At 41.9% G+C, this 277,792-nt stretch overlaps 1 protein-coding gene across 1 annotated transcript; it reads left to right on the top strand.

The window, feature by feature from the left end:
* Window positions 1-85,306: 85,306 nt before the first annotated feature.
* On the top strand, window positions 85,307-259,878 carry hsd17b12a (hydroxysteroid (17-beta) dehydrogenase 12a). Its single transcript, XM_078549566.1, has 11 exons — window positions 85,307-85,526; window positions 141,429-141,475; window positions 141,801-141,876; window positions 180,897-181,007; window positions 183,809-183,873; window positions 191,644-191,688; window positions 235,371-235,405; window positions 239,527-239,608; window positions 248,941-249,006; window positions 252,183-252,332; window positions 259,691-259,878. The coding sequence occupies exons 1-11, from the start codon at window positions 85,355-85,357 to the stop codon at window positions 259,802-259,804; spliced, it is 963 nt and encodes a 320-aa protein (XP_078405692.1). The 5' UTR covers window positions 85,307-85,354; the 3' UTR covers window positions 259,805-259,878.
* The last annotated feature ends 17,914 nt before the right edge of the window (window positions 259,879-277,792 follow it).

Raw genomic sequence — 277,792 nt, 5'->3', positions numbered from 1 at the left:
TGGATCATTTACCTAATGGTTAACACCAACTCTGTACAGGTAGCATGATCTCATTGCACTCCGTTGTTCCAGTCAGGCCAAGAGATGGAAAGTACTTTTGTTGACATGGAAATACTTTCCAATGATGCAAGACCACAGTTTGCTTTTAACTTTGGGACCTAAATGCAGCCAAGAATGGAATCCAAATCTGCTGTCAGCTGATGTAGGTTGTGCTGAGCAATCGGAAGATCTGGTAAGATTCCTGGGGTGGGGGGGTTAACCCCCCCCCCCACCACCCCAACTGACAATCATCTCTGATGTGAATCTTTTGCCCTGCTAAATCTAAAGTGTTTGTGCACCTCCCTTCCTTGTAAGCTTGAGCTCATGGCCTACAGTCCATGTTTGCTATCGAAATTCTCTCAGATTCGTTGGGACTGGGTACTCCCGTGTCTCACATCTGCGGAGTTAGCTCACACCGACCAATAATTGCATGTACGATAGCATAACCCAAGGGATCTTACAATGAGTTCCCTTGTCACACGAAGGGGAATACTGCATATTTCATAAGCACTGTCGCGTGCATTTTTCCAACCTTCCAGTAGACTGAACTAATGCACGTTCCAGGGAGAAGAGTTTCAAATAAAATCAGGAAGCTTGTTCTATTTTGCAGAACAAATGTGACTGAATAGAGTAGTACTTCCAGACTTGTTGAACTTTTTGTAACGCTTCAGGTGAAACAGAACAATCGTACAATTCTGTGGTCGTCTGGAAGTTGACTTTTTAGTTTTTGTTCCTTTCCGGTCAGTCTCTAGGTGAGAAAATCGATCAACTAACTTATCTTAATTTTCAGTCCAGGACACGGCCTGGTTCTCAGAGTCTTTGTAGAACTGACCTTAGGAGTTAAAACGTGGTCCTTATCTGCCCCCTCAAGTGGACGTAAAAATTCCCGTGGTACTATTTGAAGTAGAGTGGGGAAGTTCTCCCCAGTGTCCTAGCAAATACTTATTCCTAATACAGCATCTCTAAAACCAATGATTTGGTCATTTTCTCATTATAGTTTGTGGGAGCTTCTGCTGTGCAAATTGGCTGCCATGTTATTTACATTCTCACAATGAAATGTCACCAAAGTACTTCATTGGTTGTAAAGTGCTTTGAAATATCCTAGAGTTGTGAAAATCAATATATAAATGTAAGTCTGTCTTTTCTCTCATGTTCCTTCAACGCTTTTTGCCCTGTGCCAAAAATAAAATGTGTTTTTAGGGTTTTTTTTGTTAACTCAGTGAAACTTGGCCTAAGCAAGTTACTAAGTGGAGTGAGAAACTTTGCCAAAGACACAGAGAATAGTTCCCTTTTTGTTCAGATTTTTAAAAAAGATGAATGCTCGCTACAAAATCCCAATTTTTACTGCAGGTTAACAAAACTTAATCACACTTACTACAAAATTCAGTAGCCAAATACAAAACTTTAGATTATATTGCACTCAGAATCAAAAGTAATAACAGCTTGAATTTATATAACACCTCTAATGTTATAAAATGCTCCAAAGGGCTTTTCAAGTGTTATCAAACAAAATACAACACCAGCAATAGACCAGATGACAACATTTGGCCAAAGAGGTAGATTTTAAGGAGCACCTTAAAGGAGGAAAGCGAGGTATTAAACAGTGCACTTAGAAAATCATACTATGATCAGACAAAGTCAATATGGTTTTACAAAAGGGAAAATCCTGTTTGGCAAATTTATTAGTGTTTTATTGAGGATATAACTAGTAGTTTAGATAAAGGGGAACCAGTTGATACTTTATACCTGGATTTCCAAAAGGCATTAATAAGATACCACACAAAAGGTGAGATCAGGTTCATGGAGTTGAAGGTAATATATTAGCATGGATAGAGGTTTGGTTAATAGACAAGAAGCAAAGAGTAGGCATAAATGGGGCATTTTCAAGTTGGCCGGCTGTAACTAGCGGAGTGCTGCAAGGATCAGTGTAGGGCCTCAGCTGTTTACAATCTATATTAATGATTTAGACACATTACTCTGAATCTTTGTCTAAGTTTTCTGATGATACAAAGATAGTTGGAAATGCAAGCTATGAGGGGGACACAAAGAGGCTGCAAAGAGATATACTTAGGTTAAGTAAGTGGGCAACAAGATAGCAGATAGTGTATAATGGAAGGAAATGTGAGGTTATCACTTTGGTCGTAAGAATAGAAAAGCAGAATGATTTTTAAAAAGCATGACCCTTCTAAATGTTGATGTTCCAGAAACTTGGGTGTGCTGGTATAAGGAACTCGAAGTTAGCATGCAGGTGCAGCCAATAATTGGGAAGCAAATGGCATTTTGGCCTTCATTGCTGGGGGATTGGAGTACAGGAATAAAGAACTCTTGCTACAATTATATAAGCCTTGGCGAGAGAACACCTGGAATACTGTGTACAGTTTTGGTCTCCATGTTCAGGGAAGGATATACATGAACTGGAGACACTAAATTGGTCCTGAGGATGAATGGGTTATCCTATGATGGGGGGCTGAGTGAATTGGCCTTATATTTTCTGGAGTTTAGAAGTGTGCTGAATATCTAGTTCATGTTACTTTTGTAGAGATATTGTTTAATTCTAGGAAGATTAAAGTTTAACTGTAGAAAATAGGATAAATGCAACTAAAGCATCTTATAGTCTGTTACACTTAAAAGGATAGGGTAATATTGACTTAATGGGTTAACAGCTCGAAGGTGGGCTTACTTAGCTGAAGAGTTGGAGGTGTGATGTCTACATTGCTTGGAAAGAAGTGCAGTCCAGAGAGATTTTTTTTTGGGAGTTAGTTATATTAGTTTATAAGCATTCAGTGAACCCTGAAAGGCTACATCATGAGATGAGTAGAGCTTAATACAATTTTCTGGTTTCATTTTATCTTTGTGTTTGCTGGGAGAGAGGGTTAGTTGCAGTTTGGACCTTGTGGTTTGCAGCTCACAGAGAAGCCCTGGGAACTGTTAGCAGGCTTCAGACGGTTAGAGCTCAGCAAAGTCCTAAGGAGCTGAGAAGGTGGCAGAAGGTTCTGTGCCGGAGAGGGTTAGGAATCAGAAGCCCTGTGAGCCATTTATATCTCAGTGCAGCTGGGAGACTGGTGTTCACAGAAACCCGGGGCAGTGCTAGCTTGCAAAAGTGTTGGAATTGTATTGGTAATTAGAGGTGGGAATGCAGCTTTGTGAACCCTGTAGAATGCAGTCTCAGGAGAATAGATTGAACCTTTGGGAAGTGAGCAATCATTCAGGCAGCCTGAGTTGGAGCAGAATTTGAGGGAATTCAGGGATAGATTTTCAAAAATGAAGAGCTGAAATTCCTCATAAGGGAAGTCAGTCTGAAGAAGATTTTGTGACTCAATGATCACTAATGTCTGGATGGTTTACCGAGAAATCCATGGGATCTGTCTTGGTCTCATCTGCCATTTGATGTGTGTTTGACCACAGTTTGCCTGTTAATTCATATTTACCTCATGTTAATTCTGAATGTTAGAGTAGAAGATAGATATTGTAGATTGTTTTACTTTTCTGAGTTTGTACAGTAAAGTTTATTTTGCTTGTTTAAAACCGTGGAATCCCCTGGTTCCCCTAGTGGGTAACTGGGATTTCAAACTTTGTCTACTTTAAACAAAAAGTTACTGGTCCCTAACTGGATCATAACAGAAGAATGAGAGATGACCTCGTTGAAACATATAATATTCTGAAAGGACAAAAGCAAAATACTGCAGCTGCTGGAAGTCTGGAATAAAAACAAAGTGCTGGAAATACTCAAGACCTGGCAACATCTGTGGAGAGAGAAATAAGAGTTAACATTTCAAGTCAAGGACCTTTCTTCAAAGCTGAAAGAAAATATAATTGTAACAGGCTATGGGATACAGGAAGAAAAAAAGGGAAAGGTCTATGACCAGATTGTAGAGTAATGGGTTAATGAATATGTTAATGAGACCATGATGATATTAGTGATGTCACTGTGATATCAGTCATCAGATGACCGAGAGGCTCCAAGAGAACTGGGAGCAGAACAGCCTGTCTCTGATATCCATGTACTTACTCTGAGGTCTTTGTAAATAGTTCTTAATAAAAGGTTTGAAGTTAAACCACACTGCTATCTCAAGTCTGTCCAGAGAGAAATAAAGACTCGTCAAGGTAGCCAAGAAAGCATGCTATGAGTGAACCTCACTAAAGTTCAGCAACAGCACCAAAAACCATCAAAACATGTTGGCAGAAGCCTAGGTAAATGCATAATAAAACATGGTGATAGCGCTGAAGGCCACAGTCTAGCAAATTGTAGTCACAGATCAGTGACCCACAGGAGATGACTGGTGGAGGAAGAAAATCAACTTCGCAGCGACAGTGATCAAAAAGTACAGTGGTGAGGGGACAGGGAAAGACACGCACTATCCTGAGCCACTACCCCTTCCACCGCCTTTCCAACTCAAAAAGGGTGCACAGATGGGCCCTCTGGAAGAGACAGTTCGAAAGGTACTGAACAGCTTGGGGGTTACAGGGGAGACCTCAGAAACACTGGGTCTGTACATTTTTATGTGCTGTGGGAGCCATAGCTGACGTTGTTCTTGTGCAGCAAGGCACTCAAGAAAACTCAGCATCAAACAGAGATGGTGAAGGCCTTTGATAATTACTTCAGCCCCAAAAAGAATTTTTTAATAGAAAAAGCAAAATTTAATCAGAGAACCCAAAGGCCAGGGGAGTCCATCAATTCCTCCACTAGTAATTTATATCAGTTAGCAACTGCTTGTGATTATGGAGCTTTAAAACATAAATCGAATAGAGACCACGCAGTGTCCAACTTCTTACAATCAAGAGAGGATCTGTCCTTCGAAAAGGCCAAGCAGATCGCCAGGTGTGCCGAGTTGAGATGCCAAAAGCGATGTGTAATTCAAGGCGATGTCGAGGCTCGGGAGGGGTCAGTCCGATTTGTGGGCCAAAGGTCAGGGGCTCCACCCACCAAAAAGCTCACCAAAACCAGTGAGGGGTCAGGGCGAAGTCTTCCATCAACAGTCAAGTGCTCGAGATGTGGCACAAACAGACAGCACCACTGTGAAGACTGCCCAGCAGAGGGAGCTGAACACTTTCTCTGCGGCAGGACTGGTCATTTTAAAAAGTTTTAAGTTAACTTTCAGGAGAAAAAATTAGAACATGTTACCTGCCAATCTGAAGTCCAAGAATTAGGAGATATATCTTTCCAGTCAGATAATTTGCTAGGAGAGATAAAAAGAAAACCGATAAACAGTTCTGGTCTGTGGAATTGGAAGTTCAAGGCTACAGAACGGAATTTAAAGTCGACACTGTAGCTGGAGTCTCTGTCTTATCGGACAGATTGGGCTGGCTTCCAAATTTAAAGGTTTAAAGAAGTCAGAATTCAACCATTTGGTTGAAAGCTCCAGGGTCTGGAGGTATAAACCTCCAAGTGAAGGGTCAGTTCAGTGGGGAGACAAGAGCGTAGTGGTATTGTTGCTGGGCTAGTAACCCAGCGACCCAGGCTAATGCTCCGGGGAGACCCAGGGTCAAATTCAGCCACAGCAGATGGTAGAATTTGAAATCCAATAAAAATCTGGAATTAAAAGTCTAATGATGAACATTGTCAATTGTTGTAAAAGGGGGGTTACAGAGGAGACCTCAGAAGCACTAGATCGGCACACTTTTATGTGCTGATGATGTTCTTCTGCGGCAAATTGTTGTAATGTCCTTTAGGGAAGGAAACCTGTCATCCTTGCTTGGCCTACATGTGGTTGACTCTTCAATGCCCTCTGACATGGCCGAACAAGCCACTCAGTTGTATCAAACTGCTATGGAACACCCGGCATCAGTGTAGGCACCAGAAACGAAAACGGAAAATTCAGCCCTGTTGACCCTGCAAAGTCCTCCTTACTAACATCTGGGGACTAGTGCCAGATTGGGAGAGCTGTCTCACAGACAAGTCAAGCATCATATCGTATCATATATCTTACAGGTAATGTTCCAGACATCACCATCCCTGGGTACGTCCCATCCCACCAGCAGGGCAGGACAGATCCAGCCGAGGTCAGCAGCACAGTGGTATACAGTTCGGAGGGAGTTGTCCTCAACATAGACTCTGGACCCCATGAAGTCTCATGACATCAGGTCAAACATGGGCAAGGAAACCTCCTGCTGATTACACGTACCGCCCTCCCTCAGCTGAGGAATCGGTGCTCCTCCATGTTGAAGACTATTTGGAGGAAGCACTGAGGGCGGCATGGATGCAGAATGTACTTTGGGTGGGGTACTTCAACACAGCACCACTACTGGCTGAGTTGGCCGAGTCCTAAAGGACATAGCTGCTAGTCTGCGCCTGCGGCAGGTGGTGAGGGAACCAACAAGAGGGAAAAACATACCTGACCTCATCCTCACCAACATGTCTGCCGTAGATTCATCTGTCCTTTACAGTATCGGCAGGAGTGACCATCGCACAGTCATTCTGGAGATGAAGTTCCACCTTCACATCGTGCTGTGTGGATACTACCACCATGCTAAATGGGATAGATTTTGAACAGATCTAGCAACTCAAGACTGTGCATGAATGAGGCACTGTGGGCCATCAGCTGGAGCAGCAGAATTGTACTCGAACACAATCTGTAACCTCATGGCCTGGTGTATCCACCACTCTACCATTACCATCAAGCCAGGGGATCAATCCTGGTTCAATGAAAAGTGCAGGAGGGCATGCCAGGAGCAGCACCAGGCATACCAAAAAATGAGGTGTCAACCTGGTGAAGCTATAACACAGGATTACTTGAGTGCCAAACAGCATAAGCAGCAAGTGATAGACAGAACTAAACGATCCCACAACCAACGGATCAGATCGAAGCTCTGCATTCCTGCCACATCCAGTTGTGAATGTTGGTGGACAATTAAACAACTCACTGGAGGAGGAGGCTCCACAAATATCCCCAGCCTCAATGATGGAGGAGCCCAGCACATCAATGCAAAAGATAAGGCCAAGTTTGCTACAGTCTTCAGCCAGAAGTGTCGGGTCGATGACCCATCTCAGCCTCCTCCAGCGTCTTGAGCATCACAGATGCCTTCAGTCAATTTGATTCACTCCACGTGATATCAAGAAATGGCTGAAGGCACTGGATAGTGCAAAGGTTATGGGTCCTGACAATATTACGGCAATAGTACTGAAGACTTGTGTTCCACCCCTAGCCAAGTACAGTTCCAGTACAGCTACAATACTGGCATCTACCCGGCTATGTGGAAAATTGCCCATGTATGCCCTGTACACAAAAAGCAGGACAAATCCAACCCGGTTAATTACCGCCCCATCAGTCCACTCTCAATCATCAGGAAAGTAATGGAAGGGGTCATCAACAGTGCTATCAGATGGTACTTGCTTCGCAATAACCTGCTCACTGATGCCCAGTTTGGGCTCTGCCATGGCCAGTCAGCTCCTGATCTCATTACAGCCTTGATTCAAACATGGACAAAAGAGCTGAATGCCCGGGGTGAGGTGAGAGTGACTGCTCTTGCCCTCAAGGCCGCATTTGACTGAGTGTGGCATCAAGGAGCCCTAGCAAAACTGGAGTCAATGGGAATCGGGGAAAACTCTCCACTGGTTGGAGTCATACCTAGCACAAAGGAAAACGGTTATAGTTTTTGAAGGCCATCTCAACTCCAGGACATCACTGCAGGAGTTCCCCAGGGTAGTGTCCTTGGCCCAACCACCTTCAGCTGCCTCATCAATGACCTTCCCTCCGCCATAATGTCAGAAGTGGGGATGTTCACTGATGATTGCACAATGTCCAGCACCATTCATGACTCAAATACTGAAACAGTCCATGTCCAAATGCAGCAAGACCTGGACAATATCCAGACATCGGCTGACAAGTGGCAATTAACATTCGTGCCACACAAGTGCCAGGCAAGAACCATCTCCAAAAAGAGAGAATCTAACCATCACCCCTTGGCATTAAATGGCATTACCCTTGCTGAATTCCCCACTATCAACATCCTGGGGGGTTACCATTAACCAGAAACTGAACTGGACTCGCCATAAAAATACTGCGGCTGCAAGAGCAGGTCCAAGGCTAGGAATCTTGTGACGAGTAACTCAACTCCTGACTCCCCAAAACCTGTCCACCATCTACAAGGCAGAAGTCTGGAGTGTGATGGAATACTTCCCACTTACCTGGATGAGTGCAGCTCCCACAACACTCAAGAAGCTTGACTCTTCCCAGGACAAAGCAGCCTGCTTGATTGGCACCCTATCCACAAACATTCACTCCCTCCACCACCGACGCACAGTAGCAGCAGTGTGTACCATCTGCAAGATGCACTGTAGAAATTCACCAAAGCTTCTTAGACAGCACCTTCCAAACCCACAACCACTACCATCTAGAAGGACAAGAGCAGCGGATAGATGGGAACACCACCACCTGGAAGTTCCCCTCCAAGCACTCGCCATCCTAACTTGGAAATATATCACCGTTCCTTCACTGTTGCTGGGTCAAAATCCTGGAGCTCCTTCCTTAACAGCACTGTGGGTGTACCTACATCACATGGACTGCAGCGGTTCAAGAAGGCAGCTCATCACCACCTTCTCAAGGGCAACTAGGGATGGGGAATAAATGCTGGCCCAGCCAGCGAAGCCCACATCCCATGAATGAAAAAAGAAACACCATTTGTCATGAAGAAAAGGAAGTTAATGAAACACTCTAAATTTTACAGAATCAGCCAATTTCTCTGTGCACCAGGTCAGCGAGTCTAAGACTTGGTCTTATAAAGAAGCTTGATGAGGCCTTGGGTATGGGACAGCGAGGTACCATTAAATTTTGGCTGAAGGACCAGCAGATTTCGAAGTAGCAGCTGCTGGTGAAGTTCATTCGTTATGTAGTGGTCGTTCTTTGTTACAGGAGCACCATCCCCTGGAATGCAGGAGGAGGTTGCAGATCTCTCAGTTCCTTTCATAGGCTTGAAGGCACAGAAATAGAAGGCACTAAAGAAGATGGGACCATTTGCTCGAGAAGCTTTTAGACTTAGGGTGGATTTTTCTTGAAGAAGGTTATGAGAAAGAGGCCGTTGCAGCAATGGGTGATCCATTGGAAGATGAGGTCCTGGACAAAGCAAATGAAGTTCCTGTTGTTTTTTTTGAGGAGTCAGCTGTCGAAGAGCTGATTTTGTATATTTGTACCACTGAACCCACCAATGAGATGTGTTGGATATCTCTGGCTGACCCATACTGAGCTGTCCAGGGAGAACAAAATGCTTGACTCCAAGCTTGGTCAATCTGCTAGAGAAAATGCAGAGTCTAATAGTTTGTGTGAACGTAAGTTGATGCCCACATTTCAATTTCATCAGCAAGTCATCCTTACACTTAAGTCGGCCTTCAGCGCAGAAACAGAGGCCAAAACCGCAGAGCTTGTCCGGCTGAAGAGTCCTATCCAGGAATTTCACCTAGATCCAGTTCTGGAGATGTATTCCTTTGTTGAATATGGTTGTTATGACTGATGCAGTTGGTACAGCTGAGCTATTTAAAAATCCCAGAGGGAAACTTTAAACTGTCATAACCTATATTTTTAAGTGTTATGTTTGAGATGCAACTCTAAATTCAGGAATCAGACCACCAGTTCTCGAGGTTTTACATTAAACTAAATGAAACATTTTTGTTATTTTCCATAGGTTAAAATATACATACACATGGCTACAAATTACTACTATCATAACTTTTAACAAATTCCCAAACTAATCTCCATTAAGGCAACTGCAACCCATAGAATTAACCAGACACCAAGCAAAGCATTTTCACCTTACGAATTCAAAATGAGGTTCTTTTCACTTTGGTTCCTGTGGAGACAGCTGGAGGCTTACAGTTGCCTTTGATCTCACATTGCCTCTGCTCTGCACACACAAAACTGCTGAAGTTATACCTAGCACCGTTCATTGAATGTAAATTCTCATTGAATCACCAGCCTCTTTGAACTCCATCTTTTAACAATAAAACCCCTTTCATAGTACCAATTTTATTATTAATATAAACATATTGCTTGATATCTACTAGCTAGGTGGTAGTTTTCACCCCATTTCTTGAATGCTGTATTCTAAAAATGCAAAAACTATCTCTCTTGCATATCAAAACTAATACACATCAAAGCACCCAGACTAGCTGGCTTTAATCCAGTTAAGACACACCCATGGAATAAACCTCTATTTTAAAAGAAAAATATTTTCCAATCATATATACATCAATAACTTCATAACAATGGTATATTCTTACCGTCTTATTTTGACACTGTCGTGCCATAGCCTACAGACGAGCAGCCTCACACTGAAGAAAGCATAAGAATGTTACCACTACCTGCATGTAGTATCCTTAGTAGGGAAGCCATATTTTCTTCATATCCTGCAATGTCTACAGGATTTTCATCATTCTTCTTTTTGTCTTCCAGATTTATTCAGATTACAGATGTTGAATACCTTTTTCATTGTCGATACAGCTGGTGAAATTCTTCATTGAAGTTGATGCTTCATCTCAGGCCTTTCTCCAGTGTACTAAGAGGGAGCAGAAGTTTCCAGAAAGAATGTTGGTTTGCCCTCTTCCTATTCAAGAGAGTGCAATCGTCCATGTCCTGAAGTCTTCTCTCTCGAATCGGCCTTCCATTGTAAAGGTTTCACAACCTTTACTGTCTAGTTATTGTAGTGTTCATTGCCTAGATACCAGCAATCATGGAATGTTGCTATCCCTCTCGCCAATGTGTTTGTCTTCCAGGAAAATGACAAGCGACCACGTGTTCACAACACCCTCCAAGCGAGCTGAGAACACTGTTGGAGATTGAAACCCTTAGTGACAGTGACTTGGAGGGGGGCAAGGTAGAAGTTTGATGGAAACTGTAAACAGTACAGAAGGTTTACAGAAGTTGGAAAATGGGGGGGAAGAGGTAGAGTAATCGAATAACGTTAATTCCTCCATGATGGTATTAGTGATGTAACTGTGACATCAGTAGTAAGATGACCAACAGACTACAAGAGAGCTGGGAGCAGAACAGTCTGTCTCAGATACTCATGTGCTTATGCTGAGGTCTTTGTAAATAGTTCTTAATAAAAGGTTTGAAGTTAAACCATACTGACTATCTCAAGTCTGCCCAAAGGGAAGTAAAGACTCATCAAGGTAGCCAAGAAAACATTGTATTAGTGAAACACCACTAAACCTCAACTACAGCACCAAAAGCCATCAAAGCATGGTAGCAGAAGCCAAGGTAAATCCATAACAAAATAGGATGGCCTTGCCCCCTGTGTTAGTTTGGTCATCGGTTTTGACCATAACCAATTGACCAAAGTCGTATTCCGTAGACCATACTTGCGCATCAAAGTACACGTTATGTTCTCTTTTTGAGGAAAGGATGTTTGTTCCCTAGAGCTGTTTTATCTCAGCTGTTTCACATTGGCTTCCTATGTCAGGGCCTGGGACCAGGACTCTGAAAAAAAATCAATGTGTAGGTGGTGTTCTGGTATTTATATAACTCTGCCGGTCATGAACCCATGGGGTGAAATTTCAGTGGCCTGAGATGATGTGGACTTAAGAAGGGCTAAGGTTATTGGTGGTCCCACCTGATTTTCTGGGTTACAAATCATTTTTAACAGTTAATGAAGATGTTTCAAAAGTCATTTGTTGGGACTTGTGAATCCCAGTTGCATGCTTGTTGTGGGATGGCCAAGTTGGTACAATAGACAGAGTTGATCAGCAAACGCTTCTTAAGTGGAACACATTCTGTTTATTTACAGAGGTACTCAGCAGCTACACTTGTATGCTTTCACATCAAACCCTATCTCCATACTACAGACTACTGACTACAGAGGTAGCCCGCACTACTCCTCTATTGGTTACACAAGAACATGTGATCTTCCTCTTTAACATCCGTCTTAAAGGTATACTACACATTACATAAAACCATAATTACCACATCCCTCCCCCTTTACTTGGAAACACATTTTACATTTACAAGTACAATTTTTTCAAAATAGCAAATTATTTACACACACAAGTAATTTACAAATTCAGTCTTTCTGGGGGTTTCCTTATGTGTCTAGAACGTCTCAGCTCTACAACTTTAGGTGCTTTATTAGGAACCTCCTTTTCTGTAGTTGTCTGAACATCAGGTTCCTCGGTGGGCACCTGCAAATCTGTTTCCTCAACTCTTACAGGTACAACAGACACATCAGTACTAGGCTGAGGTCTCTCAACAGGAAACAATCTGGTCGTGAACACTGGTGGGATCATTTCTTGGTGATTTGTTTCTATCTTCCTCAAATGATCCACATGTCTCGGCCTTCCACCTTCACATGGTAAGATAGAGGTCCATTCACTGCTACACCCAAACCCACTATTTGCATTCAACACCACGTTGAACATTGGTATCTCCCTCTTTCTGGTATCTCTCTGTCTATAACAGAATGTCAAACCCTGCAGATGAGCTGAAGCAGGAGTGGAGTCGGGCAATGCTCAAAGGTGGATATAGGCAATCTTAATGATTGCACAGCTTAGTTCACCTCGGGTGAAATATGACACCAAAGTTGTTAACTATCTGGTTCAGCCTCAGTCGGCTACCAGGAAGAGGGAAGCAGTTGATGGTTAGTAAACCGAGTTTACGGCAGAACAGAAGGTTTGGTCACCTCAATATTCAGCTGGAGGAGATTTCTGCTGATCCAGTATCGGATGTCAGACAAGCAGTGTGATAAGTTCGAGACAGTCATGGGGTTGAGAGAGATGCTGGTGAGGTAGAGCTGGTTGCCATCAGCGTACATGTGGAAACTGGCACCATGTTTTCAAATGATGACACCAAAAACAATCATATAGATGAGAAATATGATGGGGTGAAGAAAAAATCCATGGGGGGTTGTTTGTTTGGGGCAGTGGGGACACCAGGAGTGACAAAGTAGGGAAGTGATGCTAAAGATGTATCGAAGCACACTTTGGGTACTGCATATAGTTCTGGTCGGCATATTACAAAAAGGACATAGAGTCACTGGAGAGGGTGTAGAGAAGATTTACAATGATGATATTTATACCCATGGGTATAAATATCAGGAAAGGATTGATAGGGGAGTCTCTTTTTTCTCTTGAAAAAAGGAGGCTGAGGGGTGACCTAATAGACGTCTTTAAAATTCTGCAAGGTTTAGTAGAGTGGATACAGAGACAATGGCTGGGATTTAAGGGAGCCATCCAGAGTGGGCACGATGGCCAGTGGTGGGGCAGGAGACCTGGAGAATCAGGCAGGAGTACCTGCTTCCGAGTCGCAACATTGAGAAAACTGTCCCCAATCTGTTGGGAGATGGGAAGGGCCTGACATGGGAATCCTGCCCACTGACAGCAGGATGTGAATTAGGAACATAACCAGAGGCCATCAATATAAGATAGTCATAAATAAATCCAGTTCTGAATTCAGGAAAAACCTCTCCACATAAATGTGGAACACACTACCACAGGGAGTGACTGAAGCGAATAGTATAGGTACATTAATGGGGGAACTAGGCAACCATATGAGGGAGAAGGGAATAGATGATTACGTTGATAGATTTAGATGAGAAAAGATGGGAGGGGGACTTGAATGGAGCAGGAACACCAGCATGGATTGGTAGGGCTGAATGGCCTGTTTCAGTGCTGTATATCCTATGTAATGCTATATATTGGTGTGGGAGTGGGAAGAGAAGTCATTGCAGGTGATCCTTTGGCTAAGACTGAATAGATAAGGGTGGAACCAAATAAGTGCAGTCCCACCCAGCTGGATGGTGGAGGTCAACTGTGTCAAAAGCTGCAGAAAGGTCAACAAGGATGAGGAGGGAAAACTTTACTTTGCCAAGTTAACATTGGATGTCGTTTGTGACTTTGATAAGAGCCATTGTGGCAGGGGTGGAAAACTGATTGGAGGGATTCAAACTTTGAGTTCTGGCAAAGATGTGCAGGTCCTGAACCTTGGCAGGCCAGTTCAAAGCATACCAAACTTTGTGAGGCAGGTTTTTATTGGCCAAAGGAATTTGCATTTCTGGTAGGTAGAACCTGAATTTAAATTGAATAATAATTAAAATAAGGCTCTATGCTGAATTTCATGACTGTTGTGTTTCAGGAATTTTGGAAATTTTACCACAGAATGGACTTGGAAAAGAGTAGCATTAAACTGTTGGGTTTTTAAGGCCGTGTATTCACACAAGTTTGGCAAAAAAAAACACTGACATAAAAGTGGGTCAACATAATCATGAACTACCATTGAAACTGACTCCCTATAAATAATGGCCCAGACTTTGGAGTAGTAATACAGTGAAACTATCAGTATTCAGTGTCAATGCTTCATTGAAATTGACAGTAACTTCAGGAATGTGCACATGTGCATAATTATGTAAATATGCAGAAGTTGTAGTCTGTCCCTGCAGATGGTGTTCTGTTGAGGTTCCCCCAAGAGTGCAATCCCTCAGCAATCAGTGAGTTAATGAAAACTTCCACTTTTACAGTATTATTCTCCTTGTAAAAACTCTTGAAAAAGTTACACCTTGGCAAATGAGATGTAACTGGATTATTAACTGTGTACTAAGTTCATAATTGTTGCTAAACACTTTTCCTGGCCCCGAAAAGCTAATATATTTATGGAATATCAATATTTTTCATTCTGGTATTAAAAAATCCACACTAAGAGGACATTTATTTAAAGTTTGTACATCTTTATTTTAGCTTCTATCCCAATCATACTCATTTATTTCACCACCTGAAAATTTAAATTAAAGACTGGATTCAGTGCTTTTAACTTCCTGGTTTGCTGTCTGTGAGAATACTTCCATGTGATTGGCTGCTTACCCTGTTTACTGACATCACAGCTGCTGGTCACCTGGAGATGCCCTTGACTTGGCGCCAGATTTAAATTGCCAGGAGAAAAGGGGAACTCTACACCACTGAGATCACTAGATCTTTGAGAGTAACTTTCTTTAAGATCAACAGGGAGCACGCCTGTGCAACATGTATTTGCTTTGTCACTGATTGCAAAATTCAACCCAATAAGTATTAATTAGCAATCAAAAATACTTCACATCCACTATGTTGGGATGGATCAGGTATCTAGTCCCATGTATTGTTTGTCTGACATAAACCTTCCATATCTCACAAAACATAGAATAGGTGAAGCTCAGATCTGTAAAGCAAGATTTTTGTTCTTTGAATTAGTGGTAACATTTAGTTTGAATTGCACTGCATCATGTGATATTAAATACGCAGGCCTGGCCATTTCTGACTTTTTGCTCAAGCCCTCAGTTTGCTCGTCGATACTTCCCTGCAGTACTTTTGTTTCACTGCAAGTTGCAGCATATAAGGAGGATGCTAATCGTACTGTGCCGTGTGTATTTGTTAAGGGCACACAGATGTGGGGATATGTTCAGGCAGCATGTTCATTCCTGTCAATACACATTCACAGACCATAATATCCCTATCCGGGCACATCAAAGACCTGACTTGACTACCTCCATTTCACTCCACAGGTAGTGACGGAGCTGACTTCTTCCTGATTATAAGCAGCTTCAAAGATTGGGATGGTTCATTCCATCACTGCAAAGGTCACAAGATCATTAAACTTCCACACAACAACATCCTTCCAGACTACTGTAGGTTATCTATTCAGTAAACTGGTCTACAATGTGTTATTGTATACACCAAACAACTAACCACCATGCTTTGCAGAGGAAACAACATTCCCACTTGAAAATACAGCTGTATTGTGATGAAATCTATATTTTTTGGATTTTTGTGTGTGTGTTTGTTTTAGGGGTGGAGCCATGGAAATTTTGCACCTGTGGGGAGTGACCCTTGGTTGGCTGGATACAGTCAATACAGAATATACCAAGATATAAAAACAAAAAACTACTGCGGATGCTGGAAATCCAAAACAAAAACAGAATTACCTGGAAAAACTCAGCAGATCTGGCAGCATCGGCGGAGAAGAAAAGAGTTGACGTTTCGAGTCCTCATGACCCTTTAGCAGAACTGAGTAAAGTTAGGAGAGGGGTGAAATATAAGCTGGTTTAAGGTGGGGGGTGGGGGAGAGAGAAGTTGAGGGTGGTGTGGTTGTAGGGACAAGCAAGCAGTGATAGGAGCAGATAATCAGAAGATGTCACAGACAAAGGAACAAAGACGTGTAAAAGGTGGTGATATCTAAGCGAATGTGCTAATTAAGAATGGATCGCAGGACACTCAAGGTACAGCTCTAGTGGGGGTGGGGTGGAAAGACTGACAGGGCATTACAGTTATAGATTTTAAAATAATGGAAATAGGTGGGAAAAGAAAAATCTATATAAATTATTGGAAAAAACAAAAGGGAGGGGGAAGAAACGGAAAGGGGGTGGGGAGGGGGGAGGGAGTTCAAGATCTAAAGTTGTTGAATTCATTATTCAGTCCAGAAGGCTGTAAAGTACCTAGTCGGAAGATGAGGTGCTGTTCCTCCAGTTTGCGTTGGGCTTCACTGGAACAATGCAGCAAGCCAAGGACAGACATGTGGGCAAGAGAGCAGGGTGGAGTGTTAAAATGGCAAGCAACAGGGAGGTTTGGGTCTTTCTTGCGAACAGGCCGCAGGTGTTCTGCAAAGCGGTCGCCCAGTTTGCGTTTGGTCTCTCCAATGTAGAGGAGACCGCATTGGGAGCAACAAATGCAGTAGACTAAGTTAGGGGAAATGCAAGTGAAATGCTGCTTCACTTGAAAGGAATGTTTGGGCCCTTGGAAGGTGAGGAGAGAGGAAGTGAAGGGGCAGGTGTTGCATCTTCTGCGTGGGCATGGGGAGGTGCCATTGGTGGGGGTTGAGGAGTATGGGGTGATGGAGGAGTGGACCAGGGTGTCCCGGAGGGAACGATCCCTACGGAATGCCGCCGGGGGGGTGAAGGGAAGATGTGTTTGGTGGTGGCAGCGTGCTGGAGTTGGCAGAAATGGCGGAGGATGATCCTTTGAATGCGGAGGCTGGTGGGGTGATAAGTGAGGACAAGGGGGACCCTATCATGTTTCTGGGAGGAAGGAGAAGGCGTGAGGGCGGATGCGCGGGAGATGGGCCGGACACGGTTGAGGGCCCTGTCAACGACCGTGGGTGGGAAACCTCGGTTAAGGAAGAAGGAGGACATGTCAGAGGAACTGTTTTTGAAGGTAGCATCATCAGAACAGATGCGACAGAGGCGAAGGAACTGAGAGAATGGGATGGAGTCCTTACAGGAGGCGGGGTGTGAGGAGCTGTAGTCGAGGTTAGCTGTGGGAGTCGGTAGGCTTGTAATGGATATTGGTGGACAGTCTATCACCAGAAATTGAGACAGAGAGGTCAAGGAAGGGAAGGGAAGTGTCAGAGATGGACCATGTGAAAATGATGGAGGGGTGGAGATTGGAAGCAAAATTAATAAATTTTTCCAGGTCCCGACGAGAGCATGAAGCAGCACCGAAGTAATCATCGATGTACCGGAGAAAGAGTTGTGGGAGGGGGCCGGAGTAGGACTGGAACAAGGAATGTTCCACATACCCCATAAAGAGACAGGCATAGCTGGGGCCCATGCGGGTACCTATAGCCACACCTTTTATTTGGAGGAAGTGAGAGGAGTTAAAGGAAAAATTGTTCAGTGTGAGAACAAGTTCAGCCAGACGGAGGAGAGTAGTGGTAGATGGGGAATGTTCAGGCCTCTGTTCAAGGAAGAAGCTAAGGGCCCTCAGACCATCCTGGTGGGGGATGGAGGTGTAGAGGGATTGGACGTCCATGGTGAAGAGGAAGCGGTTGGGGCCAGGGAAATGGAAATTGTTGATGTGACGTAAGGTGTCAGAGGAATCATGGATGTAGGTGGGAAGGGACTGGACAAGGGGAGAGAGAAGGGAGTCAAGATAACAAGAAATGAGTTCCGTGGGGCAGGAACAGGCTGACACGATCGGTCTGCCGGGACAGTCCTGTTTGTGGATTTTGGGTCGGAGTTAGAAGCGGGCCGTCCAAGGTTGGGCGACTATCAGGTTGGAAGCTGTGGGAGGAAGATCTCCAGAGGAGATGAGGTCAGTGACAGTCCTGGAAACAATGGCTTGATGTTCAGTGGTGGGGTCATGGTCCAGGGAGAGGTAGGAAGAAGTGTCTGCAAGTTGACGCTCAGCCTCCGCTAGGTAGAGGTCAGTGCGCCAGACAACAACAGCACCACCCTTGTCAGCGGGTTTGATGACAATGTTGGGGTTGGACCTGAGAGAACGGAGTGCAGTAAGTTCAGAGAGAGACAGATTAGACAGAGGAGCAGAGAAATTGAGACGACTAATGTCACGCCGACAGTTCTCAATGAAAAGATCAAGAGAAGCTAAGAACCCAGAGGGAGGGTATACAAAGGTATGGTACAGAAGGTACCAAGAGTTGATACATTCCATTCTGCCTAGCAGCAGGTGCAGAACCCTGTTGGGAGATATTAACAGGTCACGCAGCTGAATTTGAGGGGTAGAGTGAACAGCAGCCCACAGGGAGCAGATGGAGAGGAGAGTCAGCTCCATGCAGCTGAAGTCCTACCCTCAGCTGTGCTGATGAGGGGGCTGGGGCTCAGAGAAGCGTTAGGAGCCATTTGCTAGCTCCATGCTCCTAAGAATTGAGGCTCAGAGAAGCCCAGAGGCAGTTGTTGGCTGAGAAGCTGGGACCGTACCTGTGTTTAAGTGCGGAGGTGTAGCCTGGCCAACACAATGGGGAATGTAGTCTCAGTAGGAGGTCAGCTCAGCTGGAAAAGAAGACCAAGAAAGCTGGAACTATGAGCAGATTTGAGAGAAACCAGGAATAATGTGCTCTTTTGGGTTAAGATTGTACCTGTGGAACTCAAGGAAAGTAGAGCTGCTGCCAGCTGGCGATCAGCTCTTTGAAGGAGAGGAGCTAAAATTCCTGGCAAGGACGACAGAGATTTAAAGAACTTTAGTGACTCTCAGACACCTGTGTGGCCTGCTGAGAAAATTTGGGGGAATCTGCCTTGGTTGGATTTGCCATTTAATGTGCAGTTTTTGGTGTGTCTAACCACAGTTTGTCTGTTAATACATGTTAACCTTACATTAATTCTGAATGTTGGAGTATAAGGTAGATAAAACAAAAACAAAAATACCTGGAAAAACTCAGCAGGTCCGGCAGCATCTGCGGAGAGGAACACAGTTAACGCTTCGAGTCCGAATGACCCTTCAACAGAACTAAGTAAAAATAGAAAACAGGTGAAATATAAGCTGGTTTAAGGGGGGGAGGTTAAGGCTCTCTATCCAGCTGGATAGAGAGCTCTAACCCCCCCCCCCCCACCCCTTAAAACCAGCTTATATTTCACCTGTTTTCTATTTTTACTTAGTTCTGTTGAAGGGTCATTCGGACTCGAAGCGTTAACTGTATTCCTCTCCGCAGATGCTGCCGGACCTGCTGAGTTTTTCCAGGTATTTTTGTTTTTGTTTTGGATTTCCAGTATCCATAGTTTTTTGCTTTTATAAGATAGATAATGTTGCTTGTTTGCTTTGCTCAGTTTGGTATAGCAAAATTTCTTCTAATTGTATAAAACTGTGGAATTTTGTGGTTTTATTCTCTTACTGAGTATTTGGAACTTCAAATTTTGTCTACTTTAACAAAATAAAGGTTACTGGTCCCTAACTGGATAGTAATTAAATTTGATGGTCTTGTCCATGATCGTCTGGTCTGGGTCCAGAACAGTATGGAGCACAGAAATGTATTCTTCTGATGGCAAAGCACTATAGGAACCCATGTGATCATCAGAATGTCACATGTAAACTCTAATGTACACATGAACAAGAAGGAATAGTGCTCAGTTGCCTTCTTCCTGCAGAAATCTTATGCTGCATGTTTGCAGGGAACACATGTTACATTCAGCAGTCCACAGTGCATTTTTTTGAAGGTCCTGAGAATGAATGCATTGCTGCAGGGAGATCATAGTTATCCTTTACAGCCATGGTTCATTACTCCAGTTAGAAATTCCCACACAGCACACGTATGGTTTACTGTTGAGCACGTCACTGGGATGCTAAATAAAAAATACCTGATTGTTTGGACCAGTCAGATGGATGCTGTTTTACAGTTAGCCAAGGCCTCCAAGCTCGTCAGCATTTCCTCAATGCCATACAGTTGAAGAGAGTGAACTTAGCTCAATGGCGGGGTTACGGGCCTGTGAAAATACCAGTGATGAAAAAAAGATGCCATGGATGGAGATGATGACAAGATAAGGAGACTGCTACAGAACTCAATGGTCAAGATCCATTTCCAGTCATGGACACATCCTGCCACTAACTTTGATTTCCTTATGACAACTCACTTCTGTTCCCTTAGGACACTACATTGTCTTCTACTGAAGCTGAACTGCCATCTTACAGCGGCCCCTCCTCCAAATCTTTCCACATCCCAACATAACAAACATTCCCCATGCTAAGGCAAAATAAAGCAGACCAATGTCTGTGTGCTATTTACATGAAGATGTGCATTAAGCTCTAAGCTCTACCCTTTTCAATTGTCCCACAATATGTCCCTGTCCAAGACCATACGCTGAGACTGTGTCAAACTGCTTCCCAAAAAGGAAGAGCTTCCTGTGGTGGCAATTGCTGCTGGGTTCTGCAACATTGTGGTCTCAAAACTCTGGATCAGTTGCCCCCTGCAACAGCTGGAGCTAATTGTGTGTCACACTTGCTACCAGAGCCTGTGCACTCTTCGGTCCTACATCAATCTTTAGGCGAACATGGTGGGGTGGGACGATATTTAAACACCAAGAGATGCAGCTGCCTCTTCAGATCTTTCTCCTGCTATATCCCCATCGCTAAGCACCCTCGTTGGATGGCCAGTGATTTTCATCAGAAAAGTACACAAGTTAATCTCTCCCTCAATTACTCAGCCCATTAACACTGGCAGTGACAGAATCTTGTAACACAGTACCCAAAGTATAATTGACACCAGTTACTGTACTCATCAGCTAAGGTATTTCTAATATTGTTCTCTTTGTGCTTTGAGTTACCATGCACCTGATTGGTAAGATACCATTTAATCATTGGATAGATACTAAAGCAGTCCATGTCCATATGCAGCCAGACCTGGACAACATTCATGCTTGGGCTGATAAGTGGCAAGTAACATTCATGCCATACAAGTGTCAGGCAAAGACTATCTCCAACAAAAGAGAATCTAACCATCTCCCCTTGACATTCAATGGCATTATCATTGCTGAATCCCCACTATCAATATTCTGGAGGTTATCATTGACCAGAAACTGAACAGGGCCAGTCATATAAATACTGTGGCTACAAGAGCGGGTCAGAGGCTGGGAATTCTGCAGAGAGTAACTTGCCCCCTGACTCCCTGAAACCTGTCCACCATCTACAAGGCACAAGTCAGGAGCTTGGATTAATGCAGCCCCAACAACACTCAATGTGACACCATCCAGGACAAAGCAGTCCATTGACTGGCACCCCATCCACCACCTTAAACATTCATTCCCTCCACCACTGAAGCACAATGGCAGCATGTAAACCATCTACAAGATGCACAGCAGCAACTCACCAAGACTCCTTCAACAGCACCTTCCTAACCAGTGACCTCTACCACCTAGAAGGACAAGGGCAGCAGGTACATGGGAACACCACCACGTGGAAGTTCCCCTCCAAGCCACACAAGTCTTGAACTTGGGTTGGGTTCAAAGCATCCAGCCAAACAAATGGGATGGATTGGGACCTTAACAAAGTATATCAACGAATTCTCAGTGGATGGATATCAAGCGATAACATAAGCTGCTTTGTTTAGTTACCCAATGATCAATTATAATTTCACTGAAATTCCTGACACTGATTGGCCAGGTATCAAGAACAATTGTGCCCTTTGCTTACACTGTGTTCACTGGTACATGGGTGGGATCCCCCACCACTAACGTCATTAGTGTGTGTTCGTCAGCCGGTACTGGTATTGATTTATGCCTGCCCGAGTGGTGACATTGCTCGCTCAGCCATGCTGTCTGGTGTGTCAGGTCCACCATTGGACTGTACCCTCTGCTGCCCCAAGTACTCACCTAGCCCTTCTCCCCAGCCCTTGCTGGACTCTCTCCCCACCCCTCACTGGTCCATCACCCTAGCCCTTGCTGGACTTTCTCCCCATCCCTCACTGGTCCTGCTACTCACTGGACCCTCTCCCACCTCTTGCAGGTCCCTCTCCCCAGTCCTCACCATCCCCTCTCCTCAGCCCTCACTGGCCTCCCTCCCCACCCCTGGCTAGCCCCTCTCCCCAGTCCTCGCTGGCCCCTTTTCCCTTGTCCTTGCCACCTCCTCTCCCCAGTCCTCACCTGCCCCTCTCCCCCATCCTTGCTAGCCCCCTCCTGTGGCCTTGCCATGTGGTATTTCAGTCTCCCATTGCAAGTGCTGTCTATTGGACTTTGTCTCGCTCCCACTGGGGACTCAGCACCTCACTCTCTAATCCAGAAAACACGCCCTTTCCCTTCGTCTCTCTCTCTGTGTTGCAAACCAGAAAGGATGTGCAGTAAAAATATTTTCCCAAGCATATGCACTGGGTTTAACATTGCCTGGACGCTAAACATATCTACTGGTTAAAAACGCCTAGATTTGTGATCTTTTGCCATCCAAAATGTAAACACAGCATGTGCATTGCTGCTACAAGAGATGAGCACACACTCCTGAAAGAAAGAGATTGTTTGCCCTAGACCTGCACCATCTTTGATGCAGACAGCTGCCTAGGGCGTCGCTGGCTTTGATGGCAACTCAGCCTTTTAATTTTCCAATTCTAAAGTTAACTGTGTTTTTCCTGTGTGCCTCTCCAAGTCATGGCATGTACCTGGCCATAGGATCCGAGGTTTTCCATCATTCACTTCAATGGTTGAAAATTGTGAGCATTATGCCCACGATTTTCTCAGCTTACATTCGTAGCATGTATGTTGCTATGTTTGGGGTGGGGCTGGGGGGTTGGCAACACTTGGAAAATATATCAGAAATGGTTCCTCCTCAGTAGCTCAGAGGTAGGATTATTGCCTCTGTGTCATAGAGGGGAGGCATAGTGGTATTGTCACTGGACTAGTATTCCAGAGACCCAGGGGTAATGCTCTGGGGAGCTGGGTTCGAATCCCACCACAGCAGATGGTGAAATTTGAATTCAATAAAAATCTGCAATTAAAAGTTTGATAGTGACCACAAAACCATTTCTGATTGTTGTAAAAACCCATCTGCATCTGGTTCACCAATGCCTTCCCTTTAGGAAAGGAAATCTTCCGTCCTTACCTGGCCTGGCCTACATGTGACTCCAGACCCACGGCAATGCAGTTGACTCTTAAATGCCCCCTGAACAAGGGCAAATAGGGATGGGCAATAAATGCTGGCCTAGCCAGCGACACCCACATCCCATGAATGAATTAAAAAAAAGATGAGCGAGGTCCCAAATTTGACCCTCAGTCTATTTTGATCTCTGCCAGAATGGCCATGGAGCATTTGAAATTAGTTGAGATAAGGAAACATCAGCAAGGATTCCCTGGATCGTTTGCCAGTGGTTGTTGCCAGAAATGCCAACATATGGACACTGGGTGAGCACCTGATAAGGCTTAGCTGAAATGTCTTCTAAAGTCAGCCTGCCAAAGATCACCTTGACTGCTTGCACATGAGTAATAGATCACATGACTACTTGGATGAGGAACCGAACGGTATCATTGTTTAAATTTTAAATGTTTTAACTTGTCTTCATGCCAGAATAAATTGCTATCCAAAGCAGCGTCCAGCAATTATTACAAATTACTGCTTTAGATATTCCCTCCAGATAATGTCACTTGTGTCTGTCATACATGGAGCCTCATGTTCTGGAGTTTACCATAACAATTGGAGATTTGGGCATCTAAAGAATAGCCTGGACATGTAACAATGAGACCTCCTCATTATATAAACTGGATATTATGATCCTGGCATATGCCGGCAGGTACACTTCTCCAGCCTTCTGAAAGACTGATTGGTTTGCACTGTGCTGAGACCAGGCAAGGTATAAGTAAGGTTGCCACTTTGCTTTATATTTAAAAAGTGAATGTATAGGGTATTAGTTGCATCAGATTACACCTCACAAAGGAAATAAAATGTATCACACTGCCCAGTTAATGAGCTGAGTGATACTCTTATTGCTCTTTCTGGCCAAAATCTGTTCTTTCCAGCTGAAATCTGCGCAAAGTTATTCTTAATTTTCAGCTGACATGCACCTCACAATGGCTGTTCCTAACTGACCTCAAACATATGCATGTTTGTGGTCTTCTCGTGGTCTCTTGATATGCAGGAAGTTTAAAACTCTGTCCACCACCCTTTCACTGTCCAGGCATTGGTCATTAGAACTGAGAAAGCTGGATGTGTGCCTGTTGAAGTCAGCTCTTGCAAAGCTGAGGATGCATCATTCTAGTCCTTAAAGGGTAAATGTTTGCTGGGGTGTTTCTTTAACAAACTATCGCTGTCAAAAGCCAGCTCAGCAGATACTTTGAGACGTTGATGTGCATGGGCAATCCTATCAATCTAACTTGGCAACAAATTTTAATTTACATTACATTAAACAAACATCTTCCATTGTAAGGTAATCCTGAAATGCAAAAGCACGCAAAAAAAGTCTTGATATTTCTTGTAGTGTAATGTGTTATATTAGAAATTGGATTGTTAATGGGTTAATTCTAGTTGATTAATAGTGTCATGACTCACTGGAGATAGTGCGCTGTAATATCAAGCCCCACTGTTTCCTGAGCTACGACAAGTGTGAGAAGTTTGGCCAAACCACCAGATTACCTCAATTCTACCTAACTGTTTAATTTAGGTTAACAGACTACGAGAACCGGGGTTATAAACTTAATAAGTAAATAACTGTTTATTGAGCAAATTGTCTTTAACTAGTGGCAAAAGAAAGAAATATGAACTGCTAACTTCTAACACTATAACTTAAACTCTACCTCGTTCTTAAATCCCTACACACACACACACACACACAAGACACACAAAACGTGGATTTTAAGGGTGGGATAAAACAGTTCAATAGCACCAACCCGGAGTACAGGATTCGATGGGTTGACTTTGATCGATGTCTTAGAAATTCCTTTCAGTTCTTGTTGATGACACGAGGCGGTCTTCCAGCACTTTCAGAGAACTTGCTTTTCAATGTCTCTAACAGCGATTTTTCGCTTTTCCTTTATACAGGGGTTTCCTGAGAGTGAGAGCAGGTTGTAGAGGTATGAAGAAGAGAGATTTTAGATGTTTTCGTTTTGCAGGCGATGAGCTTTCTGCTCTGTACTGCGACCACACAAAAGCTTGGTCACCTGGTCAGGAGCCAATTAAAATGCTGTTGTCAGGCTGCTCTCTTGGTCCAGGACTCCTTTCTGGCACCATCCTGTCTTTCATGGCACACTCTGTTCCAGGACTGCAACATCGTGTATATATATATATATATATATATATATATATATATATCTCCCTGTTCCAGTGGACATGTATTTCAAACTGCAGCCATTGTAATTTTTCCACAGTCCAACAGAAAATAAAAAGATAAAAGCAAAATACTGTGGATGCTGGAAATCTAGAACAAAAACAAAAATACCTGGAAAAACTCAGCAGGTCTGACAGCATCTGCAGAGAGGAATACAGTTAACGTTTTGAGTCCAAATGACTCTTCATCAGAACTAAGGAAAAATAGAAAAGAGGTGAAATATAACATTGATTGCGGGGCGGGGGGGGGGGGGGGGGGGGGGGGGGGTGACAGGTAGAGCTGGATAGAGGGCCAGTGATAGGTGGAGATAACCAAAAGATGTCATAGACAAAAGGATAAGAGGTGTTGACGGTGGTGATATTAGCTGAGAAATGTGCTAATGGTGACATTAAGGGTGGAAAGCAGGACGAGCAAGGTACAGATAGCCCTAGTGAGGGTGGGGTGGGGGGGAATCGAAATAGGCTAAAAGGTAGAGATAAAACAATGGATGGAAATATATTTAAAAATAATGGAAATAGGTGGGAAAAGAAAAATATATATAAATTATTGGAAAAAAGGGGGTGGGGAAGGAGGAGAAAATTCATGATCTAAAGTTGTTGAACTCAATATTCTGTCCGGAAGGCTGTAAAGTACCTAGTCGGAAGATGAGGTGCTGTTCCTCCAGTTTGCGTTGAGCTTCACTGGAACATTGCAGCAGGCCAAGGACGGACATGTGGGCATGAGAGCAGGGTGGTGTGTTGAAATGGCAAGCGACAGGGAGGTCTGGGTCATGCTTGTTGACTGAGTGAAGGTGTTCTGCAAAGTGGTCACCCAGTCTGCGTTTGGTCTCTCCAATGTAGAGGAAACCGCATTGGGAGCAGTGAATGCAGTAGACTACTGCAGTAGTAGTAAAATAAAAAGATATGTTCTTTACAATAATTCAACAGAAATTAAAAAGTTATGTTCCTTACAATATGCTAATCATATACTGTGTACATTATCACAGCAAGTGAGGCAACTTCACATGATTTAGCCTCTCGTACAGCCTCGTGGAAGATGTAAGCTAGAGCAGTAAAATATGTTCCAATAAAGCTTGTTTCATTTACCTCTACAGACTCATTAAGGATTTTGTACTAGTCTAACCATTCCAAGAATATTATATGATGGCAAAATTTGAAAGAACAGTTATGGAGAAGTCTCTAGCATTGCCTGAAAGCTTTGAGAAGGTGGCAGGCCTGAGCCAAGCAGAAACATGGCTAAACTGGTATCAGAGATTTGCCAAGTACTGCACCATGGTCAGGCTTCACTGCAAAGGCAAGCAGTGAGTAGGTCAGTACGCTGTTAGATGCGATGGATGATTGTGTGGATAATATCCTCGTTACAAAGGGTATCGATGAGGAGAAAGCCACTTACGATGAAGTGATCAAAGCACTTGATGCATACTTCAATCTGAGAAAGAGTACCATTGTTGAACATGCTAAGTTTAACAAATGTACCCAAAATCAAGGGGAAGGTGTTGATGCATTCATAAATGACCTGTATAGACTTGCAGAGGACTATGAATGGCAGCTTGAAATGCGAACTGATCAGAGACAGAATCATCGTGGGAGTGTTGGATGATGCCTTGTCTGACCACTTGCAGTTGATCAAAGGCAATCCAACTGAATGGACAAGCTGAGGTCAGGAAACAGAATCAATCTGTGATTCGAGGTCACAGGGAGAGCCCTGTTTCAAAAGCAGCTGACTCAGTAATGTCAAATATAGAAAAGAAAGAACTGTTGTAAAAGAGCAGGGGAGACAGTAAGAGCATCCATCAACAGTCCCAGATAGCTGTAATTGGGGTAGCAGGAAAAACACAGACGTGAAAACTGCCCTGCCAAAGAGGCTGAATGCCATTTATGTAGAAAGATAAGCCACTTCCAGACTGTGTGCCTGTATAGAATACACACAAAGGGAAGCCTTCGAAAAGTGGCCAGATTCATGAAGTAGATGATATCCATGATACTGAGGTGCCTTTCCTTGGACAGAAACAAATAGAGGTAAATGATTTTGATCTGATCTCCATTAAAGAAACATAGTTACAAGGTGATCAGGGTTGGGAAATAAATATTCCAGGGTACAGAGAAAATAGATCTGCTAGCTATGATCTTCCAAAATTCCTTAGATTCGAGATGGTCCCATCAGATTGGAAGTTGGCAAATGTTTCACCACTTTTCAAGAAAGGAGGGAGAGAGAAAACAATGAACTACAGACCAGTTAGCCTAACATCAATTGTTGGGAAAATGCTGGGATCTTTTATTAGGGTAGTCTTGATGATACACTTAGGAAAACATATAATGATTAGAACAAGTCAACATGATTTTACTAAAGGGAAATCATGTTTGACAAATTTATTAGAGTTTTTTGAGGGTGTAACTATTAGGGAAGATAAAGGGGAACCAGTAGATATGGTATACCTGGATTTCCAAAAGGCATTTGATAATGTGCCACATAAAAGGTTAATAGGCAAGGTAAGGGTTCATCAAATTGGGGATAATATATTAGCATGGATAGAGGATTGGTTAACAAATAGAAAAGAGGGAGTGGGTATAAATGGGGCATTTTCAAGTTGTCAAGCATTGAATAGTGGAGTGCCACAGGATCAGTGCTGGGGCCTCAGCTATTTACAATCTATATTAATGACTTAGATGAAGAGACAGAAGATAATCTACCTACGTTTGCTGATGATACAAAGCTCGGTGGAAAGGTAAACTTTGGGGAGGACACAGAGAGGCTGCAAAGAGATATAGGCAGGTTAGGTGAGAGCACAACAAGGTGGCAGATGGAGTATAAAATAGGCAAATGTGAAGTTATTCACTTTGGTTGTATGAATGAAAAAGCAGAGAAAGTAAGAAACTTAAAAATATTGATGTTCAAAGAGATTTGGGTGTGCTCAGACAAGGAACGCAGAAAGTTAATATACAAGTGCAGCAAGCAATTAGGAAGGCAAATGGCATGTTGACCTTTATTGTAGGTCAATTGAAGGGACTTGATAGGGTGGATGCTGGGGGATTGTTTCCACTGGTTGGAGAATCTAAAACACGGGGCTCAGTCTCAGGTTAAAGGCTAATCATTTATGACTGAGATGAGGATAAATTCCTTCACTCAAAGGGTTGCGAAGCTTTGGAATTCTCTACCACAGAGGGTTGTGGATGCTCCATTGTTGAATACATTTAAGGCTGGGACAATCCACTTTTTGGTCCCTCAGGGAATGGGGAGCAGGTGGGAAAATGGGTTTGAAGGCCAAGATCAGACACGATCGTTTTGAATGGTGGAGCAGGCTCGATGGGCCGTGTGGTCTACTTCCTGTAGGAACATAGAAAATAGGAGCAGGAGTAGGTCATTCAGCCCTTCGAGCCTGCTCCGCAATTCAATATGATCATGGCTGATCCTCGATCTCAACGCCATACTCTCGCTCTCTCCCCATACCCCTTGATGCCTTTAGAGTCCAGAAATCTATCTATTTCCTTCTTAAATATATTCATGACTTGGCCTCCACAACCCTCTGTGGAAGAGAATTCCACAGGTTCACCACCCTCTGAGCGAAGAAGCTTCTCCTCATCTCAGTCCTAAATGTCTACCCCATATCCTGAAACTGTGACCCCTTGTTCTAGACCCCCCACCCCACCCAGAGGAAACATCATCCCTGCATCCAGTCTGTCCATCCCTGCCAGAACTTTATATGTTTCAATGAGATCTCCTCTCTTTCTTCTAAACCCCAGTGAACACACGCTAATCAGCCCAAACTCTCTGCATATGACAATCCTGTCATCCCAGGAATCAGTCTGGTGAACCTTCACTGCACTCCCTCTATGGCAAGTATATCCTTTCTTAGGTAAGGAGACCAAAACTGCACACAATACTCCAGGTGTGCTCTCACCGAGGCCCTGTACAGCTGCAGTAAGACTTCCTTACTCCTGTACTCAAGTCCTCTCGCAATGAAGGCCAACATATCATTTGCCTTCTTAACTGCTTGCTTCACTTGCATGCTTGCTTTTAGTGATTGGTGTACGAGAACACCCAGGTCCCTTTGCACATCAACATTTCCCAATCTATCACCATTTAAATAATATTCTGCCATTCCGGTTCCCCTACTGAAGTGAATAAATTCACACTTATCCATGTTACACAGGATCTGCCATGTATTTGCCCACTTACTCAACCTCTCTGGAACGCCTTGAAGCTTCTTAACATCCTCCTCACTGCTCACAGTCCCACCAAGTTTTATGTCGTCAGCAAACTTGTAAATATTACATTTGGTTCACTCATCTAAATCATTGATATATACTGTGAATAGCTGGGGCCTAAGCACTGGTCGCTGCGGTATCCCCCTGGTCACCGTCTGCCACTCCAAAAAAGACCCATTTATTCCTACTCTCTGTTTCTTGTCTGCCAACCAATTTTCAATCCATGCCAATATATTACTCTCAATCCCGTTTGCTTTAATTTTACACACTAACTTCTTATGTGCGACTTTATCAAAAGCTTTCTGAAAATCTAAATACACCACATCTGTTGGTTCTCCCTTATCTATTCTGCTAGTTACGTCCTCAAAAACTCCAGTAGGTTTGTCAAACATGATTTCCCCTTTCATAAATCCATGTTGACTTTGTCTAATCCCATTGATATTTTCTAAGTGTCCTGTTATCACATCCTTTATAGTACACTCTAGCATTTTCCCTACTACTTATGTTAGGCTAACTATTTCAATGGTCACCTCCTTTGGTACCCTAGGATGTAGATTATTGGGCCCGGGGGATTTATTGGCTTTCAGTCCCATTAATTTCTCCAGCGCTATTATTTTAGTGATACTAATTTCCTTCAATTCCTCCTTCAGACCAGACCCTTGGTTCCCTGGTATTTCAGGGAAGTTATTTGTGTCTTCCTGTGTGAAGACAGAGCTAGTAGTTGTTTAACTGCTCTGCCATTTCCTTGTTCTCTATTATAAATTCCCCTGTTTCAGACTGTAAGGGACCGACATTTGTCTTCACTAATCTTTTTCTTTTAACTTACTTATAGGAGCTTTTACAGTCCACTTTTACATTCCTTGTATGTTTTTATGTTCTTAGTCTTCCAAAATTCCTTAGATTCTGGAAGCGACCTGGCAGATTGCAAAATGGCAAATATAATACCTTTATTCAAGAAAGGAGGGAATCAGAAAGCAGGAAATTATAGGCCAGTTAACCTAGCATCTGTCATAGGGAAATTACTAGAATCTATTATTAAGGAGGTTATAGCAGGATACTTAGAAAATCATAATGGGATCAGACAGAGTCAATGTGAATTTGTGAAAGGAAATCATGTCTAACTAATTTATTAGAGACTTTGGAGGAAGTAAAAAGCAAGTCGGATAAAGGGGAACTGATAGATGTGGGGTGGAATTGTCCGTCCCCATTGGCGGCGGGCGTCATGACGGGCGGGGGGGAGCAATATGGCGGGAAGGCCAAAAATCAATTTCACGTTGTCCAGTTAGCCATCATCCACCCTGCCCGTCGATGGCGGGGGGCCTTTCCCACCATCCAACGTCGGGAACGTAATTTCAATGCATTTGCATCTCATCACCTTGTCTGGCCACCAGAGTCATCCCCCCACGTCGAATTTACCTCCCACCTCAGCGCGACTTCAGAACGATGTGATTCACAACCAGCGCTTAAAAGGTGTGCACCTGGCGAGCTGAACTTCGAGGGTGAGTGAACACGAACATTGTACAGCGCTTGCGATGGTTGCCCGTTCGACTTCAAGGAAGAGGCACCACCTACTCAGGCGAGGGCAGAGGCAAATTGCTTTTTCCCAGCTGGCTGACAATGTGGTGCTGGGGCAAGGGCTGCACTGCAGCTGGGGCAATGGAGGGGTGGGGGTGGGGGGAGTGGGGTAAGGCCACACATTAGGGAAATCTTTTATAAAGTGAACATTCTTCCACAGCTGAGACAGTTCAGGCGCAGCTATATTGACATGTTTGGAGTTGGCCTCTCACTTATCTGCCCATCGGGCAATACAGAGGCTTTAAAGTGCCACCAAATGCTCCTGAATTTTTCATCCCTTGGGCAGAGACTGCAAATTAAGGAGCATTTTAGGGGCCTGCAGAACAGTTGGATGACCAGGCAAGTTGTACAATCTCCTCGCTAAAGCTGGCCATGGAGCAGTCACTGGTGGAGGTGCTCACAGCCTCTTGCAATGTCATCATCCCGGTATGGACCAGTCTCTCCCATGGTCCAAGCTAACAGTGCAGCCTTGCAGTGCGGGTTAGGAGAATGCCTGTGCCTGAGCTGAGAGCACAGCATGCAGTCTAGTGGGCAAAGCTGCCACCAATCGGTCAGGTGGAGGTGGGTGGGGTTTCGGGCAGCGCACTAAACTCTGGCCATCGAAGTGGTGGCCAGCACTCTCCGGGATGTGTTAAAGGACGGAGCCGGAGATGCTCATGTAACCATGAGAGGTCCTTAGGAGACCATCTCTCTCTTTCATCCTGCAGGAGGAGTACATCAGGAGCATGGAGCCTAATGACCTAACTGGCTTACAAGGAGCGGAGACAAAGGAGAAGAGAGCGACGGAGACGCCTGGTTGGGCAGGGAGAGGAGCAACACTCTCAAGAAGAAGGGGCGGCTGGGGCTCCTGCACATGCCGCTGAAGAGCCACAGTGAGCCATTGCAGGTCAGCCCCAAGCTAGACATAGAGCGTACAGATGGTGCTTGTCATTCCTGCAGACGACCAAGAACCAGTGTCGCTGAAGACTGTGCATGTGTGTGTCAGTCACGTATGTCACCTGCTGCAGGATTTGGCGCCACGGCCAATTGGAGGGCATCCACTGCCAGTGGCCGTGAAAGTGACCGTGGCGCTCAATTTTTGCGCCAGTGGCTCCTTCCAGGGTTCCACAGGTGACCTCTGCAAGCCTTTACACACAAGTGTATCCAGGACTTCACCGATGCCATATTCGCAAAGGGAAACAACTTTGTGCATTTCGCCCGGGATCAGGAAAGTCAGGAAGCAAGAGTGCTGGGATTTGGGAAGGTCTCTGATTTTCGAGCAAGGTGCTGTCAAGTGCACTCATGTGGGGCTTAGATCTCCATGGCAACAAGCCGTATAGTATGGAAACCGCAAGGGCACCCACTCGCTGAATGTGCAGCTGGTGTATGACTGCCACAAACGCATCCTGCAGGTCTGCGCACGATTCCCAGGGACTGTCCACGACTCCTACATTCTCAGTCGGCCTCAGATCCCTGACGTCTTCCAGGTGCCACAGAGGCTGCAGGGTTGGCTCCTCGGGGACAAGGGCTACCCACAGAAGACGTGGCTGATGACACCTGTGTGGCAGCCTCAGACTGCAGCAAAGTGAAGGTAAACAAGGCTCATGCTGCAACTCGCACTTTGGTGGAGTAAACCATTGAGATGCTGAAAGTGAGGTTCCAGTCCTGGACTGGTCTGGTGGAGCCCTGCAATACAGTCCACAGAGGGTGTCACACACCATTGTCACCCACTGCACCCTTCACAACCTGGCACTGTAATGGGGAGAGGAGCTGGCTGAGGAGGACATGGAGGAGCTGCACACCTCCTCCGATGAGGAGGACATCGACAGGGATGAGGGTGAGGAGGCCCTTGAAGGTGAGGATGATGATGATGAGGCCATTGCGTTGTCCAGATGAGGCAAATACGCTCAGGAGACCCTCATAGCCATTAGATTCATGGAGGATGATGACGAATGCATTGAGGGCTCTCCATAGATCCTCACATTGCACCTGTGAACTTTTGACTTCTGTCTGGCTGATGACAGTGTGGATACCCTCTGTGATAAGGCTCCTGAGATGGAGACACAGCGGATGCCCATAGCCCCTACATTTCAGGAGGATGATGATGACATGCAGTGGGGACGCTCCATAGATCCCCTCATAGCTCATGTGAATGTCTGACTCCTGTCTGGCTGATGGCACCTCGCTTGCGCTCTGTGAACAGGGTCACATCATGGAGATGCAACGGGGAAACCTTAACTTCTCCTAATCCTGTGGCATCCTTTGTGAGCTGAATCCTTCACACTGGACCACACTGTCACCGGACGCAGATACTGATGAGATGGGGAGCCAGCCGCACCTCAAAGCTGCTGAGAGTACACAGAGAGAATGATGGAATTCTGTGTCACCGGCCCAGGACATTCTGGCAGCAATGATAAGCCCCATCGAGGTGCAGGCAGGACTGATGTGACCAGTGACTGTGAGGCGCACCATCAGTGTGCTGGGAAGGCTGCACAAAGCACAAGGAGGAGGCCCTGGACTGAGACACCCGCCTTTATCTTGTGCAGGAACCAAGGTTTCACTTCAGACTGACATGAACACTGTTCAACAGAACAAGGAGTCATAGACAAGGAGACGTTTTTGGGAGTTTATTTACAATCGTCAACATTATGTACAAGTGATTAATGCCCGCCCACGCGGTGGAACTACATTTTCTTAACCTTCCTAACCCTGCCGCTACATCTGCCCGACATCCACAGCGGAGGTGGAGGCAGCCTGCTGACTGCTACGCCCTGTCTGTGGTGATCTTGGCGGGCGTCCTCTGGAGGGCCGAGACCTGGAGGGCCCCTGCCTGCTTTCGGGATACTGCAATGTGGCAGTGGCATCCTCCTCGGCCTGTGGAGCTGGAGCTGATGGGGTCGCAGGAAGAGGGCAGTTTGATCAGCCCGGACATTCCCGGAGTCACCTGGGTGGATGGCCCAGGGGTGTCAAGCTGCTGGTCCTCCTCCCTATGGGTCACCGACAGCTCCTGGCTGAATACTTGAAGAGAAGGAGTAGCTGGACTGAGATTGAGTTGCCCTGCACCCCTTTTGAGTGCATACTGTTGGAGGCCAACTATGGCAACGGCGATGGAGTTCAGCCCGTGCTGCAGTACAGGAGCAACATCCTGGACCAAAGTCTGCATGGTGGCTGCCATCCTACCAGTGTTGACCTCGGTGCATTGGCATGCCGGCGCTATCACCTCAGAGTGAAGGTGGATGGACTCCTCCATCTTGCCTTACACTCTGAGGAGTGAAGCGGACATCCCTTCCTGCTGTTCCCGTGATTGTCGCTGCAGTTCCAACAACTGATTGAGGACTGAGTCTAGAGGCTTATCATCTGACTCGGACTCAGCAGATCTCTTGCCTCCAGCAGTCCTCCGAGTGCTGGTGACCTTGGTTGTCCCTGCCTCCACCTGCTGTGGGACAGATTATGTGTTGTACTCAACAGATAGTGAACCTGAGCCTGCTGTACATGTAGGTCCCACCGAGGTGCATGTCTCTGAGTTGGTGGAGGGTGTGGGTGAGCGCTGTGACAGGTCTTCGAGCGTGCTGTCCTCAGGGTCCTCACCTGAAGTGCTCTCAGTGCTGCAGTCGCGACCAGGGTTGAGGTCAACATGGCAGATGTGCCTAGGGGAGAAAGTGGAGTTTATTAGTGCATGGCCTCCTCGGTACACAGAACAGTGGACTCACAGTTAAGTTGCCAGAGGGATGATCTGGTGCATGATCCTCACTTGGATGCTTGACGCCAACCTCGGCATCACTGCAGGAATGGTCCATGTACTCTCCGGCCAGCTCTAACTCTCAGCCTTCGAAGGGAATGAGGACCTTGATGCCCGGCACTCCACCCCCAGTCTGAGACCTCTCCCTTTTATTGTGTGCGACCTTGTCCTGCATAACGACAAATGGAGAGTGTGAGCAAGGCGCGTGCCCGTCCAAATGAGAAGGATGCCAGGTGCATTGTGTGTGTGTTCAGTGGAGCCATGGATGGGATGAGGAGGCAGTCTCCAGAGGAGATGAGGCCAGATGGAGATGTGAGGGTGTGTGTGAGAGAGTGAGTGGTGATGTACCTTGAGTTGGCAGTAAGTGAGATGCCAGTGAATGTGTGATGGCTCATGAGCGTGTGAGTTTAGAGTGATGAGATGGTTGACTTTCTCTGGCGACATGGATGAGATCATTCATCCTCTTTCTGCACTGGATGGCCAATCTCTTGTAGGCCGTGTTGGCATTGACCACCACTGCCATCGCCTCCCAAGCCGGATTGGTGATGTTGCTGCCTCTCCTGTGGCCAGAGCGGGGGTAGAGGACATCACAGTAGGTGTCCAAAAAGCATTTCATGGATGCATCACTGAATCGGGGGGCTGCAGTCTTCTTGCCTTTCAGGGCCGTGTCTTCCATGCAGCGGTCCTGGGCTGGGAGCATTGAGAGGTGTGCGCGCGGCTGCACTTTAAACATGATGCCTGGTATGAGGAAGTGGGGAGGTGATGGCGTGGCGGGCAGGTAAACGGCATGCTCCCCATGAGTGAATAATGAATGAAGTGGGAACGGGGTGATACAGCACGAAAACCCGCCATTGCGGCCAGCGGGTAAATTGACTTTTTTCCTGCCCACTCCCGCACTTTGTGCAAACCTTGGATTTGATAAGGTGCCACATCCAAGGTTACCTCACAAGATAAGAGCATGTGGTGTAGGAGGTAACATATTAGCATAGATAAAGGATTGGTTAATATGCAGGAAGCAGAGAGTAGGGATACGCAACCCTTTATTTGGGTTGCCAAGTTGTTACTCGTGGAGTTCCACAGGGATCAGTGCCGGGGCCTCAACTATTTACAATCCATATCAATGACTTGGATGAGCGGACTGAATGTACAGTAGCTGAATTTGCTGATGACATCAAGGTTGAAAAGTAAATCGTCAGGAGGAAGTAGACTGTCTGCAAAGAGATACATGGATAGGTTAGGGTTCCAAATTCCAACCCCTTGTCCTCGCCACAGAACCTGGGCAATGACTAAGAAAGAGCTGATCAAAACAGGGTGAAGTTAGGTGGGACTCCTTATGCCCTGGGCCGCTCTGGTTACTGTGAAGGCCTGTTAGAGGCCCTAGAAATACTCAGCAGAGGGGGATTTGGAAAACAAGTCCTCAATGGCAGAGGAAGACTTGCCATCTGGAATATCTCAATGGCTGTTCTGGAAGACTGCTGCAAAATGAGACCTCCTTGGTTTCCTTGCTATTGGATCAAGGTTTCATTTTGTCAAGACACGTGTGGAAGTTGATGTGCGACAGTTTCTCCATGTTAAAAGATGTCACGCACACAGGCCTCTTTCTTTCTGAGGACATCTCCCAAGCCCTTCAGGGACCAGGAAATGATGATGTGAGCAGGATTGTGTTGTCTGGAAGCTTCTAGTCATGACCTGGTGTGGAGGCGGCAATTACAAAATGGTCGTCTAGCACTCGGACGAGGCAGGGTGCCTTTCAGCAGCTGTAACTGCGACTGAGCATCTCTCTTTAGGATCCACTCTGCTCATCCCTTATTGGAGAGGGAGTTAGAAAAGGTGCCCTAAATGTAGTCTGCCTCACCTTTCCCAAATGGATAGCTGCGTCCGGGCGGATCACTTTCTGAAGCAGAAACACACAAAAGACACGAGTAGTAAAGTTTAGAACCTGGAAAATCAGGACCCTCATGGATACACTCGCGAGTGAACTCCCAGAGCATCGTCCTGTGTTTGTCGCCTGAGAACCCCAGTGATATAACATCAACATTGCCGCTCTGAGTGAGACCCGGCGAGCTGGAGAGGGGCAGCTCAGGGAACTCCGAGGAAGCTATCCTTTCTTCTGGAAAGGGAAATCAGAAGAATGCAGACCTCACGGAGTTGGATTTGAAATCAAGAATGAACCTGTGAACCAGCTTCATGAGCTCCCTCTTGGAAGAAATGAGTGTCTCATGGCTCTTCGTCTCAAACTGGCAAGAAGCCAATTCACCACCGTGATCAGTGCCTATGCCCTAACTCTGGACACTGATGATGAAACCAAGGAAGATTTCTATGCCAAACTTGACCAGGTTCTCTGTGGGGTTCCAAAGGAGGACAAGCTTATTCTTCTCAGAGACTTCAACACCAGGATTGGAAGCGATTCCAATCTCTGGAATGGGACTATTGGCAGGGAAGGAGTTGGGAATGTCAACTCCAACGGCATTCTTCTCCTTACCAAATGCACAGAACACAGGCTTATCATCACCAATACCCTGAACCGCCTGAAGAATAAGTGCAAAATGTCAAGGCAACACCCACGGTCCAAGCGCTGGCTCTTGATCAACTATATTATCGTCCATGCCAGTAATTGTAAAGGTGTCTACAGCACCAGAGAAATGACAGGAGCTGGTGACCGCTGGACCAATCACTGTCTTATTTGTTCAATTATGTCAATCAAATTGGCTCCCGTACGATGGGTGCAACAGAAGAGATGTCCACGAAAGACCAACACTGAAGCTCTGATTCCAACAACGCCTCAGCGAAAAACTTTCAAACTTCAGTCAAGACCAGGAGAGTGTCCACAGTTCTTGGGATGTCCTTACGGCCAATATCATCCACGCCTGAAAAGAGACCCTCGGATTTTCTGGCAGGAAACATTAGATTGGTTTGATGAAAATGATCAGAATATCGACAAACTGATTGTCAGCACAAGACTTTCTGCACCTGGTGGAATGACTCAAATTCAAAGCAAAAGAAAGTGGCTTACCAACAAGTAAAGGCCGAGGTACAAAGGTCCATCCATGACATGTGGAACACATGGTGGGCAGACAAAGCAAAGAAAATTCAACATCTCGCTGGCATGAATGACATCCGTGGCTTCTTCACTGCCACAAAAACCATTTGTGGCCCAAGTATCAAGGAGCCGCTCCCCTGAGGCCTAAGGACAGGGGAGACCTGACCAAAGAAAGGAAATCTGTCAATGCCCACTGAAGGGAGCATTTTGATTACCTTTGCAATCTAGAATCCATTGTTGACAGGAGTATTTTCAACTCAATCTCGCAACGTCCAGTTAAAGGTGAGCTCGGAACTCTGCCCCAGTGCTGATGGAAATAATGAAAACCATCACACAAATGAAGGACAACAAAGCAGCAGGAGGTGATGGAATCCTCGCTGAAATCTTTAAGCACGGAGAAGAGGAACTAACATGACAGCTCCATGCCCTTACCCTACAGATCTGGAATGAAGAGCTTGTCCCAATTGATCTCAAGGTCGCCTTGATTGTGACAATGTTCAAGAAAGGGGACAAATCCAACTGTGGAAATTACAGAGGCATCTCCCTGCTTTCCACAGAAAGATCATTACAAGAACCCTTCTGAACCGACTTAGTACACTTGCTGAAGAGATACTCTCTGAATCTCAATGTCGGTTTAGGCCAACAAGAGGCACGGCCGACATGATTTTTACAGCCTGCCAACTACAAGAAAAATGTAGTGAACAACATTAGCCTCTCTCCATAGTGTTCTTTGACGTGACAAATGCCTTTAACTTTATAAATCGTGAGGCACTCTGGAAGATTCTGCTGAAGTATGGATGCCCTCCAAAATTTGTTACCATTCTTTGCCAGCTTCATTATGATATGCAAGCGGTGATCCTCAACAACGGATCCCTTATAGACCCTTTTTGAGGTTAAGACATGAGTCAAACAACGTTGTGTCATCACTCCAACTCTTTTCGATTTTCCTTGCTGCCCTGCTCGGTCTGGCTAGAGACAAGCTCCCTGCTGGAGTACAGCTTATTTATCAAATGGACGAGAAACTATTTAATCTCAGATGACTCCAGTCAAAAACTAAGGCCATCCAGACCTCAGTCACTGAGCTCCAATACAATGATGATGCCGCAGTAAGTGCTGTTTTGGAAACTAATCTCCAGAGAATTGTTGGCGTATTTACTGAGGCAAACGAGAAGGCAGGATTTACAGTCAACATTCAGAAAACCAAAGTCCTTCAGCAAGCTCCAAATGCACACGCCCCGGCCCCATTGATTAGGGTTCATGAGGTGTGCCTGGAAAATGTGGAACACGTCCATGTACCTTGGAATTTGTCTCTCACAGAAGGCTGACATTGATGAAGAAATCCAGCATCACCTGAAATCTCCTGGGGCCAGACTTTGACCACCTGAGGAAGCGAGTGTTTGAAGATTGTGACATCAAAGTTGAAACCAAGGTCTTAGTCTACCATGCGGGCATGATCCCTTCCTTACTGTACGGGGCTGGAACATGGACAACATACAGGAGGCAACTCAAGGCACTGGAGTCATAATATCAACCCTGCCTGCAGAAAATCTTACACATTAAGTGGGAGGACAGAATATTCTTCTCCCTGAGTTCTCTGCCCAAAGACAAATCCTTGGTGATTATTCACTGAACCAAGGCAAAGTACTGTGATTTTTTTTTTTTACTCTGGGTATAGGGCACAAAGGCAGGCCCCAAGTCTGCCTTAGCCAGAATGGGGATTGAACCCTGTGTGTTAATCTGTTGTAGACACCAGCAGTCTAGCCAGTTGAGCTAATTAGCTCCCTAAGTGGGAGGACAGACGCACCAACATCAGTGTCCTCTCACAAGCAGGCGCCACAAGCATTGAGGCTATGATCAACCCCATCAGCTTCGTTGGGTTGATTACATAGTTTGGAAGTCAGATACCAGGTCCCCATAGCAGTTCTTCTTTTCCAAGTTCAGTCAGGGCAGACGCACCAGAGGAGGATAGAAGAAACATTTGAAGGATGTGCTGAAAGCCAATATGAAGAAATGCAGCAATGACATCAACTCCTGGGAGATCATCGCCGTGGACTGAACCAGATGCAGCAGAGTCTGTGGGAAGGATCCCAGCATCTTGAGACCCAATGATGACAAAATGAAGAGGAAAAATGAGAGTGGCGAAAAGGACACAATGTGACCAGAATTAATAACCCACGACCAGATATCCCACATGACAATAAATGTCCTAGGTTCCATAAAGTCTGTGGATCCCAAATCAGCCTCATCAGCTAGCTTCGAACTCATAGAAGACAATCATCCTTGCTAGCTAGGCAGTGTCCTAGGCCCAACCATCTTCAGCTGCTTCATCAATGATCTTCCCTCCATCATAAGGTCAGAAATGGGGAAGTTCACTGATGATTGCACAATGTTCAGCACCATTTGTGACTCCTCAGATACTGAAGCAGTCCATGTCCAAATGCAGCAAGACCTGGACAATACCTAGGCTTGGGCTGGGAAGTGGCAAGTAACTTCACGCCACACAAGTGCCAGGCGATTACCATTTCCAACAAGAGAGAATCTAACCATCGCCCCTTGATGTTCAATGACATTACCATCACTGAATCCCCCACTATCAACATCGTGGGGGGTTATCATTGACCAGAAACTGAACTGGACTAGCCACATAAAAACTGTGGCTACAAGAGTAGGTCAGAGGCTAGGAATCTTGCAGCAAGTAACTCACCTCTTGACTCCTCAAAGCCTGTCCACCATCTCCAAGGCACAGGTCAGGAGCATGATAGAATACTCCCCACTTGCCTGGATATGAGCGTATCTCCACCAACTCTCAAGAAGGTAGACACCATCCAGGACAAAGCAACCTGCTTGATTGGCACCCCATTCACAAACATTCATTCCCTCCACCATTGACGCGTAGTAGTAGCAGTGTCTACCATCTACAAGATGCATTGCAGGAATTCATCAATGTTCCTTAGACAACACCTTCCAAACCCACAACAACTACCATCTGGAAGAACAAGGGCAGCAGACACATGGGAAAACTGTCATGGTGTGGCAGAAGATATGTGCCAGTCACAGAATCACACAGTGCAGAAGAGGCCCTTCAGCCCATTGAGTTTGCACCAGCATGTGAGAAACACCAGTCGGATCAAATCCACGAGGCAAACTTGATCACGTGGTCACAACTATTTTGCAACTTGTATTTTATTTGGAGATGCATGCCCTGAATTCAAAAGTAATAAGACTGCCATGACTTCAGAGGCTTTGAGAAAACTAAATTAAACATTTATTACCAAAAGAAAGGACTTCAAGCACATACATAGGTCTCCAAATTACTACTAAAACCCCTAATTAATCTGGCTCCTAGTTATACCTCTGTTAAGGCAATAGTAAAAAAAAATAGATTTAAACAGATCCTGGCAAAGTTACATGATACCCTGGACAGTACAATTCAAAATGAGTTTTCTCAGCTTTGGTTCCTGTAGACAGCAACTTGATGCACAGAGGCTGGGGACTTTTCACACTTATGTTAGATCCTAGAATGCCTTCTCCTCTGACACATAGTCTCATCTCCTTTATATATGTTTATTCCTTTTTAATGCCAATTCAATTGTTCCGACATGTCTTTGGAACTTTACCTTTCTCATAATATAAATCTTTTCATAATACTGATTTTATCAGTAACCTTTGGGAAAAATAAACACACTGTTTGGCTTAGCTTCCTCTGGCTAGGTGTAACACCTTACCATCTCTTTGAAATTCAAACTATTTTGGTTTACCTAAAAATGCAAATTTTCCTAACACTTCACATTCTAGAACTTCAACCATGTTTATGTATTTAGCATTTCAAACCTAGCCTCTTTTTGATGACTCAAAGCCTCCAGACCAGCTGTCTACAATTCAATTAAATCCCACACATACAAAGAAAGAAACTATCCAAACCCCGCTCTTCACCCACTTTTATAATAAATCACAGTATTATGAAAATTATTATACTTTCATGACAACACCGCCACCTGGAAGTTCTCCTCCAAGCCACTCACCATCCTGACTTGGAAATATATCACCGTTTCTTCACTGTCGCTGCGTCAAAATCCTGGAACTCCCTTCCGTACCTACAACACATGGACTGCAGCGGTTCAAGAAGGCAGCTCACTACCACCTTCTCAAGTGCAATTAGGGATGGGCAATAAATGCTGGCCTAGCCAGCGACACCCACATTACATGAATTAATAAAAAAAATATAGGTAGGTTAAGAGAGTGGGCAAAAATTTGGCAGATGGAGTATAATGTCAGAAAATGTGAACTTGTCCACTTTGGAAGGAAGAATAGAAAAGCAGCATGTTATTTAAATGGAGAGAGATTGCAAAACCCGGTGGTACAGAGGAATCTGGGTGTCCTGGTAAATGAATCACAAAAAGTTGATGCAGGTCTGCAGGATTATAACCAATGCCTCTACGATCTCTGCAGCCACTTCTTTTAAGACTCTAGGATGCAGGCCACCAGGTCTTGGGGTCTTGTCGCAAGGAGCTTCCACTCGGTTCCTGGATCTTTCCAAAGAAAGGCACCTCAGTATCATGGATATCATCTACTTCATGGATCTGGCAACTTTTTGAACACTTCCCTTTGTGTGTATTCTGTACAGGCTTCCCACTATGGCACACAGCCTGGAAGTATGCAGGTGCAGCAGGTGGTTAGGAAGGCAAATGGAATGTTGGCGATTCTTGCAAGGGGGATGGTATATAACAGTGGAGAAGTTTTACAGAAGCTATACAGGGCCTTGGTGAGACCACATCCGGAGTAATGTGTACAATTTTGGTCTCCTTATTTGAAAAAGGATATTGATGCGTTAGAAGCAGTTCAGAGAAGGTTCACTCAACTCATTCCTGGGAAGAAGGACTTATTTTAAGATTGAACAGATTGGGCCTGTACCCATTGGAGTTTAAAAGAATGAGAGGTGATCTTATTGAAACATATCAGATCCTGAGGGGATGTGACAGGCTAGATACTGGGAGGATGTTTCCCCTTGTTAAGGACACAAGAACTGGGGGATACAGTTTAAGCATAAGAAATCTCCCTTTTAAGGCGGGGATGAGGAGAATGTTTTTCTCTCAGAGGGTCATTAGACTGTGAAATTCTCTTCCTTACAGAACAATGGAGGCTGGATCATTGAATTTATTCAAAGCTGAGTTAGACAGATTTTTGATCGACAAGGGAGTCAAGGGTTTTGCGGGGGGTGCGGGGGGTGGGGGGGGACCAGGCAGGAAAGTGGAATTGAGACCACAACCAGATCAACACAATCTTATTGAATGGTGGAGTGGGTTCAAAGGGCCTACTCCTGCTCCTAACTCCTATGTTCCTATGGCTGCTGATATCCTGGTAGAGAGAAAAAGACGCACTTTAAGTTAGACACAGGTGCGGCAGATTTGGTTCTTTCTGATGCTGAACCGTGGTTGGAGAGAAGCTCTCTTCAGCCATCATGCAAAAGAAATGATATGGGTTGGGAGGAATAGAGCTCAAGGTCATAGGAGAACTAAAGGCAACCCTCCAATATCGAGAGATATGTGATTCAGAGCAGGAGCTGTTCACTTTTGAGCAGAAAGGGCTGTACCGACTTTCATCTGATTTGCAAGGTAGAGGAAATGAAAAGACGAGAAAATCAGCCTAAAAACTTCAGAGCTGAATTTCCACAGCTGTTCACAGGACGAGGAAAGCTGAAGACAGAAAAAATAGCGTTAGCTGCTATAGGAGCTTGTGAAAAGTTTGCAGATTATGCGCTTGGTTTCCACTTCAAGATAGACCAAAAACCCTTAGCGATATTCTTAAATTCTAATGAGTTAGCAAAAATGCCTCCACCAGTGCAACGATTCAGACTGAGGATGATGAGGTTTGATGCAAAGACAGATTATGTTCTGGGTAAACAGCAGATGCTTTGTCCTGCATCCCAGGGGCAAGACCTGAACAAGGTGACATTGTTCTTGTTGGAGAGGTAGAAACCTTTGCATCGACAACAACCACAGCTCTACCAGCAACAACTCAGCAGCTGAATGAAAGCAGAGATGCACAGAAATCTGCTGAAGAATGTGCTCAGCTCAGAGAGTGCTACGTCAAGGGATGGCCAGTATACATGACACACAATCTCATTCTCCAATAGTACTATGAACAGAGAGGACACCTCAGTGTAGTGGAAGATATACTTGTCTATGAGGAAAAAAATGGTTATTCCAAGAGCTCTAAGACCTGACATACTACAACAATTGCACCAAGGACATTTAGGCTTCACTAAATGTTGAGCCAGAGTAAGGTAGTCTGTTTGGTGGCCAGGTCTCTCAAAGTCACTGGAAGAGCTGATATCAAACTGTACTATTCATCATCAGAAGACCACAGAACCGTTGATGTCATCTTCTTTCCCATCAAGATCATGGGATGGATCTCTTCGTACACAGCGGTAAGATGTTCTTGATCATGGTCGACTATTACTCCAGATGGATAGAAGCCAAGCAACTCCAGGGTCAGAAGCAGCAATTTCATTGCTGTAGGAGATTTTTGCAATACATGGAACCCCAGACCTTGTAATCTCAGACAATAGACTGCAGTTTGCTAATGAATACTTTAAAGAGTTCACAGCATGGTATCGATTTGTCCATAGTACCAGCTCACCTAGATACCCTCAAGCCAATGGTGAAGGTGAAAGAGAAGCCCATGCAGTGAAAACGTTGCTGAGAAAGAACAGTGACCTCGAACTTGAACTTCTGAGCTATCGTTCAACTCCAGTCCAAAATGATTTAGCACCATGTGAACTCCTCGTGGGAACAAGACTCAACTCCCTACTCTCCCACACATACTCATGCCTCAGGTATGAGGACAAAGTAAGAGAAAAAAGACAAATATCATTCCAGCTAGATGTGGAACTATGACGAACATCAAAGGCATGCAACCTGCCAGACCAAAAGAGCCAGTTTGGATCCGAAACCAAGCTCACTATGGACGAGTGGTTGAACAGACACCATATCCACCACCCTACCTCATCTAAACATAGTCATCCACCAATTCCCCTCCTGCCCAGTCTGCAGCACCAGCTGCAGGGCTCAAACACTTGACCCCCTCTAAAGGAGAAGAGGACCCATTCTGGTAGACTTGTGAAACTGCCACAGTGGTTGAGAAGAATGGAGGAAAGAAGGGGACCTAAGGGAAGAAAACAAGATTAAAAGCTGCAACGCACCAGAGTTTAAAGTTATGACTTGTTTGATCTTTATAATATAGAAATGAGAATCAGAGCTGGTGGGGGAGATGAACTGGAGTTAGGGGAGGCAGGAATCATGACTCCTATTGGTTTTCAACATGCCTGTTGTGAGCAGAAGTAAAGGTTCAACACGGTATTTAAACGGTATTAATTAAACAGTATTTTCTTATCATAGGCAATCTATCCTTTAAACCATCAAACAGAATTTGCCCCTTTCTACTATTGTTGGTTGCAGGCTACCTAAGACCAAACTGCAACTCGAAAACCCAGTTGCCTGTCTGTGATATCTCTGGGTTTATACGGAAGCTTGTAATCTGATCTTAAAATGGTTTCCTCTACCCTCCTCTCCAACGGGAAACTCACTAGCCCTGTATCCAAGTAGAAAAGTTAATCAGCTATTTCTAATTACCACTGCTATTCATCTTAGAATCCAAGAAATAGGTTCCAGCACAACTATTTACAACTTGATGTTGATAGGACCTTTCTGGGTTTAGATGCTTGGTCACTCAACCAGAAAACACCAAGACTGGTTCAATAAGAATGACCAGGAGATCCAGGAGCTGGTAAGCCACAAGCGCAAGGCATTTCTGAACCTGAAACAGCAACCCAACTCGAGAGCAAAAAGGCAGCTCTACAGACGGCTGAAGGCTGAGGTCCAGCAAAAAGCCTGCAACCTAAAGAATAGATGGTGGTGGAGAAAGCACAGGAGATCCAACAGTTAGCTGTCAATCGTGACATGCAAGATTTCTTTAGTGCAGTCAAGACCACCTGTAGCCCAAGCACCCAAGGCCCCACTCCTCTGCTGGCCAAGAACGGAGAGGTGTCCATCAAGGACAGAGAGGCAGTCAGCGCCTGCTGGAAGGAGCACTTCGAAGATCTTCTTAACAGAGACTCTGTCTTCAACACGAGTGTCCTCAACTCCATCGCGCAGCATGCTACCTGCCACCATCTCAGCACAACCTCAACCCAACACGAGGTAGAAAAGGCCATTTGACAGCTAAAGAGCATCAAGGCATCAGGAGTAGATGGAATCCCCACCAAAGCACGGCGGAAAAGCCCTATTGGCACGAATACATGGCCTCATCTCCCTTATCTTGAAGAAGAGCATGCCAGGAGATCTCAGAGATGCCGTAATCGTGACCATCTTCAAGAAAGGTGACAAGTCCGGCTGCGGTGACTTTAGAGGAACCTCCCTGCTGTCGGCCACAGGGAAGGCTATCGTAAGAATCCTCCTAAATCGCCCTCTCCCTGTGGCTGAAAATCTCCTTCCAGTGCCACAAGACAGATTCCACCCACTAAGGGGCACAACGGACATGACCTTCACCATGCGGCAATTGCAAGAGAAATACAGGGAACAACACCAACCCTCGTACATGGCGCCTTTGACCTCACAAAAGCCTTCGACACTGTCATCCACGAAGAATTATGGAGCATCCTCTTCCGTTTCGGCTGCCCCCAAAAGTTTCTCACCATCCTCCGCCTGCTCCACAATGACATGCAAGCCGTGATCCTGACAAATGGACCCACTACAGACCCAATCCACGTTTGGACGGGGGGGTCAAGCAAGGCTGTGTCATCGCACCAACTCTCTTCTCAATCTTCCTTGTCGCAACTCTCGATTCTCACCTCAGCAAGCTCCCCGTTGGAGTGGAGCTAAACTACAGAACAAATGGGAACTGGTGCAACTTCTGCCGTCTGCAGGCCAGATCCAAGATCGCCCCATCCTCTGCCATTGAACTACAGTATGCAGACGGTGCTTGCATCTGTGCACACTCAGAGGCCGAGCTCCAAGCCATCGTCAATACCTTCATCGAGACGTACGAGAGCATGGGCCTTGCACTAAACGTCCATAAGACAAAGGTCCTCTACCAACCTGCCTCTTCCACACCGCACTGCCCCTAGTTATCAAAACCCATGACGAGGCCTTGGACAATGGGAACCACCTTCCATACCTTGGCAGCCAACTGTCAACAAGGGCAGACATCAACGACGAGGTTCAACACTGCCTTCAGTGTGCCAGTGCAGTCTTCAGCCACTTGAAGAAGAGAGTGTTTGAAGGCCAGGATCTCAAACCGGGCACCAAGCTCATGGTCTACAGAGCAGTAGTGATACCCACCCTCCTATTTGGCTCAGAGATGTGGACTATATACAGCAGGCCCCCCCAAAACTCTGGAGAAGTACCACCAGTTTTGCCAATGCAAAATCCTGTAAATCCATTGGCAGGATAGGTGCACCAACATCAGTGTTCTCGCTCAGGCCAACATCCCCAGCATTGAAGCATTGACTACGCTTGATCAGCTCCACTGGGCGGGTCACATCGTTTGCATGCCTGACACAAGACTCCCAAAACAAGTGCTCTAGTCGGAGCTTCGACACGGCAAGCAAGCCCCAGGAGGGCAGAGGAAATGCTTCAAGGACACCCTTAAAGCCTCCTTGAAAAAGTGCAACATCCCCACTGACATCTGGGAATCCCTGGCCCAAGACCACCCAAAGTGGAGGGAAAGCATCCAGGAAGGAGTTGAACAGTTCGAGTCTCATCACCAAGGGCTAGCTGAAGTCAAGCGGCGACAGCGAAAGGAGCGCGTGGCAACCCGGGCACCCCACCCTATCACCATCTGCCCCACCTGTGACAGAGACTGTAGGTCACACATTGGACTCTTCAGTCACCTGAGAACTCATTTTTAGTGTGGAAACAAGTCATCCTCGACCCTGAGGGACTGCCTAAGAAGAAGGGTTTTAGGAGACTTAAGGTCTTCCCATTGGGGATTCAGAAAGACCTGTCATTGCCCTAGGTGTTAACAACCAATCCCCTCTCAGGAGGCATATCAGTCAATACAATTTTTTATGGCAGTTACATGCTTCCATTTCACCCTTTGGGGAAACCTGGCGGATAAAAGGAGGCAAGAAGGGCCCAATCCTTGAAGCAAGTGCCTTTATCACATTGCTTGAGAGCCAAGGGGAACAGAGGTGCTTCGTCAAGGCCCAACAAGCTTACCAATTTCCTTACCCATGACCGACCACCCCCATACCTACAATCGCTGAACCCCACCCCTCCAAGATCACTGAATCTACCGTGATACAAACTCCCCCCAACCCCTGCAACCCCCCCACTTCCACATTCTTCTCTGACCATAATCTCACCCCTTCCATAAACACCCTACCCACCTCCCCACAAATATCAGAGCCAGTGAGTGTTGTAGATCTATCTAGTTAGACAAAGCTTTAATTACAACACATTTTATAACTATTATTTGGATTACACATCATTTTTAATTAAGTGGAAATTCATAATTTGCCATTACTATATATATTAATGGTGTTGTTAACCACTTCTTAGTATCATGTCTATGTGGAACTGGAATTACGACATTCTTGCACTTTAAGAAATAAAATTAAGTTAAATAAGATTGCTGTGATTGTGGTAGTAATTAGATATATACTATGCATTATTACCAAGTATACTCCAGATGCAATACAAAAAAGCTGCATGTATAAATCTTCTCATACATGTACAGTGAGGAACTTCATTTTACTGCTACTGTAATGCTTCAAAGCATATGCAATATTCCTTTATATGGGAATAATGTTACCAAGTTTCAACTATACTCAGTAATAGTTGCACACATCTTGCATCAACTGCATTCTGAGAATCAATTATGGTATTATCTAATGGTTTTCTTGTAACATCAGCCTAGTTCTGTTCTATCTTGGTGTACTGTACACTGGTTGGTGTGCTATTGAGCTATTTATAGATGTCTCTATATTCAGCTGCTGCTTTGCAAGAGCTGCACCCAACCTGAAGTGCATTTCAGAAGTGAATGGCAATGAATGTGTATAGCAATAAGGTGGAATAATGATCAATTAGTCAATGCGTTAAAATTTCACTCCTGGTATTTTAATGCATAACATTTGTTACAGGTACTGGATTATTATTGACTTAGAAACAGCACAGAAAAACAGTGAAATTAAGAATAGCAAACTAGGTGTCTACAAGTGCTTTGTTTAATAAACATATAATTTTATAATTTTTGCCTTGTTATCTGCTAGTTATTTACCTTTTGCAATGAATTTTGTTCTCATTAAAGGAGACATATCAATTTTAGGAATCAAAAACATGTTTTTATTCTCTGCACCAAGTATCAGCATCACCCATGGTGGCAAAACACTACCATGTGATAATGATTGAAGATTTTTTTTACACTCCAATTTTCTTCTCATTCCTCTTCTCATTAATGCTTCCTGGGGTGCAGATTAAGAGGAGCAATTCTGCTCTACCATGTTGTGTTATTTGATGTACGAGCCTTGAGAGGGTTTGCTAGCAGGCTATTTGATTATGGATATCATCACAGTTATACAGGGAGGTCTTGTGGCACAGTGGGTAGTGTCCCTGCCTTTGAGTTGGAAACTCTGGGTTCAAGACTCAGGTCCCCAGAACTTGATGGCCAAGGAAGATACATCCATAATACAACCATACAAGTTGATTGTCAGCCTGTAGATCCTTCCAACATACACCAATGGGAGGTGGTAAGAGTGGGAGAGATTCTGTGCCAGCCATGTGTTGGAAAAAATATAGGAATCACTATCCATAGCTCCAGGCTATAACATGCATGTAAGATTCTCTGAGTAAACTGTAACACACCACTTGATCCTCTCCTCCCTTCCATGGATGGAGGGGGCAGTGGATATTGGTTACAAACAGGAACACTGGTATATCTATATAAAAGCTAAAAGCTACTGCGGATGCTGGAAATCCAAAACAAAAACAGAATTACCTGGAAAAACTCAGCAGGTCTGGCAGCATCGGCGGAGAAGAAATCAGTTAACGTTTCGAGCCTTCATGGCCCTTCGGCAGAACTGAAGCATAGTTAGGAGAAGGGAGAAATATAAATTGGTTTAAGGGGCGGTGGGGAGAGAGAGACATTGAGGGTGTGGTGATTGTGGAGATGAGCAGATAATCAAAAGATGTCAAAGAGGTGTTGAAGGTGGTGATATTTGTCTGAGAAAAGTGCTAATTAAGAATGGAAGGCAGGATACTCAAAGTACAGCTCGGGTGGGGTGGACAGACTAACAAGGTTTTAGTTTAGATTTGGAAATAGGTGGGGAAAGAAGAATCTATATAAATTATTGAAAAAAAAGGGGGGGGGGGTGGGGGTAAGAAACGAGGTGGGGATGGGGGGAGGGGGAGTTTAAGATCTAAAGTTGTTGAATTCAATATTCAGCCCGGAAGGCTGTAAAGTGCCTAGTCGGAAGATGAGGTGCTGTTCCTCCAGTTTGCGTTGGGCTTCACTGGAACAATGCAGCAAGCCAAGGACAGACATGTGGGCAAGAGAACAGGGTGGAGTGTTAAAATGGCAAGCGACAGGGAGGTTTGGGTCTTTCTTGCGGGCAGACCGCAGGTGTTCTGCAAAACGGTCGCCCAGTTTGCGTTTGGTCTCTCCAATGTAGAGGAGACCGCATTGGGAGCAACGAATGCAGTAGACTAAGTTAGGGGAAATGCAAGTGAAATGCTGCTTCACTTGAAAGGAGTGTTTGGGCCCTTGGACGGTGAGGAGAGAGGAAGTGAAGGGGCAGGTGTTGCATCTTCTGCGTGGGCATGGGGAGGTGCCATAAGTGGGGGTTGAGGAGTAGTGGGTGATGGAGGAGTGGACCAGGGTATCCCGGAGGGAACGATCCCTATGGAATGCCGTCGGGGGGGTGAAGGGAAGATGTGTTTGGTGGTGGCATCATGCTGGAGTTGGCGGAAATGGTGGAGGATGATCCTTTGAATGTGGAGGCTGGTGGGGTGATAAGTGAGGACAAGGGGGACCCTATCATGTTTCTGGGAAGGAGGAGAAGGCGTGAGGGAGGATGCGCGGGATATGGGCCGGACACGGTTGAGGGCCCTGTCAACGACCGTGGATGGAAAACCTCGGTTAAGGAAGAAGGAGGACATGTCAGAGGAGCTGTTTTTGAAGGTCGCGTCATCAGAACAGATGCGACGGAGGCGAAGGAACTGAGAGAATGGGATGGAGTCTTTACAAGAAGCGGGGTGTGAGGAGCTGTAGTCGAGGTAGCTGTGGGAGTCAGTAGGCTTGTAATGGATATTGGTGGACAGTCTATCATCAGAAATTGAGACAGAGAGGTCAAGGAAGGGAAGAGAAGTGTCAGAGATGGACCATGTGAAGATGATGGAGGGGTGGAGATTGGAAGCAAAATTAATAAATTTTTCCAGGTCCCGACGAATATCTAGATTGTTGGACCCTAGAGGGGATGAGGCAGAAAAGTGGTGTATCAGCTATGATAACTGACATCTGCTTACATTCTTATGTTTCCTATCTTAGGGGCACTACAAGCTAATTATGTTGCCTCTTCTACTTCCTCAGCTGAGCAAAGCAATAGACCTAACAACTATTGGTCTATGAATGATTTCAAGATTTTTGACAGTGTGGTACTGCAGGAGTTACAGGATATTAAAACAGGTGTTACAACAACAACTTGCATTCATAGTGTGGCAATAATGCAGAAAATTGTTACAGAACACTGCACAGAGGTTCATTCACAAAATGGATGCCAAACCTTGTGGCAACATTCTGTCTTATACACCATGGTGATCAGCTCTGTGTTACGTATCGTCTGGTGTGGCTCAGGAGCCTCACTCTGGCATGGCCGTCTCTGCCCCATTTGCTGCAGAGGAAGACAGTGGGGCTGAGAAGGTGCACGATTCACTGGCCTCTGCTTTCTCTGGGCCCTCCTCTCAGCCAGCTGAACTTTGTGTTTCTGCTTCCAATTCTGCCCTTCCAAACAGTCGGCCTCCAGAGGTCACGGCCATCAGCGACTGTCTCCCAATTGTCAGTGTCAATAACCGCCATCTTTATATCTCACTTTCAGGTGTCCTGTAGCGAAGGTATGGATGCCCACGAGGACATGACCCAGTGGCCAGGTCATCATAAAGAATGTCTTTGGGTATACGGCTGTTATGACTCCGATGAATGTGGATGAGCCAACGCAGACATTGTTGGCTTAGCAATGAGTGTATGCTAATGGAATTAGCACACTCCAGGACCTCTGAGTTGGTGACCTTGTCCTGCCAAGAGATGCTGTGGATACACCTGAAACAGCGAAGGTGGAAACTGTTCAGCCTTTTCTCCTGCCTGTCATATGTTGTCCAGATCTCACTACTGTAGAGGAGTGCACTGAGAATGCAGGCTTGGTAGACTCACAGTTTGATGTTCTCAGTCAGGTTTCTGTTGTTCCACACTCTCTTACTTAGCTTGGATATAACAGCTGCAGCTTTTGTGATGTGTGGGTTGATTTCAGCATCAAGTGACAGATTGCTGGTGATTGTGGAGGCTAGATACATGAAGCTATCAACAGCCTCCAGTGTCACAATGTCGATGTTGATAGATGGTGGACAAAAACAGAATTACCTGGAAAAACTCAGCAGGTCTGGCAGCATCGGCGGAGAAGAAATCAGTTAACGTTTCGAGCCTTCATGGCCCTTCGGCAGAACTGAAGCATAGTTAGGAGAAGGGAGAAATATAAACTGGTTTAAGGTGGGGGGGGGGGGGGCGCGGGGGGGGGGGTTGCTGTGGGTGGGGGGGGGGGGGAAGATGGAAGTTGAGGGTGTGGTGATTGTGGAGATAAGCCGTGATAGGAGCAGATAATCAAAAGATGTCACAGACAAAAGGATCAAAGAGGTGTTGAAGGTGGTGATATTTGTCTAAGAAAAGTGCTAATTAAGAATGGAAGACAGGATATGGGGTATGTGGAACATTCCTTGTTCCAGTCCTACTCCAGCCCCCTCCCACAACTCTTTCTCCGGTACATCGATGATTACTTCGATGCTGCTTCATGCTCTCGTCGGGACCTGGAAAAATTTATTAATTTTGCTTCCAATCTCCACCCCTCCATCATTTTCACATGGTCCATCTCTGACACTTCTCTTCCCTTCCTTGACCTCTCTGTCTCAATTTCTGATGATAGACTGTCCACCAATATCCATTACAAGCCTACTGACTCCCACAGCTACCTCGACTACAGCTCCTCACACCCCGCTTCTTGTAAAGACTCCATCCCATTCTCTCAGTTCCTTCGCCTCCGTCGCATCTGTTCTGATGATGCGACCTTCAAAAACAGCTCCTCTGACATGTCCTCCTTCTTCCTTAACCGAGGTTTTCCATCCACGGTCGTTGACAGGGCCCTCAACCGTGTCCGGCCCATATCCCGCGCATCCTCCCTCACGCCTTCTCCTCCTTCCCAGAAACATGATAGGGTCCCCCTTGTCCTCACTTATCACCCCACCAGCCTCCGCATTCAAAGGATCATCCTCCACCATTTCCGCCAACTCCAGCATGATGCCACCACCAAACACATCTTCCCTTCACCCCCCCTGGTGGCATTCCGTAGGGATCGTTCCCTCCGGGACACCCTGGTCCACTCCTCCATCACCCCCTACTCCTCAACCCCCACTTATGGCACCTCCCCATGCCCACGCAGAAGATGCAACACCTGCCCCTTCACTTCCTCTCTCCTCACCGTCCAAGGGCCCAAACACTCCTTTCAAGTGAAGCAGCATTTCACTTGCATTTCCCCTAACTTAGTCTACTGCATTCGTTGCTCCCAATGCGGTCTCCTCTACATTGGAGAGACCAAACGCAAACTGGGCGACCGTTTTGCAGAACACCTGCGGTCTGTCCGCAAGAAAGACCCAAACCTCCCTGTCGCTTGCCATTTTAACACTCCACCCTGTTCTCTTGCCCACATGTCTGTCCTTGGCTTGCTGCATTGTTCCAGTGAAGCCCAACGCAAACTGGAGGAACAGCACCTCATCTTCCGACTAGGCACTTTACAGCCTTCCGGGCTGAATATTGAATTCAACAACTTTAGATCTTAAACTCCCCCTCCCCCCATCCCCACCCCGTTTCTCCCCGCGCCCCCCCCCCTTTTTTTTCAATAATTTATATAGATTCTTCTTTCCCCACCTATTTCCATTATTTTTAAATCTAAAACTAAAACCTTGTTAGTCTGTCCACCCCAGCCCCACTAGAGCTGTACTTTGAGTATCCTGTCTTCCATTCTTAATTAGCACTTATCTTAGACAAATATCACCACCTTCAACACCTCTTTGATCCTTTTGTCTGTGACATCTTTTGATTATCTGCTCCTATCACTGCTTATCTCCACAATCACCACACCCTCAACTTCCCTCTCCACCCCCCCCCCACCCCCCACCTTAAACCAGTTTATATTCCTCCCTTCTCCTAACTATGCTTCAGTTCTGCCGAAGGGCCATGAAGGCTCGAAACGTTAACTGATTTCTTCTCCGCTGATGCTGCCAGACCTGCTGAGTTTTTCCAGGTAATTCTGTTTTTGTTTTGGATTTCCAGCATCCGCAGTAGCTTTTAGCTTTTTGTTTTTATTGATAGATGATGGTATGGCAACATCCTGCACCATGACATGTGTTTTCCTGATGCTGATGGTCAAACCAAACTCTTTACAGGTGTGAGAGAGTCTGTCCACTTGTTGCTGAAGGCAGTCTTTGTGGAAGGCTAGTGTGGCATCATCAGTGTAGACCAAGTCTCTGATGAGGACTTGCCCACCATCTCAGGCAAGCAAGGCTGAACAGCTTTCTGTCAGTTCTGGTATGTGAGTAGACATCCTTTGTAGACAACCTGAAGGCATATGACAGCAACAAAGAGAAGAACATGCCAAAGAGTGTCAGTGCCAGAATGTAATCCTGTTTGACACAACTGCAGATCTCAAAGGGTTCTGATGTTGTCTCGTCATAGCTGACTTTACTATGATGTTGTCATGGAAAGAGGAGATCACATTGAGCAACTTCGGTGAGCAGCCAATTTTCTCCAGCAGCTTAAATAGACCACGTCTACTCACATGGTTGAATGCCCTGGTGAGATTGATGAAGGCAATATATAGGCAATACGATATGCCACGCCAAAGAAACAGATATTAGGAGTAGTGGCCATAGGCTCAGTGAAAGAGATATTGGTGGTCCAACATGGAGCATGTGCAGCAAATTTCCAGTTTTGGCTATACCACCAGTTGAAAACAAAAAGCAATAGGTAGGATTTTTCACACAACGACGTAGAGAAAGTTGAACTATGAGACACCTCTGTTGATATGCCTTGTAGCCAATGCAAAATGCCTGATAAAGGCAATGCAATCATGCAACATAATTGGGTAGCATTGCACAGTCTCACAGGTTGGCAGTCTGCAGATGTGATGCCCCACTCCACTCAGTTTTCAATCTGAACTGTGCCACGGCGAGGAAATGCCACGTGGCTACTCCCACAGATCTCTCAATAACAGGATTCAAAGCTCAAGGGAAACGTGGTTTTGGAAAAAGGTCGGAAACAGCTCAGGAGGAGTGTGTGAATCATGGAGATGAATGGGAAGTCGGGGGAAAATAAAAGCATTATAAAAATTTAGAAGAAAACATCATATCATTTTGATTATGACATCCAGAACAGAAATGTTGTTCTTTACCTGGTTAGTAATGAATGTGGCATCATACTGTTAGCTAATAATCATGAGGGAAGGTTTTAAGCTCAGTGAGGTAACAATATGTGATTTCATTAGGATGTGATTCTAAAATAATAAATCTGCTTCTCATGCAAATTGCTTTTATTATTTAAAACATTAAGAATCTTATATTTCAATTAAATTTATGAAGAATGTATAATCTATTTTGTGAAATTCCACTGACCCTACTGTCAACTAAGGAAGTGATTTAATATGTATTAATGCTTGGTGAGAATACAGACTGTTCTGTATGCAAATGTTGTTATGATCCTGCTTTGAGCATAAAAAGACATTTAGCGTTATTCTTGAATGAATTGGTTGAAGACACAACAGTAGACTCTGGATTGACTTGACCTTCCTACTTCATTTTTTTAAAGAAAGTGATATGCATGAAGGTTCTGATATCCTCTAAGGTGGGATGAAATCTAATGAGAGATTTGCAAAAAGACCCAATATGATGTTATCATCGGCTGTGGACACCTTGGGGGCAAGATTTTAATTCACTCAAAACCCATTCACTTGCACACAGTTATAATCAGGTCCAGAGCTTGTAACTCATCTTAATTCATATGCAAAAACTTCAGTTTTACATGACTACAGAAAAATTAGAGATTCAGAGGCACCATAAAGCTACACAGGGATATTCCTAAAATTAACAGTTCCATGGATGTAAGAAATTTACAAGTATAAGTGACCTTGAACAGCATTAGTTATACTAGGAAACTAACCAAAAGTTGGATTTGTATAGTACAACATGTGAACCATTCAGCTCACCTCCATATATTTTGAATCTAAGTTATAAAGAAAGGCTAAGGTCGTTGAGATAATTCTCTTCGGAAACAGAGATTTTGAGATTTTATAGATGAAGTTGTCTGGATAATTAAGTAGTTTGACAAAGCTAATCTAAACACTCCCTTTACCCAGCAAAAGTGTCAAACACAAATTAAATATCAAAAAGCTAAAGGAAGTAGGGGAGTCAAGGGGAACTTTTTTAAAAATCATAAAATAATGAGCCTATGAAGAAAGTTACTTGGGGAACCACTGTTGTAATAATATAATGAGTGCAAGGTTACCTAGTAGTGTTTTGGACAGAGATTGATGGACGTAATGAGAAAACAAGCAGGTTGGGTGTGATCAATCAGGAAGAATGGACTTGTTGGGTCAAATGGCTGTTTCATCATTGAGCCATGTCAGGGTTAATTTGTGGGTAAGAAGAGGTGAACCACAATGGACAAGTATTAACTTCCCAAAAAAAGGTGCAAATTGCAAGAAAATAGCCTGTATTATATAAATGATGTAGATAATCTCTGTGAATTTCATGTAGAGTAACAGATAACCAGTACTCAGAAACCAGACAATAAATTATACTTACACAATGCAATTCAAAGAAGAGCAGGAGAGCTCCCCATAATGAAATAAAAACAGAAGAAAAAGAGTCATATTCGACTTGAAATGTTAACTGTTTCTCTCTCCACAGACGCTGTCAAACCTGCCGGGTTTCTTCAGCACTTTCTGTTTTTATTTCAGATCTCCAGCATCCACAGCATTTTGCTTTTATTTTAGAGTTCTCCCCAGTGTCCTGGCCAATATTTATGGCTTAACCAACACCACTGAAACAGGTTACTTGGTCATTATCTTATTGTTGTTTGGAAGAGCTTGCTGTGCACAAATTGGCTGCCACATCTCCCAACATTACAATGGCGGCTATGCTTCAAATGTACTCCACTGACTGTAAAGTGACACCCTGAGGCCATGAAAGACGCTATATAAATGCAAGTCTTTCTCGTATAATGAGCCATCCTGAAATATTTTACTGAAAGAGTTGTGGATACTGAGCAGGAAGTGGAAGAAAAGTGAAAGGAGGCGACAAAAACATGGTTTTGAGGTGAAGACGTTTAGGAAAAAGATTCCCAGGTAAGGGGTGTAGTGCGGTAGAAGATAAGATAGTGATGCAGGGAGAATCTGAAGTGTATAGGAACACGTGATGTTTTAGAAATTCAAATTTCTAGCACAACATACTATGCCCATATTTACCCCAGCAGTCAGTTATTACAACAAAGTGGTTTAATAAACCATGAGAATATAACTGAAGAATTTTTACAAACATTTCCCCAATCATTAGTTTGATTTTGATGTAAAACATTCAATATTGGTATTAATTATAATAGTGTTAAATTAATGTCCTTATCACTGTGGTTATGGGGGTGGGGGGGTCAGGAATTAATTTAAACAGCACTAATTTCTCCTCTCACCACCCTTCCGTAAACAGAAAGTTTTTTTTTGATTTCCTCCTTATATTTCCCAACTCTTCAGTTTTGGCGTGATCCAATTTTCCATTAAACAATCACATCACAACAAACTCGAGGTAAGATGAACTCAAAGGGTTACTTTATTTGCAAACACTCAAATTGCAATGCCCCACCACCCCGCCCCCCTCATATACAGATAGAAAAGAGAGGGATAGAGAAAAGAAAGATCTACAGTTTAGAGACCACAGAGAAAAGAAATATTGTTTTGCATAGTTCCAGAGTCCAGAATCAAAGTCGAATTAGGTATTCCTCCTGCAGTGTGGCCTGCTAGTCAGATGTTAAACAGCAGACTGAGCTATTCAGCCCAGCAAGGCAATATTACTTATTCAACAAGCCAAAGGCCTAAGTTATGTGACTTTACCTCTCCACATGTCTTCAACAAAGGATGTTAATCCAGTATCTGGAAATTGGCTTTGTGTTCCAGGCTGATCATGTCTCAGCCATTAAGGGTTAAAAGGAATGTTTAAAAGGCCATTGTCTTAGTAAATGTCCTGACTCTGCTGGCCAGCCTGGGTTATCAAAAACAAATTGCCTTCACATCGCTCCCTTTGAAGTTGGGCTGTGCAGTCAACAGGTGGTGGTTGGTGGTTCCTCAGAGATAAGGAGGTGTGAGTTTCACTTAAACTCCAATGTGACTTCTTTTGTTCAGGGGTCACAGACAGCCATTTTAAAGGTCTTTGTTCGGATTTAAAAATTTTAGAAATAGCAATGAGCGTACCTATATATATTTTTATAAAAAATATAGAGTGTGAGTTCTCAATTCCACACACTGCTTTATGGCTTCTTTGATGTAGAAATTGTTAACCGTCTGAAGGTAAAAGTGGTGTTACATGCCTCTGTAACAAAGACTGTTAACAGGCTTATCGTCCAGGGCCCGAAATATTGAATTTAGGATTGAGAACTCGAAGTTATATTGGATCATCTGACCAGACCAGGAGGGTTACCAGGTTATTTTTAGAAACAGATTGCAAGACATTCACCATCTTGTGTATACTATAGCAAAAATAAATCTCCCCGTCTACTTCCCAGAAGGACCGATTTTATAGCAAGAGAAGGTTTTGACTCCTTAGATCATGCTGTGTGTTTTTTGGACTATTGCACTGGAACTGTTAGGATTGCACTGGCCATGCCTAACCTGGCGCTGTACCCTGTGGTGGAGCAGACACTGACGATAAGCTTTCCCTCTGCTTTGTTTTTACCCCCCAACAAGAAAGCGTTGGAGGGGGTGGGGGAGTGGGGGGTGACTTCAGTTCCAGCGGCTGCTGGTACAGTCCCGGTTACTCCATTCACGCTGCTGAACTCACCTTCTGCAGAGTATTCTCAAGTCTAGGGCTATTGATAAAAAAAAATAATTCTGGCGGTGAGACATGGGAAGTGCACGGGACATATGGAACTCCATTTCTCAATGTATGTATGCGCAAATCATTAATGGACCGCTTCACAGAGTTTCTGTGAATGAGTCGGAGCTACTGCCAGATAAGCACGTGGGGCACGTGCTGTGCATATTTTTTAAAAAAAAAATAATCAGCCTTTTAAATTGGAGAAAGGTAGGGAACATTATGGCTTATGAGGCGAAATTGAAAGAAAACTCGTCCCAGCATAACCTTTAATTGTTAACCAAACCCTCCCCCACCAGCCAAATGTGTTTTATTTTTCGATTATTCATTCATATTCTTTGTGCAATGGTGTACCCTGATAGCCAGTGCTATGTTTGCAGTCACTGAGTTCATGCACTATTTTTAGACAGGGAAAGGGGAGGGGGGGAACGTTTGTAGCAACGGCTGTCATAGATATTTTTGGGTTAAATCGATTTATGGTTTTTTTTTTCCTTTCTCGGGTCGCCTTCCAGGGCAGTGGGAGCGGGTGGAAATTGGAGTGTTTCATGGCCGATCCCAGTTGAAGATGCGTGCAGCCTTTCTCTCCTCCTGAATTAATTTGATGCTATTTTTGAAACTCACAGTGTTTCTAAGGGAGACCTAATGACGCAATGACGTCAATGCAGGTCAATAACACACTGGAGGAACCGAGCTGGTTGGTCAGGGCAGGGCCATTTTCAAAACCCCCCAACTCCAGACAAATCTAAAGCAGCGGGACCTGATACGTTTGTAATCCAGAAAAAAAAAGCTTAGTTTACTGGGTGGGGGTGGGGGGGGCGAAGTTGGGGAGTGGCGGGGGGGTTGTGGGGAGGGTGTAAAATGTTTGGCAAACAGATGCATAGGAAAGGTTGGCATCGAAATCCGTGGTTTGCAGTTGTCGTGGACATTTGGGCAGCACGTCCGAGACAGAAATGTCCTGATTATTTAGTCGGTCCTAGTTATTTTTCTCTCTCTCCGAATCTGGCACCGAACACGAAATGTTTTGTCACTGTTAATTAAGAATGCAGACTATCACGTGAATTGCAGACCCTTGGCGCTTTGCGTACAAAATAATGTATATGGTGCATTAAAAAAAGGTTGTAGGGAATTCGCATCGTCAGAACAGAGTACATTTGCAGAACTGAAGCAATTTTGTGAAAGGTAGGCGTTCAAAACATCGTGTGTGTGTGTATGTCTCGTTTTTTTAATTCCTCTGGAAAAGCGTGCATCACAGGGCGATGGATTGCTTGCTCAATGGTAATGTGCTCGGTGCGTGTACTTTTTCTGTTTTGATATGTATTAAAATGATATTAGTGGATAATTTGCCATAAAACCCCATTCGAGCAGCTACGGTCCCATCCTATGATGAGTGATGCCCTCTGTCACTTATCGTATCGCTCTGTCGTATACTTACCAAAGACTTTGCAAATATGTATTAGTTCACAATGGCCTTTTGAAAATATTTCATTCATGGTAGGTCTATGCTTGAACCGTACCAGGGAAGTGAGGTGGACTTGAAGCAAAAAACCAGACTGGGGTCCTTCAGTCAACCTACTATCAAATCCTTCAGACGGTCCCTTACTATTCTATAATAGATATGTAAATAATTATTTTGTTTTTCTAGTCCTTTGCAGCTTTAAAAAGAATGCTGACTGAGCTCAATGTGAGCAGAGAAATCTCCATTGCCAGTGACTCACTGAAGGGTGTGATTGCTTCACACCCCCTCATGTGTTTAAGGATACCCATACTCCTGCAGGCGACATTGCCCTGAATAGACTCTGCATACAATCAGAATATAATATTTTTACACGTTGATTTATCTGGAAAACACACACAAGTGTAGCAACCAAAAGCCTTTATTATTAAAATAATAAAGTAAAGATAGTGAATAAAAATTGCAGAAATAAGATGTCCGCAACAATTAATTCATCACAATCCAGTGTAAACTCCAGCCTAAATCTGCATCTTTTAATGAGACTGTTAGTTTACTATACAACAGCCTTGCCCCAGCAATTCAATCAATAATTTGTTATACGCCAATTTTGGGGCCAGTGTAATTTTCATCATACATGCCCCCAAAGTGCAGCAAATGCCCTAGAGGTTTTGTCTTTAGCTCCATTTATTGGCTTGATTGCAGTCACCTATTTGAATTGCCCTGTGTTGTTTTCTCTGAATGCCAGCTTAAGTATTACTACAGCTGGCAGAATCACCCATACCCTCCAATACAATCATTCAATTTTATTTTGAGTGAAAAGCATCGACTTACTCATCAGCTCTTTTCGATCAGAAGAAAATGTGAGATCAGTAAATGTTGCTTTTTGCAGGTTGATGAATACACACATATAGATATCAGCCACCTCTCGCACACCCTTCCATTCCTGAAAGTATGTTCTATATTTATATGTTGTGTATCTTTTTCTTTTACTTTCAGTCCAGGGATAGATCTACGCAAGAAGACCTCAGCAGATTCACATCACATGTAAGGGCATCTGTGACAAAAGGATCTTGGGGATTTTTATGAGTTACAATGAAGTTAGGCATGACTGCATTTATATTTTAAGAAGTGTTGCCTCTGTCAGAAATACATTCAAACTTATTTGAGTCTAATTAGGTATGAAAACAATCCATACTATTATCTTTCAACAGGCCTACACCTATTGATATATATATATATAGAAGTCAGATACTTTCTATATAACAGCTACAATTTACCTTTTTACAGCACTTGTAACATAGCAAAATAAGACACTTAACAAGAGTGTTATAAATATAACAAATGATACAGAGTGACAGAAGGAAATATCAAAAACTTGTTCAAAAAGGTAGGTTTTAAGGAGCACCTTTAAAAAGGAGAGCTAGAGAGGCAGAGAGTTTTAGGGAGTGAATTTCAGATCATATGGCCTAGGCAGCTGTAAGCAAGCCTCTCAGTGTTGAGCGATTCAAATCAAGGATGTGCAAGAAGCCAGAATTGGAGGGGTGCAGATTTCTTGAAAGCTTGTATGGTTAAAGGAGGTTACAGAGTTGGAAGGGATGAGGTCATAGAGGGATTTGAAACCAAACGTGAGGAGTTTAAAATTCAGGTATCATCGGACTGGGGAACAGTGTAGGTCAGAAAGTATAGCGTTAGTGGTGAATGAGATTAGATGTGAGTTGAGATAAATTTTGGGTGTTTTGGAGTTTTTGATATGCACAAGTTTACATCGGGTGAAAGATGAGAGGCTGGCCAGGATAAGCATTGGAATTGTCAAATCTGGAAGTAACAAAGGCGCGGGTGAGAGTTTCAGCAGCAGATGGGATGAAGCAGAATTGGGAGTCAGCTGATGTTACAGAGCTGGAAGTAGGCAATCTTGGTGATGAAGCAGATATGCAGTCAGAGGCTCATCTCAGGGTCAAAGACACACTGCTGTTGCAAATGATCTGACTCATTATTGTATACTAATAAATAAATGAATATTTCTGGGGAATAATTAGATTTTAATAATAACAATCTGAAGGAAACCCTATTAAAATACTATGTGTAAATTATAGAAAAGAACAACAAGGAAAGAAAAAGAAAGGAATTTATGCTAAACTGTTGCTTGGTAGTTCAGAACTTGAATATTGCTGATAAAAGGGACATGTTGCCCAAGCTTTTCATCTTGCACTCATCAGGACAAATGCAAGAATGCCAAATTTCAAATGATCACAACAATTTATACTACAGGAGGAAAGAATGCTGACAGGTTCAGTCAGTGTCCTTTTCTCCTGTTGTGTAAGTTGTTGTGATCATTTGAAATTTGGCATTCTTGCATTTGTCCCAATGAGTGAAAGATGAAAAGCCTCAGCAACATGTCTCTAATATGCTAAACTTTTATAAATCACTGGTTAAATCTCAATTGGAGTGTCTTATCTAATTCTAGACACCACTTTTTAGGAAGGAATAGGGTGCAAAGGAGACCAAAGGTGAGTCACTTTGGTTAAGTGGAGAGACTGGGGAAGCTGTGATTGCTTTCTTAAAGCAGAGAAAGTTAAAAAGAGATTTAATAGAGGTGTTTTGAATTTTGAAGGATTTTTTTTAGAGAATGCACAAAGAGATATTGTTTTCACTTCCAGGAAGGTTGATAACCAATGGACACAGATTTAAGATAATTAGCAAAAGAACTAACAATGACAACTTATATAATGCGTTTAACATAATAAAATCTTCCAAGATGCTTCACAGGAGCATTATAAAACAAAATATGACACCAAGCCATATAAGGAGATATTAGGTTAGATGACCAAAAGCTTGGTCAAAGAATTTTAAGGGGTGTCTTAAAGGTTAGAAGTCAGGTAGAGAAAGACAGAGAGGTGTAGGGAGGGTGTTCCAGAACTTAGGGCCTAAACAATTTTTTAATGATTTGTTCATGGGATGTGGGCATCACTGGCTAGGCCAGCATGTATTGGCCATACCTAATTGCCCTCATTCTGAGGGCATTAAGAATCAACCACACATTGCTGTGGGTCTGGAGTCACACATAGGCCACACCAGGTAAGGACAGCAGATTTCCTTCCCTAAAGGGCATTAGTGAACCAGATGGGTTTTTACAGCAATCAGAAATAGTTTTATGGTCACCATCAGACTTTTAATTCGAGATTTTTATTGAATTCAAATTTCACCATCTGCCATGGTGGGATTCAAACCCAGGTCCCCAGAGCATTGTCTCTGGATTATTAGTCCAGTGACAATACCACTATGTCACTGCCTCCCCATTAAGAAGGCCACCAACAGTGGAGTGATTAAAATCAGGGATGTTCAAGAGGCCAGAATTAGTGGCGTGAAGATATCTGGGAGGCTTGTGGGGCAGGAAGAGGTCACAGAGGTAGAGAGGGGAGTTAAGAAGAGCTTATTATTACACGGATTATTGTTATGGCCTGGAATGCACTGTGTTTGAGACAATTGTGGTAGCAAAGAAAAATAATTGCAGCGCTTTGGGGAAAGAGCAAGGGTGTGGGACTTCAAAGAGCCGGCACAGGCACAATGGGCTGAATGGCCGGCTTCCTATATTCTATGATCCTGGTCTTATGATGTATGCTCACACTCATTTCCACTTTGTTGTAGTTAAAATCATCATATCGAAGCTTTTATAGTATCACTTGCTCTGTCACCATCTCTCCCAAACAGATAAAACGACCAACTAGGTAGATCGTTCCACATTTAACTGTCTTGGTGGTGGTGTTATTTTTGGTGCGTTTCTATCCAGAGGGCAACTAGGGATGGGCAATAAATGCTGGTCCAGCCAGCGAAGCCCACATCCCATGAATAAATAAAAGTTGAAGATTTCAGCACCACGAACAGCTCCCACGTGGCTTTGGAGCCTTTTCGAAACAAGTTAACAAGCAACCGCCCACCACCAGGTAGTATCTTAGCATTACGAAGTAACTGTTTTAAAAACAGTTATAACAACAATATAATATTAAAAGTTTCCAAAGATCCAGCTTTTCTGAAAGCATAGCAGTGGCTCGCATTGTCACGTCATTAACAATAAAAAAAAACACATTGGTGAATATGTCTACTTCTAAACCTGAGTTTGCAGCCAGATCTGGGTGACAAGAATTAAAATCGATTTATAATAAATGTTAAACGGGGTTGTTGACGTTCATCCTGTTATAGCCAGAAAAAAAAACTTATAGAAGATATTGTATCCATTTTCCTGTCCAGTAAAAGTACGCGGGTTTGGTATGTGTCCGAATTCACTTGGCGACAAAGTGCGATAATTCATCTTTCATGCAAGTACTATAATCGTCTACACTGGTTGATATGTGTTTGTGTTCCATGCATTGCAAGGTTCTCTATTGCGGTATATAGAGATATACAGGCAGACCTAGACACATTCTAGCGAAAGAGGGGCAATAAGATAACATTAGAAAAGACATGTTGCGTTGTCTAGAGAAAGCACCTTGGTGTTTTGTACACATCAAACAATGAAATGAAAACTGCCAGATATGTGGCACACTGTTGTGCACCACTGTATGCTGTGTACTCCTTTAAACTACACAATTGGAAAATATTGCATTTTTTACATTCATGCTCCTGTTTGGCTTTGCTTCGGAGTTTTCAAAAAGTAGTTTAGCTGTGTCCATTCGTATTGAATAATGCAGTGCCTATTATTCGCGTAGCATTGCTTTTGTGTGGAACTTCATGTTCTGTTGTTTTAATATGATTCTGCAGTTTTATCGACACTCATGTGAATGTAAATGAATGATCTTTTATTCATTAAAGACCGTGCCTTGTGTCTTTTCCATTTTCCTTCAATGTGCATCTAAACTCATGTAAATTGAAATCATCAAAACGTACCGAATTGTTCCAGGTAAATATCTCTTTTCAGAGGCATTTAGTTTATGTCTGCTGTGTGCAGCTTGCCATTTTAGAACAGGGATTTCAAGTTGGTTTGAGTAGCCCTCACCTACTGCGTTTTACCAACTTACCCTGAACCGCTTATTGACAGTTGTGTATTTTCCCAAGTGGTCCATAGCTTGACTCGATAATATGGTCTTTACCATAATATAATCGGTAAACATATTTGCTGGTTTACCCTATTATATTGAAGGTAATGTGTTTAGTTTTCGGAAGTAACACTACTGTACTTTATATTCTTGTTTTGCAAGTGCTTCAGTTACTGTACAGAAAAGAGGCTTCAGACATAATATTACGTGATAGTATAGCTTTTCTTTTTCTTAAAAAAAAGAGCATATAGGAATCAATTTGAACGTTCAAACTCCACATTGAAGAATATGACTGATGCGAATAGGAACATGTTTTTTTCCCCTCAGATTGATGTCACCTGTATCACTGATGGACTTGAAGAGCAGTGGACGGCCCTGCTCCATCCACATAGAGTGGACATTCTAAAGGGTTTATTCGAATTACAGTGTAATTTTAATTCTGGGTCTTCTCCATGGAAAGCTGTGCAAGCTGATTCCGTGGGAGACCAAGCAGAGTGCGTGGGCGCGGAAAATAGGAAGCCAGTGCCAAAGCTTCTGTTATTTGCGTCACTGCAGGAGACGGGGCTGTTTGCCTGACAAATAGACAGAATTAATCCTCGCTTTATCAATATCTGTCTCTGGTTCGATAGCCAAATACAAGAGCAAAAGGTGCTCCTTGTACAGGCTGTGTAATAACTAGGTATCTGTTAAGAGGGGATTGCAAGTTAAACCGTGGGAAACACAAAGCAAAGCGCACCCAGATTTAGACCCGTGCCAAATTACAATGACCATTTAGTCTTAACTAAAACATAATGCAAATGTTTTGGCACTGGGGAGCTGCATTCTCAACAAAAAAAAAATCGTCTTTTCTGATCACCTCCAGCCTCTGAAGAGACTGGAAACGTGACGTCAATGGAAGGAGACTGACGCGGCTAAACGAGGGAAAAACTCACCATCTCCACACAAGCAAGAGGCAGCAGCTTTAATTAGTACCTATTTGCCTTAAATTTCTAGCTCTAAGCGGACTGCTTAGAGAGCAATTCTGTCATCTCCTTGGCTCCCAATTCCTTAGTTGCAAAATAAAAATAAAGGTTTCAGGAAAAGAAACACGCACAATGTTGACTATAAAGCTCCGTTGTATTTTTTTTAAGTGTTGTTTTCCCGAAGTACTTTAAAGGAACATGTAATGCAGTGCATTTCTACAGAAGTGCAAGGTTCCACGTAAATAAAATGAACTGCTGCAGGCGCACCGTTAAGTGTCTTTTCAAAGTGCTTACACACAAGCAAAGAGCCCACACATACACAGGAGTTCAGCTCGAGAGATGTGCAATAAAATCGGAGAATGTAGAAAAGGCGTTGGGTTTAAAATCCCTGCAATGATGTAACTAAAAGCCGCTCAGATACAAGTGGTGCAGAGAGATGGTGAGGGAAAAAATCTCAATGTTCATTTAATGGTTTGTACGTCACGTTGCAGCAAAATGCCTTTGTGAGTAGTTTTTTTTGAGACCACTTGCTAAAAATAGCAGTGGGTTTTGATCGCACTCCAGAAATAGACGGAGGGATTCACTGGTATAAAAAGAGAGCGCGGGTGGAGGAGAGCCTGAATGCGACTGCTGTGTTTGCAACTCAATCAGGAAATTAATTATTGGAACACTTTTTCTGAACAGAGGAATCCGAAGTGACGGTAGGTAGCATTTGTATGTACAATTATGTCAAATTTTACTATGCATTTTTAAAAACGCGGGTTGTTTTAACGTGTCTAGAAGTAGATTCCATGCATATGTCTTTACGGGGATACTCATTGGGGATAGTGGGCAGCAGGTAGATGGGGAATCACCCTAACGTTACATTTTTTGAATCAATAGCGTTCGGAACTCGTTCTCTGTCGGCGCTGTTGAGTCTTTTTATCTTCAGCAAGTTATGTTGTGAGAACAAACCAGTTTAAATGTGGCATTTTGTTATTACATACAGTACACATATAGTACAAAACAGACTCTGAGACTAGATGTATCCAAGAGTAAGAGTAACAGAATCTAACGTAAAAATATCACCCTTCGTACACGCTGAATTGTAAATGCATTTAGAATTGCTTTGTATCTTGAAAGCAAGTACTATCAATTCTCAACATCCATTTTTCATTTCGACTGTTACTTCGAATAATAGTCGATTATATCACCCATTCTGACCTGGAATCTCAAATGTTACTGGATGTGTTTTTAGATGTGTGTGTAATAAAAAAGTATATGGCGGGAAGAAACACTATGCTCCAAATGGTAATTCTTGTAGCAACTTTGCAAACAGTTTTTGGCTCTTCACCTAAAGTTTTAGCAGCAACGTCAATTACCAAGGTACATCAAACACTTTCTTCCCAACCTTTTGAAGGATTCTAAATGTTTCCTTTACATCGGTCATAGATATCTAATGCAAACTCCTAAATTTCAATTTCCGTTGTGATCGTGGATTAACACTATTGTTACAATTGTGAATGTGGATTAACACTGCTCATTATTACACGTGTGAATATGGATCAACACTCTCATTGTTACAAGTGTGAATGTGGATTAACACTGTGCTCATTGTTATAAGTGTGAATGTGGATTTACACTGTGCTCATTGTTACAAGTGTGAATGTGCATTAACACTCATTGTTACAAGTGTGAATGTGGATTAACACTGTGCTCATTGTTATAAATGTGAATGTGGACTAACACTGCTCATTGTTACAAGTGTGAATGTGGATTAACACTGCTCATTGTTACAAGTGTGAATGTGGATTAACACTGCTCATTGTTACAAGTGTGAACATGGATTAACACTGCTCATTGTTACAAGCATGAATGTAGATTAACACTGTGCTCATTGTCACAAGTATGAATATGGATTAACACTGCTCATTGTTATAAGTGTGAACATGGATTAACACTGCTCATTGTTACAAGTGTGAACATGGATTAACACTGCTCATTGTTACAAGCATGAATGTAGATTAACACTGTGCTCATTGTCACAAGTATGAATGTAGATTAACACTGTGTTCATTGTTATAAGTGTGAATGTGGATTAACACTGCTCATTGTCCTAAGAGTGAATGTGGATTAACGCTGCTCATTGTTACAAGAGTGAATATGGATTAACACTGCTCATTGTTACAAGTGTGAATGTGGACTAACACTCTCATTGTTACAAGTGTGAACATGGATTAACACTGCTCATTGTTACAAATGTGAACATGGATTATCACTCTCATTGTTACAAGTGTGAACATGGATTAACACTGCTCATTGTTACAAGTATGAACATGGATTACCACTCTCATTGTTACAAGTGTGAATGTGGATTAACACTGCTCATTGTTACAAGTATGAATGTGGATTAACACTGCTCATTGTTACAAGTGTGAATGTGGATTAACACTGCTCATTGTTACAAGTATGAATGTGGATTAACACTATCCTCATTGTTACAAGTGTGAATGTGGATTAACACTGCTCATTGTTACAAGTGTGAATGTGGATTAACACTGCTCATTGTTACAAGTGTGAATGTGGATTAACACTATCCTCATTGTTACAAGTGTGAATGTGGATTAACACTGCTCATTGTTACAAGTGTGAATGTGGATTAACACTGCTCATTGTTACAAGTGTGAATGTGGATTAACACTGCTCATTGTTACAAGTGTGAATGTGGATTAACACTGCTCATTGTTACAAGTGTGAATGTGGATTAACACTGCTCATTGTTACAAGTGTGAATGTGGATTAATACTCTCATTGTTACAAGTGTGAACATGGATTAACACTGCTCATTGTTACAAGTATGAACATGGATTACCACTCTCATTGTTACAAGTGTGAATGTGGATTAACACTGCTCATTGTTACAAGTGTGAATGTGGATTAACACTACTCATTGTTCTAAGAGTGAATGTGGATTAACACTGCTCATTGTTACAAGAGTGAATATGGATTAACACTGCTCATTGTTACAAGAGTGAATATGGATTAACACTGCTCATTGTTACAAGAGTGAATATGGATTAACACTGCTCATTGTTACAAATGTGAATGTGGATTAACACTGCTCATTGTTACAAGTGTGAATGTGGATTAACACTGCTCATTGTTACAAGTGTGAATGTGGATTAACACTATCCTCATTGTTACAAGTGTGAATGTGGATTAACACTGCTCATTGTTACAAGTGTGTATACTTCTGCTCTTCCCGCCTGTATCTTTGAGCTCACTAATGGATGGTGATTTGTGGAATAGAAGGTTATAAGATGCTTTATTTAGCTCTCCTCTCCCACGTCACCTTTTTTTGTCCCTTTACTGCTCTTACCACTATGCATCATCCTTCCTCTCTCACTTTGCTGTTCTTAGTCATATTCTGTTTGTTTGAGTGGGTGGAATCTCTATTTCAGTGATGTTGTTATGGGAAGGCTATATGCAGTGTATTGTATAGTACTGCCACTGCTGACACTGCATCTGACCCAGGAGTGTATTCTGTCTGGACAGTCATGCTTCGAAGAAGACAGACTGGAATGCATTATTAATATACATTAGAGAATATATTGGGCGGGCATTGGTAACATTATCAAATGTAAAATGAACTAGCTTGTCTTTTCACCCAGCGTGCATTCACTTTGTCAACAAATCGTCAAAATCTTTCTTTACCAACACGATATGATGAAGATATACGGAGGCATACGGATGTACAGTCGAAACACATGTAAATTGATCGGTTCAACATATATAATAAATGCCATGTCTTTAGGCTCTGTGGATTTTGCGACAGATGGATGAAGATCTGATTCGTCTGCGTAGGCATCAAGCAAACAAACAAATTAATTTATACATGCGAGGATGCGCATTCTGCATAGGTGTAAACTTAAATTAAGATGCTATGTTTATATCCATGCAATTTTAGCGACAGCTTTGATGTAGTCAGTATGCAATTAGACAGTGAAAGATAACGTAGATAGGAGGATAATGAGATAGCTGGAACATACAGATGCAGAAGTATCCATCAATGAAGCATACAATTAGTCGTCATGCATACAGAGACAGGGATAAACAGGATCTAATAAAGAACCTGCATATGATTTGCATTTACAGACAACAGCATGTTCTGTAAATAAACACATGCTGATTAACCTACACCAACACCCACCTTTTGTAACAGACCTGCTGCCTTTGCACGGCACCAATGTGCAATGTATAATAAGCCCAGCGCCAAAGTTCATCAGCCCGTTGCAGTGTGGGCTCAGCTGCTGAGGTTTTCTGGGTGCTGTATTTACAAGCCGAACAGACAGAATTAAGTAAACACGTGCAGCAAACTGACATACACTCCATCTCACAGCATCGCCTTCCAAAGGTACGTTTCTGGTGCTTGGCTGCTTCTTGGTGAAATTCATAAGCTCATTAGCCTAAGGCTATTAGTGAATTAACTAATTCAGAGTGTGGCGATGTAATTTCTCCACTCCGATCGTGGAACAGCATGGCTTCAAAGTCGTGACTGTTAAGTGAGTAATCTGCGTGGATGCGTCATGGCTCCAGTCACAGTTCACTCGGAACTGGGGAAAATCGTGACTTACTTGATACATCCCTAAATGAAAGACTCCCCAATCAGAACTTTGCAAACAAGACTGCTGTGCAACCGGGCGATCTGTTCGGTTTCTTTTATTATCCTCCATAGTACCAGAAGGTTGGTCCTAGAATACCTAATTACCAAGATCGTGACCCTCCCACACAGTATAATAACTTATATACTTTCTGTGGGTGAGAGGAATTTTAGTTTACAATTGCTACTGACACTTTAACGTGCTAAATCCAAGACTGGAAGCGGAAGAAAAGGGTAAGATGGATCAAGACCTTTCAAAACAATTGCTCTTGTGATCATTGACTTTAGAGATGCATAAGTTAGTTATACCGGGTGTATCACAGTCAAACATCGTATTATTATAATAACTTCGAGTGATAATTAATTTTTAAGATGCATATATTAGTAATGTATAATAAGATTATAGTCAACCTTTGTTGAGAAAAATGTACTCCGTTTGCAGGAGCTGTTTAATTTGTACTTTTTAAAATATATAACCGTAGTGAAGCACTTTAGTGTTACAAGTTCTTCCACTTTTACATAAACATGTATCATCCAATAATCGATCGAGAGGACAGCGTGCCGCAGTAAAAGAATTATTAAAACTTCACCTGCTGTTCTGGTGTTACCTCATCGCTGTCATCTACAAATCGTGCAGAGTTCCAACAGTGAAGTCAGATACTGTCTCAGGACTTTCTCCTTGGTGCTTGACGGGATAATGACAGTAAACTGCGAGAGCCCATGTATACAAACAGTGACATCACACAGTTTGTGGTTGGTCACCCCCCCCCCCTACCCTCTTCCCCCCCCCCACCCCCTCTCACCCCCCCCCCCCCCCCCCCAAACAATGCTGCTGTTGAGTTGGCTGCTCGTCGTGGTGACCCAGACAAATCCATGGATCTCGGAGCAGGCTCGCCAATGGCTGCAGCTTTAAGCCTTGTGGAGGTCTGTTTAATTGGGAGTGTATTTTTTTTTTGAAAGGGGGGCCCTTGAAATGAGCTCTTTCGGGATTGGACGATGACGATTCGGCGGACACCAATGAGCTTGCGCGCCAGTCTCTATTTATTTACTGGTCAGGGTGCAAGTCGCCTCTTTTACGCAGCGCCACCGGTCTGCAGCACAGACTCCACTTGGAAAAGATCGTGATCCTCGCTAGGATTCAAGTCCATTTCTCCATCACCTCTCCAGCTCCATCTGTCTCTCACCCTCCCTCCCTCTCTCTCTATATCCTCCTCCCCCCCCTTGTCTCTCTCTCTCTCTCCTCCACCCTCCACCCTCTATTCATACATTCGTGTGTTCAAACCAGAACCAAGCAGCTCTCCTGCTCCACAACTGAGTGGAATGTATGGGCGGAGGCAATGCCTTCGAGGAGATGGGGAAAAGCCTGGATCTTGTCAGGATGGCGATGGATGTGGGTAGCTCCAGACACGTCGTGGAGAGCGAGGAGTGGGGAGAGGTGGTGGGGAGGGGGGGGGTGTTTGTGTTGGCGGGTGGTGGGGAGGGGGGGGGGAGACCCGAGTTGAGCGCCAAGAAACGGCTCCATCTGAAGATAGAGAGGGCGAACTGCAAACAATCAAGATCTTCGCTTCTCGACACCCGTGGAATTGTTTTTTGCCGTTTGCCTTTGCTGAAGCAGCGTGATCTTCCCCCCCTCCCTCCCTCCCCAACCCCTACCCCACCCCACCCCACCTCCTCTCCTCTCCTCTCCCCCACAAGCTGACTTGTCTTTCTCGAATCTTTTTGCGGTCTGGGCTTGCTGTATGTGACTATGTAGCCGGGAAGCCCTTACCCCAAAAAGCATTCGCGGAGGACGCATTCATCGAGGAGGATATCCACACAAAAAAAAACACGATGCTGCAACTGGCAACTCGGGAGTGTCGCCGCCACGCACGGGGAAAGGGCAACCCAATTCCACCAAGGAGACCATTGCGTGTCCCCCACCCTCACCCCCACCTAACTTCTTTCCAACTATAATCCACCAAACACCACCCAGCCGGGGCCTGGCTCAAGCGGCCCCCCGGAACTTTTCTCTTTTCATCATTTACCACCCTCCTCCACCCCCCCTCCCTCTCTCTCTCTCTCTCTCTCCCTCCAACACCCCCCACACCCACCCTCCCCAATCGGTGTGACAGCCGGCACACAACCCGCCTGAAACAAGCCACAATAAAATGAGAATGCACTTAAAAAAAGAAAAAAAAGTTTATGCATGAACATCCCTTCTGCTGCTTTTACAACATCAATAAACACTTTCATTCACAGTCTGCCAGCGACGGGCTGTGTCAAGCAGCCGGACAAAATGGCTGTATAAAGCCCACACTTACATCAGCAGATCCCCACAACAGGAGTTAGCTGGCTCCTTATTCAATCAAGCTAAGCAAGGAACGTAAAATAAATAGGGAAATGCGAGAAAAGTTCCAAACTTTCTCAATAAATAGGCGAACGAGAGCGCCCCAGCAAACCTGGATACACTAGCAACGTGCACGGCCGTGCCATGCTTTCGCTGCCGTAATCCGGTCGCATCTCCTTTTTTAAAACTCCTTTACAACCGTAAAGCAACACCTTCTCGGGCTTCCAAGTCTGCCCGCGTCAAGATCAACCGTTAAAATTCAGGTCTATTTCAATACGGTTCAGGTTAAAAAAAAACAGGAGCAGAAATGATGCCCACTTCACAGTGCACTCGGGCTCACCAGCTTTGAGTTGCAGCAATAGTGGGAGATCGTTTGCATCTTTCCATGAGTGATATCGTAAAAGATCCATGTAGGCATATTGTGCACGCTTTGGTAGAGTAAACTTTTTAAAAGGCCGAGTCTCATTTTAAATACTTGGGAAGTTGAATTAGAAAGTTAAATAAGGTGAATGTCTATCAGATGTCAAGGAGCAATTGTGTCCTTTCAAATGAAAAATGAAGAGAAAAACAAATAATATAACACATCTTAACAGGGAAGATAGATGACTCTATTACCAGCCTAAATAATATTACACGTTTTAATCCTGAAAATTAGCACTGAATCTACAGTTGGGCATCTCTGAAGTTCAACAATATTACTTGTAGGGAGATATAGGCATTGTTAGGCTTTTACTGAACATCAGAACAGGGAGTTGTATACATAGAAACTAATACATTGTGAGTTTGGATGAAAAAAATAAAGCAAAATTGGGCATGCTTGGTGGCTGCTTCAAAAATCTAATGGAAAAGGTACCATGAGGAGCAAAAACATTACCTGGGAACAAACCACTACCCATTCAATGTAGCAACAACTTTAATTCAAATTGAACCTTTGTGCGACCTGTAAACCCATTTAAGATCATTCATTGTCCTCTTAAAGCCTATTCCTTAAATGGTCAAATGTGTTTGGACAAAACATTCTTTTTCGAAGATCTTTCATCTTTATCACAATAAAGTTAACCACTGTAGATTCTGACTTCATGTTATAAGTTAACATTAACAGGCCCACAAGCATATCGAGAGGGGCTGCAATTGCTTTTAAAATGAAGCTTCTTCTTTCAAAATAAAGCTTTCTTTTTGCTTTTTAGGGAGATTGATTTCATAAATTGAGACTATTTGTTAAAGGCCATATCAACAGAATGACTGAAGTAATGCAGGAAACCAGCTAGTATAAAAAAAAAGGTTTTGTTCCTTGTATCCATATCCACAGCAAATTTGTCAACTTTTTAAATTCAATCTTGGGATGTGGGTGTCACTGGCAAGACTAGCATTTATTGCCCATCTCTAATTGCCCTCGAGAAGGTGGTGGTAAGCCGCTTTCTTGAACCGCTACAGTCCATGTGGTGTAGGTACACCCACTACATTAGCAATTCCTGCAGCAATTATGAAGATTTGTTATCCAACCTCCAGTGAGAATATAGCTATGCAAGAACAATAGGAACTTCTTTATATTTTGAGAAGAGAGCATATTACCGGAATTATTGAAAAAAGAGACAAAAAAGTGTAGGCAGTATAGGATTTACATGTATATTCAAGTGATTAGAAGCATAGGTAGGAGTATATATACAGAATATCATATGGTAAGTATCAACTGTTTCCAACTTGTCACACATGCTTATTCAAAGAAAGACATTTGCTAATTTTTCTGAATACTGGTATTCTTTCTAGTCCTGTTGCCCTATTACTTCTATCACTTCTCTGCTTGCCGACCTACATTGGCTCCTGATTTTAAAACTCTCGTCCATCTTTTCAAATCCCTCCATGGCCTTGCCTCCATCCTTGTAATCTCCTCCAACTGGACAACCCTCTGAGATATATGAGCTTCTGTAATTCTGGCCTCTTGTGCATTCCCAATCATAATTGCTCCATCTTTGGTAGCTGTGTCTTCAGTTGCCTAGACCCCAAGCTCTGGAAGTCCCTCCCTAAACTTCTCCACTCCTTTACCTCGCTTTCGTCTTTTAAGACATTTCTTAAAATCTATCTTTTTAACCAAGCTTTTGGTCATCTGACCTGCTATCTCCTTATATGGCTTGATGTCATACATTGTTTTATATTGCTCCGGTGAAGCACTGGGACATTTCGCACATGAAAGGTGCTAACTAATATAACTTCTTGTTATTGGAATCAGAATCAACCATGTATCAGGAACTAACGTGACACCATAATTTGCCTTGTTGCAAGTATTGTGTTTTAACTAAGTACTTGCATACTTATATTTATTGATGTAAGATGTGCAAGCGATAAATTTGAGATGTTTTAATGGTTTTTTTTTTGCAGATTTAAAGGTACAATATGATATAATATTCTGGTGACAGGTCACAGTCCTGAAACATAAATTCTGTTTCTCTCTCCACAGATGCTACTTGACCTGCCCAGTTTGTCTAGCATTTTCTGTTTTTCTTTCAGATTTCCATCATCCAGTGTTAAAGGATACAATGTTGCATTTTCACAGTTTCACTTGAGTTTATGAGTTTACAGTTCAATTATTTTCAACTTTCCAAACTATAGCAGATGCTATACATAACACTTCACTTGCGCTGTCCTTTGCATGAGTAAAGGCTCATATTTTAGAAATGGAATGGCTGCCATGGGATCTGTTGTCCAGATCTGGTCAGAAAAGCCTCCAGAATATTGATGTAGTTGCTGGAACCACGTTGCCAATTCTATTTCCTGCACCCTCTAAAAATCCTTACATTTTTTCAGGCTTAGGATGCTTGAAATTGCACAGGTACGACAATATAGCAGCTATTCTTTCTAAACTGGGCTAGCTTTTCTATGCCATACAAATGATCTTCTCATAGTCCAATTTTATTTTTTTAACTGCACTCATATATATCAAACTCTGCAGTTTCTAGAAATCTAAGCAGAACGTTAAATTTCTTTTTAAATTTATGGAATCAAGACAATGCCTGCCAGGCTGTTGTCTTAATAATTCTTAATATTCATGCTAGTTTTATTTACAGAAGCTAAATTTTAGTGATGATATTATTCAAAAGATATGTGATCACGTGACTTCACACTCCTTAAAAGTAATGTACACTAAATAATCTTATTTCTGTTGAATAAACTGCTTAACCAGCATTATCTTTAATTATTACAATCTAAAGGATATAATATTTACCACGATTCATTCACGTCATAGTCTTGTAAACAATAACTTTCTATCCTAGTATTATCTCTGCATGCACCACAGGCTACCTTGGTATTACTCCATTTTATTATTTTCCTTAATCTACAGAAATGTTGTACACATATTTACGAAGTTAGCATATGTGGAAGCTAATTAGAGGTGTAAACATTGTGTTTTGTATTTAAACAAGCAATATTGGGGAAAACCTGAAGTAGCTGTAATGTAACAGATAAGACAATCCTATTTTCAAAACTGAATTGACCTAACCATACAAACTACTTCAATGTGATAAGATAGATAATATGGGTTAGCATTTTCAAACTTGTAGGACTCTTTAGTTAGCTTAAAATACTAGAATTTTCTAGATTATTTCCCTTCCATCTTAACCAATGCATCTTTGAAGCAAAATCTATTATATTCTATGCACGTTGACATAATAAGACCAAGAACAGAATTTTGAGGAACTTAATGTGTAATGATAATAATAGTGTGATTGTCTAATTTAGGCCTGACATTGTAAAGTATATCTACTTTTTAGTACTAACGACTTAATGATTCTTCAACAGGATAATTTGAATGATCATGCACATATAAGGAGAGACGGACTCATCAATAATATATTACATCTTTAAACCCAACTGATGAAACCTATAAAAATGTTGACGATTGTAATACAGTATCTGAATGGACAATGAAGTCAAAACCATAGCAAGCCTCAACTTTCTAAGCCAACCTGATTTATGTAGTTTAAATTGTCTTGCTATAACCATGACATGTACCTATGCAAAAGGTAATGAAGTAATTATAATAATTGAGGATCTGATTAACTTCCTATATGTGCAGTGAGAAAGTATCACATGAACAATTGCAACCATTTCTTTGTTTTGACGACTGAAATACTTACATTTGATATTTATGATTAAATTCAGCAGAATATGCATATCCCTAAAATAAATTTATCACTTCTTGTTCGAGCATATAAGTCAAAATCATCTAGTTTAAATGAATACACTGGAGAGCTTGCATTTTGCAACTAAACTTCTCAAAACTGAACAAATATTTTAAAAAAGATTTGTTTTAGCTTATATGTAGTAATGTTTATCTTAAAGATGTGCTACTTTTTGCTGTTAACTAATATATGTTCTCTTTTCTCCTTGCAGGACAATTTTATGTCTAGCCTTCTTCAGTAATTTGACATGGCATACCAAGGCTTATATTACCTTATAGAAGGGTCATACCTCTACATGAAGTTTGTGACAACATAAGAAGCAGAACATTCTAATAAAAATCACGTAAGGTCATTTAAAAAAAAAATGTGTGTACATATTAAAATGTTGCCATTTTTCACATAGTCAATAAAACAGAAACTAAATGGCACATTGCTGGTCTTGGCTAAGATAAAGAATATTCCCCAATTAACAAATTGATACCCAAGTTGACATCATCAAGCTTTCTCCGATATACAACAATTTGCATGGAAAAGGAGCCTGTTTTGTTTGCAATCTTTGGTTGCTTGGATGAACTGAAGGAAACAGAATCAGGAAGACATTATAGCAAACTAACCATCTTGCATAAAGTTGAATAAGGTAGGACATATTTTAAAATACAGTTTCCTACAACTCCACACCCAAGATTTTTTTTACTTTGTGAAAGGTGCTGCCATATGTATAGTCTCAAGAGGTAAATAATGGCAATACATTCGATAGACATGATTGAACTACTTTTTGTAAGATCTATGTGAAACTGAAAATGCAACATTGTAACCTTTAACACGAAAGTATAACACTGTGGATGCTGGAAATCTGAAAGAAAAACAGAAAATGCTGGAAAAACTGGGCAGGTCAGGCAGCATTTGTGGAGAGAGAAACAGAATTAATGTTTCAGGACTGTGACCTGTCATCGGAATATTATCTCATATTGTATCTTTAAATCTGAGAAAAACATTAAAAATCTCAAATTTATCACTTGCACATCTTACATTAATAAATACAGATATGTAAGTACTTAGCAACAACACAATACTTACGACAAGGCAAATTATACTGTCACATTAGTTTCTATTCCATGGTGGATTCTGATTTCTATGGTTACTTATGGAGTTGGGATATACTGAATGAGTTTTTCCCTTCAAACATTTAATTTAAATAAACTTTTTAAGACCCAATAAAGTTAATACTCTGTTTGTACTGCACTTTGCAGCTTAGACAAGTTAGCTATTCTGTGCAAGTGCATGATTATTATCAGAATAGGTAATTAGTAACAAAAATATTTGTGTTCATGTATTACAAAACTGATATAATTCAGATTCCCCTTACAATTAAAGGCCTGCTCTTTTCTGGATTAAATAAACTAACTATTCAGCTAAAATTTGCTAATTCATTAAATACTTAACCCATTAGGTGTTACCTTTTAACCACAAGTACTTAATAGCAAAAAAAAAGGTGCTGCATATCACATTGTCCTGGTTAAAAAGGATTAAAATTCTAACCATATGTCCAGGAAATGATTCTGAATTTAAAAAGTTAGCTGCTACCAAATATTGTACTGGTTAAGTGATGGATAACAAATGGCTAAGTTTTGTAACGCTGGTGCTAGTTGTTATGTAGAAGGTAGGAAAAATTAAAGGGGAAACTAAAACAGAGAATATAGACTAGAATTCCTCCCCTTCCAAACTTGAATTCTTCACATTTTGCTTTTCACCAAATCACTTGTTTTAACTTACATGATTTGAAAAGTCAAAGAAATTGCCAGACGATTAATATGTGGGCTTATTCTCAACATGATTGGATAGTAATTCAAAATTACTCCATAGGTTTCCACAAAATGATAAAAGTAAAGTTCCACAGAATAATTCAGCTGATCGGGGTCTATATGATTTGATCAGAAATGCTGAAAGAAACAAGTCCCTATCGGATATTTGTCCAGAATACAAATAGGAAGTTTAGAATGGAGTAACTTATTTAAAGTAGATAAAGCAAACTGATTACATCCTGTTGGACTGTAAGTTCTTTACAAACATGCCGCTCTGAAATAATTCTTCTCATTGGTGTCAAGTAATCTCACATCAATTATGAAAAAAGTCTATGAGAAAAGAAAAGTACTGACCTTCCTGACGTAAAAATACACAAGTTGTAGAATTTTCTTTCGAGAAGTACTTTCTGTTTACATCCCAGTCTGGTAAATTATAATTACATTCCTTTGGGGATTTACAGAAAGCATCCAGACTTTCAACTACCTTTCTATCTATCTATCTATCTATCTATCTATCTATCTATCTATCTATCTATCTATCTATCTATCTATCTATCTATCTATCTATCTGTCTGTCTGTCTGTCTGTCTGTCTGTCTGTCTGTCTGTCTGTCTGTCTGTCTGTCTGTCTGTCTGTCTGTCTGTCTGTCTGTCTGTCTATCTATCTATCTGTCTGTCTGTCTGTCTGTCTGTCTGTCTGTCTGTCTGTCTGTCTGTCTGTCTGTCTGTCTGTTTGTCTATCTGTCTATCTATATATCTAATATCTATTTACCTATCTAGCTATCTATTGACTTATTTATCTTTGTTCTGTGCTATTAAGGTACTTTTGATTTTTAAATCTAACACTTTTAACATAACACGATGAAATCACTTTCCCAAAATCTATGTTGAACTATTTCCAGCAAATGAAAAGCTTATGTTATTTATTTTAACCCTTTGCTGTTATTAAACTATGTTTTTTTTCTCAATATCTATTGCATAATTAATGTTTTTGTGCTGACAATGACAAAGGGTTAAAAAAGAAAGGGCACAGAAAAGATATATAATAAAAGATAAGTATTCTATCTGTTTTTTTCAGTACAGATTACAGGTTGAATGACAAATTGAACACATTGAGCTAAGTATGGATAACTCAGTTTGGAAAGGTAATTAAGACATCAGCCATTCGAATGGTTTCCTTTCGAGATGAAATAATCTCATGTCACCTGAAAAGCAGATATTTTGGAAGTAAACATATGATGCAAAATACCTTAATGTCCCATTTAATATAATGATAATACTTAACTGAATTAGATAAAGAAGTAATTAATAAGTTGCACACCTTTAAAATCCTGCCACTTGATTTTCGCAACAATTTGTTTCAAATGACCACCTTATATATTTATGGATATGATTCCCTTTTGTACAATTGACCTGTTTGGTGTTAACCATATTGTGAATGGCAAACCTGTACAAATTAGCTCTTTAGATAAAGTTACGTTAAATAAGTGCGTAAATAAAGTGTCAGCTACAGTAAACATAGCATTAACTCTTCAATTACTATTTTAAATGCTAACATTGCAAAAATAATCATTAACAATACCTGTAGGCAAATGACAATAGGACAGATGTATATTATAATTGCATTATAGCATGTACATTGCAGTATTAATGTATGGTGTATAATACATTTGTATTCAAAATAATATACAATGATCATTTTAACTTAAACATGACAGCTCTATCCTCCTGCAATTGATCAGAAGGTAAATATATCACTTAATCTGTTAATAAGCCATGCAAAGCAGGAAGATCCCAGGTTTGTATTTTTACCCAATCTTGAGTTAGCTGACCTTAGAAAACACTTTATGCTAAAATTGGCTCCAGTGTTCCTGAACCAGGGAGACAAACACATTAATGAGCATCCTGCTGTTAACCATTGTCTGTGGGCTCCAAGTAAAAAGTTAATATATTTTGACATTGACAAAGTACATGGATAGGACACATCTGTAATGCTCCCTTCCCCATAGTCAATCTCCTGGTGCTCACTGTCTTGGATCATGTATGGAGAATGACCCTTTTGATTGCTAGGAACCAACAACCTATACTCCAAAAGAAATGACCACTTGAAAGAGAGCAGTTGAGAAATTGGGATAAAATTAGAAGGGGAACTATTGATATTTCCTATTTCCTTTGACTTTTGTGTGTTATAAGTTTGCAAACTATCATGAACATGTTTATAAACAAAATGAATTTGATGCTGGTGCTGCCAAATATCTTAAACATTCATTTCAAAATGTATACAGTTAAAATGGCTTGTCATTCACACGGGCCATGTACTTAATCTTCCATACTCCATTGCTTTCACTTTCCCCCCAAAATAGATTTTTTAAAAATGATGAACATGTGAAAATTTCAGAAGATAAGATGAATATATCACATATCATATTTAGCCCTAAGGTAGACAAACAGCTTCCCATTTTTATAGTAGTTTTCCAAAAAAATGCTTCGACCCTTATGTTAAGAGCATTATTTTGTAAAATAATACACGTGTTTGCCAGTTTTTAAACCATTTTAACCAAATATATAGCTAAACAAATGATCAGTAAACAGTCTTATAGGCCCTATTTAATAACTGAGGAAAGCAAACATATAACATTTCATAGCAATCTGTCAATTGTTTGTATCTCCCATTATTTTAGAGCAAATTAAATAACCAATATTTTGTCTTAAGCAATAAAGATACTTTAATCTTGGGCTTGTATACAATAGAAAATAACCATATATAATATAATTTGTAGGTATATAATTTGTGTGAAACACATAGCATAGTATATGAATTGTGATCCTCCAGATTAATATTATATTAAAATAATACTATTTTCTCATTACCAGCAACAGAAAGAATTACATCCTATTTTGCATTTGTGTATAGACAGTTCACATTTCAGATTTGCTTCCAAATTTCAAGTTATTTTCCCCTACAAACAATAACTTTGTCCTGCTCAGCTTGGACAGTAGATTTCAGATTCTAAGAAATAAACATTCACATCTGAAAAAAACATGTATTCCGTAATAGAAAGGCATAGTTCTATTTTATTAAATAGGGAATACAATGTTAAATTATAATGTATATAACATTGCAGATGAAGGCTAAAACTTCCTGTAAACAATTGATTTTATTGTAGCTAAACATTTGACTCAAGCTAGAGATGTAGCGTTTTAATTCTGGTAACTGAAATATAACATAATTGTTGATGGTAAAAGGCTAGCTGGATTAAATGAGAATGCTACTATATTCTACTGTGGCCAAAGTTTAGAATATATTTAACTCTAATGGCTTATTTGGTTAGTAAAACAATAATGAAAGATACAATCAGTATATGAATTCAGTGGGCACTAAAACATTTGTTATAATCAAAAGATAAATGGAACATGTAACATTCCAAATCAGTTAATGTTTTAAAAAATGACATGCTGTAAAAAATATCACTATGCTATAAAAACGTAGGGGATCTGTGGTATATTCAATATCTATGTTCAAAACAGAAATCTGCATTTATTACTTTCAATTATTACAAATAAAATACTTCTTTTTTGTAATGAAGTGGAGATATGAATGAATAATTTGCTAAGTTTTTCATTCACATTTTTGATTGTATGGACCAGTATAGGATCTCAGGTTTTTAGGGTTATTTCTGTTGCAGAGGTTTTGGTTGTGTTATTTCGATCAAATGGAAAAAGACAAACAGAAAAAGAATCTTTATGTTTTAATATAAATCATAGAGTATATATTTCACTGATGTCTGAGGTAAATTTTGGCAGGTATTTACATAAGACAGAAATGTGTTTTTACATATCTGTGATTTAAAGGAACATTTTGAAATTTTTAAAAAATATAAACAGTTGGCTAGAAGTGATTGGACCTGTTAAGCAATAGTTGTTTTAAATTATAAATGAAAATTTTACACAGGTGCAAGACTTGATAAACAACATGAAAATCCAATAGATGTAGTTAAATTAGTTGCTGTCATGTAAATTGTCTTCTGCATTGTTTAAAAGATAAAAAAATGGACAGAACATATAATACATTATTGAGCCTTTTTAAAAAAAGAATACAAATAATATTCTAGTGAGAAATCAAACCTATAAACATCACCTGGAAGTTAATCAAATACCCAGAGAGAGAACATTCACTGTGCTGTATTAATCAATTGGTAATAAAAGGAAATTGTCATTTTAATATTTTGTATTAAAATATCCGTAATTGCTAATTATAGTGTAAAATAGATAGTGTACTACTTGTGCTGCGTTTGGTTAAATGCTGTGCTTTTGTTGCTCTCAATGTGCTCAAATACATTCGAAGATCTGGTTCAATGCATTTTGTATGAATAAGGATAATCTTGATTAATTAAATGTACATTTCTTTACTGTTCTGTATCTCTTGAATAGGATGTACAAAGTAAAAGGATAGTTCAACATTAATGGAAGTAGGAAAGCACGGGAAATACTTGGTTTGTACTATTATAGTTTCATGGTATTGTTTGCAGCTGCTCTGTGATTGTATTACATGGTGAGTGAAATATAATTTACATTAAAACAAATAAAATTGCCAATGAACAATTTTAGTTTCTATTGAATTAGAAGTATGACGAAACACAAAACTTGAGATATGTTTTCTGCTATGTAATACAATCTTGAAACATACAAGAATATAAGATAAAATGAATAATATCAGAATGTAGGTATCAAAGGTATATTATAAATAATATTTTTTAATGGTTTAGGACACTATTTTAATATTTCCTTTGTACCATGATATGCATGATATGCAGATAGATATTTTACAATCACATGATAACAGATTTCACACAAATTTCTTTTTTTTCTCTTCTTTAGTTACCATAAAGTCAACTCAATATAATGTTTGTTGCTTAAGATTATATTTAAAAATTATATTGCAACAACAGTTGATACTTTGTAGTAAGTTAGATGTAAATGTCAGTTTATTGCCTACACACACATTCAAGGCAATAAAACACATAAAAAATGCAAAAATATATTTTCAAATGAAATAACATTATTAATAGTGAGTCAAAATCTGTTTGCGATGCAATGTTTTTAAAGGGTTCTTTCATAAATACGAGGGTCAAAGAGTGTTGGACAAAATGACATTTATTGTGAAAAAAGTAGGGACTGCAATAAATCATTTCTGACGTGACTCCGGGTTTTGTGCCTTAATATTTTGTGTATCTTTTAAATATTTTTCATAAATGTTGCACACATTGTCATCAGAACTATCACTTCCGTATTTCTAAAGTTAGTGAAGTCTCACGAGAGGATAGTTGGAGAGTGGGGTTTCGCTGTGACGATGGGATTATGGGATTTGTAGTTTCTAAAACGCGCGAGAACAAGGGGAGAAGGCGGAAGAAAACTACCACTCCCAGAATGAAACGGTAACGGACGGTGATCCTGCGGAAATGACGAAACACCGCGAAATGATTGACGTGCATGGGAGCCAATGGAGGGCGGGTGTTAACTCCCAGCCAGTCAACGCGCGCCAGCCGGTGTGGGGGGAGTGTTTCCGGTTTGCTGTGAGGACCCATTCTTTCAGGCGATGGCTTCTTCGCTTTCTCTCGGGTCCCTTCCGGCCGCTCAGCTCTTCTACTGGATCGGTGTGACCGCGGTGACCTGGTTGTCGCTGAAGGTGGCCTGGAGGCTGCTGAGTGGGGCGCGGGTGTTCGTGTTCGGAACCGGGGTCCACGTGGGAGAGTTCGGCCGCTGGGCAGGTGAGTGTAGAGAGAGGGAGAGGGGGGTGAGTGTGGAGAGAGGGAGAGGGGGGTGAGTGTGGAGAGAGGGAGAGGGGGGGTGAGTGTGGAGAGAGGGAGAGGGGGGTGAGTGTGGAGAGAGGGAGAGGGGGGTGAGTGTGGAGAGAGGGGGGTGAGTGTGGAGAGAGGAGGGTGTGAGTGTGGAGAGAGGGGGGTGAGTGTGGAGAGAGGGAGAGGGGGGTGAGTGTGGAGAGAGGGGGGTGTGAGTGTGGAGAGAGGGGGGTGTGAGTGTGGAGAGAGGGGGGTGTGAGTGTGGAGAGAGGGGGGTGAGTGTGGAGAGAGGGGGTGTGAGTGTGGAGAGAGGGGGGTGTGAGTGTGGAGAGAGGGAGAGGGGGGTGAGTGTGGAGAGAGGGGGGTGTGAATGTGGAGAGAGGGGGGTGTGAGTGTGGAGAGAGGGGGGTGTGAGTGTGGAGAGAGGGGGGTGAGTGTGGAGAGAGGGGGGTGTGAGTGTGGAGAGAGGGGGGTGAGTGTGGAGAGAGGGGGGTGAGTGTGGAGAGAGGGAGAGGGGGGTGAGTGTGGAGAGAGGGGGGTGTGAGTGTGGAGAGAGGGGGGTGTGAGTGTGGAGAGAGGGGGGTGAGTGTGGAGAGAGGGGGGTGTGAGTGTGGAGAGAGGGGGGTGTGAGTGTGGAGAGAGGGGGGTGTGAGTGTGGAGAGAGGGGGGTGTGAGTGTGGAGAGAGGGGGGTGTGAGTGTGGAGAGAGGGGGGTGTGAGTGTGGAGAGAGGGGGGTGTGAGTGTGGAGAGAGGGGGGGTGAGTGTGGAGAGAGGGGGGTGAGTGTGGAGAGAGGGGGGTGAGTGTGTGGAGAGAGGGGGGTGAGTGTGGAGAGAGGGGGGGGTGAGTGTGGAGAGAGGGGGGTGAGTGTGGAGAGAGGGGGGTGTGAGTGTGGAGAGAGGGGGGTGAGTGTGGAGAGAGGGGGGTGTGAGTGTGGAGAGAGGGGGGTGAGTGTGGAGAGAGGGGGGTGTGAGTGTGGAGAGAGGGGGGTGAGTGTGGAGAGAGGGGGGGTGTGTGTGGAGAGAGGGGGGTGTGAGTGTGGAGAGAGGGGGGTGTGAGTGTGGAGAGAGGGGGGTGTGAGTGTGGAGAGAGGGGGGTGTGAGTGTGGAGAGAGGGGGGTGAGTGTGGAGAGAGGGGGTTGAGTGTGGAGAGAGGGGGGTGTGAGTGTGGAGAGGGGGTGTGAGTGTGGAGAGAGGGGGGTGTGAGTGTGGAGAGAGGGGGGTGTGAGTGTGGAGAGAGGGGGGTGTGAGTGTGGAGAGAGGGGGGTGAGTGTGGAGAGAGGGGGATGAGTTTGTGGAGAGAGGGGGGTGAGTTTGTGGAGAGAGGGGGTGTGAGTGTGGAGAGAGGGGGGGTGAGTGTGGAGAGAGGGGGGTGAGTGTGGAGAGAGGGGGGTGTGAGTGTGGAGAGAGGGGGGTGAGTGTGGAGAGAGGGGGGTGTGAGTGTGGAGAGAGGGGGGTGTGAGTGTGGAGAGAGGGGGTGTGAGTGTGGAGAGAGGGGGTGTGAGTGTGGAGAGAGGGGGGTGTGAGTGTGGAGAGAGGGGGGTGTGAGTGTGGAGAGAGGGGGGTGTGAGTGTGGAGAGAGGGGGGTGTGAGTGTGGAGAGAGGGGGGTGTGAGTGTGGAGAGAGGGGGGTGTGAGTGTGGAGAGAGGGGGGTGTGAGTGTGGAGAGAGGGGGGTGAGTTTGTGGAGAGAGGGGGGTGAGTTTGTGGAGAGAGGGGGGTGAGTTTGTGGAGCGAGGGGGGTGAGTTTGTGGAGAGAGGGGGGTGAGTTTGTGGAGAGAGGGGGGTGAGTTTGTGGAGAGAGGGGGGTGAGTTTGTGGAGAGAGGGGGGTGTGAGTGTGGAGAGAGGAGGGTGTGAGTGTGGAGAGAGGGGTGTGAGTGTGGAGAGAGGGGGGTGTGAGTGTAGAGAGAGGGCGAGGGGGGTGAGCATAGAGAGAGGGCGAGGGGGGGTGAGCGCGGAGAGAGGGCGAGGGGGGGTGAGCGCGGAGAGAGGGCGAGGGGGATGAGTGCGGAGAGAGGGAGGGGGGGTGAGCGCGGAGAGGGGGTGAGGGGGGTGAGCGCGGAGAGGGGGGTGAGGGGGCGGACAGGCTGGGGAAGGGTTTGAGGGGCAGGGTGTCAGGCTAGGCTGGGGTGGGCTCAGATGGTTGGATTGGTCTAGGGGTGGAGGGGTGATCAGACTGTGGGCTGGTGGGTCAGGCTAGGCTGGGAGAGGGAGTGGGCTGACAAACTCCTGCCACTGAGCCCTTGGAAAGTGGAGAGTGGTGACTGGGCAAGCTGCTGAAATTATTGCCCGGGCAATGAATTGCAGCAGGGCAGGAGTGAATGTGAAGTCAGTATGGGTGCAGCACAGAGTCTACAGAGAGTTTCTGCCCAGAGTGCCATAGCTTAACTTTGCATTTTATTGACCTCCCCGCCCCTTGTGACCCACATACTGAGCTGCAGCAACGCTTTGCTTAACTGTCAATCATTTTTTATTCTAAGCTCTTGACTTTTTGTTGCTTTTCTCCCCTTGGTGATTTCAGAAGAGTTTTACTGGCACAGTATCTTTACTGTTTCTGATATCCAGTGAAGGTGACCCAAACTGTCAAAGTAACTTGGTGTTAGATTTTGGGGTGATTTTTTTGGCAAATAGCACCGAAACCGTTTGCTCCAACTTGGATTGTTTTATTCTGTAGTGTTAATAATGAACAGCCAGCGTGGATTTGTTAAAGGCAAATTGTGTGGGTTCTTTTAGATACCAGGTATAGAGAGTCGTGCAGTAGTGTTGTGATACATTGACTTTCAGACAGCATAATAATAGGAAATAGAGCACATGGTTTTTTTTAATTCATTCGTGGGGTGTGGGCATTGTTGGCCAGGCCAGCATTTATTGCCCATCCCTAATTGCCCTTGAACTGGCTCTAGACCATTTCAGAGGCAACAATATTGCTGTGGATCTGGAGTCACATGTAGGCCAGACAGGTTAAGGATGGCTGATTTCCTTCCCTAAAGGACGATGGATTTTTATGACAATCGGCAATGGTTTCATAGTCATCATTGGACTTTTAATTCCAGATTTTTATTGAATTCAAGTTCCGCCGCCTGCTGTGTTGGGATTCGAGCCCAGGTCTCTGGGGCATTGCCCTGCACCTCTGGTTTACCAGCCCAGTGACAATACCACTACATCAGGGTGGTGCTAATTTAGGTACATCATTGACTAAGGTATTGCAGGCTGAGAGTAATGGTAAATGGATCTTCTCCTGACTGGCCTGAAGTGTATAGTGGCTCACCTAAGTAATAGACTATTGCTTTTCTTGTATACAAATACCTAGACTTGGGTATAGGGAGTACAATTTTGAAGTTTGTGGGTAATACAAGACTTGATAATGATGTAAATAGTGAGCAGGAGCATGTAGATGAACTGATGAAATGAACAGACACATGGATGATCCAATTTAATGTCTATAAGTGTGAAGCGCTATGGATGGGACAGCCTGGAGACAGTATAATCTGTGAGAGGGTGCAAAAGCTGAGCAACCTGGAGGTCCACATTTGTAAAAATTTTAAAGGGAGCAGGGTGAGTTGCTAGACTGGTTAAGGAAGCATGTGGGATGCTTGACTTTGTAAATCAGAGCATCTGAATGCCAAAAAAAGGAAGTCATGCTAAATCTTAATGGTGGGCCTCAGCTGGAGTATGGCGTACAGTTCTGAATAGCACACTTTTAGGAAGGATGTCAGGGCCTTGGAGGAGGTACGGGAGAGGTTTAAGAACCAGGAATGAAGGGCTTGAGTTATGTGGAGAAGTTGGAGCTCCTCAACCTTTTCTGTTTTGATAGGTTTCAAAATTGAAGGGATTTGATAGAGCAGGGAGGGAGAAACTACCTCGGGCACTTAGGTCAGTAACCAGAGGTCACAGATTTAAAATAAGAGATTAAAAATTAAAAGCGTGAAAAGATTAGTGAGAATTTTATTTTTGGAGATTTGGAATGCATTACCTTAAAGAATGATGGAAACATTCCGTAGGAACTTTCAAAGGGCAATTGAGCATGTACTTGAGTGCTAATTTGCTGGGGTAAAGGGAAAAAGAGGGGCTATGGGACTAAATTGGACAGCTCTTTCAAAGATCTAGCAGAGGGATAAAGGGCCAATGGCTTTCCGTGCTGTAAGATTCTATAAATTGGGCGTTAAAAACACTCATTACTACCTGAGCCTTTGCCTGCTAGCCCTGGTAAGGTGTGTGTGTGCATGCGTCAGTGGTGGAGGGAGTGACTGTTTGTGGATGTGGTGCCAGTCATGCAGGCTGCTTTGTCCTGAATGGTGTCAAGCTTCTTGAGTGTTGTGGGAGCTGCACTCATCTGGGCAAGTGGAGGGTATTCCATCGCACTCCTGACTTGTGCCTTGTGGATGGTGGACAGGCTTTGGGGAGTCAGGAGGTGATGAGTTACTCGTTGCAGGATTCCTAGCCTGTGACCTCTTGTAGCCACAGTATTTATATGGCTAGGCCAGTTTAGTTTCTGGTCAATGGTAGCCCTAAGGATGTTGATAGTGGGGGATTCAGTGAAGGTAATGCCATTGAACGTCATGGGCAATGGTTAGATTTTCTCTTGTTGGAGATGGGCATTGCCTGACACTTGTGTGGCACGAATGTTATTTGTCGCTTGTAAGCCCAAGCCTGGATATAGTACAGGTCTTGCTGCATTTGGTCATGGACGGCTTCTACTAATGCTGTGTACTTATACTGCTCCTTCCAAGCAACTCCTAACTCTTTTTAAATGAATTATGGGATCTATTTCAACAACAGTTCATAACAGAAAATTCAAAATTCTAATCTGAAGACTTTTTTGTACTCTTCCCTTTTTTTTATCTTCATTCTTTTTCCTCTTGTCACTGCTTTGCAGATGAGTGGAAACAATTTACCTTGATTTACCTTAACACTCAGCCTCAAACCACTATTTGTTCATCTCTTAATTTTTAGCTCTGTTGGAAAAGCTCTGATTTTTATTTTGGAAAACTGCAATCTCTTATCTCCAATAATATGTGTGAACTTGCACAAAATGTGTAAGGACTTGATGTATTCGACCCTGGGATGTGGGTGTTGCTGGCAAGGCTGTTATTTGTTATCTATTCCTAGTGCCCTTAAGAAGCAAAATACCGCTGGAAATCTGAAATAGAAATAGAAAATGCTGGAAAAACTCAGCTAGTCTGGCAGCATCTGTAGAGAGAGAGAGAGTTAACATTTCAAATTGCTGACCTTTCATCAGAACACTTGTGAAGGTGGTGGTGAGCTGCCTTGCAGTGCAGCTGTTTGTGTGGTTGAGGAGCTCCCATAATGCTGTTAATGAGTTCCATGTTTTGCACGTGCTAAATATTGGTTATTTTTTTGTATTCTGTACCTCCAGTTATAAGTTCAAGGGTTCTGTTTGACTTTTTTGGTGTTAACCTACTTCTGCCGGCTTTAACCGCCTGCGTGCACCAAGTTTCTTCCATTTCATCTTATCATTCAAGCAATATTTACTTTAACGTTTTATGTCCAAAATTTATCACCACTTTTTCTACATTAACCTGCACTTCTACCTATCTATCCTGCGAGTCCATTCATATCTTTATTTGCCTCGTATTTAGGTTGATCAATAGATTTCAATCTTGTTCGCCCAATTCCTAAGACGGGTAATTTGTGTGGCACGACACAGGGCTTTATGCAACAACACTTGCTGCATCTTTCAGCCTGAGAAACTTCCTTTCACCTATATTTGCTTTTTGTTTTGCAACCTTCTCTGTATCAATGTGGCCATATTCTCTTTAATTCTGTGAGCTATTATTTTTATCATAAGTCTCATTGGGTACTTTTTTGAAAATCCATATTAATCACGTTAATTTTTATTTTTCTTCTTTTTACCCATGCTTACTGGCTATGATTGTTTCTCCAGGTGCTCATTAGTTGTTGTGCACATTATAGGCTGTATTCATGTTTCATAGTATTTACAACACAGAGGTCCAATGAGTCTATGCTGGTGTTTGTTTCACATGAGTCTTCTCCTGTCTTACTTCATCTCACCCTATCAACATATCCTTTTAATTTCTCTCTCATGTACTTCTCTAACTTCCCCTTTAATGCAATCTTTCTAAGCAGTCTCAACTACTCCAATTTACATACAGACTGGAATAATCAGATTACTGAAGAAGAGTCACACGGACTCAAAACGTTAACTCTGTCTTTCTCTCCACAGGTGCTGTCAGACCTGAGTTTTTCCAGCATTTTTTGCTTTTATGTTAATCAAATCACTAATGCTATGGAGGAGGTAGTCCTAGAGCATGTACAGGATGGGTTTCTCGAACAGTATGTTAAGGAGCCAAGTAGGGATCGGGTTAATTTGGATTTAGTGTTAAGTAATGAAAGGGCTAATTAATAACCTTGCTGTAAAGGAGTCTTTGGGAAATAGTGACCATACTATGATAGAATTTTGCATTACGTTTGAATGTGATATAGTTCAATCTGAAACTAGAGTCTTAAATCTGAAGAAAGGAAATTGTGAAGGTATGAGGGGCAAGTTGGTGATGGTGGATTGGGAAAATACAGTAAAAGATTTGAGGGTAGACAGGCAATGGCTAGTATCTAAAGAAGTACTACATGGCCTACAACAGATATGCATTCCTTTAAGGCACAAGCACCCAAAGGGTAAGGTAAATCAACTGTGGTTGATAGAAGAAGTTAAAGATTGCATTAGATCAAAGGAAGTCGTTTATAAGGATGCCAGATAAAGTGGTAAGCCTGAGGATTGGGAGCAATTTAGAACCCAGCGAAGGAGGACCGAGAAACTGAATCAGAAAGGGAAAAGAGAATATCAATGCAGGCTTGTGAGAAACATAAAGGCAGATTGTTAGAGCTTCTTTAGGTATGTGAAAAGGAAAAGATTAGCCATGACAAATGTGGACTGATTATAGGTGGAGAACAGGGAAATGGTGGAGAAGCTAAACAGTTACTTTGCGCCTCCCTTCACAGAAGAGGATACAGAATATCTCCCAGAAATGCAAGGCAACCAAGGGACTTGTGAAACTGAGGAACTAAAAGAAATTAGTATTAGTAAAGAGGTAGTACTTGAAAAATTAACTGGATTGATGGTTGATAAATCCCCTGGACCAGATGAATTTTATCCATTTTATCCCAGTTGAAGAATGTGGCTAGAGAGATAATGGATGCATTGGTGGTTATCTTTCAGAATTCTGTAGATTCTGGAAAGGTTCCTGCAGACTGGAAAGTAGCAAATGTGACCCTACTGTTTAAGAAAGGAGGGAGAATGGAGAACAAAAACTTGTTAGTTTGATGTCAGTAGTGGGGAAAATGTTCGAATTTATCATTAAGGACGTGATAATGACATTTAGAAAAGAATGGTAAAATTGGGCAGAGTCAACATGGATTTATGAAAGGGAAATCATGTTTGACAAACTTGTCACGGTTTTTTGAAGATATTACTTGCAGCATAGATAAAGGAGAACCAGTGGATGTGGTGTATTTGGATTTTCAGAAGGCTTTTGATAAGGTCCCATACAGGAGGTTAGTAAATAAAATTAAAGCCCATGGGATTGGGGAAATATACTAGTATGGATTGAGAATTGGTAAATGGACAGAAAGCAGAGAGTAGGAATAAACGGATCATTCTCAGGATGGCAGACTGTTACTAGTGGGGTACCACAAGGATCAGTGCTAGGTCCACAGCTGTTCACAATCTATATAAATGATTTGGATGTGGGGACTAATTGTAATATTTCAAAATTTGCTGATGACGCCAAACTGGGTGGGAATGTAAGTTGTGAGAAGGATGCAGGGAGGCTTCAAGAGGACTTGGATAGGCTAAGTGAATGGGCCAGAATGTGGCAGATGTAATATAATGTGAATAAGTGCGAAGTTATTCACTTTGGTATGAAAACCAGAAAGGCAGAATATTTCTTAAATGGTGAAAGGTTGGGAAGTGTTGGTGTCCAAAGGGACCTGAGTTGTTCATGAGTCACTAAAAGTTAGCATGCAGGTTCAACAAGCAATTAGGAAGGCAAGTGGTATGTTGGTCTTCATGACAGGGGGATTTGAGTCCAGGAATAAACATGTCTTGCTGCTGTTGTATGGAGCCTTGGTGAGACCCCACCTGGAGTATTGTGTACAGTTTTGGTTGCCTTATCTGAGGATGGATAAACTTGCCATAGAGGGAGTGTAACAGAGGTTCAGCAGATTAATTACTGGGATGGTGGATTGTCTTATGAGGAGCGATTGGGGAAGACAGGGTTTGTGTTCCCTGGAGTTTCGAAGAATGAGGGGTGACCTCATTGAAACTTACAGAATTCTTACAGGGCGTGACAGGATGGGTGGAGGTAGATAAGATGTTTCCCCTGGCTGGTGAGACTAAAACGAAGGGACATAACCTCAAGATAAGGGTTAGGCCATTTAAGACTGAGATGAGAAGGGATTTCTTCATTCAGAAGGTGGTGAATCTTGAGAATTCTGTACTCTAGAGGGCTGTGGAAGCTCAATCGTTGAGAATGTTCAAGGCAGAAACTGATAGATTTCTGGAGACTAATGACATCAAGGGATATGGGGATGTTGTGGGAAAGTGGCATTGAGGTAGATGATCAGCCGTGATCTAATTGAATGGTGGAGCAGATTCGATGGGCTGAATTGCCTACTCCTGTTCCTATGTGGTAGCAACATTCTAACATTGATTTCTACGTTCCAACAAGAGTACAGAAGCTTCTCCGGAATTCCTTTTTTAATTTATTAGATTTGTATTTATGGCCCCTCGTTTTGGACTTCCAAACGAGTGGAAATATCTTCCATATTAATTAGAACAGTGACGACACTCCAAGAGTACCTCATTAGCTGGAAAGCGCTCTGGGGCATCCTGAGACACTGAAAGGTGCTATGTGAATGCAAGCTCTGCTCTTTTGCTTACCAATATTTCTATATCCATATTATGAAATGGAGACCAGAATTGAGCAGTACTTTCAAGTGTCATCTAACCAAGGTTCTACATAAGTTTTACATAATTTCTCTGCTTCTTGAATTCTGTTTTACCACTAAATCAAGACTTAATTTTTTTTTTAATGAGTTGTGGGTGTCACTGGCAAGGCCAGCATTTATTGCCCATCCCTAATTTCCCTTGAAACTGAGTGGCTTGCTAGGATATTTCAGAAGGCAATTAAGAGTCAACCATATTGCTGTGGGTCTGGAGTCACATGCAGGCTAGGACAGGTAAGGATGATAGATTTCTTTCCCTAAAGGATGTTAGTGAACCAGATGGGTTTTTACAACAATCAGTTATAGTTGTCATCATTACTGATATTCCAGATTTATTAATTGAATTTAAATTCTGCCAGCTGCTTTGGTGGGATGTGAACCAGCGGAGGCATTAGTGGAGTACAGAAAGTGCAGGGTGGAGCTTAAGAAAGCAATTAGGAGAGCAAAGAGGGGATATGAGAAAGCTCTGGCTGGTAAAAGTAGGGAAAATCCCAAGATTTTCTATAAGTATATCAATGGGAAGAGAATAACCAGGGAAAGAGTAGGGCCCATTAGGGACCAAGGGAGCAATCTATGGGTGGAGCCAGAGGACATCGGTAGAGTTTTGAACGAATACTTCACATCCGTCTTCACCCAAGAGAATGAGGATGAAGGTATCGAACTCTGGGAGAGAGACTGCGAGGTTCTTAAGCACCTTTATATAGGGAGTGACAGGGTATTGGAAGTGTTGGCAGGCTTAAAAGTGGAAAAATCTCCAGGTCCGGATGATTTGTGTCCTAGACTGCTGAGGGAGGAGATCGCAGGGGCTCTGACCCAAATTTTTAATTCCTCTCTGGCCACGGGGGAGGTGCCAGAGGACTGGAGAACAGCTAATGTGGTTCCGCTATTTAAGAAGGGTTGTAGAGATAAGCCAGGGAAATACAGGCCAGTGAGTCGCATGTCAGTGGTAGGGAAACTATTGGAGAAAATTCTTAAGGAGAGAATCTAACTCCATTTGGAGAGGCAAGGTTTGATCAGGGATAGTCAGCATGGCTTTGTCAGAGACAGGTCATGCCTAACAAATCTGATTGAATTTTTTGAGGAGGTGACCAGATGTGTAGATGAGGGTAGTGTAGTTGATGTAGTTTATATGGATTTCAGCAAAGCCTTTGACAAGGTCCCACATGGGAGACTTATAAAGAAGGCAAATGCACATGGGATACAGGGTAATTTGATAAGGTGGATTCAAAATTGGCTTAGTTGTAGGAGACAGAGGGTGATGACAGAAGGATGTTTTAGTGACTGGAAGCCCATGTCCAGTGGCATACCACAGGGATCTGTGCTGGGTCCCCTATTATTCATCATTTATATAAACGACATAGATGACTATGTGGGAGGTAGGATTAGTAAGTTTGTGGATGACACAAAGATTGGCCAGGTGTTTAACATTGAGGTTGAGTGTCTTGGGCCACAGGAAGATATAGACGGGATGGTCAAATGGGCAGATAAGTGACAGATGGAATTTAACCCTGAAAAGTGTGAGGTGATACACTTTGGCAGGAGTAATTTGACAAGGAAGCATTCAATGAATGGCATGACACTAGGAAGTTCTGAGGAACAAAGGGACCTTGGCGTGTGTGTCCATAGATCTCTGAAGGCGGAGGGGCATGTTAGTGGGGTGGTGAAAAAGGCATATGGGACACTTGCCTTTATCAATTGAGGCATAGATTACAAAAGTAGAGAGGTCATGTTGGAGTTGTATAGAACCTTGGTGAGGCCACAGCTGGAGTACTGTGTGCAGTTCTGGTTGCCACATTATAGGAAGGATGTGATTGCACTGGAGGGGGTGCAGAGGAGATTCACCAGGATGTTGCCTGGGATGAACCATTTAAGTTATGAAGAGAGGTTGGATAGACTTGGGTTGTTTTCGTTGGAGCAGAGAAGACTGAGGGGCGACCTGATCAAGGTGTACAAGATTATGAGGGGTGTGGACAGGGTGGATCAGGAGCAGCTGTTCCCCTTAGTTGAAGGGTCAGTCACAAGGGGGCATAAGTTCAAGGTGAAGGGCAGGAGGTTTAGGAGGGATGTGAGGAAAAACATTTTTACCCAGAGGGTGGTGACGGTCTGGAATGCACTGCCTGGTAGGGTGGTGGAGGCGGGTTGCCTCACATCCTTTAAAAAGTGCCTGGATGAGCACTTGGCACGTCATAACATTCAAGGCTATGGGCCAAGTGCTGGTAAATGGGATCAGGTAGGTAGGTCAGGTGTTTCTCACATGTCGGTGCAGACTCGATGGGCTGAAGGGCCTCTTCTGCACTGAGAGATTGTGAACCTACGTCCAGAGATTTTAAGTCGGGGCCTTTGGATTACTAGTCCAGAGACATTACCACTGCACCGTCCCCAGATCTATAAATTACCTGGCTTATCTCTGCTCTTTTTTAATAAAATTAATCACATTTGTTCCCCTCCAGTTTTCCATCTGCAGAATTTTGGAAAATTTCTGCACCTCCAGTATTTCATCCCGAGCTACCTTCTGTATTACACCATCAGGTTCTTGTGATTTGTATACCTTAACTTTAGTGCCATCTCTCTAAGTAACTTCTATTCGTGAGTGAACTTAACTGCGTAGTAGTCGTTGTTTAGCGGACAGGCCCCTACGTTTAGCTCACCTTCATATTCATATCCAGGTCAAGAAGTGCCCTCTTCGTTTTTTTTGAATCACAACATATTTAACACAGGATGAGTTATCTCTTATTTTGCGCCATTAACATTCTCTCCCCTCCCCTCCCGTCCATGTTTAGATACTTAGAACTACAAATTTTGTTCACTCTTTCTATTATTATTTAGCAGTCAGTATACTCCCTGTCAAATGATGTATCCCAGTGCATGCTATTCCTTAACTTGTTCGCAGGCATTCTTTTTGAACCATCTCATGATTTGAAATCTTTCCACTTGTTCCGATGGTGTCCCTAGTTAATGTCACTAGCCCTCTGCCTTCCTGAAAGTTTTACACTCAAGTAAATTAATTCCCAATCTTGATCTGGCAGGACCCACTTTCAGGTCCTGGTGCTATCATTGTGTTTTGTATTTTAACCAATGGCCCAAGTTTCCTAATTGGTGTTTTTTAAGCACTGTACATTGTATGTACATTTTAGTTTTGATCTTTAATCTTCCTGCGTCCTGATTTTTAACTTTACTAGTTGGCATGTTTAACCTCTTTCAACTTTTCTGCCTCATTACTATAGACCTGAAGCTAATTTTCTTATCCATCTATTTATTCTATTCTTTCTTCACCTTGCCCCACCCCTGTCCTTACTTATTCATTCAACCCTCTTCCACAGACTCTGTCAAAATTAGTTCTGACTTTGGACTCTGTTCCACTTTAGTATGGATTATTCCTACCCCAGGAATTCTTGATATCTCTAGCCACATGTTTGCTCGCGTTACTGTATAACAGTATGTTGTGATGCAATAGCAATGCTTTGCAACAAAAGGAGGCGACTTTGAGAATTTTATAAAGGCAGGAATTGATGTCAACTTTTTTTTTAAAAAGTGGGTCATAAGTTCATCTTGGGCAGAAGGCAAAATAAATAATAGAGAATCAATAAACTGTTTTGCATTGCATGTGATGAAAATTGGGCTGTTGATTTGCTATTGGCTGCAGCTTGAGACTTGTTTATCGTCTGTGTCAATAAGAGGCTATTATCTATGCAAGTTTAGGAAATGAAGCATGTGTTTAACTGCTGATATGTTATTTTTAAATAGGGCTGAAAGGGTAACCAAATGTGCTGTTGTGTCCAGCAATTGGGGTTTTCCCTTACAGCTTGGCTTCCATCATGTATATCTGCCATCAGTTCTGTTCTACAGTTCAACAGTAGAAAATATAGTTTTTGGGAAACTGGTTAAGTTTTCAGTAGCTATTATAATATGGTGTTTGCACCCTAGATGAGAGATTGTAAAACTCACATAAGCGCTTGTGTTACGCTTAACTTAATTCTTGGTACACATAATTTTAAGATGTCTAAAAGATGAGCTAAATGAGGATATAGTGATTAGATTATGCCAAGTGTTATAATTAAGTTTTGCCAAGTCTGGAACAGACTTGGGGTGTAAAGGCTGAAGTAGGTGAACATTTCTGCTATTAAGTCAGTTAGAATATGTGTTGAGTTTTGAGCTTAACAGAGTGAGATGTGGTGAGGAGGAAGATAATGTGGAATCGGTTTGTGGCTTTGAAGGAGTAAGAGTGTTAAGTTTTAATAATAAAAACACAAAATGCTGGAAAAACTCAGGTCTGGCAGTATCTGTGGAGAGAGAGACGGTTAAAGTTTCAAGTCCATATGACTCTTCAGAACTGAACAGAGGTAGAAATGTGATGGATTTTATACTACCACTGCCATTAGCACTCCCTTTGTCTTGTATCTATGCCATCTTTGTCAAACCTCTCCTGAACTCCCACCTATCCCTGACCACCTACTTTGCTTTACTTATTCCACCTGCCGTTCTACAGTATAAAATCCATCACATTTCTACCTGTTCAATTCTGAAGAAAAGTCATACGGACTCAAAGTGTTAACTGTGTTTCTCTCTTACTGATGCTGCCAGACCTGATGAGCTTTTCCAGCATTTTCTGCTTTTATTTCAGATTTCCAGCATCTGCAATATTTTGCCTTTGTTATATTGTTAAGTTTCAATTGTGTGAGCAACTAAGAGTTTAAAGCCTAACAGTACGAAATGGGTTGTCAGCCAGGACAAACTTTTTGTCATGTTCGAAAATGGAACAGGTTTTAGAGCCTTCCCTCAGCCATGTCCAAGACTTGGTTGGGCATATACAGAACCAAGAGTTGTTGATAGAATCCTAAAACCATAGTCCTTGAATTGTGCTGATGCATTAAAAGCACACTGGTCTAGATTCTGCAGGCAGTGGCTGCCAGGACTTTGCCCAGAGGCATTCTATGTACTTCTGTACTGGAACTTGAGGTGGTTGGAATTCAAAAGGACATGGTGCTCTTTACAGGAGACCTGAGACCAGTGTGAGCAGAACAAGCAAAAATGGCTGAATCTTGCAGTCCCAATAGTGGCGAACGCTGAGAAGTTCACTACGATTGGCGGCTGCGATGGCACTGCAACATCTTGGAGGCCCACTCATGCTTGAATCCGGAAGTTGTGGTGCACCTGAATGGGCTCTGTGGGAGCCGACGCTGCTGATCCTGCTGGGAGCAGAGCCAGGGTCAGAGGGCGTGGGTAATGGTGCCGGGAGAGAAATGAGATTGAAAATAGATCAAATAAAAAATGGACATCGTTAAAAACCACTTGCCTGTAATGGAGTTGAGGTCAAATCTCCAGGGGTGTGTCTTGGGCTCCTCACATCAGAGGGGCCGTGGCTTCATCAGGGTTGCGCCATGCCACCATTTGCATTGTCGGTTCTAAATGCAGTCAACGTTTAATGTCTCTGCATTGCTGCTGATTGAAGGATCCAGGCTGTTTTGTCGTCTTAACCAATCAAATTGAAGAATCCGTCACACAATCTGAACTAGGAAGTATGAGTTTGAACATTTAATTCAATGGCAAATCACATACAAAAAGTGAAATAAACAGGAACGAAAGATGGGATAGAGGGAGAGATGAGAAACAAAGAATATGTTTTAATTTTTAAAAAAATCCGCAATAATTAACTGAAGGTATGAGTCTCCATTGTTAGAGAGGTTGCTTGGCAGTAATTAAGAACATAAGAATTAAGAGCAGGAGGAGGCCATTTAGCTCCTTGAGCCTGTACTGCCATTCAATAAGATCATGGCTAATCTGATCTTGGCCTGAATTCCACTTTCTTACCTGTTCCCCATAACCCCTGAATACCGCAGAAGTTCAAGAATCTGTCTCTTTCAGATTTGAATATATTCAATGACTCAGCCTTCACTGCTCTCTGGGGTAGAGAATTCCAGAGATTTGTGGCCCTTTGAAATAAAAAAAATCCTCATTTGTCCTAAAGGGGCAGCGCCTTAACATAAGACTATGTTCCCTAGTTCTAGATCCCCCTATGAGGGATATGTTCTCTATTCTCCCGGCATTTACCATGTCAAGCTCCCTCAGGATCTTGTATATTTCACTAAGGTCACCTCTCATTCTTCTAAACTCAAATGAGCATAGGCCCAACCTACTCAACTTTCATAAGACAATGCTTCATCTCATGAATCGACCTGAACTGCCTCCAACGCAAGTCTATCCCTCCTTAGGTAAGGAGATCAAAACTGTAGGCAGTACGCTAGGTATGATCTCACCATTTTATATATACTCTGGTCCTCTTGCAATAAAGGCCAATATTCCATTTGATTTCCTTATCACTTACTGTACTGCATGCTAGCTTTTTGTTTTTCGTGTACAAGGACACCCAAATCTTATATACTGCAGCATTCTGTCGTTTCTCATTCGGCCTCTCAAGCTTGCCCCGCCATTCAATAAGATCATGACTGGTCTGCCCCAGGCCTCAACTCCTCTTTCGTGCCAGCTCTTCATAGTCCTCAACTGCCTGATATTTCAAAAACCTATCTACCTCCTCTTTAAATACTTTCATTGATCTAGCCTCCACAATTCTTTGGGGTAGAGAATTCCAGACATTCACTACCCTCTGAGGGAAGAAATTCCTTCGCAACTCAGTTTTAAATGAGTGTCCCCTTATTCTGTAAGCAAGTGCCCCAGTTCGAGATTTCCCCACTAGTGGAAACATCTTCTCAACATCTACCCTGTCAAGCCCCCTCAGAATCTTGTGCGTTTCAATATGATCACCCCTCATTCTTCTAAACTCCAATGAATAAAGGTCGAACCTGTTTAGTCGTTGTTGATAAGTCAACCCCTTCATCTCAGGAATCAGCCTTGTAAATCTCTCCTGAACTGTCTCCAATGCCAGTATATCCTTTCTTAAATACGGGGACCAAAATACAGTACTCTGGGTACGGCCTCACCAACACCCTGTACAGTTGTAACAAGACTTCCCTATTTTTAAACTCCAACCCCCTAGCAATACAGGCCAAAATTCCAGTTGCTTTCTTAATTACTTGCTGTACCTGCATGCTAATTTTGTGTTTCATACACAAGAACACCCAGATCCCTCTGTGCTGCACTCTCTCCGTTTAAGTAATAGTCTGCCTATTGATTCTTCCTACCAAAGTGCATGACCTCACACTTTCCTACATTATATTCCACCTGCCAAGTTTTCGCCCACTCACTAAACCTACCTATATCCCCTTGCAGATTCCTTGTGTCCTCATCACAACATGCCCTCCCACCTATTTTTGTATCATCAGCAAATTGGGATACGTTACACTCTGCCCCCTCCTCCAAGTCATTAATATAGATAATAAATAATTGAGGCCCTAGGACTGATCCTTGTGGCACTCCACTAATTATGTCTTTCCAACCTGAAAAAGACCCATTAATCCCAACTGTCTTCTGTGTGTTAACCAATCCTCAGTCCATGCAAATACATTACCCAATACTGTGAGCTCCTATCTTGTGCAATAACCTTTTATGTGGCACCTTATCGAATACTTCCTGGAAATCCAAATGCACTACATCTACCGGTTTTCCTTTATCAACCCTGCTTCTTATATCCTCAAAGAACTCTAGCAAATTTGTCAAACATGATTTCCCTTTCACAAAACCATGTTGACTCTGTTTGATTGCGTTAAGCTTTTCTAAATGTCCTGCTATTTCTTTATTAATAATGGACTTTAGCATTTTCCCAGCGACAGATGTTAGGCCGATAGTTCCCTGCTTTTTGTCTCCCTTCCTTGAACAGGGGCGTCACATTAGTGGTTTTCCAATCCGCTGGGAATCTCCTGGAAACTAGTGAGTTCTGGAATATTTCAACCAATGCCTCCACTATCTCTGCAGCCACTTCCTTTAATACCCTTGGGTGCAGGCCATCAGGTCCTGGTGACTTGTCTGCCTTTAGTCCCATTAGTTTGTCAAATACTTTGTCCCTCGTGATATTGACTGTTACAAGATCTTTCCTCCTATAAGCTTCTTGCTTATCTAATATCTTTGGGATGTTTATAGTGTTCTCCACTGTGAAGACCAATGCAAAATATTGGTTTAAATTATCTGCCATTTCCCTGTTATCAGTTCTCCAGTTGCATCCTCCAAGGGCCCCACGCTTACTTTAGCCACTCTCTCTTTCTTCTGATATACCCGTAGAAGCTCTTGCTGCTTGTTTTTATATTTCTTATCAATTTACTTTCATGACAATTTTCTCCCTCTTTATTAGCTTTTTAGTCATCCGCTGCTGGTTCCTAAAAAAATTCCCAATCCTCTGGCCTACCACTAATTTTTGCTGCTTTGTATGTCTTAGTTTTTAATTGAATACTCTCCTTGACTACCTTTGTTAACCACGGGTGGTTCATCTTTCTCATCAAGTCCTTCTTTTTGACCGGTATAAATTTCTGCTGAGCGTTATGAAATATTTGCTTAAATGTCTGCCACTGCTCATCCACTGACCTTCTCCTTAGTCTATTTTCCCAGCCCACTTTAGACAACTCTTTCTTCATACCTCTGGAATTGTCCTTATTTAAGTTGAAGACACTGGTTTGAGACCCAAGTTGCTGATCCTCAAACTGAATTTGAAATCCTACCACGTTGTGATCACTACCCCCCAGAGGATCCTTAACTACGATACCTCTTATTAATTCCACTTCATTACACATTACTAGATCTAAAATAGCCTGTTCCCGGGTAGGTTCTGCAATGTATCGCTCTGTGAAACAATCCCTGATGCACTCTACAAATTTGTCTTCCATGTTACCCCTGCCAACCTGATTTGTCCAGTCAATATGCAGATTAAAATCACGCATGACAATTGTAGCGCCCTTCTTACACACCTCCATTATTTCCTGATTTATACTTTGTCCTAGAGTGAGGCAACTCTTTGGGGTCCTATAGACAGCTCCCACCCGTGACTACTTCCCCTCACTATTCCTCATTTCCACCCAAACTGATTGAACATCATGATCTATTGCACCTTTATCACTACTCACCTCCGCACTGATGTCTTCCTTTATTAACAAAGCTACCCCGCCTCCTTTTCCTTTTTGCCTATTTTTCCGGGATGTCGGATACCCGTCAATATTGAGGTCCCAGCCTTGGTCACCCTGCAACCATGTCTCTGCATTAGCTATCAAGTCAAATTCATTTATTTCTATTGTGCGGTCAACTCATCTATCTTGTTACAAATGCTGTGTGCATTCAGACAAAGAGCCTTAAGCTTTGACTTTTTACCATTATTACTCATTCTGGTTCTAATTTCTCTGCTCTCCCTTCTGCTTATATTTTCTGCCCCTTCCTGTCATACTTGGATTATCGTTCACCTCTTCACTACCCTGCACCTCTGCGCTCTTGTTTCCTTTTTTATTTTTTAAACTTCCCTTCGATTAACCCCCCCCTCCCAAATTAATTTACAGTCCTATCTACAACTCTAGTTATATGATTCACCAGGACACTGGTCCCAGCATGGTTCAAATGAAGCTCATCCCAACAGAACAGCTCTCTCCTTCCCCAGTACTGGTGCCAGTGCCCCATGAATCAAAATCCTTTTCTCCCACATCAGTCTTTGTACCATTCATTTATCTTTCTAATCTTATTTACCCTACGCCAGTTTGCACATGGCACAGGTAATAATCCAGAGATTATTATCTTTGTGGTTCTGCTTTTTAATTTAGCCCCAAGCTACTCATAGTCCCTCAGCAGAACCTCTTTCCTAGTCCTACCTATGTCGCTGGTACCTACGTGGACCACGACAACTGGATCATTCCCCTCCCACTCCAAGCTCTGTTCCAACCTAAAGAGATGTCCTTAACCTTGGTACCAGTCAGGCAACACAGCCTTCGGGGCTCTGTCTTTGCTGCAGAGAACAGTATCTATTCCCCTAACTATACTATTCCCTATTACTACTATATTTCTTTTTCCTCCCCCCACTTGAATGGCGCACTGTACCATGGTGTTGTGGTCAGTTCTCTCATCCTGCCTGCAGTCCGTACCCTTGTCCACACCAGGAGCAAGAACCTCATACCTATTTGACAAGGGCACTGGCTGAGGCTCCTCCAAGGTTAAATCCTGGATCCCCACACCTGCCTCACTCACAGTCACACCCTCCTGTCCCTGACCACGGTCCAAATTTGATGTAATTAATCTCAGGGGTGTGACTGTCTCCTGAAACAGTGTCCAGGTAGCTCTTCCCTCTCCCCGATGTGTCGCAATGTCCGCAGCTCAGACTCCGGCTCATCAACTCTGAGCCGAAGCTCCTCGAGCAACCGACGCTTGCTGCAGATGTGGTCACCGTGGATCACACCGGCATCTACCAGCTCCCACATACTACAGCTGCAACACATTGCCTGCCCAGCCATCTCTATTCTATTTAATTGATTAATTTGGATTTTAAATATTTTACAAATTAATTTCTTAACTGTACTCTTCAGCTGTAATAACCTTCTAGCTTGGGAGGAGAAAGCATAACCAACTAAGGCGAGCTGCTGCAGAAAACAGCTGTACACCGAATGATATCCATATGCTAAAGCCACAGAACAGTTAAATGAACAACTTTTATTTAAACCATTTGGCCAATCAAAAGAGACATGGAAGAGACACCCATCAATCACCTACCTGTTCTCCTTTGATGTCACACTTCGTCTCTGACGGGTAGAAACAGGTTGAAGGGGTTCTCTGCTGCCGGTTTTTCTCCTGCCGCTGCTGCCCTTCTCACCCAGGTCCGCACTCTGTGTGCAATCAATGACTGAGTTACACTTGTTGACCTCTGCATGTGCCAAGTCAGCGCACAAGTATCCTAGGCCCTCTCAGCACTCGCTCCTAAGGTTAAAGGGTACTTTGGACTCACCAGTTGCCCTTGCTATTTGGTGACAGGGATCCAGTGAGTCAAGGAGTCTCTTACCAGAATCTCTTCTCCCCAGTTTCCATTGCTGTCTCAGAGCAGGGAGAACTTATGACCTCAGTGTAACTCCTGGGACCCCATCGTGGGGGGTGTGCAACCCAAAGTTTGGCAGCCCCTAGCTTTATCAAAAGATGAAGTGCTGTCCCTTGAGCTTGCGTTGAACTTCATTGTAACACTGCAGTTGGCCAAGGACAGAGTCAGTTGGAGCAAGATGGAGAATTAAAATGGTAGACTATTGGAAGCCTGTGGTTATGCTTGTGGATTGAACAGAGGTATTCTGCAAAACGGTCACTTAATTTGCATTTGGCCTTTCAGGTGAAGCAGTGATTTATGTGTAATTTCAATCTAATATGCTGTATTCTCTACATTTGCGCATCTGTTTAACCAATTAGATTTAAAGATTGAGAAGAAGGGTGAATAAGAGTTGGTGAAATAGATGTCAAATCAGGTAGAGAAAGAGAGGCAGAGGGAAGGAAAGATTGGATGAAGGGAACAAAAGGCAAAGTAAGAAAATTAAAACTTAAATTTGACATTTTGAATAGCCAGAATAATTCTTTACCTGAAGGATTGAGACTCCACACTTGTAATTGTTAATTTTCTGGACTGGAGATGTTGATTGGTAGTCACTAACAATGGTGAGGGAGCAAATAAAAGTTGCTCATTTAACTGTTCTGTGGCTTTAGTTTATGGATATCATTCAGTGTACGGCTGTTTTCTGCAGTACCTCTGCTTAGTTAGTTGTGCTTTCTCCCAAGTCAGGTTATCGATTCAAGCCCCACTCTAAGTGAAGGTCCGATCCACTTGTTCATTTGTGACATAGGCAAATATTTTTGCCAGACAGAATGTCAGGCACTTGAAAAGGTCTTTTTTTACCCCTAATTTCTCAAGATTCAAATACTAACATTAATTTCCTTCATTACAACAGTGACTATGTGCCAAAACTACCTAATTGGCAGTTCTGCGGCACGAACTGAAATGAAAGGTGCAATACAATTCTACATTTAAAAAATTTATTTATGGGATGTGTGTGTTGCTGGAAAGGCCGGAGTTTGTTGCCTATCCCTAGTTGCCCTTGAGCAGGTGTTGGTGCGCTGCTGCCTTATGCTTCTGGAATCCATATGGTGTAGATGCATCTGCAGTGCTATTAGGCAGGGAATTCCCAGGTTTTGACCCAGTGACAGTGAAATGATTAGGTTTCCAAGTCAGGAGGGTGTGTGGCTTGGTGGAGAACCTGGGAGTGCGTCTTGTAAATGGTACACAATGATGTCACAGTGTGCTGGGAGTGAATGTTTAAGTGGTGACTGTGGTACTGATCAAGCAGACTGATTTATCCATATGGTGTTGAGCTTTTCTTTTATTCATTCATGGGAAGTGGGTTTACTGGCTGGGCCAGCATTTATTGCCCATCCCTAGTTGCCCTTGAGAAGGTGGTGGTGAGCTACCTTCTTGAACCACTGCAGTCCATGTGGTGTAGGTACACCCACAGTGCTATTAGGAAGGGAGTTCCTGGATTTTGACCCAGCAACAGTGAAGGAGCGGCGATATATTTCCAAGCCAGGATGGTGAGTGACTTGGAGGGGAACTTCCAGTTGGTTGTATTCCCATCTATCTGCTGCCCTTGTCTTTCTAGATGGTGGTGTTTGTGGGTTTGGAAGGTGCTGTCTAAGGAGCCTTGGTGAATTCCTGCAGTACATCTTTTAGATAGTACATACTGCTGCGACTGTGCGTCGGTGGTGGAAGGAGTGAATGTTTGTTTGTGGATGTGGTGCCAATCAAGTGGGCTGCTTTGCCCTGGATGATGTCAAGCTTCTTGAGTGTTGTGAGAGCTGCAATCATCCAGACAAGTGGGGAGTATTCCATCCCACTCCTGACTTGTGCCTTGTAGATGGTGGGGGGTCTTTGGGGAATTGGGAGGTGAGTTACTTGTTGCCGGATTCCTAGCCTCTGACCTGGTCTTGTAGCTACAGTATTTATATGGTAGTCCAGGTCAGTGTCTGGTCAATGGTAACCCCCAAGATGTTGATAGTGGGGATTCAGTGATGGTAATGCCGTTGAACATCAAGTGGTGATGGTTGGATTCTCTGTTGTTGGAATCTCACGTGTTGGAGATGGTCATTGCCTGACACTCGTGAGGCACGAATGTTACTTGCCACTTGTCAGCCCAAGCCTGGATATTGTCCAGGCCTTGCTACATTTGGACATGGACTGCTTCAGTAACTGAGGAGTTGCGAATGGTGCTGAACATTGTGCAATGATCAGTGAACGTCCCCACTTCTGACCTTATGATGGAAGGAAGGTCATTGATGAAGCAGCTGAAGATGGTTGGGCTGAGGACACTACCCTGAGGAACTCCTGCAGTGATGTCCTGGAGCTGAAATGACTGACCTCCAACAACCACAACTATCTTCCTTTGTGCTAGGTTTGACTCCAACCAGCAGAGAGTTTTCCCCCTGATTCACATTGACTTCAGTTTTGCTAGGGCTCCTTGATGCCACACTCAGTCAAATGCTGCCTTGATGTCAGAGGCAGTCATTCTCACCTTCACTTTCAGAAGCAATGGAGGCAACTCTGAGAAAACATGAGCAGTTTGGCAAAAGATTGAATATGAATTCTGACTAAGTTGTCTTGGTCATGTTACTCAAGCTTTCAGCGAAGGCACCAGACAACCCAGTGATGGCTCAGGGTGAATGTGCTCAGCAGATCACAGCTGCTAAAGATTTCTCAGTCAAGCTGAGATGTTATTGGAGGTAACAGGCTATTTAGAAGAACAAATGTGTAATTTTATTATGAAAGCTTTATTGGGATACAGTGATTAGTGAAATGTAAAGTGAGAATCTGAGTACTTAAAGATTATCATAGAACAGGATCTCAATTATGTGCATTAAAGGGCATTAGAAGTAATTGTGGTAATACTAATATGTACACACCACACGGCACAATGAATGGCAGATGTGACCAAGACTCATCCCACGGATTTCTCAGCAGCACACCCAGGCGGCAGTGTCCACGGTGAGCTACACAATCTCTATGAAACTGTCTCCCTCTCAAGGGATTTCAAGTCTTCACTTTTGAAGATCAAGTCTTCACTTTTGAAGATCTAGCCTCCGAATTCCGTCAAAAGTTGCTCTTCACCTGAGACTCTGTTCCACTGGCTTACCAAGGCTGCACTCCAGCACCGACTCACGGGCATAACTCCAGCTCTTTCACCATGTCAAGCAGAACACCACAGCTCCAAAGTGTTAACTTTGCACCAACAACCTGCAGCATGGAGTCAGCAATCTTACGCTGCCTTTTCAGCTCTCCAGTGCTTTTCTGAGCCCTGCCTGATGTAGGCAGCACACAGCATCTCTCACGTTGCTGGAACCTCTCCCATTGCTCCCCTCCCAGTGGTTTCTCTCCCTGGTGGTTCCTACTGGTGACCTGCTCCCACTGATTCCTTACCTGGTAGTGTCTCTCTCTCTTTGGGTCCGCCCCCGGTTGTTCCTCCTCCTCTCGATCACCTGAGTCCTCTTTCTATCATGCAGCCCTCCCTTTTTATGGCATCATATTGGGCCCCGTGATTGCTGTTTTCTTGCCACCCGGGCACCCTACTGATACCCCAGATGGCTGAACCTTTAGCTGCAAACAAAAAAAAGAGGAAAAAACTAAAATGGGATGTATGCAGCCTGCCACCCTGCCGGGTTCTGCGCATACGCTAGAACTCTTGGATCTGCTGTGAATTGGAGTCCTTGGCCTCCACCTGGAACATGTTAAGTTCATGTTTTGTAACAGTCCGTAGCCGTGTAGGTTCTGGCACCTTAAGTTAATCTCCTAATTTAAAAAAAAATGAAATGAGGGTTTCACTCCTCACTCCTTTTAGACAGAGTTCCAGACCCCCACCATCCTCTGGGTGAAAAATTACTCAACTCCTCTCATAATACTTCTACCAGTTATTTTAAATCTGTATCCCTGCTTATTGACCTCTGCTGAAATAGGCCCTCCCTATCCACTTTATCTAGGCTCCTCATAATTTTATGCTCCTTAATTCAAGTTCCTCTGAGCTGCCTCTGTTCTGAAGAAAACAACCGTTGCCTATCCAGTCTTTACTCATAGCTGAAGTTCTCCATTCTTGGCAATGTCCTCATAAACCTCCTCTGTATCTTCTCTTGTGTGATCACATCTTTCCTGTGGTGCGATGACTCGAACTGTATGTAACACTCTAGCTGTGACCTCACTCGTGTTTTATGCAGTTTGACCAGAACCTCCCTGCTCTTAAACTTTAGGCTTTGGCCAATAAAGGAAAGCATCCTGTATGCCTAGTGGCCCATCTTACCTACCTGTACTGTGACCTTCAGAGACCTGTGGGCATGTACTCCAGGGTGTCTCTGTTCCTCTACACTACTCAGAAACCTACCATTTATTCTTCTTTCTGTTTCCAGTTTCACTTTCCTTCCTTCTGAATCTACACTCAGATTCCCACCTTGCTGCTAAACTGTTTAAACTCTCTCCAACAGCACTAGCAAACTTTCCTGCCAAGATACTGGTCCCATCCCTGTTGAGGTGCAACCTGTCCATCTTGTGAAGCTCCCAACTTCCCCAAAATTGGTTCCTCTGCCCCCAGTTGAATAGTGGTTGGAGAGCAAGGTGCACTTGGGGGATTCCCGCACTACCTGCCTGGTCCTGCTTGACTGGCAGTCATCCATTCCCTGTCAGCCTGCACACCCTTGAGCTGTAGGGTGACCAGTTAAGATTTCTAGTGTCAACACTTATTCTGTTTTGGTAAATATTTTACCTTCCTCAAAGTGAGTGTTAGTGTTTGGAATGAACCACTTTCCTATACTGGGCATCCTGTTCTTGGTGTTGACCAAGTACAGCATCGTTGGCTGCAGAGGAACCTATACCTACCCTGCACCAGAAAATGCATTAACCCTAACCTTAAAAGTAACCAGATTATGCTGAATTTTTCTTAGTTTGGACCTGTGCCCACTAGGAACTTCAGCTACTGCTCAAATACATTTATAATATAACCCCTGCAGCTGGTAGGGATTAGAAACTTTTACCCCATCTTTTGAGCAGGATTTTAACCCAGGCCTCCAGACGTGAAAAGACAGCATACTGGTCCATTCAGTTCACAATTATGCTCATGATGTTTTCGAAGTAGAATAATTTAAATATATTTTGAACTTTTAATGCAATATTCAACAATCTACAGTAATTGAGACATACTTGGGAAATGTGTAAGTGCGTAATGGTTTTGAGCAAAAATATTGGTAATGGCGCGCCACCCCCTACTTCCCCGCCCCAAGCTACCCAGAGTTGCAAAATTGAATTCTGGAACAAGCAGCATATGTATTGGAGGTTAAGGAAATATTCCAAGGACAGATTTTTACAAACGTCAAACAAGATGTATAAAGATGGGTGTAACCCTGGGTGTCTCCAGCAGTTCTCTTTAAAGTAAGCTTTCTGCTTTATATTTACAATTAATATATTTATGAGCATACAAATTAGGAGCAGGAGGAGGCCATTCAGCCCCTCAAGCCTGCTCCGCCATTCAGTAAGATCATGGCTGACCTGATTGTGGCCTCAGCTCCACTTTCCTTCCTATCCTCTATTAGCTTTGACTCCCTTCTCAATCAAGAATCTATCTAAATCAGTCTTAAATATTCTATGACCCTGCCTTTCAAACAATTAATACAGTACAAGCCTTTAAATTGTACATGTTCAACGTGCTTTATTTAAAAAATAGATACTTTAAATTGAAGATTTTCCTCTCTGGTAATTTCAGATGGGTCAGTTAATATGGCCTCGTACAACACTCTGCAGTGCTCTGCAACCAAAGTTTGTGCAAAATTGAAGGTTTTTTTAAGAAAATAAGGTACAATAGAACTCTCTGGTTTAAATAGAATGTACACTAGGGGGCAGTGGGTTACAGAAAACAAACTATTATCTATACTTTTGACACGCAAGTTGTACAATCTCTCTACTTATTTTTCATAAACCACTGAATTTTTGTTGCAAAACCCATACTGTCTGTTCATTTCAAGAATGTAGCTGGCTTTTAATAGTCTTATTTTATATGGGGAATGTTAAATAGTTTATGAGCAGTTCTAAAGTTCTTAATGTTCATTGATTTGGAGTGTGGGAAATCAGTCATCTTTGGAAAACAGACAAAGCAGCATTCTGGAACTTGGTGTAATGCTGGTTTTGAAGCAGGTTGACAGATCATTAGACTACACTGGTAGGCTCCTGCAAAACCATCTTATTTATATAGTGTCTTTAATATAATAAAACGTCCCATCTCATTTCACAGGAGTGTTAGAAAGCAAAATTAGACACCGAGCCAGATAAGGTGATATTAGGGCAGATGGCCAAAAGCTTTATCAAAGATGTAGGTTTTAAGGAGCATGTTAAAGGTGGAAGGAGAGTTGGGGAGGGTTCTGGAGGGAATCCAAGAGTTTGGGGCTTAGCTGACAATGGAAGATACAGCTGACAATGGTAGAGCAATTAAAATTGGGGATGCTCAAGGGGCCAGGGTTTCATGAGCCCAGACATTTTGGAGGGTTGTGGGGCTGGAGGTGATTGTAGGTGGGGAAAGATGAGGCCATGGAGACATTTGAAAACAAGAATGAGAATTTTTAAAATCGAGGCATCACTTGACCAGGAGCCAGTGTAGGTCAGAGATCAAAGGGGTGATGGGCGATCAGGAATTGGTATGATTAGGAACACATGCAATTAGGTTTTGGATGACCCCAAGTTTACTGAGGGTAGAATGTTTGACGCCAGCCAGAAGTACTTTGGAACAGTCAAGTCTAAAGGTAACAATGAATGAGGGTCTTAGCGGCAGATGACCTGAGGCAGGGGTGAAGCAGGGCAATGTTAGAGGTAAAAATAGACAGTATAAGCGCACATATGTGGGTGGAGCTCATCTCGGGGTCAAATTACACCAAGGTTGCAAACTGTATAGTTTAGTCTTTGACTGCAGCCAGACAGAGAGATGGAGTCTGCAGTTGGGGAATGGAGTTCAGAACAGGGACCAAAAACAATGGCTTCAGCCTTCCTATTATTTAATTGGAGGAAATTGCTTATCCAGTGCTGAATGTTCGATAAGCAGCCTGATAATTTATCAACAGTGGAGGAAAGTTGAGAGAGAGGTGATGGTGAGGTAAAACTGGGTGTTTCCAGTGTACATGGGAAAACTAATGCTGTGTTTTCCATTGAGGTTGCTGAGGAGCAGCATGCAAATATGGGTCCTCAAATTTCCTCAGTCAACTGAAGTCTGAGCTAGTACAGTGGAGGCGATGATTAATTTTGTTGTCTATGTCTGACTTCATCGAGAGGCGGTTCTCAAGATATGGAAAATGGTCCACTCATTTTAGGATCTTGCTCTATTGGTGGGGTGGAGTGTTGAGTTGTGGGATCTGGTTGGAAGGAAATCTTTCTTTTCTAGGTGTTTAATGAAAGGCCCATTTTCTCATCTTCAGAGAAGGAGTCGACAGTGACCTGGAGCTCAGTTTCTGAGTGAGCACACGAACCAACGTCAAATGCATTCTGGAGCTCAATGACTGACGTTGGAGTGATTTTTGGTTTTGAATTAAAGGCGGTGTAGGTTAAACAGTTTCCTGTCTGTTCTTTAAATTATTTCCATGCCAATGGATAGTTTGCAGGAGGTGAGGTGCAGTGTTGACACACAGCCTTGTTTGACCCCAGTCTTCACTGAGTCTTGACTGCGATGGTTCTGTTGGTGAGGATCACAGCTTGCATGTTAGCATGGAATAGGCGTATGGGAGAGACAAATTTATGAGGTCAGCCAAATTTGAAGAGGATGCACTCTGTTGTATTTGAGGACCAGGATCTCAAACTCAGGCCATGGCTTACTGGACAGCAGTGATTCCCTGTGTTCTTGTATGCTTTGGAGACTTGGACAGCCTACAGCAGGCACCTCAAAGCACTGGAAAAGTACCAACGGCAGTACCTTTGCAAGATCCTGTAAATCCAGTGGCAACAAGGACTCTTCAACCGTCTTCTCCCAAGCCAACATGCCCAGCATTGAGAAGCTCGACTCTGAGCTTGGTCGTGGCAGGAGGCTTCCAGGACAATGAAAATGCTTTAGGGATGTCCTCGGAGCATCCCTGAAGAGCTCAAACATTCCCACCAACTCTGGGGAGACCCTGGCTTGTGACTGGGCAAGATGGAGAAGGTTCACTCAGAAAGGCACCAAGCACACAGTGACTTCATCAGGAACATGCAGAGGGGATCTCGAGGCATTGGAGAGAGTGCACAAACCTACAAACAACTCATGTACCCCACCCTTGAAGCAGCACCTGCCCCACATGTGGCATAGTTTACAGATCGCAGATTGGAATTATCAGTCATCTCAGAAGAGTTGAGCTAAGATCCTTGGGAGACACGAGGTAATGGTGCAGCTTGCCATTGCAAATGATACTTTTACAATTAGATAAGAATAGATACAAGAATAGATAAGGCAGGAGTAAAAGTCTTGAACTGGGGGAAGGCAAATTTTGCAGAAATGAGAAGGGATTTGGCTGAGGTGGACTGGACAGCACTGCTGGAGGATAAAACAGTGGAAAACCAGTAGGAAGCACTAAAAAGCGAGATCCTAATTGTACAAAGTAGACATGTCCCCTACAAAAATAAGAGTGGTACTGCCAAATCTAGACCCCACTGGTTGTCCAGAGGAATAAAGGGGAAGATCAAACAGAAAAAGTGTACGATAGGCACAAAGAACTAAGCACTGCAGATAGCCTAGATGAATATAGGAAGTGCAGGGACGAAGTAAATAAGGAAATCAAAGAGAGGACTTGAGAAAAGATTAGCAAGTAAAGTTAAAGATAACCCAAAGATGTTTTACCAATACATTAATGCTAAAAGGTTAGTTAAGGGAAAAGTGGGACCTATCAGATGAAGATGGTAACTGGTGTGTAGATGCAGAGGCTGTGGGAAGGGTTTTGAATGAATATTTTGTCTCCGTGCTTACAAAGGAAAGGGAGGACGTAGATATAGTAGTCCAGGAGGAACACTGCGAGATATTGGACGGGATAGTCATAAAGAGAAAGGAAGTACTCGAAGGGTTGAAATCCTTGAAAGTCGATAAGTCACCAGGGCCAGATGGATTGTTTCCGAGGCTGCTGAAGGAAGTCAGGGAGGAGATAGCAGATGCCCTGAGAATGATTTTCCAATCTTCACTAGATCCAGGGGAGGTACCAGAGGACTGGAGAAATGCAAACATGGTTCCATTGTTTAAAAAGGGATCAAAAGAAATGCCAAACAATTGTAGGCCAGTTAGTCTTACATTGGTGGTGAACAAATTAGTGGAATCGATCCTGAGAGATAGGATTAACTGTCATGTGGAAAGGCATGGACTAATCAGAGATGGTCAGCATGGATTTGTTAAAGGAAGGTCTCGCCTCACAAATTTGATTGAATTCTTTGAGGTAGTGACAAGAGGGGTTGATGAAGGTAGTGCAGTGGATGTTATGTACATTGATTTTAGCAAGGCATTTGACAAGGTCCCACATGGCAAATTGGTCAGGAAAGTAAAAGCCCATGGGATTCAGGGTAATGTGGCAAACTTGATAAAAGGTTGGCTTTGTAACAGGAAACAAAGGGTAATGGTTGATGGATGCCCTTGTGAATGGAAAGTTGTCTCAAGTGATGTTCCACAGGGCTTGGTGTTGGGACCCTTGCTGTTTGTGTTATATATTGACGATTTGGACGTGAAAGTGGGGGGCACAATTGGAAAATTTGTAGATAAAACAAAGATTAGCCGAGCAGTGGATAGTGTAGAGGATAGCCATAGTCTCCAAAATGATATAGATGGTTTGGTGGAGTGGGCGGTAAATTGGCAGATGGATTTTAACATAGAGAAGTGTGAGGTCATACATTTAGGGAGGTCAAACAGTTACAGGGATTACAAAATAAATGGGAATATAATAAGTGGGGCAGATGAAGTGTGAGATCTTGGCTTACAAGTACACAGGTCCCTGAAGGCAGCAGTTCAGGTAGACAAGGTTGTAAAGAAGGCATATGGAATGCTCTCCTTCATTGGCAGAGGTATAGAATATAAAAGTAAGGATGTAATGTTGGAATTGTATAAAACACTGGTGAGGCCACAACTGGAGTATTGTGTGCGGTTCTGGTCACCACATTACAGGAAGGACGTAATAGCCCTGGAGAGAGTGCAGAGGAGGTTGACAAGAATGTTGCCAGGGTTAGAAAAGTGTAGCTACGAAGAGAGATTGGATAGGTTGGGGTTATTTTCCTTAGAACAAAGAAGGCTGAGAGGTGACTTGATTGAGGTGTACAAAATTATGAGGGGAATGGACAGAGTAAACAGGATAAAATTGTTTCCCTTGGTGGAGAATTCTAAAACCAAAATAAGTGCCAGAAGGTGTAGGGGGGACATGAGGAAGAACTTTTTTACGCAGAGGGTAGTGGGTGTCTGGAATTCGCTGCCCAAGTTGGTGGTAGAGGCAGAAACTTTAAACTCTTTTAAAAAGTACCTGGATCTGCACCTAAAGTGTTGTAAGCTGCAGGGCTATGGGCCGGGTGCAGGAAGGTGGGATTAGAAAGGGCACCTGGGTGTCCTTGGGCTGGCATGGACGAGATGGGCCGAATGACCTCCTTCTGTGCTGTAACTTTTCTATGGTTCTGCAATTAGACAAGAATTTAACCAGGCGAATGCAGTTGGTGGAGAGACGGAGGAGAATAGTGTGGTCAGCTGTATCAATGGCTGCAGACAGGACAAGGAGGACTAGTCTACCTTTGTCACAGTCACACAAGCTAATATCAATACTGTGCTTGAGGTGGAAACCTGACGGGAGATTTTGCCTGTTGCAATGTGAGATTAGTGTTGGCAGCTTTGGATGTATTCTTGGAAATATGTGGTTTCTGATCTCAATGCCTTGGATTTTACTGCATTTACTTTTTATAAAGCTGGGTGCTCTATAGTTCAGCATCTTTGGTTCTCTGAACCCCTTGCACATCAACTGATGTCACAAAATCACAAGCAAAGGGCACACTCATCACTGACTGCTCTCTCATGCCATTATCACTTGCCACAGGCAACCAGCCCACTGGAGTGTACTGGCTGCACTCAAAACCAAACTTAACATCAATGTTAGCTTGATGGTCTTAGGAGCCATTCAGAGTACAAAATGCAGAAATATGTGTCTTGGGTTTCTAGGTTCCGCTACCACACAAGTGGGAGTCATCTTCCATTTTAAAAAGTGCATGATTACTGTGGTATCTATGATAATTCTGAAATGTAACATTAAATATAGTTTCTGTTTACTGTTCATCACAAAAATCATGTGACAAGGTTTTAGTGTATAGGATGAAAAAGAATTGCACGAAATAGTCAAAGCTACCTCATATGATAAAAGTTTAAGCACTCGTTAATCTCCCATAGTGAATACCAAGTGGATGTGGGAACCATCGCAATGGAGAGAATGGGTGGAAGAGAATAGAAAAAGTGCTTGTGTAAGGAGGTCATCAGAAAATCAGCTTAATGGGAGATGTTGGTAGATTACATGATGAGGTGGTAAGAAGAATGGGAGAAAGCACCTCCGAGCAGATGGAAAAGAGTGCCTCCAGTGGGGTTGGGGAGGAGGTGTCTGCTGTGGAGGGGGTGGGGGGGGGGTGGGGGTGGCAGTGTTTGGGGGAAAGCTTGGGAAGGAGTGGGTGATGGAAAGTGATTAAGGCATCACAGTTGGAGTGATATCTTAACTGGGGTGATTGGAAATTTAGCTCTGTTGAGAACAGCTGCCCGATTTTCTAGTCTGACTTTTCAGAAATGAGAGAGCCCCGATATTTAAACGGAGAACATGGTTCTCAATTTAAGGTTTGAAAATATCCCATTTACATATCGTTAAAAATGTGTGTCTTTTTGCAAGATCTTCTCTTTTCTAAAAAGCAATTTTCTCTGTTTATTCGTAAGGTCTGGTGTTATGAACATTAACAAAGCTCACTCAACCTGGGAAAACCGATACATGGAGGCTTAGTAGGTAATCAGCGTAAAGGCAGACATTTTTCCAATTGGATTTTCCATGAGACTAGTTTAATGGGAATTCGGACATGGGACTTAAGAGCAGGAGTAGGCCATTTAGCCCTTCGAGCATATGATCATGGCTGATCTGGTTGTGGCCTCAGCTCCACCTTGCTGTCTGTCCCCCCATAACCCTTGGCTCCCTTGTCTATCAAAAATCTAACTCGGCCTGGAATAAATTTAAACACCCAGCCTCCACTACTTTCCGGGGAAGAGAATTCCATAGACTAACGACTCCTGAGAAAAAAAAAACCTCATCTGTCTTAAAAGGTAGACCTCTTAATCTATGTCCCTAATTTTCAAGGGACTTTGAAAACGAATTGTGACCTGCCCAACATATATAATAGCCAATGACAGCTTTTCCATCATTATAGTAGCTGACTTGCAAAATAATCTTCAATGCACTTTGGAATCAAATTTAAATTTGATGTTTAAATATCCAGCGATTTAATTTAAATAAAATTGAGTAAATGCGCCATTGGATTTATGGTGTCAATAGTGAAGACGTACAGGCCAGAAAGGCTCCAGGATTGATTCCGGATATCTGAGTTAGCTTATAGGGGCAGAGTGGTGATTAAAAAAAATACTACAAAAGACCTCAGCACCCATGGGTTAAGGGAATGGAAAAATGAGCTGGGCTCCCATATCTGATTGCGTACTTCCGGTGAGGGATTGGTAACATTTGGACTTGAGGACAGGAATGGACTTCCTCCACTCTACTCTAATCAATTGTCTTACTGATCCTCCCCCGAGCCCAGAATTCTCAGAATTCAAGCAGCATTATGGCTAATCGTGAGGGCAATCGGAGGGTGAATGGCCCTGTGCAACCATATCCCATTAAGGCTTTGGAGAGAGGAGAATGTTGTCAGCAAAGGGAAGGGACAATTTTGAAGAAAGTTATTAACACACCAATATGTCCAGCTAAAATTCTATATTTTTTTTCCTTTTTTTTCTCTTTTTTTTCCCTCTGTGTTTTTATCAAATACTTGTTAGGCCTCAGCTGTAGTATTGTATTCATTTGTGGGCACCACACTAGGATGTACAAAAGGTTTCAATGCCTTGGAGAAGGTGCAGCAGAGATACTGGAATGGTACCAGGGACGCAGAATTTCAGTTAGCTGGCGAAGCTGGTGTTTTCTTCTCTTAACCTTCTCTGCTCCAAGAAGGTTTGAGATTGAGGTGTCAAAATCGCGAATGGTATTGATAAGAGTAAATAAGGATAAACTTTCCAGTGCCGAAAATCAGTAAGTAAAGGGCACAGATTTAGGGTGATTGGTACAAGAACCAAAGGTGACATAAGGAAATAAAAGCAAAAAATGCTGGCAAAACTCAGCAGGCCTAGCAGCATCTATGGAGAGAGAAGCAGAGATAACGCTTCGAGTCCATATGACTCTTCTTCAGAGCTCTGTTTCCATTTTAGATATCCAGCATCCCACAGTATTTTGCTTTCATCTTAGTGACATAAGGAAACTTTTTTTATACAGTTGTGATCTGGCATGCACTCCCTGAAAAAGGCAGGGTTGGCAATTGTGATTAAACGTACTCGTGGAGGTGTCATCGCTTGATTAGCCCCACGTTCTAGTCATTTGTCGGCCTACGCATCTATCCTTGTGACGCATTGCCTTCCGATGCCAACTGGAAAGCAAAAAGACTCAGTATCCAATTGGCCGATGCTAGACTGTCAACCAGCAGCCCATTTTCCCACCTTCAATATTTTTATATCTGGTAAAGAGAAATATTCAAAGAAAATGACAAAAAGATTTTCTTTTTTTCATGTCCCGATAATTTTTCTCCAGGGTTGCACACAGCAGTGCCCTGGAGCTCTTCAATCCTTGGAGACTCCAGGTCATTCCTGGAGACCCACTGAAAAGGTGGTGGAAGTAGATTCAATAATTACTTTTAAAAAGGAATTGAATGAATACTAGAAGAGAAGAAAAATTGCAGGTGAAAAAGCAGGAAAATGGATCTAATTGAAGAGCTGTCCGAAGAAGGTGGCGTGGCACGATGGGCTAAATAGCGTTGTCTGATCATTGTAACGGACGTGAGGAATAAATTGTGAAGTGCCTATAAATGATTAAATTTAATGTAAATCAAACATGCATTACTTAGAAGCCGCAATTGTATAAATACCCTGTACCTAACAGTTTATATGTGATTATGCAGTTTAAAAAAAAAACTCAATGAATCATTGTTCATTTGTTAATCATGTCCTTGTTTGTTCCTTTACACGCTGGAGACTTTGTACGTACTCTCAGCTAGTTTATCTGGATCAAATTTGCAGCGCTGTTTCAAGAGAAAATAGCAAAGAGCCCAGTGTTGTTTTAGCGGGGGAGGGGGAGAGGGAGGGTGGGGTGTCAAAATGAAAAGAATGGAATATTGGTAACACCTTAAATACAGATTAAGAAAAATAGAGACCCATTGGCAAGCCCTGTCCTTGAGGTTTTTAAAATGCTGGAGACAAAATCAGAACGGAGAAATTTGTGTGTCATGGCTTGTATGTTTTTGTGAATCACGAGCAATGTCATTCATGCAACAAACCTTCGACATGAATATGGGCCTGCTGTGAGCTGCAGGTCTAATTCCTATGAATGGTGAATTGTTCTGACTGGATTCGAACAAAGTGCTGGTCATGTGACTGGAGCAGCGGCTTAGACACGCGCTATCGTCAGGGTTTGTAAGTGTAGCATGCTGACATTAGTTCAGTGCCCGTAGGCATCTCAACTGCCCTTGCAGTGTGGGGTGAAGTGAATTTTCTGTCGGGTTAGGATTCTTTGATAAATAAGATGGTTGCAAAATAAGGATCCTATGCTTAAGTAGAATTTTTATGAAACCGTAACATTTTAGTGACTCACTTTATTGTATTAACGTTAAGAACTAACATCACAGCAATTGTATTTTTGCATTAATGAAATGTCACTGCAACAGATACTACCTTGTGAACATTTTTGTTTTAGCTGGTTCTTAATGGACACTAGTTATTGCTAAGAAACAAAGATCTAAGCATTCACCCCAGTATTTCACTAAACAACTTTTCTGATGCAATTACTAGAGTGATACTACAGTATTAACCTTTTTTCAAATTTAACTTTTTGTCTGGTTCTATTTCCTACCTTGGATTACCTTCTCTTAGACTTTTATGTGGGACCTGGATGTCCAAATGCACTATCTATTTGTTGTGTCCTTAAGGATGTGTAGGTTTGGCAAATTGATCTTTCTCCTGGATTACTTTGCCCTAGAATTGGGACATAACACAAACAGTAGGAGGAGTAGGTCATTCAAACCTGCTTGACCATTAACTAAGATTATCACTGAATTTATGTCAACTCCACCTCCTTGCACGATGCATGTATTGCTCTGACTTGAATATAGTCGTCGACTGAACAGTCACATCTCTGTGGTAGAGAATTGCAAAGATTCACAACCCTTTGAGTGAAGAAATGTTTCCTCATCTCAGTCTTAAATGGGCAACCCTTTATTCTGTGACCCTATGTTCTAGACTCCCCAGAAAGGGCAAACGCCCTCCCAGCACCTACCCTGTCAAGACCCTTAAATTTGTTTCATGTTTCTAAATTCTAGGGAATACGGGCCTAGTCGACTTGACTGTTCTTTAAGGGAATCTCCTCATCTCAGAAATCTGCCTTGTGAACGTTTGTTGCACTCCCTGTTAGGTATCTTCCCTTCGGTAGGGAGACTAAAACTGTACGCAACACTCGAGATGTGGTCTTCCCTAGGTGCTGTATAGTTGCTGTAAAACTTCTTTATTCTCTAATCCCTGTATTGTAAAGGGATGGCGAACAATTTACTTCTGAATTGCTTGTACAAGTTTTGTGTGATTCATGACACCCAGGCCCATCTGAGTAGTGTTATGACGCGGCAGACGATGTACACCAGGTGAATCAAACCCAAAAGAGATAGCTTGATCTCACGGTCACAATGGTTTTGCGATTGGTATTTTATTTCGAGATGTGTGCTCTGAATTCAGTAGAAATAAACCCACCAAGACTTGAGATTTTTTAGAAAACTAAATTAAACATTTATTAACAAAAAAGATTTCAAGCACATACATAGGTCTACAAATTACTACTACAATCACTCCTAAAACCTCTAATTAACCTGGCTTCCAGTTATAGCACTGTTAAGGCAATGGTAAAACAAATAGATTTAAACAGATTCAGGCATGTCAACACAAAACCCTAGACAGTAGAATTCAGAGTGGCTTTTCCCAGCTTCGGTTTCTGTAGACAGCAGGCTTGACACACAAATACTGGAGGCTTTTCACACTTCTGGTAGATCTTACAATACCTTCCCTAACGCATAGCCTCATAGTCAAAGCCTCCAGACCAGCTGTCAATTCAATTAAATCCCCCCCAAACAGAGAGAAACTATCCAAACCCCACTATTAACCTACTTTTACAATAAACTATAATAATATTATGAGAATTATTATACTTTCGCAACAGTAGCAACATTTCTCAGTCTATCACCTCCAGTCTGCTCATTGAATGCAAAGGGGTAGATAGGTTAAGTGAGTGGGCAATAAATTTGGCAGATAGACTATAATGTGGGAAAAATATAAGTTTGTCCACTTTGACAGGAAGAATAGAAAAGCAGAATATTTAAATGGAGAGCGACTGCAGAATGCTGCAGCACAGAGTGATCTGGTTGCCCTTGTACATGAATCACAAAGTCAGCATGCAAGTACAGTAAGTGATTAGGAAGGCAAATGTAATATTGGTCTTTATTGCAAGGGGCTAAAGTATAAAAGCAGGGAAGTTGTGCTACAACTGTCCAGGGCATTGGTGAGACTGCACCTGGTGTACTGTGTACAGTTTAGGTTTCCTTACTTAAGGAGGGACATTCTTGCATTCAAAACACTTCAAAGAAGGTTCACTAGGCTGATCCTGGGATTAGGGGCTATTTTATGAGGAAAGGTTGAGCAGGTTGGGTCTATGCCCATTGGAATTTAGAAGAACGAAAGGTGACCTTATTGAAACATGAGATTCTGAGGGGGCTTGACAGGGTAGATGCTGAGAGGATGTTTCCCCTCATGGGGAAAATCTAGAACTAGTTTCAAAATAAGGGATCTCACATTTAAGACAAAGGTGAGGAGGAATTTCTTCTCATAAGGTCGTTAGTCTTTGGAATTCTCTTCTGCAGAAAGCACTGGAGGCTAGGTCATTGAATACATTCAAGACTGAGTTAGACAGATTTTTGATCAAGGGAGTCTAGGGTTATAGGGGACAGGCAAGAAAGTGAAGTTAAAGGCACAGTTGGATCAGTCATGATATTGAATGGTGGAACAGGCTCGAGTGGTTGAATGGCCCACTCCTATTTCTTCTGATCTGAGGGTCATAAGATTCTATGATCTTTCTAAGGTGTATACACTGTTTGAATTATGTAAAATGAATGCAATCGGATCTTTGGGCTAGAGAGCGTGGGAGGAGTTTTCTGAAAGTATATTGCGATCAAGAATTCATGGAAGAATTTGACAACGTACTGCTGTCATTTTAGTCTTTTTCATTACCTTGGGATAAAAGAAACTTAATCTGTTTGACTTTTAGCTGGATGTGACCTGGCAAATCTTGGCTTCAATTGTGCCACATGTTAAATCATATAGCTTGCAGTGGCAATTGGAAAGTCGATATTTACATGGCTATTGATTCTATTTGTCTCCGTGTCATGACAGTTCTTGGCTTCTATTGCTTGATGTTTGAGTCCCAATATCCTATTCGTTTGCATGATTGAAATCTAGCTGGAAATAAGCAATCTTTTCAAACTATAGTGCCAACAAATTCTACCTGAGCTTCCAGGTTGGAAATGAGATGCCAGTTTTAGGTTTGGAAGAGAACACTATGGACTGAACTGTTTAAAAAGTGCTGAACTTTTAAAGTTACTAATTTTGTTTTACTGCAGACACCTTCTCTTGTAAAGTGGTCTGAGCCTCTTTGGCAGGAGTTGTTTTGCACTGCAGCTATCTAATAATCTCATTTCCTTGTGTCCTATGGGTTGGATTGAATCTCCCTGAAAGAAGACCAAGCAAGTGCTTGATGAGCAAGACTAATTAAGATTTACTAAGACACTTCGTTTCACACTAAGAGGAAGTATTCAGAACAGCCATTATAATTGAATTCAATTAATTGAATTCTCTCAATTTATTGCCACAACAGCATATCACACTTCCCAACAATTTTCATTTCTATAACTCCTTTTTGCCTCTGCAGGGCACTGGAATTTTATGATAATCAGAAAAAAAAATTGAGCCCAAGAGGTATTTATGCTTTCTCCTCTTCCTTTAACATCTTATAAGAACCCAAATTATTAAACAGAAGCTTGATGGTGACACTGGAAGAAGAAAATCTTTCATCTTCCTCAGTTTTGTTTCCTCATTGTCAAAGGGTTCAGGCCTTGCTGGAGACTGATTCCACTGGTACTTGGCTCAAGTAGACATTATTTATATAAGCCCAGATGGTGAATATTTAATTGTAGAGTGCATGAGCATAACAACCAAAGCCAATCTTGTCCTCACCCAACTACACGCCAGGAAAATTGCGTGGGGGGAGGGGGGAAATGAGTGATCCCCCAACCATAGCATAAGGTCAGTCTTCTTAGGCAGTCCCTTGAGATCAAGGACGACTTGCTTCCACCCAGGGTCCTGAGGTGGCTGATAAGTCCAATGCGTGATCTGCAGACTGCCACATGCAGAGCAGGTGGTGTTTAGATGGTTGAGTGGATGAGTTGTTTGGAGGTTTGTGTGCTCTCTTCGACGCCTCAACTTCACCTCTGCGTGTTCACAATGAAGTCTCGCGATGTGTTCAATGCCTTCCCTATTGAACCTTCTCCATTTTGGTTGGTTGGAAGCCAGAGCCCCCAATGAGTCGGCAGGGATGTTTGACTTTTTTTAAGGGATTTTTTTCAAAGCATACCTGAAAGAGCTTCTGCTGTTATCCTGGGAGTCTCCTGCCACAAAGCTCTTTGGGAAATTAATGCCTTAATGCTGGGCATGTTGGTTTGGGAGAGGACACTGCTGTTAGATGACCTTTCTTACCACCATTTGGCGATTTGGAGAATCTTGCGAAGGCACTGCTTTTGGTATTTCTCTAGTGCTTTAAGGTGCCTGCTTTAGGCGAAGTCTCTGAAGCACATAGGAGCATGAGGATCACTGCTATCCAGTAAACGATCTTCGTCTCAAGTTTGAAATCCTGGTTCTCAAATACTTTTCCTCAGGCTGAGCTGGCACATTGGAAGCAATGAAGAATTCTGTCATCGATGTCTTCCTTCGTCGAGAGTAGGCTCCCAAGAAATGGAAAATGGTCCACGTTTTCTTGGATTTCACCACTGATCCTGATCGATGGGGGAGGTGTTGTTCTGTGGGAGCTAGTTGGAGAGGACCTTAGTTTTCTATGTGTTTAGTGAAAGGCCCATTTTCTTATGTTTTGGAGAAGGTGTCGGCAATAACCTGGAACTGTGTTTCAGAGCGAGTGCACAAGTGTCATCTGTGGCATATTGGGGCTCAATGTCTGAAGTTGAAGTGAAGAACTCAACCAAGACTCTGCCTTCAACTTGAACACTCTTCATTCCAATCCTCAATGCCCCATCTGGCTCAGTCTTGACACCACCTGGGTTTGGAGCAAAATTGAAAATACCATTTGACAGCTGAAAAACAGCAGTTTTTGGAGCAGATGCAATCCTTGCTGAAATTCTGAAAAACAGCAGAGATACAGTCCTGACACAGCTGCACAATCCCTCATCTCTCATCTGGGAATGCATGTCGGTGGATTTCAGGGTGCTGTGATCGTGACTATATTCAAGAAGAGAGACAGACAAGCTCGATTGCGGTAACTACAAAGGAGTCTCCCTGCTGTCTGCCACAGAGAAGTTGATTGCAAGGATCCTCTTTAATTACGTCCTCCCAACAGCTGAAGAGTTCCTTCCAGGGCCCCAGTGTTGTTTTCATGCATCGAGAGGCACTCCAGACATGATCTTCACTGTGGCAAATCCAAGAAAAATGAAAGTTATAGCGCAAACTGCTCTGCATGGTCTTTTTTGACCTCATGAAAACCTTTGACATTCAACTGTGAAGGCTTACGGAGTATCTTCCTCAAATTTGGCTGCCCTCAGAAATTTGTCATCGTCCTCTGCCTACTCCACGATGACATGCAGGCCATGATCCTCACCAGCGGAATTATCATAGACCCTATCTCAGTGAAGATGGGTCAAACAAGGCTGTCATTGCACCCAACCCTCTTCACCTTCCTCGCTTTAGTACTCCAGATTACCCATAGTCTTGGAGTTAATTTACAGAAGATGGAAAATTGTTCAACCTATGCTGCCTTTAATTCAAAACCAGAATTACTCCCAGGGTCAATACTGCATAAATAATGAGCTATCTTGATGTTCTTAAGTGTAGCCTTACAATCCAATTTTAGATGCAAGTCATGGATGTTTTCAGATAACTATTAGCTGGAAGGCTCTATTTCTCTTCCTGTTTTTGCCATGCTACTTTATGTTCACACAAAAGCCCTCAGTATGTAAAAGCAAAATACTATGGATGCTGGAAATCTGAAACAAAAACAAAAATTGCTGGAAAAATTCAGCAGGTCTGACGGCATCTGTGGAGAGGAAGACAGAGTTAACGTTTCGAGTCCGTATGACTCTTCATCAGAACTAAAGAGAAATAGAAATGTGGTGAAATATAAGCTGTTTAAGGGGGGTGGGACAGGTGGAGCTGGATAGAGGGCCAGTGGAGGCAAAGGAGAGATTGCCAAAGGAGAGTTTCCCTCAGTATGTATATGACTATGCAGCTAAGTTTTAGACAACTTACAACAATAAAACCTGAATTACTGGATGTCGTATAATATTTAGCATAATGTAGATGAAACATAATTTCTATATATATCTGGGATACCATATATTAGCATACTTTTAATTTTTTTTAGATCTAAGTGAAGGATGTTAGTGTAAGGGAATGTAATACTTCCTATTCTGGCTTCCACTGAGATGGATAACTTGGATAAAACGTAGAACCACTGGAAGCAAGGTGAATTTTCTTTCACTGATTAAACCCAATCTCAAAGGAGCAGTTACTGCAACTGTGGACCTTGCCATATCCCACACAAATCATAAATGTGACCTTTGAATGTGATATTTTAGACATCATATATGGGAATGTACAAGTTAACAATATTGAAACTGTGCCATTCATTTTACTTAATGTTAAAGACAGCAGTCAGGACACTTTCAGTTCATTAATCAGGAACTGATTAGATCACAGTAGTTCACTGAGTGGGCTTTCACTACAACCCTAACCCAGATCGTTGCATTTTTATCAAATATGCATTACTTTTTCAGTACATTTTGAAGAATACTTTATTTTTATTTTAAAAATAATGAGCACTTCTTATAAAGTAAACAGTTCCAAAGTGACTGTTTGAACATAGCAATTTTACTGAAGAATGTTAATGCCTCATCAGAGGTACTTATAATTATATCCTGGATCTATTTCCTTTGTGCATCTGGTCCTTAGATTTCTTCCATGGTTTTCTTTTCAGCCTCTTCATTGTCCACCCTGCTGTGGGATGTTACCTAAACTGGGATTAAGTACTGTTCTTTCATTTAACTATCAAGTACTGTAAAACACAATGGGGCACTATAAAGGCTGTTGCATTTTTCATACTGCAAGTGAAAGGGCTCAATTAAAATATGAACTATATTTTTCCAGTTGTGTAGTGTAGTGCTGTTCCAATTGGTAATTCCCTACAGTGCCATGATTGCAAAATAAGAACCTCTCTCTGTGGGGAATCACAGGCACAGAACTGTGCCCCTGCATTCTATGGTGTATCTTTCCTGAGTGGCCCTTGAGGGAGCTGTTAAGAGACTATGGCCCTTGACACAAACTTAGTTGATAGCAATGGCTTGATAGCCATTTGTCTGATCCTTTGTCAAATTGATGTTCCAATATCAAAGAATTATACAGCACAAAGGTCATTCACCCCATTGTGCCTGTGTCAGTACTTGGAAAGTCCCACTCCCTCTGCAGAGTTTTGCCCTTCAAGTTTGTATCCAATTCCCATTTGAGAGCTATTATTGGATCTGCTTGCACCATCCTTTCAGGCAGTACATTCCAGATCACCATGTTACACGCTTTTGTGAATTACATTAAACCTGTCTTCTGATTGCTGGCCCTTCTGCTACTGGCAATGGTTTCTTATTTACTCAATCAGAACCCTTCATGATTTTGAACAGCTATCAAGTCTCCCCTGAACCATCTTCCTCTAAAGAGAATAACTCCAGCTTCTCTAAAACAAAAACAGAATTACCTGGAAAAACTCAGCAGGTCTGGCAGCATCGGCGGAGAAGAAAAGAGTTGACGTTTCGAGTCCTCATGACTCTTCAACAGAACTGAGTAATATTAGGAGAAGGGTGAAATATAAGCTGGTTTAAGGTGGGGGGGGGCTGTGGGGGGAGAGAAGTTTTGGGGGGGGGTGGTGGTTGTAGGGACAAGCAAGCAGTGATAGGAGCAGATAATCAAAATATGTCACAGACAAAGGAACAAAGAGGTGTTGAAGGTGGTGATATTATCTAAACGAATGTGCTAATTAAGAATGGATGGCAGGACACTCAAGGTACAGCTCTAGTGGGGGTGGGGTGGAAAGACTGACGGCATTACAGGCATAGATTTAAAAATAATGGAAATAGGTGGGAAAAGAAAAATCTATATAAATTATTGGAAAAAACAAAAGGGAGGGGGAAGAAACGGAAAGGGGTGGGGATGGAGGAGGGAGTTCAATATCTAAAGTTGTTGAATTCAATATTCAGTCCGGAAGGCTGTAAAGTGCCTAGTCGGAAGATGAGGTGCTGTTCCTCCAGTTTGCGTTGGACTTTACTGGAACAATGCAACAAGCCAAGGACAGACATGTGGGCAAGAGAGCAGGGTGGAGTGTTAAAATGGCAAGCGACAGGGAGGTTTGGGTCTTTCTTGCGGACAGACCGCAGGTGTTCTGCAAAGCGGTCGCCCAGTTTACGTTTGGTCTCTCCAATGTAGAGGAGACCGCATTGGGAGCAACGAATGCAGTAGACTAAGTTAGGGGAAATGCAAGTGAAATGCTGCTTCACTTGAAAGGAGTGTTTGGGCCCTTGGACGGTGAGGAGAGAGGAAGTGAAGGGGCAGGTGTTGCATCTTTTGCGTGGGCATGGGGAGGTGCCATAGGTGGGGGTTGAGGAGTAGGGGGTGATGGAGGAGTGGACCAGGGTATCCCGGAGGGAACGATCCCTACGGAATGCCGCCAGGGGGGGGTGAAGGGAAGATGTGTTTGGTGGTGGCATCATGCTGGAGTTGGCGGAAATGGCGGAGGATGATCCTTTGAATGCGGAGGCTGGTGGGGTGATAAGTGAGGACAAGGGGGACCCTATCATGTTTCTAGGAGGGAGGAGAAGGCGTGAGGGCGGATGCGCGGGAGATGGGCTGGACACAGTTGAGGTCCCTGTCAACGACCGTGGGTGGAAAACCTCGGATAAGGAAGAAGGAGGACATGTCAGAGGAACTGTTTTTGAAGGTAGCATCATCAGAACAGAATCTCTTCTCTAATCTCTTTTATTGTTTTGAAGTTATCCCATCACTGATGGGTTTACCAGCCTCTTTTTGAGCAAAGGTGTAGCATTTACAATCCTCCATTCCTCAGGCACCATTCGCATATGCAAGGAGGGTTAGAAGATTGTGGCCAGAGCCTCTGTAATTTCCACCCTTGCATCGTAGGCTCCTGAGGGAAGCAATTCCTCCAGACTGGGTGATCTTCCCACTTTGTATGCGGCTATCTGCTTTTATATCCGCAGTACCTGCTTTTATTTTGTGTATTCAATTTCTCTGCTATGTCCTCATTTTACTGTAACATTGACAGCATCCTTTCTAGTGAAGAGGCTTTCTAAGGTTTTCTGGAATTTGGTATTGTTCCTTCTCCAGCAAAGGGTTGCAATTGGCAGCATGATTGTACCAATAGTTACAGTTTGAACTTTATAACCAAAACATTAGATTCATGTTTGCAGTTCATAGTCAATTCACAATTCATATTGCAGTATCCAAAAGTAGATTTGAATTGAAATCTTTAGTCACTGCTCTATATGGATTATATGGTTTAACAGTTAACCCCAAATTGTAGTAAACTCTGTACAGGAGAATACATGGGATACCCACCATGTTTTGCTTTTGAAGAAAGAATAATGTAACCAGACCCAGTATATACTGTCTATAATTATCTTGGATTTATTTACAAGTGAAATAACATACAGGAGCAAAGAAACAAGATACAAAGTGCACAGTAAGAAAACCTTGGATATTATCTTCATTTTCGAAGAGACTTAATTTTTGGCTGTTTTTCCCCAGGAAGTTCCGACCTTTGACACCTTGAGTTATACAGTGTGATAATTCGAGAACAAAAGCTTACTGAGGCTCCAACTCAGACACATTGTCAGCAGCAGCCATTTGAGTTTTCTAAAGAAGCACCTAATCCCATCTAAAGTTGGCAGCATTTAAAACTCTTCTCATTTTTAAAGAATAGTCTTCTTGGATGAAAGCCCAAGTTTTATAATTATGCAAGTATCCACAATAACTTGTATTTACATATCATCTTTAATATAAAATGTCCCAAGATGAATATCAAGCATTAAAAATTTTGAGACAAAACTTCAATATCAAGATAAATTTCACACACACACACACACACATATATATATATATATATATATATATATCTATCCACAATCTTGATCAGAGGTAGCTTTCAAGGAACATCTTAAAAGAAGGAAGAGAGGCTTGGGGAGGGGATTACAGAGCTTGGATCAATGCAACTGAAAGCATTTCTGCCACTGGTGGAGTAATGAAAATCAGAGATGCAGGAGACCAGAATTGAAAGAGTGCAGAGATCTCACGGGGAGGGAGAGTCCATGGATCATAAGAAATAGGAGCAGGAGTACGCCATTTGCCCTCAAGTCTGCTCTGCCATTCAATAAGACTATGACTGATCTTGCATATGGCCTTAACTCCACTTTCCTGCCTGCTCCCCATAACCCTTGACACCCTTTATAGATCAAAAATCTGTCTAACTCCGCCTTGAATACATTCTATGACCCAGCCTTCACTGCTCTTTGGGAGTGAGAATTCCAAAAACTAACAACCTTCAGAATAAATTCCTCCTTATCTGTCTTAAATAGGAAACATCTTATTTTGAAACTGTGCCCACTAATGCGCATCTACCCTGTCAAGCCCCCTCAGAATCCTTATGTTTCAATCAGATCGTCCCTCATTCTTCTAAACTCCTGTTAGTATGGATAGAGGATTGGTTAACTAATATATCACCTGCAACACCATGGCTCTTAACTTGTGTGGTAACTTCTTACGTGGCACCTTATTGAATTCCCCTTCCCTTCATGTGTGCTCTGCCGAGGGCAGGTCCTTGGCTGATTGTCTACTGATGTTTCTTCCTGAGCCACTTTTAATCAAAGCTTTTATCAGTGGTGGTTTGCCATTTTCTTCCACTCTCGGGGACAGGGTGAGGAGGCAGGACCCAGGCTTATTTCAGCCAGAACAGGAATCAAACCTGCACTGTTGGCATTAATCAAAAGTACATGCTAGCTAACTGCAACCCCCCCCACCCCGCCCAATCTTACAAGATGCCTTTTGGAAGTCAAAAACACTGCAAATACAATAAATGCTGGCCTAGTCAGTGATGACCATATCCCCTGAATACATTAAAAAAAACTACTGACTTCCCTTTATCCACTCTTTGTTACATCCTCAAAGAACTCTAATAAATTTGTAAAACACCATTTCCCTTTCACTAAACCATGTTGACTTTGTCTAATTGCATTATGATTTCTTAAATGCCCCGCTACTACCTCTTAAATGGATTCTAGCATTTTGCCTATGGCAGATCTTAGATTAACTGGCCTATAACTTCCTGCTTTTTGTCACTCTTCTTTCCTGAATAGCGATGTTAGATTTGCGGTTTTCCAATCCACTGGGACCTTTCCAGAATCTAGGGAATTTTGGAAGATTATGCCCTGTGCATCCTAAGACCCTAGGTTGCAGGCTGTCAGATTCAGGGGACTTGTCAGCCTTTAGTCCCACTAGTTTTCCTAGTTTTTTTTTCTAGTCATTGTTTAAAGTTCCTCCCGCCCTTTTGCCTTTTGATTTTCTATTATTCTTGGGATGCTTTTTGTGTCTTCTACTGCGATCACAGATGCAAAATACTTGTTCAAAGTCTCTGCCACTTCCTTGTTTACCATTATTAATTATCCAGTCGGTGCCTCTAAGGGACCAATACTCACTTAAGCTACTTCTTTCCCTTTTATATATCTGTAGAAGCTTTTACTATTTGTTTTTATATTTCTTGCTAGTTTTCTCTCATATTCTAATTTCTCCCACTTTATTATTTTAGTCACCCTTTGCTGGTTTCTAAAATTTTCCCAATCTTCTGGCGTACTGCTAATCTCTGCAGCATTGTATGCCTTTTCTTTCAATTTGATGCCATCCTTAACTTCCTTAGTTAGCCACAGATGGTGCATCCTTCTCTTTAAAGTCTTTCTCAATGGAATATATCTTTGTGAGTTATGAAATATTTCCATGTCTGCCAATGCTTTTCTACCCTTTAACCTATTTTCCCATTCCACTTTAGCCAACTCTGCCTTCATACCCTTGTAATTGCCTTTAAGTTTATGACACCAATTTAGACCCACATTTCTCACCCTCAAACTGAATGTGAAATTCATCATGTATTATCACACTTGCCTAAAGGATCCTTTACTATGAGGCTATCAATCCTGCCTTGTTAACATTATCAGGCCTAAAATAGCTAGCTTCTTGGTTGGTTCCAGAATGTATTTGTAGTAAGAAACTGTCCCAAGTACACATTATGAACTCATCCTCCAGGCTACCTTTGACAATTTGATTTGTCTGATCTATATGGAGATTAAAATTGCCCACAATTATTGTAGTACCTTTCTTAGAAGGCCCTATTATACGGAGGGATTTGAAAACAAGGATGAGGATTTTAAAATTGAGGCATTATCGGACCGCAGATCATTCTCGGTCAGCAGGCACAGGGATCGGTGAATTAAACTTGGCAAGAGTTTAAGGTATGGGCAGCAGAGTTTGGATGAACACATCCAAACCCCACAATTTATGTAGGGTGGAAGATGGGAGACTATCCAGGAGAGCATTGGAATAGTTCCTTCTAGAAATGATAGTGACATGAATGAGAATTTCAGCAGCAGATGCGTTGAGGCAGGATTGGAGTTGGGTGATGTTACATAGGTGTGGAAGCCCTTGTATTGGAGTAGATATATGGTTGAAGGCTCATCTCGAGGTCAAACACAGCACTGAACAATCTAGCTCAGCTTCAGACAGTTGCCAGGGAAATGGTTGCTAGGGAATTGAGTTTGTGACAGGGACTAAAGACAATGGCTTCAATATTCCTAATGTATATTGAGGAAATTTCTACCTATCCAGTATTGGATGATGGGCAGGCAGTGTAACAAATCAGACCAGGAGGGCTCCAGAGGGGATGGCGGTGCAATTGACCTGAGCATTCTCAGCTTTCATGTGGCATTTGACAGTTTTCGAATGATACCGCCAATGAATGTCATGTGGGTAATAAAACGTGGTCCGAATAGATTCGTGTGGGAACTCAGAGGAATTCAGGAATGCGAAGAGAAACCATTGCACGTGATTCCCTGGCTATTGTTTGATAGATAAGAATGGACACAGCTGGGCAATGAGGAGAGATGTTGGAGGAGGGTGGTGTGGTCAATTATGTCAAAGGCTGAAGGTAGGTTGAGAAGAATGAGGAGGGAGTAACACGGATCTATTAAATTGTACCTTATATCATTTTGATATGTGCATTGTGTTGACATTTTTCTATTCGGTGATAGAGTAAGAGACTTAAGTTCCAGCATCAGTAATAAAGTTCAGAGAACTAAAGGAGAATTGGGAAAAAGCAACGTAGGACATAAGGAAAATCTGAGCATAATTTCATGGTATAGAAAATTGCAACACCTCAAAGTTATGACCATTTTAGATATGAGCAAATTTAGGCTTTGGGGTTTATAACTTTGAGGTCCTCGTTCTCTATTGCCCACCCAAATACCACGTAAATTTTCTCAGATATCTTATTGATTTCTTCCCCTAGCTCCTGTACTGAGCAGCTTCTCATCCTTGTGATTTCAACCTCCATCTCATTCAGCATGCTCTCTCTCCTGAGCTCTGTCTACTCATCGTCCCTTAATTTCTACTTTTGTATCAACTCCCCATCCCATATTCACAGCCACCTCTTTGACCTCATTATTCGCTTCGTGTCTAACACAACTTGAGGCCATCCCTGATCACTTCCTTGTATCACTGATCACGTGAATCCCCCTTTCCTACTTATTCCTGTGTCTTCTATGGGGTAGAAACTCCCAATTCTCTTAGAACTGCACTTTCAAAGTTCCAAATGCCTAGCCTTTGGCTCTCCATTCACCATGAGATTCCTGCAGCAACTGATCTGCTCATCCACACCCTCAGCTCCACTGATGCTGAGACCCCATTAAAACCATTACTTTCTCTCATTTCTGGTTGCTCACCTGGTGCAACTGTCATCTTCATTCCCTTTAGCCCAAGAGATGCAGACTTGTATTTATATGGTGCACAACTGGTTTAGCCATTCACTGCATCTGCAGCACCACATAAAGCATGATCGGCTTTTACTTTCATCTGCCAAAACTGGTCACGATTCCAGGATGATCCTGGAATGCAGAGATAACCCAGCAACTTCTTTCCTCTACTACGAACTGTCATCTTCAATCCCACTCCTCTGTCCCTTCCACCCTCACTTCCTACACATACAAGGAGTTCCTGGACTTCTTTGTTACTCAGTTTCTGTTCAGCAGGCTCTGCCACTTCCCTCCTTTTGACTTGCCCACCCGGCCAAACATCCTCTAAAGTTTCCTCTCTGCCCGAGCCTTGACCTTGCATCTATTTTTTATCCTGTCTTTCCGAGCTCATCTTGTCAATGAGACCCATCTCTTGCTCCCTTGACACTGTTCCCACAAAACTGCTGACTACCCTATTTCTCTTCCTGGCATTACGGATATTAAAGCTTCTCATTCCTCAGATACTGTTCATCTTACCTTCAAATCTGCCATCATCACCACTCAGAGAAAAAAAAAATCCTTGATCCCTCATTTTTGCAAACAAACTTCCCTAACCTCTATTTTCAATTTCCCTTTCTCTTTCAAGTCCTTGAATGGCATTTGTTTCCCAAATAGCTGCTCATCTTTCTTGGAACTCCATGTTTGAATTTCTCCAGTTGGGTTTAAGTCCTGCCACATTATCAAAACTGTTCTGATCAAAGTCACAGCCTGAGGCAGCCTTTCACAAAATTGACCATACTATCCTCCAACACCTTACCACTGGTCAGCTCTGTGAAACTGCACTTAACTGCTTGCATTCTTACCTATCCAGTCATATTCAGGGAATCACCTGCAATGGCTTCTCTTCCTGCTTCTATACCATTACCATTATCCCCCAAGGATCTATCCTTGGTCCCCATCTATTTCACATTGCGCCCCTTAGCAACATCAGAAACACCAACAGTTTCTGCATGTAGGTTGACTGCATGCAGATCTATCTCACAACCACCTCGCTTGACCATGCCACTGTCTCTAAACTGTCAGACTACTTATCTGATGGCCAAAACAAAAACAGAATTACCTGGAAAAATTCAGCAGGTCTGGCAGCATCGGCGGAGAAGAAAAGAGTTGACGTTTCGAGTCCTCATGACCCTTCAGCAGAAGGGTTCTGCTGAAGGGTCATGAGGACTCGAAACGTCAACTCTTTTCTTCTCCTCTGATGCTGCCAGACCTGCTGAGTTTTTCCAGGTAATTCTGTTTTTGTTTTGGATTTCCAGCATCCGCAGTAGTTTTTTGTATTTTATATCTGATGGCCAATACTGGATGAGGAAAAAAATTCTTCGAATTAAAATCGAAAGACTGAAGTCTTATGTCCCTCTCGAGGGCAATTAGGGATGGACAATAAATGCTGGCCGAACCAGCGATGTGCTCATCCCATGAACGCATTTTAAAAAAAAGTTTCCTGGCCACTGACTCCATCCCACTCACTGGCAACTACCTGAGAATGAACCAGATTGTTTGCAACCTTGTTGTCTTCTCCCACCCAAAGATGAATTACAGACCACATCCAAGCATTTGCCAGCTCCCTCTATTTCCACCTCCGTAACATTGACCAACCACACCCCTGTCTCACTTTGTGCTGAAACCCTCATCCTTGCCTTTGAGACCTCTAGACTTAACTATTCTTACACACTCCTGGCCAGCTTCCCACATTTTGCTCTCCATAAACTCGTGGTCATTCAAAGTTCTGCTGCCTGTAATCTCACTCGGACGAGGTCCTATTCACCCATCGCCCTGGGATCGCTGCCCTATGTTTGCTCTTGGCTCAGCACTACCCTGATTTTTAAAAAAAAGTTCTCATCCTTGTTCTCCATCCTTCCCTGACCTTGTCCCTCCATATCTCTAATCTCCCTCAGCCCTATAATCTTATTGCGCTGTGCTCCTCCAATTCTGGCCTTTTGAGCATCCCTGATTTTAATTGCTCCACCATTGGTGGCCATGCCTTCAGCTGCCAACACCTCACGTTCTTGAATTCCCTCCTTAAACCCCTCTCTACTACTTTGATGTCATTTAATACGTTCTTTATAATCTACCTCTTGGACCAAACTTTTGGTCATCTCCCCATGTATTTCTTTTCGTGGATCAGTGCCAAATTTTGTTCCATAATGCTCCTGTGAAGTGCCTTGGATGTTTTTTTTTCTGTGTTAAAGGTGCTATTTAATTGCTGGTTGTTGTTGACTGCATCATATTAAAGCTCATCTTATGATTTTATAACGAGATATCAAAATGCTCAAACAGGCAATACCTGAAGGCTTTTGCTTAGTCTTCATAGCACCAAATTCTGCTTTGGTGTGTGTGTGTGTGTGTGTGCTTATTTTTATATTTGGGCTGGCATAAAAATCTATGAAGAGAAGTCATGCTAAGGTATTCCAGTCCAGCTCACAACCCCATCTGACGACGGGCCTGCAGTGGAAGCTATTTTTAGGCACCTGAATGCCACTTTTAGCTCATAAAATATTCATCCGCATCTTGCTTGGCAAGCCATCAATTCCTATAAATGTGACGGGGGCAAAGATTGTTTTTTTTTCCCTCTCGCTCTCTCTCTCTCCATTTCTTTATTGAAGTAGAACGTTTTGATGAGATGCCAGTGGTGAAACGAGAGCCTCGATGTGCAGATCTTCAGCGTGTCATTGCGTCCGATTCATGCTTCCCTGCGCAACTGCTTACGCACCGTTTATTGTCGTCTATCACGGATGGCTTGTCCCCTTTGCGTTAGCTATCCACACGTGAGGAGAGAGGGAGGGGAGGGAGGCAGCCAGCGGAGAATGATTTATTATTCTCCTATTTTTTTTAAAAAATATAGCACAAAGAACCGTTTGGGGGCAGCCAGCACTTGTTACCCAAATTATTCTTCCTTTTGTTCTTGCCTGGCTTATTTTAACTTGCAACTGGAAAGTATCCAAGCTGTTCTTGGTCCCTTTGATGTTACATATGCGGCGACACATGCCTCGGCTGCGTTAGCTTGCACGCCAGGGGATTTCAGTGGTTTCTAAATCCAGCACCGAAAGCCTCGTTTTGCCTGGCTCGAAGGAATCAGTCGGGATCTTCTATTTATAGGAGCAAAGGGATTGAAATAGCAACTTCTCCTTTCATTTAACAGAGCCCTCCCGGGAGACGTGCTGCTGTCGCCATCCCTCGTCAGTCAGACCTTTTGCACTTGGATAAGATGCGGCTGTCACGACTGCAGTGGTATTAGCCGTGAATCAATGGAGTGTGTTAACTGCACTCAGGCACTCGGATACAGGTCACCAGGACCTGCCCAGAATAACTTAAGCTCTCAGGCGTGGGCTCTGCAGTCACAATTCGGAGGGTGATGTCAAAAATAAAAACACAAGAGCTAAAAATATCCCAGGTGTACACGGTTTTTTTAAAAAAAAACATTTTTGCATTTATAGTGGAGCGACTGGATCAAAGCTAAAAATAGGACTGCTAGCAGGTTGAAGAAGCAAATTTTCCATTCATGCTGGTAGAATAACTCCTGATAAATTTTTAACAGTTCGTTGCTAATCTTACAAGTAGTTAAAATACTTTAGTTTAAATTTGTAATTGGACAGTTTTTTACAGACTGCAGTTTTTTTCCCCCTCCCTCCTAAGAATCTTATACATTTTCCAGCTGGAAGTACAGGCACTGCAAGGCAAATTTCTTTTCTGGTTTCGAAGGGGCTATGGGGGAAAAGACAGGGGAGAGTAGCCTTAGGTGAATTGCTCTTACAGAGCTGGCACAGACATGTGGGGCAGAATGGCCTCCTCCTGTGCTGTAACTGTTGTAGGTTGTATGTTGTTTGGGGATGACATGCAAAATTTCAATTATTTGCTGTTTGCCATACCGGAGAGGCTCTTGAATCATGCCTACGACAGGTAGTTTGATTCCTCCGGGACCATACAATGGTGTGCCTGTTGTCCGTAGCCATGGTTCCTGATCGGACAGGACCATCACACTGGCTCTTGTGTCTAACTTGAAATTCGTGAGGTGACCATTTATAAATACATCACCATTTCAAAATGTGAACCTGGGATCCTTAATTTCTCCCAAGAAGCATTGTTGGATGATGACTTGGTGTGGCTCATTTATCTCATGGAATCGTTTGGGATCCTCCACAAACCTTGAGGTTTTGGACTTACATCTTTCCAAAGTGTCCCAGGCAGTTGCAGTGAAAGCACGGCACACGGATTGCTGGACACAACTCGTGTTTGAGAGATCTTTTGGCGCCACAGCGCTGACGTGGTCTGGCACCACCTTGTGTTTGGCTTGGATATTGCTTTCCTTGCCCTGGAGTCTCCTTGCCCTTTTGTTGCTTTATGAGCTGGACTGTTGGGGTTGCTGTGCACCAGGCAAGATGGATTGGTTTTGCTGGCGGACTTCCAATTGACGATTTAGATGGCTCCTTCCGAAGTCAGACCTCCTTTAGATTGGAGCACACCTGAAAGAGCATCATCAGCCTCTCCCTTTACAATTCTATCTCTTATGAGCTCCAATTTAAGGTCACCATAGTCATAGCCTTCAACCAATCTGTATAACTCATTTAGGAAAGAGTCTGTAGGCTTTTGGACTCTCTTAAGTTTCGCTCGCTCCAAAACTTTATTGCTTCTTAGGTTAAAGTAAGTGTCAAAGGCCTCTTCAAGTTATCGGAAGATTCACTTATTCCTTGTCTGGCAGTTGTGTCGCCTGTTATTGGACCAACTGAATTTAATAGTGTATTCGCTTGTTCAGCCTCTGTTTTCTTATTCAAGCCTGATGCTATCATATTTCTTAATCATCTCCATAAGGGCCAATTTTGTGCTTGGTCTGGCCCTTCCATCTGCCTGAATTGGTCTGGCAGTGTGAATTTACCATCCATGGCTGTTTTAAGCACAAGGGAATACAGCTTTAATTTTTTTTTTAAATGGCGCTACAGTCAGGTTTTTTTCCCTCATGCTTGTCAGGATTTGACAGGCTCCTGCTGTGGTTAGGGAGCCATTTTAAACGTCAACGGTTCTACAGAAAATCTTTTGAACAAATCATTTTGGCCAGCATGTTGGTTTCCTAAGTTTGGAGAATCAAATTGAAACTGGGTTTTTCTTTGGCTCTGATTTCTCTTTAAGACTTTTTTTTCAGTTCGCGCGTGATTGCCATGTGTTATGGAGCCGACTCTGGGCCCGGGCTGCAGCGTTCTTCAAATCGTGCTCGTTAAAGTGATCAGTCTGTCAGTGCTGCCTGATTATTGCGCCGAATTTTTAAAAGCTTATTTCAGCCTTTTTTTGGAGTTTGCTCACCCTTTTCCGATCTGGCTATGTCCTTTGACTCTGCTTTCAATCAGGTCTCGCAACGGACCTCCACATGCTCTGGTGAAGCCCTCTCATGCTACACAGTGGATTTTTCTTCTACCCATCAGCCTCCTAATGAGGGTAGATCTATCCAACTAGTCCGGCTCCCCTGTAATGGAGATTCTTAGGTGACCTCCAGCTGTGTATTCTAGGCCTTCAAGTTAGGCGCGCTTCTCTCAGGTCAGACTGCAGTTTCTTTACTTCATTCTTAGGGATTTTGGGGTCCTTCACCTGCTGCCACCATGTTATAAGCTTGTATGTTGTCTCATGAAGAGGTCTGGAGGCTTGTCTGGTTAAACAATAACTGTTTATTAATAACACATAGCTATAGATAGGATGCAGCCCTGACTAGGTGCTATCTTTACGCCGACTTCTACCAGATTCATTACTGCACTCTACTCCCATGTGACTCTCTGCATCATGTGGGCGATACTGTTTCTCCAGCCCCACATTAACTCTTACAGTCCTGAACACCCTAATATTAGAGTAACCATCCTGATTCTATGTAGCGAATACGTTACAGAACTTATTTTAAGTTTCATCGTATTATACATCAAAAATATTGTTTTACTTTGTATTCTGGATGTGGGTGTTGCTGGCAAGACTACACCTGTTGACCATTCTCCATTGGTCTGAAAACATGGTATTTGGTCCTCATTACAGTGAGTGCTTTCTTTTCACAATCAAGGGACCTATTAGATCACTTCAGACAGTATTTAAGTCAGTGTAGCTTTGGACTGGAGTCACATTTAGGCGAGCCTGGGTCAAGCTGGCATGTTCCTTTTCACCAAAGGATATGAGTGAAACAGTTAGTTGTTTCCAACAATATGGCAGCTTTCGTGTGTGCTTCTACCTGGCACCAATCCATAAATGACCAGACCTGCTGAATTTTCACACCTTGCCATGAGATTTGAACTTGCAAACTTTGGGCTCATCCAATACCATAATCACCTACACTGCTAATAGTTAAGATGTCTAACAATGATTTATAATGGTCTACAAATGATTTCCTCAGTATTGTCTTCAGGCATGCAGGACCTGTAACCTGGCCTGGCCCTGATGATGACTCTGACGTGATCTATCCATTTTTATTTACCCCATTCACCAAATTGGGTCATGTCTGTACTGGTTAATGGAGCAATTATCCAAATAATTATTGGCTAAAGATAGTCTTGCAAGAAGACTTTTCTACTGTTTGCTATTGCATCATGTTCCTACCAGCTTGCACAGCTGTTATAAGTTCAGATTCTTTCAGAAGGTGGGCCTGCTACAGATGTTCTTTTTCTCTGCTGTTTAGTAGATCCCTCCTGTCTAGTTGTAATAACCCATTTACATGATTATTGAACATTTTGGTTCTCCTTGACCACTAGAAATGCTACAAGCAAAACCTGACTCCATGAAAATCCACCTTTTTGGTAGTTTCGGAAGGGTCAAACCTCATAGAATGATGTAGCACAGAAGGATGCCATTCGTGTCAGTGTCTGCCTGCTCTTTAGTAGACCTATCCAACTAGTCCAGCCACCCTGCACCCACTCAGTGTTTCCCCATTGCCCTGCAATCTTTTTCCCCTTTAAGTATTTATCAAATTCCCTTTTTGAAAGTTGCTATTGAATCTGCTTCCGCTACCCTTTCAGCCAATGCATTCCAAGTCATAACTCGCTGTTTTTATTAAATGCATTTGGATTGGCACAAGATATTGTGCATGTGTGGTTCTACTTTATAAACTGTGTAAGGAGCTAAATTTGGTCATTTTGGAGGAATTGAAAAGGGAAAGTTTTTTTTTGTAATAACATTTCTAGCTAAAACTACATCTGTGTTTGGATTTGTGAACCAAAAACACGGTTGTGATCTAAAACTGATAATATATGTATGTAAGCCATAGTGAATTTTTTAAACTATTAACTTTTTTTCTTTCAGTTGTTACAGGAGCAACTGATGGAATTGGAAAGGCTTATGCAAAGGAGGTATGTTAGAAAACTGGTCATCCTTTCAGTTGAAAATTCCTGCCCTCCTTTCTTTACACTGTTTTAGGTAAACAGCATGCTTACCTTGATCAGGATAAAACATAATTGGTTAAAAAGTTGTTAGCTCTGCCCATGACCCTCTCTTAGAATACTCATATCCACATCTGTTATATCTGTTCAGCCAGGAAGCAAAAGTACCAGAAAATGGACTGAAGCAAAGTTAGATATTTTAAGCTTTTTTTAAAAAAAACTATTTAAAAGTGGTACCTCTAATTTAATTTGATTATCTTTCACTCTTGATTTTTTTTTTCTGTCTATGCACTAGCTTGCCAAGCATGGTATGAGCATTGTCCTGATCAGCAGAACCCAAGAAAAACTGGATCAAGTTGCCAAGGAAATAAGTAAGTCACGCCTTTTTTTCCAAAGGCTTTTCTTCCAGTGTGATGATTTTTTTTCTCCCTGCCTTCCTTGTAGTAATGTTCAATAGGCAGCAGCGATTGTGATATATTGCCCAAATGGCCATTTTTTGTGATCCTGGATTTTGTCAGTTGGCTGATAACCTTGAAGACATCGGAATCAAACCTACTGTAATTGCCACCTAACATCCACGTACACGCTTTGAGCAGAGACGTGGTGGAATAAATTCAGTCCCCTATTTTAGATGAATCAAAATCAAATTGTATTCCTAGCAATCAGGAAAAACACCTGGACCGTTCCTGTTGATGTAGCTGCATTTGGGAAGGAATGTGAGGTGGAAAGAAGAGGTTAACTTGTGGCTGTGTTTGAGGAAAGGAGGGAGGAGCGCTGGATAAATGCATACTCAATACCACTGGCGCTTGCTTAAAGGTAAGATTTGAAGTGAGTTTGAGGGCAGGTTCTAAGTCGACTTGTAGGGCTTGGCCAAAAGTTCGAAAGTACTATTGCCTTAGAGGTTAATATATTGATTTGAAACTGAAATAATAGTTATTAATGGCTTTTATTGAATAGTCATATTTGAAAATTGTAGCTAAATCCTTAAGTCAGCTTTGAAAAATCACTAATCTTGTGATTTAAAACGAACAACCTGAAGGAAAGAGTTGTATTTATTTTATTGGTGGGTCTTACCTATTGTGAAGCACCAGGAGTTAAGATTTTGCAGTCAGGTAGGTTAAGTATGTTATCTGTGTACTATTCTACCAAACATCCCCGCCGATTAATGGGAGACCCTGGCTTGTGACCGACCGAAATGGAGAAGGCTCATTCAGGATGGCACTGAACACATTGAGAGACTTTGTTGGGAATGAGTGAAGTCAAGACGTTGGAGGGAGTGCACAAAGTTCCAATCAAACCATTTACCCAATCCTTCAAGCACCACTTGCCCCGCATGTGGCAGAATCTGCAGATCATGCATTGGACTTATCAGCCAGCTCGGAACATTGAACTGGAGTGGGAGCATGTCATCCTTGAGGAGATTCTACCTCATCCCAAAAAAAAAGAAAAGTCTGGCCCAACTTCATTTCCCAGACACACTTAAGGTAGTGACACGCAAGTAACAGCTGAATTTTGCTCTAGCTGAGTTGCTAACTGGAAATATATATATTTTTAAAAGGAAACTCTTATTTAATTTAGAGGTAAATGCATGTGGGGGAGTGTAAGTATTTTTTCCTCATCCAAGCAGTTAAACCTTAATTTGTAGAAGGTTATTTTCCTGAATTTGAACCTTTTGATCAAAATTCAAGATGGGGGAAATGATTTTGTGTTTACAGATGGTCATTATAGCTGAGGTCAGAGACTGAAATGGTCTACATAGGAAAAGATGAAAGTAACTCTTAGAAGGTGTGAGCTATTAATGGGTCTAATGTGTTTCCCTCCATCACCCCCACCCCTCCCTCATAAAATCTAAGTTGCTGGCAGTACTTATACTGGAAGCTCAGCCAATTCAGGCACATCAATGTAGCCTACTCAATAAACAGAGTTGTCAGTGGTGCTATCAAGTGGCACTTACCAATAGCCTTGCCAATGCTCAGGAACCACCGCTTCAGACCTTGTTACAGCCTTGTCCAAATATCAGACTTGAGCTGAATTCTAGAGACGAGGAGAATGACTGACTGCCCTTGACACTAAGGCAGCATTATACAAGGGGCACCAGTAAAACTGAAGTCAGTGGGAAAACTCCTGTGGTTGCAGTCAAATCTGGCGCAAACAAGGATGGTTGACGTTGATTTGTCAACTCGGCTTGAGTACATCACTGCAAGAGTTCCTGATGGCAGAATACTAGGCCCAGTTATTTTCAGCTGCCTCATTGATGACCTTCCTTCATAAGGTCAAAAGTAGGCTGTTTGCTATAGATTGCACAGCGTTCAGTTCAATTCGCAATTCCTCCAAAAATGAGACAGTCCATGCTCGCATACAGCATTACCTGGGCAACACCCAGGTTTGGGTTGATAAGTAGCAAAATTACATTTGCGATTTACAAGTGTCAGGCAGTAAGCATCTCCAACAAGAGAAGGTAGCCATCTCCTGTGACATGATTGCTACCACCATCCAGGTCCTGTTGGTGGGGGGGGGGGGGTTACCATTGGTCAGAAGCTGAATTGGACCAACCATTTAAGTGCTGTGACTATTGAGTATTCTTTGACAAGTGGCTTGCCTCCTGGCTTCCCAAAGCCTCTGTGCCACCTACAAAGCACAAGTCTGTTGGAACTTGCCTGGATTGGAACAGCTCCAGCAACTTTGAAGAAGCTTTACACTATCCAGGTCAAAGTAAGTTGCTTGATCTACATCCCATCCACCATTATAAACCGCTCCCTCCAACGCTGACATACTGTAACTGTCAGTGTGTATACACCACAGGATTCACTGCAGCAACTCTGGTTTCTTTGGCAGCAATTCCCAAACTAAAGACCTGTATCACCTGATATGAATAAAAACAGTAGGTGCATTGGAACACAATCATTACCAAATTCTCCAAGTAGCACCTCGTTCTTACTTGGGCATATGATCACTGTTTCTTCATTATTGTTGGGTCATAACCCTGGAACTCCGTACCTAATGGACTGCCATTATCCACAGGCAACCATGGATAGGCAATAATTGCCAGCAATGTTCGCATCCAGAAAATGATTTTAATTAAAAAAAAAATGTTATGTGACACAATTTTAATATTTTGATTTTGAGTGGAAGTCTTCGCCTATCCTAGCCAGTTCAACCCATGTCCTGTTAGACTTGTAACTTGTAACATCTGCCAAATTATAGGTGTTGGCATAGCTACAATGATTAAAATGAGTAATATTTATATTGGTTCAGAGTAGGATAATTGAATGCATCTTATCCATTACTACATGCATCTCACTTAGAGTATGAAAAATAATTACCAAGGCGGAAGGGGAAACACTGTTAATAAGCGTTTTTACACTCTGAAATGTAATCTATGTGCCACACTGAAAGAAAGTTACATCATTTGTATACGTATAAGCTGAATAAGTATTTCAGAGTTAGTTGACACTAAAATGCATAATCCTGTTTGGCCTGGATTGAGGTAATACCCTTGTGAATGGGTATTTAAGCATTGTCACGATCTGACTTGCTCCAGCTTTAAATCTGCTCTGGTATTTGAGCTAACCGTTCTTATACTTGTGTTAGTGAGTTGCTTTCAACCCAAAGATAAGCCCTATTCTAACTACTCCCAGTGTCCTGCAAATTACGTAAGTGCTACTGTTCAAGGTCTGCTGTATAATTTTTGTCATATTGCAAGCTGGATAATATCTGCAAAAAAATGTTACACACGCATCAGTAGGTTAAAGTGGTTTTTGTACGACTTTTTTGTGTACCATGTTAATTTTGTTTCTCAAGCCTTGCACTTATAAAACTTGCAGACTTCAGCATCAGTTGATATCAAGCTGATGCCATATACTGGAATGTATGTTTGGATTTTTTTAAACCCTTGAAAGCTCTTTGTTTTCACAGCCACTCCAAGAGACTGAATCTAAATATTTTGAAGAAGTAATGAAGGATAAGTTATGCATCTGCAAAAGTATGCTAAGTGAAGAATATGAAAAGACTATTCAGTCCTTTTTGTAGTGGGAGGAGAAATGCAAGGGATGTCTTGGAGCATTTTGTGGTCTGACTTGCCTCTGTTTGCCTTGGCCATCCTGAAACAATCTGTCAATTTATTGAGCTGTTGGCATTCAAAGTCACTTTGCTGTAGTGGTAAGAGTGATCGGCTTTATATATAAAATAACTCAGCACTTTTCATGTGCAGGGAAAAAAATTATAGAAATTGCCGAGTTTTTGAGTGTAGGCAGTCATTAAGCTTTTCTTGCTGTGGGTTTGGTCCATTCATCTGTTGACATGAAGAATCACTACTTTTGAACTAAGTTTCCTAAACTTGAAAATGTAAGGATTTAAAAATATATATATTTTGGCAACTTGGGATTTCATATATTTAGCCTGTTTCACCAGAAAGTGTAGGTTGTCTTGTGTACTGAATGGATTGCTGGGAGTTGTAATCCAAGGACCTCTGTAGTCTTCTCTCTCATAACGCTGTTGTACTTCAAACTGGATTTTTATGAAATATATGTCAGTTGAAGTTGGTAGATCCAAAGGGAAAGGCTCAAACAATTACATGTTTGACTACTAATTCTTCAAAAATTATTTTCCCTCTGGAGTGTGCTTCATTATGTACAGAAAACTTGATAGAGCTACAGTGTGATGAATCCCACCTTGCAACCATACCAAAGTTTACTTGTGCCTTGCTTACTTGGTGATCCAAGGTAATAGTGTATCCAAATGCAACTTCCAGTTGCTGAAGTAAAATTATGAAATATTACATAGAATATTTTCCAATCCAGTATAATCATTGTTTTCTTTGAAGTGATTTGTTGAGAACAATTTGTTGAGATCAATTTATAATCAGTGAATATAAATTTTGCTGATGTGCATACTGCTCTTGGCAGCTCCCCTCTTCACCAGGCAGGACACTAGTAGATGCATGTGTGTGTACACATACGGATTCAGACTTGCAGCCAGTATGCATCCTACTGCCTTGGTAGATGCATAATACAACAATAATAGAATTGTTGTCTAATGAAGCTAATGAACTTTTACCATTTGGTCTACAAAGGACCCAGGCACAGGGGGTGAGGAAAATCCCCCTGCCCTCCCTTCCTGGTGATGAAAACCTTTGGGGACTGCAGGACCAAAGTTTCCATTTCTTCTCAAGCATGCTGCACTTGTCATATGCCTTGTCTCTAGTTACTGGTACTGTATGCCAAAGTTTTACTCCCAATTTGCATTTTAATGATTTAACATTAATGTTTTGCTGAAACAAAGAGAAATGCTGTCAAAGCTTTTCAATTTGTACTCATCAGCAAAGGCACAAGAATGCTTAATTTCAAAGGGAGCAACAATTTATATTGCAGAGAAAAAGATGCTGATTGGTTGGCAAGTGGGCTCTGATTGGCTGAGGCATTACCCAACATTACCTCTGCCTCCGTTTGGACCTAAAGATTTAGGTGAAGTTAGTTGTAATGGTCTACACTATTTTTAAAATCCTAAAAGTAGCAATTATATTAACTGCCCTTTTTTACCTAGTGAGATTATGTCAAATTTGGTAATCATCATAATCCAGTCTCCCCGTCCTTTCAATTGTACTGGTTACTTTTATATTTTTTTACAATGGCTGCAATGTTTTCTTTCTGAGACCAGATCTGTACATAGTGGGGTGATACCAGTGATTTATAAAATGGCAGGTTTAACTTACTTTTGGCTCAATATTAACCCCTCTAATACATCCCAACACCTAATTTGGTTTACTTTCTGCTACTGATCAACTGTGATTGTTTCAAATTATTGTCAGTCAGGACCAGAGATCTATCTTTTTTCATACATGTTATTTTCTTTCCGTTTAAATGATAGTCCCTTCTAGGATTTTTGGTTCCCCATGAGAAATACTTTTAAAGTTTCTCCATTGAATATGATATGGCACCAATGCTCAAGTATTCTCAAACCCTCCTGTTGCTTATCCTGTTTAGTTTTGCAATTTATCAGTTGCATTAGCTTTATAACATTTGCAAATTTAACTACTGTGTTTGTGACACCTTGCTCCAGATTATTTTGAGGAAGATGCTAAACAAATATGGTTGCAAATAGACCTCACATTAATGAACCTATATTGACTTTATGATGGTGAAATTTTCCACTGCACAGGTTCTGTGAAGTTTGCATTGTATTGTATAATCAAGCATGAGTAGTAACCAATTACAATGTTCTCTGCTTCCCAGTTATTTACTTGGTATTCAAGACTTACCAGATTTAACATGTCAGCTTCAATTTCTGTTTGGTAACGATATTTATGCCACCACCAATTGCACAGATACACTGAAGCTTAATGATGGTTAAGTCATAGTTTTAATTTTGAGTTCTCCATTTCTTATATTTATAAATATCTAGCAGATAATGTTAATTACTTTTTTAAAATAAGTCCTTAAGCAAGTTCATAACATTTCTCCAATTAATCTTGAATATTCAGAATCTTTTTGTTAAAGGAAAGGAACATTTTATATAGCTTATTGCATTATTGGTAATTTCAAAGGACCGCACAGCCAACGAACCATTTATGTTGAAGTGCGCTCATTGTTTTGTAGGCAAACACGGCTAGTTTGCACAGTCATAAGAGCAGCAAGTGGACTCTGGGCCCGGTGCTCACTCCTCCCCACTTTCCCTGATCCACCAGCCAGCAGCTTGTTGATAGGGCCGAAATAGACGCTAAGACTCAGTAACTCCCCTGCCACATCCCTGTGTCCTTATGGGAAAATAATTTCCGTTTAGAGCACTTTTCATTCAATGCAGTTTTCGGGAACACACCAGAGGCCATGCTAAACAAGGGATGGCCTATGTCCTTCAAGCTTCTGTTTGAACTGAACTGAGATTGTAAAAATGCATGTACGTTTCCAAGGTTTATTTATTTCTGTTTGGGGGCATGGAGGTGTGTGCTGTTCCTTTATGTTAGGACCCTTTTACACTTGGCAACTGTTGTAGGGCTCTATAAATGTGTGAACTCCACAATTCAGTATAGTGACCCAGAGCACAAGCATGCAAGATTGGCTCCTTCTGTTTACTTTGCTGAACAGGCACACTTAACCCAGATGGTAGATTCATAGATTCAAGAATATGATGAAATCAGTACTTCCATTGATGGTTCTCCAGTTTCTTTATTAAGTGGAACCAATGCTAGAAGTCTGCGTGCCTCCTGTTTGGTTTCACACCTGCAATGTTAAAGGGCCTTGACAGAATGACTTTTATTATCTTGGTATCCCAACATCAACTGAGTATCTGCTACTGCTGAACCCAACCCCCACCAAGTCAGTTCACTGATAATATGGTGAATAATCAAGACTGTAATTTGCTCATTTGGCTCAAATATATTGCATTGTGGACTATTTTAGATTTCGGTTTTCAGTGATAAGTTTCCATGGGCTGTGTTACCTGTAGTGGGGTATAAAGTAGCTGACGTGACCAAGAAATTTATTCTGAAATCAACATTTCAAGGCAATTCATCTAGGTTTCTATTGCTGACTTTTAACATACATCTTCAACCGATGGATCTGATGATGAAAATCTGTTTTCAGTTATACATAGCTGAAATATTAAGTTTTGAAAGCTATTTATAATTCTGATTTACATAGATACTGAACTTAGGACTTGGGTACAGCAATAGGTCATTCGGCCCTTAGAGCCTGATTTGCCATCCGATAAGATCATGGCTGATCTGATTGTGGTCTCACTTCACTTTCCGATCTGCTCTCCCCCTCCCCCTCCCCCCCGCCCCCACCACCACACCAGGAATTAGCCGAGTGAATCCCTTCTCTGATGCTAATGCAATTATATCATTTTCAAATAAGGAGACCAAAACTACACACACTACTCCAGATGTGGTCTCACCAAGGCCTTGTACAGCTGCAGAAAAACTTCTCTACTTATATTCCACTCCCCTTGCAATAATCGCCAACATTCCATTTGCTTTGCGAATCACTTGCTGTACCTGTGTACTAACTTCCCTGATTGATGCACCAGGGCACCCAGATCCCTCTGTACCACTGAATTCTGCAGTCTCCCTCCACTTAAATGGTATACCGTCTTTCTATTCTTCCTGTCAGTGGACAAGTTTAATTTTACCCACATTATACTGCATCTGCCAAATCTTTGCTCACTCACTTGACCTATCTATATCCATTTGTAGATTCCTTGCTTCGTCTTGACAGTGTACTTGGTAATATTAGCAAATTGGGCTACCATATTTACGGTCCCCTCATCCAAGTCATTGATATAGATTGTACATAGTTGAGCTCAGCACTGATCCCTCTGGCAAATTACCCATTGATCCCTACCCCCTGCTTCCTGTTAGCTAACCAACCCTCCATCCATGCTAATATGTTACCCCTATAACGTGAGCTCTTATTGTGTGTAGCAGCCTTTGATGTAGCACCTTATCAAATGGAAATCCAAGTACATCACACCTGCAGGTTCCCCTTTATCCAAGAGAGAGAGCAAGATTGTGTGAGGTTGCATCACTTCCTGTGATGATAGACATTGTATATTATACAGTTAGATATTAATCCCATTTAATACAGGGATCAAAAAGTCATGTCCCTCCTGCAGGGAAACCACTTGTTCTGCTGCATACTGTACACTAACCAGCAGGTCTGACTATTGCAGGGAATGTTCAGCTTGTTACAAAGAATATGCTCCGGTTCCATGTCAATGAAAGCAAACTGTGGAATTGAATGTGCAAAAACTGAGTCCATCTGTAAAGATGTACAAGACTCCTGAATAAAACGTGCAGAGTGTAACATTAAAGCAAGCTCCCTGCATTTGGTCTGATGATTGCTAAAATGAAATTAGGTTAAGAAGCACTACGTAATGCAAGTGAAAATCAGTTGACAGTTTCACATTTTGGGAGGAATTAATACCTTTCATGCCTTCCTCTTCCCCCTGCAAATTCCCCATCTTCTGAGCCATCTCCTTTTTGTCATGCAGTTTAGATTGTAATGCATTGGTCAGCTCCATGTTCTCATTGCTCTGTGCCTGGTACGGGCTTGACATTTTCTGATGCCCAAATGTCCTTGGTGCAATTGTTGTATGTCAAGTCTTAGAACTCTGACCACTCCCTTATCATAAATGAGTAAATCATCAACTATATGGAGGTTTTATGTCTGTTTGTAGCACTGCCTGAGAATGGGTTTGTGTGGCATGTATGCTAGCCATGTTTAAGGAGTGCTTTACAGCCAATGAAGTATTTCTTAGTATGTCTGCTGTTGTAATGTAGAAATGCTGCAGACAATCTAGGCATAGCAAGATCCCGCGCAGCAATGTGGTAATATCAGACAATTTCTCTCCCTGTCGACGTGTGTTTCCACTCTGTCAGATTTAATTTTGATTGAAATGCACTCTGAAATGTCTGTCTCACTTTCCCCCTTTCAATGTTTCTGCTTCATTCACACAAACACTGATCCTAACTCATTTCTCTTTTGTCCCTGAACACACACAACCCAGGGTTATTGTTTGTACATGAAATGTTACACTGAATCTTCCACTCCTGGCACTAGATAAACTCTCTCTCTCTCTCTCTCACTCTCTCTCTCTCCCTCTCTCTTTCTCTCTTATTGCTACTCACTCACATCTCTGCCTTTCTTTCTCCTGCTTTCTCCATATCTCTCTCTCACTCTATCTCAGATTTAACCTTCACAGAATCGCAGTATTGCTACAGTTCAGAAGGAGGCCTTTCAGCCCATCATGTCTGCAATGGCTCTCCAAATGAGCAATTAACTTAGTGCCATTCTCCTGCCTTCTCCCCATAACCCTGCACATCCTTTTCAGGGAACAGTCTAATTCCCTTTTGAATTCTTCAACTGAACCTGCCTTCAGCTCACATTCGTGCAGTGCATTCCAGACCTTAACCGCTCGCTGCATGAGAAGTTTTTTCTGATATCTCCATTGCTTCTTTTGCCAATTTCTTTAAATCTGTGCCCTCTCATTCTCAATTCTTTCACAAGTGGGAACATTTCTCTCCTTATATATCCTGTCCATCCCCGTCATGATTTTGAATACCTCTATCAGATCTCCTCTCAGCATTCTCTTCTCCAAGATAAAAAGTTCCAACTTCTCCAATCTATCTGCATGAATAAAAACAGAATTACCTGGAAAAACTCAGCAGATCTGGCAGCATCGGCGGAGAAGAAAAGAGTTGACGTTTCGAGTCCTCATCAACTCATCAACATCAAGCGTCAACTCTTTTCTTCTCCGCCGATGCTGCCAGACCTGCTGAGTTTTTCCAGGTAATTCTGTTTTTGTTTTGGATTTCCAGCATCCGCAGTTTTTTGTTTTTGTTTACATGAATAAAGTTCCTCATCCCTAGAACCATTCTCGTGAATCTTTTCTGCACACTCTCTCCAATGCCTGTCGTTGACTGATTAAATACATTATTAAGGTTTAATGGCAATTACATTGTTAAGCAGGTGATGGGTATTTGTACAGTGTCCCTTAAAGGGACTGGTTCCCTAAATTCTATTTGATTTGTTAATGTGTCCCCTTTTTGCTAATTGGTTATACTCAAAGGAGTATGAATGGGGATAGCTGGGACTCTGGGGGGTTGGAGCAGTGTTGACTGTGAACTAAGTCAATAAACTCTCTCCAGCAAAGAAATCAGCTGTGTCTTGGTTTTAACTTCAACTGGCCTGGATCCAATCAATGTGTCTTCACGTCTTAAAGTGCAGCATGTAGAATTGGACACAGTGCTCCAGCGGAGGCCGAACTAGTGTCTTATACAAGTTCAACATAGCCTCCTTGCTCTTGTACCCTATGCTCCTATTGCCCAGGGTACTGTATTTTATTAATCGCGCTCAGAACCAGTCCTGCCATCTTCAAATACTTATGCACATATACACCCAGGTCCTTCTGCCCCTGCACCTTTATGGTGTGCACTTAATTTTATATTGTGTGCCTCTGTTCTTCCTGCCAAAATGAATCACTTCATAGTTCTCCACATTGAACTTCATTTGCCTCTTGTCAGCCCATTCCACCAACTTGTCTGTCCTTTTGAAGTTCTACATTATCTTCACAATGCTTGCAAGTTTCATATCTGCAAATTTTGAAATTGTGCCCTGTACACCAAAGTCTAAGTCATTAATATATATCAGGAAAAGCAAGGGTCCCAAAACTGACCCTGTGAACAAACTGATTTTCTAAATTTAATAAATCTGGACATCTCTATTGCATGGTTTTATGGTAAAGTTTATGCTTAAGTTTGAGAACTATTAACTTCCATTACAATTCTGTGAAAGAAGGCCTGAGTTTTAGTATCCATGTCGGTTCATATAAGAAAAATCAATTCATAATTCAATTTTGTTTCATGTGCTAGATAAAACGTTGAGGATCCTAGAAAGTACCTTTATTGGCTCATGGAAATCAGCTGTCCTAGTATCTGTACAAATAAATTGTTTCCATAAAGGTTATTTACCCTTTTTAACCGTCAAGTTTGTAATTGAGACACATTTGGCTTGTAATCTACACGTATTTACTTTTGCTGACCCTACATTAAGAGGATTTTTTAAAGAAGTATTTCACTGAATGTCACGATGCTGTCTATTTCAAGTAAGCTGTAATTTAACAACTGAGTAGATGATTCACCAATGGCATTCAGTACTAAACACAAAATAATACATATGTTGGCATTTAAAAATAGAAAATCTAATTATAAAATAGAGATCATTAGATAATGAGTCTGGAAAATAAATTCTAGCAGTAACAGTTGATCAGTCATTTGAAACTGTTGCAATGCATGTCAGCAGGTGAAAAGGTAAATAAAATCTTACAGATCAATGCTAGGCTCGCAGAATGAATCCGAAAATGCTTTTGGAACTCTTGGGGGCTTCTGAGATTACAGATTTACTGCCATTCATGAAAGAAGCATTGGGAAATGTTCAGGGAGGGTACTGAAAGGATTTTAGTTCATTTATTTAAGCAGATGGGTTTGGAAGCTGAATGGGAGGCAGAGATAAAGACGTGAGGTTGGCAAAGTGAGGAAATGTAATTCAGGTGTTGCAAACTAGTGAAATAAATTGTTTTAAAAATTGGTGGGGACAAGACTCAGGATTTGGTGAACTGAAATAATTGACAGCAAGAGCTATCAACTCGTAGAATGGCTGAGCAGCAGTGCATGGGATTCTGTTGTTACTAATTCAACAAAATATAGAAGTTGAGTTTGGGATGGGGAAAAGATGGAAACTGATCAGATTGGATTCTGAAATTAGACAATGTCCTTGTAACAAGGACAAGCCACATCTGTTGATATGCTGTAGTGTTGGGCTTGTCATGGTTGGTATTCATAAGACGTAGGAGCAGAAGTAGGGCATTTGGCCCATTGGGCCTGCTCTGCTATTCAATGAGATCATGGCTGATTTGATCATTATCAACTCCACTTTCCTGCCTTTTCCCCATAACCCTTGATTCCCTTACTGATTAAAAATCTGGCTATCTCAACCTTGAATATAGTTAATGACCTAGCCTCTAGAGCCCTCTGCAGTAAAGAATTCTACAGATTCATTACCCTCTTGAGAGAAGGAATTCTTCCTCATCTCGGACTTAAATGGGTGGCCCTTTACTCTGGGACTATGCCCCCTGGCCCTAGACTCTCCCACAAGGGGAAACAACCTCTCAGCATCTACCCTGTCAAACCCCCTAAGAATATTATATGTTTCAATCAGGTTGCCTCTCATTCTTCTAAACTCCAATGAGTACAGGCCCAACCTACTCAACCTCTCCTCATAAGAAAATCCCTCCATACCTGGCATCAACCTAGTGAATCTTCTCTGGACTTCCTCCAATGCCGATGTATCTTTCCTTAGATAAGGGGATCAAAACTGTTCACAGTATTCTAGGTGTGGTCTAACTAGTGCCTTGTATAGTTTTAGCAAGACTGCCCTATTTTTATACTCCATTCCCTTTGAAATAAAGGATAACATTCCATTTGTCTTCCCTATTATCTGCTGAACTTGTATGTTAGTTTTTTGAGATTCATGCACGAGGACTCCCAAATCCCTCTGTGCTGTAGCTTTCTGCAGTCCTTCTCCATTTAAATAATATTCAGCTCCTCTCTTCTTCCTGACAAAATGCATAACCTCACATTTTCCCACATTATATTCCATCTGCCAAGTTTTTGCCCATTCACTTAACCTGGCTATATCCCTCTGTATCATCTTCGCCACTTGCCTTCTCACCTATTTTTGTGTCATCCGCAAACTTGACAACAGTACATTCACTTCCCTCATCTAAGTTATTAATATGTATTGTAAATGATTGAGACCTCAGCACTGATCCCTGTGGCACTCCACTAGTTACAGGTTGCCACCTGAAAATGCCCTCCCTTATCCCAACTCTGTCTTTTATTAGTTAGCCAATCCTCTATCTATGCTCATGTACTACCCCCAACACTATGGGCTCTTATCCTATTAAGTAGCCTTATCGAACGCCTTCTGGAAATTCAGATATATTACATCTACTGGTTCCCCTTTATCTATCCTGCTTGTTACCTCCTCAAAGAATTCTAATAAATTTGCCAGGCATGATTTACCTTTCAGGAAGCCATGCTGGCCTTGCTTGATTATATTATGCATTCCTAAATGCTTTGCTATAATAACCTTTATAGACGCTAACATTTTCCCAATGACAGATGTTAAACTAACTGGCCTATAGTTACCTGTTTTTTGTCTCCCTCCCTTTTTGAATAAGGGCAGTTTTCCAATCTTCTGGGACTTTTCCAGAATCTAAGGATTCTTGGAAGATTACTACCAGTGCATTCACTATTTGTGTAGCTACTTCATTTAATATCCTCGGATGCAACCAATTGAGTCTAGGGGATTTATCAGCCTTTAGCCCCATTAGTTTCCCTAGTACTTTTTCTCTAGTGATAGTTTTTGTATTTATTTCCTCCTCCCCCCCACCCCCCCACCTCCCCCTTTTGCCCCTTGCTTATTTAGTATTTATGGAATGCTATTAGTGTCTTCTGCCACGAAGACTGATGCAAAGTATTTATTCAACTCCTCTGCCATTTCCTGGTTCCCCACTATTATTTCCCCAGCCTCATTCTCTAAGGGGCCTATGTTCACGTTGGCCTCTCGCTTCCTTTTTATATATTTGAAGCTCTTACAGTCCGTTTTTATGTTACTTGCTAGTTTACCCTCTTCATATTTTTTTAATCATCTTTTGTTGATTTTTAAAACTTTCCCAATCCTCTGGGTTACCACTAATCTTTGCCACATTGTATGTTTTTTCTTTGAATTTGATACTATCCTTCCTTGGTTAACCATGGTTGATTTATCCTCTTCCGAGAAGCCTTCTTCCTCACTGGGGTGCATCTTTGTTGTGAGTCATGAACTATTTTCTTAAATGTCTGCCATTGTTCATCAAACGTCTTTTCTGCTAAACTCCTCTCCCAGTCCAGTCCAGTCAACTCTGCCCTCATTTCTTTGTAATTACCTTTATTTAAGTTTAGCCCAAGTTTCTCACTCTCAAACTGAATGCTAAATTCTACCATGTTATGGTCACTGTTTCCAAGGGGACCATTTACTCTGAGATCATTTATTAAATCTGCCTCATTACACATTACCAGATCCAAAATAGCCTGATCCCTGGAATGGATCCACAACATATTGTTCTAGGAAACTGTCCTGAAGGCACTCTATGAATTCTTGCTCATAGCTCCCTCTGCCAATTTGATTTTCCCAACCTACATGAAGATTAAAGTCACCCATGATTAATGTACTGCCTTTTCACATGCCCTCATTATCTCCTGATTTATTCTCTGTCCTACAGTATAGCTACTGTTAGGGGTAGTAGTACAGACTACTCCCACCAGTGTCATCTTCCCTTTGTTATTTCTTACCTCCACCCATATGGATTCTACATCTTCCGATCCAAGATCATTTCTTGCTATCATACTTATTTCATCTCATACTAACAAAGCTACCCCATCACCCTTTCCTTCCTGCCTGTCCTTTTGAAAAGTCACATACCCCTGAATATTTAGTTCCCACCTTTGATCTCCTTGTAACCACTTCTCTGCAATGACTACAAGATCATACCCATTAACCTCTATTTGTGCAGTTAGTTCATTTATTTTGTTCCGAATACTATGTGTGTTTAAACAAAGAGCCATTAATTTTGCCACTTTACCATTTTTCATCCCCTTTGACCCTATTTGCTGCTTTTTTCATGTTTGTATACTCTGTCCATCCCTGTCACACTCTGGGTATCAATACCTGAATAGCTGCCCTGCAATGTTGCTGTATCTTTTTGCTTTGTTAGCCTACACATCCCTTCTCCCGCCCCTCTCTTTATTTAGTTTAAAGCTCTCTCGACAGCCCTAGTTATTCAATTTGCCAGGACACTGGCTGCAACACGGTTCAAGTGAAGCCCGGACCACCGGAGCAGCTCCCTTCTACCCCAGTACTGGTGCCAGTGCCCCATGAACTGAAACCCATTCCTCCCACACCAATCTCTGAGCCATACATTTAACTCCTTGACTTTATTTGCCCTATGTCAGTTTGCCTGTGGCTCAGGCCTTAATCCTGAGATTATTACCTTGGAGATTCTGCCTTTTAATTTAGCTCCTAACCGTTCAACTGCTTTCAGCAGAACCTCCTTTCTACTCTTATCAATGTCGTTGGTACCAACGTGGATGACGACAACTGGATCCCTCCCCTCCCACTCCAAGTTCCTCTTCAGCTCTGAGGAGATGTCCTTAACCTTGGCACTGGGCAGGCAACACAGCCTTCGGGACTCATGCTCATGGCTGCAGGGAACAGTATCTATCCCCCTAATTATATTGTCCCCCACCACTACTACATTCCTATTTCGTCCCCTGACTTGAATGGTTCCCTGTACCGTGGTGCCGTGGTCAATTCGCTCATCTTCCCTGCAGTCCCCGCTCTCGTCAACACAGCTTGCAAGAACCTCGTAGCAGTTGGACAGTTGCAGGGGCCGAGGATCCTTGAACGCTACCCCCTAGGTTCCCGTACCTGCTTCACCTGCAGTCACACCCTCTTGTTGTTGATCACAGACCAAATTTGAATGACCTTATCTGAGGGGTGTGGCCGCCCCCTGAAGCAAAGTGTCCACGTAACTTTCCCCCTCCCTGATGTGGCACAATGCCTGCAGTTCAGACTGCAGCCTCTTAACTCCGATCCGAAGTTCCTCAAGCTGCAAAGACTTAGTACAGATGTATTCACTCTGGATCAGTAGCACAACACCCGTCCTGCCATCGCTATCATATTTAATTAATTAGTTACTCTAGTGTCCCTGATCTTTACACTTTACACTTTATTGTAATTTTTTACACACCGGCATCGATCTTATAAACAAGCTATTTTTAAGAAAAGAGAAAAAAAGAACTAAAGACCTAAACCCAAACTAAAGACCTTACTTTTACTTTAAAGACTAGAGATAGCAATCCTACTCACCAATCAGCTGCTCCACGCGCTCCTTAATGGTCTCTTGCCTCTCTCCTCCCCATGCTCATTAATCACGGATGTAGATGGGAAGGGACTGGACAAGGGGAGAGAGAATGGAGTCAAGATAGCAAGAAATGAGTTCTGTGGGGCAGGAACAGGCTGACACGATTTACCTGCCGGGACAGTCTTGTTTGTGGATTTTGGGTAGGAGGTAGAAGCGCGCCCCCTCCCACGGCACCTTCCCATGCAACTGCAGAAGGTGCAACATCTGCTCCTTTACTTCCCCTCTCCTCACCGTCCAAGGGCCCAAACACTCCTTTCAAGTGAAGCAGCATTTCACTTGCACTTCCCTCAATTTAGTCTACTGCATTCGTTGCTCCCAATGTTGTTTCCTCTACATTGGAGAGACCAAACGCAGACTGGGTGACCGCTTTGCAGAACACCTTCGGTCTGTCCGCAAGCATGAACCAGATCTCCCTGTCGCTTGCCATTTCAACACTGCACCCTGCTCTCATGCCCACATGTCTGTCCTTGGCTTGCTGCATTGTTCCAGTGAAGCTCAACGCAGACTGGAGGAACAGCACCTCATCTTCCGACTAGGCATTTTACAGCCTTCCGGACTGAATATTGAGTTCAACAATTTTAGATCATGAACTCTCTCCTCCATCCCCACCTCCTTTCCGATTCCCCCCCCCTCCCTTTTTTCCCAATAATTTATATAAATTTTTCTTTTCCCACCTACTTCCATTATTTTTAAATGTATTTCCATCCATTGTTTTATCTCTACATTTTAGCCTTTTTTGATTCCTTCACCCCACCCCACCCCCACTAGGGCTATCTGTACCTTGCTTGTCCTGCTTTCTACCCTTTTTTAGCACATTCCTTAGATAATATCACCACCTTCAACACCTCTTTGTCCTCTTGTCTGTGACATCTTTTGGTTATCTCCACCTATCACTGGCCCTCTATCCAGCTCTACTTGTCCCACACCCCACCCCCCCTTAAATCAGCTTATATTTCACCTCTTCTATTTTTACTTAGTTCTGTTGAAGGGTCATTCGGACTCGAAATGTTAACTGTGCTCCTCTCCGCAGATGCTGCCAGAACTGCTGAAGTTTTTCCAGGTATTTTTGTTTTTGTTTTGGATTTCCAGCATCTGCAGTTTTTTGCTTTTATCTTTTCTCTATTGTCTTGTTCGTTTAAAATGTTTCCTTACTCTTTAGGCCATATTATTGACTGTTCCATGTCAATGCGGATCTGTCTCTAGATCTTTGCTTATCTCCCCCTGTGCAGTTCCAATGTCTCAGTTGATGGCCAGATTATCAAATTCAGTTCCCTTAAAACAGTTTGTATATTGTGTCCTCTTTCCCTAACTCTTTCTCCTGCCCTTAACCCTTTCCTCATACCATTTTACACATGCAATAGCTACCGTCTTATCTTGTTCGGGTTGTCTAGAGAGACTTTACAGTCCAATAAAGTATTCTCATAACAGTTTTAAAACAGAAATCAGACATGTTTTGCTTCCTTATCTTCTAACAACATTTTATTGTCTCAAAAGTAGCCCACTAAATTTTGTCTGACCTTTTTTTTTAGAATTATCCCAGATTCATTAACTCGGCCAAAAATTGGATTTCTGCCAAATGTTGTCAATGTCTTGAGCTTAACTTTATATTTTGGGAACAGACTTACAAATACAAAAGCTTGCTGCATTTGAATTAGTCTGAATTGTTGTCAAACCTTTTAAAATCCTTTTGAGAACTTTATCAGAAACCAAACCACAATTTTAAAAAAAAAACTTTGTAAGAACTGTAATTTACACTATCAAAATTAAAACTACCTCTTTCTCATGTTTATTGATTTATGTCCAGATTAAAAGTCCCATATGTTTATCGGCACATTCTTTATCATGGATAGCATCCTAGTTATTCAGAAGTAACCTTCTAAATTACACTGCACTTTTACATCTCAAGATTGTCCCAAATTCAAATAACAGTGCAGTTGGGATGCAGATTTCCCTTCATATTTAATTAATCTCTTCAAAAGAAACCCCTTCCATTGGAACCACCTAGACCATGTGTTTGTCTTTTGGTTTTCCTGGAATCCTTTTGAATTTCAAGTAATTTTTTTTTCCCTCAGAATTATAGAATACCAACTCGTATGAGCTAATGTAACTTGTATGTATCAATCCCAATCAGCTTGGAAGCTGGTGATAAGGGTTACCCTCTGCTGGTTTGCAAGGGGGTGGTACAAAGGTTGGTTCATCTCAAACAAAGGCAAACCCTGTTTTATCTTTACAGTAACTTTAAATTGCGATTTTTGCCTGAAATCTCAACTCAAACCTTATACTCAAAACTTTGGAATGTTTGAGTACACTTTTCCTTTAATCTGATACGGGGCTTTTGACTCTAAAGTGCTGAACTACACACAAATGTCAATTTAGGGAAGAAAACGCACTAAAGCTCACATACAAATGCTTCCTTGCACACAATCACATATATAAAGGTAGGTATTTATATTCCTATAACATCGAACTAAATGACTTAAAGCTCTCATACTCTAAACAAAACTTCAAGTAGCAGTGGGGGGAAATAAAGGCATCTTGGAGGCTCCATCTATAGGGACAATCAAACTGACTGAAGCTCACATTTCCTCTGCTCCTGCCTGTCACTGCTCATTAACACCCCTAGGGGTACCCCCTCTCCCTCTCTCTCTTCAGCACAAATAGCTCTTGTAACTTAGCTCAATTCATTTTTTTATATTTTACAAAAAATTCAGTCGGGGACCTTTCAGGTCCCAATCATCCTTCCACATACTCCCGTTCTCTGTTGTTGGTCCCCGGGAGAAATTGATCTGCCACTGCGACTGGCGCAACTCGACTGAGATATTTCTGTATTAGGTTGGTTTGTTGTAGATGCAGACTCAAAATAAGTACTGTAGCTTTGTCGGTTTTATCACTTGTCTGAGCTTTCCACCACTCCTTAGAGCGTTGCGGTGAATCGCTTGGCTGCCAACCTTGTTTTTTTTCCCCAAATTTTGCTGATCAGCTTTTTATGCTTCTGGGTGAGGTGAAGGGATATGGTTCCCTCACCTCCCCATTCCGCAACAAACACGAGTTCAGTTTCCTCGGCCATAATCGCGCTCATAACAGGGATCCAGTCATCTCCCAGGACTCAATTGTCCCATTTTACTTGTGCACCCGCGACCCAATCGTCCCCATCCACTTGAGTCTCTGGTCTAAAGTTCGGATCTGCCCTATTAGACCTCCGTTCCAGTCTGAGGCAAACAACCGGAGAGTATTTTCAAATGAAATATACTCACCAGATCATTGTTCCGCTTCACAGAGGTCCGGGCAAATCCTGCCGACTACATCGTTGAAAGGGAGTTCAAGCACCCTCCGATTCCACAGCGACCACATGAGACTCCAGCTCCTTTCACTGGTTTTATTCAAGCATGCAGGGGAGACTGTATCCATGACAAGATGGGTACAAATTCCCTGAATGGTTACATTTTTTTGCAGTTAAACTTCTCCCTTATCTTACTCTATTTGCATGCACCAGTGATCAATGTGTACATGTTTTAACCTCATTACAGGACCCAATAATTTACACACACAATTAGTTTGTTAGTTTTATCCTATTATCTTCGAGACACTTGTACATGATTATATTATCCACTCCTATTCAATGTATATACACAGACCTTATCTGGTCCAGACTATGACTTGTGGCTTATCAAAAGCTACCTCTTTGTCCATTGTATTTGGTTTTCAACCCTTTAACCCCTCCCTTCACCCACTATGGCCTCATCCCTCCTTATCTCTGTAATCTTAAAGAAGGCTCCTCTTAATTTTAATTGCTGCACCATTGGTGGCCATGCCTTCAGCTGCCTGGGCTTTTAGCTCTGGAATTCTCTCCTAAATCTCCATCTTGCTACCTCCTATTTCTTTAAGACATTTCTTAAAACCTACCTCTTTGGTCAAGCCTTTGGCCTTCTGCTGTAATATCTACTTTTGTGGCTTGGTCATATTCTTTTCTTATTATACCACTGTGATGCGCCTTTTAACATTTTAAAGGCCCTGTTTCACTACAAATTGTTGTCGTTGTTATCGTTGAGCCAGTAGGTTACAGAAGAACTTGATTGGTTTTCACAATAATGAGCGAGAAGTCAAATTGTACTGTATTCCTTCAGTTACAAATTTACGATTGAAAGCCAGTTAGTTGAGTTTCACAGCACAGAAACCGACCATTCCTGGTGTTTATGCTGTACTTGAGCCTCTTGGCACTTTTTCTCAGTCTATCAACATAGCCATCTATTACAATTAAAGCAAAATATTGCAGATGCTGGTAAAACTCAGCAGATCTGGTAGCATCTATGGAGAGACACATAGTTAACGTTTTGAGCCCGTTCATCGAGTTGAAGAAGTCATATATACTCCATGTTAACTCCATTAGCCATCTATTGTGTTCTCCTTTGTATGCTTGTCTGTCTTCCCCTTAAATGCATTGAGGGTTGCCGGACTGTTCTAGCTATTCACTTGCGAATTGGAGTCACAATTTTGTAAGAATTTTCATCTTGATGTATTTATAATATACCATGCTTCTTGGCTCCTCTTGCTTTTTAGGCCTATTTCAAAGAAATTTGAAGAGAAGTTGCGTGTGCATTATATTGAAAATGGAATGCAAAATGTTTTTTCTGGTTAATTGGATTCCTTTGGTATATATCCAGTGTGAAAATTGAGTGAAGATTGAGTTTTAGCTGTAGCTGTAGTTTCATTCTTTGAAGCAAGGCCCCTGCCCAATTTTTTGCACCAGGTGAGAATAGGATCTACAGAACGCCAGTTTTCTTGGAAGCATTGCAGTATCTATGTGCCTCTAGAGAGACACTTCTAGCCTACATATCAGCATGAGAATTAGAGGCAGGATTGGAGACTGAAGCAGTATAATAAGCAGGCTGTTGTAAAATGCCCCCCAACTTTTTCTTCCCCCAGGTACACCATTTAATTGTTTGAATTGGACTCTAAATTGACCAGACCGATTTTGATTACAGCAAAATGGATATGTAATTTCAAAATGTGAGCATATTTTGAATAAAGCTCTTAAATATCATTGCAATTTGGAAGTCCTAGCTGTCCCAGACTAAATACAACTGTCTTTTGGGCTTTTATTAATTACTTTGCCTGTAAATAGTGTTTTCGTAATGTAAAACAGTCTTTAACATGGCTGAATTAAGTTTGCACTCCACATGTAGGATTTACAAGGCAGCAGTGTAGAAAGGACATGGAAAAATGCGCAACTCAAAATTATCTAGCTGAATACTGGCCTGTGAGCTTTAAACTTACATAGCCATAGATGCCCTCTCTCTGTCCTAAACCACTGAGTAGAGAAGAATGTATGTTTTTATTGTACTCATTTGTTTGATTATTTTTGACCAACTGTACATAAGCAGTAATATACATGCTTAAACTGTGGCAGTGAATCTGAAAAATAAGTACATAGCAAGACACCGGGCCTTGCACTCCCAGTGACCTAGGGCTCATTTGCCTGAGTTGTTGATTTTGTTGGGTTACGTAAACCATATTGATTGTAACTAAAAGAAGCCGAAAAATTGTGTCTGTCGTGTGGATATCTCTGCCTATTGGACATGTACAAGGTAGAATAGAATAACTTCGAACACACAGAGGCAGCCATTTGGCCCATCATGCCTCTGCTGGCTCTTTGAATGAACAATCCATTAATCTCACTGCCCTGCTCTTTCCCCACATGCCTGCAATTTTCTCCCCTTCAAGATGATGTCTGTGTTTAATGTATTATCATTTTGGCCTTCACCTGTGACAACTGGTGAATAGTAATTCTTGGGTTTTGCTTGGGTTAATTTTTTTTTAAGTACATTCTGCATAGCCTTAGATTTATATGCGGTAATCTGCTTATGCGTTGCTTGTAAATTTCTCAAATTTTACTCTCTTTTTATAATTCGACTGTGTGGAGAACACTAATGTAGTTTATTTTTAGGAATTTTGAAGAACATTTAAACTGCTATCATAAGGAAATATTATTCCAGCATGCACAACAAGCACCCCAAAGGATGTTTTTTTCCCCCCAATTTCTTCTGCAAAATGGTGCCACAATTCCTTCTCTGGTCAAAAACAGAAGATAACAGCAAAAGGGAGTATTATTTTTTAAAAACTGAGCATTTATCATTAAGGTTATAAATTTCAGACAGGTGTGTCCTCAGTTGCTATTTCTTTTGCTTTTTTGTCTAGACTTATTTCTCTACCTAACCACTTGGGTGTGGTTGGCAATTGACTTGAGTTTTTGACTTTCCAGAATTAATAAAAATGTTGTTTTCCATTTGTTCATGGGATGTGGGTGTCACTGGCTAGGCCAGCATTTATTGCCCATCCCTAATTACTCTTGTTCAGAGGGCATTTTAAGAGTCAGCCATATTGCTGTGGGTCTGGAGTCACATGTAGGCCAGACCAGTTAAGGATGGCAGATTTTCTTCCCCAAAGGGCATTAGTGAACCAGATGGATTTTTACGACAATCGACAATGATTTCGTAGTCATCATCAGACTTTTAATTCTGGATTTTTATTGGATTCAGATTTCACCAACCGCCATGGTGTAATTCAAACTCAGGACCCCAGAGAATTACCCTGGGTTTCTGAATGACAGTTCAGTGACAATGCCACTACACCACTCCCTTCCCCAGTGTTCCAGTAGCCTTGTATTCGTATTGACCAAACACTGGCTTCAGTCAAGATAATTGGAACTTGTGGCCCCTCGTAAGATTTAACAAGTTTTTCTTTTACTTAGGATAACATAGAGAAATGGATCAGGAAATTCCTGGGTTTGATTTCTGTTCTTTGCCAATTTTGTTCTGAGTGGCAGTAGGTGCATTTCAATAGTCTTCACTGTCCTGGGGTTCAGGGCTGAGGGGAAAGACAATCGATCAACACTGAAACTACGTATTAATACTCTGCACCTAGACTCAGAATTTTAGATCACTGAAGGAGACTGTTCATCCCAAAGTACCTCTTTGACAGAGTTTCCCAATTAGTTCAACTCCTTTGGTCTTTCCCTGTAATTTTTTCCCCATCAACTATTAATCCAACTCCCTCTTGAAAGCTATTTTTGAATCTGCTTCCACCACCCTTTCAGGCAGTACTTTTCAAGATATCAAAATTCTCTGTGTAAAACGCTCTTTTCCCCTTGTCGCCTCTGTTCTTTTGCCAATCATTTAATGCTGCCAGAAATAGATTAAATAAACTATCAAAGCTCTCAGAGATTTTGAACATCTATTAAATCGCCCCTTCACCTACTCTGCTGTAAAGAAAACAACCCCAGTTTTGCTAGCCTCTCCACCTAACTTAAGTCTTTCATCCTGAGTACCATTTTAGTAAATCTCTGCACCCTCTCCAAGGCTTCACCATCTTCTGTAAAATGTGATGTTCAGAGTTGAACGTAGTAATCTTGAAGCCTAATCAGTGGTTTGTGAAGATTTGGCATAACTTCCTTGCTTTTGTATTCCATGCCTCTATCGATAAAGCTAAGGGGATTCCATAGACATTTTTTAAGTAGCCTTCTCAATTTGCCCTGCCGCTTTCAAAGATTTCTGTTTCGAGAGCCCCTCTCTCTGTTCTGACAGCCACCTTAAAATTTTTAAATTTTGGTTTATATTGGCTCTTATTTTCTGTGCAAAAATGATTCCCTTCATACTTCTGCGCCACATTTCATCTGCAGTATTTCTGCGCCACATTTCACCAGTATCTTCCTGAAGTCTCTTTCTATCTTCATCGCTGTTTACTGCTTTTGAGTTAGCAACTGCCTCATTGATTCCATGGGCTTCACCTCAGCTCGCTTCTTTGTGTGTTGCTGTAACTGTCCCCGCACCCCAAAATTGATTGCCCAACTTGCCGCTGTTTACTGTCTGACTGTTACAATCCTGGACGAGTCCCCAGTTTTGTTACCAACTCAGTTGAGACCAGTCACTTTTTAAAAAAACAGTAGAAGAAATCTGGAATCCCAGTTATTTATTGAAGGGATGAAACCACAAGATTCCACAGCAGTAAACCGAAGAACATGAGGGTCAAACACAGCAAACACTAAATATTATCTTAACTGACCACCTATACTCCAACACCCAGAATCAACATAAGTTTAAAAATAAAGGACAGTTTCCTTTCTCTATTTCCTTTTCCAGTTTCCCTTTTCAGTTTCTGTTTTCAGTTAGGTTCTGTCCCAAAAAATACGAGCTTTGAAAACTCGGTTTCAGACCAGTGCAATGGAATCTATCACCCAAAGAGTTATGCCTCATGATGAATTTATGCCTTTGAGAGGATGGGGAGAATATTTTGACAAATTTAAGTTCTGATTTTTGTGTTAAATATATAGCACATGGGTAAAATCGGTGGCATTGTTAGTACTTGTAACCGTCTGTGGGACTTTGTTGAATATTTTGAATACAGCTATATTTAAACAATAACATGATCAAATATGGATGTTCTTTGCATGCAATGCAGTTTTTAATTGGATCTTTATGGGTAGAGCGAAAGAGTCCTGTTTGCCAATGAATAGCTATTGTAGTTTGAAAATCAGCTGTTTTAATATAGTCTGGCTAATTGTATTGATGAAATATGTTGCTTTCTTTTAAGTAGGTGACTGCTTTTCAGCTTTTTTTTAAAAAAAAACAATTTTTTTAACCTCAGTTGTTCCCCCTTCAATCTTTCATAGATTAATTTCTAAATTTTGAAATTTCCATCTTTTGTTTCAGAATTGCATGGAGCATAAACATGAGTGCGACAAATATGTGGAGGGCTTTTCAAAGCTGAACTAAAACTAAAGCTTCAAGTTTTGCTCCATTTTAAACTCAATCTTTTTTTTTTGTGGATTCTATTTGATCATATCAATATTTGTTGCTTGGATAAAAAACTTACATAGCGTCATCTTTGCTTCCTGAAAAATCTTCATTTGAACACTGAAGGCTAATTATTTTGCTTAAATGAGTACTTTGCACGCAACTTAGACTTTAATACTGACGCTTTGTTCAAACCAATTCTTCTGTATTACCACCTAGTTAATGCAAGATTATTTTTAACTAGCTGGGAACCTGTTTTTCTTCAAAACCTCAAAGCTGTGATCTAATTGCATGTTTTGCATTTATGCATTGTTGCAATTTTCCAATGCCCACACTTCATCCTTAATGCAATCAACCAATTTTTCAGTTGCTACTTTTAGGAGCAACTTAAGATGGCCTAAAGATCCATTGGACTCGAGCCGAATAAGAGCAAAATACTGTGGACGCTGGAAATCTGAAATAAAAACAGGAAATGCTGGAAAAACTCAGCAGGTCTGGCAGCATCTGTGGAGAGAGAGAAACAGAGTCAATATTTCAAATCCGTATGACTCCTCTTCAGAGCTGAATAAGATTGACCAGCAAAGTTTGTCCACTGCTGAAGAACTTGATTGTGACATGACCTGTGCTGTACCAGTTGCCCCTCAGTTTCCCAAAGACTCATTACACTGTAGTTAATGCGATTGAAGCTTGGGTGAGTGAGTGGCAAGTTAGATTCATGCCACACAGGTGCCAGGCAATGAGCATCTCCAAGAGAGAATCTAGCCATCTCCACTTGAAATTCAATGGCATTAGCGTTGCTGAATCCCCCATTATCATACCCTGGGGGTTACGAATGGCCAGAAACTGAACTGGACTAGCCATATAAATACGGTGGCTACAAGAGTAGGTTCGAGGCTGGGAATCCTGCGATGAGTAACTCGCCACCTTACTCCTCCAAAGCCCATCCGTCATCTACAAGGCCCGAGTCAGGAGTACGATGGAATGCTCTCCACTTGCCTGAACGAGTGCAGCTCCAACAACACTCAAGAAGCTTAACATCATCGAGGACAAAGCAGCCCACTTGACATCCCATCTACCACATTAAACATTCACTTTCTCCACCGCCGACACAGTGACAGCAGTGTGTACCATCTACAAGATGCATGACAGCAACTCACCAAGGCTCTTTCAACAGCACCTTCCAGACCTGCGACCTCTACCACCTGGAAGGACAAGGGCAGCAGATGCTTGGGAAAGCCACCACCTACAAGTTCCCCTCCAAGTCACTCACCATCCTGACTTGGAACTATATCGCCGTTCCTTCATTGCCGCTGGGTCAAAATTCTGAAACTCCCTTCCAATCAGAACTGTGTGTGTACCTACACCACATGGACTGCAGCGGTTCAAGAAGGCGGCTCACCATTACCTTCTCGAGGGCAGTTAGGGATGGACAATAAATAGTGGCCTAGCTAGCGATGCCCACATCCCATGAAAGAATAAATGGGGGGAAAAAACAACTTAAGTTCATAGAAGCATTTTGTCCCCTTCGTTGGCCCCGATGCTCCATCCCCACTTGCAAGGATGGCCATCTTCCCTAAGGCCACTGTTAATATCATTTTGAGAAATATTTCTATGAGGTGTGTGATATTTCCAGACCTGTAACATTTTTAACATTTTAAAATAGCTTGTCTTTGCCTACTCCTAACTTCATTCCAAGTATATGCACTTCCTAATGGAATGCTAAGCAACATCTTGACTTTGCGTTAAGTGATACCAAATGTATGTTGTTGAAATACATTTGTCATGTTTGAGCAAGTTGAATATTTACGTTTTAACTCCATGAATGATGTAGATTGAATATCTGAATGTTTCAGGGTTATGAATCTTTGGATATCTACCCCTGCGGTCTGTGGATGCTCAATCATTGAGTGTATTCTAGTCCCCGATTTCCCTTTAGAATCCAAAAATCTAATCAATCGAAGGTAAGAAGGATTGGAAAGTGGTTAAGCAACCATCTCTGCTCCGTGATCTCATTGAATGGCTGAGCAGGCTAAATGGCCGACTCTTGCTCTCATTCCTTATAAAGGAGTGTGACTTCACAGAGTGAGCATCTGAGAGTTTGATGAGTGAGGGAATCGTAAGGGTTAATATCTTTCTAAAAATCTAGTTTGGTTTGCATTTGGCATTTAACTGAACAATACTGTTGCAGTTAAGTTTAATTTTTTTAATTCATTCACGAGATGCGGATTTCGCTGGCTGGGCCAGCATTTATTGCCCATCCCAGGTTGCCCTTGAGAAGGTGGCAGTGATCTGCCTTCTTGAACTGTTGCAGTCCATGTGGTGTGGGTATACCCACAGTGCTGTTAGGAAGGGAATTCCAGGATTTTGATCCAGTGACAGTGAAGGAATGGCGATATATTTCCAAGTCAGGATGGTGAGTGACTTGGAGGGGAACGCGCAGGTGGTGGTGTTCCCAAAGTGGGCTGCTTTGTCCTGGATGGTGTCAAACTTCTTGAGCGTTGTGAAAGCTGCATTCATCCAGGCAAGTAGGGAGCATTCCAACACATTCCTGACTTGTGCCTTGTAGATTGTGGACAGGCTCTGGGGAGTCACAGGATTCCTAGCCTCTGACCTGCTCTTGTAACCACAATATTTATATGGCTAGTCCAGTTCAGTTTCTGGTCAATGGTAACCCCCCCAGGATGTTGATAGTGGGGAATTCTGTGATGGTAATGCCATTGAACGTCAAGGGACAATAGTTAGATTCCCTCTTGTTGGAGATGGTCATTGCCTGGCACTTGTGTGGCATGAATGTTACTTGCCACTTATCAGCCCAAGCCTGGATATTGTCTGGGTCTTGCTGCATTTGGACATGGACTGCTGCAGTGTCTGAGGAGTTGTGAATGGTGCTGATCATTGTGCACTCGTCAGCGAACATCCCCACTTCTGACCTTATGATGGAAGGAAGGTCATTGGTGAAGCAGCTGAAGGTGGTTGGGCTGAGAACACTACCCTGAGGAGCTCCTGCAGTGATGTCCTGGAGCTGAGATGTCTGACCCCCAACAACCACAACCATCTTCCTCTGTGCTAGGGTGTCTGTAACTAGCAGAGAGTTTCCCCTGATTCCCATTGACTCCAGTTACCTAGGGTTCCTTGATGCCACACTCGGTCAAATGCGGCCTTGATGTCAAGGTCAGTCACCCTTGCCTCACCTTGGAAGTTCAGCTCTTTTGCCCATGTTTGAACCAAGGCTGTAATGAGGTCAGGAGCTGAATGACCCTGGCAGAACCCAAACTGTCTGTCAGTGAGCAGGTTATTGCTAAGCAAGTGCCACCTGATAGCACTGGTGATGACCCCTTCCATTACTTTACTGATGATGGAGAGTAGATTGATGGTGCAGTAATTGGCTGGGTTGGATTTGTTCTGCTTTTTGTGTACAAGATGCACCTGGGCAATTTTCCACATATCCGAGTAGATGCCAGTGTTGTAGCTGTACTGGAACAGCTTGGCTAGGCGCGCGGCAAGTTCTGGAGCACAAGTCTTCAGTACTATTGCCAGAATATTGTCAGCACCCACAGCCTTTGCACTATCCAGTGCCTTCAGCCATTTCTTGATATCATGTGGAGTGAATCGAATTGGCTGGAGACTGGCATCTGTGATGCTGGGGACCTCCGGAGGAGGCCGAGATGGATCATCCACGTGGCACTTCTGGATGAAGATTGCAGCAAATGCTTCAGCCTTATCTTTTGCTCTGTTGTGCTGCGCTCCGCCATCATTGAGGATGGGCATACTTGTGGAGCCTCCTCCTTCAGTGATTGGTTTAATTGTCGACCACCATTCATGATTGGATGTTTCAGGACTGCAGAACTTAGATCTGATCTGTTGGTTGTGGGACTGCTTAGCCCTGTCTATGACTTGCTGCTTATGCTGTTTGGCACGCATGTAGTCCTGTGTTATAGCTTCACCAGGTTGACACCTCATTTTTAGGTATGGCCTGCTGCTGTTCCTGGCTTGCCCTCCTGCACTCTTCATTGAACCAGGGTTTACCTCCTGGCTTGATGGTAATGGTAGAGTTGGGGATATGCCAGGCCATGAGGTTATAGATTGTGTTTAAGTACAATTCTGCTGCTGCTGATGGCCCACATCTCCTCATGGATGCCCAGTCTTGAGTTGCTAGATCTGTTCGAAATCTATCCCATTTAGCACAGAAGTAGCCACACAAGACGATGGAGGGTATCCTCAGTGTAAAGATGGGAGTTCGTCTCCACAATGACTGTGGTGGTCACTCCTCCCGATGCTGTCATGGACAAATGTGTCTGTGGCAGGCAGGTTGGTGAGGATGAGGTCAAGTATGTTTTTCCCTCTTGTTGGTTTCCTCATCACCTGCTACACATCCGGTCTAGCAGCTATGCCCTTTAGGACTCAGCCAGCTCGGTCAGTAGTGGTGTTACCAAGCCACTCTTGGTGATGGACATTGAAATCCCTCACCTAAAGTACATTCTGTGCCCTTGCCACCCTCAGTGTCTCCTCCAAATGGTGTTCAACATGGAGGGGCACTGATTCATCAGCTGAGAGAGGGCAGTACATGGTAATCAGCAGGAGGTTTCTTTGCCCATGTTTGACCTGATCCCATGAGATGTTGATGACTCCCAGGACAACTCCCTCCCGACTGTATACCACAGTGCCTCCACCTCTGCTGGGTCTGTCCTGCCGGTGGGAGAGGACACACCCAGGGTTGGTGATGGTGGTGTCTAGGACATTATCTGTAAGGTGTGATTCTGTGAGGATGACTATGTCAGGCTGTTGCTTGACTAATCTGTGAGTAGTAATCTGTGAGACATCTCTCCCAATTTTGGCACTAGCCTGCAGATGTTAGTAAGGAAGACTTTGCAGGGCTCTGCAGGGTCAACAGGGCTGAGTTTGCCTAGGTCGATGCCAGGTGGTCCATCTGGTTTCATTCCTTTTTTGAGACTTTTAATCCCAGATTTTTTAATTCAAATTCCACCGTCTGCCATAGTGGGATTCTAAACCAGGCCCCCAGAGCATTACCCTGGGTCTCTGGATTACCAGTCCAGCGACAATACTACAACGCCATCGCCACCCAATTTCTAAATCCAATCTTAATTGGGATAGACAAGTTCTTTACTAGAGAGCAGCTGTATTTTTTTAATTAGGTAGCTAACCTAATCTGGCTTCTAGCAGAGCTGACGAATGAGTCTCAACTGGAATAAATATAGGGCCCTGAGTGTGACTGGCATTGAGCCTGACTTCTGACTTCACAGTGTGAGCTGCAGGGAGTTTGGTGAGTGAAGGAGTTTGGGGAAGAGGGCAAGGAGGTGCTCCTTTTTCTTTTTCTACCTTTTTCAGGTTCTTTAGTGTAGGGGAAGAAGCTGGTTGGTGAGTAACTGGTATGTTACTCTACTTATCATTTGTAAAGTTAAGGTATGGCAGGGCAGCTTGGCTGAGTGGAATGTCTTCCCTGTGGCTTGTGGGAAGTCATGGATGCACCGTGTAGCCTACACAAACCCATCTGCAGGAAGTGTTACTGGCTGCAGAAACTCGAGCTCCAGGTTTCTGAACTCGAGCGGAGGCTCGAGTCACTGTGGGGCATCCGTGAGGCAGAGAGCTATGTGGATAACAAGTTTAGGGAAGTGGTCACATGGCAGGTTAGGAGCATGCAGGCAGAGTAGGAATGGGTGACTGCAGGCTAAGAGAACCAGGCAGGTAGTGCAGGAGTCCCCTGAGTTGATCTCCCTTGCTAACCAGTTTTCCATTTTGAAAACTGGTGAGAACAATGTTTCAGCAGAGTAATGCAGCTAAAACCAAGTTCATGGTGCCACGGGTGGCTTAACTGCACAGTAGGCGAGAAAGAATAGTGGAAGAGCAAAAGTGATTGGGGATTTGTTAGTTAGGGGAACAGACAGGTATTCCTGTAGCTGTAGACGTGACTCCAAGATGGTGTGTTGCCTCTCTGGTGCCAGGGTCAAGGATGTCACAGAGCAGCTGCAGGACACCTTCTGGGGGAGGGTGAACAGCCAGAGGTCATGGTCCACATGGTACAAGTGACATAAGTTGGAAGAGGGATGAGGTCCTGAAAGCACGTTTTAGGGAAAGCATGTTTTAGGGAGTTAGTAAAGAAATTTAAAAAAAAAAGGACCTCAATAGCAGTAATCTCAGGATTACTCCCAGTGCCATGTGCTAGTGAGCATAGGAATAGGAGGATTGAGCGATTGAACAAGTGGCTTGAGAGCTGGTGTAGGAGGGAGGGCATCAGATTCCTGAGGCATTGGAACCAGTTCTGGGGTAAATGGGATTTGTTCAAGATGGACAGGTTGCACCTTAGCAGGACGAGGACTTACGTCCTCACAGGGAGATTTGCTAGTCCTGTTGGGAAGGGTTTAAACTAGATTGGCCGGGGGATGAAAACTCAGATTGGAGGGAAGCAGAACTGGTTATCGAAAAGTCGTAAGCAAAATATAAAGCCGACGAAGTGAAGGCAAACATCAAATAGGAGCAGAATGCGAAATAAAGTTAAAAAGACAAAGTTAAGGGCACTATATCTGAGTACATGCAGCATTCACAACAAGGCAGGTGATTTGAAGGCACAAATAGAGACAATTGGGTATGATTTAATTGCTATTATGGAGTCTTGGTTACAGGGTGACTGGGAACTGAATATTCATGGATATCCTTCATTTAGGAAGGATCGGCAAAAAGGGAAAGGTGGAGTAGTGCTATTAAGAGACGCAATCAGTGCATTAGTGAGAGAGGATCTTAGATCAAAGGATCAAGATGTAGAATCATTTTGGGTAGAGTTAAGAAGCAGCAAGGGGAAGCAAATATTGGTGGGAGTTATTTATAGGCCACCAAACTGGTGGTAACTGGCAGTATGAATCAGGAAATTAGAGCTGCATGTAACATGGATGATGGTAATGGGCGACTTCAATTTACACACAGACTGGACAAACCTAATTAGCACTAATGCTGTGAAGGACAAATTCCTGAAATGTGTATGAGGTGAGTTTCTGAAGCAGTATGTTGAAGAACCAACTAGGGATTAAGCTATTTTAGATTTAGTATTATGTAATGAGGAAGGGCTAATTAATAACCTTGCTGTAAAGGAGCCTTTAAGAAATAGCGAGCATAATATGATACAGTTTTACATTAAGTTTGAAAGGATCTCAAATCTGAACAAAGGAAACTAGGGAGGCATGAGGGGCAAGTTGGCTATGGTAGATTGGGGAAATATGTTAAAAACCTTGATGGTAGACAGGCAATGTCTTGTATTGAAAGATGTATCACATTCCTCTAAATCATAAAGGCCCAATGGAAAAGGTGAATCAACTGTGGTGAACAAGAAGTTAAAGATTGCATTAGATCAAAGAAAGTGGCTTAGAAGGTTACCAGAAAAAGTGGCAAGCCTGAGGATTAGGAACAATTTAGAATCCAGCAAAGGAAGACCGAGAAACTGATAAAGAAAGGAAAAAGAGAATATGAATGCAAGCTAGCGAGAAACATAAAGATGGATTGTAAAAGCTTCTCTAAGTGTATGTAAAGGAAAAGATTAGCAAGGACAAATGTGGGCCCATTACAGGCAGAAACAGGAGAATCTATAATGGAGAATAGGAAAATGGTAAATAAACTAAACAATTATTTTGTGTCTGTCTTCACAGAGAAAGATACAGAAAATCTCCCAGAAATGCGTGGGAACCAAAGGGCTTGTGAAAATGAATTGAAATAAATTAGCCTTAATAAAGAGGTAGTGCTAGAAAAATGAACCTGATGAGCTCCATCCCAGAGTGTTGAAGGAGGTGGCTGTACACATATTGGTTCCATTGGTAGTTATCTTTCAAAATTCTATAGATTCTGCAAAGACTAGAAAGACGCAAATGTAACCGACTATTTAAGAAGAGAAGGAGAGAAAAAGTAGAGCTCTGATCTGAGTTAAGGAGCTGGAGTCCAAGCTGCAGACATTGTGGTCACATCAGGGAGAAGGAAAGTTACCTGGACACTTTGCTCCAGGAGGCGGCCACACCCCTCAGATTAGGTCTGTGCTCAGTGACAAGAGGGTGTGACTGTAGATATTGGGAACCCAGGGTAGAGTTTAAGGATTCTCAGCCCCTGCAACTGTCCAAATGCTACGAGGTTCTTGCAAGCTGTGTGGATGAGAGTGGGGACTGCAGGGAGGATGAGCAAATGGACCACGGCGCCGTGGTACAGGGAGCCATTCAAGTGGTGGGTGTTGTGGGGCGGAGGAAATAGGAACGTAGTAGTGGCGGGGGACAATATAATTAGGGGGATATATACTGTTCTCTGCGGCCATAAGCGCGAGTTGCGAAGGCTGTGTTGCCTGCCCTGTGCCAGGGTTAAGGACGTTGCCTCAGGGCTGGAGGGGAACTTGGAGTGGGAGGGGAGGGATCCAGTTGTCGTCATCCACGTTGGCACCAGCGACTTTGGGACTAGAAAGGAGGTTCTGCTGAAAGAATTTGAACGGTTAGGAGCTAAATTAAAAGGCGGAATCTCCAAGGTAATAATCTCAGGATTACTACCTGAGCCAGGGCCAAACTGGCACTGGGCAAATAAAGTCAAGGAGTTAAATGCTTGGCTAAAAGATTGCTGTGGGAGGAATGGGTTTCAGTTCATGGGGCACTGGCACCAGTACTGGGGTAGAAGGGAGCTGTTCCAGTGGGACGGGCTTCACTTGAACTGTGTTGGGGCCAGTGTCCTGGCAAATTGAATAACTAGGGCTGTGGAGAGAGCTTTAAACTAAATAGAGGGAGGGGAGGGATATGGAGAGGGGAGATAAGTAGGCTTACAAAGCAAAAAGATATGGCAACATTGCAGGGCAGCTATTCAGGTAATGATACCCAGAGTGTGACAGGAAGGGACAGAGTGTACAAACAAAAAAACAGCAGCAAATGGGGTCAAAGGAGGAAAAAATGGCAAGAAGGCAAAATTAATGGCTCTTCACTTAAATACACTGGGTATTCGGATCAGAATAAATGAATTAACAGCACAAATAGAAGTTAATGAGTATGATCTTATAGCCATTACAGAGATGTAGTTACAAGGAGATCAAAGCTGGGAACTAAACATTCAGGGTTATTTGACTTTTCGAAAGGACAGGCAGGAAGGAAAGGGTGGTGGGGTAGCTTTGTTAGTATGAGATGGAATAAGTATGATAGCAAGAAATGATCTTGGATCGGAAGATGTGGAATCCATATGGGTGGAGGTAAGAAATAACAAGGGGAAGGAGACACTGGTGGGAGTCGTCCATAGGCCCCCTAACAGGAGCTATATTGTAGGGCAGAGAATAAATTAGGAGATATTGAGGGCATGTGAAAAAGGCAGTACATTAATCATGGGTGACTTTAATCATCATGTAGATTGGGAAAATCAAATTGGCAGAGGTAGCCATGAGCAAGAATTCATAGAATGTATTCAGGATAGTTTCCTAGAACAGTTTGTTGTGGATCCAACCAGAGATCAGGCTATTTTGGATCTGGTAATGTGTAATGAGGCAGATTTAATAAATGATCTCAGAGTAAAAGATCCCCGAGGAAACAGTGATCATAACATGGTAGAATTTAGCATTCAGTCTGAGAGTGAGAAACTTGGGTCGGAAACAACTGTGCTAAACTTAAATAAGGGTAATTACAAAGGAATGAGGGCAGAGTTGACTGGAGTGGACTGGGAGAGGAGTTTAGCAGAAAAGACGTTTGATGAACAATGGCAGCTGTTTAAGAAAATAGTTCATGACTCACAACAAAGATACACCCCAGTGAGAAAGAATGCTTCTTGGAAGGGGATAAACCAACCAAGGTTAACCAAGGATGTTAAGGATAGTATTAAATTGAAAGAAAAAACATGAAATATGGCAAAGATTAGTGCTAACTCTGAGGATTGGGCAAGTTTTAAAGATCAACAAAAGATGACCAAAGAAATAATAAAGAGGAAGAAAATAAACTTTGAGAGTAAACTTGCAAGTAACATAAAAACAGACAGTAAGAGCTTCTTTAAATATATAAAAAGGAAGAGAGGGGCTAACGTGAACATAGGCCCCTTAGAGAATGAGGCTGGGGAAATAATAATGGTGAACCAGGAAATGGCAGAGGAGTTGAATAAATACTTTGCATCAGCCTTCATGGCAGAAGACACAAATAGCATTCCATAAGTATTAAATAATCAACGGGCAAAAGTGTGGGGGAATAATTACAATATCACTCGAGAAAAAGTACTAGGGAAACTAATGGGGCTAAAGGCCGATAAGTCCCCTGGACTCGATTGGTTGCATCTTAGGATATTAAAGGAAGTAGCTACACAAATAGTGGATGCGGTGGTTGTAATCTCCTAAGAATCCTTAGATTCTGGAAAGGTCCCAGAAGATTGGAAAACTGCCCTTATTCAAAAAGGGAGGGAGACAAAAAACAGGGAGCCAAAGGCCAGTTAGCTTAACATCTGACATTGGGGAAATGTTAGAGTCTGTTATAAAGGATGTAATAGCAGAGCATTTAGAAATGCATAAAATAATCAAACAGAGTCAGCATGGCTTCCTGAAGGGGAAATCATGCCTGAGAAATTTATTAGAATTCTTTGAGGAGGTAACAAGCAGAATAGATAAAGGTGAACCAGTAGATGTAATATATTTGGATTTCCAAAAGGCGTTTGATAAGGTACCGCACATAAGGTTACTTAATAAAATAAGAGCCCATGGTGTTGGGGGTAGTATATTAGCATGGATAGAGAATTTGCTAACTAATAGAGGACAGGGAGTTGGGATAAGGGAGGGGCGGCAGTTTCAGGATGGCAACCTGTAACTAGTGGAGTGCCTGTATTCGCTAGAGTTTTGAAGAATGAGAGTTAAACTCATTGAAACTTAGAAAAATTCTTACACGATGTGATGGGGTAGATGTAGATAGGATGCTTCCCCTGGCTGGTGAGTCTAGAACCAGGGTACATAGTCTTAGTTGGCCTGCCCCTTATTCTGCGACTGAGATGAGGAAGAATTTCTTCACTCAGAGGGTGGTGAATCTTTGGAATTCTCTACCCCAGAGGGCTGTGGCTCAATCATTGACCATGTTCAAGACCGAAATAGATAGATTTCTGGATAGTAATATTATCAAGGCATATGGGGATAGTGCGGGAAAGTGGCCTTGAGGTCGATGATCAGCCATGATCTAATTGAATGCTGTCGTAGGCTCGACAGGCCAAATTGTTTACTCCTGTTCCTATGTAATATATCTGATAGTAAAATCAGACTTTTCTTCCTGTCCCCAGAAATGTTCGCTGAAAATAAACTTGAGAGGGTTGTACGCCAAAGAAATGCTGTTGTAGTCACCACATCTCGTGCAGTTTACATGTTAATCAGTGAAAGAGCTTCCAAGGAAATTTTACACAAGGTGATTCTATGGCATTACTGCTGGCAAGAATCTAGATTCTAAAACGTTATCCACTGAACTGGATTCACATCTCTCCATAAATGGAGAATGGTATTATAGGGAATGGAACTGAAGCTGATAAAAACAGGAAATTATTTTTCTATTCATTTTTCAAAATACAGGCAAGATGTGTAAATGATCAAGCAGCTTCCAATGATACAATACTTTCTAAAGGGCATTTCACCTGTCCTTGATGAGTTTACATATGGCTTTTTAATACTGTCAAAAGCCTTCACACCTTGTCTTTGCAGCTGTCCAAATATGGGGCAAAATGGGGGCTGGCTATTCTTAAATCCAACATAATTATAATCTGATTGAAACCAGGTAATGTTACATTAGAAATAATTTAAATGTTGAGATGATATGCAGAAAAGCAACCATGGGCACCCTTGTGAAGTGAAAAACTACCTAACTTTTATTTAGCTTGCTATTAGTGTTTTTAGTGCAAACTTCCTATAATACTCCAGATTAAATCAAGTATGTAAAAATAGTTCACCTCGCCGTAGGAATGTGACTGTCAATGAAAAGCTGCTCTGAACAGGTTGTAGTTGAATGTGTGCAATATTTTTATCAATGTCTGAGCATTTTATAAGCGCAGTATGTTATTGCTTTCTCTTTATAATGTCATGTTTTCAGCCTCCTCTTATAAAATTAACTTCATTAAAATGGCATCACGTCAATTTAGGCCTTTCATCTACAATGTTTGAACATTGCCTTTCACCATCTGGAGAAGTTTTGGACAAATGTTATGCCGCGGTTGTTGGCTGAATGGTACGCAGTAGTTTGTGTAGGAGCAGTTTACCCCTATGAGCCTTATGAAATGGAATAGCCATCTTTCTATCAGTACTTTTCACAAGGAAGTCTGGTTTTGCTTTTGATTATCCATGAAAGCTATTATGATTTGCATCACTTGTGCAACGGCAAAGAGATTTTTAGTGGGATCTTTCACACAAATGCTTAGACTACACTATAATTGATGAGATTCTGTTTTCTCAATGGATGCATGGCTGCTAATAGAACTGCAAATATATTTTCAGTCCCGAAATCCCCCCACGCCCGCCAACCGGTTTTTTACATGAGAATGATTGCTAACTTTTTTTTAGCAACTGAAGTGTATTTTGATGAAACATTGACTCTGTTTCTTGCTACACAGATACTACCTGACCTGTTGAATATTTACACCACTTTGTTCTTTTCATTTGATATAAAATCAATATTAGTAGAATAGAAGTAAATGTACGTGGGCTATTTTCCCCCTCGTCTGGGCTCTTGTAACTTTCATCCTGCAGCGTAGAGCAGCCAATATAATTGAGTGAGTGAATAGTAAGCAAGTCCAATATTTCTCCTGCTTCAGGTTGTTTTGATTTCAGCCTAAATTTTTAATCACCATGTTTTGTGGGGGGTGGGGGCTATTATTTCTTTGTTTGCTTGCTTAGGTATGAGGAATAGGAAATCAAATGGACCAGGGTCCCTTTAAGAGTGTGCTCATTGTATCTTTGTGACGTGTCTAATCTATCTTAATCCCTCGTAGTGTATAAGTGGTATATCAGTAAATCAGTTCAGTTTTTTCATCACATGGAGCTCCTATTATTATATTTAAGTGGTTTAAGTGGTCAAACGTCCCAGTATGTTTTGCATCAGCAATTCAGCCAGAGAGCGAATGCTCATAAGATGTGGGGAAAAATCTCGGGTGTTGGCGGTGCGAGAGGGAGCTTTTCATCTGATCAAAACTAGCTGAACCACGAAAATCAGGCACCAAGAGGAGGATGCAGTTGCTAAGACAACACCGTACCACAACAGCTTGCAGCATTGAAACGCCATTAAGACAGAACTATGGAGTAAGTCTGTAAATAGATAAAGACTGGCCTACACATTTCTGAATATCATAAACAAACTTGTAAGAATGCGTTGGAGGCCGAAGAGATCAGAATGCCATGTAAACACCTTGTCGTCAAGTCAGTTTGGTGGCATATTGTTGAGTTGGTGCAGTCCAAAGTAGCAGAATAGTATAAGGGTAGAACATGTTCCCTCCACAAATTAGTGCCCTCATGGACAATTACAAGTCCTTTCCCTTACCAGTAGCCTGCAAAGGTACAAATCTGGTCAGCTTGGACTTCATGGAGCAAACTCTGTAATAGCTTGTGATTTCATGTGATACTGTAGAACAATTGCCTAAGAGCAATACGATTTATGTATTTTCAAGCTTGTTAGAAATTACTTAGGCCTGAATTACACAGCCGGTTTTATTGCAGGACTAATGACCCTATGAGACGTTAACCATGGGAAATTCGCCAACAGGAAAAATTGGTTAATTTTGAATTTTCTTCCTTTTAGTTTGCATCTGTTCTACATAATTGTAATTATTGGTACTATTGTACATCTACATGAGCCGAGTTGCTTTTTTAATAATTAGATACTTGAAAATCATTGGTTGGAAAGGTTGTTGCATTTGAATTGCTAATATAGCGAAACATTCAACACTGCCTGGTTTGTTTGAGAAATGATATGGTCAACATTTCCTGAAAAGAACAGATGTAGACTAAACTCGTACAAATAGCAATTTGGTTCATGTACCTTGAAACTGACTCCGTGTATTACTTCAAAATGGAGTAATCCTGCAGCCATTGAGTAAATTGTAATAAGCACAAATATCCTCTTCACTTCCAGGAGAGCAGTTCAAAGTTGAAACAAAAACTATTGCTGTGGATTTTGGAGAAGGAGCTGGGATCTACAGCACTATTGAAGCTGGTCTGGCTGCACTAGAAATTGGCGTCCTAGGTATGTATTTTAGGATAAAGCAGGTAGAATTCCTGAATCTGTTATAATGCGCAAAGCCTCAACTTGGGTTAGTGCCTACTTAAAAAGAAATGTTTTATTACTTCTTAAAAATGGGATATAGTACAGGACCTTAAACCCGGCTATTCGAAAACTGGTGGTGTTTGAAAATCAAGCATTTTTTTTTAAGCGGGTCCCAAGAATTTTAAGTTCTATTAAAAGAGCGAATACCTGGATTGTTCAGGGAATTTCTGCATTGGCATGGTGGTGTGCCGAACAGTTATCTGCTTCGGGCACCTGATGATTCCCGTGCTCAGTCAGAGTGGCTTAGCTTGGTTCTCTGGCCACTTCACTAGCATGCCTGTACTTTCAATGTAGCACAGCCCTTGAGCCAGCTTTCCTCACCTTCCCTTACCTCACCTCACCAGGGAAGGTGGCTGAACTTCTCCCAGAGACGATGTAGAAAACTTCAAAACCCTGTCAAAATGTTGTGGAAGTAATACCGCGCATGAAATGTCAAAGCTAGTGTGTGAATCTAGAAAGGGCTGGACGTGATCGTATTATTTGGAAGGCGACCTGAAGGATGGGCTTTTTCTTGCTGGTCACACCAACTTCAGAGAGACTCCCAAGTATGATAGAGAAGGTCAGGGGGTAAAGCATGCCGGGAGGCAGGGATTGCTCATGGGATCATTAGACCCACTGACACCAGTTCCAATTTGTACCTGAGAAAGGAGAGATGTTTGAAGTTCAGGGGTCTCCTTGCTTTACATCAGTCACAATTCTGTTACATCTCTCGGTTCTACACTGGTTTCTATATGTGATCAGTTAACACTGGGACACTTAAATTACATGCCTTTGACCAAAAGAAAACGCAGAAATAAATTGATATCCTGAGCATTTGGCCCAATTTTCTGAATGGCTGATATTGTGTTTGATCCCAATTTAGATACGTCTATGCCGACAGGGCAACTCCAGCCTTGCTGACAACACCTTACGTAGGTTAACTGATGTCATTGAAAGGCATTGCTACCTTTCTAAGCTGCGAGTTCAGTTGGTCCAGCTGGCCACAGCTACAGATCCAGCTTATCTCCCTGAACTTCAATATGCGGGACCTGGAAGTTGCTGTTGTCTTTGTTTGTCACTCGGACTGGACAGCTGTTTGACCCTCTTGGGCTTTCGTGACCTGAAAGCTCTTACCTTGCAGCTATTTTTGCAAACCTTGTATTTGACGTGAGGGTTGTTCAACCTGCATGCCTTGATGGTGAACCCGATATATATTGTTTATTGTCACGCAGATAATGGCCCTTTTACACCCCCTTTTGTCACTTCTGCCAAAGTCTGAGTTTTATTCATCAGTTAATGAAGCAAAGACGCAGTTTATAAAGACTTGCTGTGTAGCTTAAATAGCAGTGCAATGATATGAATTTCTTAAAGGAGCAGGATCTCTTGGTTCTCTTTCACCTGTGCGTGTGGAGCGATAGCCGTATCCTGTGGGAATAAGATTAACCGAACATGAAGCTCTGACTCAGTTGTTCATAATCAGTTTCTCCAGATTGTGCAAATTGTATTTAATTTTTGGAAATGAAAATCCTAACATGTCTTAAATATTTATTTGAAGAACCAATGCCATCTTCAAAGACCATGGCCTAATATAGGAAGGGTTTGTAATTTAAGTAATATATGTGACCTCCTTTTCCTTCCTTTCTTCGCCCCCCCCCCCACAAAGTTTTCTAATTCTTCCCCCTTCTCAAGTTGCTGACTCTTCCGAAGGAACTTTTCCCCACTGGTGCTGACACCCCCTTGCACCTGTGCAAGTGCTCATTTTTTGTATAAAGTCCTGCCAGGTTGACTTATATCTATTGGGAAGAATTTCTCTGATCTGATTGTCCTGATGGTGGGTCGTGGACCAGGACATGCAGAACTTTGGGGGCCATGAATAGTTTTGTGTGACGTAGGATATATACAGTGTACCAGACTTTTGGAGCTGAACACGTTAATTGTAATGCTTCCAATCTCTAAGGACATATTGTTTAAATTTTACCTGGCTGGGAGCGCCCTCGTAATCTGCACGATCAGCCTTTATTGCCTATGGTGCATACCTGTACAGAAATGTTATTACTAGTTTGTGCATGTTCAAAGAAATTCCCCATTCTTACACACGTCACCAATGAACAATTATAAATATTTCTTCACACCAGCTTTTGAAGAGTAGTAATGGCATAACTGTGAAGAAGTCTATATTTCTATGGGGCTACAGTGGCGTAGTGGTAATGTCACTGGGCTAGTAATCCAGAGGCCCAGGCTAATCTCTGGAGAAAAGGTTTCAAATCCTACCAGGGCATCTGGTGGAATTTAATTTCAATTAATAAATCTGGAATATAAAGCTAGGTGATCATGACAACTAGCATTGATTGTCGTAAAAACACACCTGGTTCACTAATGTCCTTTTTAGGGCAGGAAATCTGCCATCCTTACCTGGTCTGGCCGACATATGGGTGCAGACTCTCAACAATGTGTTGACTCTTAACTGCCCTCTGAAATGGCCTAACAAGCCACTCAGTTCAAGGGCGATTAGTGATGGGCAACAAATGCTGGCCTCGCCAACGACACCCACATCCCATGAAAGAATGAAAAAAAATTCTGCTTACAACTTGTTGCAGACTGTGAATGGAGCCAAAAACAAGAAAGGGGATATCTAAATTGTATTAATGCCACTGAATCTATATTGTTTCCCAATGGGAAGTATAAGCAATGATGTTGAAGCAAGGTGATGTAACCTGATGTATTAATTTAATTTTCTTCAGTGAACAATGTGGGAATTTCTTACGACTGCCCAGAATATTTCCTGGATGTTCCTGATCTCGATGACGTAAGTATTCTAACATCTGAGCTAATGATTTTTCTCCATTTTTCCTTGTTTTCAAAGGAAAGTGCGGGGCTGAGTGATGCAGTGGGTTATAAACTAGCTCTTTATTTTTGGGATGGGTTCAAGATCATTCCAAACTGATAGAATACAAATTTGCCCTCAGTACCGCCCCACAGCACCAACATACCTCAAGGTTGGTGTCTGGTTTTGTATCTTGCGGACCCCTGTTGTTGTAAGACATGATTACACCAAATTCAGGTTTGCTGTAAGCGCTCCCTCAGAGTCAGTGGAGCTGGCCACTCGGTTGAGCAATCTTCAGTGTCTTTTGTGAATTGACTCTCATTGTCCTATGGTTACTTTTACAACAGCAGGGACAGGTTCTGCCCAAGACACTCGCATCTTTTGCATGTATTTCTTCAATTTCTCCGCAGACTGGCTGAACAAATAGCTGAGTGAGATGAGACTGAATGTGAACTTCAGCTGCTTTGTTTCCCATCAAGTGAACGTACAGAAGCTCCGACCAGATTATTTCCCTTAATGCAGCTTTCATTTGTGTAATCGAGGAGGTGAAGAAGGTTCTACGCAACCCCACCTCCATTGTCATATCCCTCGATTGTATTTCGTTGTTTCCACAGCCCTTTACTGCCCACAGCATTCACTGGCCTTTTAAAAAAAAAAATCTCTGCCCCATTTGTTCAGGTCTCTATCTTTTTACATACAGATCAGAGACTTGCAAAACAATGGGCGTTTTGAACATATTTTGCGGTTGAGCTAGTATTTTACTTTTTGCATTCCTTTCCCAGGAATAATTTTAGACGTGTATGTTATTCTGGATAGTACATGAACAAATAACCGTGAAGCCCACTTAAAAAGAGAACCTGAAAATCAAATGGCCCATTTATCTCTGGCAGTCAACTAGTACGAGGCTCGCTGCGAGCTATAAGGAATTGCAACCACCTCCTGTGGCAAAATGCAACCCCCTCCCCCCAACCCCAGCCGCCTTGCAATGATTTTGGCTGGAACACATGTTGGGTGTATCTCAATTAGAACAAGTGATAGTCAGCCTCTGCCAGGAACTAGAGAAACACTGGGCATTCTGAAGTGTTTCCTCGAAAGCTCATCTAGTACAAAGCGGTTGTTCCCACTGATCGGGGAATCTACAACACGGGGGCACAGTCTCAGGATCAGGGGTCGACCATTTAATACTGAGATGAGAAATTTCTTCACTCAGAGGGTTGTGAACCTTTGGAATTCTCTACCATAGAGGGCTGTGGATGCTCCATTGTTCAACATATTTAAGGCTGGGATAGACAGGTTTTTGGTGCCTCGGGGAATCAAGGGATATGGGGAGCTGGCAGGAAAATGGAGGTGAAGCCCAAGATCGGCGATGATTGTATTGAATAGTGGAACAGGCTCGACAGGCAGGACGGTCGTCTCCTCCTGTTTCTTGTGTTCTTGTGCTTTTCCACCTCCAGCAGACTCACCGACAGCTGACAGGGCCATGACCCACTATTAAACAGGCCCCACCTTTCTCCTCCAAGTCAAAAACAAAGACCACACAAACGGTCAGCCCTTTGATCTGTATTGCTTTCAGTGCAAACACAGATGGTACAAAAATTCCCCTAGATCTACTGTTGCACTGTTCCTGTAAGCACATTTCAATCAAATGTACCATGGCTTCATAAAATTTGAACCACAGAACCCCTTACAACACAGTAGGAAGCAATTTGGTCGGTTATCTGTGCTTGCTCTTTGCTATAGCAATCCAGGACTAATCCTACTGCCCTGCTATGATCTCCATATCCCTGTCTGCCCCTCTGTTTCAAATATCTATTTTCCCTTGATGGATAGAACTGTCTCTGTCGTGACTAAAATGTCTCCTAATCTTTTTCATAGTTTTAATTTTGAATTGACCCCTCACCTCAGGCTTCCCAACTGGAGAAAATAGTCGCCAACTATTCACACTATTAAAGCTTTAAGAAAAAACTGAAATCTTCACTGGGTCTTCCCTGCTACACCAGAAGTAGTTCCAGTATCTCATCTGTCTTCATAAATATAATCTCCCAGCCTTGGCTTCATTCTGGTGATATGGCCCTCAATGGCTTTAATGTTGTCTCTATCATGGAGCACCCAAAACATTGCGTAGTTAGAGCACAGTCAAAAGTAGTAAGTTTCATCATTACATTTTTACTCTTATTTGAATGTACCCATTTCAAGAACTTGACTCATTTTAAAAGCCCACTTAAAGTATGACTGCACAAATTCGTTCTGAGCTGCCAATAATTTACTGTTGGGTCTACCTATTCCAGGTGGACTGCAGTGGTTCAAGGCAGCAGCTCACCACCACCTTCTCAAGGGCAATTTGGGATGGACAACACCAGCGTCCACATCCCGTGAAAGAATTTAAAAAAAAACTTGCCCATTCTATCAACAGGTCGCCCTACCAACTCTTAGGTAATCCGTGTGTTCCACTAGCTCGCAGGCACAATGTTGGGGCAAGCGTTAGCACTGCTTAAAAGACAGCAAGGGCAGCAGAAGCAATCGCAAAAATCAATGCCTAACTTGGATGTTTTGTTTGAAAACTGGCCTGGTTGCTTAAATGGCCTTAAACTTTATTCTGGAGAGATTTGGGATGAGAATTTGTGTGTAACAGCACCACCAAGTGGTCAAATTGTATAAACCATGCAGTAGACATTTGTATCAAAACAATTGGATTGCAGAACATTCCTGCGATTCACTGCATAGAAGTTATCTTGCGTTTTTGTTTAATGTTTTGCCAACTGTTTTGCATTTTTACAGAAAGCTTAATATCTTCAGATTTCTGAATTAATTGATAAAATAAATTGCTGTGTACCAAGAGCAGCCTGACTGAATTCAACAGTTTTGCACACAAGTCTACTAAGTTTTTACAGCAAAGCTGCAAATACACCAGGGATTTTCTATTTAAACAGTTGCATTATATATATATATATATAAAGAATTTACTAAAAAGTGAGTGAAAAACAATCTTTGAGGTGAAAATTCCATCCTTTCAATATCAAATGCACTCAATATATGCTTGATTTATCTATTTATAGAAGTCGTCTCTTCATTCTGTCACACCTCAGTGTTTCACTTGAAAGTACATCACATTTGTACCTAATTGGCTCACATGTCATCTTCATAAAATGTTGAAGAATCTATTCAGAACACATCAGTTGACGTACAGCAAGCAGGAACAAAATGTTCAAAAAAGCACCAATTGAGAAAAGGAAGCAATGTACTATTTCAGCGCTGAACAATGGTAATGGAAATAAGACTTGGAACAGGAACAGAAGTTACAAGGGAGTGATTATATTTTAACCTGTAGACTAGCATTGTGTTTAAGATGCATATGGAATCCTGTGCCATGAAATCATATGATTTTCCAGATATGCAGACATGTATGATCTTTTTGTATAAAATGTCAATGAATTAATATTTAGTGAAGTTAATTGACAGGAACATCCACGTCAATGGCAAATGTACAAGGCAGGTTTGCGCAACTAATTTGTTAAAGCAGTCACGTGTTTGTATCAGCTTGTATTAGGTTGGAGGTAGGATGCTGGATTTGTATATAGTAATACTTGAGAGTTTGTGTCCATTGGGAGGGTAGTTTCGGAGGGGGAGGCCCAGGAGTGTGCAAGAGATCAGGAAATTGCAGGATGCGTTAGTTCTGGTGGGGTGGTTATGTTGAGCAAGAGTTTTAGTGGAATAGAAGAGGAATGCTCTAACAGTTTTTGAAACCTAGTCCATTAACGAGGCATTGAATTGAATTGTTTCTAGACTGGAGAAAAGATGATTTTGAGGGGCTGAGCATAGAACTTGGGGAAAATAAAATGAGCAATATTAGCAAATAACCAAGTAGACCAACAATGGGAAACATTTAAAATGTCATTCAACAGAGTGCAGGAAAAATTTATTCGCTAAAAGGAAAGAACAGGCTAAAGACTAGTGAGACTCCATGGATGAATAAAGACATAAGGAGACAACTGAGGGCTGGGAATGAGACTTACATTAAGTGCATAGATAGCAGAGGAGTGCAGGATAAGAGAGAATACGAAGAGATTAGGAGAGACATTAAAAAAAGCAATTAGAAGGCAAAGAGGAGCTATGAAATTAAATTATCAATCAACGTAAAATACTAATATTTTACGGGCGCATCAATAAAAAAGGAAGCCTGTGATGGGAATAGGACCGCTAAGGTATCGGTAGGATTATGCCACAGGTAACAATAGAGAGATGGCAGAAATTAAGTAATTTGCAGTCACCTGGTAGTATAGAATTTGAATGTCACTGAAAAGAGAGACATGCTGCTGAAACTTTTCGTCTTGCACTCATTAGGACAAGTGCAAGAATACCAAATTTCAAATGATCGCAAAAATTTATACCACAGGAGAACAGGGTGCTGTTTGGTTAGCAAGTCAAAGCTTCAGCCGCATGTCTCTCTTTTCAGCAATATTAAACTATTCAGCTTCAGTATTTATCAAGGAAATAGAGCAGGGAGACATGGCATCGAATGATGAGATGAGTAATGAGTTAAGTGCATTTAAAATTAAAATAAGTGGATGTATTAAATAACTAATGAAACCCCGAGGATAAAGTCCCTGGTCAGGATGGACCGCATCCACTTATTTTAAAAGAATCTAGGGAAGAGATAGCAGCGGCATTACTACATATTTAATCATTTGTTAGAAAAGGGTATAGCGTCAGAGGACTGGCAGATAGCTAATATTCCTATATTTAAAATCACTTCCAGGGAATTATAGACCAGTCATCAGTGATGGGAAAAATAATGAAACCCCTAATAAAGGAGGAAATAGAAGAACATCCAGAAAATAAAAATACAATAATCAGCAAGACTTTGTAAGCTTTGACCCTCTTACTGATGCAGAAACATGCGAAGCAACAAAGTTCAGCTGTGAAACTGCTTTACTAAGACAAAATCAAAACAAGTTTCATGTGTTTCATGCAAACTATGCCAGTAAACTCAGGCAGCGGTTTACAGTTTAATGTGAGATACACTATCCATATTGAGTGTGAAGGGAAGACCACATGTCTTCCCTTGCCGCTTTGGTCGTCTTCTCTTGACTCCTGGTCTCTGGTTCTTCTGCCACCATGTAGGCTCAAGCAGGAGAGTCCCTCTTATCCTGGATTTTATCCAGCTAGCCCTTTTCCAGTTTCCAATAATGGTCATGCCCTGTGCTTGTTTTTCTTCACCAACCATGTCCATTCCATGTTAACTGTATTAGCATTGTCATGTAAGGTTGTCCACATCCACCATGGTTCCTCTTCCTCTTATCTCAAACTGCCATATCCCGTGTCCTGTTATGAGTCTTCACATCATCTCTTTTTAGTTCACACAAGGAATTTGAGGTTTCTACAAGTACTTAGCTTTTAGCCACTGGAAGTGTTTTATAGCCTGGACTTCATTTCACATGATCCTTCTACTTTGTCATCAATTTATATTGTGCCCTAATTCTACATTTTCCTCCCTCGCTACAAAAGATGTCGTCTTAAAGTTCAGTGTTAATAATCTTAGTGTGAGAATGGATGCTTTCTAAAATATCTTAGGGGAAATATTGTGTTATTCTGTAAAGAAGGCTGGGTGTCTGTGTGTGATTTAATTGGGCAAGAGTTTGATAGGAGACATGTTGTCTGGGGGTCGGGAAACATGAAAAGGATGGAAGTGTTAAGTTGAGGTGCCAGTAAATAGGTTAGATCTAACATTTGCATTTTTATGTAGTTGAGAGTTTGTTTGAATATCAAAGAGGAGTTAGATGACCAGGAAAATGTTTGCATCTTGCAGGAGCTCATAGGTAAACAAGTAATGGGATGATATTTTATTGACCCAAAAGCAGGGGCAAGATGGAAGCATGGAAGATCTTATATTTGGAAGGGTTTGAGTTTCAAAGAGGTGTGTGAGAACAATGGAACGAAGATGAAAGGGAAAAAAGGTATATTGGAGTTAGTATGGATAGTTATTGAGTTGGAGAGAGAGCTGGAGCTCTGGCCTGGGGGAAGGATCACCCATCCAGTCAAGCCAGAAAAGTCTTGGGCTGCAGCAAGCAGTTTCATTCTGAGGTGGATTCCTCCGCAGAGTTGAAGAGGGTAAAGTCATGTGGTAGACCTTTATCAAAGTTACAGCAGTTTCCCTTGTGTTTTTGAATTACTGGGTTTTATATTTAAACATCTATAAGCGTTGCCTGGAAAGTGGTTGCTTGTGGGTTCGACTAAGTAGAGTGTTTTTGGGGGAATGTTTTGTAAGACTAACTTAATTATGTAACAGTAATCTTGTATGCTTAAGTTTTCTTTCAATTTTGTTAATAAAACTTTTTTAGTTTTTAAAGAAGACAAGAAGTGTTACTGGACCTCTTACTGCTGAGATCAGCACATTGTCTTCTCGTTATCAGAATACAAAAAAAAAAGTTTGTGGCCTGTCAGCCAGGTTTCCCTCTGGGATTTATTTGGCTTGCGCAACAATTAACACTGGCTGCAGTCACAACATTAGTTTCAAAAGGGAAGGAGGTGGTAAGAGAGTGTAGACAATGGTAATGCAGTGGAGGTGATTTATGTGGATTTTCACAAGGGCTTCAATAAAGTGCCCCATAGACTAAAGATTAAGATCAGAGAATTTGGAGTCAGGGGACAAGTGGCAGAATAGATTGCTAGTTGACTTCAGGATGGAAAGCAGAGAATGAGAGTAAAAGGTAGTTATTCAGACGGCAGAAGATGGAAAGTGGCGCTGCACAGGGATCAGTGCTGGGACCACTGCTGTTCAAAATTTACATTAACGATTTGGACTTTGGAATCAAAGACACCATTTTTAAATTTGCGATTGCACCAAATTGTGGGGTATAGTCAATGCTGAGGAGAACTGCAGCAAATTACAGGAGGACACTATTAAAGTTGCATAATTGGCAAATGAAGTTCAGAACACATGAGGTAGTAGGAAGAACAGGGAGGTAGGTCGCTCGTTGCTTGGAAGGTGCAGAATTTTGATACAAATATAAGTCACTAAAAGCCGTGCCACAGGTTAGCAAAGCCATAAAAAATGAGGATCGAACTTTATTTCTTTAGGGATAGAATTGAAAAGTAAGAAAGTTAGGCGAAACCTGTATCGGACCTTGGTTAGACCATGCCCAAGAGCAGGCAGTTCTGGTTACCATATTATAAAAAGGATATAGAGGCACTGGAGAGGAGAGTTGCAAAGATGATTTCTTGGGAAAGGATTGACAGGCTGGGTGTCTTTTCTTTTGAAAAAAGAAGGCTGAGGGGTGACTTATCAGGTCTTCAAAATGATTAAATGTTTTGTTACTGTGGATACAGAGATAACGTTCCCTCTTGTGGGGAAGGGCGTAACTGGACGTCATCAGTATAAGCTAATCACCAAAAAATCCAATGGAGAATTCAGAAGAAACCTTTTTACCTAATGAGTGGTGAGAATGTGGAACTTGCTACCACAGGGAGTGGTTGAAGTGAGTATTGTAGATGCATTTAAAGAGAAATTAGACAAACATATGAGGGAGAAGGGAATAGATGGTTACAATGATAGATTTAGATGGGAGGAGGCTTGAATGGAACAGAAATGCAACATTACTGGTTGGGCTGAATGGCCTGTTCTGTATCATATATGTTTTGTAGTACATAGAGTCGATCATTTGCTAATTAAAGTGCCCCTATTGCTGTAACATTGAGAAAGTAGAAACAATACCTTATTCTAACAAATTAACAGATCAATTTTGTTTCTCTCAGATTATCAACAAGATGATAAACGTCAACGTTCTATCGGTCTGCAAGGTAAAACAGATTCATTTAATAATTCTGGAAAGTTTTAGTTCTTTACATGATCATTGTTTTTGAAGATGGGTTACACCACATTGATTAAAATTGTGTTCTAAAAATGAAATTGTAGCATGCATTATCAGTTGGAGAAAAGTTCATAAGTCATTTGATAACTTTTTTCTAAGTTTTCTTGTTTTCCTTTCCCTCACAGTGACCCGAGCAGGGTGTGGCTCTCTGGGTGTTAGCAGCACCCTCCTACTTCCATTTTCATGTATGAGTCCACACATTGCATACCAGTGGCCTTTTGTACAGTATGTGCAACAATGTCTTCAACCAGCCTCCAGAGTAGTGAGCAAAATGGATTGCTGGTTGATTTTTATCTTTCTCTAACAAGTTGATTACCATTACCTCTGGTGTCCCCCAAGGATTTATCCTTGGGGGCCCCCCTCCAATTTTTCACCTACATGCTGTTCCTTGGTGATATCATCCAAAAGTACAGTGTTAGTTTTTACATATATGCTGGCGACATCCAGCTTAGAACCTCGCTTGATTTCTGCACTGTCTCTAAATTATCAAGACTGCTTATCTGATATCCAGTACTGGATGAGTAGAAATTTCCTCCAGATAAATATTGGGAAGACTGAAGGCATTGTTTTCAGATAAAAGCAAAATACTGCAGATGCTGGCAATCTGAGACAAAAACAGAAAATGCTGGAAAAACTCCGCAGGTCTAACAGCATCTGTGGAGAGAAAAACAGAGTTAATGTTTCAAGTCTGTATGACTCTTCTTCAGAGTTAAAGAGAAGTAAAAATGTAAGGAAATTTATACTGTTTAAGGGGGCTGGAGTAGGTGAAGCTGGATAGAAGGCCGGTGATAGGCGGAGGCAAAGGAGAGATTGCCAGAGATGTCATGGGCAAAAGGAAAAAGGGGTATGAATGATAGTGTGCAAATTCAGAAGTTGTCAGTGATACAATGACCCCCCAGAGGGTGGGCTGTTGAGGTCCCATCAAAAAGACACTGAGCAATTGGCAAGTTAATGAAAATGCTCACTTTTACATTTAGTCTCGCTGTAAAAACCCTTGGAAAGGTTTCATCTTATTGAGTGTAACTGAAGTTTTAAATGCTAACTTCAGAATGACTGAAAAACACCCTCACTGGCCCTGAAAAGCTAATTTTATATTTGTCACATTTTTTCATTGAAAAATTTCATGTTTTTAAAATAATTAAAATTTGTTTATATTGATATTTTAGCTGCTTTCTAAATCCAATCAGTTTTTTGCTATATGGAATTTTAGATTAAAGTTAAAGAAGAGTTTTTAACTTCCTGGTTTTTTGTCTGAGAATGCAGTGCCTCAATGTGATTGCCATGCTTGCTGCTATCACCGCTGCTGTACACCTGGTAATCGCCCTGACTTGGCGCTAGATTTTAAACTTGTTGGGAAAGGAGAAATCCATGCCAGAGATTGCTAGATCATTGTGGGCATCTTTTCTCAAGGTCGGCGGTGAGCCCTGTTACTTAACCACTGACGGCAAAACCTGGGCCAGTGTTTTTTTACATTATGTGACAAAATATCTAGTCCATGTTTATATTTGTGTAAGGTAATGTTTAGTTTTGTGAAAATAAGCTAATTAAAATGCCGATCTTTAGAGATTGCCAGAACACCTAAAATAAAATAGCAGTTCAGAAAGTTAGCCATTTTTGTTTTAAGAGAAGAGCTGGAGCCCTAAAGCAGCAGGTGGGCTTACTTAGTTGGAGAACTGGAGATGTGATGTCTACACTGCTTGCAAAGAAGTGCAGCCCAGAGAGGCTTTGTTTTCGGAGTTGGAGCTCAATTAGTTTAAAAGCATTCAGTGAACCCTGAAAGGCGCTGTCATCATGGAGATGAGTGGAGCTTAAGAAGGCCCCTTGTTTGAAATTATCTGAGTGTTCTGCAGCAGGGGAAGAGGCTCCATCCCTAAAAGATGCCGCTGGTAGGCTTCAGGCCGTTACGGCTCAGAAGAAGTCCTGGGAACTGTTCAGCGCAGCTGAGGGTTGCATTTTGTGAATCCTGTGAAATGCAGTTCTTGGAGAAGGGATTGAACCACCGGGAAGTGAGCAGTTGCTGAGGAAATCCCAGTTGGAGTGGCCTTTGAAGGAATTCAGGGGCTAAATCTTTGAAAGTGAAGATTTGAAATCCCTCCTGAGGGAAACAGTCAGAGAGATTTTGTGACTCACATTGGTCACTGATGTCTGGGTGGGTTGCTGAGAAATCCATGGGATCTGTCTTGGTTGCATATGGCATCTAATGTGCAGTGTGGTGTGTTTGACCACAGTTTGCCTGTTAATTCATATTTACCTTGTTAATTCTGAATGTTGGAGTATAAGATAAATAGTGGGTTGTTTTATTTTTCTGACTTTGTATAGTAAAGTTTATTTTGATTGTTTAAAACCGTGGAATGTGTAGCTTTATTCTCCGAGTGGGTAGCTGCAATTTTAAACTTTGTCTGCTTTAAGCAAAAAGTTAAAGGTCCCTAACTGGATTGCAACAATTAGAACAAAAGATGTTATATAAATTGAAGCTATTGGGAATACTCGTGAAAGGTCCACCCTTCTGTGTTCTAATAATGAGCCAAGTTGGCTGGTTAATCATCAACATTATCCTGAAGCACTGCAGAGGCCTTAACTCAGATGTATGGCTATCAAATCTATCGGTCCATTGACTTGGTTTCAAATTTCCATTGCCAGATGTGTCACTTTGGAGACACCCAACTCATGAGCTGCTTTAATGTTTTCCTCCAACCCATAAAGAGGATAGCTTCCAGTTAGTCATTAGACAGCTGACTAACATGGATTTGCACCCTTGCCATGAAGAATTCCGGTACCAGGCAGTAAGCATGGATGGTATGGTGAGCAGCACAACTCAAAGATATGGCCATCATTTTTCTGAGTACACCATGGAAGTACACCATACTTCATCAACAGCTGGTTCCACCAGTTGGAGATGCAGAATTTCAGCAGTAGTTGCTTGCCTCTCTGCAACCTAAACATGGTAGGCACCAAATGCTGTATATATCTAGCTCTAGATAACATCATCTGGCATTTGTCGTCCAGTTTATTTCCTCATTAACTTTGATGCTCTGCCATCTTAAGTGATGAGGAAGGATCTCTCCAGCTTCCTTGATGCTCTGGATGCCCAAATCAATGCTTTGTAAGCCTGACACTGATGAATACCCGTTATGAAGCTAGCCACGCACCCCCCCCCCACCCCACGCACCCACCCCCATCAACCCCATTACAGACTAATCAATGCCAGACTAGGCAGGGTGCCTTATTCCGTGCATCTGTATGCATTATTTTTGTCCCAAAACCACCTCCACATGTAGTCCTGGATCTCTTGCATTGCCTGAAAAAAGCCCTTCCATTGAATGTTTGAGTTCTAAATCACAACAGAGAACTGTTAACATGTCATGTTTGCCACAAGCTTTACAAGCAATGTTACATTTCACTGGAGCTTTACACAATCTTGTACAAAGCCAAACCTGTCTGCACATTCCTCTCAAGGGCAGAATGTAACCTGTTATTTTCTGATGCAGCCTATAGACCTCCAAAGCATTTGTATGCTTCAGCAACCCAAAGAACCATCTTGCTAGCCACTGAAACTAGCAAGGTTCCTCAGTAGTTTTGGTCACTGTATTTTCAACTAATGAATGTAGCAATCATTTTGTATATTGCAAGGGCTCACGAGCAAGAAATGAGGTGAATAACTAGTTAGTTTTTTTTTTGCATTCATAACAAAGTATGTTGAATGATACAAGAACTCCTGAAGTAATGCTTTGACTCTTTTACACGTGGCTGCACAGGCACGCATCTCAATTTGAACGCTTGAGCAAAAAGGTGGTGCCTTCAACAGTGCAACACTTCCGAAATACTGAAAGTTTCTTCCAAATTCACTTGGACCAGTCCTGGAACTGGTTTATGACTCAGGAAATAGTGCGACCAACTAAGCACAGCTGAAACTATAATGATGCCCTATGGAACACCTTGGAATATGCACCTCTATAACAATCTTAATTACTCGCCTTAGAAGGGAGCTGCAAGTTGAGTTGGTAGTTCTTTAATATTTTTTAAACAATGCACCTTTTCAAAGGTGGTCTCCACCCCTTAACTGTTCCTACTCTTCCTCTCATCTTCTCACCTTGTGCTACCATTCAAGGAGTTGCTCAACTACAGGAGAATTGCTCAAATGGATTACCTGAATTATGGAATTGACAAAAGCCTGGGAGCAGAATAGTGTGTGGTGAGGCTGAGGATGGGGTGGAAATAACAAATGAAAAACACAATATTAGCTGCAGCATTAAAAACAAAACCTATTTGAAAACCCTCATGAACACTTTAATCACAGAAAATGGTTCAGCTTCAAGGAATAAGGACATTCTGGAAGAATTTGTGTTTTAAAAGACACTTAAAGGGTTAATGCAGGACTTTGCTATTCCTGGAAAAGTATCCTTTTACAAGAAAGGGTAATTAAGCAGTTGAAAAAAAGGCTGGCAGTCTCTTGACCCTAGTGGACTGCGTACAAATGGGGCCACATGGTTTTTATGGCTCTGAAAAAAAATGTCTGGAAGACTTAAAAGTGGGTTTTGGTTTTGAGAAGAGAAGGACCAACTGTTTGAGAAGGAAGACAGCAGCCTCTTGCAGTCCACAGCTGGAAGTGAATATATGCTGCTCCTAAGATGCTATACATGCTGGAATGCTCGCGCATTCCTTGAGCCCGCCTGAAAAGCAATGCCAGAGTCATTGTTTTGCGGATCAATTCTGAGAAACCAATCACATGACCTGGACACCACTTCAAGAACTCCACCAGTTATCCTTTGCCTTTGAACCATTGGCTTTTAACCTTGGGCAGAATTCCTCCATTTCTATTTCTATCTCATTGATGTGTGTGTGGTGTGGCATGTGTGTGAGAGACAGACTTGAGCTATCTCAAAAGAGTCATTATAATTCCATACTTTATGTTGATAAGCTTTGCCTTTCTATTTGACAAGACTGGTTTTATAATAAACTAATAAGTTTGTTTATTAAAAGAAACCTGGTTAAAGTCTCTTTTATTCTGGGTAACAGTAATGAAGGTAAATAATTGGCCATTTGGCCATTTAAACTAATGTTGTGACCTGTGGAGCAGCGGAGCTAGGTCAACTGTGCACTCACATCCCGGTCATAATAAAACAAATATTTTTAGTAGTGTTTCATGTTTTGTGCTTTAAGGTACCAGCAATTCTTTTTTGTTTTTTCCAAATGTATGAACACATCAATAATGGTTTCATGGGAAAAAACCTCAGCACAGAGATGTATAGTATGTAAATAGATTTCTTTTGCATAAATTACTCAGTTTTGCAGCTTCAAATTTTTTAACAACCTAGATTGTAAATTGACAGACTTTAAATACAAGGTGGATAGTTGTGACAAGCCTTGCACATCTATTGATTAAGTTTACATCTGAAGTGCTTCAGTCAGCAGCAGATATGGAAAACAAGTGTTACAGATGGGGACACAGGGGTGGGTCAGTTCAAGTAGCACTGTTTCCATCTTACCACCTGTCTGTAAACAGAAGGTGTTTTGAATTGGTTTGTTTTAGAGACTAAGTGGTGGCATATTTTTACCAGCCCCCTCGATTTTCGTGTGATTTAGTTTTACTAACAATCCACAGCAAGCTCGAGTTAGGATTAACTCAGAAGGTTAGTTTATTTCACACATTCAAAATCCTTTCTTTATATTGATTCATGGGATGTCGGCATCGCTGGCTAGGCCAGCATTTATTGTCCATCCCTAATTTCCCTTGAGAAAGTGCTGATGAGCTGCCGCCTTGAACTGATGCAGTATATATGGTGTAGGTACACCCACAGTGCTGTTAGGGAGTTCCAGGATTTTGACCCTGTGACAGTGAAGGAACAGCAATATATTTCCAAGTCAGGATGGTGAGTGGCTTGGAGAGGAACTTAGAAGTGGTGGTGTCCCCATGTGTCCGCTACACTTGTCCTTCTAGATGATAATGGTTGTGGGTTTGGAAGGCCCTGTCTAAGGAGCTTCTGCAGTGCATCTTGTAGATACAACGCACAGTGGCAGCAGTGCGTACTGGCGGAGGGAGTGAATGTTTGGGATGGGGTGCCAATTAAGTGTGCTGCTTTGTCCTGGATGGTGTTGAACTTCTTGAGTGTTGTTGGAGTGGCACTCATCTAGGCAAGTGGAGAGAATTCCATCACACTCCTAACTTGTGCCTTGTAGATGGTGGTCAGGCTTTGGAGAATCCGGAGGAGAGTTCCTTATCACAGGATTCCTAGCTTCTAACCTGCTCTTGTAACCACTGTATTTTATCAATCCCTCGATTTTTGTGTGATCCAATTTTACTAACAATCCACAGCAAACTCGAGTTAAGATTAACTGAGAAGGCTAGTTTATTTCACACATTCAAAATCCTTTCTTTATATTCATTCATGGGATGGTAATCCCCCGAATGATGTTGGTGAGGGATTCAGTGATGGTAATGCAATTGAATATCAAGGAGCGATGGTTAGATTCTCTCTTGTTGAAGATGGCCTTTGCCCGGCACTTGTGTGGTGCAAATGTTTCTTGTCACTTGACAGTCCAAGCCTGAATGTTGTCCAGGTCTTGCTGTGTTTGGACATGGACTGCTTCAGTATCTGAGGATCGTGAATGGTGCTGAACATTGTGCGATCATCAGCAGGCATCCTCACTTCTGACCTTATGAAGGATGGTCATTGATGAAGGAGCTGAAGATGGCTGGGCCAAGGACACTACCCTAAGGAACCCCTACAATGATGTCCTGGAACTGAGATGATTGACCTCCAACAACCACAACCATCTTCTTTTGTGCTAGGTATGGCTCCAACCAGTGGAGAGCTTTCCCCCTGATTCACATTGATTCCAGTTTTGCTGGGGCTCCTTGATGCCACACGCAGTCAAATGTGACCTTGATGTCAAAGCCAGGAACACACACCTCGCCTCTGGAGTTGAGCTCTTTTGTCCAAGTTTGAACCTAGGCTGTAATGAGGTCAGGAGCTGAGAAGCGCTCAGTTTGGGTTCTGCCAGGGTAAGTGGGCAGGTTATTGCTAAGCAAGTGCCGCTTGATAGCACTGTTTATGACTCCTTCCATCACTTTACTTATTATTGAAAGTAAACTGATCAGGTGGTAATTGGCCAGGTTGGGTTTTTCCTGCTTTTTGTGTGCAGGATATACCTGATGTCACGAAAGTATAATAATTCTTATAATATTATTGTGATTTATTGTAAAAGTAGGTTAATAATGGGATTTGGATAGTTTCTGTGTGTGTGATTTAATTACATCTTATAACCAAGCAGACTGCAAGTTAAGTATCAAAAGAGGTAAGGTGTAGAAATGTCTTTAATACGTTAATGAGTAAACATGGTTGGGATCTTAGCATATAAGGTGTAAAGGGAATTTGAAGTTGTAGATAGATGAAAGGGGGATTTGGTTTTCCAAGGGATCTGTCTGTTTACAAATAGCCAGACAAGCAAGCTGAATGTGTTTATTTTTCTCAAGGGTTATTGACAATATAGTGACAACATGAAAGATTTATATTATGAGAAAGCTAAAGTTCCAAAGACAAGTGGAAACAATGGAATTTACATTAAAAAGAGAGAAACATGTATAAAGCAGAATGAGGTTATGTGTCAGGGAAGGCATTGTAAGATCTACCAGAAGTGCGAGAAGCCTCTGGTATCTGTGCATTAAGCCTGCAGTCTACGGAGACTGAAGCTGGGAAAAGCCACTTCAAGTTCTGCTGTCCAAGGTATTGTGTTAACTTGCTGGAATCTATTTTAAATGTATTCTTACTGTTGCCTTAACAGGGGTGCAACTGGAAGCCAGATTAATTAGGGGTTTTAGGGGTTATTATAGTAGTAATTTGTAGACCTATGTATGTGCTTGAAATATTTTTGTTAATAAATGTTCAGTTTTTATTAAGAAACTAGATTAAAGCCTTGGTGGACTTATCACTTCTGAATTCAGGGCACACAACTCAAAATAAATACAAATTGCGAATCAGTTGTGATAGCGTGATCAGGTTTCCCTCGTGGATTTGATCCGCCTGGCAACACATCATCTGCCGCGTTGTAACAATCTGCAGATGTTTAAACTGAAGCTGAAATAAAACTTGTCTCTCGTGTCAGTTGGAACAGATGTTGGACCATTGAGGGTAGCAACATTAACTAATGATGACAGTCCTGAAATGTAAATAATGGCAAATGTAGAAAATTTAAGAGCGTTTCGAGGTATAACAAACCCGTGACAACAGAGAGTGCATGCTTTGGTTTAAAAAGTGCAAATGTGAATTGCGCAGCAATCAATTTGATTTTATTTCTTCGAAATTAAAACATTCCTAAGTTTCTAGCACTATAGCAGCGGCGCATCACTATTCTATTGACTTTTTAATTGGTTTATAATATTTCACACATATACTTGTGATTTTCTGATCATGGTAGAATAGTGGTGGTTAGTGGATTAGCAATCCAAGGGCTGGACTAATAATCTGGAAGTGCAAGTTCAAATTGTACCATGCAGTTGGTACATGCATTCAAATATAATGTAACTACTATGTTGTCATTTAAAAGCCCAGCTCCTCCGCTAATATCCTTTTAGGGAAGGAAACCTGCGTCTTTAGCTGGTCTGGTTTATTGCGATTTCAGAACCACAGCAGTGTGGTTGTCTCTTAACTGCCCTCTGAAATGGCCTAGCAAGTCACTGTTCTATTTAAATTACTATGAAAAGCTGTAATCCACATGAGCTACAGCATTGTAAGAAGGTGGTTCCCCACCACCACCTTTTTTTTCCAAGGCAATTGGGGATAGGCCGCAAAGTCCACATTCCACAAATGAAGGAAATAAAATGATGAAAAACTACTGAAATTTTCACTTTGTCAACAGATTTATCCAATGGTCTATGAACGGGAAGCTATTGAGATGAGCAATAATTAAAATACCATCGACTTTCTTATTAAAAGTCAACAGGCCCATTTCCTCACTAATGAAACACTTTTAAAAAATTCCTGTTTTAATTGTGAAGAGTTTTCTGCTTTGAAATTACTCAAAGGATTCCAGTTCCTTTTCAGAGGTATTTAAGTTTTGGGAAGAGGAGAGATTTTACAGTAACTCATGTTCTAACTGTACTGGTTTTTCCCGTTACGTTTTCGTCTTATGGTTGGTCTTGTAGTTAAAACAAAAGCTTTGGGCCCTTGGTAAGGAGTATTGACATTGAAAACCTAGTTTTTTAAAAAAAAAGGCACATTGCCTTCACATTCCCCTTATAGTGAGGTTGCCAGTGTTAGTTGGATAGAGAAATTTACTTGGTACTCCAGGAAGGCATCTAGGTGCTTAAATGGGCGGTATCTATAAGAATCTCCACAAACTCGAGAACAATGCCTTTTCAATTGAGTAGTGATGTTGTGGAGGCCAAAGGCTAATATTGATGCAGATGGTGCCATGAGCTTTACCATTTTAAGTAATTTTCCAGTAACTTTAGAAGCTATAATTCATTTTTATTAAGCCACATAAAGGGCTAAAAAACATACCTTAAAATTCTGCCTTAATTGGTTAAGTGAAAAGGTGTACTCGTATTTCAGTAAGCTTTAATTACCACAGTATGTCTTTTGCAGACTAATCAAAGAACATGGGTGTCTGGATTTTTTTTACTTATGTGCTTTGCTGTTCATTTTGCAGCTGCACATTAGCTACAGTATGTATTCCCTGTCTTTTTATGCATACATGGGTTGAGGGCATTAATGGCTAGACCCATCCCTAATTGCCCTTGTGAAGGTGGTGGGGAGCTGCCACCTTGAACTGCTGCAGCCCATGTGATGTAGGTACACCTACAGCGCTGTTCCAGGATTTTGACCCAGCAGCAATGAAGGAACAGTGATATATTTCCAAGTCAGGATGGTGTGTGTGGCTTGGAGGGGAACTTGCAGACGGTGGTGTTCCCGTGCATCTGCTGCCCTTGTTCCTCTAGACGATTGAGGTTGTGGGTTTGGAAGGTGCTATCGAGGGAGCCTTGGTGAGTTGCTGCAGTGCATCTTGTAGATGGTACACTGTGCATCAGTGGTGAAGGGAGTGAGTAGCCAAGGTGCTAGATGGGGTGCCAGTCAAGCAGGCTGCTTTGGATGGTGTTGAGCCTCTTGTAGCAAGGAGTTAAATATACTGGCATTTGGGCATTTTAATGTGCTTTTCATGTGGTTGATTTGGATGAAGATCCTTCAGCCCATTTTATCCTGCTCTTTCAGCATATTAACCCTGCCATATTCACATTGAGCTGTCAGTCTGTTCCAGTTGTTGTTCATCTGTGTAAACATTTACGCCCTTGGACAATTGAAGAGGTTTGGGGGGAGGAAGTTAGAGATAAATTTTGGCCTGTCTTTCTTGTCTCCTACCTCTCCCCCCTTTTTCCTCCTCACTTTCTCTGATAAAGCAGTCGCTTTAAGGATTTGATACCCACATAGCCAGATTTTTAATGGTATTCCATCAAGGGAACATGGAAGAAGAATGGGAAGGAATGAATTTTTATTAGTAACTTCAGTGTTTATTAACAGCCATGTGGATTGTAAATTAGCATTATAAATTTACTAGTTGTATACCTGAAATGAATGATTTTTAGCATGGTCCACTGGTATGTTCTTAAAGGGATGAATGTTGACTAAATGTTTCCATAGTGCAGACTAATTACATTGAGTGGGTGGACAGGCAGCTCTCTTTCTGCTTTCCTTGGTTTATCTCTAGCTCGGGGCATTACAAAGGTTGGCATGCATCACAATTATGCTGGTGCACGGCCAGGGTGCTTCCAGAATCACCTGGTTCATATACTGTTTAATGCTTTAGTTCGCCACAGATTTTTAAGCATGGATACATGGAAAGCATTGAACTGACAAGTAAAACAACATAGAGATTACTAAGATAATTAAATTGAAAGAAATGTTAAAATAGTAAGTTGATAGAATTTCTGTACGCTTTGCTGAACGTTTCTGTTGAAGTGCAGTCTCATCTGTAAGGGAATGATTTTGTTAATATATTCAATTTTCTGAGTGCAGCATAAACCTGCAAAACTCTCAGCACTAATTACTGGGAATTTCTTAAGTCTATTATGATGACGCTTGGACTTACGCTGGGTTGATATCGGCTAAAACTGGCACATGGAGCAGTTTGTCTTGAAGCCTCCAATTTATAAAGGGTCTGAGAGATCGAATTTCTATAGTCCAAGAACAGTTTGTTATGAATGTGAGGTTTTATAAGATGGTTATGTTTTAAGCAGTCTCTTTTAATTTGGGGCAAAATGAGGTAATGAGGGTCATGTGATCTGTTAATTCTCCCCGATGATAATCCTGGATAGCCTGGTTACCAAGAGGACTGGGGGCCCAGCTCGAGTGTTATTGAAATACATGTGCTGGGTTTAACATCTGAAAACAAAGAAGCAGTTTTTATTGCAGACTTCTGTCTCAGGGACTTTGAATAGGAGCAGAGAAAGCGAGTCCTGGAGAGAGAGACAGAGACATCAGTGCTATGAGTAGCAAGAGACAGAGACGTCAGTGCTGTGGGTAGCAGGGAAGGGCTGTTCTGTTAGTTACCAGGCAGAATGCTGGTGGCAGCTGGTCCTCTAATCGAGGAGAGGGAACTGATAGGGATTTATGAACTCTGAAAGATTTATCATGGACAGGGGAAGGAATCATTAGGGTGAACTGTGCTGCTGGAGGGCGGTTTGGGATTTCTTGGAAGGAAAAAGACCTTAGATGGCCAGTGGATGTTACGACTCGGTGAAACGGGGAAGCAAGCCAATTGGAAGCTGCAAGTAACTTTGGACTGGGTGCTGCCAAAACTCTAATTCTGTGAAGAGTGTGATGTAACGTATGTACGTGGCATAGGGTTATCTGTTGTGTGGGGAAACTAGTGGAGGATGTTATTTCTGTGATTAGTGTCTTAGTTGCCGATAATGTTTGTTACAGTAAAAGTCTTGAAACTTGAAATCTTGTGGTGTGATTCCTTTAAGTTGGTCACTGGGAATCTTCAGATATCTTTTTAAAGCTATTGGTCTCTATAGGGAACATAAGGTACATGCTGATCAATGACCTTTTTGGTTTTAGACCACTTATTTCTGTTTTTTAAAAATTCATTCACGGCATGTGGGCTTCGCTGGCTGGGCCAACATTTATTGCCCATCCCTAGTTGCCCTTGAGAAGGTGGTGGTGTGCTGCTGCCTTGAACCGCTGCAGCCCATGTGGTGTAGGTGCTGTTAGAAAGGGAGTACCAGGATTTTGACGTAGCGACAGTAAAGGAACGGCGATATGTTTCCAAGTCAGGATGGTGAGTAACTTGGAGGGGAACTTCCAGGTGGTGATGTTCCCACCTATCTGCTGCCCTTGTCCCTTCTAGATGGCAGTGGTCGTGGGTTTGGAAAGTGCTGTCCAAGGAGCCTTGGTGAACTCCTGCAGTGCATCTTGTAGATGGTACACACTGCTGCTACTGTGCGTCAGTGGTGGAGGGAGTGAATGTTTATGGATGTGGTGCCAATCAAGTGGACTGCTTTGTCCTGGACGGTGTCCAGCTTCTTCAGTGTTGTAGGAGCTGCACTCATCCAGATAAGTGGGGAGTATCCCATCACATTCCTGACATGTGCCTTGTAGATGGTGGACAGGCTTTGGGGAGCCGGGAGGCGAGTTACTCATCACACGATTCCTAGCGTCTGACCTGCTCTTATAGCAACAGTATTTATATGGCTAGTCCAGTTCAGTTTCTGGCCAATGGAAACCCCCAGGATGTTGATAGTGGGGGATTCAGTGATGGTAATGCCATTGAACATCAAGGGGTGTTGGTTGGATTCTCTCTTGTTGGAGATGGTCTTTGCCTGATACTTGTGTGGCACGAATGTTACTTGCCACTTGTCAGCCCAAGCCTGGATATTGCCCAGGTCTTGCTGCATTTGGACATGGACTCCTTCAGTATCTGAGGAGTCACGAATGGTGCTGAACATTGTGCAATCATCAACGAACATCCCCACTTCTGACGTTATGATGGAAGGAAGGTCATTGATGAAGCAGCTGAAGACGGTTGGGCTGAGGACACTACCCTGAGGAACTCCTGCAGTGATATCCTGGAGCTGAGATGACTGACCTCCAACAACCACAACCATCTCCCTTTGTGCTTGGTATGACTCCAACCAGTGGAGAGTTTTCCCCCTGATTCCCATTGACTTCAGTTTTGCTAGGGCTCCTTGATGCCACACTCTGTCAAATGCTGCCTTGATGTCAAGGGCAGTCACTCTCACTTCACCTCAGGAGTTCAGCTCTTTAGTCCATGCTTGAACCAAGGCTGTAACGAGGTCAGGAGCTGAGTGGCCCTGGCGGAACCCAAACTGGCCATTGGTGAGCAGGTTATTGCTAAGCAAGTGCCGCTTGATAGCACTGTTGATGACCCCTTCCGTTACTGATGATGGAGAGTAGACTGATGGGACGGTAATTGGCCGCGTTGCATTGGTCTTGCTTTTTGTGTACAGGACATACCTGGGCAATTTTCCACATGTCCGGGTAGATGCTAGTGTTGTAGCTGTAATAGAACAGCTTGGCTAGGGGCGTGGCAAGTTCTGGAGCACAAGTCTTCAGTACTATTGCCGGAATATTGTCAGGGCCCACAGCCTTTGTACTATCCAGTGCCTTTAGCCGTTTCTTGATATCACATGGAGTGAATCGAGTTGGCTGGAGACGGGCATCTATGATGCTGGGGACTTCTGGAGGAAGCCTAGATGGATCATCCACTTGGCACTTCTGGCTGAAGATTGTTGCGAATGCTTCAGCCTTTTCTTTTGCACTGATGTGCTGGGCTCCTCCATCATTGAGGATGGGGATATTTGTGGAGCCACCTCCAGTGAGTTATTTATGTAAACTAATTAATCAGAGATAAAAGCAAAAAACTGTGGATGCTGGAAATCCAAAACAAAAACAAAAATACCTGGAAAAACTCAGCAGGTCTGGCAGCATCTGCGGAGAGGAGCACAGTTAACGTTTCGAGTCCGAATGACCCTTCAACAGAACTGAGTAAAAATAGAAAAGAGGTGAAATATAAGCTGGTTTAAGGGGGGGTGGGACAAGTAGAGCTGGATAAAGGGCCAGTGATAGGTGGAGATAACCAAAAGATGTCAGACAAAAGGACAAAGAGGCGTTGAAGGTGGTAATATAATTAATCAGAGGATGCTTTGTGCAACAGTATAAACCAATTTCTTTGTCCAGTAGATGGCGTCTTTGGAAAGTGGAGGGAATCCCTGGGGAGTGTCATTATTTAGAAAAGGGAAGGGGAAATTCGCAGTTACCATTTTAATTATTAGTTGGATAAGCTAATCCTCAATGAACATCTGGAGAGAAATTAAGTTTTGTTTTCCTTTCTTTCTCTGAGGTGAATAAAGCATTCTGCAACTGTGAATTTGAGAGGTTGAGAACGCTAGCACAGATCAGTTCTTTGGATACTGATTTGTTTGATGAAGCTAGGCCTATCTCCAAGGATTAAATGTGTAATTGAATTTTGACAGACACATGAAATAGATTGAAATTAATTTAAAATTGTCTTCTGTTCAGTAACATATTTCATAAAATAAACAAGGTTTACAATTGGCCTCAACTCATGAGCACTTTACTAGTCTGTGTTCCAGAAGATGGGATGAAATAGGCGTGGGTAGCTATGAAATCAGCTGAGTGCACATGAGGTCTTGTAATATCCCGTCAGGTCATAATGTCTCATAACTTGATATTGGGTAGTAAATATAGACTTTGAGTCTGCTTACAGAAATGACTAGTGGCATTAAACTTGAGACACTTACCTTGTGCATATCTGAAATTTGTAACAGTAAACAGATTCTTAAGGCCCTCTAGAGTGGCTAAAAATACTAAAGATCCAGTACAAAATGAGGTGTATGAGGTATTGTGGATGATGATTATGTCGCCAACATTGCTGTAAATGTGTAGATTTTTTAAACAAGCAATCTCTTACCCCATTTCCCTCGCCTTCCCAAACTTTGTCTTTGCTGGGAATTACAAAAGGAATTGATAATGTCTACTTATAGCTCTCTGCAATACAAGTAAAGTGCAAGTTCACTGTCTTGAATGTTGAACTGGTGGGAAACTAATTCCCATTATTTGCTTTGAGCTTACAGAGCCCTAAGGTGAAGGTTGGATAGTTGTGATCATGTCCTTTTTGAACACTTGTGGTATCACTTGTCTTTACTCTCTTAGAGGGCTGGTGAGCCCACAGTATAGTTCTGTATTTTCCCTTTTAATATTGTGTCCTGCTTGACTGGCATCCCATTTACCACCTTAAACGTTCAATTCCTCCACCACCACAGCGGTGTATGCCATGTACATGATGCACTGCAGTAACTCACCAAGGCTCCTTCGACAGCACATTCCAAACCCCTTCCATCTAGAAGGACAAGGGCAGCCATTGTATAGGAACACTGCCACCTGCAAGTTCTCCTCCAAGTCACACATCATCCTGACTTGGAAGTATATCGCCATTCCTTTACTGTCACCAGGTCAAAATCCTGGGACTTCCGAACAGCCCTGTGGGTGTACCTACACCACATGGACTGTAGTGGTTCAAGAAGGTGTCTCACCACCAACTCTCAATGGCAATAAATGTTGGCCAAGCCAGTGATGCCCACATCCTGTGAAAGAATAAGTAAAAAATATATATATTTATTACTTGTTTTTGGAGCTATTGCTGTTCATCACTTTCTTTAAAGGTCACGACAGAGTTATTTTGAAATGAGAATTTTTTTGTCTTCCTGTTCAGCAGAGGTTTCTGGTGGGAGAAGATCCCCTGACATTTTGCCAGGAATCTACAACAAGGGCACAATATTTTTATATGACATATAGTTCACTTACAAGCAGTTGTTCACATCAAGGATAGTACAATTTTGAAAAAAAAACCTTAAAAAGCAGCGAATGCTAAATCAATTAAAACTTTCAGGACTGAGATAAATAGATGTTTGTTTGGTAAGATATCAAGGGATCTGAATCATAGACAGGTAAATGGTGTTGAAGTATAGATCAGCTATAATTTGATTGAATAATGGAGCAGGTTCAAGGGTCTGAATGGGTGCATTGAACTTCCTATGAACATAGAAACAGGAAAGTTCAAAGCTGGAAAAACTCAACGGATCTGGCAGCATCTTTGTAGAGAAACAGTGTTAACGTTTCAGGCTGATGACCTTTCATCAGCACAAGTTGCAAAATTTTCTTCTGTAAATAGAAAACCATTTAGACTAAATTCACCCTAATTACCTTGGAAAAGTTAAAAAGAATACGGAATTAATCATGAGATATTTAACCCATTCATTTCTGTGCACTTGAAAGACTGCATATAATTGAACAACTAAAACTCGACAAAATAATTGTATATCATCTTTAGCATAGTCCTCCAGGAAGGAACCCCAGTAACGAGGAATGCATTTATGGAAACCGTTAACCCTGATCATTCAGACTTGATGTTTCTTCTATCCAAGGTTAAGTGTTAATTTTGGTGAAGTCCTTGCATCTGTGTAGTTTGTACTGTCCCTTTCATTTAAAACAGATTGCTATTTGGGGATCCAATTGATTGGCTCCCTGTTATCAGCTTCAAAAGCATTTTGAAACCCACCCATAGCATTGCCACTCCCTACTTGGAGCCGCTTCATACCGTCTACCCTTCGACGCTAGTGTAGCAAAATGTAATTTTGTTGAATTTATTTTGCCCTGTGTCACTGCTAACTTCAGCATACAAAGGTAAACCTGTATAAAGTAGTCAGGAAGGCATATGGCATGCTTGCCTTCATCGGCAAGGGTATTGAGTATAAAAGCTGGGAAGTCATGCAGCAGCTGTATAGAACCTTGGTTAGGCCACACTTGGAATATTGCGTGCAGTTCTGGTCACCACATTACCAGAAGGATATGGAGGTGTTGGAGAGGGTGCAGAGGAGGTTTACCAGGATGTTGCCTGGTCTGGAGGTTATTAGCTATGAGGAGAGGTTGGAGAAACTCAGATTGTTCTCACTAGAGCAACGGAGATTGAGGGGCGACTTGATAGAAGTTTACAAAATTATGAGTGGCATGGACATGATAGATAGTCAAAGCTTTTTCCCAGGGTGGAAGAGTCAATTACTAGGGGACATAGATTTAAGGTGAGAGGAGAAAACTTTAGAGGAGATGTGCGGGGCAAGTTTTTTACGCAGAGGGTAGTGAGTGTCTGGAATTCGGTCAGAGGAGATGGTGGAAGCAGGTACGATAGTGGTGTTTAAGAGGCAGCTTGACAAATACATGAATAGGATGGGAATAGAGGGATACGGACCCCGGAAGTGCAAAATGTTTTAGTTTGACAGGCAATATGATCGGCGCAGGCTTGGAGGGCCGAAGGGCCTGTTCCTGTGCTTTACTTTTCTTTGTTCTTTATTTGTTCTAAAGCATATTTCTCGTATCTGCTGCGATGCTCCTTATTAATGCAAATTGATAACTAAAAATTGAAAGCTCCACGTGTAAATGTTCAAAGCCATCACATTCATTGAACTCATGGATTAGTAGTACATTGCCTTTCTTCAACACTGATGTACAGCTTTTTAACTAAACCATCAGAAATCCACCTCCTGACTTTGTATCAGAATCTGGGGCGGTGGGAGCAGAGCGCAGATTTAGAGGGTGGTGGCTTTGACAGTTGCTCGTGAGACTGGTGAGAAAAGAGGCAGGGCCTTAATTAGCTGGAGCTTTCTTTGACCACTCTGGGCAGAAATTTCATCTTCCATGTTTATTCTGGGAACCCAAATACAAGGGGTATGATTGGGGTCACCAGCTATAAGGCCAGGTGGATTGCCGGCCTGCTGAGAGGACTCGAGCTAGCTTGAGGTTATGTAATCACTTCAAGGGAAGAGAAAGATAGAACTTGCATTTATAGTGCAGCTTTTATGTCTGCAGACTGTCCCAAATTACTTCATGGCCCGTTAAGTACTTGTGAAGTGCATTCATAGGTGTAATGTTGACAAATGCCAGCAGCCAATTTTCATACAGCAGGGCCCACAAGCAGCCATGAAATAAGTTACCAGACCATGTGTCTTTAATGATGTTGGTTGAGGGATGAATGTTGGCAAGGACACTGAGAATTTTCCACTGCTCTGAAATGATGCCATGTTATTTTTGTTTTACATCCGCCTGAGCAGGCCACTCATCTGCAGTGATGTTCTGGGGCCGACTAGCTTCTCAGGGCAGTGTCCTCGGCCCACCCATTTTCAGCTGCTTTGTCAAGTTCCTTTCTTCCATCATAAGGACAAAAGTGGGGGTCTTCACTGCACAGTATTGGTTGCATTTGCGAAAGCCCGTGCCCACTTGCAGCATGAGCTAAACAACATTCGAACTTGAGCTGATGAGTGGCAAGTGCCAACAAGAGAGAATCTAACTACCTGTCCTTGATATTCTTCACCGAAACCCCATCAACATCCCATTGGTCAACATTGACCAGACATCATGCATAAAAGATACCGATTTTTAACGTGCATGCAAGGCATTGACATTAGTCTGTATGTAACTGAGCTGAGAAAATGAGCTAAATGATGTGAATTTGGAAAGCTTGAAGAATTACTCATCAGAGAATAATTTGTGGGATCGCAAATGACTCTGAGAGAATGGCTTTTGAGAGAAGTTGATCTCACGCTGGAGAAAACAATAAATGTCTGCAGAGCAACAGAGACAAGAAATGCCAGTTTAAACAAATGACAGAAGATGATAAGCCTCGCACGGTCAAGCAGTTAGACGCTGTTAAACAGAAACAGCCCCGGGAAAGAATAAATAGACAGCCTGAAGGTAAAAAGAACAAAACTGCTGTTAAAACATTTAAATGCAGCCGATGTGGAACAGAGCATTTACCACATAGTTGTCTAGCCTACAGAAAGCAGTGTAAGGACTGTGATAAACTAAATCACTTCGCTAAGATGTGTAAATCGAAGAAAATGTATACAATTGCAGATGATGACAGACACTGAAACTAAACTTTTCGTTGGTGCAGTAACAACAAATTCCAAAGAAGACAAATGGAAGGTGGATTTAAAAATTGCCAATATGATGGTGAATTCCAAGCTTGACACAGGTGCACAAACAAATGTTATTCCCATCCGCCTGTATTGTAAAATAAGCAAAGAAAAATAGCTAACTAAAACAAAAGTGAAGCTGTCTACTTATACAGGTGAAAAAATTTCAGTAGAAGGCAAATGCACACTTGCTGAACTACAAAAAACAGTCTCAAGCACTTCCATTCATAGTGGTGAAAACTGATGCAAAACCCATTCTTGGAATCAAAGCTTGTAAAAATCTGAAGCTAATCAAGAGAATAATGACTGTCACCACTGATGACATCCTGAGCGAGCATCAAGATGTGTTCCAGGGGATCGGCTGCCTAAAAGGAGAACATACCATCAAGATTGATGAAACTGTGACACCCAAAATAGACCCATCCAGGAAAATACCAGTAATGCTGAGAGACCGCTTGAAAGCAGAGTTGGACAGAATGGAGAAACTTCACATCAAGAAAATTGAAGGACCGACAAAGTAGGTTAATCCAATTGTAATTGTAGAAAAACCAGATGGGAATCTGCGAGTCTGGTCTGGATCCCAGACACCTAAACCAGGCAGCACAAAGAGAGCATTACCGGCTGCCCACAGTAGAAGAGATCATGTGTAAGCTAGCTAAATGTTACTCAGTCTTGGATGTGGGTTCAGGCTTCTGGCAGATCAAGCTGGATGAATGCAGCTCCTGTCTCTGCACCTTCAACACACCATACGGGTGATATAGGTTTTTACGCTTACCTTTTGGTATTAATACAGCTCCGGAGATGTTCCACAGAACAGCGAAGCAGCTGTTTGAAGGGTTAGAGGGTGTGGAAACCTATGTAGATGATGTGCTGGACTGTCTGGGGAGCTTCACAAGAAGAACATGACCACAGACTGAGGCAGGTGCTGGCCAGAGCGGGAAAGGAACCTCAAGTTGAAGAAGGAAAAGTGCAAAATAGGCCTTCATAAAATTAAATACTTGGGACATATGCTTACAAGTGGGGGACTGAAGCCAAACCAGAGTAAAATTAAAACAGCTGTGGACATGCCACCCCAGAATGCAAAAAAGGCTTGGAGTCTTTGGGGAATGGTGACCTATCTTGGGAAATTCATTCCGAACATGTCTGACCTGACAGCATCTCTTGGAGAACTTCTACAAAATGATGTGGAATAGCACTGGGAACAAATTCACCAGGAAGCTTTGACCAGTCTGAAGAGAACACTGACCCAGGCTGGTTGAGATCTCAGTGGACGCTTCAAAGACTGGCCTGGGAACTGTCCTCTTGTAAAATGAGGCACCAGTGGCAAATGCTTCAAAGGCAATGATTGTGTATTGCCTAGAACGCTTCCACCAGTTTGTCTATGGCAGAGACATGGAGGTAGAGACTGATCATAAGCCTTTGGAAGCCATACTTAAAAGAACTCTGAACTGTGCACCACCAAGAGTCCAAAGATTACTCATGCATCTGCGGGTCAGAATTAAATCAAACTGGGCAAGGAAATTTACATTGCAGACACTCTGTCATGTGCATACCTATCCATCACGGAGGAAGAGGATAAAGAAACAAATGTGAGAAAGAATAGATAAATGACTGTATATGTCGATGAGGCAGCCTTTTGGTAAAGCTGAGTTATTAAAAAAATCCCAGAGGTAAACTTTAAACAACTGTCATAACCTATATTTTAAGTGGTATGTTTGAGATGCAGCTGTACATTCAGGAATCAAGCCACCAGTTCTCGGGAGGTTTTACATCAAAATACATGAGACATTTATTAACTTACACAAGTTAAATATATACACATGGCTTCAAATTACTACTATCATAACTTTTAACAAATTCCTAAACTAATCTCCATTAAGGCAACAGCAACCCATACACTTTCAACAGACACCAATTTTCACCTTACAAATTCAAAATGATGTTCCTTTCACTTTGGTTCCTGAGAAGACTGTTATAGGCTTACAGCTACATTGATCTTACATTGTCTGTGCCCACACACAAAACTGACCTCGGTTGTAACCAGCACATTTCATTGAATGTAAATTCTCATTGTATCACTAGCCTCTTTGAGCTCCCCTTCTTCTAATGATAAAACCCCTTTCATAGTACCAATTTTATTTGTAATATAAACATATTGCTTGGTCTCTGCCAGCTAGGTGCCAGATCTCACCCCACTTCTTGAATGTTCTATTCAACAAAATGCAAATGTATTCTACCTCTCTTACACCTCAAAATTAGTACACATCAAAGGACCCAGACTAGCTGGCTCTAATCCAATTAAGACACATCCATCGACTAAACCTCTATTTTAAAAGAAAAATACTTTCCAATAATATATACAGCAATAGCTTCATGACAGTGTACTTGAGTTGTATAAAAGTTTATGAAAAAGGAAATGTCGTGATAATAGCTGATTGTGGTTGTAGACTTAGTATTAGATACTATATGGTATCCTGTACTATATATGGGGTCACCTGACCTGGAGGTTGAAGGTCAGCACGTGTTGGAGACTGTCTTGACGGAGTTCAGATACTGCAGATATGTGTTCATGTTAGGAAAATGTGCCATCAATGAAGTTAGCTCAGCTAGTGTCAATGGCCTGTGTGCATCATTGAAAATATAAACAAGACATGGATGAGTACAACTTCAACAACTTTCAAGAAACTCAACACCAGAACAATCCAGGACAAAACATTCACTTCCTTCACCACCAGTGTACTGTCTACAGTGTGTTCCATCTGCAAGATGCATTGCAACAACTAGCTAAGGCTTCTTTGCCAGCATCTTTCAGACATACCAGGACAAGGTCAGCAGCCGCATGGAAATACAGGGTATTACCAACCGCAAGTTGGTCTTCAAGTTACCCACCATCCTGACTTGGGAATATATCTCCATTCCTCTCCTGCTGAGTTGAACTTCCCACCGATAGCACCTGGGAGTACCTGCACCACATGAACTGCAGAGATTGAAGGAAGCAACTTGTCTCTGCCTTCTCAAGGGCAAATAGGTTTAGGCAATAAATTCTGACCCTGCCACAAACACCTCCCCTCACCCCGCCCCACCCACATGCCATAAATAAAAAAATCAATAATGAGGTAGCTTTTTTGTGAAATGGTGAATGGTTACACTATAATGTAGTAAATGTGCAGCTTTAATGCAACAGTATCATTTTTTATATCCTAGATGTTGAAAGGAATGCTAAAAGAATTGGCCTGATTTCATGCCCACTTTCAACATTGCTGTAGTTTATAGTGGTTAAATAGTGACACAGCAAGCTTTCTCTATTGCTTTGCTCAAGTCAGATGTGAAGCGTTTAACTTCACAAAGAGTGACCTTGGTGCTGTCTAATAACACCCACACAATATTCTCAACAGTGGTTTGCACAATTCTCCTTGAGGTTAGGTGTTAGAAACTGTCTGTTTGCAGAGGGTAAAAATTTGTCAAAGTAGAACTGCCTCAATGAAAATTGCCCACTTGCGTGTTCCTGTTGAAGTACAATTGTTTAAAAAAAAGTTAGAACTAAAACACCTCTCCTGGGTGACCTGTATTTGGTAAAACCTATCCAACTAACTCCTGCTGTAGAGTGATTTGATAATACTGATCGGGTTTTAAAAGATCATACTTTGTTTTTTAATGTCAATTATTGTATCCTCATTGGTACTGAAATATCTATTTTAAAATGTACATTATCAAATTGATCCAATTCTGCCAATCCCATTTTCTTGCACCTGTAACGCCTATCTCATTGTCGTATTTATTATCCCTAGTTCTAACCCCACGCCTACCATTTCTTTCAAGTGCCCGCCAGGTTGTCAAACTCTCCCTTTCATCACGCCCCACTCGTGCTGTGCAGTGCAATGCAGTTACTGCTTTTCATATGCACCCTAGCACTTAAAAGGCAATAGATGTTTAGAATATTGGTGCAGGAGCATTGTGACAGACATGCAGGAAAAGGAAGGATGCACGTGAAGGAAGGTATGTAGAATGAGTAAAATACAGTCAGACGAAGCAATGAGGAAAGCCTATGACAGCCACACAGAAGGAGAGAAAAATGGACAAGACAAAGAGCAACATGAAGAATCTTAAGGGGTCGCATTGAGGAGGGGTGGTGTCAACTTTGCTTGTATTCCCTTGCGTATAGAAGATTGGTGATCTAATCAAGGTGCTTAATGTTAAAAGGATTGGATAGATACAGAGAAACTATTTCTTCAGATTGGAGAATTAAGAACAAAGGGCGTCGTCATAAAATTAGAACTAGATCATCCATCCAGGAGGGAAATCAGGAAAGAAAGCTCTCAAAGGGTAGTGGTGATCTGGAACACCCATTTCTCCACAAGGCTGTTGATGTTGGGATAATTGGAGCTTTAAGACTGAGAGAGAATTTTCTAAGGTAAGGGTAGCAAGGGATATGGAGCAAAGGAAGATGTGGATGGATTTAAAGTGCAAAACAGGGACTGTCTAACAGAATGACTGAGCAGGCTAGATGGCCTGAAAGGTCAGCTCCTCCCCATATGTTCATAAAATTTCTAAATTTGTGGACAGCACCAAATTAGGATGGATCGTCAATGCTGAGAAGGACTAGAACAAATTACAAAGACATGAATAAACTTGCTGAATGGGCATTTAACAGCTGATTTTCAACATAGATTATTGAGAGATCTTGCATTTTGGTAAGAAAAGCAGGTCACGTTAATTGGAAAATAAGAATCTAAATGGGGTAGAAGAGCAAAGGAACAGGGGAGTGCAAATACATGGCAACATAGGGCGATAAGACAAAAACAAACCAAGCACTCGGGTTTATTTCTAGAGGAACAGAATTGAGAAGTGGAGAAATTATGCTAAACCTATGTTGGATTTTGGTTTGGCAACTCTTGGAGTACAGTGTACAAATCTGGGCATCATTTTATTAAAAGGATATAATGGCATTGGAGAGGGTGAAAAAAAGACTTAGAAGGGTGATAGAGGTTATACCCATCGGGAAAGGTTAAGCAGGCTTGGATCTCCCTTCACTTGGAAAGGGAAGGCTGAGGGAATGATGTAGTAGAAGTCTTTTGATTTTGATGGAGTAGGCAGAGTGTGTTGCTTGTGGGGAAGGTCAAAACTACAGCCTATCAATATTAGACACAAAGAAATCTAATAGGCAATTCAGAACAAAACTTATTTAGCCAGAGAGTGGTAAGAATGTGGAACCTGCTACCATTGGGAATAGATGAGTCATAATACAAATGCAATTGAGGGAGGCTAAGTAAGTGTATGAGGGAGAATGGAATGGAGGTGTACACTGATAGTTAGATGAGGAAAAATGAGAGGAGGCAGTGATATCCTAGAGCTGAGGAGTTCATTGGTATTTTTCTAGATCCAACAGTCTTCAGCTGCTTTATCAATGACCCTCCCTCCGACATAGCTGATTGTAATGTTCAGTTCCATTTACAATTCCTGTGATACTTGAGCAGAACGTGCCCACCTCTAACAAGACCTGAACAGCAATCGGGCTTAGGGGGGTGAGGGGAGGCAGTGGCGTAGTGGTCATTGGACTGGTAATCCAGACACCCAGGGTAATGCTCTGGGGACCAGGGTTTGAATCCCATCATGGCAGATAGTGGAATTTGAATTCAATAAAAACCTGGAATTAAAAGTCTAATAATGACTGTTAAAACAAAACTATTGTCGATTGTCGGAAAAACCCATCTGGTTCACTAATGTCCTTTAGAGAAGGAAACCTGCCGTCCTTACCTGGTCTGGCCAACGTGTGACTCCAGACCCACAGCAATGTGGTTGACTCTTAAATGCCCGCTGAAATGGCCTAGCAAGCCATTCAGTTCAAGTGCAATTAGGGATGGGCAATAACACCCACATCCCATGAACAAATAAAAAATGGCACGTAATATTTGTTCCCCACATGTGCCAGGCAATGACCATCTTCAACAAGAGAGAATCTGATGATCTAACCTTGACATTCAATGGAGTTACCACCGCTGAATCCCTCCCCATCAACATCCTGGGTGTTACTATTGCCCAGAAACTTGACTGGATCAGCCATATAAATACTGTGGCTACAAGAGCAGGTCAGAGGCTGGAAATTCTGTGGCAAGTAACTCGCCTCTTGACTTCCCAAAGCCTGTCTGCAATCTGCAATGCACAAGTCAGGAGCATGCTCAAATATTCTCAAATTTGTCTGGATGAGTGCGACTCCAACATTTGAGAAGCTTGACACCACCCAGGACAATGCAGCCTGCTTGACTGGCACCCCATCCACCACCTTAAACATTCATACCCTGCACCATCGCACAGTGACAGAAATGTGTGCCATCTGTAAGATTCACAGTAGCATCTTGCCAAGGCTCCTTCAACAGCACCTTCCAAACATGTGACCTCTACCACCTAAAAGAACAGGGCAGCAGGCACATGGGAACACCTCCACCTGTGATTTCTCCCCCCAAGTTGCACACTATCTTGACTTGAAAATATATGCCGCTTTTTCACTCTTGGTGGGTCAAAATCCTGGAACTCCCACCCTAACCGGAGGTCTACCCATGCGATAAGGATCGCAGCAGCTCAAGAAGCCAGCTCACCACCACCTTCTCAAGGGCGATTAGGGATGGACAATAAATGTTGGCCTTGCCAGTGATACCCAGATCCCAGACATAAAGAATATATGAAAGACTTGAGTAGAGCATAAATACCAGCATGGACTGGTTAGGCTGAATGGCTTGTTTCTGTGTTGTATGTTCCATGTAACTTGATATAATCTTTGCCTCAGGCATACATTATACATTACATGGTGTAACTCCTGTTATTATAAAACATCATGTCTTCCAACTCACTGTAAAGGATGCCCTGGAAGATCCAATATGTTTTCCATGTAACATCCATCAGTAGGATGTCTATTTCATGGCTGTCACATTCAAGTTGTCACATCTGTCACACTTCGAGCCTAACCAAACAACAGCATACATTGAAATAGCTATCGTCTGGTAAGCTAACTGCTGATTTGCACCATTCCTATTTCATAGCTTCCAGGATACAAAACAGTGAAATCGCAAAGGCCCTTCAATAGTTTTGTCTTAATTTTATAAGCAACTGAGTATTGAGGTGTAAAATCAGACTTTTAACATAATTCACAAAAATGGTTACGTTCAACAATACAGTTCAGTTTACTGTCAAAAATCTCTTTGGAGATCTCCCTATACGCCTAGGTCTGTAATTACGGTTTTATCTTTTCTGGATCTTGAATTCTTCAGTTGGGCCTTGCTATTGTGTGAGCAAACAGGCTACAATCAACCATGTATGACTAGGGTTTCATTTTATCTTTGTACTTTCCTTTACTGACCTGGTCTGACCTCTGACCCAGGAATTTCCTACTGCTTTATAAAATCGGATTTTTAATTTATTTTGCTTTATTTTTTAAGTTGTCTTGTTCTATTTCTACATAAATGCTGTGTATTTTTTAAAAAGTAAAATACTGAACTGGTCTGATTAGAAGTATTTTGGGTCAAATTCTGTCAACCTTCAACCTTCGCAACTTTGCTTAATTTGAATTTTTGATTTTTTTTTTTAGCCTGTTACAAGTTTTGATATTTAAATGATTTCTGGCAGTTGTGCATTACATGATATAAACATTGGTTAGCAACTTGAACCTTAGAGCAATGTCATGGGAGATCAGTTTGTAAATATAATTAAGTTTCTGTATGACTTATTTATATTGAATATGATGCTCTGGCAAGCCTTATCATTCAGGTCCATGCAGATACTGATTTAATTATATGATTTTTTTGGCCTTGGCATGTATTTTCTCTGCCCAGCTTTTTTTTGCTCTGCATTGTGTCCATGCAACCTAATGTGCCCAAGTACAGAACCGGAAAATCTCTTGCCTATAAATCTTACCCTCAGCCTATGGTACAAGATAAAACCAGTATTGAAGTAATTGATACAATTGTGTTTATAAGCTTTCCACAATTGCTACGTATGCCTTGTGTGCTTTCCCACCTACAATGTAGGAAGCTAAACAGCGACAATAGTTTGACTCATCCAGCAGGTAATTGAATGTGTTGGGTTTTTTATTCTCAGTCCCTCAAAAGGATGTTACAACATTATTGTAGTTCTGCTGTAACTCTAGAAATTGTACAGGGAGTGCTCTTGTGTAAATTCTGGACACTTTTTAAGTATTGAACATTCTTTATACAGTCCAATGATCTCCACAAAATAGCTTCAAAGACTCTACAGCCCAAGGATAGCGGTTAGCTAAATTTTACAGCATAGTATTTTTCTTCTTGTAATTAAAATTAAAAAATCTGTGATGCTGTGGATGTTGGGCTACAGCCAGGTTTACCTTGAGCTTGAATGCAAACCTGATGCAAGTTGTCATGAAAGTGTTGGAAAGGAGTCCAGAATATTACCTTAAAATGAGGCAGGTTAGTATGTTTGGAGGTCATAAGTATAAATTTAAGTCAGATGTTAAAGATTACTCCAGCACACACAGGATGATAAATGTGCCGTCATTTGGGAGCAGGGCGGATAAATCCGATTAGAACTATTTTCCTCGCATGGAAAGTAAACATTGACAAACGAGTTAGGCCAAATGACCTGTTCCAATGTTAAAGCATACATTAGAAGTTGCATGTAGGCTACTGTAGATGTCGGCGTTGACCGTTGGAGCCTCAAGTCGTCTCAAAACAGGAGTTTACTTACATGCTAAGTATAAAATGTGAGCCTCTGGTGTGGGTTGTCGCCATTTTGAAATATGAAAGAAAACACTGCTAATGCAATTAAGTTAATTTGGCATGGCTTAAATTAATTGTGCAAAGATACCTTTAATCACAATAAAAGCGTTTTAAAACCCATCAAATTCATTGTCTTTGGCATCTGACGCAAAGAGTTCATCAAATTTGTTACGAGTCTCTTGGGCTATGGCATCATCATAAGGATTCTACTCTGGATCAGATGTGGTGCTTTCGGTTTCATAATCATCCCATCACAACGAATCACTTTCCTCTCCATTCATTGAATTAGATATTCTGCATTTTTTTGAATGATCTAATGGTAGTTGTGCACTAATAGCATTCCACAATTTGCTGGTGGTAACCACCCAAAACATCAAGTGGAGCAGCAAAAATTTCCACTCTTTGTGAAGGTTTTTTTCCTCCATCAACCATCCACCTATTCCATTTGGCACAAATGTTATTCTCGAATGGCATGTTCAAGCACACAATGTTGAACTACTGATGTTAGACACCCCTCAGTATAAGTGCAATGTAGGTGTTATTTCTTTGCAGACACATCTTGATCTCATTAGCTATATGGGATCGGAATGTCCCACACTAATAAGCTGCATTCTCTATGTAGGCCAGAAGTTACCCAGTGTGCTGATAAACTGGTGCTGTTGCATTATTTTCCCAGTGATAGTGTACACATTGATCCATGATTTTAGTCCATCCTCATCCATCCAACCATTGTCATGGACATGCACAAAAGCTCTTGCAGGAAATTTGATGTTCGGCATGGTTTTATGTTTGAAAATTACCATAGGCTTTAATTTCATTCTGTCAGCAGTGCAGGCTAGTACCACCATAAATCTTGTCTTATTGAATCCTGTAGTTTTCACTAGAACTGTTTTCAAACTTTTCCGCTCCAGAGTTCAGTTGCTGGGCGTATAGAAATTCATGGGCGTTTCATCCATGTTACCAATGTGACATAATGGGTATTCATGTTTTTGCTGCTGTCTGATAATGAATCACCAGTCTCTGAGCAATCTTGGTTTCCTGCGGCAACACTAGACATTTTCGTTCCATAAAGTGGCTACACCAACTAGCTGTTGCTCTGAAATTTTTGCTGGACTCAGTTTGACCCACTTAAATGCGTGTAGACCGCAAAGATAGGAATTGTTGAGCTTTCCTTGATAGCTGCAGGTCATCCATGTTTCACAGCCACACAGCAGCAAGGTGGTGAGAACACAGGCCTTATAACCGATCAGCTGCAAAGACCAGGTATTTCCCATGCTTGTAACCTGTCCTCCCTGACTAGAAGCATCAAGAAAACCATGGTCATGGGTCAAGGTGTTGCACCTCCACACTAAATAGCATCCCGCTGGAAGTTTTTAGCAAATTCTGCTACCCTAGGTCCATGGTGACACAGTTTGTCCCTTGATGCAGATAACAAGCAGCTACCACCTTTGGCTGACTGGCGAAGCATGCATGGAATAACATCAAGCTGACCTTTAGGACCAAACTGGTTTATAAAGCCTGTGTTCTCAGCATCTTGCTTTATGGCTGTAAATAGAGGTGACTTAAAGCTGTAGAAAGAATAAGGAGTAATAATGCACCAGTCACAAGGATGTCTTTTGTGACTTTGATTAAGGCTCTGTCATTACTGTGGTAGGATGGAAACTTATTTGGAAAAGGTAAAGCAAGAAAAAATAATCCACATACCCTGCCAGGGTAAAAGAAAATTTAAGCACAAATTTTATGCAAGGTGTATTCTTGAATTATAATTTGATAATTCAAATAAACATAACAGGCACAAATTCATCCAGTTATATTTTTGCAACAATGTTTTCCCAGTGTTAATCTAGGGCATAAATTTTAAAAAGAAAATTATATAAAATTTAAAAATAATAAATAATGCAGTGTAACAGGGTTTTTCCCAATAACAGATTAATTTATAAGGCATTCTTTAAAGAAAATTCCAGAACTATTGAGATTTTTCTTAAGGCACTGAGAAAATGGAAATCCAAACTAGTTGCAGCCTCACGACTTTAAGTTATTAGCAGCATAGGAAATAATTCCCAACTGTGTGTCTGCAGATAAATATACTCTTTAGGTCGTGCTAGGTGAAACTGCAGAGAAAGAGCGTGTGTGAGCCTGAGAGAGACTGTGTGGGTGTGAGTGTGTGTGGATGAACAGAGTCTGTGGGCGTTGGCAAGCGTGCTTCGGGGAACAAATGCCATGAATTCAAGATTTTATGTAACATACAAAATTAAGGTTTTTGCTCGTGCAGAAAAATGAATTGTGAAGACATGTTTATTTTTTACCAGCATCTGGTACATGTGACCCATTCACATGCTCTTAACTGTTTTAACTATTCGATCTCTAATAACTCCAGCCACTGTAAACTGTTTATATCTACTAATTTAGAAAGTTAATGGAATACTATTAATAGTTTGATAAATGAGTAGCTCTGCTAATTGCGAACAAATTCTCTGGTACATAATACCATTTGGATCCTACATGTATATTCAGATTGGTGAAATTATTGGTTAATATGTGCCATTTATGATTTCTTGGGTTTGCAATATCTAAAAATCTAAAGTTTATTTTTATAATCACAAAACAGCAGTTTTAAAGTTGCGCTAACAAATTTTTTCCTGGCTAGTGTTTTGTGTCCATTAAGATGACACATGTCCATGCATGGGAATTAGAACGTTTAGTACTTTTGGTGCCCAGTGTGCACATAAAGCGTTGCCTGGTCACAGAGCACAGGCCACATTTAGACATAGCTTTATCTAATCTCTTCCAGTATGTCTCAAGTTTGGAGTGTGCTTCCTGTTTTCAACTTTGGTAATCACTTTGTAGCACTATCACTGGAAAAATAGTGCAACAGCACAAGTTTATCAGCACACTGGGTAACTTCTGAAGTGTTGTAGCTGGAGAAACAAAAACAGAATTACCTGGAAAAACTCAGCAGGTCTGGCAGCATCGGCGGAGAAGAAATCAGTTAACGTTTCGAGCCTTCATGGCCCTTCGGCAGAACTGAAGCATAGTTAGGAGAAGGGAGAAATATAAACTGGTTTAAGGTTGGGGGGGGGGGAGAGAGAAGTTGAGGGTGTGGTGATTGTGGAGATAAGCAGTGATAGGAGCAGATAATCAAAAGATGTCACAGACCACCACACCGTCAACTTCTCTCTTCGCCCCCCACCCCCCCCCCCCCCCCCCCCGCCACCTTAAACCAGTTTATATTTCTCCCTTCTCCTAACTATGCTTCAGTTCTGCCGAAGGGCCATGAAGGCTCGAAACGTTAACTGATTTCTTCTCCGCCGATGCTGCCAGACCTGCTGAGTTTTTCCAGGTAATTTTGTTTTTGTTTTGGATTTCCAGCATCCGCAGTAGCTTTTAGCTTTTTGTTTTTATCTTTTTGTTTTTAGCTGGAGAAAGCCTGTTTCTGCTTGCTCTCACCTCGCAGATGAAATGATAAATACTTGAACACATACAGAGCTCAGTTATCTCATTGTTCGATTTTGAAAAGAAAACGTTGGGCTACCTCATCAGTTCTTGCCCAATATTAAAACTCAATTTGACATGAAAGGACTGTGATATATAGGATGATACGCTGCATTTCAGTTCATTAAAAAGAATCTGTTCTTTAGCATCTGTTTGAAATTTTGCTAATCCCTTTAAAAGTTACCTTTACTGTAGCTTTGGCTTCTTGGCTGGGGTAGAATCCACACTGCACAGCCAGAAATTGTATTGCAGGGAAAACAAGTTTTGCAGATCACATAGCTGCCAATTGTTGCATTGAGACTGGTTGGCCATGGTATTTTAAACTTTGCAATTAAAAATACTATCATGTTAATCTAAATCCTCTGGATACTCTTTCGAGTTATCAACAGTCACAGATTGCAACTTCTTTCGAGTACAATCACAGTTCTTGGTTTCCGGGAGTGGGACATGAACCCACAACCCTCTGATTCAAAGGTGAGGGTGCTATGAACTGAGCCACAGCTGACACCTCCAAATCCTCTGGATAGTGCAAGAATCTCAGCACTTTCTGACTGCGATCGTTAATAGAAAAAGTTAAACAGGAAGTCAAGAGAGCTTGTTCTCCAAATTAGCATAATGTTCGAATCACCAGATTGTTAAAATGAAGCATTTTATGTTACTGAATCTTGTAACATCGTGGCAGATTGTTGACCTGTCTTGAGACTGGTGTTTGAAGGGACCGGCCGCAGAGCTTTTCTGAAGTTCACTGAGCTACTGTTTGAGGAAATCTCCTTGCTGATTGCAAGTGGGACTCTCTGCTCCCAGTCTCCCAAGGATTCCAATTTCAGATTTTCATCCTCGAGGACTTGTCAATTCACTGAGCTAATTACAGTAACTTTAGGTTGAATTACTGGACAATGCCACATTCTTGGTTATTGTTTAAGTTGCATTCCTCTTTGTAAGGGCTGACTTCCAGTGTTTGTCTGACACAATGCTAGAGAAACCCTAACAAAATTCATGGCATTTAATGGACCACAGTTTCATGGAGTAGTTTTTCTGTAGTTCTAGTAACCTGCTTTTGAATTAATTTTAGTTTTGATCAACTTGTCAGGACTTTGATTTATTAAAAACAGGATTGCGATTTGGTTACCATTATCCCAAAGAACATATTTCTCAGTGTTCTTGGACATTAATCAAATTTCAATTGACTGTAATTTTCTATTGACTGTTTCGCATCGGGAAGGTACTCTCATTAGCTGTTTAAACCCACTTTGGAGGACTTCAAAAATACCTGTAGATCCAGAAGAGTATCCTGGTCCTAACTAGCAAACTCTGCAGATAGGCTTGGCAACTGGCTGGGGTCTTTGAAATTTTAGTGAACAACTAAAAGGGAGAGGGAAACACAAATGTGTCGGCGCACAGTAATTTGTTCCCGATCCTGATATTGGCTTACTTGCAGCCTTCATTGACCTCAAGTGTGTTCTCCCTCATCTGCATTCTGGTTTTTACAATTGACTCTTAGTGTACACATTTACAGGGCCTGCCTTACCTGAGTAATAAGCCATGTTTCATTCTGATTTGGTTGATTGGGTAATTGTCAGGTCCATAATGTGCTGACTACTGAAACTGCAGTAAACTATCTAGATCAATGGTCAACTGCACTGAAAATGGAATGAATAGCAATCTGTGTGGTTAACTATACCATTTCATGTTAACTTTTGTTGGCCCTTCATTTAATTTTTTAGTTCTTGTCATTCACGCCCTTGTATTCTGTACTACTGAGCTGTTAATCTATCTTTCAGAATAGGCTGGGAGAGTTTGATGATAATTGGTGGTATTTTTTCCTTGGATTTTTTTTTTAAATGGCAAAGTTAATTCTTCTGATACTTGTGTGTGCACATGTCAGCAATAGTTTCCTATTTTTTGCTCCACTTGTGCAGCAGTTAGGCTGTTGCATGTATCCCATTCAGAGAAATGACTTCAAACTGATCTTTAAACTAATGACCAAAATTCTTGTACTGCTTGGCACTTGGTTAGTGGAATTTGTTTTTGATTTTGATGCCCTTGCACGCGGTGACTCTGCATACTAGTTTGATTTCGGTTTATTACAGTCCTCCACAATGGGAGAAAATATTGCTGCCATCTGGCAGTACAATTGTCCTCCTAAACTTGTTGATGATGCCTTAGGAGTGAAATCAATCCATTTAATCAGCAGTGAGCATCTGAACTTTGTAAATTTGCTAATTTGGAGTGTTGAAGCTGATTCAACAAATCAGCGTGTGAATACGCAATTGTTAAATAGTCAGTGCAGCATATAGCTCAGTTTTAGGCCTGTGAGCCATCTCGTTTGTCTCTCTGCCCTGACATAGGGTGTTTTTTTAACAAAGTTCTATGAAACCATTCCTTTAAGAGAACACTTATATAGGGTTGACATGAAGTTAAACCAGCACTGGTTCTATTTAGTTAAAAGCAGGAGCTCGCTCCATTTGTTGTTAAGACTTGCCTGTGACTGAAAATCTTAATGACCTTTGAGCACCAATGAACAGCTTGGACAGTCATGGAAGATGACAGAGTAGAACACACAGTGAGCATAATGTAAATTTGGCAATTTCAAATGTTAGTATTACAGTTATCTAAGAAAAACTTTGGTAGGTGTGTTTGTACAGCATGCGGCTCATGGCTAGCTCTTATTTTCTTAAGGCAGGTACAAACTGCATGTGCCTCAACCTGTATCTGAGAGATTTACCAGCAAATCTCCATGATAAAGTGACATCAAGGAACTTATAATTACACCAGTGTGTGATTTCAGAGGGAAATATGTTTTTATGTGCATTAGGAAAAGGTTTAATGCAAAGATAAATGAAGCAAATGAAATTTGAAGAGCTCTTTGTCTAAGATGTTTAATCCGTTATTACATCCTTAAATTAATAAAGCACATTTGTAAGGCATTGCCTTTTTAATTTCATGCAAGAGGTAGATGTTGCAGGCATTTTCCTGGATTTCCTTTGACCAAACTATCATTAATATTTTGTTGCATCTGTCTGGAATGAATAAGCAGTTTCATTTAGCATGTCAAAAAATAAAATAGAGTGAGATTGGCAAAGCCCTGCAGTCAGTTTGTAGCCAGTAGTGCTCAGTAAGGGAGTTCCAGGAATCTGATAAAATGATTGTACTTCAGCTGCTGCTCGTTTCCCAATGGAACTGGTAGCTCACTCATAAAAATCACTTGACTAATGAAAACGCTGCAGACCTTGGCAAACATGAAGTTATATTATTCTGTATGCAAGCATAATGAGGCTCCCATTTCTTTGCCAGCCCCTGAATTACCTTTCGGATTAAAAATTAAAAAAATTAGTCCAGGAAACTAAAGTTCTGCAATAGATCACATGATCTGAAAACTGACAACAATTTTTTGAAAAGTGCTAATTTTATACATTGGAGCAAGGAGTGTTTTAAAGTCACAATGTTACCAAACAGAAATTAATTAAAACGAAATCACCATTTCCACCAAGAGTGTTCAGTTTCTAACACGAGGACACTTGTCATTGCAAGCAATTGATAGAAGTCACTGAGACCATGCTCTGTATTTAAATTTTAGTACCAAAAAGAAGCACTGCATGGCTTTAATGCAAATTGACAATTATCAACTTGCCAATTTTGACTTTAATCTCTCTTTAATTCAACTGTGTTTATATGTTGCAGCTGTGAAAAAAATCTGATGCTGACTGTTTTCAGAGGCTCATTGCAGTGAAGTTTTCTGCAGGTGTTGATTTATTTATGAAACAATTTACATGTTTATGGAAACTAAGCAAAACTTAATTACAGCAGTCAGAATTTTAAAGAAAACTTGACAATCCTGATATATTAAATTAGGAACTCCCTGGTTCACAAAAGCATTCCCTTTTTTCCAAGAATGTAGCCTTAAGAAAAAAGCACCCCCCTTAATGCTAGTACCACCTCAATGCTCATGCATTTCAATGAATGGTCCTCAACTTTAACTTTGTAAAGTCCTTATGAATGGAGTAGGAAAGTCAGGACATTTTGAAATTAATTGTAAAAATTCTAGCACAACTAATTTACGGAATGTTTATACTTAAATTGTTCGGTACATGTAAATGATTCTAATCTTGGTATTTTACAGTATTGCTAAAACATAATACCAATGACAAGGGTGATACACATGGAGTTAAAAAAAATGTTGACACATGAGTAGAAAAGTGACTGGAGGACAGAAAACAAATGGTGAAATTAAAGAGATTTTTGTTGGTCTGGTGAGTGGCTTTTCATACTGGTCTGTGTTTCGGCTACTGATATGAACCAAATCCATAAGTGATCTGCTCTTGAGAATTGAGAAAACAGTTTCCAAGTTTGATGTTGCCAAATTGAGGAATTGATGAAGATGAGACCCTGTAAAACTGCAGGAAGGCAGAGAGGCCAGCAGGACTTGTGGCTTAGTGGTTGGTACAGTTCATTCCAGGAAATTGTAAAACAATAGGTTTTTGGAGAAGATGGGGAAAGGAGTTCTATCTGTACTGGTCAGACTTTGCATGGAGATGTGAAGCAGATGCACCTTGGTGCACAGATATGCAGGTTTCTAAAGATGGGAGCACAAGTAAATAAGGCTAAGAAAAGGCAAAGAAGATTGGGCTACAGTTGGAGTAATATATATATATATAGTCTTGGGCACCACATTATAGGGCGAATAGATTCATTAGCTGCCACTGGGGATGAGTTGATTTAAAAAGGGAGGTAGAGAAAAAACAGGGAATTATAGACCAGTCAGCCTGACGTCGGTAGTGGGGAAAATTCTAGAGTCCATTATAAAAGATTTAATAGCTGAGCACTTGGAAAACAGTGGCAGAATCGGACAGAGACAGCATGGATTTACAAAAGGGAAATCATGCTTGACAAATCTACTGGAATTTTTCGAGGATGTAACTAGTAGAGTTGATGAGGGGGAGCCAGTGGATGTGGTTTATTTGGACTTTCAGAAGGCTTTTGACAAAGTCCCACATAAGAGATTGGCGTGTAAAATTAAAGCATATGGGATTGGGGGTAGTGTATTGAGATGGATAGAAAACTGGTTGGCAGACAGGAAACAAAGAGTAGGAATAAACGGGTCTTTTTCCAAATGGCAGGCAGTGACTGGTGGGGTACCGCAGGGATCAGTGCTGGGACCCCAGTTATTCACAATATATATTAATGATTTAGATGAGAGAACTAAATGTAATATCTCCAAATTTGCAGATGAGACAAAGCTGGGTGGGAGGGTGAGCTGTGAGGAGGATGCAGAGATGCTTCAGTGTGATTTGGACAAGCTGAGTGAGTGGGCAAATGCATGGCAGATGCAGTATAATGTGGATAAATGTGAGGTTATCCACCTGGTAGCAAAAACAGGAAGGCAGATTATTATCTGAATGGCTATAAATTGAGAGAGGGGAATATGCAATGAGACCTGGGTGTCCTCGTACACCAGCCGCTGAAGGTAAGCATGCAGGTACACCAGGTGGTAAAGAAGGCAAATGGTATGTTGGCCTTCATAGCGAGAGGATTCGAATACAAGAGTAGGGATGCCTTGCTGCAATTATACAGGGCCTTGGTGAGACCACACATGGAATATTGTGTGGAGTTTTGGTCTCCTTATCTGAGGAAGGATGTTCTTGCTATGAGGGAGTGCAGTGAAGGTTTATCAGACTGATTCCTGGGATGGCGGGACTGGCATGAGGAGAGATTGAGTCAGTTAGGATTATATTCGCTGGAGTTCAGAAGAATGAGGCGGGGGGGGGGAACTCATAGAAACCTATAAAATTCTAGCAGGACTAGACAGGGTAGATGCAGGAGGATGTTCCCGATGGTGGGGGAGTCCAGATACAGGGGTCACAGTCTGAGGATACGGGGTAGACCATTTCGGACTGAGATGAGGAGAAATTTCTTCACCCAGAGATTGGTGAGCCTGTGGAATTCGCTACCACAGAAAGTAGTTGAAGCCAAAACATTGTATGTTTTCAAGAAGGAGTTAGATATAGCTGTTGGGGCGAAAGGGATCAAAGGATATGGGGAGAAAGCGGGAGCAGGCTATTGAGTTGGATGATTAGCTATGATCATAATGAATGGTGGAGCAGGCTCGAAGGGTCGAATGGCCTACTCCTCCTATTTTCTCTGTGTGTTTCTATGTATGAGTGGTGGTAACATCCTTCAAAACTGGTTCTTGGAGTGTGGACAGCATGTGTGCCATCACATTTATTGCCCATTCCTGGTTGTCTTGAAAGGTGGTGGACCATTTTTTGCTTTGTAGCAATTTTTGATTGATTTATTAGCCCTTTCAGAGGACGCATATAGGTAACCATGTTGTGTAGGACTGGAGTCATGTCGGTCCGGTTGCAAAAGAGCGACATGTTTCCTTCCTTAAACCATTTTGTTTTCTATACCAATCCAATAGCTTGCTTGTTTTCCTGATCCAAGCGAACATATTTCCAGATCTATTGAATTTACACTTTACTGGGGTGGGATTTGATTTCATGACATTAGGGTTGCCGGTGATGAACCAAGTTGGGGCCTTTTGTTCATTGGAGCTGAGGAAATTCAAAGTAATACAAGTTCTCAATTTATAAGAGCCTATGATACAGGAGTAGGCCATTCGGCTCTTTTAGTCCGCTCAGCCACTCAGTAAAATCATGGTGGATCTTCTATCTCAACTCCACCTTCCCGCACTATTCCCATAACCCTGTATATCCCGTATACCTAAAAAATATCAATGACTGGGCACTCGTCGCTCTTTAAGGTAGAGAATTCAAAGAATTTACACCCCTTTAAGTGAAGAAATTTCTCCTCATCCTGGTCCCAAATGGCCAGCCCTTTATTCTGCAACTGTGACTCTCTGTTCGAGATGCTTCATTCCAGTGAACAATTGCCCACCATTTACCCTGTCAAGCCATTTAAGAATGTTATGTTTCAATTAGATCACCCCTCATTATTTTAAATTGTAGGGAATATAAGCCTATTCTACTCAATGTTTCCTTAATAGGATAATCTTCTCAACCCAAGAACCAAACTAGAGAACATTCATTGCAACCCCTCTTAAGGCTAGTATATCCTTCCTTTAGGCAAAGAGACCAAAACTGTACACTGTACTCCAGGTGTGGTCTCACCCAGGCCCTGCATAATGGTACTAAGACTTACTTACTCTTGGACGCCAATCCCTTCCATGATAAAGGCTGACATTCCATTTACCATCCTAATTTCTTGCTGCACATGTTTTCAGTGATTCATAGGACACCAGTTCCCTCTGAAGAGCAATATTTCCCAGTCTGTCACTCGAGTCTACTTAGATTGGATACAACGGAAACTCCTTTATAAGGTGTATAGCACTGTTTGGGTTATGCAAAATTTTTTGCAATCTGATCTTTGGGCTAGAAAGCATGTTTGGGGGAGAATCCTGGAAATATATTGGCATCAAGACTTCATAGAGGAATTATTTCGTTTCCATTTGTGGGATCTTGCAATGTGCAAAACGGTTGTCACTTTCCTACATTACAAAAGTGACCACACGTCAGTGCTTCATTAACTGTAAAGCATTTTCAGACATCCTGAGGCTGTGAAATGTGCTACATAAGTTCTTTTCCCTTCCATCTATTTAATAAAAGCAATGCAAAGACTTTGCAAATTTATTTTTGGCCCATGACTTTAAGCCTTAGCAGTAGAATAAAACATTGCCAAATACATGGTGTAATGCACACCTCCCAAAATAGTGCATCATCTGACTTCTCATGAGTAATATTACAGAAAATCCACAAATATTTAAAAATTCTGCATTGTATATCCAAAAAATCTTTAATGGCTTTATGAAGATTATGTGCATTGCAATACCCAATAGCAGTAACTGTAAGTACAATAATGTAACAGCATTCAAGAAGCTCTGCGATTAAAAAGATTTAACTAGACCACTTCAGATTAGTTCTCTTAAAGATTTATTTAAATTGGAGTTTCCAATTTTATGTCATACACCCACTGATGGGTCACATTGTTGGAGTACAGTCTTAAAATTACTGTCTTATAATTTATATTAGTCACAGGTTGAATTATCACACCTGAAGCTAGGGTTTAATATTAGATTTGCATTTCAGACTCTATAGAGATATTTGTAATTGTATGCATGTAAGATATTTGAAAAAGGCACTGCCTTAGTGAATATCTTAATTCTGCATCATCTGCACACTGGTGTGTAGTCTATCTTGGTAGACTGTTGGGGAACCTCATGTCAAGCATGCAAATGAAAATACCATGTTTCACCATGTGGTACCACTTGTTCCCCCTTGCATGGAAAATGTAACATGCAAGCTGATTTCCCAGTAGAGTCCAAGCAAGGATCTGTATGCAACCAATAAATTTACCAAGGATCTAATCATACTGGGATGCCACCAGGTCCATTCAACCGAGTGTGTCCATTAAAGATCAATGCAGCTCCAGTCCTTAAAATTGATTAGGGAAATTTCCAAAGTCAATTGGTGATTTTGATCAAGGCCAAAATGCAAGCTTCTCTTCTGCAGCAGGAAGTAGTGTTTCAGGCCCAGGTTGCTGCAATGTGATTTGTAGGTTTTTTTGATGTGTTGCTTCACACCTATCACTGCATTTAAAATGACTCCCATGGGAGGTACAATACTTGTTTAGCCGACATTGTCACTGAACACCTAAAGTAGCTCTGGCATCATTTGTCTTGCCCTCTACCCTATCCCATCACATTTCTACCCTCCTTCAGTTCTGAAGAAGTTATATTCGACCAAAATGTTAACTCTGTTTCTCTTTCCACAGATACTGCCAGACCTGCTGAGTATTTCCGGCACTTTGTTTTTGTTTCAGATTGCCAGCATCTGCAATATTTTGCTTTTATTACCTAAAGCAGTTCATTCACTCAGAAATCCTTGATATTTCTGACACACGTAAGAATACAAATGAAAATCTTCATTGCAACTACTTTGACAGGGACAGAATAACTGTTGGAACTGCATAAATCTGCAAAACATGCGTGCTGTTTCAGTTAGCTGTGGAAAATGTGATTTTTTTTTTGTACTTTATGCAGTGACAAAGCTTTGCTCAGCCATAGCCTTTTGGTGGCACAGCCAAAACACAAGAGCATTAGACCTTGGAGTAACCCTCCTTCCTATTTTCAATTACTAGACATTCCAAGGTGCTTCTGTCAGGATTCCACCTGTAATAAAAACAGAAAATGCTGGAAAAACTCAGCAGGCCTGACAGCATCTGTGGAGCGAGAAACAGAGTTAACATTTCGAGTCTATATAACCGTTCTTCAGAGCTCTGAAGAAGGGTCATACAGACTGGAAATGTTAACTCTTTTTCTCTCCACAGATGCTGTCAGACCTGCTGAGTTTTTCCAGCATTTTCTGTTTTTATTTCAGATTTCCAGCATCCACATATTTTGCTTCCACCTGTAAATCAGGATCACCTTGAACCTAGCATGAATATTTCACCAGATATTCTCCTATCTCTGGGAGCTCAGGTAGATGACTGCTACTAAAATTTGCACCCTTATGGGAAACCAGAAGTACAGACACAAGGGCCCTAAAGAGGATTCCCCTCTCATAAGCATCTCTTAGATTCCATTGTCTAATTAGATCGGACTACCTGCAAAACACCAAAAATATTTGAAGGGGAAAAATTAGCATGGCTGTTGGAGCAGACAGGTTGTGCGAGTACTTGGTTAGCTCTTTCAAAGAGCTGGCATAGGCCCGTTGGGCCAAATGGACTCTCTGTTCTGTATTGTTCTATGATGCTGGCGTCACAGACAGAATGCATGTGTTTCTTCTACTTCCCATGATCAGTATGTTTGTTTTTAAGAGGAATGTGTTTTCTTAGCCTCAGAATGTGGATCCCAAATTAAATACATTTCTGTAGTAGCTTTTGAGAGTTTAAAAACAAAGGAGGTTATTATTCTTACTCATCTCACTCCTTTCACATACATAAAGATTAGGTATAGATGAAATAGATATGGATGATACTATTACAGCTTATAATTATTTCAGTCTCTTTTGTGGCAAGCCTGTAGTTTCATGGATAAAATTAATGCTTTAAAGTTGAAGTGAAGTTCTTGTAAAACAAAGGATTCTCAGCAGGCTACAAGGTTTCTTGTAGTCTAATTTCTAGGAGGTTGGTTCTCAGGTGAACTTGAAGTTGGAACAGGTTGGGGGAGTCCTCTCTTTTAGGATTTCTCACTTCCAAGGTAATGCTGTTTATTACCTTGGCTACTTGAATGACTTCAGCTAGTTTGAGACTTTATGTTGGAATTCTCTGACTGCAAACAGCTTCTTGCTGGTTTGAAAAACCAATTGCAAAATAGTGTTCTCATCATGTGACTTCCACAAGTTCAAAGTCCCTTTTCCAAACAAAGGGTGGTGTGTATGTTGATTCCTATTATCCTGTGTTGTTGTTTGGGATGAATTCAGTCTAATTTGGATGAAAGAAGCCATCATATTACAATGGAAGGTTGATAGGATCCATTCACATCCGTCTTATGCAGATTGAATTTTGATGCCCCCTCTTGTCCAGGGGGGAACAGATCAGCTGGAATTCTCTAGTTCTTTTGTGTTGATCTATCCTTAAACGAAGGGATATGTGAATTCCCGAGATGGATGTGAATGTTCATATTTAATTAGGTATTCACTTGAGACTTAGGACTGTCTGAAGCTTAAAATGTCAAAGGTCACATGATTTGAAGCAGCCATTTTAATAGTCTGTGTGTGTCCAGTCTTAAAAGTATTGACTGAAAGCTTACAATATACTAGGACATGATAGTAGTATTGTCAACCTAAATAGACAAACTATTGGCACTAAGGGCATAGAGTACACTCTGATTAAGAAAGCTGGTTTCTATTCTGGTTATTTTGCACTGTGCAAGAAGTTGTGGTGATTGCACATGTACCATACCCTAGAATGCTAACCAGATTGCTTAAAACAGGACATGTCCGAGATAGACATGCTACAACCGATGATCAACCAGTATGCCCATGGATCTGCTTGGTTGTGAAGGACCGACAAGATCATACTTCCGTATTGCCACTGGAAGTTTCTCAGGATCATTTTCAGGGGTATTGTTTTCACTTTGAGGTGTTCTATGACCTTTCCTCACCTCTTATTCTCAAAGACCAAACTGGTCAAACGCATCCCATGCAGCATCTTGTATATCTTTACATGGACTATTGGCCTAACTCAGTCCATGTTGAAAGTTTATAGCACATCTGTGTGGCAGATACATTGTCCCGCTGTAATTCAGTCAAATGCAAGCCGAGTAGGAGCTAATATTCTTAGGCACATAATTTCAAACAGCCCAGCAGAATGTGTTCTTTCTCTGGTCTAGCTTACAGTACACTGGGATCTGACATGCCCTTAACAGGAAAAGTTATCATTCATTCTCATTGGCAGTTTAAGGATTTTGGGTCCGAAGGCATAAGTTATCTTTGATTCCTGGGGCTGCCACTACTTCAGCTCTCTGCTGTGCCACTGCTCTCTCTGCAGAGTCTTCCTTTCCCAGTGAGTTGACTGAACCTCAGCTCTAGGCCTCTTCATAGAAGAGGATAAAATATAAAAGGGGAATCGTCACAACAGCTACATTCATAATTGATGATTGTATGGGTTGTCTATTGGCAGGAGAAGTGGACAATAAACTACCCCAATTTGGGTCATCAGTCATTTGGAAAGAAGGTGGTAAGGCTAGCTCTGGAACATTTCTGATCGTACAAATCATGGCATGCCCTTGGTGGATATTTGGGTATCCTTTTCAGAAATGTCTGCAGCTTGCTTATTTATCAAATGTAAATCCCCGAAGCCAAGCGATATCCTCCTCGTTTGCTGAGTTTAAGGTGATTAGTCCGCTGCTTAGTCTGTAGAGCGGGTCACCGCTTGATAATGTGCAGCACTGTCTGTGTTTCCACAAGTGTATATGGGGTTTGTACTGAGGCTCCAGCAGTATAGGTTGGCTGCCCAGGGGCCCTGGCCTGTCCTGAACCTGTTCAGCCTATTCAGCTATAGCTACTCCACCTGATGCCAGTGGATTGAGTTTGCATTTATATGTTCATGTGCTGTAAAGCAACTGTACCAGTCTGTTTGTGACTCTTAAATTGTGGTGGAGAATTGTTTATGCTACAAATACAAGATTCATTTGTAACATGTATATGCAATCAGTATTTTAAATAGGATTGTATAGAATATTCTAAAAGAAAATATTTTATTTCAGCAGACTCATGTGAAGACCAGTCATGTTTTGCTTTTACTTCTTTTGATAAGTTGTAAATAACAGCATCAAAATTTTAGTGCCGAACACAATTCTCAGATGAGATTTGCAGATATTCTCTTCTGTTATTTCACTTTATTTTTCTCCTACAGATGACTAGGATGGTATTGCCTGCCATGGTGGAGCGGTGAGTCACTCAACTCATTATTATTTATAAGGGAGAATCCTTCCTTCAAGAATTCATTTAGAATGACTAATGAACCTTGTCTCTCTGTTTAAATGATTGAGTAACAATATATGTATCATAGCAGAGAATGATTCATAGGCTCAAGGAAGTCTTCCCTTTTGATATCGTGGCTATTTCTTTCTGTAGGTGAACACACACACACACACACACACAAAAATTCAGAGTCATCAGTCTAGCACAACCTAGTTTTCTTTGTAAGTTTTGATATTTTAGAGGTTGTCATTTCGGTATTTCCCTGGGATATCCTCACCAGCCATAAGCACCAGTGAAGTAAGTAAATGCAGGACTCTTATTCATTGGTCACTTAAAAATGAAGTCTTGGCTAACTGCATGAGCAGTGCAAAGCAGCTGAACTCCAGAGAATCCACACAAAAAACCTCCAGATTTATTCCACATCGGAGAGAACCACAAAACTCATTGGATTGCATGTTACATTATTCAATTATAAATGCCTGTTATAAGTGGAATTAGCTTAAATATTTCACTGTTTTACATTGTGTCCGAGTGCAGCACTTGTATTTAAGATATGTAATTTAAACAACTTAAAACTTTTCCATATTTTACATCTGTACTTCCCATAATGTAATTGAAAAGCTGTCTGTCTTTCGTCAGCCTGAGACAATATGTGGGGGTCAAACATAAAAGGGTAAAAATTGGTCATGGGCTATTTTCAAGTCCATAACTGATGCTGAACCCGCTTACCAACTGGGAGACCCAAACTCACCCGTAAATGAGCATCAGAATCATTTGAATAATTTGGGGCCTGACATACCTTCTGGGCAATTTTTGCATTTTCAGCATTCAAATTTGGGTTGCCTACCTCTGTCAGTGGCCTTCTGATAAGTCCCAGGATGATAAGAATGCTAAGGACAAAGGGAGACAATCATAACTGGCAACAACCGGAGGTGCTGTGGAACTAGGGACTCTGTGTCAAGCTTTTTAACAACATTTCTTTTTTGCTTGCCCTTTTCGTGGATTCCTAGGCCACTCCTCACAAGGAAAACCTGCCTACTCTGCTTAGGGAAGCACAAGTTCATAGAGTTCATAAGTTCATAAATGTGGATTGTTAATCCATGCAAAGCAGTCCAGTGTTACAGTTGTCAAAAGCTGTACACTTGTTGGAGGCCAGTGTCATTACTGCTGTGCAACAGTTCTATCTGTTCAGGAAACTGTTGTTGGAAACTTTCATAACGTTTTAGAAAGCCATTGCTGATGTAAACCATTAATGTAGCAACTCTACCACTACTAGTGAATAAGGTTCATAAGAGTGCCTTTTATAGTTCTCCTGATGACACATGTTGCATGTAAGTTAATTGTTAAAATGTAAGTTAATTTGTCCAGTAGTGCTATACACCACATAGTAGCCCAATTAAAAATATTAAATTTGAGAGAAAAAAGAGCCTGTAGTAAAATGACCAGTAAATCCCGACAAATCTAACACTGCATGAACAATTATAAATGTGAAGTCTAGCCTGATGACCATTGGGGTTTGTGTGCTATGATTACCATACTTCCATACTTCTTCTCTTTAAATGGTGCTCTTGCTAACTAAGCAAATGGCTTGGAAGAATTTGTCTTCAGCAAAGAAGAAGTAATTAAAATGTGTCATTTTAGCCTTGTTTTAATTTTGCTGCTTGTACTATCAATCAATCCCCACCCCACCATTTATGCGATCAATACTTTTAAAACAAAAACTTCTAACTATTTTTGAGGTACAAGACCTATTTTAAAATGCCTTATGTTGAGCTATAAAGCGAAAGAAGACGACTTTGACATAACCCTACTTACCTGAATTCCTGTTAAGATTTTACTGAGCTTATGTAAAATCTTACCAAAGTACAAATTTTGAGGACAGAATCTTAATATTTTCTTCGGAATTAAATGATATGCCTACTATTCTCACCCAGTTCAAATTGGTTGGATGGATTTGGTTTTCTGAAAAGTTTTACATATTATTTGTAGCTTTTGAATTTTAATTATTGTATCAACTTATCTGATTGAGGGTAGAGGAGAAAAAGAAATAACACATTTCGGGCGTGTGATGTCTGAAATAGATTAACTGCTGTCAGTAATGCATCAGTCTCACCAAGCCTAGAAATGATCCAGAACAATGAAATTGCAGCTTTTAACTAGTGCTTTGCATTGTGCATTGATTGGTGCATAGGTACAAATGCTAAGTGCATTCCATTCCATAGGCTGCTGAGTACAGAAAGTGCTGTTAAATCTGCGCAATCACCTTTCCAGACACTTGGATCATTGATCGATGAAGCAACCACCAGCTTCTATCCACTGGTGTCTGGACTCATGATCATTTACCAACATAAGCACATAATGCATTTGAGATTCTCCTTCAAATGCTTGGTCGTGAGTAAGACCTTGTTTGTCTTTATTTATATCTGAGCTCATTAGAACTCTTAACTGAGGTGTTTGTAGAAAGTAAATACTTTTTTATGAACACATGGGAGTACTATCATTTCCTTACACCTGCGTTATAGGATCTTGTGTTGATGAAACTAAAGTAATTAACAGACATTAAATGATGCTCATCACTATTTAACATCAGTAGGAAATGAGCTCTTGATCCTATGTAAGAAATAATTCTATCCCAATTCAAGTATACCGATTGTCCGATTTAAAAGCAAGGATCAGAAGAGTTAATCTAACGGACTCTGAAGTGATATTTGAGGTCCTGGTGAGGAGACTGGTCATTTCTGACACTAGCATAAACCCACATGATCCATATGGAAGGAAGAAAGCTGTGAACCTATCAGCATGTTCTTTGTCAGGTACACTGACTGAAGAGAATGGCATTAGTTTGTAAATACTTTCGCACTGTGAATGGTACAAAGGCAAAAGATGGACTTGTATCAAACAGGGTCAGGACAGCTACTAGATAATCTACAGGAGTTGAAAGAATGTAATGAAATTGTTAATTTTTGGCTTTGAGAGAGGAGTGAGTGATTGAGGTGGAAATAGACATATGCACCAGTAGAATGTCATTGATTAAGCCTCTCATACTGCCATTCCTTTTCTTTTCACCACTTTGAATTCTCAGTGCAGTCTTAAATCTGTAATAGAAGGTCAACGTAGCTTTACATAAATCTGTGTTCCTTTTAAAACTAAGTTCTTATCATTTGTAACCTAGAAAATAGCATTTTAGTTAAGGCCACAAACTCCAATCGGTCAAACAAGCATAATGCAAACATCTTCAAAACCTAAGCACTTCTTGAACAACAAGAATATCTTGCCAAAGCCTGTTCACTTCCAACACTCAAACATGGGCACAGAACTATACGTCTTCACCATTGTCTAGATCTTCATAAACTACAAACGAGCATGCAGATTGTGCTCTGTTTCAGCATTAGACAAGGTAGAATCAGCGCCAGATTATTTGGTGGTTCTAGACAAAGCATGAACTGTGTTGGTAAGTATCTATCCTGAAATTGTTTTCTGATCATGTATCATAATCTTCTTTTACTTGAGCAGAAATCGATTTCTTCTAGTGTAAATCTGCATTAATTTCACCTGAAAATTTTACGTAAATCTTTACTCCACGAGGTTATGGTCCATTTGTGCAAGAGACAGTTGGATAAATATCTATATATTTATTGCTTTTTGAATAGCAGTGCCTTGCCCTCTTTTTTTCATTAGCTCTGATCTCTAAAGTCAGGTCGCATCTGGGCAGTGATGATTCACTCATCACAAATTCAAAATGGTGTGAGGTGGCTTGTTGAAGGGAGTCACACATCAGCTTTCATGCATTGAGATTATCACGGCTACCTTTCCATCGCTACACACTGAAAACAACTTTGCCGTCATCATGAAGGTAGCTGTAAAGCTATATCCCCGCAAAAAACCTTTACAATATACACATGAAATGATAAATCATTTTTTTAAGAGGAACTCTTTCAGAGCTTCCAGTATTGCAACTTTAGGGTGAGACTTTCTTCAAATCCCAATATCCAGAATGATATATTTATAAGGTTAGTTGAGACGTTAAGTATAAAAATCTTGCTCATTTATTTGAAACATTAATTGTGGTTTGCATATTTTTTTAATAGGTCGAAAGGCATCATCCTGAATGTGTCATCTGCTAGTGCGTTGTATCCTGTACCCTTACTGACTCTCTACTCTGCCACCAAGGTAAGACTTGGCTTATTCTTGCAATGTTCTTTTTCTGTGTTTTGAGTTAGTGCACTTGATGTAAAACACTAATCTAAATTAACTTACATCTGTAACTTCTAATGTTATTTTATGTTTTGTTTCTTTACACTTACTCTATAGTTAGAATTTGTTCTTTGCCTAACAAGATGAAAAAGTATAAATAGGATATTGCTCTTAAGTCTCAGCAACATACCTACTTAAAGAGCTACTTGTGTTTTTCCTGCTGGCTGGTTGCAAGCGGGATTTGAATTTGAATTTCAGAAGTATAAATGCAGAAGGAAGCAAACATGTATGCATAAAATGCTCAAAACTGTATTACATGAGGTTAAATTATATTATTCAATTTGGTAACCTCATTTTGGAGATGTTAGTCTTAAGCGATTAGTTTATGCAGTCTCAATCCTATTGCTGGCGGGCACACTTTACAGATCCAGCTGTAATTTGGCATGAATTGCAAACTTGACCAAGTTCATCTGCTTGATGAGATGGAAATATTCATAGTTTTGCAGTGGGGTTAAAGCTTAAAACACATTAAGACGAAGTAGTTGGAGCTACACTGCATCTGGACAATGTAGGTAAAAATTGGGAGTACTTAATGCTGACACCTGGCACCAAAAATTGAACATGTAGAAAAACTGATTTTTTTTTTCATTGTTTCACTGGTGCACTTTGCTATTGTGGTGTTGACAGAAGTAAATGTTGATGGGAGTCCAGCAAAATTATACATTCTGCCATAATCATGCTACATATTTCTGTTGGTGACATTATTTTGTTGGCAGAAACCCAGTCACACTGCACCTCAGTGTAAGAAGATCAGGCTTTTTTTTTAGATCTGTCAGATTTATATTTGCTCACAAGTCAAGTTCTCTTCATTTGAACCAAGATACATTTGCTGAAGCTCTGCCAAATGACACTATAATTTGAGACTTTTGGCCTGTCTCCACTTTTCAGTCTCAATGCTACATTTCGTAGCCTAAAAAGCAGATACAGTTTGATATTTTTGATGGCTTGCCTGAGCTCTCACTGTTAAGTGTGTCAAACTCGATATTGTGAAATAAGTGCAAACCCAGTAATATTTGTTTAGCTATGAACGCAAATAACAAAGCATGGAGATGTATTGTGATATCCCAAACAAAAAGTTCCTGGCAGGGAAGCCTGCCTTGTGGAAAATAGTCAAATGAGTCATCCTTGGCGTGCACACAGCTCCTTACAGAATAGATTTCATAAGCAGTCAATTGCCTGTTCACCGGGTATGGTTTGGAAGTCGGGGGCGCGAGAAGACAATTGAACATAAGATGGTACAACAGCTGGTTATCGCTAGCGTTAGCCGGGGTCTAGATTGCCATCTGCCCATCTGTTTGGGAAACTCTTGGAGAATGAGAAAAAATGACTAGCTTGCCAGAAGTATTAATTTTCAACAATTTCTAGTTGCAGTTGGTCAGGTCTTGTCCAAGGTTTTTGTCTTGTACTCATCAGGACAAACTATCACACCATTTTATACTACAGAAGAGTGCTGATTGGTTATCAGATCAACTCGGATTGGCCGAGGCGTTGGCAACATGCCTCTCTTTTCAGCAATGTGATTTAATTCTATTTACTGGTCAGAAAAGTGGAATGTTGAGGTTATAGACATTAGTTATTTCTGCATAAACAAGTTGAAATGGAGCATTTCCTTGTCTGATGAGTGTTATGACCGAAGCAGTTGGTAAAGCGGAATTATTTAAAAATCCCAGAGGGAAACTTTAAACAACTGTCATAACCTATAATTTTAAGTGTTTTGTTTGAGATGCAACTCAATTCAGGAATCAGACCCCCATTCTCAAGGTTTACAATAAACTAAATGAAACATTTTATTAATTTACACAGGTTAAAATATACGTACACATGGCTACAAATTACTACTACCATAACTTCCAACAAATTACCAAACTAATCTCCATTAAGGCAACAGCAACCCATAGACTTAACCAGACACCAGGCAAAGCAATTTCACCTTACGAATTCAAAATGAGGTTCTTTCACTTTCATTCCTGTGGAGAGAGTTGGAGGCTTACAGCCGCCTTTTGATCTCACTTAGCCTTTGCTCTGCACACCTGAAAACTACTGAAGTTATACTTACCAGCCCCATTGAATGTTAATTCTCATTGTATCTGAACTAAACCTCTCTAACAATAAAACTCTTTTCATAGTACTAACTTCATTAGTAACATAAACATATTGCTTGGTAGCTGCTAGAAAGGTGTCAGTTTTTGCCCCACTTCTTGAATGCTCTATTCAAAAAATGCAAATGCACTCTATCTCCCTTACATATCAATACTAGTATCATCGAAGCACCTAGACTAGCTGGTTTTAATCCAATTAAAACACACCTGCAGACTAAACCTCTCTTTTTCCAAAATGTTATATACATTAATAGCTTCAGACATGAGTTATATTTCATGATGGCTTTTCTATCTCCCCTAATTCAGACAACTTTTCCACTTTCTGAATTTGTATTCCCACATGTAATTCATATTGGCATTACTTTTTTGACACAAGTAATTCTGATGCCAGTGTCTCATATATATGAAATTCTTTATTTTACTGGAGTTCTCACGACCCTGTAGGATTATGCCTCTGAGAACATTACATGGCTGCTGGTAGGTAGGAGGGATGTCCAGTCATGATGCTTCATGCATCACGACTCTGAGGCAGACTTGATGGACCAGATTGATATTTCCTCTGTCATTTTCATATGTTTGCATATAACAGAATGCTATATTGGTATTTCCCTATATCTGAAATATTATTGCATGTTGGTTCCTCTAAATTTACTTTGCACGATTGACCTTCATTTATTGCATCATGAGTCGTCTCTGTCTTGCTAACCATTTCAGCACATAAGCTTTTTATGCATCACATGCAGTGGGAATGCCTGTTACATTGCTGATCCCAGCCCATGAGGTCAACTATTCTTACAGGTTTGCTAAGTATGTAATGAAATATTTCACAAGCAGATTAAAATGAACCCTGCGAAGCAACTGGACTTAAAAATATGACTCAGGAGTGTGTTCAATATATTCTAAGAGTAATAAGTGGAGCTCCCCATGACTCAGTTTACAAATGACCTGGTGCACAGCCTTACTTGGTACTTCAGTTGCAGCTTTAAAATCCCTTGGCAATATTTCAAGAACAAGGAGTTTTTAGAAGTAGAGGCAAATACAAAATTCAGTAGCCTTGAGCAAGATTAAAGATTAGGCCAAAAAATGTTCCTGCTGCCAAGATAGAGGGTATATAAGCACTGCAATTCTTTCTCTATGCTTAAATGCTGGACCAAGCAATCTCTGTCTTTTTTGGGATAAAATGTTGCGTACAGAAGCAGCTCTCTCATGCCATCCTCCTGACTCCCCAAAACCTGTCCACCGTCTACAAGGCTCAAGTCAGCAGTGTGATGGAATACTTTCCACTTGCCTGGATGAATGCAGCCCCAGAAACACTCAAGAAGGACACCATCCAGAATAAAGCAGCCCGCTTGATTGTCACCCCATCCAGAAACATTCACTCCCTCCCCCACCAACGCATAGTAGCAGCTGTGTGTACCATCTACAAGATGTGCTGCAGCAACTCAGCAAGGCTCCATGGACAGCACTTTCCAACCCCACATCTACCATCGAGAAGGACAAAGGCAGCAGGTGCATGGGAATGCCAACACCTGGAGATTCCTCTGCTAGTCACTCACCATCCTGACTTGGAAATGTATCGCCGTTCCTTCACTGCTGCTGGGTCAAAATCCTGGAACTCCCTCCCTAACACCACGTGGACTGCAGCGGTTCAAGAATGCAACTCACCACCACCTTATCAAGGCAATTATGGATGGGCAATAAATGCTGGCCTAGCCAGCAACACCCACATTCCATGGATGAATATTAAAAAAAAAAATTATTGTTTAACTTTGAATTGGGATAGTGAGTGCCAGCTATTTTTAACTTTTTTTGTGCCCAGGGATGCTGAAGCCGATTGTCATATTCCCATTCCCACCCAAGTGAGTTTGGCTCACTCAATGGAGATCAGCAATCAAACCTGTCATGTTCCCAGTACATACAGTTACACATCACACACGAGAACATTCAATCGGAGGAGTATAGAGAGAATGATTTCTTTAAAATAAATCTGGCTTTATGCAAAGATAGTCAAAGGAGCAATGTGAATTTTTAATTGCTCTCCTATATTATAATTCTAGGCATCCTTTCCTACTGCTTACAGTAAATATTTTTCAATTTGAGAAAACAAAAACAGAAAATACTGGAAAAACTCAGCAGGTCTGGCAGCATCTGTGGAGAGAGAAACCGAGTTAACGTTTTAAGTCCAATATGACTCTTCAGAACTTTATTTGGGAAAACTTAGGTTTTGTCTTAAATGCACAAGCTGACTAATGGTTAGGCTGCATTTTTATAGCATGTATCAACAGAGTATTGTAATGTCAATAATCATTTATATTTATAAAGCGCCATTAATATAGTAAAATGTTCCAAGGCACTTTACATTCCTGTTTTTGGGCAAAATCTGACACTGAGCCACAAAAGGTGATATTAGGACAGATGACTAAAAGCTTGTTCAAAGAGGTAGTCGGGAGCGTCTTAAGGGAGGAGGAGGCGGTGGAGAATTTTAAGGAGGAAATTCCAGAGCCTAGATACATGACTGCATGGCTGCCAGTAGTAGGGGAAAGGAAATCTGGGATGCACAAAAGGCCAGAATTGAAGGAATGCATAGTTCTCATAGGGCAGTAGGAGGTTACAAAAATGGGAGGGGTGAAGCCATAGAAGGATTTGAATGCAAGGATGATTATTTTAAATTGGAGCCATTGCTAGACTAGGAGCCACTGTACATCAGTGGGAAAGAGGTGAGAACTCTTTAGCTCTGAAAAAGAGTCATATGGACTCAAAACGTTAACTCTGTTTCTCTCTCCACAGATGCTGCCAGACGTGCTGAGTTTTACCAGCATTTTCTGTTTTTATTTCAGATTTCCAGCATCCGCAGTATTTTGCTTTTATCTTTGTTGACTGGATCCATGTCAGTTGGTGAAGTTAAAAGTAAGACACAGTGGTTTTCTTTGCTGGAGAGTTTATTGACTCAGTTCACAGTCAACACTACTCGGACACCAGTGTCCCAGCTATCCCCATTTCTTGGTGTTCCAATAACCAACACCTGTTTAACAATGTAACTGTGATATTAAACCTTAACAATATAATTAGTAAGACATTGACATTCCTCTTGTTCTTGAATGGGGATAGAAACTCTTCTGCCTCTGATTTGTTGGATTTGAAGTGTTGTCATGAATGTAGAATCAATCAACTTTTATTTCCTAACAGACATCCCCCTAACACAAGCAGTAAGGGAACCAGTTTTATGGAAATTAGTGTTTGAGTTAATTCTGTAATTTGTTATAAAAGCAAAATACTGCGAATGCTGGAGATCTGAAATACAAACAAAGTGCTGGAAAAGCTCAGCAGGTTTGGCAGTATCTGTGTAGAGAGAAACAGAGTTAAAATTTCGAGTCCAGCATGACTCCTCTTTGGAACTGAAGAGAGATTAGGAGTTTGGGTTTTATGCTGTTGAAAAAGGAGGAGAGGCTGGTGGAGAAGAAGGAGGTCAGGGATAGGTTAGAGATCAGGGGTGATTAAATGACAAAGGTGTCATGGAACACAAGGCAAAGGGAGTGGTATTGATAGTATTAAAGAAACAAAGATTTATCCAGAGTAGGTGTGAATAGCAGACTAAAGGTCAGTACTGTCTGAAAGCAAAATAGCAGACTAAAGGTCAGTGCTGTCTGAAAGCAAAATCATGAGAACAAGGTACAGACTGGCATTAGGAGGAAAAATCAAAATGGAGGACAGAGTTCATGGTCTGAAGCTGTTGAACTCTCGTCGGGTCCAGAAGGCTATAAAATGCCTAATCGGAAGATGAGGTTGTTCCTCAAGCTTGCATTGGGCTTCACTGGAACACTGTAGTAGGCTGAGGATAGAAATGTGAGCATGAGAGCAAGATGTTGAGTTGAAATGGCAAGCGACTGGAAGGCCGGGGTCATGCTTACGGACTGAGCAAAGGTGTTCTGCAAGACAGCCACCTAATCTGCGTTTAGTCTCCCCAATGTAGAGGAGATCACATTGTGATCAGCGAATGCAGTAGACTAAATTGAACAAGTAGAGGTAAATCGCTGCTTCACCTGGAAGGGGTATTTGTAATTCTGTTTATCTTCCTTGGACTTCAAAATATAACCTTAAGAGATGTATCTGTTGTCTCTTCAGTCAGAAAGGTGGGGCAGCCAGATGTGTGTGTGTGTGTCCATTATCTATTGTTTAAATACAAGTGAAAATGTTAAATCTTGCACCCCTCCCACCTCACCTTCAGCCTACAACAGGGCTTCTGGAATCTGTAACAGTTTCAAAAAGGACAAAAATGTCCTATCATTAGTAGCTTTGAGACAAGTAACAATTCAAACAGGCAGTGTAATTATTCCCCTATCCTGGGGCAGATGTTCTACCTAGAGTCTCTGAATGGTACGACTGAAACTTATCACAAATATTGTTCATTTATTTGTTAGTACCAGTTTTTGTTTAATTTTGATTACGTAATGCTGATAAGGCCACATTTATTGGCCATTCAAAGTTACCATATTACCAAATGATGTAAGAGCAGAGGTAGGCCATTCAGCCCATCGAGTCTGCTCCGCCATTCAATGAGATCATGGCTGATCTGATAATCCTCAACTCCACTTTCCTGCTTTTTTCCCAAACCCTTGATTCCCTTACTGATTAAAAATCTGTCTATCTCAGCCTTGAATATACTTAACAACCCAGTCTCCACAACCCTCTGCGGTCAATAATTCCACAGATTCACTACCCTCTGAGAGAAGAAATTCCTCCTCATCTCTGTTTTAAATGGACGCCCCCTTACTCTGAGATTAAGCCCACTGGTCCTAGACTCTCCCACAAGGGGAAATAACCTCTCAGCATCTACCCTGTCAAGCTCCCTAAGAATCTTATATGTTTCAATAAGGTCGCCTCTCATTCTAAACTCCAATGAGTACAGGCCCAACCGACCCAACCTCTAAGAAAATCCCTCCATCCCCAGGATCAACCTAGTGAACTTTTTCTGGACTGCCTCCAATGCCAGTATATCTTTCTTTGGATAAGGGGACCAAAACTGTTCATAGTATTCTAGGTGTGGTCTAACTAGTGCCTTGTATAGTTTAGCAAGACTTCCCTATTTTTATACTCCATTCCCTTTGAAATGCCAACGTTCCATTTGCCTTCCCTATTACCTGCTGAACTTGTATGCTAGCTTTTTGGGATTCATGCACAAAGACCCCCAAATCCCTCTGTGCTGCAGCTTTCTTCAGCCTTTCGTCATTTAAATAATATTCAGCTCCTCTATTCTTCCTGCCAAAGTGCATAACCTCTCACTTTCCTGCATTATATTCCATCTGCCACATTTTTGCCCACTCACTTAACCTGTCTATATCCCTCTGTGGGCTCTTTGTCTCATCCTCATCACTTGCCTTCCCACCTATTTTTGCATCCGCAAACTTAGCGATAGTACATTCATTTCCCTCATCCAAGTCATTAACATATATTGTAAATAGTTGTGGCCCCAGCACTGCTCCCTGTGGCACTTCACTAGTTACAGGTTGCCATCCTGAAAATGCCCCCCTTATCCCAACTCTGTCTTCTATTTATTAGCATGGATAGAGGACTGGCTAATTTACTACCCCCAACACCATGCGCTCTTAAGTAGTCTTATGTGTGGTACCTTATTGAATGCCTTTTGGAAATCCAAATATATTACATCTACTGGTTCCCCTTTATCTATCCTACTTATTACCTCTTCAAAGAAAGCCTTTTGGCTTGGTCACATCAAAAGACTTAAGTCAACCATGTAGTGCATGACTGGAATTGTTTGTAACACTGACTAAAGTAAGGAAAAAAAGAAAGACTTGCATTATATATAGTGTCTCTCATAACTACTGGATATCTCAAAATGCTTTACAGCCAATGAAGTACTTTTGTAGTGTAGTCACTGGTGTAATGTATGAAATGTGGCAGCCAATTTGTACAGAACAAACTCCTGCAAACAGCAATGTGATAATGACCAGATAATCTGTTTTTAATATTGATTGAGGGATAAATATTGGCCAGGACACCAAGGATAATTCCACTGCTCTTCTCTGAAATAGTGCATTAGAATCTTTTACGCTCACCTAAGAAAGGAGAAGGGACCTTAGTTTAACTTTTCATCTGAAAGGCAGCACCACCAGTACAGAATTCTCTCACTGAAGGGTCTGTGTAAATTTTTTTGGTGGAGTGGGACTTGAATCCAGACTAGAGGATTGAACCAGTGGGTTCTTGCAAAATTGGCTGGGTCTGTGGTTATTTTCTTTCTCATGCTAGTCCACAAATTACCTGATTTATTAAACTTAGTTTCATAACTACTTAGACTGCCAAATCCTGTTGTGTGTAAAGCAAACCCTCCAATGCACTGGACTGCTACTGTTCCTCCGTCCCTCCCCATCACTAAAAAGAACATCTAAATTTGCTGAGCCCTGGTTCAAATGAATCTGGTACTAAACAAAATGAAAACACATATTTTAATTTATATTGGACATGAATAGTAAGATAATTGACTTGGGTATTATTTTGACACTCTAACGTTGATTTCATGAATTCAGGGTCCTGGCACAAGGCTTTTCCTACCAGGATCATATTCTAGCAATTCAGGTGCAAGGATTCATGTGCCCCACACTTATTTCCATCCAGGGCTGAAAAACACGCAGGACCCACCAGCTGTCTGCCTGAATTCCTAATTTGAGCTCCTAGCATGCAAAGTTCTGCATCAGGATTGGTAGTGGCATTACAGTTCACTTGGAGTCTGAGTTGCTGTGGCAACATACACTTCTACATGCATGTTGTAGCCTGGAGCTATGGATAGTGATGGTAGAGGCTCCAACTTCCTTTCTGTCACATGGCTGTCCAGGAATCTATCCCACTCTTGCTATCTGTCATTGGTGTTTGTTTGTAGGATTTGCAGGTTGATACTCAACCTGTTTGGCCACATTATAAACACACCTTCCTTGGCCATCAAGTCTTGAGGTGGGACTCAATCCTGGAGCTTCTGGTTCAGAAGCAGGAATGCTAACCACTGCGCCACAAGTCGCATCAGGATTACAACTTCCAAAAATGTAACCTATTGAATGCTTACAGTATAAGCTAGAATAGATATCTGCTGACCCCTTTCTATTCGCTCTCCAAACTTAATTTCTGTTTTATTTCCAATAGACTTTTGTGGATTTCTTTTCACAAGCACTGCATGTTGAGTATAAGAACAAGGGAATCATTGTCCAGGTAAGTAGAGCTTGGAGAAGTATCCTTGTTACTGTATGGTTACTATAGGAACCACTGCTGTCATGGTAACTACAGTAAATCATATTCGCATAGCTAGCAGTGTGACGCAAGCTGGAGGGAGAAAGCAAAATGATAGTGTTGAATGTTGGTGAGAAAGAGTGCTGATCATTAAAAACAAAAATTATAACACATTATAAATTAAAGATGTGATATTTTCTTTCACAAGCATTGGTGTATTGTGTGCTTAAGGTTAAGTAAATTTTCCTGAATGTTTTAGCACTTCCCTGATTATAGTGAAATTATCTTCAACCTCAATCTGATTTTGTGGCAAAACTTGCAAATGCAATGCTTTATCGAAAGTGGTGAAGTATGTTACCTGCTTTTATGCACATCTTCAGCATGGTTAATGAATAGTTGTTGCTAAAGTATAGCACATAGCAGTCAATTCATAGCTGCATAAGAAATTGTGCAGGCAATATACAAAGTGTATTTTAGAAAACCCTTCTATTATTACTGAAGCCACCAATGAAGTAACATGCTTGTTATATATCTTTTTAAAATTGCATTTCACAATCTTGCATTCTTATGGTTGTGTACTTTACTGTTGGCAGTGCAGAATGTTATTCTGGAATAAAATTTCTTGAAATTAGTCAAAGTTAACCAACTGACAAAATATTTTTGACATTATCTGGGACTTATTTGACTCCACCCAATCATCCGGTTAGTAATGGGATTATTGCACTGTTGCTTTTAACATGCTGATTGTTTAAAACCCAGTCATATGTTTTAATCACCTAACAAACAGTCACCTAAGTTTAAAAGTCAACTAGTATTTAATCTCATTCGGAGAGGCTAATAGTAGGTGGTATGAGAAATGGAAAAATATCAGTGATGCATTTTGGAATGCTTTTGAAGTTGTGGCTGAGCCACATTATTGTGGCAGATTAAAGGGAGATTTATTCAGCACCTTACTGAGCTACTTGACCTCAGTGCTTGATGCTGACACTGGATACCCAAAATAGAAAACATCCTGTTCCCTAGTACTTACGTTCCTACATTGAGCACAAAATATTTTTTCATAAACTATGGTATCTGGCCAATTAGAATACTATTTTTTAAAATTCTTATTACAGTAGTAGTTTTCTGAATTGACATCCATCCTTGTCTGTTCTCCACCCTCTTGAGATAGTACAAGAATAAACACTCTATTTAGTAGTGAGATTTAGGTTAGAAATAACAAATCAGGTGTATTAAAAGTGAAGATTAATCACAGTCTATTTAACTTGTCCCTCCTCATATGCAAAGGTATCAAAAGACGTTATGCAGTACTTCATTAACTCTTTAGTAAAACTACATCTGGATCAGTGTCCACAATGTAAAGTTTATATGGCAGGTTTTGTCTAACCACCTTCAGACACTCAAAAAACCAATTACTCAGCATCAACAGCCAAATTGTCTGCCTGATCAAGCAACTGGCAATCCACCCCTTTTTCCCACTCACCATAAAGGACATCCTCTCATTATATATACTGATTTATTTGAAATCTCAAGGAATAGTAGGGGTTATGGGATGTCATAACTAGATGTCATGAGTTCAGATCATCATGTTGCGAGTTGCAAAATTTGGAGTTGGTTAATCTGGTACTTTGTGTGATGGAACTTGCCAGATTTAAAAAAAAAATTGTTGCCCAACCCTAATTACCCTTGTTTTAGAGGGCATTTAAGAGTCAACCACATCGATGTGGGTCTGGAGTCATATGTTGGTAAGGTAAGGACTCCCTAAAGGGTATTATTGAATCAGATGGGTTTTTATGACAATTGGCACTGGTTTCATTGATTTTCTATTGAGTTCAATATTCACCATCTGCTATGGTGGGATTCAAACCCTGGTCTCCGGATTATCAATCCAGTCACAATACCACTATGCCACCACTTCCCCCTGTTATCATAAAAGCTCAACTGGTTTGCTAATGTCATTCAAGCAAAGGAACCTGACACCCAGACCTGGTCCAGCCTATGTATGACTCCTGCAATAAATGTAGACTGACCAATACCATTCAATTCTTGAAAATGTAAATTAAAAAAAAACTCAAAACTCCAATGACACATGGGTGGCTTTTGATTGCTGGACTGAGATGCATTCGTGCACCTTTGCTCGAGTTCACTTCTTCAGGAACAAAAGGAGTGTGTCTCCAAAGAATCTTCAGAAGCTGTTTCTATTGTCCATTTACAGAGTTGAAGGCCACATTCCAGACGAGGTTTAATGTGAATTGTTTTCAGTAGGCACATTGAAGTGGGCGAAATGTGTTAAATTTCTCTAATGCTTCTTGTGTATTAAAAAAATTCCCACGACCAATTTCTGACCTGTCGTGATTACAAGTGTCTATTGAATGCTTAAGTTTTGTACTAGTTTTCTTCGTAATTATTTATTTATTCAAAATGCTAATATACAATGCAAATCAATTTATCATCAATTAACTTGGGATCCATAACTCCTTCCCGAGCTTCAACTAAATTATAAATTGGCAGAGCAAGAGAAAATTGGACAAATACTTACATATAATGCGATATGCTGGTCACTCGGTTACAAGAGTAATATTTGCTGAAGTAAAGAACTGTGTGTGTGTGTGGAGTATGGGATTAAACAGATAATTTTGGATGTAAAATTTTAAAATTAGCTTGTTTGTTTATAATTTATGAAGAGCCAGTTGTGCTTTCAGCCTGGATACTCACATTGTGCCCTCTTTGTGCCATCTAGTGGTTAATATTTAAATTTTCCTTCCCTGGCAACTTTTCCGTGCAGTCTTAGGTAGTGCTATACAGTTATTAAACTAAATGGTTTTGAAATAGACCAGTCCTCAAATTGACATGCCTTAAATTGCAATATCTATTCAAATTGAGCCAATTCTAATTTAAATAAACTTCTTGATGCACGGTCTCAAATATCAAATACCCTGGTGTCTTGCCTTCATTAGAATTTGAAATAACTTACTACTGTTGTGAGGCCCACAAAAGTTGTTATCTTTTAGATTTGGGTTTTGCGCACAATTTAAAATCAAAGTCATAAAATAGCAACAAAATACAAAAATGTGAGAAAGTTGTGTTCATTAACAAGTAATCTGTTTCTCAGCAGTAATATTACTGTTTTTTATTCTTTATGCTTGCTTTTGTCACAGAGTGTGCTGCCATTCTTTGTGGCTACGAAGATGAGTAAGATCCGAAAGCCAACTCTGGACAAACCAAGTCCAGAGACCTATGTGAAAGCTGCTTTAAACACAGTTGGTCTTCAGGTGCAAACAAATGGCTATCTGCCACATGCCATAATGGTAAGAATTCAAGTTTTTTCTCATCAGTTATTTAATTTCAGTTGATTTTAGAGCACCTCTTCAGTTTCACTCATAAAAAGAGAGCTCACTCGTTTAGGATGTGGTTGCATCGGCACTGGCAGCCTCTTGCATAACTTGCACTCAGTGTGAACCAAGTGACTGTTGGCAAGCTGTTCGATACTGGGGGAGCCTCACAACCCCATCTAATCCTAATGTTACAAATACACTTTTTAACAGTAGTCGCTAAATAATGATCATTGGCAAAAACTCTACAGTTCACTGTGCCTCCGCACCCCCACCACACACACACACACACACACATATCCTTCCTCAACAATCCAAACTCAGGATTCTGAAGCCCTCTGCATTTCCCCTCTGTCACTGCAACTGAGTTCTGCTAAATCAGTTCAGACCAAGGATAAACTTATTTCTGTTTCTGGTACCTATTTTAAACCTTAATGCGGGATACTGCATTTAGCAAAAAATTGTTTAAACTGTTTTGAAATCAGATGCAGTGAAATTACATGAAAACATTGGATCATAAGAAATTAGAGCAGGAGTAGACCATTTGGTCCCATGAGGTTGCGCCGCCATTTGATAAGATTATGGCTGACCTGATTGTGGCCTTAACTCCACTTTTCCTGCCTGTCCCCCATAACCCTTAACTCCCTTGCTGATCAAAAATCTGTCTAACTCACTGAATATATTTAATGACCCAGCTGCACAGCCGTCTGTGGAGGCTGTGGCGTAGTGGTATTGTCGCTGGACTAGTGGTCCAGAGACCCAGGGGTAATGCTCTGGGGACCCAGGTTTGAATGTCACCATGGCAGATGGTGCAATTTGAATTCAGTAAAAATATGGAATCAAATGATGACCATGAGACCATTGTCGGTTGTTGTAAAAACCCATCTGGAATGTCCTTTAGGGAAGGAAATCTGTTGGCCTACACATGACTCCACAGCAATGTGGTTGACTCTGAAATGGCCTAGCAAGCCACTCAAAGTCACAAAAAAAATAATGAAACCAGACGGACCACCTGGCATCGACCTAGGCACTGGAAAGACAACGGAAATCTTAGCCCTGTCGACCCTGCAAGTGCCAAAATTGGGAGAGCTATAGCATAGACTAGTCAAGCAACAGCCTGGCATAGTCATCCCCATCCTCACGGAATCATACCTTAGAGATAATGTCCCAGACACCACCATCACCATCCCTGGGTATGTCCTGTCCCACCGGCAGGACAGACCCATTGGTGGCACAGTGGTGTACAGTCAGGAGGGAGTTGCCCTGGGAGTCCTCAACATCGACTCTGGACCCCAGGAAATCTCATGGCATCAGGTCAAACATGGACAAGGAAGCCTACTGATTACCACGTACCACCCTCAGCTGATGAATCAGTGCTCCTCCATGTTGAACACCACTTGGAGGTAGGACTGAGCTTGGCAAGGGCGCAGAATGTATTTTGGGTGGCAGACTTAAATGCCCACCACCAAGAGTGTCTTAGTAGCACCACTACTGACCAAGCTGGCTGAGTCCTAAAGGACATAGCTGCTGGACTGGGTCTGCGGCAGGTGGTGAGGGAACCAGCAAGAGAGAAAAACCTACTTGACCTCATCCTCACCAACCTGCCTGCCACAGATTCATCTGTCTATGACAGTACTGGTAGGAGTGACCACCGCACAGTAGTTATAGAGACGAAGTCCCACCTTCACATTGAGGATACCCTCCATCATGTTGTGTGGCACTACAACCATGTTAAATGGGACAGATTTCGAACAGATCTATCAATTCAACACTGGGTATCCATGAGGTGCTGTGGGCCATCAGCAGCAGCAGAATTGTACTCAAACATATCTGTAACCTCATGGCCTGGTATATCCCCCACTCTACCATTACCATCAAGCCAGGGGATCAACCCTGGTTCAGTGAAGAGTGCAGGAAGGCATGCCAGGAGCAGCACCAGGCATATCTAAAAATGAAGCGTCAGCCTGGTGAAGCTATAACACAGGACTACTTGTGTGCCAAACAGCATAATCAGCAAGTGATAGACAGAGCTAAGTGATCCCATGACCAACGGATCAGATCTAAGCTCTGCAGTCCTGCCACATCCAGTCATGAATGGTGGTGGACAATTAAACAACTCAGTGGAAGAGGAGGCTCCACAAATGTTCCCATCCGCAATGATGGAGGAGCCCAGCACATCAGTGTAAAAGAAAAGGCCGAAGCATTTGCTACAATCTTCAGCCAGAAGTGCCCAGTGGATGATCCAACTCGGCCTCCTCCGAAGGTCCCCAGCATCATAGATGCCAGTCTTCAGCCAATTCGATTCGCTCCACGTGATATCAAAAAACGGCTGAAGGCACTGGATACTGCAAAGGCTATGGGCCCTGACAATATTCTAGCAATAGTACTGAAGACTTGTGCTCTAGAACTTGTCACGTCCCTAGCCAAGCTGTTCCAGTACAGCTACAACACTGGCATCTACCCGGACATGTGGAAAATTGCCCAGGTATGTCCTGTACACAAAAAGCAGGACAAATCTAACCCGGCCAATTACCACCCCATCAGTCTACTCTCCATCATCAGTAAAGTAATGGAAGGGGTCATCACCAGTGCTATCAAGCGGCACTTGCTTAGCAATAACCTGCTCACTGACACCCAGTTTGGGTTCCAACAGGGTCACTCAGCTCCTGACCTCATTACAGCCTTGGTTCAAACATGGACTAAAGAGCTGAACACCTGAGGTGAAGCGAGAGTGACTGCCCTTGACATCAAGGCAGCATTTGACAGAGTATGGCATCAAGGAGCCCTAGCAAAACTGGAGTCAATGGGAATCAGAGGGAAAACTCTTTGCTGGTTGGAGTCATACCTAGCACAAAAGATGGTTGTGGTCGTTGGAGGTCAGTCATCACCGCTCCAGAACATCACTCCAGGAGTTCCTCAGGGTAGTGTCCTCGGCTCAACCATCTTCAGCTGCTTCATCAATGACCTTCCTTCCAATCTAAGGTCAGAAGCGGGGATGTTGGCTGATGATTGCACAATGTTCAGCGCCATTCGTGCCTCCTCAGATACTGAAGCTGTCCATGTCCAAATGCAGCAAGACCTGGACAATATCCAGGCTTGGGCTGACAAGTGGCAAGTAATATTCACACCACAAAAGTGTAAGGCAATGACCATCTTCAACAAGAAAGAATCCAACCATCGCCCCATGATGCTCAATGGCATTACCATCGCTGAATCCCCCACTATCAACATGCTGTGGGTTACTATTGACCAGAAACTGAACTGGACTATCCATATAAATACTATGGGTACAAAAGCAGGTCAGAAGCTAGGAATAGTGCGACGAGTAACCCACCTCCTGACTCCCCAAAGCCTATCCGCCATCTACAAGGCACAAGTCAGGATTGTGATGGAATACTCCCCACTTGCCTGGATGAATGCGGCTCCCACAACACTCAAGAAGCTTGACACCATCCAGGACAAAGCAGCCAGCTTGATTGGCAACCCATCCACAAACATTCACTCCCTCCACTACCGACCCACAGTAGCTGCAGTGTGTACCATCTACAAGATGCACTGCAGGAATTCACCAAGGCTCCTTCAACAGCACGTTCCAAGCTCATGACCACTACCATCTAGAAGGACAAGGACAGCAGATAGATGGGAACACCACCACCTGGAGTTCCCCTCCAAGTCACTCAACATCCTGACTTGAAAATATATCGCCGTTCCTTCACCGTCGTTGCATCAAAATCCTGGAACTCCCTTCCTAACAGCACTGTGGGTGTACCCACACCACATGGACTGCAACGGTTCAAGAAGGCAGCTCACCACCACCTTCTCGGGCTGCTTGGGATGGACAGTAAATGTTGGTCCAGCCAGCAAAGCCCAAATCCCATGAATGAATAAAAAAAGAGAATTCCAAAGACTAATGACCCTCTGAGAGAAGAAATTCCTCCTCATTTCCATCTTCAATGAGAGTTCCCTTAGTTTTAAACTGTAATCCCTAGTTCTCGATGCCCCCATGAGACGAAACATCCTCCCAGCATCTATCCTGTCGAGCCCCCTCAGAATTTCGTGTTTCAATAAGATCACCTCTCATTCTTCTAAACTCCATCAACCTTTCCCTGTAAGACAACCCTCTATCTCAGTAATCAGCCTCATTAACATTCTCTGAACTGGTTCCAATTCAAGTGTATCCCTCAAATAAGGAGACCAAAACTGTACACTACTCCAGGTGCAGTCTCACAAATGCCCTGTGACTTGTGGCAAAACTTCCCTACTTTTATACTCCACCCCCCTTGTAATAAGGCCAATGTTCATTCCATTTGCCTTCCTAATTACTTGCTGTGTCCCCATACTAACTTACTGTGATTCATGTTCAAGGACATACAACCCTCTGTACAGCACTATTCTGCAGTCTCTCTCATTAAATAAGATGCTGCTTTTCTATTCTTCTTGCCAAAGTGGACAATCTGACATTTTCCACATTATAGTCCATCTGCCAATTTTTTGCCTACTCACTTAACCTATCTATATTCCTTTGCAGACTTTTTGTATCCTCCTCACAACTTGCTTTCCTACCCACCTTTGTATCATGGCTTGTTGCATAAGAAATTTATCCTCATGTTACCTTTGGTTCTTTTGCCAATCATTTAAATCTGTGTCCTCTGGTCCTTGACCCTTCCACCAATGGGAACAATTTCTCTCTAACTACTCTGTCCAGACCCCTCATGAATTTGAACACTCAAATCTGGTCTCGGTCTTTGCTAAGGAGAAAAACCCCAGCTTCACCAATCTATCCACATAACTGAAGTCTCTCATCCCTGGAATCATTCTTGTGAATCTTTTTTGCACCCTCTCGAAAGCCTTCACATCCTTCCTAAGTGCAGTTCTAGAATTGGACACAATACTCCAGTTGAGGCTGAACCAGTGTCTTATAAAGGTTCACCATAACTTCCTTGCTTTTGTCATCAATGCCTCTGTATATGAAGCCCAGAATCCTGAATGCATTTTAAACACTTTCTCAATCTGTCCTCCTACCTTCAATAATTTGTGCACAGACTTTCCTGTTCCTGTACCTCCTTTAGAATTGTACCCTTTGTTTTATATTGTCTCTCCTTGTTCTTCCTACCAAAATGTATCACTTCATACTTCTCTGCATTAAATTTCATCTGCTACATGTCTATCCAATCCACCAGCCTGTCTATGTCCTCTTGAAGTCTATCACTATCCTCCTCACAGTTCACAAGACTTCCAAGTTTTGTGTTATCTGCAAATTTTGAAATAGTACCTATACACTGAGTCTAAATCATTCATATATAGATAAAGTAAGGCAGTAATTGTAGTATCGACCCCTGGGGAACTCCACTATGTACTTTCCTCCAGTCTGAAAAGCAACCATTCACCACTACACACTCATTTGTTGCTCAGTCAACTTTCTATATATGCTGCCACTGTCCCTTTTATTCCATGGGCTTTAAGTTTGCTGACAAGCCTGTTGCCTTTTGGAAGTCCATGTGCACCACATCAACTGCATTGCCCGCATCAACCCCCTCTGTTACCTCATCTAAAAACACAATCAAGTTAGTTAAACACATTTTGCCCTTAACAAATCCGTGTTAGCTTTCCTTAATCCACCTTTGTCTGAGTTATTGTTGATTCTCATGCTATTTCCATCACTATCCTGTTATTGATATTGCCTCCCCTGCCTGTTGGCACCATCATCATTCTTGCGTCTGACCCCATTTGGACTCCTTGTCCAAACTGATTGAGCTTTGTAACTGTTTCTTTGTATTGAGTGGAGACCAAACATTCTGCATTTTTTTAAAGCACATGTACTCTTTATAGCTGGCAAATACATTATAAGTACACTAGAATACAGCCACAGCCCAGCCTACCCTCACTACTGCTGGCAGATCCTGGGATCCCACTACTTAGCCCTGCATAGCTTGTTAGCCCCCACAGTACTTCCAAACTCCAGATCATCCTGCTCTCTTTGAGTAATCCAGGCATCAAGAACCCCTCCTCATTGCTGTTAAAGCAGGACACCACTTCAATGTTACCACACGTTGGACCTCCTTAGTACTTCCACACTCCAGGAATATTCCTAGTCAGCTAAACTCTACTTGCAAACCATTGTGATGCTAAAACAAAAGGTTCCCAGTGAACATTTGCCAAATTGCTTCTAGAGTCCACATCACTTGACCTGTGTTGCAAGGCACCCATGAATCCATACCCTTTCCCAAAATCAACTAATGGACTAAACATTTACTTAAATTTCCTGTTCTACACTTGCTTTATAATAGGTTGTAATTTTCCATTTAATGTTTAAACAATTTACCAACCTTCCTGATGGTATAGTGGTGCTGTTCTTCACATTGCCATTGACTTCAGGGCTATTTTTTTTCAATTAGCTGTTGTTATATGCTCCCACCATTGGATTTCTGTGCTGCCTGCAGCCAAACCTTCCCCCAAACCCAAGTGCTGCCTCAGTTTGCTGCTATGTGTCCCCTCATTCACACACACACACACACACACAGTCCTCTGCTGATGCCCAACCACTGCATTTTTCGTTGACCAAGAACCTGCTTTCAGTTAACAAAGCAGCTTTTTCACAGACTGCCAACTGTACAAAAAACAATTTATAGCATTGCTAAAAATGTGATAAAATTACACAAAGTACTTTAAACTCTTTTGAGTTATCAACAGTCACAGATTGCAACTCTTTCGAGTACAATCACAGTTCTTAGTTTCCGGGAGTGGGACGTGAACCCACAACCCTCTGATTCAAAGGCGAGGGTGCTATGAACCGAGCCACAGCTGACACCTCACAAAGTACTTTAACTTGCCTATAAAATTGCCTAATTGTAATTGTCTATTAAGCTTCTCTCCCCAAGGCCAAACTTCCATGAGGAACTTGGCCTTTAAGTTTAGTTCCGACATTAATATCTGTGCTCCTGATATATTTGTGCCATGATCCATATGTTATCATTTGGAGTTCATAATTTTTCATATTTTACCGCTATTGTAGAAACCTTGTTCATACTTTCACAATGGATAAAGCTTCACGCTGAATATATATCTAAACAAAATCAAGTAGACACTTTGAAATAAAAGCAAAATACTGCAGGATGTTAGAAATCTGAAATAAAATCAATGTGCTAGAAATACTCAGCAGGCCTTGGCAGCATCTGTGGAGAGCAAAGCAGAGCTAATGTTTTGCGTTGAATATGACTCTTCAGCAGCTTTGAAATCCCTGCTTAGCTTTTTGACTTTAAAGTGGAAAAACCTTATCATAAAATAAATATCAGCGATTAAAATGCATGTTAATATTTCTAATAAATATCCTTTAGGGTTGGGTCACAACATCCCTACTTCCAGTCTCTATGGTCATTAAGCAGTCCATGAAGATGAACCAGGGTTTGCGTGCTCGTCACTTTAAGAAGCTGAAGGAAAAAGGGGATTGACCAGGATTTGCGTGATGATCAACACAACAAGCTCAATGAAAAATGTGATTCTTTATCGTGTAAAGCAACAATATTCTTAACATTTTTGGTGGGTCATAAACCAAGCTTCACTCTCACTCTTTCTTTGTTCTAATAAGGACCAGGTCGGGAGATTGGTTGCCATGTTAATAATAAAAAAAAAAGAAATCCTCGAGTCCAGTAGCTTGTGTTTATATTTTTACTTTTGGTAAAGCTCCACAGGAGTGTCGGTTGTTCACTAACATTACCCTGGGAAGCAGGGTTCTGTGTATGCATTGAAGCAATGGAGCACAAAGCTTTGCTGTGTCCTGGCCCTTGTTGCCCTCGAGAAGGTGGTGGTGAGCTGCCTTCTCGAACCGCTGCAGTCCATGTGGTGTAGGTACACCTCATGACGAGTGGTAATCCCAGGACAGTTTTGTCCTGTTCTTCGACACCTTAGAATGTGCACAAGGGCACTTAAGCCAGATATGTTTGCAATATATCCATACATCTTTTGCTTCACCCTGCAGTCATTAGTTGTGCTCAAAAGAAATGTTATAGCTAACCCCAAAATTACATATACACTCTAGTACATTTTCATATACTGGGGGTTAGATACTCAACTTCTGTGCTCCTGGGGAAGCACAAATCACAATTTTTGTGCACTGCCTGCCCAAGAGTTTCCATCCATTAATTTTTAATGGGTCAGAGTTGCACAGTATATACTGGGGTACCAAAGCAGAATTTTTACCCCATTATCATTCAACTTTTTTTGGAACATAGAAAAATAGGAGCAGGAGTAGATCATTTGGCCATTCAGTCTGATCATGGTTGATCCTCAATCTCCATGCTGTGCTCTCGTGCACTCCCCATACCCCTCGCTGCCTTTAGAGTCTAGAAATATATCTATTTCCTTCTTAAATATATTCAGTGACTTGGCCTCTACAGCCTTCTATAGTAGAGAATTCCATAGGTTCACCACCTGCGAAAAAGTCTCTCCTCACCTCAGTCCTAGATGGTCTACCCTATATCCTGAGATTGTGACCCCTTGTTCTTGACCACCTAGCCAGAGGAAACATCATCCCTGCATCCAGTCTGTCCATCCCTATCAAAATTTTATATGTTTCAATGAGATCTCCTCTCATTCTTAATTCCAGTGAATGCAGTCCTAGTCGGCCCAATCTCTCCTCATACGACACTCCTGTCGTCCCAGGAATCAGTCTGGTGAACCTTTGCTGCACTCCCCCTAATGGCAAGTATATCCTTTCTTAGGTAAGGAGACAAAAATTGCACACAATACTCCAGGTGTGGTTTCACCAAGACCCTGTACAGCTGCAGTAAGACATCCTTACTCTTGTACTCAAGTCCTCTCGCAATGAAGGCTAACATACCATTTGCCGCCTTTAACTGTTTGTTGCATCTGCATGCTTGCTTTCAGTGATTGGTGTACAAGGTCACCCAGGTCCCTTTGTACATCAACATTTCCTAATCCATCACCGTTTAAATAATACTCTGCCATTCTGTTTTTCCCACCAGTGTGGATAACTTCACATTTATCCACGTTATACTGCATCTGCCATGTATTTGCCCACTCACTCAACCTGTCTAAACTGCCTTGAAGCCTCTTAACATCCTCCTCACTGCTTATATTCCCACCAGTTTAGTGCCATCAGCAAACTTGGAAATTACATTTGCTTCCCTCATTCAAATCATTGATATATATTGTGAATAGCTGGGACCTAGGCACTGATCCCTGCGGTACCTCACTAGTCATCGCCTGCCTCTCCAAAAAAGGCCCATTTATTCCTACTCTGTTTTCTGTCTGCCAACCAATTCTCAATCCATGCCAATATATTACCCCCCAATCCCATGTGTTTTAATTTTACACACTAGCCTCTTATGTGGGACTTTATCAAAAGCTTTCTGAAAATCTAAATACACCACATCCATTGGTTCTCCTTTCTCCTGCTAGTTACGTCCTCAAAGAACTCCAGGTTTCTCGAACATTATCTTCCTTTCATAAATCCATGTTGACTTTGTCTAATCCCGTTGATATCTTCTAAGTGTCCTGTTATCAGATCCTTTATAATAGACGCTAGACTCTAAGGCCGGAATTTTCCTGTTAGCGTGCGGGGACCCGTCTGCGTGTAAAATGATGCGCGGTGATGTCAGGCGAGCGTCCCGATGTAAGAGGATAAGAGGGGTGAGTGGGATCGCGAATGTGATGTTTGAGGTATTTAAGTGTAAAAGTAACTTATACTTGCCTGAGTGAGCACCAAGACTTCAAAACTCATACCAGCTGCTAGGAAAGGAATAAAAGTCTTGGTCAGGACTCTACAGTAGAGATCATGTCTGGGGCCTGCAGCTTTCAGGAAGCCTTCCTTTAGCCTGGGAAAGGTTGTTGATTAGTCCAGCCTGCACCTGAATTCCCATCGCATCTCTGCCAACCCAGCCAGAGTGGGACATTGCAGGACTCCAGTTCTTCGTCACCCCGCAGCTGCCGCACACTCACCCAAACAAGCCAGGGCTGACACACCCCCCCACCCCCCCCACCACTGCCCAAATGCTGCCTCCTTCACATGTGGCACCACAAGGTGTCACTTTGCTAAGCAAGGAGGCACAAGCATGTGGAGCGCAAAACACCATTAAATGGATTGGTGCCCCATTAACTGGAAGCGCCCCTCCCAGCATTTTAGCACCCTGACTTTGACCTGCTTTGCAGTTCCGGCACTCTGCCTAGGTGCAGACCCTTGACTTTCAACCCCATTCTATACTCTGGGTGTCAGTGTCACACATGCTGCAGATGCAGAACACATCCTTGCTCAACCCTCAGGGTGAACTGGGCATGCATAATCTCTGCTGTCACACCCAGCGAGGGATCCATGCTGTGAGGGATTCAATGACGTTACTGTACTCAGAGTGCCCGCCCACTCCTGCTATGCATGGGAGTTGTGAACTATGCTGGGCAGGCCTTAATTGGCCTGCCCGCGTAAAATGGCGCAGACCCGATAGCAGGCGGTGATCGGGTCCGTGCCCGCTCCCAACCTCCCCGCCCGACATGGGGAAAATTCTCCCCTAAGTGTCTGTTTGCTACTGAGTCAAACCGCAGAGAACAAACTTGAAAATGTGCACAGACTGAACCATAGGACAGTTACGCCACAGAAAAAGGCCATTCAGTCTATTGTGTCTGCGCAGGCTGAAAAAGGAAAAAAAAACTAGCTGACCATTCTAATCCTACCTTCCAACATCCGGTCTGTAGCCTTGCAGGTCAATCAGATCACCCCTCAGCCTCCTCAGTTCTAAGGAAAACAACCCTGGCCTATCCAATCTTTACTCATAGTTGCAATTTTCAAGCCCTGGCAACATTCTTGTAAATTTCCCTTGTACTCCAGAGCAATTACGTCCTTTCTGTAATGTGGCGACCAGAACTGTACATGACTTAATTCTTTAAGTTCCTTTTACTTTATTCAGAGGTGGTCACAAACAGTTGTTAACATTTTATTAATTGGTGTATCTGACTTCAGTACAGTTGGTTCAAACAATCAAAAATTTCTGGGCAATCAGTACAATTACTCATTGACATACTTTAGGTAGGTCTACAGATTATCTTTCAACACACCTGATTTGGCAGTGGGAATCTTATGCAATACTCAGTGGTTACTGAGTTTGAGCACCATTTCTGACAATTTGGAAAAGTGGTTCTGTGCAAAATAACAAATAACAGAAAATGGTAGCATCTGTGGAGAGAGAAACAGTGAAAATTTCAAGTCAAATATGACTTCTTTGGAACTCAAAAGATAGAATATTATTTTTCCAGACATTCAGATGCTTGTCAAACATTGCATGTTTCTTAACCCAACTTCTTCAGCTGCACAACAGAAGTAAAGAGCTATATCTGAAGAGTAATGCCAAGAGAAATGTCATTGGATATCTAAACAGTCATGTATGTTCCCAAATGTGACTTTTAAAGCAAATTGCGCTAGCTGACTTTAGCGATACATTCCACTCCCAGGTTAGCTGTGCTTTAGATTTCACAGCCAATATAGACCAGTGTACAACACTAGTATTGGCAGCTACTCATTGAAATGACTAATGTTAGATATGTGCATTGATCCAAATATGCTTGAAAGTGGCTTTTCAAAAACATTAGATTTTAAAAAGTGTCCTTAAATCAGAAACTGATTTACAACAGTCAACACCTACTTCAGTGATAGTTTTGTAGCAGCATCAAGCTGTTTTTCCAATAGAACCATAGAACACTACAGCACAGAAAACAGGCCATTCGGCCCTTCTAGTCTGTGCCGAAATATTAATCCGCTAGTCCCATTGACCTGCACCTAGTCCATAACCCTCCAGACCTCTCCCATCCATGTATCTATCCAATTTATTCTTAAAACTTAAGAGTGAGCCCGCATTTACCACGTCAGATGGTAGCTCGTTCCACACTCTCACCACTCTCTGAGTGAAGAAGTTCCCCCAAACCTTTCCCCTTTCACCCTAAAGCCATGTCCTCTCATGTTTATCTCTCCTAATCTAAGTGGAAAGAGCCTACTCGCATTTACTCTGTCTATACCCCTCATAATTTTGTAAACTTCTATCAAATCTCCCTTCATTCTTCTACGCTCCAAAGAATAAAGTCCTAACCTGTTTAATCTTTCCCTGTAACTCAGCTCCTGAAGACCCGGCAACATCCTAGTAAATCTTCTCTGCACTCTCTCAATCTTACTGATATCCTTCCTGTAGTTAGGTGACCAGAACTGCACACAATACTCCAAAGTTGGCCTCACCAATGTCTTATACAACCTCACCATAACATCCCAACTCCTATACACAATACTTTGATTTATGAAGGCCAGTATGCCAAAAGCTTTCTTTACAACCCTGTCTACCTGTGAGGCCACTTTCAGGGAATTATGTATCTGAACTCCCAGGTCCCTTTGTTTCTCCGCACTCCTCAGTGCCCTACCATTTACTGTGTATGTCCTACCTTGGTTTGACCTTCCAAAATGCAACACCTCACACTTTTCTGCATTAAATTCCATCTGCCATTTTCTGGCCCATTTTTCCAGTTGGTCCAGATCCCTCTGCAAGCTTTGAAAGCCTTCCTCACTGTCCACAACGCCTCCAATCTTAATGTCATCAGCAAACTTGCTGATCCAATTCACCACATTATCATCCAAATCGTTGATATAGACAACAAACAACAATGGTCCCAGCACAGATCCCTGAGGCACACCACTAGTCACAGACCTCCAGTCTGAGAAGCAATCATCCACTACCACTCTCTGTCTTCTCCCACACAGCCAATTTCGAATCCAGTTTACAACCTCTCCACGGATACCAAGTGTCTGAACCTTCTGAACTAACCTCCCATGTGGGACCTTGTCAAAGGCCTTACTAAAGTCCATGTAGACAACATCCACAGCCTTTCTTTCATCTACTTTCTTGGTAACCTCCTCGAAAAACTCTACAAGGTTCGTTAAACACGACCTACCACGCACAAAGCCATGCTGACTATCCTTAATCAGCCCTTGGCTGTCCAAATAATTATATATCCGATCTCTCAGAACACCTTGCAATAATTTACCTACTACTGACGTCAGGCTCACTGGCCTGTTATTACTTGGTTTACTTTTGGAGCCTTTTTTAAACAACAGAACAACATGAGCTACCCTCCAATCCTCCGGCACCTCACCCATGGCTAAGGACATTTTAAATATTTCTGCCAGGGCCCCTGCAATTTCTACACTAGTCTCCCTCAAGGTCCAAGGGAATATCACGTCAGGCCCGGGGGATTTATCTACCTTTATTCGCTGTAAGGCAGCAAGCACCTCCTCCTCTTTAATCTCTATATGTTTCATGACACTACTGCTTGTTTCCCTTCCTTCCTTATACACTATACCAGTTTCCTGAGTAAATACTGATGCAAAAAAACTGTTTAAGCTTATATAATATAATATATTATATTTATATAATATAATATATAATACAATAGTTATATAAATATGCAAGTTTCTACATTCAAATTAAATAGTATGGAGTTAGGTTATAAAATCGAAGAACAAATAATTTCTATTTTATCAAAATGCCAGCTGGAAACATTCAGGATCATCTACATCTCTGCAGTTTCAGTTGCTAGTAATGAAAGTAACATCACATGTATTTCAGATTTGCTTGCTACAGAGTGCTATTGAATCATAGTTTTCATATATATGGGATGTGGGGAACATAGCTTAAAGAAGCCTTTATAAGCTGAACGTGCACTGATTCTGTGTTTGAGTTCTACCTATACAAAGAGCATAGTTGTCTGGAGTTGCTACCAAACATGATTTGAATTGATCAATTATAACTTGCATCAATTTCATTTACAATCAACATTTCAAAGGAATGGTTACAGATTGTGTTGCTTTGGATTTATATTTCAGAAAAACCATTTACTAACTGGCAGTCAAATTTTGTAATCTGCCAGTGAAGCAACAATTATTAATTGTGTTGCCTGTTCCCAAATAGCTGCTGCTTATTTTAATCTGGAATGATGAGAAATGAACAGAGGGGGTTTGCGCTGTGATTTGTAGCCACTGAAAAAAAGTCTATTCTGGCACATGGCAAAGCTGTTGTGTGCTGAAATTGTTTGTGTAAATCGACATAACACCACCTTGAAGATGATTTCTTATTTTGCATGCCTTTACTTACTGGCCACATTAAAGTCCGAGGTTCTGTATGATTAAAATTTTAGATCCTGATTTTCTGCAAAGGACTCTTTGTTTAAATATATTTAGGATCAACAAATGGCCCATGCAGGAAAGTGTTGTATACTTAGGCAAACTTTTTTTTTTTCAGGATCTAATGGTTGCGGTATCAGTTTTCCTGCTTGTATAAAGGACTAAGGATCCATTTATATCACAAGTTTATGTCAGTATAAATTTCACCAACATCACTAGATATGTGTAGTATAAAGCGGGCATGAAGATCTGAATGACTACAAAACAAAACTGCTTCACTCCGGCATCACTGTGTCATGACCCTAGACTAATGCTGTATTTATAAGCGTAGCGGAAAAGTTCCAGCTGTCGTGTAAATTGACTCTAAAATAGCCTAGTTTTAATGTTTAACAGTGACTCATTTGTATGTTTTGCTTTCCATGCCAAATGCTGGAAGCATTTAGGTTATGGAGCTACTGCTTATCCACAGCTACACTACCAGTGAAACCACTACATTTAATGCCTGCAAAGTAATACACAAATGAAATGGATGGAACCTTTTTTTTATTTGGGTACGTTTTACTACTAGAATGTCTATCACCATTAGAATGCATTCAGTAGTCCAAATTAATTTAAGGGGAAATGAATGGCAAACACTAGAAAATGTTTTATGGAGACCTTCATCCAGTGTGCTATCACCCTCAACCTGCAGGCTCTAAGCTACCCTTCTACCTATTTTTAGTCAATGAGCAGAAAATAGTCTATCATATTATGGCACTTCCTTTCATTTGAGTGGTGTTTTTATTACCCAATTTCTTGGGCTTAGAGGGCTCTGATTTTAAAATAGAATATAATATGCTGCTACTAATCGCAAACATGAATCATAAAATTCGTGTCGTCCTGTTTATATATAACTGATAACCCTATTTTGAATTTACCCTGTCATCATAAGCATAAAGTCTAACAGGGATCATTATGGTTTGCTTTTTGATATATATAAAAATAAATTAAAGAAATTCTGGTGGCATTGAAAGTTCGGGATATTTTTGAACATACAATACCGATACAATGGTGCTGAACTGGTTAAGTACGAAGCTTGTGTCCTGATTTGGTTTATATGCAAATTTGGTAAACTGAATGAATGAATTTTTTTGTTGGTGTTAAAGATGCAAGAGACAAGTTGAGATGAATTGTTTGTCCACTCAGTTGTGTGTTAACTAGTATTGCAGAACTTGATTGCTTTCAGCAACTAGAAATGTTTCTGGTCAGTAGGTGACTAACAAATAAAACTGCTTGTTTGTGAAATACTACTTTTGAAATTCTGCCTATTATGTCTGTGTATAACTTGTCTACATGTTGATTCATTTAATATGAAATCCTCAACTATTAAAGCAATGGACTGACAGGAGAGAATTAATTTACCATGGGGTGGTCTAATTTTTCAATGTACAGTACATCCATTAGGTTTAAATTCTTTGTAATTTTGCAACCCACATTATTACATTTTGAAGTTAGAGGTCATAATCACTGACATGGGCGCAGATATTCAACGTGAAGACTATAGGAAGCTTCTTGTCCATAGAATAAGTGATTTATTTGCATTTGGATCTACTAAAAATCACAGAACTTCATCACGTCTAAGATTTTTAAAAAAAACCTTGTACTGCAACAGCAAACTATGCATCATGTAAGCACAGAATATTGTGAACACTTTTGGCCATCAAAATTAAGCAGCTATTGCAATATATACACAAAAAACCCTCTCTGTATACATTAAATTAAGGTGAAACAAGTAACAGAAGATTATTTTTCTTGTAATTCTAATAAGATTTCAAACTGTTAGAATGTGCCTTCCCAACACTTTCCTTCCAACCAGAAAAACATCTCCAAACACTAGATAAACCAAAAGAAATAAAATGTAGATACTGCATTTTCAAAGCAAGCTAGCAACTACAACAGTTAATGTCTGCAAAGCGGAGGTCAGTCATCTCAGCTCCAGGACATCACTGCAGGAGTTCCTCAGGGTAGTGTCCTCAGCCCAACCATCTTCAGCTGGTTCATCAATGATCTTCCTTCCATCATAAGGTCAGAAGTGGGGGTGTTCACTGATGATTGCACAATGTTCACCATTCATGACTCCTCAGATATTGCAGCAGGCCATGTCCAAATGCAGCAAGACCTGTACAATACCCAGGCTTGGACTGACAAGTGGCAAGAAACATTTGTGCCACACAAGTGCCAGGCAATGACCATCTTCAACAAGACAGAATCCAACTATCGCCCCTTGATGTTCAATGACATTACCATCACTGAATCCCCAATATCAACATCCTGGGGGTTCCCATTGACCAGAAACTGAACTGGGCTAGCCATATAAATACTGTGGCTACAAGAGCAGGTCTGAGGTTAGGAATTGTGTGACGAGTAACTTACCTCCTGACTCCCCAAAGCCTGTCCACCATCTACAAGGCACAAGTCAGGAGTGTGATGGAATACTCCCCACTTGCCTGGATGAGTGCAGCTCCCACAACACCTGAGAAGCTTGAAACCGTCTAGGACAAAGCCCGCTTGATTGGCACCACATCCACAACCATTCACCACTGATGCACAGTAGCAGCTGTGTGTACCATCTACGAGATGCACTGTGGAATTCACCAAGGCTCCTTTGACAGCAGCTTCAAAACCCACAACCATCTATAAGGACAAGGACAGCAGATAGATGGGAACACCACCACCTGGAAGTTCCCCTCCAAGCCACTCACCATCTTGACTTGGAAATATATCACCGTTCCTTCACGTTCGCTGGGTCAATATCCTGGAACTTCCTTCCTAATAGCACGGTGGGTGTACCTACACCACATGGACTGCAGCGATTCAAGAAGGCGGCTCACCACCACCTTCTCAAGGGCAACTGGGGATGGGCAGTAAATGCTGGCCCAGCCAGCGAAGCCCACATCCCGTGAATGAATTTTTAAAAAGTGGAATGGATGGAGCTTAGTTTCTTATTTGGGTACATTTTAGTACTAAAATACAACTGTGTATCAGCATGAGGGTAGATGGGTCAATGCTTTGAAAGCACTGTCAACTGGAAGGTATGCAAGCCTCTCAGTAGGGCAGAAAAATAGGCTGGAGGAGAGAAAGGGAGCAACTGGTGGAAGTCAAAAGTCATTGGATGTAGGGTACTGAAACAGGCCATTTGGCCCAAACAGTCCATGCCAGTGTTTATGCTCCACTCGAGCCTCCTCCCATCTTTCCTCATAAATCTATCATTGTAACCATCTATTCCCTTCTCCCTCATATGCTTGTCTAGTTTCCCCTTAAATGCATCTATACTACTCACTTCAACCACTCCCTGTGGTAGTGAGTTCCACATTCCCACCACTCACTGGGTAGAGAAGTTTCTTCTGATTCTTTATTGGATTTCTTGGTGACTATCTTACATTGATGGCCTCTAGATGTATCTTCCCCACAAGGGTATACGTTCTCTCTGTATCCAAACTTATCAAAATCTTTCATCATTTTAAATACCTCGACTAGGTCACACCTCAGCTGCCTTTTTTCAAGAGCAAGAGTATTGACCCAGCCAGTCAATCCTTTCCTGATGTGTATACATGTCTATGTAGTCAGAAATGTTTTCTTCTTAGTATTTTCACACTACATTGTATTGCTTTATTAGGACTTCTGCCCATCATCCACCAGTTTTCACCTCTTTCCAGCTTTTCCAAAGCACCTAACCAGGTTTCAAACCATCAATTGCCAGTCAGAAGTCATAATTGTTGTTTGTCTTAAATTGGTGTTAATATACACTGATTTTTGATTCAATAGTTTGTGAATAATGGAATGCGCTCCCTTCCAACAATTAGCATTTACATTGCATTTTTAATGTAGAAAAATGTCCCACTGCATTAAAGAAGATGATAGCAGTGGTGAGGCATAGGCACTATGATGTGGTGAAGTAAGATGTGATCCAGAGACCTCGGAACAGAGAGCTTGGGAGGGGTATTGGGACAGGAGAATGTTAAAGAGATAGAAATGGAAGAGGCTAAAAGCTGTAAGCACAAGATAATTTTATTTTGAAAGTATGGGGATCAGGCCAATGTAGGGCAAGGCTAACGGGTGGTGGGTGGGAGTTCGAGTAGGAGAGGATATGTTACTTTGAGGGAAAGGATGAGAGCGAGGTTAAACCTCTTACCTTCCCTTAATCTCTCCCTCAATGTAAACTTGCCATCGTGTGTGGCCTCGCTATTCCCACTGCATCATTTACAGATAAGGCATCACTCTTCACCCACTTCACCCTTCCCTGTCCCAACCCTACTTCTGAGTCTGTCCCTGGCAAATACTCTCCCCAATTTATATACAGTTGGGAATTTAAAAATGCCAACTGCCTAGCATTTGGCCCTCTGTTCACAACATTTCTGCAGAGACTGATTGGCTCAACCCCACACCCATACCTCCGCCTTTGATGCCATCGTCCTCACACTTTTTCAACCTGGTGCAACCATTGTCTCCGCTCCCCGAAGTCCTAGAGGGTGCAGACTTGAAGGGATAGGGCACAGAATTAATTAAGCTGTTCACCATCATATCTGGTTGGACAACATAAAGTACTATTGAGTCCTGCTCCCATACGAAATAGGAGAAGTAGACCATTCAGCTCCTCGAGCCTGCCCCGCCATTCAATAAGATCATGGCTGATCACATTTCGGCCTCAACTCCAATTTCCCGCCCTCTCCCCATAACCTTTCAACCCGTTACTAATTAAAAATCTATCTATTTCCTCCTTAAATTTATTCAGCGTCCTGGCATCCACTGCACTCTGAGGTAGTGAATTCCACAGATTCATGACCCTTTGAGAAAAGTAATTCCTCCTCATCTCTGATTTAAATCTACCACCCCTAAAACTATGGCCTCTCGTTCTAGAATGCCCCACAAGGGGAAACATCTGCTCCACGTCTACTTTGTCTATCCCCTTTAGCATCTTATATACCTCAATTAGATCTCCTCTCATCCTTCCAAACTCTAGCGAGTATAGGTCTAAACTGCTCAATCTCTCTTCATAAGACAAGCCCCGCATCTCTGGAATCAATCTAGTGAACCTCCTCTGAACCACCTCCAGTGCAACTATATCCTTCCTCAAGTAAGGGGACCAAAACTGTGCACAGTATTCCAGGTGCGGTCTCACCAATGCCTTGTACAGTTGCAACAGCACTTCCCTATTTTTATACTCTATTCCTTTAGCAATAAATGCCAAAATTCCATTTGCCTTATTACCTGCTGTACCTGCATACTAGCTTTCAGCGATTCATGCACGAGTACACCCAGATCCCTCTGCACTGAAGCATTCTGAAGTTTCTCTCCATTTAAATAATAAGTCACCTTTTTATCCTTCCAACCAAAATGGATAACCTCACACTTATCCACGTTAAACTCCATCTGCCAAATTTTGGCCCATTCACCTAACCTGTCCATATCCATTTGTAAATTTATTTCTTCGTTGCAACTTACTTTCCCACCTATTTTGGCGTCATCTGCAAATTTAGCAATAGTACCTTCTATCCCAGAATCCAAGTCATTAATATAGATTGTAAATAGTTGGGGCCCAAGGACCGAACCCTGTGGCACCCCACTAGTTACAGCTTGCCATCCAGAAAAAGACCCATTTATTCCGACTCTCTGCTTTCTGTTGGTTAATCCTCTATCCAAGCTAATATATTACCCCTAACTCCATGTGATCTTATCTTGTGTATTGATCGTTTGTGTGGCACCTTATCAAAGGCCTTCTGGAAGTCCAGATATACTACATCTACAGGATCCCCAACATCCACTTTGCTTGTCACATCTTCAAAGAACTCTAGCAAATTAATCAAACACGATTTACTCTTCATAAAACCATGCTGACTCTGATGGATTGCAATTTGACTTTCCAAATGCTCCATTACTACTTCCTTAATAATGGATTCCAACAATTTCCCAACGACAGACGTTAAACTAACTGGTCTATAGTTTCCTCCTTTCTGCCTCCCCGCCTTTTTGAATAAGGGTGTTGTATTAGCATTTTTCCAATCCACTGGAACCTTTCCAGAATCCAGGGAATTTTGGAATATTATTACCAATGCATCCACTATCTCTGCTGCCACTTCCTTTAAGACCCTGGGATGTAGGCCATCAGGTCCTGGGGACTTGTCACCCTTTAATCCCAATAAATTTGCTCAGTACTTTTTTTCTAGTGATGGTGATTGTTCTAAGTTCCTCCTTCTCTATACCCTCTGGTCTACCTGTTACTATTGGGGTGGTACTAGTGTCCTCCACCGTGAAAACTGAGGCAAAATATTGATTAAGCGTCTCTGCCATTTCTGCGTTCCTCACTATTAACTTCCCAGTCTCAACCTTGAAGGGACCAACATTCACTTTAGCTACTCTCTTTCCTTTTATATACTTGTAGAAGCTTGATCATGGCTGACCTGTTCACGTTTCGAATTTCACATTCCCATCTACCTCTGATAACCTTTGATTCCATTGCCTAATAAGAATCTATCTATTCTGCATTAAAAATATTTAGTAACCCCGCCTTCACTGCCTTCTGACGCAGAGTGTTCCAAAGTCGCACAACCCTCAAACAAAAAATTTCTCATCTCGGACCTATAAGGGCGATCCCTAATTTTAAAACAGTGCCCCCTAGTTCTGGACTCACCCACAAGAGGAAACGTCCTTTCCACGTCCACCTTGTTAATACCATTCAGGATCTTATATACTTCAATGAAGTCACCCCTCACTCTTCTAAACTCCAGTGGAAATAAGCCCAGTCCGTCTAACCTTTCCTCATAAAACAACTCGCTCATTCCAGGTATCAATCTAATAAACCTCCTCTGAACCACCTCCAACGCATTTACATCCTTCCTTAAATAAGGAGACCAAAACTGGACACACTATTCGAGATGTGGTCTCACCAATGCCCTGTATAACTGAAGCATAACATCCTTACTCTTATGTTCAATTCCTCTCATGATAAAGGATAGCATTCCATTAGCCTTCTTAATTACTTGCTTACCTGCACACTAGCTTTTTGTGACTCATGCACTGGGACACCTAGATCCCTCTGCACCTTGAATTCTGCAGCTGTTCTCCATTTAAGTAATACTCTGCTTTTTTATTCTTCCTGTCAAAGTGAACAACTTCACATTTTCCCACGTTGTACTTCATCTGCCAGATTTTTTGCCCACCCACTTAACCTATATACATCTGTCTGCAGCCTCCTTATGTCCTCTTCACAACATATTTTCATACCTATCTTTGTGTCATCTGCAAATTTAGGTACCACTTCACTCCCCTTATTTAAGTAATTTCAAAATCTTCATCTACAAAATCTGCACACTATTCCAGGATTATCTTGGAATGCAAAACAACCTCAGCTTCTTTCTCCACCGCCAACTCCCTCATTCAAACCCCTCTTCCCTGTCTCCTCTACCCTTACCTTCAACAAGTGCAAGGAGCTCATGGACTACTTTGGTTAGGCACTAAGGTTGAGACCATCCAATGTAGGGGGATGCAATGGTGTAGTGGTATTGTTGCTGGGCTAGTAATCCAGAGACCCAGGGTAATGTTCTGGGGACCTGGGTTCAAATCCTGCTATGACAGATGGTGGAATTTGAGTTTAATTAAAAAAAAAATTAAAAGTCTAATTTTGTTGATTAACCCATCTGACCCATCACTAATGTCCTTTAGTGGAAAGAAATCTGCTGTCCTTACCTGGTCTACATGTGAATATGGTTGACTCTTAAAAAATACTCTCTGAACAAGGGCAATTTGGGATGGGCAATAAATGCTTGCCTAGTTAGCAACACCCACATCCCATGAACAATTTTTAAAAATCAGCTGCTTTTGCCACTTCCCTCCCTTCCAATGGCCCAATCTTCCTCACCTCTTTCTCTCATTCCTCTCCTATTACCCCTGATGTCTTCCTCTGAGTTCATCTCATCTATGAGACCCACCTGCTGACCACCAGGCTTCCCTTCCTGGTTCCCATGTTTGCTGAGATTGTTAATGGCCTACAGGTACAGTTGCCCTCTCTTCAAAAAACCAACCTATAGCCCAAGGTTCTTTGCAAACCATCACCCCAGCTCCTTTTTTCTCCAAGTCCTTAAATGTGTTGTCGCCTCCCAAATTCATGCCCATCTTTCTTATAATTTTATCAAAGTCACAAACGCCATGCTATGTGACTATGACAAAGGTAAAATATCCCTCCTCAAACTTCTATCCTTCTCCGCCTGCCTGCAGCCTTCTGACATGGTTCATCACACTGTCCTCCTCATCACTGTTATCCAGCTGAGTTGTACTGCACCCACTTGGTTCCATACTTGTCTATCGAATCTCAACCAAAGAACCACTTGCAATAATTTCTCTTCCCGTTCTCGCACCAGCCCCAAATGGTTTGTCCCTGCACTTCCCCCCAACCCTCATTTCTCACTTATATGCTGTCCTTCGGTCACTTGTCTAAAAACATCAGTTTTCACATGTACGTGAAAGCAAAATACTGCAGATGCTGGAAATCTGAAACAAAAGTTTTCACGTGTACGTTGATTACACTCGGATCTACCCCACCTCTCAGCTCTTCCACTGTATCTATTTATTATCAGACTGCTTGTCCGACATCCAGAACTGGATGCGCAGAAATTTCCTATAATTAAATATTGGGAAGACTGAAGGCATAATCGTTGGTCCCCACTACAAACTCCATTCACTAGCCACCAACTCCACCTGTCTCCCTGCCAACTCTGAAGCTGAACCAGACTGTTTCTAACCTTAGTGTCCTTTTTGACCCCAATGAGAGGTTCCGACCACTCATCTGCACCATCACTAAGACCGCCTATTTACATCTCCATAATTTCATCATCCTACTCTGGCCCTGCCTCAACTCATCTGCTGCTGAAACCCTCATTCATGCCTTTGTTAGCTTTAGCCTTGACTATTAAACATAGAAACTAGGAGCAGGAGTAGGCTATTCGGCCCTTCGAGCCTGCTCCACCATTCAATATGATCATGGCTGATCCTCGCCATATTCCCACTTTCTCTCCATACCCCTTGATGCCCCTAATATCCAAAAACTTAAAATTCTTTCTTGAATATACTCAGTGACCCAGACTCCACAGCCTTCTGTGGTAGAGAATTCCACAGGTTGACCACCCTCTGAGTGAAGAAATTTTTCCTCATCTCAGTCCTAAACGGCCTACCCAGTATCCTGAGACTGTGGCCCCTGGTTCTAGGCTCTCCAATGAGGGGAAACATCCTCCCTGCATCCAGTCTGTCTAGCCCTGTTAGAATTTAGGGTTTCAATCGGATACCCTCTCATTCTTCTAAACTCTAGTGAATACAGACCCAGTCAAACCAATCTCTCCACATACGAAAGTCCTGCCATCCCCGGTATCAGCCTTGTGAACCTTCGCTGCACTCCCTCAATGGCAAGTATATCCTTTCTTAGGTAGGGAGACCAAAACTGCATGGAATACTCCAGGTGTGGTCTCACTAAGGCCTTGTATAACTGCAGTAAGGCATCCCTACTTCTGAACTCAAATCCTCTTGCAATGAAGGCCAACATACCATTTGCCTTCCTAATCGCTTGCTGCACCTGCCTGTTTACTTTCATTGACTGGTATACAAGGACACCCAGATCCCTTTGTACATCCACATTTCCCAATATATCACCATTTAAATAATATTCTGCCTTTCTGTTTTTCACACTAAAGCGTATAACTTCACATTTATCTACGTTATACTGCATCTGCCATGTGTTTACCCACACACACAACTGAAGCCTCCTTGCATCCTCCTCACAACCCCGCCCAGTTTTGTGTTGTCAGCAAACTTGGAAATATTGCATTTGGTTTCCTCATCCAAGTCATTTATATATATCGTGAATTGCTGGGGCTCAAGCACTGATCCCTGCGGTACACCACTAGTAACTGCCTGCCACCTGGAAAAAGACCCATTTATTCTCACTCTCTGTTTTTGGTCTGTCAACCAATTCTCAATCCATGCCAGTATATTACCCCTGATCCCATGTGTTTTAATTTTGCCCACTAGCCTCTTATGTGGGACGTTATCACAAGCCTTCTTGAAATCTAAATATACCACATCCACTGGTGTTTCCCTTATCTATTCTACTAGTTACATCCTCAAAAGACCCACGTGGATTAGTTACACATGATTTCCCTTTCATAAACCCATGCTAACTTTGTCTAATCCCATTAATGCTTTCCAAGTTGTTCTGTTATCATGTCTTTTATAACAGACTCTAGCATTTTCCCCGCTACTGATGTTGGGCTAACTGGTCTGTAATTCTCTGTCTTTTCTCCCTCCTTTTTTAAATAGTGAGATTACATTTCCCACCCTCCAATCTGTAGGAACTGCTCCAGAGTCTACAGAATTTTGAAAGATGACCACCAACGCACCCAATACTTCCAGGGCCACTTCCTTTAGTACTCTGGGATGTAGGTTATCAGGCCCTGGGGATTTTTCAGCCTTTAACCCCATTAATTTCTCTAGCACCATTTTTTTTTACTAATACTGATTTTCTTCAATTCCTCCCTCTCACTAGACCCTTGGTTCCCTAATATTTCTGGGAAATTATTTGTGTCCTCTTTTGTGAAGACAGAACTAAAATATGTGTTCAATTCTTCTGCCATTTCTTTTGTTCTCACTTATAATTTCTCCCGTTTCTGACTGTAAGGGACCCACATTTGTCTTTGCTAATCTTGTTCTCTTCACATATTTACAGAAGTTTTTAACAGTCAGTTTTTATGTTCCCTACAAGTTCACTCTCATACTCCATTTTCTCCTTCTTGCTCAATCTTTTTGTCCACTTATGCTGAATTCTAAACTGCTCCCAATCCTCAGGCTTGCTGCTTTTTCTGGCAATTTTATATGTCTCCTCTTTGGATCTAGTACTATCCCTAATTTCTTTTGTAATCCATGGCTAAGCCACCTTTCCTGTTTTATTTTTGTGCCAGACAGGAATGGATAATTGTTGTAATTCATGCAAATGTTCCTTAAATATTAGCCATTGCCTATCCACTGTCAACCCTTTTAGTAAGGTTCTCCAATCCATCATTGCCAACTCACGCCTCATATCCTTATAGTTCCCTTTATTTAGATTCAGGACCCTAGTTTCGGATTCAACTTCTTCACTCTCCATCTTAACAGACAATTGTATCATTTTATGGTCGCTCTTCCCCAAGGGACCCCGCACAACAAGATTGTTAATTAATCCTTTCTCATTGCACAATATCCAGTCTAGGAT

Source organism: Cetorhinus maximus, chromosome 9 (assembly GCF_964194155.1).
Source record: "Cetorhinus maximus chromosome 9, sCetMax3.hap1.1, whole genome shotgun sequence".
NCBI lineage: Eukaryota > Metazoa > Chordata > Chondrichthyes > Lamniformes > Cetorhinidae > Cetorhinus > Cetorhinus maximus.
This window is presented reverse-complemented; position numbering and strand designations above follow the sequence as displayed.

Excerpts from the sequence above, each read along its gene's own strand:
- hsd17b12a (XM_078549566.1), top strand. The coding sequence starts at position 85,355 with ATGGCTTCTTCGCTTTCTCTCGGGTCCCTTCCGGCCGCTCAGCTCTTC. Across the intron at positions 191,689-235,370 it reads ACGTTCTATCGGTCTGCAAG|ATGACTAGGATGGTATTGCC; the intron begins GTAAAACAGATT and ends TTTCTCCTACAG. Across the intron at positions 249,007-252,182 it reads ACAAGGGAATCATTGTCCAG|AGTGTGCTGCCATTCTTTGT; the intron begins GTAAGTAGAGCT and ends CTTTTGTCACAG.